Source organism: Sebastes fasciatus, chromosome 4 (assembly GCF_043250625.1).
Source record: "Sebastes fasciatus isolate fSebFas1 chromosome 4, fSebFas1.pri, whole genome shotgun sequence".
Taxonomy (NCBI): Eukaryota; Metazoa; Chordata; class Actinopteri; order Perciformes; family Sebastidae; genus Sebastes; species Sebastes fasciatus.
In genome coordinates, this window is record NC_133798.1 from 38465388 (window position 1) to 38753745 (window position 288358).

At 41.6% G+C, this 288358-nt stretch overlaps 8 protein-coding genes across 10 annotated transcripts; 5 read left to right on the plus strand and 3 right to left on the minus strand.

The window, feature by feature from the left end:
- Positions 1 to 234: 234 nt before the first annotated feature.
- On the plus strand, positions 235 to 14501 carry mov10l1 (Mov10 like RNA helicase 1). The gene is made up of 27 exons (XM_074634177.1): positions 235 to 451; positions 676 to 813; positions 1778 to 1965; positions 2199 to 2358; positions 2579 to 2691; positions 2902 to 3089; positions 3400 to 3540; positions 3721 to 4038; positions 4242 to 4442; positions 4675 to 4789; positions 5787 to 5964; positions 6044 to 6114; positions 6220 to 6311; positions 6400 to 6455; positions 7293 to 7387; positions 7473 to 7545; positions 7629 to 7810; positions 8461 to 8607; positions 8898 to 9019; positions 9113 to 9212; positions 10389 to 10535; positions 10786 to 10959; positions 11044 to 11193; positions 11394 to 11501; positions 12580 to 12720; positions 12832 to 12923; positions 13889 to 14501. The coding sequence occupies exons 2-27, from the start codon at positions 717 to 719 to the stop codon at positions 13914 to 13916; spliced, it is 3477 nt and encodes a 1158-aa protein (XP_074490278.1). The 5' UTR covers positions 235 to 451; positions 676 to 716; the 3' UTR covers positions 13917 to 14501.
- Positions 14502 to 14987: 486 nt separating this feature from the next.
- Positions 14988 to 21533, plus strand: szl (sizzled). Its single transcript, XM_074634275.1, has 4 exons — positions 14988 to 20221; positions 20332 to 20498; positions 20650 to 20742; positions 20868 to 21533. The coding sequence occupies exons 1-4, from the start codon at positions 19935 to 19937 to the stop codon at positions 21179 to 21181; spliced, it is 861 nt and encodes a 286-aa protein (XP_074490376.1). The 5' UTR covers positions 14988 to 19934; the 3' UTR covers positions 21182 to 21533.
- A 943-nt stretch (positions 21534 to 22476) lies between these two features.
- On the plus strand, positions 22477 to 24563 carry LOC141767125 (prolactin-like). Its single transcript, XM_074634362.1, has 4 exons — positions 22477 to 22927; positions 23073 to 23174; positions 23294 to 23479; positions 24199 to 24563. Exons 1-4 carry the CDS (start codon positions 22790 to 22792, stop codon positions 24406 to 24408), a joined length of 636 nt encoding a protein of 211 aa, XP_074490463.1. The 5' UTR covers positions 22477 to 22789; the 3' UTR covers positions 24409 to 24563.
- Positions 24564 to 24822: 259 nt separating this feature from the next.
- Positions 24823 to 30385, minus strand: dbx2 (developing brain homeobox 2). Its single transcript, XM_074634363.1, has 4 exons — positions 29945 to 30385; positions 28841 to 28924; positions 26360 to 26544; positions 24823 to 25393 (listed from the first exon to the last, which is right to left on the minus strand). Exons 1-4 carry the CDS (start codon positions 30222 to 30224, stop codon positions 25199 to 25201), a joined length of 744 nt encoding a protein of 247 aa, XP_074490464.1. The 5' UTR covers positions 30225 to 30385; the 3' UTR covers positions 24823 to 25198.
- Positions 30386 to 39345: 8960 nt separating this feature from the next.
- On the plus strand, positions 39346 to 142800 carry nell2a (neural EGFL like 2a). The gene is made up of 20 exons (XM_074634203.1): positions 39346 to 39786; positions 40045 to 40173; positions 51242 to 51392; positions 54284 to 54457; positions 55966 to 56062; positions 60829 to 60901; positions 62527 to 62609; positions 63006 to 63134; positions 65965 to 66067; positions 70471 to 70562; positions 73476 to 73581; positions 75895 to 76023; positions 98289 to 98414; positions 110118 to 110240; positions 112732 to 112827; positions 128878 to 129018; positions 131612 to 131805; positions 135154 to 135330; positions 139670 to 139894; positions 141982 to 142800. Exons 1-20 carry the CDS (start codon positions 39735 to 39737, stop codon positions 142021 to 142023), a joined length of 2442 nt encoding a protein of 813 aa, XP_074490304.1. The 5' UTR covers positions 39346 to 39734; the 3' UTR covers positions 142024 to 142800.
- Positions 142801 to 152559: 9759 nt separating this feature from the next.
- tmem117 (transmembrane protein 117) lies at positions 152560 to 217443 on the minus strand. Of its 3 annotated transcripts, XM_074634223.1 has the most exons (9): positions 212986 to 213465; positions 212796 to 212841; positions 212273 to 212580; positions 186612 to 186744; positions 171443 to 171542; positions 165845 to 165942; positions 162180 to 162339; positions 158120 to 158249; positions 152560 to 157148 (listed from the first exon to the last, which is right to left on the minus strand). In XM_074634223.1, exons 2-9 carry the CDS (start codon positions 212831 to 212833, stop codon positions 156487 to 156489), a joined length of 1629 nt encoding a protein of 542 aa, XP_074490324.1. In that variant the 5' UTR covers positions 212834 to 212841; positions 212986 to 213465; the 3' UTR covers positions 152560 to 156486. The 3 variants fall into 3 exon arrangements, with proteins under 3 accessions (XP_074490324.1, XP_074490325.1, XP_074490323.1); XM_074634224.1 differs by lacking the exons at positions 212796 to 212841; positions 212986 to 213465 and adding an exon at positions 216696 to 217443; XM_074634222.1 differs by having other exon boundaries at positions 212796 to 213465.
- Positions 217444 to 219971: 2528 nt separating this feature from the next.
- Positions 219972 to 231386, plus strand: twf1a (twinfilin actin-binding protein 1a). Its single transcript, XM_074634012.1, has 9 exons — positions 219972 to 220114; positions 222464 to 222544; positions 222708 to 222886; positions 224199 to 224294; positions 224486 to 224590; positions 226877 to 227002; positions 228259 to 228409; positions 228535 to 228656; positions 230134 to 231386. Exons 1-9 carry the CDS (start codon positions 220090 to 220092, stop codon positions 230296 to 230298), a joined length of 1050 nt encoding a protein of 349 aa, XP_074490113.1. The 5' UTR covers positions 219972 to 220089; the 3' UTR covers positions 230299 to 231386.
- Positions 231387 to 238587, minus strand: irak4 (interleukin-1 receptor-associated kinase 4). The gene is made up of 11 exons (XM_074634011.1): positions 238297 to 238587; positions 238038 to 238183; positions 236294 to 236464; positions 235230 to 235390; positions 235083 to 235147; positions 234615 to 234729; positions 234419 to 234528; positions 233503 to 233689; positions 232902 to 232964; positions 232451 to 232615; positions 231387 to 231760 (listed from the first exon to the last, which is right to left on the minus strand). Exons 1-11 carry the CDS (start codon positions 238455 to 238457, stop codon positions 231701 to 231703), a joined length of 1404 nt encoding a protein of 467 aa, XP_074490112.1. The 5' UTR covers positions 238458 to 238587; the 3' UTR covers positions 231387 to 231700.
- Between the last annotated feature and the right edge of the window lie 49771 nt (positions 238588 to 288358).

Sequence of the window (288358 nt, forward strand, 5' to 3'; positions counted from 1 at the left end):
GATGGGCCAAACTTTTGTCATTGTTTATAGTGATTCCCGACAGCCTTTACTGGGGCAGAATACAGTATAGCACAGATCACATGGTTGAGATCATATCTGCCTGTTTTACACTCTTTCGTGCACATGAAGCCTCCAGAAATGAACTCTTTTCTGAACCAATTTGCTGGAAAGCTTCATGAAGCTGTGGTAGGTTCACCAGGTTTCTCATAGCACCTCCCCTCTGTTTACGTCTTGACGCAGCGCTCCCGCGTTACGTAAGAACGTAACCTTGACGTAAGACCCCAACACGTGCACTGTACCGTTAACGCCGGCTAACGCTGGTTTAGCATTGGTTTAGCATTAGCTCATATCTGTGTTGAGAAGATAATATAACAATAACCTCACCGGTCGTCCGTTAAATAATGTCCCCGGTTACTTTCATCTCTACGCCACCATTTGCTGTATAGCTAAGGTAACTAACTAAAGTAGATAACTAACATTATCTTTATAAAATAGCAGTTTAGAGCTAACTAGCTAGCATCAGGCTACTCTATGAACTTGATCACAATCTGCTTCTATCGAGCTGTTTTCGGATCCTAAACGTTATCCAGCAGATCAATAATTAAACCAATGTGTAATATACAAAGTGACTCGTGTTTTTAATGTTGAATTAAACTGCTCTATTGTTTTCTTTAGTGTGGATATCTAGCTGGCTACCTCAGCACCATCCTGCAGACATGCTGACTGCTGTGCGGTGTGTGCTGTCTAAGCTGGTCTCTCCTCTGTGGAGGACTGCAGAGCTGGATGGAGAAGGTGTTTACTCCGACTCAACAGGTAAATGCAACATTATAGATATACAGTTCACATTAGTTAGATAACACCAAAAAACTGACAATAACCTGATATTTTCAGGTGGAATTTAATTTCATTCATTCATTTAGTCATTCATTTATTAATTCATTCATTCATTCATTCTCACTGCAATATCATTTTCCACTTGTGCAATTGTGTTAATAGTCTGTTTATTGTCAATCCTGTATATACTGCTCCTATTTTTATACTTCCTTCTGTTTAAATGGTTTATATTTTGTTACACTTTGTTTAGCTCTTTTTTACTGTGTTAGCTGATGCATCTTGTTTTCTGAACTATCCCCGTTGCTGCTGTACACTGCACATCTTCCCACTGAGGGACTAATAAAGGAATATCTGATCTTATCTTAGTAGAAACACAAAATACAAGTATGAACCTGAAAGTGAGCATGATATGGGACCTTTAAAACGTGTTACTTATAAAATGCTCAACATCATCCATACTTTTGTATAAATATGATTTTTTTAATCACAGAAGAATATTATTTAATATAAATAGTATAAATAACATATCTAACATGTTGTACTGGATATTTTCAGGTGGAATTTCATTCATTCATTCTTTCATTCATTCTCACTATGCAATATCATTTTCCATTTGTACAATTTTGTTAATAGTCTGTTTATTGTCAATACTGTATAAATTACTCCTATTTTTATACTTCCTTCTATTTAAATGGTTCATATTGTGTTACACTTTGTTTAGCTCTTTTTTTTTTTTTTACTGTGTTTGCTGATGCTTGTTTTTTTTGCACTATCCCCTTTGCTGCTGTACACTGTAAATTTCTCCACTGCAGGACTAATAAAAGAATATCTGATCTTATCTTAATCTCTCTGTATTGCTAGGTGTTTAAACCCCTACTATAGCAACACATCCACAGATCTGATGCCAATGTCGTGTTTGCTCCACATTTCTTTTGCTTGTCAGGCATGGAGGATGTTCGCCACCTGCGGGGTAGTGTGGTAACCCAGCTGTGCCTCGACTATGGCATGATAGACGATGCAATCTACTTCACCAGTGGAGAGGTGTTGGGCGGGATACCACTGAAAGAAGGGGACCTGGTGAACTGCATAGCAGCACGAGATGGAGCCCAAGGGGGATGGAAAGCTTTAAGGGTGAGAATCCTGTGCTTAATACAATTTATATTCACCTTGTGACAGTTAACCTGTGATCTTTTTTTGGTGTTTGGTGAAATAGGACATGCAATATTTCATACATATCCATCTTATATCAAATATCAGAATCCAAGTGTTGATGCATCTCTTTTCCTGTCTTATTTCTCCACTAAGAAAATAGGACCATCATGATGGAAATTGTCAGACATGCATCATTTAATCCTGTCATTTAGGTGGAGAAGAGTGCAGATGCTTGGGAGGATGGAGGAAGAACTTCCCTCGAAGCCGACAGTATGCAGCTGCGGCCTCTCATTGGCACAGTCACATCATTTGACGGAGATGGCGGCTACATAAACCAGACCACATACTTCCCACGCTGCAGTCTATGGGAAGGTACCGATGCTCACTGTACTTTACACACTCAAATAGTGAGCCTCCTGACCCCATGATGCTTTGCATAAACTAACTCTGTTGTCGCAGAACTGTTCAGCATTTTTGACAGATTTCACAGTTGATGTTTCAAACTGAGAGTAGATGAGACAAACTCACACGGCAAAATTTATTAGCACTTGGCTGAAGGCTGATGTCAACTTTCCTGCCTATTTCTTGTCAGGTTATGAGCCGATGAAAGGAGACTGGGTCCAAGCAAAATATTATATCAATCCTACCCAGTGGACCACCCAGGCTCGTTCTGTGGTCCCTTTACGCTACCGCCGCCTAGACCAGGTAATTGCATCATTGAAGCTTTTTGGCTATACCCACTCATTACAATTTAGCACTTCAGTTGCATTTGTAATAGGCATTGCACTTAATTCTGATAAAATGTTGATGCTTAAAAGCTCAATCATGTCCTTTTAATACAATTGAGTAATATTAAAACCTTGTTTGGTTATAAATCTAATGACTTTCCTCCCCTGAATGATCCACTATCTCAAGGTGCAAGTGACCAGCATGTATGGTAGAAATGGCGTGGTGGAGGACAATGTGTTCTTCAGCCTGGACTCTCTGCTACTGCCTGCACACTACCAGCCTCTGCCAGGGCATCTGGTCAACCTAGTGATGGTGGAGAGCAGCCAGTCCTTTTACTGTTGGAGGGCCCTGTGCATGGCACCCTGCCATCAGAGGTACTGGACTTACATCTTTTATAGGGCTGCAACTAACCATTATTTTCAAATGTCAAAAAATATTGTTAATGCAGCTTTCCAAAACTCAGAGGTATTCAGTTTACTATGATATATGAAAAAGTAGCGGCAAATCCTCTTATTTGTGAAGCTGAAACCTGATATTTGTAGTGTTCTTTTAGATGAGTAAATCAACTAATCATTTTAGCTCTTTATCATCAGAAGTGTAATAAGACCTTCCATATTTGTTCAAATGTTGATGTGTAATACAGATCAGTATTTTAATGTGTATTTTTTTCAATTCTCATTGTAGTGGGAATATTACTGCTACACGTCTCCCAGAGGCTGAACTCCAGAGCATTTTGGAAAACAAAGGGGGGCTGGATGTAACGGACTATGGCCAGTTTGCGGATCTGATGATTGGGGAGAGACGAGAGCTGGTGCTCTGGATACAGTGAGTGGCCAAAGAAGAAAGAAAATATTTGCATTCAGAGTGAAGCTAAATGAATGCACTAGACACAAAGTTCTGTAAAATATATGTATAGTTCTTATGATTTTTTTTTTATCTTTGCAACCTTCCTTAAAACTCTTGTACTCACTCTGTTGTATAATCCTGATCTCTGTCTCGTAACAGAAATAAAAGTTCAGAGACCCACAGGCTGAAGCTCTGTGCCTTCGCTGGCTGGGACTCAGAGGAACAGTTCACTCTGGTTTCTGTCAAAGACGCCGCACCACTGAGACGGAAACGACAGCCTTTGCAAGAAAACTGCTCAGAGTTCGAAAACGGCTCAGAGTCTTCAGAAACACAAGTCAGTGATGCAAAAGAGCAAGAGAAAGAAAACAGTGAGGTGCTGAAGGAGACTGTTCATTCCCTTGGTGTCAGGAGAGAGGAGAGAGACTCGGATATTCCACCAGGAGAGAGGTTGTCTATTGTAGTATCCTGCCAAGCAAAGTAAGTTATCATTTAAGAACTCTTATAGTGGCACTGCTATAAACAACAGAAGCAGTTGGAGGAGTAATGGATCAAAAAGATGAATGTAGAATGGAAAGTTTTTAACTTCACCGATGTCTTGGCATGCTGTCTTTCCATATAAGTGTCAAGTGTCTCTGTGGAGTTCCTGTTAATATGTTAGTGTGTCTGTCTGTATTGTCCAGGAGCCTGGGAAGCTGTTCTGAGCTGCTGTTACTGCACTTCTCCTCTTTGACCATCGGGAGGCGCCTGGAGGTCACAGTGGGTAGTAAAGAGCAGAACCTGCTGCAGCCGTCAGTGCCCTACAGTCCCAGAGATGCACGTCCTGTGGACTCAACAGAGCCTGCTCACGTGATCACCGTCTCCGCTCCAAAAGACCCACCGAGGTATCAACACAACTGATTCCATTGCCGCCTGAGGAAGAGCCCCAAGCTTGAAACGAATCGCCTACCTATCTTACAGCTACTCTGATATTTAGTAGCTTAGTTAGCCTAATATATATTCAATGAATAATGGGTAGATCTTAATGAATATTTGTAAGTTTTGCAGGCAGTGGGTTTCCCAAAAAAAATATTATTTATGTCACCTCTTATTTGAGATTGACTTTCCCACCTGCAGGCTCACCAAGCGGCGGCTGCCAAACTTCCTGCCTAACTTCCCGCTGCCCCATGCTCTCAGAGACTGTGTGGAGGCACAGAGCGACGTGCTGGTAGTTCAGCCCTGCCTCGGAGAGGTGAGCATGCCCATGATGGAAGTTTAGCTGGTCATGAAGAATAAGGTAATAAAGATTGCAGATTAAAGGCCTTTACACACCAGGGCTCATCAATATATTCTTTCCAACTATTGTTTTTGTCATGAATACTTTAACACAGAATACGAATATTACACGGCCAGAAAGCTGCGTAATATTTCTTTGGAACAAGGTAGATTTTTCTGAGCTTTTGCACCTCGAATAAAGGCAACAATCAATCACGTTGGGCGGAACGGACATATTCAAAACGTACACTATAATGTACAACAACACAGCGACTCCGTAGTCCGAACCAAGACGGTAAACTTAATTACTTCTTTCCCTCTTGACAAAGGCAGTGCATACCAGATCCACTTCTTCAGTTCTTACCTTTCACAATAAAAGCCCTAGAAATTTACACTGCATAACTTTGTACCAGAGGAAAATTCACTCAGAGCATTTCTCAATATAAAAGTTTACAGTAGTTTAGGCTCTGGGTTCTCTCCTGTCCTCTGCCTGCGCCAATCTATTCAAATCTGTAAATGAGAAAGTGTTTCAACAGTAGCAAATTAGCAACGCTACCGGTATAAATAGTTTTGATGGGTAGTATTTGCAGGCGAGTGTTTCGCATTTTCATGTTATTTATTCGTCACGCTCCCGGTGTGTAGAGTTGGATTAGGCTACCTGCATAATAAATGTGATGATTAATGGTGCATTCAAGCACTTTGGATAATGAAGGCTACAAATATTGATTTACTTTGAGTATATATGCTTTCTGAATCAGCATCCTAACAAAGGTGTGAGCCTCTGGGCCTCTTTAATTTCACAAGCAGGGTGATGTATGATATTAAAGACCATCCTTTAATTAGAGGACACATTGGCTGCTGTTCAGTGTCTTGTTCCCTGTGGTGAGGCAAAGAAAAAACAAAAATCCAATTTATCTTTAAGGGAACAACTGAAATATCACATTTTGTTTCTCCCGCTGTGCCTGTTTACTCAGGTGCTGTCACCGTCCAACATGCGTTTGCGTTTCTCGGTCCTTCTCTGGCTGGAAGAGCTGCACGCAGAGAGGGAGATGAGAGAGTTCACCATCAACGGGGCCCTGCTCAGGAAAGGAGCGGTCTACCTGCACCTAGAGGTCCTTGGGTTGGCTGAAGGCAGACCCAGTCTCAATATAAGTGAGGAGGGGTCTTTCTTCATCCTTGGTGAATTATTGCAAACATGTTCATGTTGTGATTTGACAAGTTTGCTCTGCAGGTGACAGAATAGTACTGAAGAAACCCCAGAGTGACGGCATGGTAATGGAGTACGTTAGTTATGTCGCAGAGGTACGGAGATATTTCATACTCTGAAGCATCTTTTACGTTCTGCATAATCAAACAGAAACACTCTTTCGATTTAGATTGAATCTAACGCTCTGCTTTGACTCGCAGATCAATGATGAAAATGTGAGTTTGAGACTGAACTCAGAGTTTCAGCGCAGCTACCTCGGAGAGCCACTTGATGTTGAGTTCTCTTATAACAGGTTAGGAGAGACGCAGTGCACTCATGATTCACACAGACATAATGCGTCATAGTTGTAATACGAGTATTTTGACTACTTGCTTTACCAGGTTGACCATGAGGCGATGTCACAACGCACTTGAGCAGACAAAACAGTTTGGGGAGAGTAAGTTAAGGTTTTTATTTGAATTGCTTTTAGTCTGTGTGCTTCCTGGTATTTTAGACACAATAAAGAGGACAGATTGTCATTTTCATAACTGTACATACTATACTCACATGCAGTATGCAGTACTTTTTGGAAATACAATTCATTCATGAGGATGAAAAATGTTCCACTGCAAACACAACTGATGAAAAGTGACATCCCAAGCAACAGTTCATGTTGCACTACAGAAGGATGTTGAATACATAATTAGAATTTCCTGACATATTTTATTTTCTTCTTTTATTGTACAAATTCATACATTCTATTGTATTTTGAAATTCCATAAGATAAAACAAGGTGTTTTAAAGAGTTAATTCAATATATGTTTTGATAATCAGCAAAATCTAGCAGAGCTTTAATTCTAAGAATTTATTTTGGCAGCAAAGCAATGCACTATATTGAAAAAACATCATTTGGTGGGGTAACACACTTTGACACTGCCACAAACTTGTCTCCAGAGGGTGCTGTTTGTCCCTCACCTCATCCTTTCTGTTTGCCATAGTGATAGAGAATAGAATAATTTCTCCTGGGATGAATTAAATATCACATTTGACTTCTCCAGCAGTGTACGCTTGCTCAGGTGCTTAGAATCATTTTGACAACCAAAAGAAATGACATGAATATGAAATGACATGAATATGAAATGACATGAATATGTCCTGATAGCTACAGAGTCTAATAGACAAAATCACAATTTGAATATTTACAAGTTGGTTTACACTTCTGGTTTTTATTATTTATACTGGCGAGCTTCACACAAGATGTCCTGATGGATGATTTGAACTCCTTGTTGTGCAGTTCTCTTCCCCTCTAGAGCGACCGTTCAGGCCCCTCAGTGGACAGGAACGTGGGTAGAGGAGCCAGACCAAAACAAAACAACGCAGAACAACGAGGTGAAAGACCCAACAAAACAATTGAAAGACATTAATGTCATTAATTTATTTTGTTTGATTAAGTGTTATTGTGTTTGAACGCCAGGCTCCAGTCACGGAAAACGGAAATGTTTCGAGCATTTCCATCGACATGAAGTCAAAGGCCACACAGACGAAAGGTACACGACATATTTGATTTGGTATTATTGTACATATTAGGTAACATTGAGAACATTAATGACAAATGTGTAATCACTTCTAGATGGCAGACTGCCGTCCAAGCCCATCCCCAGCGCGGGGCACTTCTTTAACCCGGACCTGAACCCCCCTCAGAGAGAGGCCGTGAAGAGTATCCTGGCAGGGGATTGTCGGCCCATTCCTTATGTGCTGTTTGGACCTCCAGGCACCGGAAAGACCATCACCCTCATAGAGGCCATACTACAGGTACAGACCTGCAAACACTGTAGATCATTCTTCCTAATCGGGGCATGGGGGGGGGGCTGTATTCATTAAAAGGCTAAGAGGAGCTCCGAGGTAGACAATTTAAAACCCTTTAAATAATGATCATTTATACTGATACATCAGTCCCTAACTTTTAGACTTGTGCTTTTGGCCACAGATCAATAACACAATATTTTCTTAAACACATACATCCAACAAGTTCTAGGTGTGATTTATTGAATTAGCACGTCAGACTCTAGGGCTGCAACTAATAATTATTTTCAGTGTTGATTAATCTGTCAGTTATTTTCTCAATTCGATTAGTTATTTGATCTATAAAATGTCCATCAGTGTTTCCCAATACCCAAGATGACGTCCTCAAATGTCTTGTTTTGTCCACAACTCAAAGATATTCAGTTTACTGTCATAGAGGAGGAAAGAAACCAGAAAATATTCACATTTAAGAAGCTGGAATCAGAGAATTCAGACTTCCTTTTACTTAAAACAATTACTCAAACAGATTAATCGATTATCAAAATAGTTGGCGATTAATTTAATAGTTGACAACTAATCCATTAATTGTTGCAGCTCTTCTGGTATTTGGTTTACTCCCGTTCTGGTCCTGTACTTGTGTCACTTCTTTCCACCTCCAGATTTACCACTTTCTGCCCAGTAGTCGGATGCTCGTGTGTACTCCTTCCAACAGCGCCGCTGACCTCATCTGCATCCGCCTACATGACAGCGGTTTCCTGCACGCTGCAAGTTTGGCCCGCGTCAACGCGTCCTGTAGGCAGGAAGAGGTACTTGACAGCATCAGGGAAAAGAAATCTACTGTGCAGTTATTTTCTTAGTCATCAGACACCTAATTTACAGTTTGTATGATCAAAGGGAAAATATGCATGCTCCTCTGTGCAGTAAGGTCTGTACAGATGTCATCGCCATTCGCCACCAGGTTGGGCGGTACGGTTGTCGTTAATCCTTTTAAATAATAGATGAGGTTGTGATAAGATGCTCTGTCTGCATCTACCTTTAGTACATTGCTTTATCATCTAAAATAGACGTGTCATGCTGGTGTGACTGTTTTTTTTAGTTCATCCCAGAAGTGCTGAGGCTGTACTCGCGGGCAGGAGAGGACATCCGTCACGCCTCTTTTCACAGGATTGTGGTCAGCACCTGCTCCAGCGCCGGCATGTTCCACAATATAGGACTACAGTAAGGCCTGGGCTTTAGAGGGAGGGGGGGGGCAGCTTCTCTCTCTCTTTCTACTATCTCAGTTCACTAACTGTGGATTTGTTTTACCCTCAGGGTGGGACACTTCACCCACGTGTTTCTGGATGAAGCCGGCCAGGCCACAGAACCAGAGTCCCTGATCCCCATGAGTTATGTATCTGAGAGAGATGGACAGGTCAGCACTGACTACATTCACACCTTAAAGGCCCCGTTTAGTGCCTCTGTTTTGTGTGCACGCATGTCATAATTCGGCATCACGTGTAATTTTCACCAGCCATGTTTCTAGTGTTGATCCAAAAGAACAGCTGGACTAGTTTTTTTATTATTTACGTCAGTTATGGCAGTCAAATAACAGTCAAATTTTACGTTTATGTTCTCACCCTCAGATTTCTTTCATGTATAATCTGAGCTATGCAGCCGTATTCTCCATCTATTCCCAGCTAAACCAATTTCTCACTCATAATTTTGTATGCTAGTTTAAAGGTACAGTTTGTAACTTCTTACACATATAAATCATTGCTGATCGGTGTCCCATGCGCGCTCGCGTGTGTCTCCGCTGTTCAGACTCAGACTCCAACACAAACTACAGTGAAGCACCAAAACCTCTTGGTTGTATCTAGTGAAGCCCGTCTGTTAAACAGTGTTGGTCGCGGTCGGAGGACGCGGGGGAGACCGTAGCTTTGGTCTCCAGGACCGGAGTCTCTGCTCCTCTGCCTGCCTTCAGTCACACACCGCGCTCGTTCTCGCTCTTTCGCTCCACTCTCACGTGCATGCGCGCACACTCCACACTGCAGAAGAGTTAGTTTAGCTCTGAGAATATCTAGTGAATGTTCAGTGGACGTTTGTGCAGAAATAACTGCTGCAGCTCCTCCAGACCAACAGAGGTTTCCCGTGTCTTGTGAAGTGACGGGGCTCCGCAGAGAGAAACGTTATCGTCTCCGACCAAAACTCGGGTGTCTCCCCCGTTCCCTCCGGCCGCGGTCGGGAGGCAAAGCCAACACTAGGATCAGCAGTGATTCATGGAGAGACCTTCGTCTGGTCAGCTAACATTACTGCCAAGCAGCTGAAATATAGAGTGATATTGTGCTTTTAGCTGACGTGTGTCTCCTCACTGTTTTGAGCGATGCTCCTTCATGTCTATGTAGAGTGAGCACAAGCGTGAGCAACAGGACGCTCAGCCACAGGTGTCGCTGTTAACAAGACATTTCTGATTCTTACAAACAGTCCCTTTTAAAGAAAAGATATGTGGTATATTTTTTAAAAGAAAAACTGATAAAAACAGAAAACAATGAGTCTTTCTGATGATTATTTTATTGATTAATAATGACTTTTTTCCCCCTCACCTGCTTAGATAGTGTTGGCCGGCGACCCCTGTCAGCTGGGTCCAATAGTGAAGTCCAAGCTGGCCGCTGCCTTTGGCCTGGGGGTGTCTATGTTGGAGAGGCTGATGGCCAACCCGCTGTATGCCAGACATGACTGGGGATACAACCCGAAGCTGGTTGGTGCACTACGTACAAAATCTATTGTTTGTTAGCAAATTGAATGGTTCTTCTTTGGAAGCAAGAATCACATTAATGAAGATAATAAAAATGTTTCACATGCTACGCAGATGCTATGCTACATGGCACCTGATAGTGTGTTGTATATTTACCTGTCTTTATATATATTTTAGTGCCATTGTTGATACCAGTTTAACAAGATTAGCACAAGTAATGTATGAGTATAAAGCTGGTCTTTTACTACTACAGGTCACCAAGCTGATCTACAACTACCGTTCCCATGAGGCCTTGCTCACATTGCCCTCCAAGCTCTTCTACAAGAACGAACTGTGTGTTAAAGCATCGAAGGTCACAGTAGAGACTCTCTGCCAGTGGAAAACCCTGCCCAAAAAAGGCTTCCCACTCCTCTTCCATGGAGTTAGGGTGAGTGGTCTTTAAACTCATGAAGAATTGTAAGAGTATGCTTCTACTTTGACATTTAACCCAGGGATTTGCTCTGCTCTACAGGGCACAGAGATGAGGGAAGGTAACAACCCGTCGTGGTTCAACCCAGTGGAGGCTGTACAGGTCATGCTCTACTGCTGCCAGCTGGCCAAGAAGCTCTACAAACCCGTGGACGCCGCTGACATCGGCATCATCGCCCCCTACAAGAAACAAGTAAACATTTGCATGGTTCATTTGTGAAATGTGTATTGTGCTCTCTCATATCGAAGCACTTTGAGTGAGATCTCCTTTCATTTTCCATCTCAGTAGAGTCGGGAGAAAAAGCTATTTCAGTGTCATTTCACATTCAGCTCCCAGGTAGCTTCAAGGCTTCTATGTGTTTTAAGTGTCCTTGTTTTCTGATTACTCTCCAGTGTGAGAAGATCCGAGTGCTGCTGGGTAAGGTTGGTCTGTCTGACATCAAAGTGGGCTCTGTGGAGGAGTTCCAAGGACAAGAGTTCCTGGTCATCATCATGTCTACGGTAGGAAAAAACTGAAGTTATGAACATCAGAATGGGCTTTTTCCTCAATGAGAGGTCCGTTGTTTGATTTTAAATGGTATCTATTTTAATCAAGAGCAGATTCTGTACAGCAGTACAGCACTTGATGTGATAATGTGTAACAAAAATTCCATCTATATATGAATTTTATGGCTCAAATGTAGAGGAGATTGAATTATGAATGCTGTGAAAACGATTTGTGGGTTTTGCATACACATGAAGGAGAAGTGTTGTGATCCAAGGAATTTGTTTTTAGAATAGTTCAGCTGTTCCTGATACAGATTTTAAAATGTTTCTTAGCACCACCCTGTGGTCAGTTAATGTAGTTCTTGTTGTGTGAGATGTTGAAACTACCTCTACCCCAAGTTTGCAGGGTTGCAGTTTCTGAGATCCTGATAAAAAGACATTTACATTTTATACAAGCATTGGTTTGCAGAGGGATGAAAAATAATCATTCGTAATGTCTTCATGTGAAATTTCAACTTCTGTGAACTAAAAACGAAGCAGCTCCAATTTATCATGTATAAATAGGACGGTCTTTGTTTGTATGCAGGATGGCAACTCACGTCTTTGGCTTTTGAGAGCTGGTGAGATGACTGAATTATATGATGATATATTCTCCTCTTGGTAGACTTTATATACAGTATGGAGCAGCACACTTTGCACCACACCAAAGACATTCATAAAACATTTGAAGCTTACAATTTGCCACTTTTATATGATGGAGAGAAAGCTACAAAAAGCTTTTTTGTGCCTTAACCTGAGGGGGCAGGGGGATGTGCATGTATGATTTTTTTGTAATCAAGTTACTTGAGGAATCATTTCAGGCCTCGTATCTATCAGTAAGACTTGGCAATGCTCTATGATGTGAGGTATACTGATGCAATACTGAAGCGTTTTATAATAATGTGTTGGTTACTGAAAAAGCAGATGGCGTGATCCATTTCAAATTAAGAAAAAGAGTCTGTGGAGCACAAACATCAGTCATTAACTTCCCGTAGTTTATTCCCCTTTTTTAGCAATTACTCAGCTCACTTCATTCTCTTATAATATACTGTAGGTGCGCTCTAATGAATCGGTACAGAGCGATGATTTGCAGAGGGCGCTCGGCTTTCTGGCCAACCCCAAACGCTTCAACGTGGCCATCACTCGTCCCAAAGCCCTGCTCATAATTGTTGGAAACCCCCACATTCTCATCAGGGTGAGTGACAAATCTCTTTATTTGATCCTACAACATGTATTCTTGTTGATATCATACTAGTGTGTGAGTTATACATCCAGCTGTTTAAGTACTTTATGTCTTGATTTGAAGGATCCATGCTTCAGGGCTCTACTGCAGTACTGTTTCATCAACGGGGCGTATCTGGGCTGTGACCCCCCTCCCTCCCTAAGAGACTCTCAGATGTATGTAAACTATTATAGTCCTTATAGAGAGGCAAAGTCCCGCCCCTTCCTGTGGACTCAATGGAACCTTATTTTAGAAATAAATATGAACGGTAATCAACAACGGGAGACGAATATTTTTTTTGATTCCGTTTGAATTGCGTCATGAAGCACACATATGATGTTTGTCAATTTAAAACATAGTTTTGCAAGTCAAGAAAGTCTCAGTTTGTCGTAGTATCACTTAGTTTTGTGTGAAACTGCTCAGTGTGATGAGACGTTATCTTACCTGATGTGTTTTATCCAGCGACTCCTGGTCTTTTTATCACCCGGGAAGAGAAAGAACGAGCAAGACCTGTTGCTGGTGTGAGTTCATCCCAGTAAGAAACACACAGGCATCGTAGCTTCAGAGAGAGAGACATCACTTACGCGACTTTCTTGTCTTGCAAAATGATGTTTTAAATTGACAAACATCATGTGTGTGATTTGTGCCGCAAATCAAACGGGATCAGAAAAAATATTTGACTCTGTTGACTAGCGTTCATATTTTTTCTGAAATAATGTCCCATGGTGGTCCGCCAGAAGGGGCAGGACTTCACCTCTCTATTCATAATGGATATTTACACTCACAGGCTACTTTATTAGGTACAACTGTACAATCTGATGTAATTCAATACAACTGTTCTGCCATAATGTCTACTTTTATGACGCCTATAATGTGACACCGATAGGTTCTGTATTTTAGTAGTTAATCCAAGTAATTTGGAACTTGATTTATGAATAAAGTAAATGGATTACACTACGTATACCAACTGTAAATATAGTTTTGTTACGGTAAAATGTGTTGGTGGGATTTTTATGGAAAGTAGAAGAAATTTCCAAAACCAGCATTTCTTTACTTTATTATGTGACACATGCAAGGAGCTACAAAAAGTAGTACAGAGAACATCACCAGTAAGGTATTAATCCTCTTCGTTCCTCAACAGAGTTGCAGAGCAGCAAAGGACAGCATAAGAGGACGATGTAATCATGGATGTTGTACCTCGGCTCTGTCAACCTGACTATCGTGTTCTAAGTCCCCCCCCCTCCTCCTTCACATTTCCTTGGCTTGTCTCTCTTTTGCCTGTTTGTATCCGTCTTGATCAGTGTTCACTGAATTGGTTTGAAAAGAGAAATTTCTTGTTTCTGTGAAAGCCAAATGCAGTTTCCATTCGGGGGGGGGGGGGTAGAAATAAAGATGACGCTCGTGTACACTGCACATTATCTCTGTGTCCTGTGATTATTAAGTCGATGTGCTTGACTGTGCGTAAGATTTTTCAATTAACGGTCACAGATTATCGGTATTGCGTCACAATTTGCGTAACAATTGCGTCTGTGTTCTTCTGTCGAGGCTGCACAATAATGCTGCTAAAGACATTTCAATGGCCGGATTTTTTTTTGTAGAATATTTTAGTTAACCAAATATACAAAACACAAACAAACTCACACAAACATGGCTCCAAATTCCCTCCCTATCCCACCCACATACAAACGAACCATACTCAAGAGGAGTACGCTAGTTAATTATCAATTAAATTAAAAAGGATAAAAAAAAAAGAATAATTAAATGCACAAAAAAAAAATCATAAAAAACGAGATGCAGTGTTCTGACTTATTCAGATGACTAATGATGCATCATCAAGTCTGATCATTTTGTTATATCAAATCCGATATAGGCGTTGGTGAGGAGTCCATATAAGTTAAATAGAGTTGCCAAATCTTCAGAAAGGTGTTGTATTCATTTCTGAGGGTAGGGTGGAATGCAGCTGATCATTTCCAAAAGCCATCTGGATATGAGGAGATGGGAATCACACTTCCATGTAATTGCTATTTCTAAAAACCTTTTTTGAAAGTTTGTTAGAGGTGTACTAATGACTGTGAAATTCCCTGATAAGAAAATGTGCGGATCCAATGCGGAGGGTAATCTTGTAAGTCTTGTCATAATGTCAGAGAAGTCCTGCCAAAAGATATTAAGTTTTGTACATGACCAGGTGCAATGCAAAATTGGCCTGATTTTCAACAGCAATTTCCCAGTGCAGTACATTTTTGACTTTTTATTACGTTAGGTGCGTTACCCTGAGTTAGCCTACCGAGTCGATCCACAGATGTCTGTAGTTTTTAAGTTGTCTGCTCGTCTCGGCGTGGCGGCGTCTACCCACAAGGCCCGGAGACTGGATGTGACAATTGAGTGCTACTGACAGTCTGCACACGGACTGTCAGTCCTACTGGAGCCCAGCAGGGTGGAGAGGGGAGGGGAGAAGAGAAGAGAGGCCAAATGGGGGTTCAATCTAGTTAATGAGTCTCTTATGTGCAAGGAGGAGACGGCTTTTATCTGAGTTCACTGTGTGTTGCAAGGCAGGCCAGCTCAGACACTCCCGCCCCCCCTCCACCCCTCCTTTCCTTCACAAACACGCCTCTGTCTTTGATGTATGTCTCAGGTGTTTGTTGTGCTGTCCCACTCTGCCAATGGAGACCGAACTGTAGAGGGACAAAATACAGCAAACAGAATTTAAGTCCTGCTACTCAAATGATTTTGGAAGATAACTTCAGCATCTTTCTGAGCTGGATATTTGGAGCAGGAAGACTTGAGTTGACGAGATCTTCAGGTGTTTGAAGTTGGGTCGTTGACACTACTGTAGGGACTGACTTTGTGCTCATAGAATATTTAAAATAGCCCTTTCAAAATTAGTTTTATTTTAATGTAGAATTGATACCTGTGAACCTGATATCCCGGTTAAACGACCATGGTGTGCAAGGGATGCATCGATACTGGAGCGGATATCGGGCCGATGCTGATTCAAAGAGCTGTATCGGATATCTGTGACGATGGAGCCAATCTATTCAATTTAGTTCTATATTTATATATTACATACATTAAAGACTAGAATTTTAATTCCTGTTTAAGTTTTGACCAATTTGTTGCTGCATTAAAAAGTTTACACCTATATAGCACGAGATTTATGTTGCACAGGTTACACAGATGTCGACTTCCATTTATGTGCCTTTTTAAAGGGACTCTGTAAGAATTAGAAATTACTTGTTAACAGCGAAACCTGTGGCCGTTAAGTCAACGAAAGTTAGCGTCCTGTTGCTGGCGCTTGTGCTCGCTCTACATAGACATGAAGGAGCATCGCTCAACACAGTGAGGAGACACACGTCAGCTAAAAGCACAATATCACTCTATATTTCAGCTGCTTGGCAGTAATGTTAGCTGACCAGACCAAGGTCTCTCCATGAATCAATGCTGATCCTAGTGTTGGCTTTTCCCGCCTCAGCCTCCCGACCGCGGCCGGAGGGAACGGGGGAGACGCCGGAGTTTTGGTCGGAGACGATAACGTAACTCTTCTGCAGTGTGGAGTGTGCGCGCATGTGCGTGAGAGGTGGAGCCTTGTGTGAGTGAAGGCAGGCAGGCAGAGGAGTAGAGTGCAGCGTCGACTGCGGCCCTGGAGACCAAAGCTACGGTCTCCCCTGTGTCTTCTGGCCGTGGTCCGGAGGCTGGAGCAGGATTAGTTGACACTGTTTTGCAAGACGGGCTTCACTAGATAGAACTTTGCGGTTTTGGTGCTTCTGTGTAGTTTGTGTTGGAACAGCGTAGCCACACGCGAGCGCGCATAAGAAACACCGACCTGCAGTGATTTATAAGAGTGTAAGAAGTTACAAACAGTCCCTTTTAAAAAAACAAAACAAATCCTTCCTTGGCCAGATGGAGGTCTGTTTGACAGACAGGTGCCGAGCCACTGAAAGCTCATACTCCAGCTTAAGATGAGACTTTTTAAAACGGTGTGTTTATATCGGTGGTTCTCAACCTTTTTCGTGTCAAGGACCCCAATTTGATTTGAAGATTTTGCTTGAGGGACCTCCATCTGAAAAGATTCTGGTTGTTAGACATGTAGTTGTCCACTAGAGTTGGGGAGATAACCGAGGAGGAAGTGACACCTATATGATCAGAATTGTCACTCTTATGACTCTTACTCACATTGGGCTCACTTCTATAGTGAATTAAATAGTGAAAATAAACTATTCCCCAATGTTTTGAGACCCCCTGGAGGTCTCTTAAGGACCCATGGGGGTCCCTGGTGGAGTACCGCTGTGTTATATGATCGCAATGAATGCGTTTTTAGGCTGGATTTCCACTTTAAGTTCAGATCCTGGTATAAATTCTGTCAGTCCTGAATTACAATAACTTAATTGCGGAGTACAAAAACTCTGATTATTAATGTTTTGTTTGTGTGGTGAAAAAATGGAAATACAATGTTGTGATTGTAAACATCTAATTGGCCCGATATTTACCCCAAAATAAACTGTTTCATAGTCATGTGATTGGAGCAGGGTGACGTGCGCTAGCAAAGACACCAATGCTTAGATGTTGACTTTGATCGACCTGTAAAAAAAGAAGTGTAGTTCTGTTTTGGTTCAGTGTGCAGCTGATCCAGTAGTTCTGTTTTGGTTCAGTGTGCAGCTGATACAGTAGTTCTGTTTTGGTTCAGTGTGCAGCTGATCCAGTAGTTCTGTTTTGGTTCAGTGTGCAGCTGATACAGTAGTTCTGTTTTGGTTCAGTGTGCAGCTGATACAGTAGTTCTGCTGTCTATCATAGAGGTGAGGTGTGTTTGACAGACAGGTGCCCAAAAGCATTCAGCTCCTACTCGTATCACCTTCTCATTAACTGAGGCAGGGGCAGGCAACACATTACCAAGACAGACACCGTGTCTACAGGGCAGCCATTAGGCCCAACAACAGACCCCTGCTGGGCTCCTGGCAGGGGGAGCTTGTTAAATGTGTGGACCTATTGTTCTCCTAAATTGGTCTGTGACTCTAATTGCCCAGTTAGTCCCCTCTTACGGGCTACACTCGTCTACCCGAACTGGAACCAGCCTCCACTCATCAGATCAGGCTGTAAAAAGCTGGTTTGGCTGGGGCCGACGGAGGGCTTTGGCTGGCTGCGGGAGTGTAGTCCTCGCTGCTGCTGCTATACAGGCACAGAAATGAGAGGAGAGGCCAACTAGAATTGGGGTTTACTTTGGCATGTCTGACTCCACAATGACCACGACCGGCCGGGTGGGATAGAGACCTCAAGTCCTCAAAAGGCCCGGAGGCATCAGGCCCAGATACACATCTAAATCTGGAGACAGACGACGTCCAAACAAATACGATGATGCTGTAATGTAGTTCTATTGTTAAATTAAGAGGCTGAAATACATGAGACGGAGAGAACGAGACAAATTAGCACTTGTGTCTGTGTCCCTGGTCTGCATCTCAGGACGAGATCTCTGGTGTCTTGAATGGGATGTCGGCATGTTATGACTGAGCGTGTGTGCGTCTGCCTGACAGCAGATGTTGCTCTGTAGGGCTCTGTAGGGCTCTGTAGGGCTCTGTAGGGCTCTGTAGGGCTGGGCAATGGGATAGATAAACGATATAAAAAGATCAAAACGACATAAAAAGATCTATGGTATATATTTTTCCATATCGTTTTTATCATGACATAGGCTAGGCCCATATCTATTTATTTTTTTCTCTATAAGTTCACTTAAAACTGTTTTGTTCATTTTGCACTCAAGTTCTTAAAATGATAAAATACTCCGTACTTTTAATTTGTAAAGTATTCAATTCACACAGGGGTGTAGAAAAATAGACTTGTAATAATGTGGTTATTTTGTATAGACTATTTGTTTATGGAATTACCAGAAAACATGGCATTTTGTGATATACTGTATATCGTTATCGAGATATGAAATGACCTTTACCATGATAGAGTTTGGCCATATTGCCCAGCCCCATTGATTTGGTTATTTACGGTAATATTTATTTATTTATTTATTTATCTATCTATTTATCTATTTATTTATTTGACAGGGACAATACATGTAGGCATTGTTACACTTGATTAAAGTGCAACCGATGCAACGTATATAGGACTTCTAGCCATAGCTAATTTGCAGACCTTGTCCCTGGTTAGGCTTTTAAGAAAAAACTACATAATACATCATACATAAAATCACAATAATCAACAATAAAACCTTGATGGCTTGTCTGAAGGAAAGGTATTGTATGTATAAAGTATATGTCCTCGTTGCATGAACTTGTTGTAGACTATGACACAGATCTTTGTGTCGGCTGCCGTGTGCAGCGGCTGACGATGCCAGAATTTCTTTGCTGCTGATTCAGATGCATGAAACCGATAAGCCAAAGAAGCTAATAGTATTTTGCATGTGTCTCTGAGTTTTGTGTTATTTGCGAGATCAAAGCCAGGTGAGCCCAAAGAGACGCTTTGCTAATGAGAACTGGAGGCTCTGCCGATGAAACCCTCCAATTAGGAAGCCGGGGACACATGAAAGAGACCGGCGATATGAAGGAGACTGCCTGTCTGTCTGTCTACAAAAACCTCCGACGTGTTTCTGAAGGAACTTTCAGAGATGCGTTTGTGACTCTCTGTGAAGCCTCTTTTATGGGATTTGGTTGTTTTTACACATCAGCCAATGCAAAAAAAATAATTCTATTTCACATATAATATAGGGAGTGGTCAAAATAACACATTCACTGCAAAGGTTGTGTGCCAAGTAGCAGCACTTCAGTCAGCCACATGTTGTAGAGTTTTTAACTTCTTTTCCATGAGGTCTTCACATTACTTGTTTCTACCTCCTGGCCTTATAAAAGTAAATGAAGCAGATTATGTGACTGGGCTTCAGTCAGTGAAAGCTGGGCCGTCATTGCCCATTGTCCTCCCCTCCCTACTCACACACACCCTCCATCAGCTTATTACCCCACCCCGCCTCTGTCTGCAGTCATCACAAAACAAGCCGTTGTCTCCAAACAAATCGTCTCTGCGTCTTTGATAGGTAGTTGATAACAGACTCACAGACTGATGGGGCTGGCTGACCTTGCTGTATATAAAGCCGGCAGCAGCAGCAGCAGTCACAAAGCCGTTCAAGGACAGAGGAGCAACATTCAGTAAAAGCTCATCTATCTATACCTCTCTGGATTTTGCGAACCTTCAGTATGGCTGTTTTCTTCTTCTTCACCGTGGCGCTCCTGGCTCTGGCGTGTCCTTTAATGGCGTTTGACATGGGTCAGTCCACCCGTTGCGTTACTATCCCCAACCAGATGAAAGTCTGCAAAGATGTCGGATACTCTGAGATGCGGCTGCCGAACTTCTTGGGTCACAGCAACCTGGAAGGTGAGGTGGTGCCCCGTTCAGAGGACTGGAGGCCTCTGTTGCAGACGGGCTGCCACCCTCAAGCCCAGGTCTTCCTCTGCTCCCTCATCGCCCCCGTCTGTCTCGACACGTAAGAATCTTTTTTTACTCTTTTGTTTATTTTCTGTGAAATTTACTAAATGAAATTTTAAAAAAAATAAAAATACATTGTGTAACATTTTGTCCTTCTTTTCCCTCCAGTTTCATCCAGCCATGCCGCAGCCTGTGTGTGGCAGTGAGGGACAGCTGTGCCCCGGTGCTCGCCTGCCAGGGACACCCATGGCCCGAGGCACTCGATTGTGACCGCTTTCCTTCCGAGGAAGGCATGTGCCTCGTTCCCCACGCAAAATTCAACCACTTTCCCAAAGGTATGCACAGACTCATTATTAGTAGAACTCTGTTTTACTTTACTGCCTTGCCATCCCACTGGCAGAATGGACTACTTGCTCTTTTAGGTTTCCTATAATTACAGTGTATGCCCTACAGTTTTGTTAAATTACCTTTAATTTGTTATCACAGATTTGCCCAAACCTGCCTGCCAGAACTGTCCGTCTGTGGAGGAGGCTCCTGCAATGAAAACAGTCTTGGATTCTTTCTGCCAGCACGACTTTGGTAAGTTTCACAATTCTTTCACTCCGCTGTGGTTTGTTGATGTTGATGTGTATCCTGTATATATTTTTCACAATTATGTGTAATTTCCTTACCCAGATGATTAATTTTTTTTTTCTTCTCCACAGCTGTGACTGCCAAACTTCATCGCCGTCGCCGACCAACGGGAGAGCCAGAATTTGAGGTTGAGGGCCACGTTGAGTTTATCCGCCAGGGGCCTCTCCTGCCTTACGACACCCAGCACCTACTCCAGAAGTGGCTCCTCATCAACCTGCGATGTGCCGACCTTCTTGTGCGCCCGGGACGGTCCCAGCTGTACGTGCTGACCGGTTCCGTGCAGCCCTCCGACGGCACCCTCGCTCTCACCCGTCTCTTCCCGTGGCACAAAAAAGACGCAAACATTGCAGTGGCCACTCGCAAGTGGAAGCACCACAGATGTTGAATGTATTGATACTTAGATCTGAATCTGTGTTTGAAGTGTAGACTCGCATAAGAACAAACTTCTTATATGATTCCACGTCTAGAACACGTTTTAAGACAAAATCAAGGAGGAATTTGAGATGGAGAGTTTCTTGGCGTTGGGTGTTGGTGAGAATTTGTAAAGTAACATTAACACCCTTTACCTCCCTCAGCAGCTCACTATCTGATCCCTGCTCTGACAGCACACAGTAATAGAATGCACTCAAACCTGTACATAGTATTAATTAATGTAAATCGATTGTAGATTCTATTTTCTATAAGGATATTGGTGTATTTATGACATCTTTTGTGGAAAAAGATGACAATAAAATGTTCTGCAAAACTATACTCTTGTTTGTGTGTGTGATGTTTTACCAGCAACAATTGTTCACTATACTGCTCAGCCCTTTATAGTCTTCTGGCAACAATGAAATTCTTTACACAGCAAAGGCCAGGAGTCATGAGAAGGTCCTCTAAATCTGTTACCCTCTGTACTTATCGCTCATTTCTCCACAAGGTGGCACACTAATGGAGAAGCAGAGCACTGGTTCACTATTATAGTACCATGCTCTCTTTTCCTTGCAAGTATTGAAAAGGGCTCAGAGACGATGCATAATGCAATTTAAAAACAAATCATGCATGTGTTCATTTCAATGTAGATTTTACTGCTTTTCTCCTGAAAACTTTTGTGCATTGCATTTCTAAATCGGTCGTTCCATAATGTGGAAAGCGTCTCTGCATAAAGAAGTAAAGCTGAATGAATGACTCATGACTGTATTCACTGTAGATGGCCCGTGGTCTTGGCCGTGCTATGAGGCGCTAATGAGAAGATAAATCACTCACTTTACATTTGAATGGCCTCGGTTTCACTACCAGGCTGAACACTTCTAGCTAGGGTCGCTGAACAATGAGCTGATTCTCTACTTTAATGTGATACCATTCATTTTTATGTCGTGCATAAATGTGAAAATACTGAATGCTTTTAGGTGATTTGAATATTGTTAGCTGCCCCAATTAGGCTCTAATTATGTCAAATGTATGAGTTTGTAACTATTTTATTTATCACACTTTTTATGCACTGCTAAAGCAAGACATGGGACTTTTATAAGGATCACTTATTTTCTTCTTCTTACACTTAAGAGAAGCACATTTGGACTAAGAGTTAAGCACAAAGAAGTCAAAGTTTTAATTTATTCCATTCACAAATGTTCATTACTAGTCAGTCTACTGTGCGTAGTACATTTTTCCGCCTGGGTTAGCTTTGTCTGCTCTCGAGTGAGCAGTTAACGAAGCGAAGCTTATGACGCGCAAAGAGAGGAATGACGTTTTTTTTATCCTGTATAAACTGATTTGTTTAATCAGCAAACGTCATCACTGTATGAGTTAGCTTCCGCAGTAGTAACTCTGGTGGGAAAAGAGCTCTGCTCATCATCTGGTCCTCCACGGCAAGAAAGGAAACATGAAAAACGGTAAGATGGCAAAATAAATACAATTTTTTTTATTTATATGAATGCTATGATTTTCAGTGACTGAAAGTTTTTTCCCCTCAGCTTTGTTTGCTGTTGTTCCCCTGGTGTACCTGGAGCTTTCCATGAGGGTTGTCACTGCCCCGATCTGTGCCTACGGACCGGCCGGATGCCGGGTTCCTTCCCTGGCAGACCTCTTTGACAGGGTCATACAACAGTCTTCAAGAATGCACGGCATCTCCAGTGATCTGCTCTCTGAATTTGTGAGTTCTTTTATTTTCAACTTTGACATTGATCATCCATCACCATCCATCAACCTTTGATCGCCATTCATCCATCATCAATCCCCCTTGTTTGAATTTTCCAAGCCCTGATATCACTACGTGTGATATGTGTCCGTCTTTGCAGGAGCAATATTTCTTTCCCAGGAAGAACCTCGTAGAAAAACGGAGGTGCCACACATATGGCATACTGACTCCAGGCGATAAGGAGAAAGCACAAAGGCTAGGGGTGAGCGTTCATGTTATTAATATTACATATGGCTATGCATGCACATACGTGATCTTGTCAGAGATAATATAAAGTTGTACTTTACCACCGAGGTATTTAATCAACTCTTTCATGTGCAGCGAGAACAGCTGACTGAGGTGATCCTGAGGCTGCTGGGGGCCTGGGGTGACCCCCTGTCGCAACTCTACCGGAGCATGTCTCAGGATCAGAATCAAGACTTCAACCACTACAGCTCCAACAAGGCACTGGAGATCAGTGATATGGTGCACGAGCTGAGGGAGGGGGTGGCAATAATGGCTGAGAAGGTAACGATCCGCTTATGTTTGTAGATGTGTTGTATGGTCATATATATAAATACAGTGTGTGTATATATATATATACATTTATATATATATACACACTGTATATATAATCAGTGATTGTATTGATTATAAGCATAGACTGTATATAAGAAGTGGACGTCACCCATTGGTTTGTGGACTGCTGTTTTGAAGCCTCGAGTTTGGCATTTTGTACAACCGAACGCTGAATAAGACATTTTTAGATGACCAAAATTAGGGATGCACCGATGACCTGCTTTATGGTCTATCTGACTCTAAATGGGACCATAATTTACTAAATGAACATCATGCTGTATTGAAGAAGACTTGAAACTAGAGATTGAGACCATAAACTCATGTTTATAATGTTTACTGAGGTAATAAATCAAGAGAGAAGTAGGCTCATTTTCTCATAGACTTCTATACAATCAGACTTCTTATAGCAACCAGAGGAGTCGCCCCCTGCTGGCTGTTAGAAAGAATGCAGGTTTAAGACACTTCAGCATTGGCTTCACTTCTCAGAACTGAAGGTTGCTGCCTGATTATAACTTCAGGCTTGTCTATATGCATTGTGTCTCATTCTAGTTGGAATTCATCATATTATTCAAGTTATTTTTTTGTTCCTGTGACATACTGGATGTGTCTTCATTCATTCATTGAAATGATTAATTATGCACCCTCAATGTTTCTTCTGTCTTCCCCAGATGAAGCTATTGGGAGTGCTTGGTAACACCGTGGGTCACATCTCTCCTGAGAGTTTGGTCCCCTCTTCTGCCTTTTCCTTCTACAAACATGGAGAACTCAACTCAGTGGACCACCATGACCTACTCTACTGCTTCCGCAGAGACTCCAACAAAGTCCAAAATTACCTCCGTATCCTGAAATGCACCACCCTCCCTGGACCGGACTGTTAATAATAATAGTGATAGCAAATTGATTTACACATCATGTGCTGTAATGTGTGCATTTGACTGTAGAGGATTGTGCGTGCCTCTTGCAATATTATTGTTATATGTAATTAAACAATTTTGTTTTTTGAGCATGAAAAGGTCAAAAAATAAAAATGAAATAAAACGTCACTATCGCTTCTGGTGGCCTTCTTGTTAACGGGGAGCAACAAGCTCTCTGTATTTATAGGAATGGTAGATGATGTTTTAACATGGAAATGGTTTTACTCAAAAAAGCCCAACACAGTATGAATAAGCAAGGTGAAAATCATGATTTATTGAAACACTATTTACAGTTGATCTATGAATTCATGATCATGAAAAAAAACAAAAAACATATTTACAAAATATACTAAGTGAAATTGGTCTTCACTTTTGGATTATGAGCAGAGTATTACTGTAAAGCTGACCAAAACATGAATAATAAAGTCTGATATATAAATGCATTAAATGAAGTGACTCATTTGTGCATTTAACTGATTACATTTACAATCAACGAGTTGGAATCTTTCCTGGAAAGACTTTTCAGTGTAATAACCAATAAATTGCTAACTGAAGCCAGTGTAACGCAATAAAGATGATTGACCCAGCAGTTGAACCTAAATACATTTATGATGGAACAAGACAGTTATACATGCATTGAAAAGTTAATATCATTGTTAGTCTCCTCCCTCCCAGCACTGTAGCCTTTTTTTACAGTTTTTTTTTTGTGGATTTGAGAAAGTCATTGGTTTCACTTTCCACTCCCTCCAGCCTCTCATGTGTCCCAGACTCTCTTCTGTGGTGTTGATCTCTCACTCTTTGAGTCAGAGTGGTTCTGCGATGGTTCGTCTTCCTCCTCCTGAGCAAGACCTCGGGCCATGAGCTCATCCATCGGGGAGCGAGTGTTATGAACCTCCTTTTCCTTACAGTTCCTCCACTTCATTCGGCGGTTCTGGAACCAGATCTTCACCTAAATGAAGAAAGTACACAGATGTTGTTTTTTAGCACTGGAAATATTTAATCACAAATAATCGCTTGATTGTCCATAGTTAATTGCAATTAATCATATTTTTTATCTGTTCAAAATGTACCTTAGAGGGACTGTTTGTAACTTCTTACACGTATAAATCATTGCGGGTCGGTGTCCCATGCGCGCTCGCGTGTGTCTACGATGTTCAGACTCAGACTCCAACACAAACTACACGGAGGCACCAAAACCTTAGCTTTGGTCTCCAGGACCGGAGTCTCTGCTGTACTTTGCTCCTCTGCCTGCCTTCACTCACACACTGCGCTCGTTCTCACTCTCTCGCTCCACCTCTCACGTGCAAGAGTTAGTTTAGCTCTGAGAATATCTAGTGAATGTACAGTGGACGTTTGTGCAGAAATAACTGCTGCAGCTCCTCCAGACCAACAGAGGTTTCCCGTGTCTTGTGAAGTGACGGGGCTCCGCAGAGAGAAACGTTATCGTCTCCGACCAAAACTCCGGCGTCTCCCCCGTTCCCTCCGGCCGCGGCCGGGAGGCTGAGGCAGGAAAAGCCAACACTAGGATCAGCATTGATTCATGGAGAGACCTTGGTCTGGTCAGCTAACATTACTGCCAAGCAGCTGAAATATAGAGTGATATTGTGCTTTTAGCTGACGTGTGTCTCCTCACTGTGTTGAGTGCCAGTTTTTCCTTCCCAACAAGCTAGTATGACCGGGTTGGTAACAGTGGATTCTTTAGGTTTTTCTAGTTTCATATGATACCAGTAGCTTCACTCTAGCTTGAAACTGAGCCGCTACAATCTCTGAAAGATCGATTGCGTTAAAGAAATTAGTGGCATTGAAATAATTTGCGTTATCGCATTAAGTTTGACAGACAGCCCTTTTCCTTCTTAAGGTCTTTGAGGATCAGAGATTAATCAGACAAAAATGTAATTAATTGGGCCTTGATTACCTGTGACTCCTTGAGACTGAGATCAGCTGCCAGTTTGTTCCGGTCCGTCTTGCTGATGTATTTCTGTCTCCGAAAAGTTCTCTCCAGCTCCTTCCGCTGTTCCTCGGAGAACACAGCCCTCCTAAGGATCCCTCGGCGTGATTTAGGACTTATATCAGCAGACCACATTCGAATATTTGCTCCCTCTGAAACATAAAAAAAGCATATATTGATGTCAGTGTGCTGACCAGAGCTACCATATGTCAACATCAGTCATTGTTTAGTAGCTGTCATTGATGAAATATAAAGTGTAACTTCATATGAAACGGGGGTTCAAGTAGCAGCCGGGGGGATGCAGAGGTTACGTTTCGTGAATTGAGATGCACATTATTTGCTTTGTCTGAAATCACATACTATGCACTACATGCTAAATATGTGTACTATTGTTCAACATACGTTTGTGTGAATTAACAGCAGTATGTATCTTTTCGTACGCACTGAACAGTAATTTACGTCGCTATGTAACCACGGTAACCTGTGCCAACCTCATGTAACCAAGACAAAGTCTGAATTAATCTTTAAAATATATTACACCAAATAAATTGAAATCTTTTACTTACAGTTAAATTGAAGCGTTATTGATGTTACAGTGCTGTCTGTCAAAGTCTGTTATGAATGTTGTCGTCACTACTGCATTGTGGGATATTTATGCCGCCGTAGTGTCCAGCGTTGCACACTGTAATAATTTACCGGAAGTAGTATGCAATTTGCGTACTGTTGGTTTCATACTAAGGTTTCAGACATGCTAAAATATCTCACATACTGTTTTAGCGTACTAAATAGCAATATGGAGTTTCAGACGCAGCCCATCACTTTCCCAAGTGTTTCAGGATTTAGACAATTTTGATCTAAAGGGCACAAAATCCAATTCTGTCCGCGATCAATATGCACACTTTACCAACCATTTCCTACCTTTTCAACCCGAGATCATGCCCGTTTTTGTCACACTCACTTTTGATTTCTCTTTTTCTATTTGTCCAATTTAACAAACTGGGGGTGACTAAAGAGAATAAAAAGCCACTTCAGCTGAGAAAAAAGGGATTTGGTGAACTGTGAGGAGCAATCCCACGCTACTTTACTCACAGGTGCACGCACAACAAAAGTCAAGTGGAACAATTTATCCAATCTATTCAACGTTGCCTTTTTAATCTGTACGACAAATCTGCACACAGACCACCTCTAGGGAGCACATAACAGGTTTGGACATGCTTCTCACTTCTCTATTGGGACTCAATGGCTTTCACTTAAATAGCTGATTACCAGGTCATTCCTTGGCAACGTGTGTGTCTGCCCCAGTGGGCCGGCCATAGAGCCCTGTTGGACACCAACAATAGAGCCGTTCAGTGGAAATGCCATTACTCGATGGCTCAGTGGCCCAACACTAAATCTTTTCACTTGCAGGTATGAAGCCGGTTTGTATGTGAAGATGAGCTCCAAAAAGTCTATAAAAGTCACTTTCATTGAATGCTTTATGTCCTAGTCAAGAAGTCTCCAATGGGCAGGAATGAGAGTTGAAGGACAGGAGAAAAGAGGGGGGGTTGGAGGACCAAGCTCTTTAGCCACACAATGGGCCGGGGGATGTTCCTGGTCCGGCCCTCTTCTGTAGAGAAATGGGCGAGTTTTTTTTGTGCTTAGCGGAGTTCATTGCTGCAGTGAAAAATTGCGGTGAGGTCGCGTGTGGATGGTGGAGTGAAAGTGCCAATTGGTCACGGCCCGACTTGGCATTGTTGTGTTGCTGGGCACTGTGGGAAAGTGTCAGCCTACTAAGAGGACCTCAGGGACTTGTGGGATGAGGGCTTTTTTTGATTTGTGCCATTTTCAAAACAACATCTGACAGGCATCACAGGTTGCGTAAACTAATGACTTCCAATTGCTGTGGGATAGTGCCAAAATAAGACAGTGGTTTGTCTTAATTAGTACTACTAGGAGTGCAATACAGCTACAAGTTATGAACTGAGACATTTCTAGTCGCAGTTCAGAGGAATATTTTAACATTTCCGGCGCAATTAAAGGTTTTCTGCATGTTTTCAAATTTCATGCAGCCTGAAAATGAAACTTGAAGCTGTTGGGATTCACAACCAAACTCACTAATGTGCTAAGCTTTGAAACAATCTGCCTTTTTCAGCAACTCACACCTGGTAATTATAATCTTAATATGACAGAAGACAAGATGTTTATTAGCTCTGCATATTTGCGCTAGTAAAAGTGTGTATTTGCAAGTACAAAACAGGGGGCCCCCGGGGACTCTTGAAAGCCTCGCAACCCACCCCTCTTCCCCGTCCTAAACAGCCGTGAATGGTTATGAATAGAGCTGTGCAGAGTTGAGCGGAGAATTAGCTCTTTGGCATTGCATCGGTAATTAGCTGTGGAAAGCATGGGAGACCCTGCTGCTAATGCTTAGAGAGGAGCTGAGGCATCGCTGATGAGGCATAAAACACTCACTGGAGAAGACAGGGGGAGGGCTGGACCCACCGCAGCATGCCAGCAGATACTGCGGGCTGCGCAGGAAAACACTGCTCAGTACACCTGCAGAGAGAGAGATAGGAACAGTCAGATCTGGTCCTGTAGGAAACAGGTGAGACAGGTATGGTCCACAAGGGACTATACCTGGATCAGCGCCCACTTCTGAAGACATTTGGAGTCCTCCCTTAGTCTAGTTTTTGTTATCTACGTTGTAACATCAGTGCTAAGCTTTAGGTGATGCACACAGATACAGATAACTCTTTTTTTTTTTATTTAGATGTTTTAAAAGCTACATTTGATTTGAAAATCACGCAATCTAAGAGACAAACTAATTCAGTTTAAAAATGAATTGCTTAAATATTAATTGGGCTCTATTAATGAACACACCATAATAAAAAGAAATTTCATCTAATTTAAAAGTTTGCACAGTTTTATCGTAATTTTATTTTAATTGTTTGATTTTAAAATTAAAAATTTTGTACATAAACATTTCAAAAGTTAGATTTCACTAAATTCTTACGTCAGTGAGTGATACTTCCCCCATCGAGACCTATATTAACATTTGAAAATATAGTTCATAATTTAAGTTATAAAAGAGGCTTTAAAGTTATTTCTTTACTCTGGTTTACTCACAGCAACATGGGACAGGAACATTTGCAAAAGCAAAGCAGGGAAATTGCAATAATAATCTTTTGGGGTTAATAATCTTTCTTGATTAAATTGTTTTATAAAAGTAAAAAAAAAATGTCAGTGACTTACACCACGCTTATATCTGTGACATCTTTTACAAATATAATATATAATCTATAAATTAAATTGAAGACCTATGAACATTATCCAGCCTAAAAAAAAAAAACAGTTAAACAATTTATCCTTTAAATGAATATAACGGGAGAATCAGAAATAAAATACTCATGGAAGAAAAAAAAAGAAAAATTGCTGGCATTATGGAACACGGTGTAACTTTGTAGTTTCACACATTAAATAAAATGACATTGACATGACATAAAATCCTTGACATAATCTAAATAAATATATTAGATTTAGTTTGTTGAATCTTCATAAAGAAAAGCATGTGTTTACCTGAGTGAGGCAGAAGATGTCCTCCTAAGTCTTTCCCCTGCTGGGGACTGCTGGCCTGGTGCTGGTAGGCTCCATGCTCAGAGCCCCAGCTTCTCCTCGGGCGTTCACACGCTGCCCGTCTCAGGTGTCCACCTGCCGTCCCGTCTGGACGTGCCGAAGGCGTCTGCGACTGCAGCAGATTGTCAATAAGAAAACTCTTTCCGGAGTTGCCGAAGCCCGGTAAAGCAGGAGGAGAGCCGGCAGCCATATTCCTCCTGGTGCAGCTCTGAACTGAGAGCATCCTGTTCACACAGTGACCCGAAACACTTGAGTTGCCTCTTCAGCAGTCACAGCTCAGTGACACTATATTCTCCTTTAATCCCCTCTTGAGTGACCAGGCCAACTTCATTAAACTCTGAGGAAAACAAAAGTTTCTCTGCTCTTCCTCTTTCGGGCCTTGCACTTTGCTGCGGGGGCTGAGTCGTGATTGGCTGAGAGGCTCTAATGTGCTTCTCAATTCAGATAAGGCTGGGCCCTTTCTGGAGTGGCAGAAGGTGGGTCTGGCTCATTCATTATGTCAACTAGCCTATTAAATGATAGACACCAGAGACAATGAACTGCTGGCCAAAGTTTAACATGCACCAAACAGTCTTCTCCAGTAGTAAATAGTTTTCTCTTTTCTCCAGCCTCCCATTGTGCCTCATTCAAACCCCGAAGCAGTTCATTTGCAATGTGCTTTTTTTTTCTGTTTCATTCCAGAAACTTTGCTCTGCGAGGGTTTTCTGTGATCGCAAAACGATTCAAAAACAGCTCACGTTAGTGTGAATAAATACGGGTTAGCAAAGTAATGTAATCTAATTTTAAGACCAGATGTTTTCTGCTCAAAGATGAGCGAAGTGGAAGAAGCTAATGAGAGGAAAACTTCTTAAGAAATGTCACCTTACATTGCCTTACAAGATGACTCAATTATCTTTATACATTATTTTAATTTCTTAATGAATTTGATGGTAACCTTGCTTTTTTTTTCAATTGTATGCAATTGCGTAAAAGGAATTGTATTAATATTTCTATATAACAGTTTAACACAGTTTTACTGCTATTTTAAAATCTTTAAAATTAAAGTTATGAAATTGAACATTTTATAAAAATGAAGAAAGAAAATGTTTCTGTGGATGCATCACATAATACTCAGACTGACAATGTTTCTATAACAATTACTGTATATTGAAAAAAACACCACGTCATTGACGAGATCTATTTGAGTATTAAAGACCTTCCTTGTTCAATTTTGGTAACTTTTAGGCTAGTTTATTTGCCAGTAAAGACATTTAATATACACGTAGAGAGGGGTTTAAGTCCTGGTAGGATTCGTTTGTTTTATTTATTTATTATATTATTATTTAGTATTTCAAAATGACAGGAAAATCATGTTAAAATTACAAGAATGAACCGTTTATTGAAATGTGTTTTGGTCTTTTTAACAGCTTTTGCTGCTAATTTTAAAGTATTCTTTATTGATAAAAGTAGCAGGACTTTCTGTAATTTTACAAAAGAATACTTTTACTTTTATATACTTTTCATATTTCTTTCAAATATGTAAATATAAAATACTGTTATTAATCTATTTAAAAGTGTATAATTGCAAGAAAATATATGCCTAAATATTTGTCATTTTACAAAACTTAACCACTACTTTAAATACATAAACTGAAAAAAAACACAGGTTTTGACTATCCTATTTTAGAAAGTTAAAAACTGCATTTCAACAGATTTTAGACTCATTATTACTATATTAGTATAAATTTAAAGATTTGATTGTTAAATAAGTGCATTTCATGTTATAAGAACTGTAAAACCACAGAGTTAAAATGTTAAATAGTTATTAACTGTGTTTTTTACGCCTCCTTACATCTAGGTCAGACATCAGACTCAACCACTTAAATATTTATCTGGTGCCAGTCGTCGGTGTCGTCGGGGGGGGCATACGCTGCATGTTGCAACTGTAAAATAAAAACGGTCACACAGACGGACAGACGGACGGACACACATGCATGTAGTGATGTTTTGGTACAAACACGTCCAATGAGAGGCTTGTGTAACCTTTCACACTGCAACTAATGATCCTCAGCATCATAATAGAAAGTCCAACAAGAGGGGCGACAGACCCGGAGTTTAGGCACAGTAAACAGGCATATCCACACTGGTCGGGGGGGTGTGGGGGGGTTGCAGGGAGCTCCAGTCTGCGCGTGTAGATACCTCATGCTGAGCATGGAAATTGGCCCAGACAGCTCGGCCTATTGTGCGACGGCCAGGGAGCCAAAGGTTGCTTGTAATCAAATTTGAGGTTTTATTCCTCAGACTGGTGGAGAAGGCATAGCGCTCTGTCACATGATGAGTGTTAGCAAGTCTGTGCGCTATCTACTTTTGTGTGTGGCGAGTGTGTGTTAACATGCTCCACATGGAGACCAGTGGCTGTGATAGTACCCCCCCCGAGGCTTTTTGTTTGGTGGAGAGTCATTAGTTTATATGACAGAGAGGAAACCCCAGACTGCTCTCTGGGCTTTAACTGTATTTATTTACACTTTGAAAGGAGCCTGATTGTGGTCAAATTATGTTTTATGAGGATATTTGTTCAGTTTACACGCTTTCTTTCCACTTGAATTAGCCTTTCAGCAACGAATAAGAACGTGTGGCGATTTTAAAAGTTGTTACGAGCATCTTAAAGCTAACAACGCTCCTGATTTGCTCCTGTTAGAATCATATATTTCTCTGCGTTCATAGGTAGAACCAGTATCACGCGACTTCTGTGCGCGTTGTAAAAAAGGCGCTGCTAAGAGCGTATCATCATTAAGATTCACCACTTCGTAATTAGCCGGATTCCAATAGAGCTCTCCGGGAGCGGGAGGTATAATTAGGCTATTCTTAAACAGGAGGTCTTGGAAACACCCTGAAGCAAGTTCATGTGAATTTATTTGATGTCCATCTCTTTTTTAGAAATGGAGGGAAAAAAAACAGGGGTCCCTTCATTCAGCATCCCCACAATGGCCCCTGTTGAAAGCTAGCACTCTGCAGACCGGCTGAGATCCCCTTTTCTCTCTCTTTTTTAACCCCACTAAAGCTCTTAAAAAGATACCGGCCCATTGCACACGCAATTGATATTCCACCACTCGAACTTAATATCGTGAATGGAGGGCCAAGCTCTATGAATCAGGAAGACAATGCGCTTAGCTTAGCAGCAAACTGGCACTTTGTGTGCGGTGTCTGTGCCTCAGAGGAGGAAGTTTCTAATGTGAGCCTCACAATTGTGTGTCTATAGAGTTCTAATGAGCTTCTGTGTGCCGAGTGAATGGCTATCGGGCCATTCACCGTGAGGGCCCAATGAGCCAGCTCACTGCACACATTCACAATAGGATCCAGGGGGTGGGGGGTGAATGGGAGTGGCTGTGTTGAGCAACTGCACTGCGTGGACAGTCTATAAAAGATCAACATACGTATAATAACCATGCTTCCATTAAGAGTATGACCATATTAAGCCGGTTACATTTAAAACACGTCTTTGTGGCTCCGGTTCAGCTCTCTGTGTTCATGGTAAAGATGTTAATCTGATGTTTTTACTCATTCATTCCATGACTCCATCCAGAGTGGATAGATGTTAAAATGCCAGCTTGTTCTTTTTAGTGTGTGCGGAGAAAATGGAGCTTTTGCAGAGCGATGACGTCAGCCTGCCCACTCACACACGGGGGTTGTGTGGTAGTAAAGTTAAGAAAAACTAAAAAAAAGTACGTCAGCATACGGCCTTTAGAGCAGGTTCAATTCAAGCTCGTTAGTGATGTGCATTTTTTGACTTTTAACTGATATCTTGTTTATTTTTATTCATTTATCTGTTAGGAACGACGCTCATTGACCAACTGAAAAAAAAAAGAAAACACCCGTTGTCCCTGACCTCAAGTTATGTTTGAAATTGAAAGAATTGATCGATTGAAAGATGATTATTTTAAGAATGAATTGACTGGTTGTAGCTAAACACTGTGACCTTTTACTGACAGTGAAGGCTGCACAAAGATAATTGCTCCTCTGTTATTTTGCAAGCAAAGTTAATACACAAATACACAGAACCATATATGAAAAGACCACAAGATCCAAGACTCAAGATGTTTATTGTCACGCCGGTTATACAAGTACAATCGTGTGAAATACTTTTTGCTGGGAAGCTCCGTTAAAAAGAATAAGTTATATTACAATAATAAAAGGAAATACATTGTACAAGGGCATATTAAGAACATATATATATATATATATATATACAGTATAAGAGGCGGTGAGATAAATATAGAAGCAGAGTTGGGTACTATAAAAATATTGCACAGGCCTTTATTTATTTTTTTATATTACACATTGTATTGATTGAAGTGTTGCATGTTTATTGCACTTCTTGTGAGAGAGTGTCGTATGAATTATCTATTCAATTATCTAATCAAAAGTCTGATGGCCTGCTGGTGTGAGTCTTTGGGGTCCTGTATCTTCTACAAAACAGCAATATTAAGTGAATAAAATTTCACTTTTTTTCTCTACATTGTCACTCATCAATTCTGATATTCCTGTATTCTAGGATTATACTGCTCAATACGTCATAAGAGATGTCATTCCCATCAGGGTAAAGATAAACCCTTTTGACAAAACCATTGTTTAACTTTTAAAGGAAGGTCCTGGAGTCTATTTCTCTTTCTCGTCTCTCTCACTCTACCTTGCTCCTGCCTCTGCAGTTCCTTTGCGTTGCTCGTATCTCAGGTCATCTAGTGTTTAGCGCTGGCGTTGTGGTCCGAGGGCGACACTGTCTGTTGTACCTCAGTACTGCTGCACTCTGATGCTTTCACTGCAATTCACAGCCGAGCACACAAGATGGCACTGAGAGAATGAGAACCAACACAAAACCATCTGTAGTTCATGGCATGAATGAAATAAAAAAAGAAAAGAAAAAAGCTTTTGTTTTATATTGTTCCTGGAAATCTTTTTTTCTTTCTAATACTATATTTTGTTCTATTTTTCCCCACACTTGTTTTGATCTTCTAAATGCAGTTCTTTGTGTTGCTGACCATTTTGTTGTTGTAGGAATTTAAACATGTCTGTGTAGAGCAGGGGTCGGCAACCTTTACGATCAAAAGAGACATTTTAGGCAAAAAAAAAAAGAGAAAGATCTGTCTGGAGCTGAAAAACATGTGATCATTGTGATGAAGGTAACACAGTTTATAGTCTAAGTATATAGTATATAAGTCTAATGCAGTGAGGGCCAAAGAGACAATGCACCGGAGTATTAGGACCACATTGAGGGAAAAAAAGTTGTGATAATACGAGAATAAAATCATAATTTTACAAGAAAAGAAGTCGTAATATTACGAGAATAAAGTCATCATTTTATGAGAAAAAAGTTAAATATCACGTAACATTACTACTTTATTATGACTTATTATGACTTTATTCTCGTAATATTATGACTTTATTCTCTAAATCTCAGATTATTTTTTTTCCTCAATGTGGCCCTAATACTCCGTCGTACCGTCGTACCATCGTACCATCGTACCATCGTACCATAGACCTACAACAATTTGATAACAATTTGATTAATAAAAATGAAAATGTAAACAGAAAAACAGTTATTCATTTCCACTAATTGTATTAGAAATCCACAGGGAGCCACTGGAGAGGAGCTAAAGAGCTGTATGTGGCCCCGGAGCCGCAGGTTGCAGACCCCTGGTGTAGAGACATCATCCATGCTTACCGTTGAATCATAATGTAGTCATGTTGTTGAATGTGGAGTCTCTACATTCTACCCTTTCTATTGAAATTGATCATAAAACACCAAAGTGGTGACAGTGAATGTAACACATTATTGAGCAGAGAGATCGTCAGAGCCTGCAGCTTTTAATATGATGTGTGATTGTCTGATTTTGAAAGACAGACAAGGTCAATATGATATGAAATTAAGCAACCGGTGAATCCCAGGAGAGCCCTGTGGGAACAATAGAGGGACAGTTACTCTGCAGTTCATTCAGATCCTGGCACAGCTACTGCAAAGCAATCCCCATTTAGTCTATATGGCATTAGTATGTCTATACGGTGCCGTCATGGCCAAAGTGAATAAGCCTCTGGGAGCTTTGTAATGCATCACCCATCTGGATCTCTTAGAGGAAGGACTTCCACTGTTCCACCGCCCTTGACCTCAGAGGTTCAGTGTATGTGTGTGTGTGTGTGTGTGTGTGTGCACAGCAGGAGAGTAGGTGTGTGTTCGTTTATTACTTTTCATTCTTGGCTGGGCACATGCTTTAATGACTCTTATTTTCCTGATGGCACTTTAGGAAATGGCGACTTGTGGGCGATACAAAGTAATTACATTTCCTGTGTCTGTACCCAGAAGAAATCTGGTATTATTAATAATGAATGGAGGGTTGCAAGCCGTCTCACACAGCAGATGTGACTCTCTGCCACTGCAGAGCCCTTTGCCTGTCTTTGTTTTATTGACACCCGTTAGCTGCCCACTCTGGACCTATGAACAAGGGATGAGAGCTGGAGACGGATAAGAGCCTATTTGTTTATAAGCGTCCGTTTTGCATGAATCCTAATTAAAACAACATGTTATTGGCATTAGTGAGAGCTGGATCGAAGGGGAAGGATTGATATGACAAACAAGTTGGTGTTAATCTATCTGGAGTCCTTGGGAAGGAGCTGAGCCCCACACAGGATCCAGAACCGTCCCTATAATCATGTCTGCTGGCCTCCGATTCAACAGACCGGCACCAGCCAACAAAAGACTTTCCCAGCGATCCAGGGATTGGCTGGGATTTGTTGGGATCGCCTCTGAACAGGCCGGTTACGAAAAAGGCTTCGATTCGTGTCCATCTGGCAGGAAATTTATTAGCATTCAGGGGAAATGTAACTGTTTATCAGCTTTTTTTCTTTAGACAAAAAAAGAAAAGAAAAGATCACTAGCATGGCATGGCCGCTGATAAAAGGTTTCAAAATGGTAATTGGTCCCACGGATGAAGAAGATGCAAGACGCATAAACAACTATTGAAAGCACAAAGCATCTGTGCTCTATAAAAAGGCATTAACAAGGCTGAGTCACACAGACAAGCCAAGTCGTTTTCACACCACCTGCCCAAACGCCAAACTTCAGCTTTACTGGGCGACTTGACTCCATTGAAAAAAGAACGAAACTGTACGCTTATACTGGAGGACATGAGGACATCAATCTGATCAGAGGACGATTTAAGCATTTATGGCACATTGGTGAACTTATGTGTCGGGACAGTTGGTATTTTCTCTATCGACCTCTGTGAGGACAGATAAGACAGATGGTTTGTAAAGGAGGCCGTCTACGTCAAACTGGAACAGCCATTCCTGAGCAGAGGAGGGGGGGGGCTGCAGCATCACTTACCTGCTGCTCATAACGCCGCCTCGACATTCAATCCCAGGCTGTTTGACAGCACCTCCATTCATTAGACTTAAGACTATCATGACGGCCATTTGACTTTGATAACGTCTGTGACCTCGTTGTAACGTCAATGTGAACCCACCGAAGAGGTTTAACTGCTTAGGGGACGCTCCACCTGTCAGGAGAACAGATGAAGCTTCTTGGATGAATGCTGGAACGTCTTCAAGACTAACAGACAGCAAATCAGCAAATCCAGATGCTTGTAGTACTTCATCATTTATATCTTAGTGGCCATGTACTGTATTATCACAAGAATAAGAAGTATGAGGGGGAAGAAATCCAAAAATATGAGTTAAGGCTTGTATTATTTATATTTTTAGCCTTTAAAGCTTCAGTAGGCAGTATATATTTGGCATCATTGGGCAAAAATCCCATAATAACCTTTCAGCATATTGTAATTCAAGTGTTCTGAGAGACTTCTGCTCCTCCTCATGGCTCTGTTTTCAGGCTTTAGAACATCTATGCCGTGACGGGAGACTTTGACCAATCACAGGTCATTTCATTGAGAGAGCGTTCCTATTGGCTGTGCTCCGGTCATGTGACTAGAACTTGGCGTTCCTTCATCTTACAGCTAAACCGTGCACTACAAGATGATTCTGAGAACATCTGAGTAGAGAAATAGGCATTAACGTAACAGAATATTGATTCATATTTGATCAGCGCTGCCTAGTTTGACCGTTTGGTCGCAGTTCGCGAGTGATTGACAGCTGGCTCTCATAGACGGCAGCTGGACAGCAGACCTCAGATCAGCTCTGACTGCTTGTTTTCCTCCGGTCTGTGAAATCTTGCAGATGCCGTTAGGAGCACCGGAGGACACATGATTTTTTTCAGGTTACCTGTTTCATGTACTACTGTCACCATATAGCGACCGTTTTATAAAAATAACTTTATTTAATCATATTTGCTCCAATCTCGCCTACTGATGCTTTAAAACCCCAAGAAAGAACCTCACGGCTCAGCTTTGGATAGCATTACTGTCAGGGGGCTTCCTTAAAACCCGGTAGTCCTGCTGCGTAAAATCCGATTGGGTACCATTGAATCATAAAGTTTTGACAATGTTGAAAAGCCCAGGTCAGACTCACAGGCCCGTAACGCTCTTCCTGCTGACTCCACTGCTGCTTTCCCTTCATTAAAAACAAAACCAAGATATTTGTAAGAATTAGTGTACTTTACAGACGCTCTATATGATATTGAGAGCATTAATATAGCATCAAACAACTATTGTCTGTGTAAAGACAAAGAGGAGTAATGTCTACCTGAGCAGAGAATGAAGTCTATCTTCCTCTCTGTTTGTGATGTAATCCGAGCTTCTCTGTGCTTTGTTGACCTCGCCGGGCCGGCCGTGCATGCTTTTTACGTGAAAGTGTTATTATTTATGTCCATTCTTTCCTAATAACGTCCTAATAAGTTATTGAAATGTTACTGGAAAAAAACCTGTAGTTTGGTAGGCTACTAAGAAATAGAAACTGTTATTTTAATTAGTTTTATTATTCATTATTTGGAAACTTTATTATTCATATATGTTGGATATCTGCTTACATGTAGATAACTAGTTTAGCATTTAACTGGAATTAATTAACTGAACACAGTCTTTATTTTACTTATAATTTTGTCAAATCACATAGTTGTTTGAAGGAAACCTCTAAGGAATTTAAAATGAATTTACCGACCCAGAATGATTTTTCCCATCAGGGTTTGAGGGCCACTGTAGTCATTTTCTTCTCTTGGCAACAGGCGTGGTTTCAATCAATACCAGGAGGCTGTTTTGGATTCATCAGGGAGGTTCTCATCTCAGGCCACAAGGGGGCTTCATTGTTCCTCTTTCTCTCCCTCTCTCTCTCTCTCTCTCTCTCTCTCTGACTCCTCGACAGGTTTCCCTCCCTCCCTCCCTCCATCCCCAACCCCTCCCCTCTCTCTCTCTCCTCTCCTCTCCTCTCCTCCTCCAGCTCTCATTCAGGCTGCTGCTGCTGTAGGAGCGTCTGTTGAGCTGGTTGAGGCAGCGGCTGCTCGCTTTGTGCATCCCTCCGTTATCCACCTGTGCCGCGGATGGTGCTGATGGAGCAGACTCTGCGTTACATGGAATAATTTGCACACTGTTACCCCCTTTTTTTCTTCTTCTTCTTCTTCTTCTTCTTCTTCTTCTTCTATCCGGATTTTGCATCACTGGGCATCTAAAGTTGAGATGATGCCTCCGCTCAGCATTTGGGATTGGTAATAGCCTTCTGTGCGAGGGGTGATACATCATTCGCATGTGATCGAACAACACTGTCTCTCGGAAGTGGACACAACATGGACTAATTTTTTTTTTTTTATACATTCACCATGGGATTATTACAGCTATTTCTGGTTCTCGGCATATTTTGCGCCTCCTCAGGTAGGACACGGGCTGTCACTGTAACCGTCTCTTGTAGCAGATAAGATGAGATACAGATAATTAAATCATGTGATGTTTCTGGATGATTTGCCACCTTGTCAGAAATAATCAGTCTTGATCTTTCAGCTTGTACACAGTACAGTAACCTCCCATCTCTTCCCTCTGACACCAGCAGCGGATGTGTTTTATAGCATCACAGGTGTCCTTGCCTGCTAATAACAATGACACCTTTGTTTTTGTTGTGTGTTTGCACATTAGTTGTAGGTTTTGGGGTTGACCCTGCCCTGCGCATCAGCGTGTTTGATGAACTAACGCTTGGAGAAGGCTTTGATGGAGTTACTCAGGTCCAGGGCTTCCACAGCGAGTCTAGAGCTTTCCACTTCCAAGGTACAGTACCACACACACACACACACACACACACACACACACACACACACACACACACACACACACACACACACACACACACACACACACACTCCTTGTGTTTTTCTTCAGATATGGAAGATAAAATGTGTCCAGATGAAGGCGACCTGCGTGTGAAGCAAACTGCTTTTTAATGAAAAGTGATGATATGTCTTTTTAATATTTAGTTTAAACAACTTGTAAGACTAACAGGATGCGGGATCAGCTCCTCTAGTGAGATGCCTGATGGGAAAATCTCAGCTCATCTGATAACACTGTCGCCCCTTATGCTTGTATGTGATTCCTACTGTTCCATAGCACAACTGTGTAAGAGACTGTGCAGCAGCAGCATGCGATGGATTTGCAGTTTTCTTCTTAGCTCGGGGGGCCCTCAGACTGCCACCTGCCTGAACAATAGGCAATGTTAGGTCTTCATGAACAAGTGCAGGGCCGAGCAGAGTCGGGGGGGAGAGATGGATGAATGAATCACGCAAAGAATCATAGACAGATTTAGCATAATCAGATTAGGCAGGGACAAAACCCTGCGTTCATGGAGATGCATGATGGGAGTGAAGGGGCCCCTCGCTGCCCGTTGGAGATCTTCTGGAGTGTTTAAGCAGTCCGAACCAAAATATGAATGAGTACAAGAGTGAGTCAGGGGTCCGTGTTGTCAGTTGTACAGTACTGTGTGTGTGTGTGTGTGTGTGTGTACAGGCTAACTATGTTATCTATAAACGGCACTGTGCAAAATGGAGTTGTCAAAGCTGCGGTCGTGCTCGACTTTAATATGCACTGTTCAGCCGGTGTTACATCTCTGTCATTTGATGTCAGCCTCTCATTACAACCCAAATGAGACTGTTAACAGCCCCCCCACCACAGGGATGGAGATGCCTATCAGCCTGAAGTAGCAAACGGAGCATCAGTGTGGCAACAAAAACCAAAAGACACGGCATCGTTCGAGGAGGAGGAGGAGGAGGAAGAGGAGGAGGAGGAGGAGGAGGAGGAGGAGGATCTCAACGTGGATCACACAAAGTGACAATGTTGTTTTGGGACAGAGAAACACCACAATCGTTTGTCGACATTTTTTCCTCTCCCCCCTCCTCCTTCCCGATATCTTCTAATCTCCCCGCACAGCCGCTGAGACAGCAGCACTTCTGCATGGAGCAGCAACTCCAGCATCTCTGTGTGAAGGCAGGCCATTTGATGTCCTCTGTGTAGACAACACTCAGAAGTGCTCTACACAGGCAGGTAGCAAGAGGGAGAAACAAAGACAGTTCTGGAAAGAAAGAAGCTCCCACAGCTTTTGTCACGAAAAGGAGAAAACACGACTGGCACCCCTCCGTCATTATACCTCCTCTTATTACCTTTTGCTAAGTAGTACATTCCAGGCGCTGCGTTATTTATGGCAGAGCTCGCCTCCATCCTTCATTTGGGATGTCTATGTTAAGTCAACGTCGTTGGGTGAGGTGAGGGGGAGGCAGGCAGGAGAGAGAGGCGTACCGGAGAACGAGGCAGACCTGGGCCGCTGCTTGTTTGTGATCAGAAATAGACACATACTGTAGAGATGCAGAAAGACTGAGAATGAAAGGAGAGAGAAGAGAGAAAGCAGAAGCTGTCTGCCAGCTGTTTGATAGACTGTGCTGATTCCACATGTATGGATGCTTGGCTGGCTGGGACCAGCAGACAGGCCCACGGTGACATGCCGACGCTCATTAGATAGCAGGCAGAACACATCCATGGCTGTCCCCTCCGCTGCCTGCCTGCCTGCCTGCCCGAAGGGAAGGCTGTTATCTCTGGGTGCTGGGTGGAGGCAGGAGGAGGGGTAGCTGCTGCTGCTGCTGCTGAGAGCTCAGAGATTCACAGTATAGAAATGTGTACATGTGTGTGGATAAGCAATTGCTGCTCGCCATATCTCTGTATCTCTGTCTGCCACGGTGTGTTTTTTTCTGTGCCTGAGAACGAGGAGAGCAGTGAGCAGTGGGGAGGGGCGGTGGTTGCTGTTTAGAGCACCCCTGCTGATGCTTTTGAAGGTAGCTGTCAGCGCTACATTGCGTGGCATTAAGAGAGGTGGACCTCAGGGACGGGCATAATAGAGAGGGAGAAAAGCCCCAGGGCTGTGCTCCTCTCATGTCCTGATGCCTGGTGGTGATACTCGGCCACAAAATCATCACGTCATTAGCACTCCCCCCCGCAGTTTTTTAATATCTAGACATCTATCTGTCTCTGTATAAACAAGCAAAGGGGCCACACCCAGAAGCACTCCTCCCCTCCCCCCAAACCTCCATCCCTCTCTCTCCCCCTACAAGCGTATATGGACCAAACTCATTGGAAGTGCAAACAACACAATTGCTAGAAGCATCCTTTCAGCTGCAGAGCAACACTCCCCCTGTAATTGTATCTGTGTGTGAACCCTGTCAGAGGCATGCTCCTGCTCAGACTGTTTGAACACTGCCAGCGAGGTGTTTTCTGTGTATGTTGTGGTGATTATGTCCCCGACTGCAGCGACACTGAGGTGTAACGGGATGGAAGAGACTCATTTATAATACAGCAACACTGTGTGTGTGTGTGGAGGAGGGAGGGAGGAGGAAGACAGAGGGAACTGTGTGTGGATGTGAGTTTGTTATCCTGCATTAATGTGAGTGTATCGGATAGAAATGACAATCGTGTGTTCCCGCTGTATAGGAGGCTGCATTCGCCAGCTGCTAGTGAACTACATGAGACACCGGAGCATTGGGCTGTATAGAGAAGGATGTAATGCAACGGGTGGGGGGGCAGCTTAGTCCTGTAGAGGCCAGATTCACTCGTCTTTATCAGAAAGCAGCTTTCTGCTGGATTGTATCGAGCAGGTTCAGAGGGGGTTGCAGCAAATTCCACACTTAAAGGAAGGACAAGTGCGCAAAATGAGAATTTACCTACAGGAATCAATAAGGTAATTAACCCACTGACAAAAGAGGTTAGTGTAACGTTCACGCTGAACTTCTACGCTCGCTCTCGATGCTGTAAGGGGCTTTGGATGGGAGCCAAACGGATCACACTATGGTTCCCATGTTTAGCATATTTGTCTCACTGCAGTTCCTGTTGTATAATGCACTCTGCAAAAACTCAGCAAAACATAAAGTAATGTAGAGTATCATGTAAATAAACACAGCACAGATGGCCTGATTTATTTAAAAGATAGCACAGCAATCTAGGCCTTAAAACTATTAAAAGACTTGAAGAAGAGTGGACAGAATCATCGCAGCAAAGGCCGAGATATTCTGACTTTTATTCTCTAATATGAGACAAGATCCAAAAACAGCTGTAACCACTTCCCATAATGCAATTCACTGGTGTTGTTAGAGCCTATACCTGCCTGGAGACGCCCACGGCTTTCAGTCTCCTAGTTGCTAGTTTTTTGTAACAAAGCTTAACAGTTAAAATGTGTTCTCCAAACCCAAACTCAGGTTGTTTTCTCTCAGACTTTTCCCTCCAAAGCAACAGCTATTTTTCCTTTGATTCAGCTGAGTTAAAGGTGCAGTGCGTTGGATTTGACGGCATTTGGAGGTGAGGTTGCAGATTGCAACCAACTGAAACTTCTCTCGTGTGCCAAGCGTTTAGGAGAACTACGGTGGCCGATGCAAAAACGCTAATGGCCCTATTCAGAGGCAGTGTTTAGTTTAAGAGGTCCTGCTCCATATGTAGATATAAACGGCTCATTCAAAGGTAACCACAACACAACCATTCTTATTTTCAGGTGATTATACACTGAATGGAAACACACTTATTGATATTATATTCCATTTCTGCTAATAGATTCCCCTAAATGCTACACACTGTTCCTTTAAGGAGTAAATATCTTAAAACAGGACTCCAAAGAAAGATCTAAAAACCTCGATATGAAGTCATCAGCCCTTTTTCACCCTGATGGTGACGAGCTTAAAGGAAAGGTTCACATTTTGTTTATCTGAAAATAATCCTGACATACCCGTTATATGTACATCAAGGGATTATTGGTTGCTGTAATTGTTCCTCCTGTCCAAACCGGCTACAAAGGAATCCCTTCGATTTCAATGTGGGAACAATGAAATCCAACATTCTTTGCTGTGTGTAGAAATTCACTCCTTCCAAAGTTTAGCGGAAGCTGATATTTCTGCAGACTGTGTGCGTCAGACAAATCAGTTGGGTTTTCCAAAGTTAGACTTTTGAGTATGAAATCCCCTCTCTGTGCCTCCACAGACGGCGTCTCCTCGCCGAGCTGCAGCAGAGGGATGGTAACACAAAGTGATGATTTGGTTCTAAAAAGACTGCAACTTTTCAAAATACCCAACTGATTTGTGTAACTCAGACTGCAGAAGTCTCACATTAGTTTGTTTTTGCACAGAAGGAGGAATGTGGATTTTATCCCCCATCTCTTGCATTGAAACTACTTTAATTGCTTTGTGGCTGGTATGGACAGGAGGAATATTAGAGCGACCAATAACTGTTTAAATGTACTTATAGGCATGTGAGTACTGTACTAGGATAGACCTAAACAGTAGGTCAACATAATGGCAACATAATGTACCAGACTGCCTTATTCTGTCACCCATTTTTAGAAGATTCGTGTCGTTTTGTATCGGGAACATTTTGAAATAATTGTAATAATAATAAACTTTATAAAGCAACAGGATCAATTCATTGTTAAGGAATTAATTGTACAGTGTAGCAGATTTTTTCAATTGTTTTAGGAGAATAAAAGCCGTGTCTCACCAGTGTGATGTGAAAATGCGGCGCGGGAATGTGGAAAAATCGGCATGCAAATTTTCCGCAATGACAACTATTCACACCAGGTCCAACGCGAATTATCCGCGTTGCCGTGTTCTATTTTTGCAACGAGTTGCCGGACAACCTTAAGCCATATATTGTCCTGCACTTGGTTGTTGAGGTAGTAGTGTTTGTCATGCATTATTGGGTGTTGAGAAGGGGACGGCCCATTGTTATTCCAAAACACCAATAGTCCAAAAAATGTCCCATTGGACCGAAAAAAGCCAATTTTGTCCGACTGTCCGTTACCCCGAAAACAAATGGCCATTGTTCCAAAGCCCCGAAAATACTCTCTCTCCGTGCAACAAACAGAAGCACATGGCTAATTATTATGCAGAATGATGGCGAACAGTTGGAACAAAGGATTTCATTGGTCAAATACACACCGATCAGCCATAACATCAGGTCAGCACGGGCACCCTGACCGGTCCCCGTACCAACAAACTGCTCCTCACTGTGTGTTCTGACACCTTTCTATCAGAACCAGCGTTAACGTTTTCATCAGTTTGAGCTCCAGTAGCTCTTCTATTGGATCAGACGACACGGGCCAGCCTTCGCTCCACACGTGCATCGATGAGCCTCGGATCTGACCCTGTTGTCGGTTCGCTGGTTTTCCTTCCTTGGACCACTTATGGTTGGTCCTGACCACTGCAGACCGGGAACATCCCACAAGAGCTGCAGTTCTGGAGATGCTCTGACCCGGTCGTCTAGCCAGCTCTATTTGGCCCTTGTTGCCAAAGTCGCTCACAAAGTCGCTTTTTCTCCTTCCAACACAAAGTTCAAAGTTCAAAGTTCTGTTTAATATATCCCCTTCACCGCCAGGTGCCATTGTAATAAGATAATAAATGTTATTCTCTTCACCTGTCAGTGGTCTGAATGTTATGGCTGATCAGTGTATATTTCCGCAGGTGGAAATTTGCTGAAATCAAAGTTGGTCCGGATATTTTTTCCCCCGCACGAATGTTCCGCAGGGGTGTGCAAGCATTCATAACAACCCAGAAAATCAGATTTTATAAATTTTTGTGCTAACTATTTGGACGAGAATCCATATGAAACGGCTTGAAGACTTTTAGGACTCAGTGAGGTTTTTCTGTTTGATCTTGTGGTGGATCTTTAACAGACAGGTGACATTTACCTGAATGAAGTCGGATTGCCTTGCTTAGTCAACACTAGATAATCTAATCCACACTGATTTTCTATCTCAATATTAGATTATCCCTCTTCCTTTGATATATAGTTTTTGCAGTGTGTTCTGTTGCTTAAAAAGTTACCCAACCTTTCCAAACTGTTGACTGACACTATCCCCAACTCCCTGTGGTCAGAGTCTGCTTTGCTTGCTGCTTTCTGAGGCGAGCCTGATCCTGTGTTCCACACAGGAGCACCGGTGACCATGGAGAGAGAGATATTTCTATCCCCCCCAGGGCAGTTATACAGTTGGGTGGCTGGAAGGCTGTCATTAGCTCTGTGTATGTGTGAATGTCAGACAGGCGGTCGCTGGGGAGGCGATCTGAGAATTGGGGGAGAGAAATTGCTGGCCGAAGCAGTCCTGGAGGTGCCCTTGGCTCGCTTTAGTATTTGTTCCAGGAGAGTGGAGACACAGTGGGGGGAGATGGTCCGGCGAATGCAGATTGACTGAGCGCGGTGGATTATTCAGGAGCTCTAGGAAGCTGCTTTTGGGGGTCGGCGTATGTGTGTGTATGTGTGTGTGTGCATCCATCTTTGTGTTATGTTTCTGCATATCTTTGTGTCTCTTCCTTTGTGTTGACTCAGTGTTTGTTTGGATCCGTAGGCCAGAATGTCTGCGTTCTACTGTCTGTCCCTACACCTGTTCGTGTATGTGCATGTGTTTCCGTGTGTTGACAGTAATGAAAGGTTTGGAGTTTGCTGCCGGTGGAGAGTTTATCATTACTCTAATCCCTCTGGAGAGATATCCTCTTGCCTAAACCTCCCACACGGATCCTTCTCCGCGCTCAGGCCGGCTGATAAAATGCGTTGTTTGAAATATGCTCTGTCATTTTTCAAATAGAAAAACATTACGCAATAAGAAAATAGTACACTTTTACTTGCTCTATCCTGTTGTGTTCCTTCCTCTGCTGATTGGATCACAGTGTTTACTCAGGCCTCTCTCGGCTCTGTGTGTTCAGTGCATCTCGTGGCTCGCTCACTCGTCCAGAGATGGCTTGTTGTTGAAGAGTTGCAAAGACGTAGGAGGTGTTATTTTGTTCTGGCAATCCACTAGAGACCAAAGAATGAAAGTCCTCATTATTCACATACAAAAGTGTCTATGATCCTCTTATCTCATTTCAGCATTACTGTTTTTAGTCCCAATTTCCTCTGGGAAATAATTAGATCAGAAGCCAAACATGCAATGAACATAAAAATATACTTTTCGCCTTTCCGTCCTTCAGAGTGTGTTGGGAAAAAAGGGGGAAACTCTCCCTCTTCCAGTACAAAAAACTCTGTAAATACAAGTAGAAGTGAAAGCAGTGTGTGGGAAAAGGATTGTGGCAAAGCCGGGTGTATCTGGACTCTCAAGCTGTGCTGCAGGGCACCTGTTCGAAATGCTAAATGTGTGAGCTGGCGACTGGTGCGGCGCTGCCAATATTACGTCCATGAGAATGCAGTGAGGGGATTAGAACTGCGTGGGTACCAGGGGTCAAACTAAATAAGACCACATTAGACAGTTTAAGATTAGAAATGAAGCCGAGGGATGGAAAATCGTGGCCCAAGTGTAACCATTAAAGCACAATGTACCCAGGAGATAAGATTAGGCTGTAGCCGAAAGCTACGCTTGCTTGGGATGCTACTGAGCCCGAGGCTTTTAGAGATCTCTAGTCAGCTGATAAAACTCGGTACGTCTCAAAAACAGTTTTTCTCGCAATCAGGCGGCGGCCCTCATAGCCAGCAAACAACCAGGATAAACGACAAGAGCTGCGTTATTGTGCCGAAAAAATGTGCTGATTGGAATTTTATGTGCTAAGTCATCATTTTCAAGCTATTTTGTGTCAGTGTCTCACATCAGAGGGGTAGTTAGGAGCAGGTGGCTGCCCCATCCAGGCGCCTGCCAATAGATAATCGACCAAAGGCCCCCCCACAGCAGGGCCACATTGATTTGGCAGCAGGGAGAGCTGGCCCTCTCATCACAGCTCATCTCTTTCATGTATGTTTTTTAGGAATGCAGAGACGTTAGCTGCCTCAATCTTCGTTTGAGTGCCTGTCGAGAGTATCGAGATCATCTCTCTTTTTCATATAGCGGCAAACTCTACACAGACCAATCTCATCACTCCGTCTAAATGAGAAGATGTCTACGCCCTCCAATCCCCCAAAGTCCCATTTGTGAAGCAACCCCCATTCCCTTCTAAGTATTAAGACTGGTGATGAGAGTCATCCACTCATAGATCAAAGGCTCATGGCCGCCAAGCTGGGAGCAGCCCAGTGGCGGTAGAGCGGTAGAGGTTCCTCGCTCCTCACCATCCCCCCCCAACCCTCAGCATCATCAACCTCCACCACCTCGGCGTGGACCCCGCCCTGACACCTGCTCCCACTGCGCTAATTCCACTCATGATTGAGACGTCTGTGTGCTCTCTGTTCAACACATGGCAGTAGACTGACCAGCACATATACATGTCGGCGTAGACGTACAGACTTGAGCTTTGCTTTACAAGTGGAAAAGGACTAACTGCATAGAGCATTTCTCTATTTATAAATGGTAAATTGATAGTTAATTAAATTTTACTGTTAAACAATAGAATGATAATTAATAGTGTTTACTAGGGATGCAGCGATAACGGTATCGGATATCGGGTACGATACTGTGCTCATGTACTCGTACTCGCAAAACAGCTCCGATACCACTTTACGGCAGCGTGACGTTAACCTCTCGTCACCATCTTTCGGGTGCTCACGCTCCACCTCCCTGACGGTGCGGGTGAGACGGGCCGGTGGTGCGCCTGACCCCGCTGGGCCGGGATCCCACCTCAGCCGGCGCGCGCCGGCCTTCACTTTCATTGCACCACGGGGTTTTGCTTGCACCCTCTGACTCGCACGTGCGTTACACTCCTTGGTCCGTGTTTCAAGACGGGTCCGGTGGGTTGCAGACATCGCCGCAGACCCCTGGCGCCTTTTACGTGGGCCGCAGCATGACGCGGTTAGGGCGCACTGAGGACTGACGGGGCTTCCTGCTCCCGGTGCGGCGAGGTCCGGGCAAGGAGCGCTTTTAAAAATCAATTATTAACCATCAACAAAGTGTTACAAATATCTATGTAATGTTTATATATGTTTTACAAATTTCTTTATAGTTTACAAATAATATCTTAATCATGAACAAATACTTATATGTATATATATATAGTATATAAAATGTTATATGTTCAACAATAAACTGTTGGAATAACAAATAATAACAAAACTAATAATTAGTAAAGCTCCCAGTCGATTAAAATATTTAATTGCTATTAATCACATGATTGTCCAGAGTTGATCACGATTAATCGTAAATTAATCGCTTTTATCTGTTCTAAATGAACCTTAAAGGGAGATTTGTCAAGTATTTATTACTCTTATCAACATGGGAGTGGACACATATGCTGCTTTATGCAAATGTATGTAATTAGTAAACATTATTAATCATCATTTTATTGTCTGTTAACAGTAAAATAACTATTAACTAAGTTTAATTAACTATCAGTTTACCATTTATTAATGATGATTACAAAAAAGTTACTCAAATAAAAAAACTCAGCAATTTGGATCAAAACAAAAAAATAACATCCTATAATTTGTGAGATTATTGTCGACAGTGGTCATTTGGTTATTAAGTGGGATCTGTGGATGGCAGCAGATTATGGCGAGGCAGAACTCCTGTTGCAGTCATTGGACCATCTGTCCCACCTCATCCAATGACACTGCAATGATACTCCGCTGGCAATGCAAAATGCATGAAACTGTGCCCCCCGTACATCTCCTCTGCTGAGCCTCAAACCTACCGAGCTTTTCTGTTTAGAGAGAAAAGACTCAGAATATGTTCCCGATGGGCTTCAAACCCTCCATCAGGAAAGAGGCTAACGCTAGCACGGCAAGCCAACAGTGAACGTACAAGAAGAAAGCATTGTATATCCTATATACCCGATGAGTACACAGTGAGTGCCCGTCCTCATCATGACATTGCTCGCTGTTTCACATTGCATTGTGTTAATTGGTTGCTTACCCACCAGCTGGAAGTAATGTTAATACACTGAGGAGAAGCCGCCACGCTAGCTTCCTGGAGCGCTTAAGTGTGCCGGGGCATCTTGCATGCATCCCGTAGCTGGAAGTGAACTCTTTTGATGTGATTGCTTCTGAGAAACGTCATCATTTATTGATGCTTCCATTAAAGTAGCATAGACGTCTGTGTAGAGTCGGAGAGGAGGAGGAAGGGGGCACGCTGGTGCAAACAGGAGCTACACAGAAAACGCCCTGCCCGTCCACATCGGCATCATTAGATTTCACTTCTTCTCTCCAAACCCTGAGCTTCACGTCTCTAGTCCTGCACCAAGCCACGGAGAACGCGTTTGATCCATTGATACAATCTTTGGGATAGCTGCTATGTTTGGTAGCATTGAGTTGTGTACTTCACGTTTAGTTTGAGCTGAATGACCGGATCCGTTCTTGAAACCACTTAAGCTCCACAGTGGCTCACTAGTTTCCTGATGCCTTCATTTGACAAACATCTTCATCATTATTTGAAGAAGTTTTGAGGTTACATTAACCTTTTATCAAAACAGGTTTCACATCAAAATGGTCAGCCGACTTGCAAAACGGAGTCATATGATTGTAGCAGCTTTATTGGACAAAATGTTTGTGTGTGTTTAGAGAGTTTCGTCTTGATTTGTCATTTATGAATTCAAATTCGTCAAGAGTTTATATGAATACATCAAATATTTATGGCCTGTGAAATCCCAACCGAATGGTTCTGTACAGCAGATTTTCCTGTTTCCTTGTATCCCTAAAATGTCAGTTCCATCTCCATCAGGAAGTGGCTCTTAATTGTATGAATAATAGAAATGATAGTAAAAAATAAAAGCGATGAAAGGCCCTATATACCTGTCCACATGTCGACGGTCATGGCAGCACCTTGCACGATAGCTCGCTGCCATCGAGTGTGCGAGTGTCTGTGTGTGTGAATGAGAAGCAAATTGTAAAAACGCTTTTGGATAAAAGCGCTATATAAATGCAGCCGTTTTCCATTCATCCATTTACATAATGTGTGATATTTCTGTCTTCATTCTAGGGTCTGCCAGGGAAGTGATGGCTCCTGTTGAAGTCTCAGAGCAAATGGTCCAGAAGCTGAGAGGCAAGAATGAGTTTACGGTGCTGGCGACCCTCAAACAAGATCACCTCAACTCTGGGGTCATCCTCTCCGTTCACCACTCTGAGCACAGGTAGGACCAGCTCACATTTCACATTCATATATGATATATAACACATAGAAAAGAAATGGTAGCCCATGCCATTCATTCAAAAATATAATCACTTTTCTTTTTTTAGGGATGCACGTTATATATCGGGCCCGATAAATTATCATCCAATAATGGGAACATTATATTATGAGGTATTATTCTGATAATTAAATTATAACCAATAAATTATCGGCTGATAATATGAAGCCAAATTTCTTTCATTGACTTAACAAGCGCAGTATCTACACACTCCGATACAGTAGGTGGCGGTATGCACCTTTAAAGTTGGTTTGCAATCCGCCAAGAAGAAGAAGAAGAAGAAGAATCGCAGCACGCTGACTAGAGAGGCAAACACGTCGTCACCGGTGTGGACGTTTTTCACAGTTTCAGTTTCACGACAACACGATTGCAACTTGCAATACAAGTTTTTGATGTACATTATTGGAAAAAAACAGAATAAACATTTTAAAAGTCACAACTGTCAGTTAGATTTGTTTAGGTCAGAGCTATGGAATATTAAGGGGTCGTACACGTGGAAAACGCCAGCCTTGCCGCTTTCATCCTTTTTATCCAAGGTGCTTGGGAGGTTGCACTCCTGTCGCTCCTGCCGTTACTAAGCAACCAAAACCTGCGTGCTGCAATGACGATAATGAAGTTGCGGTGAATTAGCAGTAAAAACTTCACCGACTAAACTCAACAAAGATAAATGGATTCTCTCACAGTAACTTTACTGCTCCATTTCTCTGTGTCAGTTTGGCTCACCTTTCAACCGGATGTTGCGACGTCCTCGGACGGAAAGGGTGAAGCAAATAAAATAGTCAGCAGGATAGATGGTAAAGCTCTGAGTAGCCCTGCACTAAAATAATAAACTGCTCCCCCATATATTTACTGAAGACTGATATTTACGGAAGAAAAGATGCTGTTTGTGATTGGTTGTTTCTCGTCACATGACATGCGGTGCGCGCTGCATCGTTCCAAAAGTTGAACTGTGTTCATCTCGGGGCGCCCTAAAAAATAGGCGCTTGGGAACACGTGCACGCTGGGACACAAATTTTTCACAAATTTTGCATTTCCGGTACAGATGGGAAAACCCTCGACGTCCCACGTTACTGCGTTCACGCTGCAGGAAACAACAGAGTTCAAAACGTCTCACTCTTTCTTCAGTTGCCAGAAGATGCAAAGCAAAGTCTAGCAACTATTTTTTTTTTATAGTGGTGCATTACAACACAGGCTCTGCTTATATTAATTAAAAATTATAAAACTATAAAACGCAGCCATTGCAGCCTGAATAATAGGTGCTTTGGAACGCTTGCGCGCTGGGACGGCGTCGCTCCTGCATTTGGGTGCTGCACGTCTACATTGACAAAAATGGATTTGAGCGTGCAAAAGACGCTGCATGTGTACGGCCCCTAAATCATGTATCTTTGATCGCTACATCTTAACCTTTCATACTCTCAGTTGTGCATAAAAAAATACAGGTTATGAACTTCTTTTCACAAAAATGATCGCATCGGTGTCGGCCATGAGGAGCTGGTGAATATCGGTTATTGGTATCGGCTGAAAGCAATCCATATCGTGCATCCCTCATTTTTTTGTTTGGATGTACTTGCACATATTTAAAAGCAATGTACAGAGATTACATTTTCAAATCAGTGTGGTATACAATGTGAAAATACATTTTGAAAACATGTATATTGTGAAGTTAATTGAGATGCATATTTTGGCAGTGTGCTACAGCCTGAAGTCCCACTATAAACCATCGTTAAAGTTGCTTTCTAAATGTAGCACCACTCTCGGTTTGGTCTCATCAGCAGTCGGTAATATGTTGATTGAAAGCTGAATATTTGTATTTGATGAGCATTTAGATGTTTTACACGGCAGTCGAGTAAACAAAGCGAATCAGCCTGTATGCCAGCGTTATTATTCACAGTCCATCAACGATCCGAACACTGCGTCTGGAACTGAGGATCGAAAAACTGATGAGACACTATCTGCAGTTAGCATGCTAATGTTTTCCATTAGTTAGTGGTAGCTGAGCCGTTGGATGATCACAACGGCAATCTGAATCCACATAATGCGTTGATTGAACAGTTTGCACATTAAAGTCGGTCCTGAGAAGAGAGAGCTCGCAGGGATGTTAATGACTTTCCCCGCTGCTGATTAGCTTTCCCAGCCATTCATATGCAACAAAGCAGCACTGCATGGTTTCATTCGGAAACATGGCGAGGACTAATTCAGAGTCAGACGTGTTTATGGAGCCGGGGGTGAACGTGCATGCGTGGCTGGGGGAGAGTAAATCTATTAGATTTTGTTTGCAGATAAATCAGTTCCATTGCTGCATTTGCATGAGTGTCTATTTTTCTTTTGAATAATGTTTCCAGCAAATGAGTTTAAATAAGTCTGTGTTTAAAGGCCGAGGTGATGAACGTGTATCGGCAGCTCTTTCCATTAGTGTCACTATGCTGGTTGAATCTCAGCGGTGTGGAGGAGGGGATCCTGCTAGAATACTAATAAACCAATGTAAAGAGTTGAACCTCTACATTATTAGGCTATTGTTGTGTGTTGCTGACGTTGCACTTAACAGCCATATAGCACCATTATGCTCGACTAGTGATGTGATTAAACTCTAAATGCTGTTGGAGATGTGAGTGCACTGCTTGGAAATGAATGACGTGTATCTCTCAGCAGCTCTGTGCTGAGAGGAGTTCAGACACTCTCTGGTGATGCATGCAGGTTTTTGTGTGAACAGATTCAGTTCCAGTGATGAGACTTTAATGTAACAAGACACACTGTACAATGAAGGGATTGCAGATTCTCAGAGAAACTGGCTACTGGGTTACTTGAAGCAGCTTGTTGGCGCTTTGATTCTGCAGGTTCCTGGAGCTGGAGAGCAGCGGCCAGCGCAGCGAGGTGCGTCTTCACTACCGTACCAAAGGCCAGCAGCCCCACACCGAGGTGTTCCCGTACAGCCTGGCCGACGACCAGTGGCACAAGGTCTCTGTGGCCGTCAGCGCCTCTCACGTTATACTACACGTTGACTGCAACAGGTAAGACACTGGGGCTAAGCGGTCCGGCTATCGGCCACAACGTGATCGATCAACATTTAATTGTTTTTCAATATCATTATAAATTTCATTGAGCTGCGATATCTCCTCTTATGTTACCTTACATAGAAGGTCTTACAGTGAGCAGTGAGTTATACAGATTTTAGGTTTGGGTATCGGATCGGTGCTCGTTGTCAGCAGATAATCTGGAATTGTTATCAGGAGAGAAAAGTTGCATCGGTGCATTCCTACTTTAGATGATCGTCTGTAGCTGGCACATAACATCTATTTTTTTTGTTCTAAGTTAAAATATTTCATTTCAGATCAAAAGTGTCTTTGATCAAACATATCTACATAGTGGTAGATGGAAACACAATACTGCTGACTTTAATGCAACTCTCCTGTTTTCTCCTTGTTGTGGAACAAACAGTCTGTAGAGGTTACATTTAGTTGCTCAAAATGTTTTGGACCAGTGAGTACACACAAAGAAGGCAAATTCATTCTTGCAAAAGTACTTACTTTCAATTTGAAACCCACCATTAAAGGAGCGATATGTAATACTGAGAGCTGGCGGATTCATTTCACCGTCTGAAATACTCGCTGCCTTGATAACCAGCTGCACGCGGACCACAGAGAGATGAGCCGAGGCTCTTTAGGTCAGGTAGAATCTAATGTTAACGTTATCTCTGTTGATCCAGTTGGCTGCAGAAGGCTGTTTAGTGTTTGCATGACAATTTGTTCCATACGTGCCAACGGGGTGTCGAAATAGGGCCGTGGACGAGATCACACCGATCCAAAACAAAAACAAGACGTTCCGGACCGGAATGGAAATTTGAAAGGAGAACATACTGAAGCCAGTGTTTCAACTTAGCATGTTTCCTTAATCTCTGATGACATATGATGGTCATTTGATTATTTATTACAGTAAATATGTTACATATTGGACCTTTAAGTGTAACAATGGGGACTGGGTTGGCCAGGTGCATCACAGGGATCACATCCTCGTATGATATTGAAGTTTAAACATCAACCATCAACCAACGTTAACCCACTCCCTGAAAGGAGAGAGAGAGAAAAGAAGAGAAGAGTGTGTACATGAAACATACATGAAACTGATGCTTATCTGTTGATTATTCAGTGTAATTAAGTGTAATTCTGCGGTTTAGCAGCAGCATCACAGACTGGAGGCTCTGCTGACAGTAACCTCCTTCAGCTGTCTCATATGAACGGGTTCAACGCAGGTCGAGCTGACCTGCATCATACGTACATCTGCTGTATGAAACGGGTGTTACTGTTTGTGTGAAGATCCTCTCTGGCACACTAAAGAGGAGCAGACGGCAACACCGTGTGCATCGAGGGAAGCATGCGGCTATCTATACCCTCCGCAGGGAAGGAGTTAAAAGAAGGATTTAACAGGGCACGACCTGCAGGGCGAGAGGATATCGTTGCTCTAAATTGATGGAAATAGAAATGAAATCATTAACAGAACGTATTCTGTGTTTGTTTTGCAGGATCTATGAGCGGGTCGTGGAGGCCCCCTACATGGACATACCTGAGGACGCTTCCTTCTGGCTCGGACAGAGAAACGCCGCTCACGGCTTCTTCAAGGTGTCTGGCGTACAAACTTCCCTCTCGGAGTATAGATGCTGATGTCCGTCCTAGGGATGTTAATAATTAACCGTTTAACCGTTAACCGACGTTAAGCATTTTAACCGATTAACGCTATCGGTTAAAACGGTTGAAAGAAATGTTAATAATTAATTCAAAAGCTGAGAAAAAATCGTCACTTGAAGGAGAAAAGTGAGGCGGAGAGGCTGAGGCGGAGTTACAGATACAGGAAGTTGGCTCCCATCTAAAGCTCGCTGGAGCGGAGGAGTTGTAGCCTTGTAGCATTTATTCACCGACAGATAAAGTGTACACACACTGTCTGCTACACCTACGTTCACAGCCAGAACGCCACCGACAACACGGTTGTCCTCATACACTGCAGCTGGTAAACCGCTGCATCCGAGGCACAAATCTTGTCGGTTAATGGTTAGTAATCGGTTAACGAGGGTCGGTTATCGGTTATGACATTTTTTCAAAATCAGCATCCCTAGCCCGTCCTGATCTGTGATAAATGATACAGAACGACGAGTAATGCGTCTCCCCTCCCCCCCATGCACACACACTCAAACTTCACTGTATCTTCTCCCTCTTTGTTTGTCTTGTTTGGTTTTATTTATTGTAGCTGTTGGATTTAATTGCGTGCATTTCTCTAGGCTTACCATTTTAATTTGAGGGTTGCTCTGCTACCCTAGGAATTGACATTATTTTTTTTGTTTGTCATTGTTTCTTCCCTTTCCCTTAGTCTGCAGCTAAGCCCGGTGCAATTATCTCAGCAAACCCCCACAACGCTGATTTGGGTGAAATCATTAAATAGCCTCTGGACTATGCTCATTAAGCTTAGTCTATATAGTATTGTTTATCAGGCGGGGAGACGGATATCGCCGCTCCCAGACTGGACTGCACTCTGAAAAACGTCCCACCTGGGGGAGACATGCTTGGGGGCAAAATGTCAGCTTACCAGCGACTATAACTATTTTAATCCGTCTGCTGACTGTGTGTTTGATGGTGTGATGTTTGTATATACCTGTGTGTGTGTGTGTGTGTGTGTGTTAAGGCTTCACGCATTGTGTCCTGCCTGTTGAGTTTCCGCTGTGTTAATTGGTAGATGAAAGAAGCCGTGGAGGTCACTCACTAATCTTGTCACGTAGCAGAATCTCTCCTCCTCGCCACTCTGAAGCCTTGATTAGTTGCGAGGAAAGAACGTCTCCTTTTTAAAACACACTGCTTCATTAGTGCACATGCGCCGCTCACACACACACACACACAAACAAAGTCAATGTCTGTACGTGGGTGTCAGCCGGAGACGAGAAAACCACCACGTCTCTAACAGTAATAGTAAAGACTTCAATCAGAACGAGCGCGTACTGTACGTGCACCTCGGCTTCACAGCTCATCTTCTCTACAGTCCACACACAGCGTCAGAGAGCTGAATCTATTTTATCTCACTTGTCTAGTGGTGACATAGTTTTGGGGGATTTCATCAGCGGTGTGTCATTTCGTGTGCTGATGTAGCAAATTGTTCTACATCCAAACTCGAAAGGCTGAAAAGACTATTTACTTTTTAATCCCAAATGTACGACGGAGTTTTAGGGCCACATTGAGGGGAAAAAAATCTGAGATTCATACCTTGAATAAGGTTGTAATATTATGAGAAAAAAAGTCGTATTATTACAAGAATAAAGTCATAACTTTATGAGAAAAAAAGTCGTAACATTACGTGAATAAAGTCATACATTTACTAGAATAAAGTAATAAATTTACGAGAATAAATACGTGTTATTTTCGAGGGGACATAGAGCAGCGTGCCGCCTGTGTGAAAATGAGGAACGTGGAGCATCTTGTGAAGTTATACTTTAGTTTAGGTTTCACAAATAAGGAAGTACACCACATTATCATCAGTATCAGGACCTGGAAAAGATTGTGCAAGAAATGCATTGTCCTCTCCCATTTTATTAGTTGCTGGTAATATGTTTACCTAATATTAGGGTTAGGGTTAACCCTAACCCTATTTTTTCGAAATCTCAGATTTTTTTTTCCCCTCAATGTGGCCCTAATACTCCGTCGTACAAATGCAACAACAAACAGCAACACATTTAAATTTCCCAGATTGTATCTCCTCATGATTGTTTACATTTTGTATAAAAATGTATGTTGCTGCATCAGAAGTGATTCAGCTCTCACTCTGACACTTGTTGTTTTTCACAAATTTCGCATTTCCGATACAGATGGGTAAAAACCCTCGACGTCCCACATGTGACTGCGTTCACGCTGCAGTAAACAACAGAGTGTCACCGACACAGAGGGATCACTTTGGAGAGTTCAAAATGTCTCGCTTTTATTTCAGTAGCAAGAAGGTGCAAAGCAAAGTCTAGCAACTGGTTGTTTTGATATATTACAACACAGACTCTGCTTTTATTAATTAAAAAAATTATATTTCATTTTTTTTAACTGTATTTATTGTCTTTTAGTTATTTCGTACAATACATACAAACCCAAACACACATATTCACACATATGTACAAAATATCTGAATAAAATAAATAGATAAAAATAATTAAAAATAAGGGAAATACATGCAAGATTTTAGTTGGTTCCCCGTTGCATCGCAGCCACCGGTCATTGTGTTCATACACTCACATAGAAACAGCTTAGCTTTATGTCTTTGAGATTATGCAGATCACACTTAAAAGAAAAACAGTATTTCTAAAATATTATATTGTAGGTTATTCCCCCAAACACCTGAATAGTCTTTCCAACTTCCCCTAATGAATTTAAGGTGAGAGTAACTGACATTATATCTAGCTATCTATTTATTAGCTATTAGGGTGATGCGGCAGACAACCCAGATAATAGGGCCTATAATAAGCTACAGAGTTATGTTGTTGTGTTTTTTTATATTTTGAAATCATAGTATTAAAGTAGTATGAATAAAAAATAGTAAAAGTTATCTTCTTTTTTTTTCTGACCTCAAAGTGGCTGTCAAAGTTAACGTGATAATAACATGTTAATGCAAATTCTGACACAAGAATTCTGGCATCATATGAAACTAGAAAACCTAAGGAATACATTTCTATTGCCCACTCCCATGTTGATAAGAGTATTCAATATTTGATAAATCTCCCTTTAAAGGTCACATATTGTAAAAAGTGAGATTTTCATGTCTTTTATGTAATGAAGCAGGTTTAAGTGCTTTATAAATACTATTAAACTATCAAAACGCTCAATCCATGGAGAAATACACACACAGCCCCCCGTATTCAGAAATTGTGAGTTTAAAACAAGCCGTTAGGATTTCTGTCCATTTGTGATGTCACCAATATACAATATATAGATCATTACACGGTTTTAAAATAAACACTCTAAATGTGTCCCAGTTTATTTCCTGTTGCAGTTTATGTAAATAACATCAGCTGACAGGAAGTAAACATGGACCCAAACTGTTGCCTAGCAACGCAATTCCGCTGCAATTCCGTTGAAATGCACTAAAACGGAGCGTTTCAGACAGAGGGTGAATACAGGTATATTCAGGCAGACAGTATGAGGAAAATAAAGGTTTTTATTTAACATTACAGCATGTAAACATGTTCTAGTAGAAACACAAAATAAAAGTATGAACCTGAAAATTAGCTGATATGGGACCTTTAAGTTACATTTTGAAAAGAAAAAAAAAATTGCGATTACTCATGATTAAATATTTAAGTTGATTGACAGCCCTAAAAAAACGCAACAGAGATCTAATTTATTAATTAGATAACTGAAAACTCCCCTTCTCTGTTCAGCTTCGTATCACGCCCACTTTTAAGTGAATCCAAAGGATTTTATTTAAATCCTTCTTGTCACATTAACGAAGATAAAGACGCTCTAACCGCCGTCTCACTGCGACTTAAAACTGCATAATTTCCATAAAGCACATAGGTAGGTAGTAATAGCGCGGCATACTGTAGTCTTACGTTTTTTATTACCAGTTTGACAGACACAACAACTCCAATCTGCTCCCGTTTCAGTGCGTCACCGTGAAAAATCAGCAAATCATTTCCGCAGGATTTTAAATTTATGGCCGGTAAATTGAAGTGGCAAGACAATTTAAAAAACAATTTCTCCTAAGTTGCACCGCTCCACTTCTGTAAGGGAAATAAATGCACTCAAGGAATGAAATGGCCCAGGTTACCATGGCGACAGAGTATCCGTGTGCTTATGTGTATATATGTGTGTGTGTGTGTTTCGGCCACAGGACGAAAGGCTATCAGTTGGGTGTTATGAATCAAATTGAATCTATATCTCCTGTTTATGCTTATCAGAGGAGATTGGAGGGAAAAAAAAAAAAAAAATTGCATCTCCCTGCTGAAACTCCCACATCATTGGGTCACTTAACTTCCTGTTGGTGTCCGGTTATGAGATGATTCATCCGAGCGACAACCTAGGAGAGACATATTATCTCGCAACTTCTCCGTCTCTCACTCCCCAGATTGAAAAATAAATGTGCGCTCCCTCTCAGAGTTAATGCTGTTTTTCTGTGTTATGATTGCAGCAGCAGTTACCAAGACTCTCATAAACAGCGTTGTTGGTTTTGTGTTTGCATGTCCTTCGGTGCCATGTTATCTCATGTGGAAAATGTACCATAAACACTCTCAGACTGCTGCCCCTCGCGGTCCTTATCCACTTACTACATATTAACATGCTTCATCTCATTTTTATTGCCCGCCTGCCTTCTGTGAGGTGTTGTTCTCCCCTGATTGAAATGTTCGGCGCGTGTCTGCGTATTTCAGGGAGTGATGCAGGACGTGGAGATCCTGGTGATGCCGCAGGGTTACATCTCACAGTGTCCAGATCTGAACAGAAGTGAGTGCAACCTCTTAACTTACCACATTATTAAGATTAAAGCATTTTTGTTGAGTGTTTAATTTAATTTGAATTACCTCTGGCACTTATTTTGCAAAGCACTTGATCGCACTGATTTGCTTTTTTATTTAAATTTGTGAAAGGCTATACTCACTGGAGAAAAAAACGCTTTAAAACAGCTTAGCAATTGAGATTTATTTCCCCTTGATAAAACTAAAATTATGAATAAAATGTTTTGCAAATAGTGAATCAATCAGTAAAAGGGAGAATTCCCACAGTCTCTCCCGAGGAAGGGTGAAATGTGTTTTTTGCAAAAGTTAGGAAACTGTTATGAATATTAACGCATGTCCTGAAGATTGTCTGTAAGAGAGAACCCATCCAATCATTTTATAAATAACATAAAAAAATGCATTAATTAAAGTAACATTTCTGGGCATCTATTAGTAGAAATTAAATATAATATTCATAACTATGTTTTAATAGTGTATAATCACCTGAAACTAAGAATCGTTGTGTTTTCGTTAGCTTAGAATGAGCCGTTTATATCTACATAGGGAGCGGATCCTCTTCACGGAGTCCTTTCACGTTTTTACGTTACCTGAAGGCCACCGTAGTTCTCCGACACGCTTGTGAAACTGTGGTAACGTGAGCCACAGAGAACTAAACCGTGGTACCGCCAGCCGCCGTCCGACTTCAGCTGCTCCTAAAGTAGTGTTATTATAGTAAGGATGGCTTCTGAGAGAGGAGAACGGCTTTATCACGGTTTAGCACTCGACGGCTCAGGCTACCGCAGTCTTTGAAAGGGAGGAGTGAGTGGAGGGGTTATTAGCTGGTTGCAATCTGCAACCACATCACTAGATGCCGCCAAATCCTACACACTGTAGGTCCAGCATGACTTTTAATATGTGGTAATCAGTGAGGTTAGAGATGACTTCCTTATGATGATACGTCTTTGCAGGTGGCACTATTTTCCTTGCCTGTCCCACCATGGTGGCTGTTGCAGCTCATGCTAACAATCCAGTTCTTCTCCTGCTAACAGGGAAGACACACAAACATCTCACGGTTTTAAAAGGATTTTTCACACCGATTTTATGTCCCCCACGCATCCCAAAGTTGCCAGAGGACACTGCTCACTGCAGCTCACAGTAAATGAGGCCCTCTTGCAGAGTGGACACCTCCGAATATGTTTCCAATAATAGAAAGCGAAGGGAGAATTTGCAGTGAGTTGCTGCTGATGTCCCTTAAAGTAAGGTAGTAGGTAAATTAATAAAAAAAAAAAATGGTAAAGGGCACCCTGGTAGCTCTCCTGGTGGAGTGAGTCCTTACCGCAGCGGCTCGGGGTTTGAATCCAACCCGCGGCCCTTTGCTGCATGTCATCCCCTCTCTCTCTCTCTCTCCCCCTTTCATGACTATCATTTTCAAAATCAAAGCTTAAAAAGCCCAAAAAATTATCTTAAAAAAATAAATTACATAATGTTTGAGCAGTAAAATAATGATGTGCACACTTTTTTATCTGTAACTAAAGCTGCATTAATTTGCACTCAATCATAAATTCCCATAATTGCAGCTAATTGTATAACGTGTACTAAAATGACGCTGATGCTGTGTTGTCTCTTGTATCTCAGCATGCCCAACCTGCAATGATTTCCACGGACTTGTGCAGAAAATCATGGAACTGCAGGATATCCTCGCTAAAACATCCAGCAAGGTAATGTAATGTGATATATAATGTGCCGTAATTTGACATTTAGTCCGCGAATGTAGCATTATCTTAGAAAAAAGAACAGTAATTACCATTTTAAATGAAAATGTGCTACAGCATGACATAGCCACTTGTCAGTGTACCGCTGTCATTAACATTCATTGCAACAGGCGGTCAGTCAGTGACATCTTTAACGTTGGACGTCGTCTATTGTTGAAGTCTTTTCTGCGTGTGTAAACGGGGTTAATGGTGTCTAATGACTTACTTTTGTGATGCTATCGGTTTGCCTTTGAAGCTCTCGCTTTCTACATGTGAATATGGACCCACAGCGAGGCTGACTCTCATCTTCTCTCCTTCTTTTCCTTTTGTTTCTTTCGTTGGGGGGGGGGATGGCGTGAGCAGCTGTCCAGGGCGGAGGAGAAGATGAATGGGCTGGATGGCTGCTATTGTGAGAGAACCTGCAGCGTCAAGGGGGTCGTCTACAGGGAGGACGAGGGCTGGACAGATGGCTGCAGGAACTGCACATGCACGGTGGGGTTTCACTGTGTGTGTGTGTGTGTGTGTGTGTGCGTGTGTCTGTGTGTGTACATGGGTGTGTATGTTAGAGTAATAAAGAGCAAGGGAGGGCATTCAATTTTAATTAAGTGTGTGTGTGTGTGTGTGTGTGTGTGTGTGTGTGTGTGTGTGTGTGGCTGTTGCATGCATACATACATGTTTACAGGCATGTGAGCGTGTCATAAAATAAATAGATATGTGTGTGTGTGTGTGTGTGTGTGTGTGTGTGTGCCTGAGAGAGAGGGAAAACATGCATTTTTCATCATGTCTGCAACAGTGTGTTGTTTTGTGTGTTGTGTGTGTCTGTGTGTGTATGTGAGTATCCACATTTTCTCATTGTAGGTCTTGGCTTTTGTTTCGCTCCCTTGTTCATCAAGTGTGTGAAGGTGGGGGGTTTTTGTGTGTGTGTGTGTGTGGGTGTGTTTCGGTAGGGTGGAGGTGCAGAGTGCAGGCCCCCCCCCCCCCCCACCTCCATTGTCGACAGCTTGTATTCTCATTATCATCTTGCTTTAGAGGCGGGTTGCCCCAGTTACCCTGAGAAAAGATACTGTATTGAAAATCCAAAGTACTCCGGATTAGACACATCAACAACAACAGTGCTTAGCGATGCTCACGTCTCTCCAGGGTCTACTTACTTTGCGCTACATAAAGTGTGAATAATTGCCAAAAAGAGAATTAGCAGCGATTGGAGATCTGGGGGGGCTCGTACCACATCAGCAAACAGATTTCACCCCCCCCCCCCTGTCAGTCGACTCCGCTTCGGAACATAAAACTCATTCGCTGCCACTGAACTCCTCCAACCAGCCAATGAGACGGCTTCGCGCACCGCTACCCAACATGCAAAAAAAAATAGGAAATCACATATCTCTCAGTGCACCGCACCTAATTGCTCTTGACAGATGATAATTATCATCGGGGATTTGTTCTGCCCACTCATCCAATGAAATCGCTTCATTCGCCAGGAACGTTCGCCAGCGTTGCCATTCCTGGGCTGCAATTAAGGAATTAGATGGGATATGTTCCTTACCTTATGTGTGGCAATTAGCTGTGACCTTTAAAATTCAAAAGGTCATGCATTAAGATGTTATCAATTATGTGGATCAGGTTTCAGCAATGTTGCTGTCACAGAGCTTTCATCCGTGGGAGCAATGTTAATTACAGGCACAGCCGGAGAAAGAAAGGAGATGGCGTTAAAATATATGAGATTTGCAGGTTGCCGGGGGAAAGCTGCTGTAGGTTTGACAACACGGGGCTTCTACTGTTTCAAAGAGGAAAGCATACCTTTGATTTCCCTTCCAGCATATTTACAAAATGCACCAGAGTGTGTGTCGGGGAGCCAGTCACACCAGCGTTTATTCTACTGAAATTGAAATGCTGAAAAGAACAGAAATTGCAGTTTTGTTTGGCATTTTTGGTTGAAACGGCGTCTCCTTTCAGCCCTGTCTTCTCAAAATTACGTTCCCAAACAACGAAACTGCATTGTGAATTAGGTATCGAGGGAAACATATTTTGTCACTGATTACGTTTGTTTTTGACGTATTACATTTCCCTATAGTCTGCAGGAGTCCGCGTAGGGAGGAGGTTGGGCTGGTGAATGGGTGAAACAAACACTCAGGAGACGACTGTTTGTGTCCACTTATTTCAACTGTGATGTTTTTGTTTTTTACTAAACCTAACCAAGTAATGTTGTTGCATTTTTTGTTTTGTTTTGTCTTTAATTTACTTTAACCACGTGTTTAAAACAGTTTTAAAGTGTGACCGTCATCTGGGAGAAAATACGTTTCCATTGAAATGTAATTGAGAAGTTTAGTTGTATGGGAACGTCATTTTGTAGGAGCCAGAGTTGATCCTTTACACCGTGTGTCCTCTAGACAGATACGTTTATTTTTCAATTGTAAAATGTCTCGGTTAGTACTATGGACGGGACGATGCATGATTTTAACGCAGATGGCGATAAAAAAACACAATAAGTTGATCGTGGTGAATTTACATTATCGTGAATATTCTCACATGAATGACTTGAAGAAGAAAAATTAAAAATAAAGCCTGATTTAAAAAAAAAAATACAGGAATTATCACGTAAGAAAGAACAGATTCACACAGTGTTGCTATTTATTTATTTATTTATTTATTTATTTATTCATTTATTTCTGCAGGGGGACATCAGGATTTAGGATTGTTTTTCACCAAAAAAAAGATGTGCGTCTTATTTTTGATGCAATAAAAATATTTGTTTCTTAATAAAATATGGTAAAGGGATTCCGGTATGTTTTAGTTCCACTTTAAGCATGTTTTAGGGCTGCTACGATTATTTTCATTGTCGAGCATGTTCTCGATTAACCGATTAGTTGTTCGGTGAAAAAATGTCGATCAGTGTTTCCCAAAGGTCAAGATGACGTCCTCAAATGTCTTGTTTTGTCTACAACTCAAAGATATTCAGTTTACCGTCATAGAGGAGGAAAGAAACCAGAAAATATTCACATTTAAGAAGCTGGAATGGACTTTTTTTCTTAAAGAATTACTCAAACTGATTTGCAATGGCGATTTTGACAACTATCAATTAATCGTTGCAGCTCTAATTATCGAGATTATATCGTGAATTGCAATTATTCTAGCTGGAATAATCATGACGTCCCATGATCACATTCTGTAATTACGTGATCCTGTGAAAAAGAGAATATCTGCAGAAGTCATCACCAGATTTCTGTCCTTGATATTGATCAATGTCAGCCTGAACACTCCGGTATCCGCTGGCCTTTAGCAGTCACCTTTCTAACAACGTGTTGTGTTTCTGTCTTTTCACCAGAACGGCACGGTGCAGTGTGAGGCCGTCTCCTGCCCTCCCCCTCAGTGCCCGGCGGGCACAGCGCCTGCCTACGTAAAGGGTGCCTGCTGCAAGGAGTGCCAACGTGAGTGGAGTACCCTTAACCCCGTCACCCTCCTACACTCATACAATCATGGACACAATTGCGCACACGCACACACACACACACGCACACACACACACACACACACACACACACACACACACACACACTCAACAGCAAAAAACAAGCAGCACCAGCAGATTTAGAGCACACATCACGCCTCCACAAGGGCTGCCTGACAATTGACCAGGGCTCTGCTGTGTTGCTAAGCTACCTCCTAACATGGCTCTTGAGATGAGTCCATCCTTTTTGCATATACATGGACCCAATCAATTATTCACTAGCTGGCTTCAAAACACAGATGGCCACCAGTCACACAGACACGAGCCAGTAAATCTGGCATCGCTGCATGTGATGTAAAGTAGTTCCTATTTATGGCGCACACGTCGAGGCTGCGAGGGGAAGTGGTGACGACGACAGAAAATGTTAAATGCCTGAATGAGGGAGCGCTCTAAGTGGCGATAGCGTCTTCTTAAATGTCCATTTTTTTAAACTTTGGAGCGCTGATAATATGTTCTTGCTGGATAAATAATTCTGTTTCATCACACATCTACATGGAGGGTCTGTTTTTTTTTTTTCCCTCCACAAGATTCAGCAATGAACTCTTATTAGCCTCCTCACCGCAGCACTCTGCATCTCATATTCTCTCAATTCCCCTCTCAATAAAAATGGATTTCAGAGGATATTAGCTTTTCTCACCCCATCATTCTTCTGGTATTAACCCAAATGAAACAAATAAATGTGATGTGTTTGCTTTTGAGAGGCGGAAGGAGCCGCCTGTCAACATATAGAACAAAAGAATGAATTAGCTTTATTCAGTATTAATAAGAGTGTTCTCCCATGTGGCTTATGTAAGGGATAATTCACAGAGCTGCTGCGGTTTATTTCACAACAATGATACACTAGCTGTACATTATACAGCTTATTACACGGCTACTTACTTCCAGTCAGCTTTACTTGCTGTTTTTTGGTCAACGTTCTTTCTCGAACAGCGAATGAGGGTGTGGTTAATAGGCAGACGTAATTCGTAAACCAGATTGCATCTTTTTTTTAAACCCAGTTTAGATGAATTTACTGTTTATCAGACCACAAATGAGACAAGAATTAGCGCAACACTCCGACTTTCTCTCACTCGCTCTCTTCTTTACCGTCTTTTTTTTTCTCACTTTGAGCACAAAATTAATTTATTTGTCAAAAGAATATTTGGCAAACAGTGTGGCTAATCAACCTAGTCAGGAAATGACTCAAAGAAATATGAAATATCAAAGAAAAACAGTCAACCAGAGTCCGACATCAGAGCTGCGTCCATAGCAACGGTCTGCTATACATAGCAACGGTCTGCTATACGTAGCAACGGTCTGCCATATGTAGCAACGGTCTGTTATACGTAGCAACGGTCTGCCATACGTAGCAACGGTCTGCTATACGTAGCAACGGTCTGCCATACGTAGCAACGGTCTGCCATACGTAGCAACGGTCTGTCATACATAGCAACGGTCTACCATACGTAGCAACGGTCTGTTATACGTAGCAACGGTCTGCCATACATAGCAACAGTATGCCATACATAGCAACGGTCTGCTATACAGAAATAACAGACGGTAGAACGCCGTGATTGACCAATCAGAATCGAGTATTCAACAAAGCTGTGTAATAAAGAAGGTTTACCATGTGAATGATGCTTTACGTATGTATATTAATATTTCTTTGTAGATCTCCCTCCACATCTTGTGTAAGCTGACTTCACTCAAGAACTTTCTCACCACACACTCCCACACACTGCTGCTCTCCTGCTTCCCTTTGCAAACAAACAAATAGACAAGATTCAAGTCTTTATCAGCAACAAACCATTAGTGTTGGATTGTAATCAGCGTGCGTCGGCATCGTTTCCACTGACCCGTGGGGTCGCGGCTGCAACACGGGGGTTTTAAAGTATGTCTCCGATTCAGCTGCCTGCGTTACACAAATATAAACACGTAGCTGGTAATCCCCTTAAACTCAACACCCCTGTGCTCACTTATCTCAACAAGGTAGACAAACACACAGCTAATTACGCATGCTCCGGCTTTGGAGGGAAGAGCGCCGCAAGTTTCCCCACTACAAAGACACGATTCGCTCTCCAAATTAAAGCCTTATCTGGCAGCACAAGGCCTCGCAGGGAGGAGTTCTGAGTCGTTTTCTTTTTTGATGGTCTGTCAAGTAGAGCGTCAAATGGCTGTTTCAGAAGTCCTTCGCTTTCATGATACATCGCTTTGTGATGGGGCCTGACCCGCGGTGTCAATCATTTCCCTTCCTCGTATCAGTCTGAATCTGTCTGACCCCGACTGCTCATCAAACACAGAGTTTCTGCCCATGTGATTATTCCCCCCCGCTCCAGAATCATATGAAACGGATTCTCCTCGGCGTCGCAGAGAGGAGCTCTCTCTCTCTCTCTCTCTCTTTACATATTAATTATTTCATCACTTCCTGAGTTGCTTAATTGGGTTTGATATGCTTGATTTGGTTTGACTTAATTCACCTAAGGACTTAAAAAAAAAAAAGAAAAGCTGTAAATAACAAGGACAGATTGTATCATACATGTAGAACAGAGCTGTTAGATAAGACTCCTGGTGTTCCGCCAGTGATCGTGTCCACAGCCGAGTGTAGGAGTGTAGGTTTGGGTAAATATGAATATATTTGGGGACCGGTGTGTGTAATTATTGAAAATAATAAATGAGAATTGATTATGAGTAGATTAATTAGGTAATAAATAAAGTAATTTGCTGTTTTGTTTTTTATTTGTTTTGAAAATTAATACATGAACAAACACCTAATTTTCTGAGTCTAGAAACAAAATGTATTTATAGTCATCATTTTTGACATTTTATAGACAAAAGGGATTCATCTTTCCAACCCTGCACTTAGTATTACTAAAGTAATCAAACAATTTGTAATGTTTTGAATGAAAAGCATTAAATCACAGTAAATTAAACTGACTTTTCTTCAACAACAGATTCAACTCACATCATTTATAAAAATAAGGGCTGTCATTCATTTTAATGCCACTAATTTCCTTAACAAATTAACGCAACTTTCACCTCGTAGCAGGCTCAGTTTTAAAGCTAGCCATGCAAAGCCATGTCATACTATCTGGTCATGAAGGAGGTTAAATAACGCTCCAAAGCTACGCTAAATTTTGGCGAGGAAAAACTAGCACGGTCATTTCCAAAGGGGTCCCTTGACCTCTGACCTCCAGATATGTGAATGTAAATGGGTTCTATGGGTACCCACGAGTCTCCCCTTTACAGACATGCCCACTTTATGATAATCACATACAGTTTGGGGCAAGTCATAGTCAAGTCAGCACACTGACACACTGACAGCTGTTGTTGCCTGTTGGGCTGCAGTTTGACATGTTATGATTGGAGCATATTGTTTTATGCTAAATGCAGAACCTGTGAGGGTTTCTGGATCAATATCTGTCATTGTTTTGTGTTGTTAATTGATTTCCAATAATAACTATATACATATATTTGCATAAAGCAAGTATATTTGTCCACTCCCATGTTGATAAGAGTATTAAATACTTGACAAATCTCTCTTTAAGGTTCATTTTGAACAAATAAAAAGAATGTGTGAGTACATGCATTGGTCAATTTTTAGATTTTGGTTGCTTCCATAACATGTCTTCTTTCAGAGTAGTGGATAGAAAACATCCAAGGATGTCACATGACACATTTATATGTGTTTATTTTTACTACACTTCGTCTATATTGTGTATGTAGATTTGTCCTAAATTCACCATAAGTTAGTATTAGATAATGCCCCATTTGCATATTTAAATATACAATTTCAAAAAACTTGTCTTATTTTTTTTCATACTTTATTTTTTCCCTTTTTTTAAGGTTGTTTTCATATATGCAATTTACAGTAGTTACAATAGTTTATAAACCAATTTTTTAAGTAGTTGAGCTTACAGATGAACACAATAAGTACACTAGAGAAAACAACTTCAGGATTCAAAATTGAAATAAAATGAAGAAAAGAAAAAAAAATAATAATAAAAAGAAAGAATATAATAATAAAAAAAATTAATACAATGAAAAAAAAAGTAATAATAATAAATTAAATAAACAAATAAGTTAATAGAAAAAAAGGGGGAAAACTTGTCTTAATGTAAATAATCATCATGTTGATATCTATTGGTTAATTTTTTTTACCCTATTCACCTCTAGTGTCCCCCCCTTAAATGCTTTAAAACAAAAGTACAACTCATTATGTTGAATGTGATATTAATGAAATGTGTTTTTTCAGGGGATGATGTGTTTTTATGTTTATTTATTTGACGTGTTTGTGTGTTTATTTGTGTGTATGTATGCTGACGATGTTTCTGTGTCTGCTACCAGCTGTCTGCTTGTTTGGTGGAAGAGAGATGGTGGAGGGGGATCAGAAGGCGGTGCGCGACTCCTCTGGCAGGTGCCTGCTGTTTGAATGCAAGGTAAGTCATGTCAACACACACACACACACACACACACACACACCTAAAGAGAGAAAACACACACTTTTACATACTTATTCAAGATGATTTTATCAATCCTCTGCAGGATGAGACATCATAATAACTCATGTATCCAAGCACTTCAACTCTAATAATTTCCACGTAGCGGTGCATGACAGCTCACTAAACACTCGTTGGCCCGACCTGAGAGGATAAATCAAACGTCAATGAGCCAGCATGCAAGATTGTCTACTTGATTTCATTGATCCGGCTTGTCAGCGTTTTCTTTGTGATGTAAAGAAAATTGTCCAAATCCTTCTAATTAAGTTTACATTTGCAGGCCAGAGCAGCGCACCTGTCAATCACAGGATGCTACAGCCATTCTTCAGCACCAATCATCAGATACCACAGAGGTCCCAAACCATATTCATTCCCCATTATTCCCAGTTATTTGCTTTTGTCTGCCCTGACGCACCAGATGGGTGGGTCGCTCACTTTTGGGAGTAATTCACTTGATGACATTATGCCAGGCAGGCCCAATCAATCACAGAGAAGTGATTTGAAGTTTTTAATCACCTAGCTCTATTGTATGCAACCAACCCCCGCCATGAATTCTGCAGAGCTCCATTAGAATCTGCCGCTTCAGACAGCTGTCTGGCTCGCTTGCCCACACCTGGCCCATCTGTAGTCCCAGTTAACTGACTGGCAGTCCCAGGCAGATCAAAGAAATGGGGACGGGGAGCGCTGTCAGTCAGCCCACTGTTGTAGACTCCTGCAGGCTTCCCCTGACAGCTGCTTGTCACGCCTCTGATCTTCTGTCTGCCTGCTGGCTGGCAGGGGGGGGCCGCAAGTTTTGGGTAGTGGGTGGCAAGACGGTAGCTTGTTTGGAAAGTTGTTTAGGGACTTTTAGGCTACATCCACCACTAGGTTTTAGTTTTAAAATGCAGACGAGCGTTTTGGGTCCGTTTCAGACTGAATCTCCGTCCATACCACCACGCCTGAAAATGCATATCACATGAACATTCACGTACACTGGGCATGCGCGTGCCAGTGTAAACAGGAAGCAGTGCTGGACACGGGAATTGATGTAAAGCGCTCGAATAATAGTTTCCTCCTGCACATGTAGGCAGTAGTAGCAGCATTATAAAATACAGAATTTAAAGGTACTATATGTAACTTTCAGAAAATCCTTATTATCAATGACACCGGTGGCCGTTAAGTGAACTACAGTTCGGTATCCTGTTGCTTGTGTACGTGCTCGCACTCCGTGAGCGCGCACGATCATCCTGGGCATCGGCCAAAACAGTGACGAGACATTACATTACAATCATATATCACCGTTACTATCTGTAATGTCCAATCTCTGTGATATCAAATAGTTCGCCATTTGCAAATGACTTCATCAGCTAACGTTACGAAGCAAAACCTTCTATAGGCAACCGAGAAAGTCGGGGAAGATCTCAGTTTTTAAGTTACATTACAATCTGTTCACACATTGGCAATACAAAGTGATTAACACATGTAAATTGCACAATGATTGCAAGGATAGACAACAAGGTCAGCAATGCTTGTAACTCGTTATCCATGTTGAAATTAACTAGGGATGCACCGATACCGATACCAGTATCGGGTATCAGGTCCGATACTGTGCTCATGTACTCGTACTCGCAAAACGGCTCCGATACAACGACACCGATACCACTTTACAGTGGTGCAGCCAACCCCACTGGGCTGGGATCCCACCACAGCCGGCGCGCAACGGCCCTCACTCCTTTCATTGCGCCAATGGGGGTTTTGCTTGCACCCTCTGACTCGCGCGTGCGTTAGACTCCTTGGTCCGTGTTTGAAGACGGGTCGGGTGGGTTGCCGACTAGAACCGGTGGCGGCGCACCGCCTCGTATGCAGGACTCCCCAGCCTGCTGTGTGTCGCTCACACCCTCCAGCTGGCTGTTAACGAGGGTCTTTTGGCACAGAGAAGTACTCGTATCGGTACTCGGTATCGGCGAGTACCCAAATGTAAGTACTTGTACTCGGTCTGAAAAAAGTGGTATCGGTGCATCCTTAAAATCAACCGCTGGTGGTCGATGCTGATGTCGTTCGGGTTTACATGATGGGGTGTGACGAATAAGGGACGAATCAGGGACCCTGTCTACGCTAAAACACATCCCGGAGTTTTAAAACTAAAGCGGGGTCAGCGGCGTTTCCAAACCTCTCCGTTTTAGGGGCTCCAAAACATCGCGAGGTATAAACATAGCCAAAGTTATGTGTTTTAAAATGCATTAGTATTACAGTGGATGTAGCCGTAGGGGATGTTTGTTTCAAAATCACACGCTGTGTACCGCTTGTACAAGGTCACGACACCTCGTGGACCTGTAGACAGACTGGCTTAAGATTATCCTTAAGTAAAATATTTGTGCACTACAAATAGATAGAAAAAGCCCTTTGTCTTTGTCCAACTGTGTCTCGTGTTAATGACTCTAAATTAGCATCAGTCAGAGGGACACGGATGAGATCATTAGAGGGACCTGCCAAAGGCATGCTGGGAAAAGGAACCCCCTAATCAGGTTTTACTCTCTGACTAAACACACATGCCGGGATAATCCACAAGATTGATTCAATGTTTGTATAATAAAGATGCGTCATGAATCATGATGTAAAACATTGAGGGTAGCAGGAGGAGAGAGGAAGAAGACCGCCTTTATTTCCTTCCAGAAGTAGTTTGGGAATATATTGCTATTGACCAATGAGTAATTGGTTTGTAATGGACACACAGGAGGGCAGAGCGAGAGTGGGAGAGTTAAAGAGGAAACACAGTAGATGAATAATTACCTTCATAATTACATCCAGGCCTCGGGCAAATGAAGAGTGGACCTAAGAGGTAGCTCATGAGATTTGTTTCTCTGTCCGTCACAGGACCGGACCATGCACCGAGTGGTCCCCAGCGAGCCTTGTCCCGAACTCAACTGTGCAGAATCGGAGCAGATCACCTTGAATGACAGATGCTGCAAAGTCTGCAGAGGTACGGAGGAAACGGCATCCTATACGACATCACTACTGTGCCGTAGAACATTCATTTTCTATGCTTGGACGTGATTATTTTGAGTTGTTATTTTCACATTTTACTTTTATTTATGGCAAAAACTGAAGTCAATGGCTGCCTGTAAAGTATCAATCTCAAAACAGCAATAATACAAAGATTTGTCAAATTTATCTCCAGTATCTCTGAATTATTTTAGTTTTTCCCTTAAGATTATCAATCATTCAAACTTTATTTGTGTAGCACCTTTCATACAGTTTAATGCAGCTCAATAAGACAGATCAAGTGTGAACCGTGAAAACAACAAAAAATATAAAAACAATTTAACAATGTGATAATTTGAGACCAATGTACGCGAGACAATGAAATTATTAAAATGTAATAAAATAAAATTAAAAGCTATAATAAGAGTAATAGTAGTAAAACAGTGTGAAGTAAAAACTAGATTAATAAAAATAACAATAAAATATGTTATTAATAAAATAATAATAAAATATATTACAATTATACAATTTAGATACAATAAAATAGGTAATTAATAGAACAACAATAAAATATAATACAATTATACAAATGAAATACAATAAAATAAGTGATTAATAAAATAATAAAATTATACAAATGAAATACAATAAAATAAGTGATTAATAAAATAACAATAAAATTATACAAATTAAATACAATAAAATAGGTGATTATTAAAATAATAATATAATACAATTATGCAAATGAAATACAATAAGACAGGTAATTCATAAAATAACAATAAAATATAATAAAATTGTACAAATTAAATACAATAAAATTTGTGATTAATAAAATAACATAAAATATAATAAAATTATACAAATGAAATATAATACATTAAATTAAATACAATAAAATAGGTGATTAAAAAAATAACAATATAATAAATTATACAAATGAAATACAATAAAATAAGTGATTATTAAAATAACAATATAATACAATTATGCAAATGAAATAAAATAAGACAGGTAATTAATAAAATAACAATAAAATATAATAAAATTATCCAAATTAAATACAATCAAATTTGTGATTAATAAAATAACAATATAATACATTATGCAAATGAAATACAATAAGACAGGTAATTAATAAAATAACAATAAAATATAATAAAATTATGCAAATGAAATACAATAAAATAGGTGATTAAAAAAATAACAATATAATAAATTATACAAATGAAATACAATAAAATAAGTGATTATTAAAATAACAATATAATAAATTATACAAATGAAATACAATAAAATAAGTGATTATTAAAATAACAATACAATACAATTATGCAAATGAAATACAATAAGACAGGTAATTAATAAAATAACAATAAAATATAATAAAATTGTACAAATTAAATACAATAAAATTTGTGATTAATAAAATAACATAAAATATAATAAAATTATACAAATGAAATATAATACATTAAATTAAATACAATAAAATAGGTGATTAAAAAAATAACAATATAATAAATTATACAAATGAAATACAATAAAATAAGTGATTATTAAAATAACAATATAATACAATTATGCAAATGAAATAAAATAAGACAGGTAATTAATAAAATAACAATAAAATATAATAAAATTATCCAAATTAAATACAATCAAATTTGTGATTAATAAAATAACAATATAATACATTATGCAAATGAAATACAATAAGACAGGTAATTAATAAAATAACAATAAAATATAATAAAATTATGCAAATGAAATACAATAAAATAGGTGATTAAAAAAATAACAATATAATAAATTATACAAATGAAATACAATAAAATAAGTGATTATTAAAATAACAATATAATAAATTATACAAATGAAATACAATAAAATAAGTGATTATTAAAATAACAATACAATACAATTATGCAAATGAAATACAATAAGACAGGTAATTAATAAAATAACAATAAAATATAATACAATTATACAAATGAAATATAATACAATTAAATTAAATACAATTAAATAAGTGATTAATAAAATAACTATAAAATATTATCCAATTATACAAATTGAATAAAATAAAATAGGTGATTAATAAGATACAGATTATGAAGTCTGATGCAACAGAGAGCAAATTAGTGTAATTTTTTCCTAGTAAGCCTCGTAAAGAAGCCACAGTATGGACGCTCAGAGAAAAGGTTGTGATACTATGACATAACCTTTCCACTGGCCCCGCATGCCTCCATCACTCCTCGCCTCCTCTCTCCTCTGGGTCTCAACCTTTTCCTCTGCGTGCCTCCTGCAGGTCACGACTTCTGCTCGGAGGGCCACGGCTGCGTGGAGCACTCCGACTGTGTGAACCTGGAGGCGGGAGACTGCTGTGTTTGTAAGGATGGCTTCCGCCCGCTGCGAGACGACAACGCCTACTGTGAAGGTACGGCGTGGCTCTGAATAACAAACCGTGACTTTTAGCCGAAGTTTATTTGCCCTCCGAGAGCGGATACGTGGTTGTTTTCTGTGATTGTTGTCTTGGCTGCTGCATCGAAGGGGTCATGAGAGTAACATGTTCTCTGCTGTTTGGGAGGACACGGGATATTTATTATTTCAGAGTTATTTTTACTCAGAAGAATTAACAGTTGTCATGGCGCTCTGACTTCTTGGTCTCAGCCTGGTTTGATTCAGTTTCGTGAAATGAGCTCAAGGAGAACACGCATATCTTCGGCATGACAGCGGCAGGTACACGTGTCTCCAGCATCATTTTTAAAATCAGTTCTCTTTGACTGTTTGGACTCAACCAAAACCAACAATGATCTGATCCTACTAAGAAGTATTACCATGTGAAGCCAAAGCCTGATATGACTTATTCATCTATTCCATAAAACTCCACTGCTGTCCAAAAAACTATTAAAACCACAATGAGTCACAAAACCATAAATATATATATATATATATATATATATATATATATATATACACTGTACTGTATATAAGAAGTTGTTCACCGTTACGTCACCCATTGGTTTGTGGACTGATGTTTTGAAGCCTCGAGTTCGGCATTTTGTCCGTCGCCATCTTGTTTTTTTTGTCTGTCGCCATCTTGGTTTCTGTCCGTCGCCATCTTGGTTTCTGTCCGTCGCCATCTTGGTTTCTGTCCGTCGCCATCTTGGTTTCTGTCCGTCGCCATCTTGTTTTTTGTCCGTCGCCATCTTGGTTTCTGTCCGTCGCCATCTTGGTTTTTGTCCGTCGCCATCTTGGTTTTTGTACGTCGCCATCTTGGTTTCTGTCCGTCGCCATCTTGGTTTTTGTACGTCGCCATCTTGGTTTCTGTCCGTCGCCATCTTGGTTTTTGTCCGTCGCCATCTTGGTTTCTGTCCGTCGCCATCTTGTTTTTTGTACGTCGCCATCTTGTTTTTTGTCCGTCGCCATCTTGTTTTTTGTCCGTCGCCATCTTGGTTTCTGTCCGTCGCCATCTTGGTTTTTTTGTCTGTCGCCATCTTGGTTTCTGTCCGTCGCCATCTTGGTTTTTGTTCGTCGCCATCTTGTTTTTTGTCCGTCGCCATCTTGGTTTCTGTCCGTCGCCATCTTGGTTTCTGTCCGTCGCCATCTTAGTTTCTGTCCGTCGCCATCTTGGTTTTTGTCCGTCGCCATCTTGGTTTTTGTCCGTCGCCATCTTGTTTTTTGTACGTCGCCATCTTGGTTTCTGTCCGTCGCCATCTTGGTTTTTGTACGTCGCCATCTTGGTTTCTGTCCGTCGCCATCTTGGTTTTTGTCCGTCGCCATCTTGTTTTTTGTACGTCGCCATCTTGTTTTTTGTCCGTCGCCATCTTGTTTTTTGTACGTCGCCATCTTGGTTTCTGTCCGTCGCCATCTTGGTTTTTGTACGTCGCCATCTTGGTTTCTGTCCGTCGCCATCTTGGTTTTTGTCCGTCGCCATCTTGTTTTTTGTACGTCGCCATCTTGTTTTTTGTCCGTCGCCATCTTGGTTTTTTTGTCCGTTGCCATCTTGGTTTCTGTCCGTCGCCATCTTGGTTTTTTTGTCTGTCGCCATCTTGGTTTTGTCCGTCGCCATCTTGTTTTTTTTGTCTGTCGCCATCTTGGTTTCTGTCCGTCGCCATCTTGTTTCTTGTCCGTCGCCATCTTGGTTTCTGTCCGTCGCCATCTTGGTTTTTGTCTGTCGCCATCTTGGTTTTTGTCCGTCGCCATCTTGGTTTTTGTCCGTCGCCATCTTGTTTTTTGTCCGTCGCCATCTTGGTTTCTGTCCGTCGCCATCTTGGTTTCTGTCCGTTGCCATCTTGGTTTCTGTCCGTCGCCATCTTGGTTTCTGTCCGTCGCCATCTTGGTTTTTGTCCGTCGCCATCTTGGTTTTTGTCCGTCGCCATCTTGTTTTTTGTACGTCGCCATCTTGGTTTCTGTCCGTCGCCATCTTGGTTTTTGTACGTCGCCATCTTGGTTTCTGTCCGTCGCCATCTTGGTTTTTGTCCGTCGCCATCTTGGTTTCTGTCCGTCGCCATCTTGTTTTTTGTACGTCGCCATCTTGTTTTTTGTCCGTCGCCATCTTGGTTTTTTTGTCCGTTGCCATCTTGGTTTCTGTCCGTCGCCATCTTGTTTTTTTTGTCTGTCGCCATCTTGGTTTTGTCCGTCGCCATCTTGTTTTTTTTGTCTGTCGCCATCTTGGTTTCTGTCCGTCGCCATCTTGTTTTTTGTCCGTCGCCATCTTGGTTTCTGTCCGTCGCCATCTTGGTTTTTGTCTGTCGCCATCTTGGTTTTTGTCCGTCGCCATCTTGGTTTTTGTCTGTTGCCATCTTGTTTTTTGTCCGTCGCCATCTTGGTTTCTGTCCGTCGCCATCTTGGTTTCTGTCCGTTGCCATCTTGGTTTCTGTCCGTCGCCATCTTGGTTTCTGTCCGTCGCCATCTTGGTTTCTGTCCGTCGCCATCGTGGTTTTTGTCCGTCGTGGTACGGTGAGGTGGTCGGCTTGTTATCAACACGGTGTGTTTATGTGTCGGCGGATGCCTCTCTCATTCAGCAGCCTCGTTATGTCTGTATAACGTTGCACTACGTTGCACTACGTTACACTACGTTGACTCTCATCCCGTCAGCTATCGCTTTGTTCTTGCTCACCGCGGACGGACAGCAGCTCCACACATCCACACACGTCTCTCTGCTCGCAGAAGGAGGAAGGAGGCGGGGTCACGCGTCATCAACGCGTCATCAGTTACATTGTGCATGTGTTTCACCGTGTGGTCTTAATGCTGAATACGGATCATGATCCGGATCGCCACCAAAATCTAATGGATTGTTCCAAAAAGTTTCATTCAAATCCATCGAACTTTTGGAGTAATCCTGCTAACAGACAGACAAACTAACCAACGCCGTTGAAAACAAAACCTCCTTAGCTCCTTCAAGGCCTTTGGAGGTAATAACGTTGTGGAAAGTCGGATTGTGGGGGTCAGGAGAGTGAATATACATCGACCTTGAACTCTTTACATGTAGAGTATGTGAGTTTATAATGTCTTTCTTTCCTTTAGACGTGCCCATACAACCACGAACAACACCTTGCCCTAACCTTAAAGGATAATACAAGTGTTACGTCTCTTTTATTCCCAGCGAGGTCATCTCCCAGTAAGCATAGTAGGAGATGTGACGGCTTATTTCACACCTTTCAGAAGAAAGTGTTTTCTGCTATTCATTCTGCAGCGTTATGAAAGCAGCTTCCACAGACTTGCTTCAGGGTCGAAGGAGATAATCCTGCACAATAAATACAATAAATGTCTTTGTTCACATTTATGTCACATTACTCTCCGCTGACCTGACACCCCCGAAAGAATTCCCTCTAAAAACTTTACTTTCACTTTAGTGCCATGTGTTTTTGTTTGCTTTTGTTAGTTTGATTGAATTGTTAAAAAATGTAAATGCATAGACAGTGAATTGCAAAAATTATGTAGACGTTTGCTAAATACCCATGAAAACACTTTGTTGAATTCATGCTTTTATCGCATAATCCTTTTGTGATGGGAGACAGTAATCCCCTCATTATTTGTGTCCACAACACGCAGTAACTGCTTCTCAGAATGCTTTTTGAGACACTAATGTTTGTCTTCGCAGTCAGTTGATCAATTTGTGATATAAAAACATGCTCAAGGGGCTTTATGTGTGCATGCATTTAGTGTCACTCTGCTGGGGGAGTGATTATAGTCGTGTCATCTGTCATCGGTGAGGTCATTCATAACTGATTACACACTAAAGCCCCTGGACAAAAAAAAACCCCACTAATGCTGCATTCACACGAGATCAGGCGTCGTGCGTCAGTGTGGGAGAGTCACATTGACGGCCCGTTTAACAACAAGCGACTGCACGACAATTAACGCCTTTTGTTCGGTCGTGGCTGGGTTGCACAGCTTTGTTGCCGGTTACATGATTGGCCGCCGCGGCGTGACGTCAGGTTGCGTTTCTGTTTCTAATCTTCCGCCGAAGGCTGCTGCGTTTTTTCCGTCACGCCCTGTAACTCCTGCAGCTGCAACCCAAACGCATTAGCCCCATTCAAAATGAATGGGATAACCTGCGTTATCGCTGGTGTGAATGCAGCCTAACACCCACAATCATCTGGGTTTTGTCTTTAGAGGGAAAGGTTACATCCAGCATTCATTCCCGGGACAAATTACTCTGCATTATCACGGGTATTTATGACACCGGGATGGACGCGGGATGGATGTTTTACCCCTTTTCCCGACGCTTTCTTTGTCATCTCAGCCACAAATTCCTCCCGTCTCCGTCCGAGCGGCGCTCCAACATTGTTCCAAATTAGTCTCCACCGAGTTGAAAGAGAGACGGAATAAGTTGCCGATAAAGAAAGACGTTTACCCGCATATACGCTAGGGCTGGGCGATATATCGATGTACACTCACCGGCCACTTTATTAGGTACACCTTGCTAGTACCGGGTGGTCTTCTGCTTCAAGGTTGGACGTGTTGTGCGTTCAGAGATGGTATTCTGCATACCTTGGTTGTAACGAGTGGTTATTTGAGTTACTGTTGCCTTTCTATCATCTCCAACCACTCTGCCCATTCTCCTCTGACCTCTGACATCAACAAGGCATTTCCGTCCACACAACTGCCGCTCACTGGATATTTTCTCTTGTTGGGACCATTCTCTGTAAACCCTAGAGATGGTTGTGCGTGAAAATCCCAGTAGATCAGCAGTTTAATACTCAGACCAGCCCGTCTGGCACCAACAACCATGCCACGTTGAAAGTCACTTAAATCCCCTTTCTTCCCCATTCTGATGCTCGGTTTGAACTTCAGCAAGTCGTCTTCACCACGTCTAGATGCCTAAATGCATTGAGTTGCTGCCATGTGATTGGCTGATTAGCTATTTGTGTTAACAAGCAATTGAACAGGTGTGCCTAATAAAGTGGCCGGTGAGTGTATATCGATATCGTGAAATCGTACTATGGCATAAGTGTTTTGTTTTATATTGATATTGAGATATTTGGTAAAGATTTTCTCCGTACCGCCTAGCCCTAATATACGCACTCACTTTGATGGAAAACAGCCTCAGATGTCTCCAACCATGTTGCACTTCAACGTAAAACAAAATGTGATTGGTTATATCAGCACTGCTCTCTTATAAAAACCGACAGTGTTTTACTCGATTGCCTTTTGAATGTCCCACATTACATGATTGAAAAACACGCTCTATATACCTCATTGAGCAGGTCATTTCATGTTGATGGTGAAAAAGTCTGCTCAGAGTTCAAACGTTCACGCACTAAATTGATGGTGCTTCGGCTGAATTCCTCTCCTCTCATCTTGACTGAATTCTACCAGATGCATCGTTAAAAAGTGATGACTTTATCATCTCCGACGCTATCCTGCAGTGAAATATGTAGTAAACATCATGTCATAACTGCTGTGCATCTCTGGTATTAATGAGCAAACATGGCATCAAAGTTACTCAGGATCTTCTGCGTATGACCTTGACAGCTGCCTTCTTGATCTTCTTTCTGCATTGTGTGTGTGTGTGTGCACTTTTAGAGCATCTGTTTGTGAGTGCATGTCTTGGCCTATTTTTTTTTTTTTTTTAATCTGCAGTCCACACACTCCTTGTAATATATTTGCTGTCATCAAGATGAGGCTTAAGTGTCAATCGAGCAGCAGAGCGTTTGGTTAGCTGGTGCTAAATGAAAGAGTAGTATAGTTCACAGCTTCTGCAGATCTCACATGAATTTACAGATATGAGCGTTTGTCCATGCAGGTAATTAGACGGTCTCAGGGAATCTGCATAATTGAAGATACTGTCTGTGTTAAATTAATGGGAAATTATGCTGTTGGTTGTAGGTTGTGATCAAATGCCGGCCCTCATTCACCATATCGGTGTTAAACAATGATCTCTCTGAAAACATCATTCAGACGGCGGTGGGAAGTAATTAACATTTACTCAGACACGAGGCTAAAGTACAACTCTGAGGGACTCGTAGTTATTTCTATTTCATGCTAATTGAAACTTACTATATATAGTATACTCCACTGCATTCCAGATGTTGTTCAGGTGGCCTTTTTTATTACTGAATTACATTAATTTGACCGCTCTACTAATTACTTTGCAGATTAAGATGCCAACAGTTTATAAGTAGTTCAAATTAGCTCCATTTGAGAATGCTGCTTATATGTTAACATACATCGGTAACAATATTATAATCAGAAAATAGTCAATCAGGGGTCATCCTGCATGAGTGCTTTCGCTTTTGATACTTCAGTACATTTTGCCAATAATACTTAGTATTTCGAATGCAGGTATTTTAATTATTTAATTGCAGTTTTGTTTTTTTTACAATGCGGTGTTGTTGCTTTTACTTCAAAGCTGCACTAATCAATATTTTGTGTATTAACAATGGACCAAATGGATCAAGAGCCTACAGGAGAGTGAATATCAGACTTTCATTTATCAGGCGTTCACAAACACGACTTCAAATGAATGCTGATTTTGCTGCGTGTCTGCTGGATGTGTAAATAGGCAACTGTTTGCTGAAACATTCACGGTAATGAGTTAAAGGACCAGTGTGTAACAATGAGGGGGGGATCTATTGGCAGAAATGGATTTTATAATATTAATAAGTATGTTTCCTTTAATGTAAAAACACCTGAAAATATGAATCGTTGTGTTTTCGTTACCTTGGAATGAGCCGTTTATATCTACATATGGAGCGAGTCCTCTCTCCTTGTAGTCCGTCATGTTGCACCGCCATGGTTCTACAGTAGCCCAGAACGGCTTGGGCCGGAGTCAATATCATTACTCGCTCCCGCCGCTGCCGCCACTCTCTCTCTTGCTTCACTACTCACTTCCCATGCACACACACACTCTAAGCACTGGCTCTGCTCTAACTGACCTATGCTACTCTTACAACAACCCGCTCTGTTTCTCCGCCATGCTTCTACAGTGGCCCAGAACGGACAAACCAAACTCTGTTAACTTTTCCTGCTTAGGCCAGAGACAATAACGTTACTCGCTACCGTCGCTGCCGCTCTCTCTCTTGCTTCACCACTCACTTCCCACGTGTACACACATTCTACGCTCTCTACTTTTACAACAACTGGCCCTAGAGAGGGCCATTCGTATATTTACGTCAGCTAGCAATCCTACACACTTGGCACACGGGAGAAGTTGTAATCTGCAACCTCACCGCTAGATACCGCCAGATCCCACACACTGTTCCTTTAAAGGTAAATATCGTGCTCATTTTCAGGTTCATACTTGTATTTTGGGTTTCTATTTGAACATGTTTACATGCTTTAATTTTCAAATTACACATTATTTTTCTCATATTGTCTGTCTGAATATACCTGTATTCACCCTCTGTCAGAAACGCTCCGTGCGTTTCAATGGAATGGCAACGAAATTGCGTTGCTAGGAAACAGCTTGGGTCCATGTTTACTTCCTGTCAGCTGATGTCATTCACATAAAGAAGAGGTCATTCTTTTGAAAATGACTTTGACCATCCGTTTAATTCTAGTGTCAAAGAGAAAGAGAAAACATGACGACAAATATTTGACCCTTAATTCGTCTGGAGTCGAGGCTAGATTTCTGTTCCACTCACACATCAACATTATTTTGCTCTGAAAACAAGCAGAAAATCGTTTTTTGCAGCTCGGTTGCTTTTTGTTTCATCGTTACCACGTGTGTAAATGTCCAAGGACAGACTTGTGCCTCCAACATCAACACTGTTCATCTCAAGAGCAGCCCGACTCTCGCTATGAAATTGGATGGCAGTGTTTGTGGTGAGTGTTTGCATCAGAGACAGCACAGAGAAAACCTGAAATTGACTCAATTGCTGATGGGGTTCTCTTAAAAGCAATTGATTTCATGTGCGTCTCTGTGACTTACAATATGATTGTGTGTTTGGAAAATGAAAGAACTGTCTTGCCAAAACATCGAGCATCCTGCGGGTGGATGAGAGAATGTCTTTGTATAATAGGTACACTATTTTGCGGCTGCAAGATGTACAAAAAGAAAGATGAGTGAAATTGGCTGCTTTAGATGAGTTTCAATACGGTGGTGCCCCACCAGATGAGATGAGAAGTCCAACTTAGAGGCAATTTTGTGTATTGAACACAGCAGAGAGATCATAAAGCAGAAAGACGGAGGCCCGCAGGAGCAGGTTTTTATGTAAACACACACGTTTTTTTGAGTCTAGTCAAACGTAAAGACAAACATCACAGAAAGCACAGACAGATACTAGCTCTTTAAAACACTCCTAGGTCAGAGATGGGCTCAAAATAGCCGATGAGATCACTTCTGTGTAAATTTTTCATAGAAGCAGCAGTAGGGAAAACTCAGGGGGATACTAGCCCTGCCTTTGTGTAAGTCTGTGTGTGTGTCTGTGTGTGTGTGTGTGTGTGTGTGTGTGTGTGTGTGCAGGTGGATGTGTGTGTTTGAGTTCTCCAACAGGACAAAAAAGAAAAAGAGCCCAGTTATTTTTCCATCCTCTCCTCCTGTCGGTGCAGTCGGGATGAAGGCCTATTTTGCTACATGCATGCGTGTGTTTAGGACAGAATTAGACAGAGGGGCGAGCAGTGGAGAAGTGACAGACTGTGTGATTGTCTCTAAATTGAACAATCAGTATAGTTCAACGTGTTGAGATAATACCATTATTCATCTCAGCATTGTGGAGGACTGCAGACAGAGAGACATTTCCCATTGTTGTCTGGTTTTGAAATGCCCTACTTTAGAAAAGTCTCCGTCAGGATTGGTGAAAAAGAAAAAGGCTGCTCCGGTGTTTTGTGTTGCGTCCGTATGGGAGATGTGAAATACGAAATGATATCCTGTAAAAAATCGAGGAAATGGAAAGAGACAAAGTATGCAACAGGATTTTATTTTGATGCAAAGCGTATCCTAGATAGTGTTATTTTTACTGACTCACTTTATCAGGGACAGTGCACAATACTTGAAGTATGATTTATATGCACCACATTTACACAAATGCATAGATAGAGTTAGATAGCTAGTTAGATAACAACATAAACATTAAAGGGTCCGTTCACCCAAATAAACATTTTCTCACTTACATAGGCAACCACCAGGTCTGAAAAGTGAAGCCAGTGCTGAAGTGCCTTAAACCTGCATTCTTTCTAACAGCCAGCAGGGGGCGACTCCTCTGGTTGCAACAAGAAGTCTGATTGTATAGAAGTCTATGAGAAAATGAGCCTACTTCTCTCTTGATTTATTACCTCAGTAAACATTGTAAACATGAGTTTATGATCTCAAATCGCTAGTTTCAAGTCTTCTTCAATACATCATGATGTTCATTTAGTAAATTATGGTCCCATTTAGAGTCAGATAGACCATAAAGCAGGGGATGCTTTAGGGCGGGGCTACCTTGTGATTGACAGGTTGCTACCACGGCGTTGTCCGGTCTGGGTGTTGTTCGTATTTTCGTTTTAGTACTTTAACCCTTTCACAGTCTGTTTTCACTTCATCAAAGTTTATATCAACATTTTGGTCCACTGAAAATGACAAAATGCCGAACTCGAGGCTTCAAAACGGCAGTCCACAAACCAATGTGTGACGTCACGGTGACTACGTGCACTTCTTATATACAGTACAGTATATATATATACATATACTGTATATATGTATATACAGTATATGTATATATATATTTATGGTTGTGTGGTTCATTGAAATGTTTTTAATAGTTTTGTGGACAACAGTTGAGTTTTATGGAATAGATGAATAAATCATATCAGGCATTGGCCTCTCATGGTAATACTTCTTAGTAGGATCAGATTATTGTTGGTTTTGGTTGAGTCCAAACAGTCAAAGATAATTGATTTTTCAAAAAAAGAGTGAGGTTTTATCGCCTATAAGCCACTGCCGTGTGTGTGTGTGCGTGCGTGTGTGTGAGCATATCGTGTGTGAACATAGAGCGATCCGATTGCCGCTGCTGTCTTTTGAATGTCACAAGGTGGCAGCAGGCTAATTGGCTCTGACTGAAGAGCACGGCCTACTCCAAAACCCAATCACTGCCGGGATGAGCCTCGAGCCTCTGGTGTCCCCCCACATATACACACACATATACACACACAGGCAAACATGTACACACTCTGACTGGCCGTGTGTGTTTATACACACCTCACCTCTGTGACCCCGCTGAAATGTCACCCAAGACAGACAATCCCACCGTCATCCAGACAGTCCCCTCCAGAGTAAATAACAGTATCCGAGCACTGCTTAACCAACATCCTTCAAATGCCACACGGGACCAATCTCCTCTCTGCTCCTTTTTACAGACGGGATCACACTTAACTCATCGACTGCTTTACGCTCATTTCACATTTAAACATCCATGACTTAGACACAACACTAAAGTACATTTACTCAAGTAGAGTTCTTAAAGTCCCAGTGAATCAAGAGTTAGAGCGTCTTTAACTTCTCTACTGTGACGTAATCCCCAGTGAAACGGAATATTTGAGCCGTGTACCTCTGCAAGAGGGATTTAAATCGAATTTTGCTTATATTGTTATACACCGAGGATGTGAACTAAAAGGGTTAAAATGACATTTTTCATTTCATCTGGACTTTAACCAAAGATTTCAGGTTCTTGCACTTCACTTAGACCTTCAGACCTAAACCACTTTTACTCGCAAGGAAGTACTTTTTCCATGGTGGTATTGCTACTTTTTTTTTAACACAAGTGTGCAAAACATTTGGTTTATTGCTAGATTATTATGAATAATTAATTATTATAACATCTCATCAATGAATCAAGAATTGTACAACTTAATACAATTTCATTTAATGATGTAAAACTAGTTCCGCTCTTTGACGGATGGGTAAACTCTCCAAGCTGTTTTTTTCTTGCGTTCCAATCAGTAATAAACGAGCAAAGAAAACAGTGAATAAATTAATTACTGTAATATATAACCACATCTGAGTTTTATCTCAAAGAATATCTTATAGATATAATCAACAATATTCAATAAAGATCCTTTGGTTGATCTCTGCAAACAGAAGGCATTAATATGTAAAACACATTTTATTAAAGTAAACCCAGCGTGCTTTACATTCAAATACAGCAATGAGAAGATGCAACAATAACAAAAGAAGAATACATGTATTATTGAGCTAAATGTGATCTTGTCATGGCGAGGCAAGTGTATTTGTATAGCACGTACCTCTCAACAACAAGGCAATTCAAAGTGCTTTACATAAAACATAAAGGCATTAAGAAAAGAACACAAGGTGATATGAAAAGACAATATAAAAATAATAGAATTTAAAAAAGGGAAAAACAAGTGTTTTCAGTATAAATAAGCTCAAATAGAATAAGACAGATTACACAGTAAACGTTACAGTGCAGTTCAAGATATGAATAAATAGTTTAACTTAATAAAAAAAACAAATGTTTTGATTTAAAAGAAGTGAGAGTTGTAGAAGATCAGCCTGTCGTGGAGCTCTCATCGGCGTTTGTGCTGCATGTTACTCCCTGTTTAGACCTCTGGCCTATAGGCTGCTAACGGTCACAGATTGACGCGTGATGGATGATGATGCTCCATCGATTTACGCGTGGTGGAAAAATCTTTCCCATTTTAATGAGAGCCGTGATGGAGAGCGAAAACCCCATTGACGCTGCCGCCCCGTAAACAAGGCAGTTTGAGATGCAGCGGGCTTCAAATTTGAGGCATGCCAAATCGAAGCGCGCTAAGTGCATGTTTAATGTGACATGTGAACACACCCACAGACACACACTTGATGCAGTCATTCAAAAGGCTGCTAGATGTTTGCATAGAAGGATCCACGAGTGGAACTTTATGTGGAAATGATCAGACTGTCATGTGTTGAATATGCAGGGATTGTGTGCACACGTTGACAAGAAAAAACAGCACCACACCTCCTCCTCCTCCTCCTCCTCCTCCTCCTCCTCCTCCTCTTCCTCCACCTTTTCCTTATTTGATGTTCATTGTTCCAAGTCAGGTAGCGGGCTTCTAAGTGTTCACAGTGATTGATCTCAGTGTGAGTGTCTGGTATTTAGACAATGACTGCGCTCTCTGAATGCAGATTTTCACTCTTGTTGCGTCCTAATGGGATTCTTTCCACTCAGTCATCTTAATTGGCTCCTGCTTCTGCCCCAAATTGGCAGTGACGTTTTGCATATTTGTTTTGGGTCTTTTTTTTAGGCTGTTTATTTAGGAGTGATTGTCCAATTTGGTAGAGTTGAAAAGATACCGGAAAATAATTTGCTCTCGAAAAAAGTAGATCTGAAGTTGGTGTTTAGGTGTAATGACTGAGGATATAAACTACGCTGCATTTCAAAGAAACACGTTTTTTGAGGCACACACGAAAATGATAATTATCCCAAAAGATTTCTACAATAAAGGAGCAAACTGATTAAAATTTACAGCTATTCTCTTCTAAATGAAAGAAAGTGTTGAGGTTTCGGAGTAATTCGCTTGTTGAACTGCTTTTTTTCCCAGACACACCCTGCAACACAACCTGAGGCATTACAATGTGCTATAATAGCCCTGAATACGAACTCCCTCGGCAAATAGAATAAAAGGAAACTCTACACCTGCGCCGTGAACAAAATAAGCAATTTGAAGATTTCACTTTGGCCCTGCTAACTAAATGAACTCATTTCAAAACTTATCAGAGGATTCATTGATTTGTTGCAACCCCTAATTAAAACCTTTGATTTCTGAAAATAATTTGAAAGAGATAAACTAGAGAGAGAGATAAGAGTCTGTCGTATCTGCTTCAAATGATTACAGTTTGAATATTAAAGGACGAGTTCAACGTTTTGGGAAAGAAGCTTATTCGCTTTTTTGCGAGTTTGATACCTCTCTTTTATCCGTCCGTTAATCTGAAGCTATACCGCCAGCAGCTGGATAACGACTGGAAACAGCCCGGCTCGACCAGTGTTGTAGGAAATCTTCAACCGGGCCGGATGGTTTCAGGTCCTAAGCCACATTAAATGATATCTTCAATAAAGACAAACTTTAAAAACAAGAACAGACTTCAGAATTCGATATGAATGGATTTACTGTGGATCAAACAGGATACAATAAACCGAGCGCTGCTCTCGAGAGCAGACCGGATCACCTTCAATGCTTTACCACAATCCCACCTTTGGTGGGGCTTACAACAGATGCCCTCCTACTGCTATTCCTTTTGAAAGTTATTGATCCCCTGGACACCATCATTTCCAAGTTCTGGGTTTTAAGTACTTTCCAAATCTAATGGTGTCACCTCTTCTTCACTGGTTACCTTTCACACCTTCTCACTACACCAGCACATCTACATCTCACTAATGTGGCCTCGATGTGACACATCCAGGAAGACACTGAAACACCTTTTACCTGTTGACAGAGCCAGGCTTCACAGTGCTGATCTAAGCTAACCATCTCCTGGTTGTAGCTTCATATTAACCGTACAGACGTGAGAATGGCATCAATGGCTTCTCATCTAACTCCAAACAAGACAGCAAATAAGTGTATCTTCCAAAATGTTGAACTATTCCTTTAAAGTGCTATTAAAGCCGCTATATGTATAATAAATATGTATAAATGTCCACCTTTGATTCCCTGCAGCCGTATTATCGTCTTGGGACACATATACTGCACCAAATTTCACCAATATTGTTTAATTTTTTTAAAAACTAATGTCAAAGACTTGAAAATCAGATACAAATTCAACACGTAAAAATTCACCCGACCACCAACTATGCAACGTAATGCTCATACAACGGTTCGTATGATATCTTACTAAAAGTTATACCCCAGTTCTCCTAAACAAAGTGTGAACTTTTGCATGTTACATGCATTCAGTCTTTTCAAAATAAACTTCCATCTTCACAGGAAACAACTTGGTTAGGTTTAGGCAACAAAACTACTTAGTTAGGTTCAGGAAAAGATGGTGGTTTGGGTTAAAATAACAACAGAAGTGGCGTTACTTAAGTACGGAAGTTATGTGACTAATAAGTCAACGTCGGGACATTAACAGCGGTCTCCTGTCTCCTGGGCGAAAGGCTTGTGTTTTTTTTCACCCTCCCTATGCGCCGTTTGCTGCTCTTTATACTTCCTGTTGCATGATTAAGTGGATTAAATACGCATTGATTTTGTCGGATATATATACGAGTTACAGTGCATTACTTTGTGTAGGTATAGCTACGAACGGTGTATGAGACAAGCCTGAACTATAACTCAATATCTGATCCAATGACATTCCCCTAAAACCAGAAGAGGCATCCTGTAACACCCTCCGACACCTTCCTCCACCCATGAGGAACCGAGGCCAACAGAGGAGATTATTTGCTGAGTGGGACACTGTTTGGCCAGCAGGGACATCTCTTTGTCTCTTTGCTCTTTCCTCTGACTGCTATAAATCTGGCCATGAGGGAACTGGCTACTGAAGAATATCAAACAATGTTTTGGCAACCCCTCGTCCCCCTTGTTGAAAACCATCTGCTCGAGTAAGTGAGCTGGTTGGGGAAGGGATGGGACGGATGGATGGATGAGAAAAGGACAGAATGAAAGAGAGATAAAGAGAAAGAGAGAGACCACTGGTGGAGTGGCACAGATTCGGGTGTCTTTTGTGGGACATCCAGAGGCGATGCCAGTGTTATCTTCCTACTACCAGACCTCGGTGTACTGCAGTAGGAAACACAGATAGTGAGGACGCTTCCTGTTAGAAACTACATGTTATGCAAGCGGAGAGGGATGAGCTGATCGTCCCTGTTTCCATAGTTGCGGGAAAACTTGATTGAGAAATAGTGGCGATATTAAAAATGCAAATGAAAAGTTATGACCTCCAACAACATAACAGCACTTAGCATGTACTGTATAGCACAGGCACAGTTTGGACTTTAAGGTTGGGGGTTCACAAAAAACAAATCTAGATGGAATGTGATGTGCACAACGCAGAGAGGTCTAATGTATTGGGATGCTTGTAGCCGACATATCACAAGCGTGGGTGACACAGTCAGTTTGATTGCATTGTTTTCTGTTGGAATGTCCGACTCCTCGTTCCTTCTCATTTCACTACAAACACCTAAATAATGTGACGGCTGGCTGGACGGAGATTGCCTGTAAGTTTACATCGGCTATACTGTTGGCTGAATCATATATTATTTTTAGTTAATATCGCAATATAAAACCTGTTTTCTGTTAAAAAACACAGAAGATAGCAAGAACTCTACTCACCCGTCTGTTAAGTTACGTCTCTAGTCTGATCTCGACCACACAGCTGATAGGTACGGGGTTTGTTTACGTCGCGTAACAGAAGTACATATTTAACAAAGAGAGTCCGATGTTATTAGGCTATAAGTAAATAAAAAAGACCTCAAATCTATCTTCTTGTTGGTTTCTTATTCTGTCAAGAAGACACATCAAGGTCGAAATTATTCATCATTATAAAAACGTATTAATTATTAACTAAATTGTTAGCCTCCGTGGCTTCTAGACGACGACAGTAACGTTAATACTCCCGTTGCTTAGCAGCGGTGTTCTCACGCCTTAACCACTTGAACGTCGAGCATATCGCGTTCACGACTTCCCGTGTTGTAAACACGAGTTCATGAGTTTCATCTGAAGGCACCGTAATACGAAATATATATATATATAATAGGAAGTTGGTTCCAGAGCTGAGCAGCACTTTCAGTTCTGACAGTAGGTATTTCTAACAGATTTCTCTCCATTGATCTGAGAGGTGTTTCGATCCTGCTCCATTTAATGATTTATAAACAAGCAGCAGAGCTTTAAAGTCAATTCTGTGACTGACCGGAGGCCAGTGGAGGGACTTCAGTATTGGAGTAAGGCGGTTGGATCTCTTGGTTTCCGTAAGAACCCTAGCAGCTGCATTTTGTACAAGTTGAAGCTGTTTGATGGTCTTTTCATCTCGTTAGATGTCGTTACAGCACACCCAACCAAACCCATCAGTGATGCTACTGTACGTGCGGTCAGACATGCAACACACTTTCATCCAGAGTGGCCAGTGAAACACTGCTTTTCAAACATTTACTCTTTAAAAAACATGATAGGGTGAGCTGTAGCCATGTGTACACTACGGAGACTGAAACGTCCTTTTTCATAGCCTCGAAGACTGAAGTCGTACTGTTGAGTGAGGTTATGTTGTGCTGGATGTTTAGTAATATGGATTATTAAGAATGCCAGTGTGAGTTTTGAATGCTGTTCTTCTTACTTCTGGATCTAAACCTGTGATTTCTGCAGCTCTAGTCAGCCTGCTGTGTTTTCTGTCTGAGAACTAAAAGACCTCTTTATGCATAACAAGGGCGTTTTCTGTCCTAATAGCACAAAGTTAGCCAGCCTCCTCAGCAACGACTATGATTGATTCAGTCGTCGTGCAGGAATGCACAAAGGTGAGGAGACAGCCGCTTTCTAACCATCTATCGTGGCGTGGCAACAGATTGACCCCGAGCACTCCCATCCAGCGATAAAAGCCGCCGCTGTACTCTCGGCCAGCCGTCTTTGCTCGCGCTACATCACGTGTGTCCGTGTGACAGGCCAATCAAGAAAATGGAGTGCGTTAATGGAGATGGAGATGGCCACTGCTCTCTCCCCCCCACATCCACCACCCCTCCCCCGCGCGCTCGTGCGGCGCCCCCTCATCATCTCACCTCCTAACATATTGTTTTAGCGAACGTAACTGCTGTCACCGGGGGCGGGATGGATGGCGTCTTACAGTTAATAGGCTCTAAATCAAAGACGCAGCACGGACGGCCAATCACAAGGCGGGAAAGCCGTCTCCTAAGACCTCCGCTCAAGGTTACCGTTGCGATTGCGGACGCACTGAATGTGTTCTCTATAGTTTCTGTCTCTTCAGTGACAGTTAATACCGTTTCTCTCCTCTTCTGTTCCTCTGCCATCTAAAGCTCTTTCTCCCGCTATCTAAATTGTTCACTCTCTCACACACTTTTCCTTCACACTGGCTCTTTCTCACTCTACATCTTTCTCTGTTTAATCCACTACTTTGGCTGCCCTCTCCTCTCCACCTCCTTCTGTCCCTCCTCTGTATCTCTCACTTCACTATCTCAGTCATTCGCCCTCTCCCCGGCTGTCTCATCTCCCTGTCTCGCTCTACAGTGCAGCTCGTCGTGACTCCGTCTTTGTCTCTAATTCAGTTCTTCTCCTTACCTTCTCTCTCTCTCTCTCTCTCTCTCTCTCTCTCTCTCTCTCTCTCTCTCTCTCTCTCTCTCTCTCTCTCTCTCTCTCTCTCTCTCTCTCTCTCTCTCTCTCTCTCTCTCTCTCTCTCTCTCTCTCTCTCTCTCTCTCTCTCTCTCTCTCTCTCTCTCTCTCTCTCTCTCTCTCTCTCTCTCTCTCTCTCTCTCTCTCTCTCTCTCTCTCTCTCTCTCTCTCCCTGAAACCAGTCACAGGGTTTAATTAGCCTCCATTCATTTAGTGAAGGACACGTGTACTTTCATAGGTGGTCGGCGATTGTCTGTCTGTCTGCTTCATTTATCCGTAAAGCTTTTTGAATAGCTGGAGGCAGCGAGTATTGATGGAACTGTGAGAGGAAGAGGACCAAGGAAATGTGAATGCCACAGTTGTAGGCAGGTGCTGAGCTCTTAGTTTGCGGGTTGGTGGGCGGCGCTCTACCCAAGGAACATGCGAGCCGACTGAATGCCAATGCAAATCTATTGAAATTCAATTTCGAGTGCTCTTCGTGAAAGCACCTGGCACAGAACATATTCAGGGGTGAATGTCTCTTGCAGACACTGAATACAGTGAATGAATAATAAATTGGTAATGTCAAGGACTATGGAGCTTGTCTCTCAGAAAAATGCCTACGTTTGACCTGCGCTATCAACAGGAACACGGCCCCCGGAGCATATTACACAGCCGGGATCAACTTGTATTTGCATCGACTTGCATTTGGTTGCATCACATTATCAAGATTATTTTGTTTACCCTGGCAGTGTTGTGCATCTTCTGTCTGATGGTTTGGCATGCAGTTTAGAACCCAGGAATAGCTGTTGCTAAGGCAACAGCTAATATGGATCCAAATATGGAATCATGAGAGTGAGGAGGAAATACAATCTAATAAATGATAATTCTTAAAGCTGCAATAACTGAGTTTTAATTACTAGGGTGCCGAAAGCCTTCCAAACAATCTCACAGAAACACAGCCTCGGTTTATGGAGTTGTTATACTAACACGCTGTTATACTACCACTAACATATCCAGCAGAGACAGAGCCACATTAGCATTAGCTTCTGAATCGCCACCCACAGATTTGTTCAGCGATGCAGTTAGGTCTGGTGTTGTGCCCATTGATGGCTGTTTCCCATGTTCAGAGAAACGATTGACTACTCAAAGCTTAAAGGGACTGTTTGTGACTTCTTACACGTATAAATCATTGCTGGTCGGTGTCCCATGCGCGCTCGCGTGCAGCTACGCTGTTCAGACTCAGACTCCAAACACAAACTCCAGTGAAGCACCAAAACCTCTTGGTTGTATCTAGTGAAGCTCGTCTGTTAAACAGTGTTGGCCGCGGTCGGAGGACGCGGGGGAGACCGTAGCTTTGGTCTCCAGGACCGGAGTCTCTGCTGTACTCTGCTCCTCTGCTCCTCTGCCTGCCTTCACTCACACACCGCGCTCGTTCTCGCTCTTTCGCTCCACTCTCACGTGCATGCTGCTCACTCCACACTGCAGAAGAGTTAGTTTAGCTCTGAGAATATCTAGTGAATGTTCAGTGGACGTTTGTGCAGAAATAACTGCTGCAGCTCTACAGAGAGTGAAGGAGATACATGGTGTGTGTGATCAGCCACACAGACCTGAGAACAGGTCTAGTCGGGTGAAATAAGTGAAAACACCAGTGTGGGTTTACCATGGGTGATATGACAAATACTGCATATGGGCACTTCAGAAATTCAGTACACACATTTCATATCTAAGAGCACAATTAAAGGGTTTGGACCCCCTCGGTGTACCTGCACAGGTGTTTTCACTTATGTTGCGTGATTAGACCTGGTTGTCAGGACTGTGTGCAGGCTGATCGATCTCCTTCACTCCCCCGCTGGACGACATGTAAGTTTGGTGACCTCATGTCAGTCCCAGCATATACATTTAATGATTGAAAACACCTTGTGTGTTTGTGTGTGCAGAGCCTTTTAGATTAGCTTCTCTAGTGGCATAATTCTTACTCTACAGTATCTATATACAGCATATAACATTTATAGTATGCTCGAGCACACTGATGAACTGAATGACCAGTGTGGAGAGAAGCAGTGAAGCCGCTGTGTGGAGGAGTGCTTTACTTTCAATGGATTGAAAATCGAGTAGCGCAACCTTAAGTGCTTCAGTGCACGCCTCTCATGGACTCTCTGCTTTTCGACCTCTGTCTCCGTCTGATGAAGACAAACAGCCCTTCGCCACTGGCTGCGTAGAAGCAGGGCTGTCCTCCACCAAAAAATATTCTCAGTTGACTAACACTTATACGATTTTGTCGACTAATCCAGAGGTTCTCAAACTTTTTGGGGCCAAGGACCCCCTCCTAATCCTCTTATTTGTAACACAGATTAAAGGTCCCTTATCATGCTCATTTTCAGGTTCATACTTGTATTTAGTGTTTCTACTAGAACATGTTTACATGCTGTAATGTTCAAAAAACACATTATTTTCCTCATACAGTCTGTCTGAATATACCTGTATCCACCCTCTGTCTGAAACGCTTCGTTTTAGTGCATTTCAAAGGAATTGCAATGGAATTGCGTTGCTAGGCAACAGTTTGAGTCCATGTTTACTTCCTGTCAGCTGATGTTATTTACATACACTGAAACAGGAAATAAACTGGGACACATTTAGAATGTTTACGTTTAAAACCATGTAATGGTCTAAATATTGTATGTTTGTGACATCACAAATGGACAGAAATCCTAACGGCTTGTTTCAAATGCATAATTTCTGAAAACTGGCTGTGTTTATTTCTCTGTAAAGTGAGCGTTTTGATAGTGAACAGTATTTATAAAGCACTTCTTTATAATATAGAAGACCTGAAAATCTGACTTTTTACCATATGAGACCTTTAAGAACTCCTAAAAAAGCTTAAAGTGCCATGTGTGGGTAAAGTGCATCATGCATTGAGTAGCAATAGTTGCAGGTACAAAAGTATTCCTTTATGATTTTGTTTTTCACCGACGGCCAGAGTGAAGGAACAGTCCTGAAGAATGTTTAAAGAATTGATAGGTTGAGTTGAAACTCACCTATAAGCTTACTAGCCCACTTGACAATGTGGTTAAGAGAATTCTTGTCTTTCAGGTTAACCATGACACAAGAGAAGAAGACAAGACTGGGCGTTGTCATCATAATATTATACAGATTAACTTATCAACGCTGATTCAAATCAGTCACACAAAGCCGGATCATGAAATCAACCAGTGACTACATGTTAATGTTGTCTTATCTCTAATTAGAAATGAATGAAAGCCAAAGTCAATTACGGCCCGCACCAACATCTTTGATGAATTCAGGAGGCTCCTAAACATCAACACCAACTCTGTAGAAGCAGACAAGACAACACGAGCTCGGCCAGCTAATTTATATTTGTGTAATCAGAAAGCGAGCTGGTGCAACACCAACAAACATGTTGCATCAAGTTTGTGACTACACATTAGAATATTGTAAACAAATTATACATTACAATTAATTTCAGCCTCTCCTTCCCTTTCCTCATCTTCGCCTGTTGCAGCATTTCAAACTTTGCTGTACTGTCGGATAAAGTAAATATTATTATTATTATTATTATTATTATTATTATTATTATTATTATTATAATATTGTAATGGTACTTTTCTTCCACAGCAATTCTGGACTCCCACTCCTCTCTTGGAAGCATTGTACTGTGTATCATGGGATGTACTGTTATACATAGTAACGGACTGCTATACGTAGCAACGGTCTGTTATATTTAGCAACGGCCTGCTATACCTAGCAACGGTCTGTTATACATAGCAACGGTCTGCTATACGTAGCAACGGTCTGCTATACATAGCAACGGACTGCTATACGTAGCAACGGTCTGTTATACATAGCAACGGTCTGCTATACGTAGCAACGGTCTGTTATACATAGCAACGGACTGCTATACGTAGCAACGGTCTGTTATACATAGCAACGGTCTGTTATACATAGCAACGGTCTGCTATACGTAGCAACGGTCTGTTATACATAGCAACGGACTGTTATACATAGCAACGGTCTGCTATATGTAGCAACGGATTCTTATACATAGCAACGGTCTGCTATACGTAGCAACGGTCTGTTATACGTAGCAACGGTCTGTTATACGTAGCAACGGTCTGTTATACGTAGCAACGGTCTGCTATACGTAGCAACGGTCTGTTATACATAGCAACGGTCTGCTATACATAGCAACGGTCTGCTATACGTAGCAACGGTCTGTTATACGTAGCAACGGCCTGCTATACGTAGCAACGGTCTGTTATACATAGCAACGGTCTGCTATACATAGCAACGGTCTGCTATACGTAGCAACGGTCTGTTATACATAGCAACGGCCTGCTATACGTAGCAACGGTCTGTTATACATAGCAACGGCCTGCTATACGTAGCAACGGTCTGTAGAGAAATTAGACCAACACATTCACACCTATGGGACATTTAGAGTCAACAATGAACCTAACCTGCATGTCTTTGGACTGTGGGAGGAAACCTGAGACCCTCTAGCTGTGAGGCAACAGTGCTAACCACTGCACCGCCGTGCAGCCCTATATAATATAATTTAATATAACATAATATAATGAATGTAATATAATAATCTTACATTTATAATGAGGCCGTTTACGACTGGTTTCTAGAGGGAAAGCTGATGAAACTGTTGAACGCCACTCATCTAAAGAGGTTTGAAAAAATAAAGAGCAAATCAGAATGGACCATGAGGCCTTGAACTTGAGGCTCGAGATATCAATGCAGAATACTGATTCAAATGATTGTTTGATCTGCACCACCAGGGTGTCGGTAATCTGCCAACAAATATTATAATCATTTGTGTGAAGGTCTATTAATATCTATGACATATAATTAACCATACACTGACCTTTAAATGCATTTGAGAAATATCTGAAAATGATTATAAGAGTTGTGTTTATAGATTCAGTTGACAGAAATGTGATCTATCCACATCTAAACCAGCTTTGTTCTCTCTTCTTCTTCTGTCTCCTCCTTCTCTCCAAGATATTGACGAGTGCGCTGAGGGGAAGCACTACTGCAGGGAGAACACCATGTGCGTTAACACCCCCGGCTCCTTCATGTGCATCTGCCATACGGGCTACATCAGGATCGATGACTATTCCTGCACAGGTGAGTTCCTCCGCTGACCTTTTGACGGCCTGGATTCAAGTGGAGAAGGCACACTGCTCTGTGAGCTGCAGCTTCCACAGCAACCATTTTGTGCAGAGAGTCGAAGTATAGGTGCAAATAAGGATGGTATTTTGTTGTCGTGTTGGTGTGGAGACGAGGAGAGACGTGCAATGAGAGATTCAATAGGAAGGAGGAGCTTTTTTTATATACCTACAGTAGTTTATTACCAGTTAGAAATGATTTAATTAGTGTCTTTAGACATACACTGGAGGATGATATTTGATTTCATTATGATAAATTCTGCAGCCAAGAGACGCACAGACCTCCAGAGAGAGAGAGAGAGAGGAAGAGGCTGCCAGACATTCAGACACAAACATGTAGGGAGTTATCAGAGTGCAGTCTGAGGCAGAATAAGGAAGCTGTGTAATAGAAAGTCATGCTACGACAGAGAGACATCGTACGATACCTGTTAAACACACACTGTAAACCTCAGCCACCTCCTCTCCCTTTTTTCTGCTCGTCATATTCCAGACGGCGCTCCGCTTAGACACATTTAAAAACTGTGAATCTGTCACCCTACAATTATGCACGGTCTGTTCATTTGATATGCGTAGGGGATGAATGTCTCTGTTTGATTTGCTCCTATTGGTCTTGCTCTGATTACCAGCACCACATTAAAATGAAACACACACAAATCAATACCAGCCGTACTACTTTATGATTCAGCATAAACTAGTGAAGAGAGAGAAGATTGAATACTGAGAGAAAGTGTGGAATCAATTTTGGGTTTGTGTAGATTAGAAAGTGCATCTATCTCCCTGCTTTGTTAAAAAGTTTAGATTTGTCAAACTCCACAATTTCACATTTTTATTCAAGTATTAATATGAATCTTTAGACTATATTATATTGTGAGATAAGCTAGTTGTTTATTTGACATATTTGAGCTTTTTAAAAGTGATTTCCATATTTTTTTACGCTTTGAAAACTTCACTTTGAAAAAAATATATTTTTATTAACTTCTGGCCTCTTTGGAAATGTAAAAGTGTCCGTGGACTTTCTGCCGTGTGTGAGTGTGTGAGTGTACAGCCTTCGTCTGGTGTGTGAATGCACTGTGTGCGTGTGATAAGGAGAGAGGGAGGAAGTCACTGAGAACCTGAGAAACAGAGAGACTGTGTGAGTGGAGGCGGCAGACCCGTTTATTCCTGGTTTTTTTTTCAAAAGCAAACCAAGTTAATCTAAAAAAGATTGCGTGGGTGATTCACGCTCTTTGTTCTCCGTCTGTGTTGTGGGTGATTGCGGTTGTAGTCCTGCGTTGTTCATAATAGATTCTTCCGCTATACTTTGTCATCAGGTTAAAGTAGAAAAGACACATTTGTATTTGTGTAAGGGGAAAAGACATCCTGATTGATCAGGCCAATTAGCAAAACACACCGCATGCGATTGTTTTGACATTAAAAGTCGGATCGACAGTCAGAACAACGTCAAACGGAAGTGGGTAAATGAGGTAACTGTCATGGTTTCAAAAGAGGAGCCAAACACCCGGCAGGCAGAATAAAACAAAAGCCAAGATTTAATAACAAAAAGCTGAAAAGAGGAATCAAAAACTGATGGAGCAGACTAACACAATACAAAGTACAACGGAAAAAACACCAAAACTTAAAGGGACTGTTTGTAAGAATCAGAAATGTCTTGTTAACAGCTTCACCTGTGGCCGTTAAGTCAACTAAAGTCAGCGTCCTGTTGCTGGCGCTTGTGCTCGCTCTACATAGACATGAAGGAGCATCGCTCAAATCAGTGAGCCGACACACATCAGCTAAAAGCACAATATCACTCTATATTTCAGCTGCTTGGCAGTAATGTTAGCTGACCAGACGAAGGTCTCTCCATGAATCAATGCTGATCCTAGTGTTGGCTTGGGAGAGATGACAGGAAACAGAGGAGAGAGAGAGGGGATAGGAATCCTGAATATTGTGATTCATACTTGACCCCTATACGCCCCAATAATAACATGTATTGTTAACTCAGCCGGAAATTATACAATTCTCATTTTTCAGGTTCTGAATCCAGCACAAGGCAATCTTAAAGGGATAGTTTGGGTGTTTTGAAGTGGGGTTGTATGAGCTACTTATCCGTAGTCAGTGTATTACCTGCAGTAGATGACGGTCGGTACGCCCCCAGTTTGGAGAAGCAGACAGGAGTTAACCACTAGCCGTTTTAGCCACCTAAGAGAAACGCTCACCTAAAAGAATCAATATCAGTTTAAGTGTACTCTATATTTAGAATATTTTCACAGCTTTATCTTGCAGTGAGACCGCTATACAGTCTATGTTTCTGACGGGGAACTGAAGCCTTTATCTATGCTCTCGCCAAAGCAACCAGACTGCATTGAAAAGAAAACTGTAATTTTACCTCGCAGAACACGGGAGGGAGTTTCTGGTCGACCGCTCGTACAACCCGACTTCAAAGCAAATTAAACTTGAGGGAATCAAATTCTATGAAGTTCTTGCACACCAGAAAGTCTTCGACAGGTGCTTTGGATCAAAAACTGACTGTGAGAGAACCAAGAAATCACTTTATTCACTTCATCAGATCAAAAATTATATAGAAAGTCTTAATGAATTTTTGACCTTGTACTCCTCTGAGCTTTATTGGCTAAATACATATAGACTGCCTTTATGAATATATGAAGGTATCGACAGTGTGCAGGATCCGGTATTAGATAGGAAAGTATAAAGACAGACAGGAAGGACTTTGTAAGGACTATTGTAAAGTCACCTGTAGTACAGTGTCTATTTAAAGTTATGGCTTTGTTATAATGCCAAACGCAGGAACACACGTAGAGTAAAATACATCAAAAATCTGCGTCAGTAATCCCTCCATAATGTGAAGTCTCTGTCCTTCATCTAGAATAACGCAATGTCATCCCACAGCGATGTGAGTGGCAGATCCGCCTCATTCCATCACCAGTTGTTTGCAGCTTGTGAAACACGACGCTAAGTAGCTCCCCTTGTGCATCATCTCCGAGGAGGAGGCACCGTGCGGCATATCCTCAGTGTCGGTAATTAAAAAAGCAATTTGCACCAATGCAGACTAATTCAGCGGCAGCGGAGTGAAGGGGGCTGGCTGCCGCCTGGCGCCGCACGCCGGAGGATTCAGGCCTCGCAGCCTTCCTGCCGTGCCATTGGAGTTTGAATGCAACGCAGCGAACAGCCGGTGAAAAACTCCCATTTCCTGCTCCATCAGGGACCCCTGTAGAGTTTCTCTCTTCCCCCGTCAATGGAAATCAGGAATAATAGAGCATAGTTAAGGATTTGAGACTTTGTGTCTTCAGAAAAGCATAAACAAGTTTTAACTGATATTGAGGAGTAGATATGTATTTTCTTGTGGTTTATTTAGAGACAGAAGCCCCCCTTGCTTACTCAGTCCTTTCTCCACATTATTTATAGACAACCACTGCACCTTATGTGATTTCACTCCGCCATGTTTTCCTCTAATCCTCTGAGCTGCGGGCAAGTTTTATTGTTTTACTCATTTGTCTTTCTTCCACCGTGCGCTCATTCCTCAGATTCACAATGAAGATTAATACCCTCGACCCCAGTGGATTAAACTGTTCTCGCTATATTTTATGTAGTCTCCTATTAAAATGCCTTCAAGTCACTGTAGTGGAATACACAGCTATGCGTCTCCTTTATAAAAGTCAATTTGTGTGATTAAACCAAAAGGCTTATGCAGAGGCTTGATGTAATGACTTTTTTTTTTTTTTCCCGGCTTCAGTCAAATTACCATCGCAGCCTCCCAACAGAGTTATTGGACTATCAGCTCCCACACATCCACCATCACATACACCACAATCACTACTACGCATCTCACCTCTTAGCCCATATTACAAAGATGAATTATTAGGTGTCAACAAAAACATTCAGGGAAAAAAAGAATTAATAAACGCTGGAAAACACACCAGGGTGCTCGTCCGTATACGTGCTGATGTGCTAGTTTAGTGTCACCTCTGTTGTGCTGGTGGCAGTAATTGACAATAAAAAAGAGGAGATGCTAAGCTAGTAGCTGCAGGAATCTACTGTTTATTAATAGCAATTGAACATCTGCTTCTGTTTGCAAAGAGTCCAAAGGGAGTACTGATCCCTGCAAGTTGCCCGCAGAAGAAATATTACAGCTGTGGAAGGAAACATTAAACCGCCCCCCCTTCAGCACCTATTGACATTGTACATTCACATGATGTACGAGCATCTTTATCATCCTCAATGGCTTTCACCAATTAACGAGTCGCAAGCTCAGCAGAAACAATGTCCCGGTATTGATAGCCATATTTCCGCATGCATTACAGCGTCGTAGGAGAGGCGGTCTGCCTAGTAAAGAGGATTAAGTTGACTGTAGTTCATTTCATGGCTCAGTGTTTACGTGCAGAATAGTGGATTAAAGGACTGATCCGCAGATTTAAGCGTGGACGGAAACAGCATGGAGCCCCGGTTCTACTTCTCCTCAGCTTGTCGGGGGGTCAGCGAGCTCAGACAGAAATCTGTATTTTACATCTCGACCACCTGCAGCGAGCGGAGGTCGCGGGTTCAGATCCCAGCTGGTGGTAGACATGGAACACTTCATGTACTTGTTTAAATGAAATCTACAACCAAATGTCCCGACACGGCCCGGCCTCGGAGTCCAGTGGAGCCTCTGGCGAGAGAAAACATCCCCAACTTTCTTTTGCCCCTCTCTTTGACTGGCACTATATCCTTGATCTTGAAGGTCAAGATTCCTCCTCTTTCTCCCCCCCCTCTACTCCTCTCCCCAAAGTGCCCGAGGTGCTCCTCGCTCTGTGAGATTAGCAGCTAATCCATGAAAGGTAGCGGATTGCTTGTGCTCTCCCTTTGAATGTTATTAAAGCAGGCTGTCCTGAGGTGTGCGCTAGGTGTACACGGTGCATGCGCTTGTGCCCGAGGTGTGTATGCAGGGTGTGTGTCCTTGTTCTAATCCTGTGATAACCAGACCTGGGCCCCTGAGGCGGAGGAACGGAGGGAGGGCCGGGTGGAGAAGGGGATGAAAGGATGGACAGGGGCCAAAGGTGGAGCAGGGGGGGTTGACAACAACAGAGATCAGAGAAGAAGACTTTCAGCCTGATGACTCAAAGGGTACGACACGGAGGGGGGAGGTTAGATAAACAGAGTTTTTGCCTCTTTTCCGTGACATCCAAGTATTCTGCTTTACAAACGGCATTGAATGTGCAGTTACGGCTAATTCAGGAAGCTAATGGTGCTAAGATTTAGTATTTTAAAGGTGCCCTGTGGAGTTTTCTTTTCAGTAGATGAGGTTGACTTTCAGTGTTTCTTTCCAAAGCACATTGTGTGTATCCTTTACGTCTAGTAAACATGATGAATGAATTTTCTTCTTCATAAAACCTTTGCAAAGCCAATTAGGATTCGGTGGTCGATATCTTTCAGGTATCGACCAAAATAAACCAGAACCAAGTATTATCGAAACTTCTCCAGTCAGTCGATACCTGCAGTTGATCCTTTTTGTGCCCAGATCTCGCAGCCAATCACAATCATGTAAGCTTCAATGTAATGCGACGTGATTGGCCCGCTACCGCAGCAGCTACAACCCACACAGTCTGTGGTGTGGTGATGTCGAGCGCAGTGTATTTGACGGAGTTGGCAGTTCAGCGTGCTGAGATGCCACCACAACGTTCAAACGTATAGCTATTTTACACAACTGAATGCTTCCATCCACGTGACGGGTATCGAATGAAGTAGAAAGATAATGTATCAGTTGAAGTACTCTACTGGTATCGGTATCACTTTCAGGGTATTGGTACTGTTATCATTATTTGTTAAACTATACTCAGCCCTACACATCCAGCGTTGGAGGCGGGCTGCCGTTCATTCCTATGAGAGTTGCTCAGCAGCGCATGAAGCCACAATGGCTACCCGGATCATCCGGCAATCTGACGCATCCATTTGGCCCACAGAGCAGGCGCAGTAGCGTTTCCTTTACTTTAACTCCGCCTCCCAGCCCTCGCTCCAGCCTCGGTCTGGGTCTCGGAGGAAGGGAAATAACTCTGGATTCTGCTATTAGTGCATTTTACAACTTTTAGGACCTGATGATTTAAATAAGGACTATTAGAGTGCTCGTACTGGGGAGTTGATTCCGGATTGACGACCGGCGCACTTCCTGGTGTTTAGAATCCATTTTTTGCTTACAGTCTTCTTCTTACTTGCCTTTGTTGGCACATTGCTACATTTCTTGGTGCGTTACCGCCACCAACTGTCTATTGAATAGTGTGAAAACAACGGACTTCTTATCATTTGTCCAAACAATCAGAATTTCATGCACTGCAATGTCTCACTCTTTTTGCGGTTATGTTTTTTTTTTTTTTCCCATCTTCCGTGTCACCCTCGCAGACAAGTTTTCCCCCCTGACCTCATCAGATCATCGTCCTCACAGACCTGTAATTGTGAAGTTCAAGTCGAGGCTGTACAGTGTTTTCAGGAAAGCAGCCTGAGGTCAGACCTCGCTCAGGCTGCCCGTTGTTTTGGCAGAAAGTGGAGGGAGCCAAGCAGGAGGAGAGACGGCCAGCCAGAGAGAGATCCCTGGTGACAGGCTGTACATAATTGATTGTTTATCTGTCTGCAGCCTGAGCAGCAGCAGCAGCAGCAGCAGCAGCCAGCGAGGAAACACCTGTCTCACACTAACACACACACACATTATAGGGATTTTAGTTCATTGTAGAGTGCAGGAGTGTAATAAGTTCCTAAATAACCAAATACTAAACTTAAGGGTCGTGGTGACACATGCACACAGAGCACCTGGTGGCTCTGCTCTCTGTTCAGACGGACGCCTGGCTGTTCCCTGATCTGGCAGATGTGACCTTGTGAAAAAATAAAAACCCTCACCTCATTCTCTTTCCTCTCCCCTGTGCTCCTATTACTGTTTTTATATGCCCATGAGCAGATTTTAATTCTGCCCAACAGCAGGTGAGTGTGTGTGTGTGTGTGTGTGTGTGTGTGTGTGTGTGTGTGTGTGTGTGTGTGTGTGTGTGTGTGTGTGTGCATGTGTGAGATGCAGCAACAGGAGCAGAGCAGCGGGTCCTCCTAAGTGCCCTTCAATCCATCTCACACACGCACGCATACATCATACCCTCGATGGAGGAGCTCATCACAATGTCACTTTCGATTTGGATGAGCCCGCGGTCTGTTCAGGAGATATAATGGATTGGATGATGGCAGGGAAATAGATGATGCGGCTCAGGTCTCCTGCAACAAGCATTCACATTTCTGATCCTCTCACTCTTCAGGTGCCATCTCTCAGTCCTCCAACCTCGCTGTCTTTCACAATTGCACACATTTTAAAAAGCCCCAAGTTGAGGGGAAATTACCTGTAAGTAGGTACTACATACAAAAAATATTGTACCTCTGTGGTTGAGGAAGGCTACTGAGATCTGCTTAAAATGTGCAAGAGGAAAAAAGCTGAGAGAAATGAATGTATTTCCGTCCCCGTCCCCCGGCAGGCTCAGAAACTCAGTAAAATAACGAGAAACGGTCCAAACTGTTGCCCCCAGATTAGCAGTAAAGCCTTTGTGTTTTCCAACAGTGTCCTTTCAGCATCCTTTGAAAGTTCTCTCTGCACTGTAAACACATGATAATAGGAAATGAGAAAAGTTGTCGGCTGGCTAAATTACTAAATGTTTCTGTAGTTAGAGAGAAAGCTCTCTTTCCAAAAGACTTTTTCATGATCGTTTTTTGTGCACCCTTTTGGGTCCTGACGGGATTCAGAGCTGTTAAATAAGGAGAAGAAGATTTCAGAAGGTTAAAACAAGTCCAGAAAGTGTTCTGCACTTCAGCTGATGCGGCGCTCGGTAAGCAAGTACTTATCAGAAAGCATTATTTATGTGATATATCTCCGAAATACGATAGACAAGTATTCTTCTTTTGTGTGTCTCGGAGGGATAAAGATCTGCCTTTGTGTTCAGGGGCAGACGAAGGGCGGGCATTATAGCGCCTGTAACTGTTTAGTTGTCTTAAGCCACAATCAGATGAGATTTTTGCTTTTTGCAGGTATAAGAGTATCTTGGTTGCAGAAGGGATTAAAAAATAAAAACATAGGAGACATCTCACCATGAAAACAAAACATGGAGGCCCCAGAGAACGAGGCCAGGAGGTTCAGTAAGTCAGCACAGCGTGACGGACTCCGATTTCAGGAGGGTAAACATTAATCGCTGGTGCAAAAGGTTTATTCGCAAGATTGACACACAGCGGTGGAGTCGGTCCAGCTGGTGGTAACAAAACAAGACTCGGTCAAAAGTATGTGTCTGGACCGTCTACGGTCAGTCTGTGAATTTGTGGCTAAATTGTTCCACTAATAGTCAGAGGTCATGTTTACAATGTTGAATCCAGCCGTACATGTCCACAAGGTCCGGCGAGGACACTAGGGGACGCCCTGCTCCACTCAACTGGCCGTTCAAGCGGTGATGTACTCTATCGTTGAATGCACCTGATTCGTCCCTGGTAGGAATGCACTGATACCACTTTTTTCAGACCAAGTACAAGTACAACTACTTACATTTGAGTACTTCTCTGTGCCAAAAGACCCTCGTTAACAGCCAGCTGGAGGGTGTGAGCGATGTCGGCTTGGAAAGGCTCCGGGCAAAAGTGCCTCCCGGAGCCGTGGCCAAAGTGTCACAGGGGTGGACTGTCCTTATTGCGCCCCAACCGCGTCGTGCCCCCAGGGCGGGGCTCGGCCCACATAAAAGGCTCCAGGGGTCTGCAGCGATGTCTGCAACCCACCCGACCCGTCTTGAAACACGGACCAAGGAGTCTAACGCACGCTCGAGTCAGAGGGCGCAATGAAAGTGAAGGCCGGCGAATGCCGCCTGAAGTGGGATCCTGGCCCAGCGGGGTCGTGCGCACCAACGGCCCGTCTCGCCTGCACCGTCGGGGAGTCGGAGCGTGAGCACGTGCAATAGGACCCGAAAGATGGTGACGAGAGGTCACGCTGCCGTAAAGTGGTATCGGTGTCGTTGTATTGGAGCCGTTTTGCGAGTACGGTGCATCCCTAGTCCCTGGTTCTCTGCTTGCCATTTCAAAAAGGAAACAACTTGGCGGCCTGCTCGTCAACTAACAATCCACCAAAACTACTTCTGAAAACATTTTAAGTGAGAAATAGACGATGATGTCTCAGCTGAATCTAGTTTCATTTTAGAACTAGATCGCCTTCGTTTGACAGCTCGGTCCAAGTTTCGTGAGCCGGACGCGTCACGCTGGACGGGCTCATTTGCATAAAGGACTGTTCCCTGCCTTTTAGAGCAACGGCCAATCAGGAAACTCCAACACTCGGACGACCAATCGTGTAACTTCGTCACTCAGTGACAGACTTTTGCGTTCGTAGGGCTGGCCCTCTGCGGTCCAGCCAAAAATGGGGAGTTATTCAAACAGTAGGTAATTATCAGGTCATTAAACAGGCGTTATCGGTCACTATAAGCCCCATAGATGTGGGTCAATAGGGGCCTACTACACCCACTAGTAGGTTTAATCATCTATTCACATGGCAGATCACAGAAAGAAGGTATAAAAGAACCCGACAGCGACCTCTAGTGACCGTAGTGGAGCAGAAGCAGAAGGCAGGCGTTGTAGTATAGATAGTGTGAAACTCCATGTGGGGTGGAGGTCGTGGCCGATGGATGGGAGTAACGCAGGGCTTCGCATCCCGTGTGAAACCAACAACGTGTAGTTATCTTTGTGTTTCACTTTTGAAATGTAGTTATTTTAAGCCAAAACACAATGTTTTTTCCCTATACTTACCTAAGGGGTTTGTTGCTTCAACCTAAAAAATATTTTTTTTTGTGTTCAAAACATAACGTTTTATTTAGTTTTACTTGTTTGAACTTGTTGCTTTTAAGTTTCGCTTTCACTTTTACAATGTAGTAGGCGTAGTAGGCCCCTTATTAACTAACATCTATGGTGCTTATAGCGACTGATAAAGCCTATTTAATGGCCTGTCGAATCGGGTGCAGGCTATAAACTACTGACATCATGCACTTTTTTGACAGCTAAACATAATGTTGTTATGAATCAGTAAAACGTTCAGATCAAACAGAAATCAGATCACATTTATCTGAGCTCACGGCTTCTTTGACAATAAAATCCGTCTCCCCTGCAGCTTCAAATTGGCTACAGCATTCAATTTTTTTTAAGAGGCCTATTAAAAATTTCAGATCCCTTCTGTAAAAGATATAAGGCAATTAGGTGAGTCCTTATCAGCCATTATATTTCAGTCTTATAAAGGTAACACAAGATGTGGGATGTATGACGAGAAGACCACCATTAGAAACCTGTTTCTATTATTGTGGTTGCATTATCCACCCTGCATGAAGGTATTGTAACAACAACGACACTAAACAGTTAGAGTTCAGCGTTCCTCTGTGGAGAAACATTAACATGTATTGTATGCTATATGACTTTATAATCCCACTCTCTGTATTATAATCCTTTAATATGCCTGTGCGGGTTTACAGATAGTATCTGACTTTATGGTGTCATTAACATATTTTAGATTTTTATTTTTTTACACCACAAAAGCTATATTTTAATTTGTCTCTCTAGTAACTCATGTTTCACACAGTATTGATTTTACCGTATATGTGAAGACTTTCCTTCTTATCTTTTTGCACACTGCAGCTGTTTTTTTTAAACTTGTTTTCTGTTTTTCTCCACACTGACTTTATGGCATCGTAACAATATTTGTACTTGGATTGTTTGATTTGTAAAGCACTATACTCGATTATTCTCCAGGCCTTTATTGCATTTTATTTTGCCTCCTTCAGACTCCTCCTCTCCAGATAGAGGGGAAGAGATTTGTTTGCCAGTTGGATACAGTATGTTGTCATGGGCTGTAGACATTAGTCAAGCTTGTCAGCGGGATATTCATAACAAACCGTATCACTAACTCCGCAGCGGCGGCAGCGGCGGCAGCGGCGGCAGCAGCGGCAGCAGCGATGCGAGCCTGGGAGTCGGGGGGTCCTGGGGGGACATTTCGTTAATGCTTGTGTGAAACTCACAGAAAACATTTCTCTTGGTACTTAATGGCCAATTGTGCCGTTGTACAACACTCAAACTAAAGGCCAGCGGCTCATAAACGCAGAATACAACACCTCATTAATGTATATGTGCAAATGCAGGCGCTTATTCTCCATAGTTCTAAAAGTCAGATTCATGACGGAGACTGTTCCTATTGTGCCACAAAAGGACAACAAATTACAGCGAAGCATCTGAAACAGTTTTTCTTGACAGATCACGATGATCATCACGATGGGAGATAGAGAAATGACTCGTCCTCCGCTCGGCTGTTTGTCACTGATGTCTCCGTACCAGACTCACAGCTGTCTAACTATCAAGTCATTTAATCCAAGACTGAGTCTCAAATCGCTTTTTCTTAATGGAAACTAAAAACAAATTACCAGCTGACTGCGATCATTCCTCATATTTACAAGGAAAAATAAACATTCAGTTGTCTTTAATCAAGTATTTTCTTGATGGTATAATGGTGTGCAGATGGGATTATAATGACATGAATCTACTGTGGAAATAAGTTTCACTGCTACATTTTCCCCCACAAGCAAAAGTGTATATTACAAATATATTTGAGACTAACAAGCTTGTTTTGCAGTGACGTCTGCTGTGTTGTTGTTTTTGTCTTCAGAGCATGACGAGTGTCTCAGCGGGCTCCACAACTGCGATGAGAACGCCCTGTGCTTCAACATGGTGGGAGGCCACAGCTGCTCCTGTAAGCCGGGCTACACCGGCAACGGGACGGTCTGCAAAGGTAAGAACCATCACAAATACTGAGATACAATAGTCAGACATGTTCTTACATTACATTGCAAACAAAGAACTTTGTCTTCTGTCCCAGGCTCCAGGAAGATTTATCAGAAATAAAGGATATTTTACTAAAAGAATGCAGTCCTTAAATGATCATATAATGACCCATGAAGCATGAAATCTCATGAATATTCATCTTCAGTCTCGTCTAAATCACATAACAGTCTTCTCTCTGCAGGGAGACCATTAAACACGCCTGTTTCTATAGTTAATAGTAATGTACTGGAACGTATCTGTACACACATCTTTAGTTAATTTCTGCTTCACATGAGGCTCTACAGTAGTTGTTCTCTCAGTGTTTTACATGAGACAATATGTTCTGAATGTGTACCAAACATCAACAGACCACCTTCCCTTTTACATACAGTACAGTAAGTCAGTGATTCTCAACCATTTCGAGTCGCGACCCCTTAAACAGCTGTTTCTACGCGCCTCCCCCTGCTGATTTTGAGTGATTATTGTGAATGTTCTGATTAATAAATGTAGAATAAATAATATAATGTGATGACAATTATGTTTAGTTTTGTTAAGTTTGAACAGATAGTACCTAGGCATCGTCCAATGTGCTCCAGGCACTGTGGATCTTTGATGGGTTTCTTGTCATTTTCTCTCCCCCTGACCCAGCCGTCAAAAACTCATGTGCACGCACACTTTGACGCTCACAAACACACTCAATGAAATCTATTCTAATGCAAATTATATCACTGGTACAGGCAATGTAATGTAAAGAGTCTAAGATATGTTATTTATTTTTAATGTGTTTATTTTATTAAGTATCTCGCAACCCCGTTTGGGGTCCCGACCCCCAGGTTGAGAACTGCTGCACTAAGGAACAATTTGCTCTGAGCATCTTGACACTGTAATCTGTTTTAAAAAATAAAATTAGTCATACAAAATAATCCTGCAAAATGTCCCAATTAAAGCTCGTTCTAGTGAGCCGCTGTTGTTCAGGCATATTCACTATCGTCTGTTCCCAACCCCCGATATCACCACCGTGTAAACAGCAGCACTGCGGTTATAATCTCACCGACATCCACTGAAAAGCCTCCTGTGACCCGGGTTTAATGAGTGCTCCTCTGTGAGCTGTTTTATTAGCAATCCATGCTCTTACTAGGAAATTGACTTGACCTTAGCTGGTGAATCAATCCCTTGATTAGAAATCTATTTAAAGGGGAAGCGCACTGATTTTACTTGAGTTCACTTGTCATCGGGAGTCCAACGCATCCTGTGAAAAGAAAACTGTTTTATAAATCCCAAGGTGATGTCAAGTTGCTTCTTTTCCTCAATCAACAGGCAAAGAATGGATTTAAGAGATTAATCTCTTATCAGAACAGTTACTGATAATTTTATGTTTATTACGACGGAGTATTAGGGCCATATTGAGGGGAAAAAAAAATCTGAGATTACGAGGATAAAGTCATAACTTTACGAGAAAAAAAGTCATAATATTACGAGAATAAAGTCATAAATTTAAGAGGAAAAAAAGTCATAATTGTACGAGAAAAAAAGTCGTAATATTACGAGAATAAAGTCATAAATTTAAGAGGAAAAAAAGTCATAATTGTACGAGAAAAAAAGTCGTAATATTACGAGAAAAAAAAGTCGTAATATTACGAGAATAAAGTCATAACTTTACGAGAAATAAAAGTCGTAATATTACGAGAATAAAGTCATAACTTAGGTCAACCCAGGTCTGTGTGGTTCTTTCTTCCGAATAAACGCAGGTTCTTGCACAATCTTTTCCAGGTCCTGATACTGATGATAGTGTGCTGCTGATGTGCCAAAAGATGAAGTATTTCCTTATTTGTGAAACCTAAACTAAAGTAGAACTTCACAAGATGCTCCACGTTCCTCATTTTCACACAGGCGGCACGCTGCTCTATTTCCCCTCTAAAATAACACGTAAAACGTATGACTTTATTCTCCTAATATTACGACTTTATTCTCGTAACATTATGACTCTATTCTCGAAATCTCATATTATTTTTTTTCCTCAATGTGGCCCTAACACTCCGTCGTAGTTTTTCGACTAATCTACAATACTAAATTGTTGGAGTGCCCCCTGTGTGGTGCTCCTTTTGCTGCATAGGGCCTCTTTTGTTTCTGATACGTCTTAATCTTTATTCTGGGGTATAATGTATATTTCATTTATTTCCATTGCATTCTGTCAACTTCAATGACTTCTCTGTGTTCCGGGGACACATTAACCAAACAGTCTACCCACATGGATAATGAACATTTCTGAATTAACCTTGGTGAGATGCATTAATCACGCGAAAATAATATCGTTGGAGGCCGTTAATGAATCACATCACCAAATTAGCTCTTATTCTGTATGCAAATACATATGCTGCTGCTGCTGGTCTAATTACATAGTTAATGCTCGTTAATCTTTGTGAGTAATGGCTCTGATTCTTCCTCTGGTCTACCTCTAGCTATGTGTGACGGATTGTGCCAGAACGGGGGAACCTGCGTCTCACCTAACAACTGCGTTTGCCAGCAAGGGTTTACCGGGAAGCGGTGCGAGACAGGTAAGAGTTCATCTCAGTTCCACGCCCACGTTTCTCTCTCCGCAGATAGGAAGAGCTTTTGACGAGAAACAGGAAGAAGAGGTGACGTAAAGTGAGGGGGTGTTCTATTTTATTTTTTTAGATCTAACAGGAAAAGGACAAAAGGAAAGAGCAGGGGAGATTACAGTAGTGAGGTAGAAGATCAGAGTTGTTGCTTTAGTTATCTTGGCTTGGCTCTTGTTTAAGAAGAGAGTCATAATTCTTACTTTGTGTAGCTGTCTTTGCTCTGACCCCGACAACGCAGCTGATCTGTAAATGCTGAGATGTTTCCAGCGCTCACACTCTGCTATATTCACTGTGTGTGTGTGTCCGTGGGTGATTGTGTGGGTCTGTGCTCCACGGTGAATAATGAGCTTGTACCTCTTCCAATGGCCCGATGGAGGATTTGAACTGCAGTTGCAGCAGTATGGGAATTACCTCCATATCACAGCCCATATTAATCAGCGTGGCATTCCTCCTCATACGGGCGCCACGCCACATCCAAATTACAACCGCACACAAACCTCCTGATGCACAACATGCGATAGGGCGTGATGGCTTAACCGAGTATTAAGTCAGGCTGATGTTTATGGCCATAAGACCATATCACTGCTCGCTCTCATGCATGGAAATATGTCACAACACAACGTTGTGATAAGACTCGGTGGGGTGGGGGGGCTTTGGATCCTATTCAGTGTGTTTTTCCTCCTGCGGCGCTGCTGATTTAAGGTCACCACTGTAATCCTGCAGGTTGGTGCTATAGATGCAGCATATGTCTAATCTATAACACCTTTCTCATAACTACGGCTGTCAAAGTTCACGCAAATTCGTTTTTTTTAATGCAATGTTTAGGTTGTAGCGATTCAGTTTTGAAGCTAGAGTGAAGATACTGGTATCATATGAAACTAGAAAACCTGATGAATCCATCGGTACCAACCATGTCACGCTAGCTCGTCGTGAAGGAGGTTAAATGACGCTCCAAACTTGCGCTAAATTGGCATGGTCCCTTGACCTCTGACCTCCAGATCAGTGAATGTAAATGGGTTCTATGGGTACCCACGAGTCTCCCCTTTACAGACATGCCCACTTTATGATAATCACATGCAGTTTGGGGCAAGTCATAGTCAAGTCAGCACACTGACACACTGACAGCTGTTGTTGCCAGATAGATAGATAGATAGATAGATATACAGTAAATATACATATCAACACCAGAGATAAATATCTAGAGTATACACAATATAAAGAATATATTAGAATACACTATAAATATACCAGACTACTGCAAATAACATTGCAATGTGTGCAAGTTACACGTAAGATTGTGTTTGAGACAGAAACTACAGGGTTTCTCTACATATTTGTCATTGTTTTGTGTTGTTAATTGATTTTTAATAATAAATATATTCATACATTTGCATAAAGCAGCATGTTTGTCCACTCCCATGTTGATAAGAGTATTAAATGACTGACTAATCTCCCTTTAAGGTACATTTTTTTCAAAAAATGTGTGATTAATTTGCGATTAACGATGGACACTCATGCAATTAATCGCTATTAAATATTGTAATCGATTGACAGCCAGACTCATAACCCCCTTTTCAACCTTTTTGTGGCGTGTCCTTGAGGAGACGAGCGGCCCGGCTAATAGAAGTCAAGTCATGCCAGTTCTCTCCATGTGTGCTTGTGTTTGAGTGAAGCAAACGGAGCCTCTCTGCTTGCTCATTGGTTCGGGTATTGATTGCACATAAAGGACCTTTTTTTACGAGGCGTCCTTTTTACTGCCTGCCTTAAAGTAAATGAATTTCCTCATGGTGCTGCTGTGGGATGCTGAGGAAGGGGGATAGTGTGTGTGTAAAGCCACTGAGAATGTGTTAACACACCTAACCATAATGACTTATCCTCCTCCCCGTTCTGCAGCAGAGAGAGGCTTCTGAGGACCTCGTCCCTTAGTAATGGCACGGTCCAGGCAATCACACATTACCTTCTGTAGTGTTTTAGATCCCTGCCGTTCACTCTTTGTCTCCCTCTCTCTCTCTCTTTACTCTCTTTTGTGAGCGTCCCGCGTCTCGAAAAACAGTCACAGAATCGTCCATCAAAGGAGAAATCTTACAAAAATGAACGACAGCTTTGTCCCCGGTGTTTCTATTCATCACTCGGTATCTCAAAAAGCTACACAAATTAATACGTTTTCTAGGAAACATTTCTTTGTTGTAGAGAAAGTTTTTTTTTTTTTTTCTATTTTCATCATATCAAGGTTAGGTGTGAGATAATGGATATCTCCATAAAAAAAGAAGATGATGAATTCCCTAAAAAGTCAAAGCACGCCGCTTCTTTAAAGAAAATAATTTATAAAGCTTTTATTATAGTGGCTATACACAAAAAAAACAAGGATTACAAAAGCAAGAAAACAAGACCGAGACACCGGTCTTCCTCAGGGTCAAACAACCGACCAGTGAATTCATTAAAAGCTTCAGTCGTACATGTGAGAATTTTCAGTTTGCCTCCCTCATCACACCAATTCAGTGATTCAACACTATGTCTTGTGGCTTGTCGCTGCCACCTTTATGTCTGTGCTGGACTACGGCGATGTTATATACATGCATGCATCTTCTCAGAGCCTACGCAGGCTGGATACTGTCTACCACGGAGCACTGACATTTAAAGGGACTGCAGCTCCTCCAGACCAACAGAGGTTTCCCGTGTCTTGTGAAGTGACGGGACTCTGCAGAGAGAAACGTTGTTGTCTCGTTACCGATGCCGGTGTCTCCCTGTTCACTCCGGCTGCGGGCGGAGGGAGATGAGTTTCTCGCTGCGGAGCCCCGCTGCCTCAGCCTGCGCCGAGGCAGGAGAAGCAAACACAGTATCAGCATTGATTCATGGAGAGACCTTGGTCTGGTCAGCTAACATTACTGCCAAGCAGCTGAAATATAGAGTGATATTGTGCTTTTAGCTGACGTGTGTCGCCTCACTGTTTTGGGCGATGCTCGTTCATGTCTATGTAGAGCGAGCACAAGCACGAGCCCGACGCTGACTTTCGTTGATTTCACGGCCACAGGTGTCGCTGTTAACAAGACATTTCTGATTCTTACAAACAGTCCCTTTAAAGGAGGCTGTGGTCGTGCGTTGCGATTGGCTCAATTTTGGCGAGTGCAGGCCAGATTTTTCTGCGCATGTGTTATACCCCCAAAGATATGACGCGTTGATGACGCGTGACCTCCTTTCTATAGGCCTTGTACATGCACAGGAAGTCACTTCGGACAGAGCTAGATATTTCCGTCTCTGTGCTATGCTAAGCTAACTGTTTCCTGGTTTCCATATTTAATATATAAATATGAGAGCGGCATCAATCTTCTCATCTCACATTCGGCAAAAAAGCTAAACCAGTGTATTTCCAAAAGAGTTGAACTATAGGTGTCATTTTTGAATGCTTTGAGATGAGGATCACAAACAAAATCCAATTCACCTCCTTTGTGTTGAAGTCCAAATAAAACCAAAACTATACCGCAAGAAGAAGTGAGTGGGGGAAATACAGTTTTACTGTAATTTGGTTGAACACTTTAAGATGTTCTTTTTTCCATTAAATAAAAAACAACAAATCATGTCGTCCATAAATACAGTCGTCGTTTCTCTTTCTCAATCACACCATGAGAGGATGGTGGCTCGGGGATCAGTCTGTTTCTTCGGCTTCTTCCTCTCCGCTCATCATTGAAGCTGATTAGAATTTGAGGTTCGGGGACATGAACACAAACAAGCGCTCGCATGCACGCCGAATCTCTCGTGCGCCCCTCATGCCTCAGGCGACAAGATGTTTGTCTCCACAGCTGCTGCTGCTTCAGTGTGCACGTCTATCTCTCTCCTCCCTCCCACAATCTTTGACTGCCTCCCAGTCTCGTATGAGTCAGCTCTGTGACAGCCAACCGTCCTCGTTTGCTTATTTTCCTCTTCAGGTTTTTATAGTCCAGGACCACCGTCAGGGCCGCCGTGCTACGGGGCTAAAGCCTCTGGCACCGTTTAGAGACTTCACCAGTCATTCAGTGTGAAAGGGGGGAGTCCGTCTTATTGTCTCCTCACAGTGTGACAGCAGCTCCCAGTGAGGGAAGTGTCTGCTGGAGAAGCTCACAGAGATGTATGGAGGTTAATGTACTGTTGGATATGCTGCTCTACTGGTGGGGAGGATGAGGAGGGAGGAGGGAGGAGGGGGATGAGAACGGTAGTTTGGGGAGAAGAGATGGAGATGTATGAGGGAGAGTGACAGATGCGAAATTCGAGGAGAGAGAGAGAGAGGAAAGAGAAGTAACGACCAGGAGGCGGGTGAGAGGAGGTGAAGTGGAAAGGAAGATACAGAGATGTTGGGAAAAAGTGACAGATGCGGCGATGGAATGGGAGATGCGAGGAGAGAGATAGGTGGTGAGAGGCCAGGGGTTAGTGAGTTTTTCTCTGCATTTGGATGCGGAATGAGGCCGGTGGAGTCGGTGGTGCAGCAGCAGGAGGAGGAGAAGCGGAGCTGGGTGGATGAACATGGAAAAGCTTTCACTAAGTCTGGGCTCCCCACCCCCAGAACCCTGTGAGCTTTTAGAGGCCTCCCCAGGGACGCCACCACTTCTGCTGCTCGCTGCTGCAGCGGCAGACTGACGGCCTGTCATAAGACACCGAGCAGGAGCTCTTCAAGGCAGCGCGCATAGACACACGCACGCCTACGAGCACACACATTTTTTTACGAGTTTGCTGATTGTCAACCTGCCTCCTCATTTTGGTTTGTTGCTCGTCAGTGTACATACGTGCAGTATTTTGTGTACATTTGTGTTTGTGATTGTATGCGGGTGCGTGTTAATGTGTTTGTGTCTTTATGTGGTTGCGACTCTCGGTGGCTTGTCATTACCATTCAGGGGGAATGGATGGGGAGGGACAGGGGACACGCGTTGCTGACAGACAGACAACCAGCTAGTGGAGAACTCTGACACATCATGAATTATGCAGGACACAGCTGCGGCGGGGCACATACACTTCAGTCGTGGATATAAATGTAGGCAGGGCCAGCCATGTAATGTGTGCCCCGAACATGCCGCATAGTTAATGTGGTAGCCTCGGGGCTAGCGCCGTTCCCTATATGGCTCGGGTGTGAGAGATAGGCAAACGTTGGAGTATTAGGTTTATTTTTCAGCCAAATGGACGTCCATTTTCTCCCCCGTCTCGGAGAAATCCAGAATAAAAAATGTGCTGTTTTACCTGTTAGGATGTTTCAGAGTAAAAACTAGATGTCTGTTGAAGCTAAAGATGTTTTTTGTGCTCGAATGCCAGAGTGAGGTTATTATATTGTGTGACCTGTAAATGAATTTCTCTGATGTTGTCGAAGTTGCAGTCGCTGTACTGTTTGTCTGTGACTCGATTTGAGGAAGGATGCCATCCCCCGTGTTAGCAAAATGACCAAAATGCATCCCCCCTTGTTAACCTGCCATCCCTCCTCTCCATCCCGTAGTAGCAGAGAGAGTGCAGCGGCAGACGGGTTGTTTAGTTGAATATGTTCGTCTAGTCTGTCTGACTCAGTGATCCTTCATCTCACTGAGGTTTGTGCACGTTAGAACAGACCATGGCTCTGAAGTATCTGTAGCTGATAGTGAAGCTGAAGCAGGCAGCTTGGAGTAAATATGATTAAAAAAAAGACAATAGTGCACGAGACAGGTAATCTGAAACAAATCATGTGCCTCTGTGTCCTCCGGTGCTCCTAATGGCATCTGCAAGATTTCACAACCAATAAGAGGCCTGTACTGTGAAGCAGGATTTGGCGTTAGCGAGGTAACTTCAGGGTTAACCCTTCAGGGTTTTCCGTCCTACGAAGGTGGATCACTTCTTACCGGAGTAGATCGCCATGGTAACTGATGCTGAACACCTAACCTGCTCCGGAGCAGGTTATGTTCCAGATAAGAGATCAACTCGTATAAAAGCACCTCTTACTGACCAATCAGAGCTCAGTGCGGTGATCGTATGATAATATTACACACATATGAAGACGTTTAAATCATAATCCAGACTAAAAACAACACAGTTTAAACTGACAGATACAGGAAGGACAGCTGGATTTATGCTGTGTGTTTTTTCTTTCACCAGCTGTCCTTCCTACATTTGGCAGGTTCAACTGTGTTAATTTTTGTCTGGATTATGTGTTTAACTTTTTCATATTTGTCTAATATAGTTCGCTCTTTCTTTGTAAAATGTGCCGCTCTGTCTGTCTGTCTGCAGTCTGTCGACTTGTCCATGTCTGTGATTGGTCAGATGCTGCAAACACCGCCCCGTTCATGTGAACGCGCTCTCAGCCAGACTGAGAAACCCTGGGTTGATTTATAGAGTTGATAACCAGCGTCGTAGGACCACTTAACGTGATCTCGGTTGTTAGCGTTAGTTAAGCCAGATAACAAGAAGATACCCTGGGTATGTTGAACTCTCTTCGTAGTACAGACCTCAGAGCTGATCTGGAACCTTGCCGTCTCTGAGCAGCTGTCAATCACTCACCAACTCCGACCAAACGGTCAAACTAGGCAGCGTTGATCAAATATGAATCAATATTCTGTTATTGTAGTGCCTATTTCTCTCCTCAAATGTTCTCAGAATCATCTTGTTGTGCACTGTCAGCGCTGCCTAGTTTGACCGTTTGATTGGAGTTCGCTCTGTTGAATGAACAGCCAATAGGAACACTCTCTCTCTGAAATGACCTGTGATTGGTCAAAGTCTCCCGTCACGGGCTAGATGTTCTAAAGCCTGAAAACAGAGCCATGAGGAGGAGCAGAAGTCTAGTTATCTCTCAGAACACTTGAATTACAATATGCTGAAAGATTATTATGGAATTTTTGCCCAATGATGCCAAAAATATACTGACTACTGCCACTGTAACTGTGTGTATATTGATAAATCCATGGCGCTGTCCGTCGTGTTGAAGTAGCAGACACTGCCGCCCCCGTCCACAGCAGTACATTGCTTTGCTCCTGTGTCGGTGCTCCTGTCTGTCTCTCCAAACTGGGGGCGTGCCGACCGCCATCTACTGTAGGTAATACACTGACTAAAGAGAAGTAGCTCGTTCAATCCCACTTCAAAACTCTCCCTTAAAGGTCAACAATGTTCCAACTTGCAGCGTTTCATATGACGCATGTTACCGGGTGGAGGTGTAAGAAAGTAAACTCGGTGTACTTCAAACTAATTAGCTGCTAGACATTACACTTTGAACTTCAAATTGTGTGGATAATTTAAATTAAAAAAAGTGAAGCAAGAAGAGGAGATATTGAAAGAGAGAACAAAAGATCAGGGATGTGGCACTTCGGCAAGATGAGATTAATGTAATATTGAAGGCATATGTGAGCAAAAAGCCCTTTACTTCAAGGGTGCACTGAAAAATACAGATGAAATACATGTACTGTATATTAAGTTGGTGTTGTCAAAACCCAGTAGCTTTACACCTCCGTCCTTCAAAGTGTAGTTGTCGTCGTGAAGGTTGTGCCGGATATCTTCGCTCTGGGTGCTTTTGCATAACCGATGAAGACGAGAAGACGATGGCAATGGAAACTTTCAGATGTAATCATGCACAATTCATGGCCATTAGATGCAAATCAACCATTTTTATAAATATTTCCTTGAAAAGCAGGTTAAAGAAATTCTTATATCCTTAGGAATCCCCATCTTCCCTCTCTCTTAGCCTACGGGGCTATTTATTTATTTATTGTTTAAAGATCTTCACTCATGTTGCATAAAACACCACTTTATACCCGGAGAATACCACAGTGGTCTCGGTAAAAGTATAAGCCAAATGATGCAATAAATAAACAAACCCGTAAAGACTTTATCATGTTGCCGTTCCATCTGACAGATAAGTTTAATCTACGAGTCTTAAGAGCGTCTTTAGTTACGATGCTTTTAGAAGAAAATACCCCGCAAATATAAGAAGATTCATAACAAGGGGCTTTATGGCCGTCGGAGCTTTAAGATGCTTTTAGGAAACGGGGCCCAGGACTGTAAAGATTTCCAACCAGCCGATGAATAATTGGGACATAACATCTGTGAACATCCCCTTCTGTTCTGTTCTGGCCTCAGATGTGCGTTTATTGACTGAATTGCTGAACTGCTCCTATGAGAAGAATGGGGAGGTAGCGTTTTCTATTTTCTTTTATTTTCAGCTCATTATCTTCTCCTTTCAAGCCCCTCTAAGCTTGTTAGGGTGCTTTGCCACCAGTTAAAATGTTCTGTCACTACGCTGTCAGTTCTGTAACTAATGGCCGTCTCCGCCGTCCTTGGTCGGCCTCTCGCCGGCTTCTCAAAGGACGCTGCGGGCTGCTTTAGGGAGAAGAGCGATTTTGATCAGATGCTGTGGACGGACACCTCTCCCTTTCATCTGCGGTCTCGAGTCCTCACGAGCACTTTTAATCATCGGCGGCATCGAATCACACAGAGGCTAGTTCAGCATCAACACTGATCTTTAAGGACAAGGAGAAAGAGATAAAAGAATTTTATGTTCCATGTTAATGATGCAATTTAGTTTTGTGACTCCCACACACTCCTGGAGGGTTATGTTCAAGAGCACCATCAGGGACCCCTGCTGTATTACACCTACACTGTAAATTCCTGTTTTATTGGTGGGGAAAAACTCATTTTCTCAAGTCGTGATCACTTACCAGCACACTCCTTCTTCTCGTGAAGTGATACTCTCGTAAAGAGACGTGATCTAAAGAGGGGGAGCGTTCTGTTTATGTGAAGGGAAACGGCGCCGTTTCATCAGAGTTTCCTTATTCAATCAGAGTTTTTACAACCTTTTCTTCTAACTTTAAATTTAGGAAAAGATGAAGGAAGATAAGTGAGAGAAGGAAGTTTGAAGAGGACATATGTAGAGAAAGACAGCTGAGAAGTGAAGAAAAGGAAGAGGGTATTTAATTATTGGGCGATAGCAGATGAGAGGAGATAAAGACGAGAGGGAAAAGGAGGTGATTTATTATAAGATGTAAAAATGGAACGGGGAAAAAATAGCAGTGAAGAAGAATATGGGGAAGAGGAGGAGGAGGAGGAGGAGGAGGAGGAGGAGGAGGAGGAGGAGGAGGAGGAGGAGGAGGAGGAGGAGGAGGATGGGAGGAGACAAGAGGGTGGGCCAGTGAGTTCATGAGGAAGCTTTGAAGGCGGTGAGAGGAGAGAGTGTGGAGCCCCGAGGTCACGCTGGCGTATTGACTGGAGGACGGAGAACCGAACAGGGCCAGACAAACAATTTGTTCCCTCAGACCTCATTTACATTGATGGCGAGCTCCAGGAAGCTTGTCAGAGTTTTAGACAAAAGCACAGACTAGACAGACAAAAACATAGCAGGCTGAAAGACGGACAAAACAACAGAGAGACAAAGAAACCGAAGGAAGATGAATAGCGAATAATAAGACACGCAGATGGTCAGGTGGATCTGATAAAGGTCGGCTACATGTGCATTAAACCGCGCAGGACAGAAGAGCTATAGCTGTTGTTGATGCTCTGCTGTTGTATAATTAGAAGCAGCGAGGGCCACAGCGTGTATTACACAATGGTAGGCACGGGAAAAACATCCCAACCTCATCATAGTTGAAATCTCCCCTGGGCGCCACCTACCCGACACTCAGGCACAGGTAGTGAATATTTAAAACCATATTAATTTTTTCGCTGCTTGACAGCTCCCATGATGCAACGCTGCAGCTCTCCCTCTCTCCCTGCTTTCGCTCCACGATTTACCCACAAGGCCCGGGGGCCTGTGACTGTTGAAGCTCAAGCGGCTTGTTTAAGCACAGTGATTATGTATTCATTATTTATTTAGAGACGGCCTTACAAAGCCCTCACTCCATCACCTCTAATTAGTATGTCTTAATTAGACCCTGCTAATGGCCGGAGCTGTCGTTGAGCTGAACGCAACCTGCTGCTTCTACCTAAATGACACATCTCCCAGGGATAGCGTGCTGCTGCCGGAGCTGCTGCGCCGGACACTGGACTGCTGCGTTGTTTTTTAAAGGCCAATGGAAATTTAATTGCATATTTTTCTCTGCTGCACCACAAACCCGTCCTTACTCCCAACTCCTCATTATTACTGCCGCTTGGTCAGTGCTGCTCAGCATCGGCTACCGACGAACGGAGGCGCCCTTTAGCGACTGTATGCGACCACAGACTGTATGAAACATCTTAACTCATCCAAAAAACGGGCAGAAAGGTGGTTCGTCTGTGGAGCTGAGGCGGCCCAGAGGAAACAGCTAGAAGCTAGTGACCTGGTACGGCACTCACCTGTCACTCAAAGCGGCCACGTCCTCGTTTAGCAGAACTTTAAGATTTAATATAATTTAAACGTGTACTTCAGCTCCTCTCCAGTGGCTCCCTGTGGATTTTTAAAAATGGAAATGAATAACTGTTCTTTGTTTACATTTTCATTTTTATTTATCATTGTTGTAGGTCTGTAGGGCCACATTGAGGAAAAAAAAGAAATCCTAGTTTTCGAGAATAAAGTCATAGGTATGAGAAAAAAAGTCATAATATTATGAAGTAAAGGTTTAAAGAAAAAGTCATATGAGTAGTTAAAGTCAATAATTGTAAAGTCAGTATCTTTACGAGAAAAAAAGAAAATAATTTTCTTTTTTTCTCGTAAAGATATGACTTTATTCTTGTAATATTATGACTTTTTTTCTCATAATATTATGACTTTTTTTCTCGTTAAGTTATGACTTTATTCTTGTAATATTATGACTTTTTTTCTCATAATATTATGACTTTTTTTCTCGTTAAGTTATGACTTTTTTCTCGTAATATTACGACTTTATTCTGTAAATCTCAGATGTTTTTTCCCTCAATGTGGCCCTAATACTCCGTAGTACATTGTCTCTTTGGCCCTCACTGCATTAGACTTATATACTATATACTTAGACTATAAACTGTGTTACCTTCATCACAATGATCAAACGTTTTGTGGCTCCAGACAGATTATTATTTTTTTTTTCTCTTCTGATAATAAAGGTTGCTGACCCCTGTCCTATGTCTATCGTTAGTCACGTGACTCGTTAATATCGTGAGTCAGAGAAGTTAACGTCAACCGCGACCGTTTCCTAACCCTACCTAAGTGGTTGTGTTGCCGTAACCCTAAAACTTCCCGTCAAAACTGAAGTTTATTTTGAAAGGACACTATGCATGTGATGAACTCATATTGACACGTCCAAATCTACCGCTGGAGGGGAACCTAGTGCGTAGATATCTGGCGGTATTTGCCGAGTTGGGAGTAAGAATGTGATTGCAGCATTCAGAGCTGCTCTGTAAATGTTCTGTGCGCTCTTATGAGAAAAAAAAACAGTATCCATATCATACATATTTTTTTGTGATTGAACCATCTCTCTGTGCGTATACCAGTCAGATTGTTTCTCTGTCTGCACTGCAAACACACTTTAGCAGGCTTGCTAGCTAATTATCCAGGCAGCTGTGGCACGTTGAAGTGTAAATGTGGGAGAATAAATATCTGACTCTTTAGCTGCTAAATGCTCCACCATGCTGTTAGTGCAGCTTTCCTAACACATCTCCTCGGCTTCTAAACTCCAGGTAGCGGTTACCAGCACACACGTTTGTTTACATTGTGTCTCGGTGGCCCTGTTGACCCAGCTGTCAATCAAACACAAGCATCCTTCCTCCCACTCAGAGGCTTGGAGACTAAAGGAGCATTTCATTCTGAAATTCACTTGTCCGTGTTTTTTAATCCTAAAATCAGTTCACAAATTGTGATTCCAGTTGTACGTTAAAGTGTGGAGGACCTTTCCAGCTATAGCTAAGTGATACAGAGTGATTGTATGCGCTCGCAGCTATACTAGCGACTGTTCACAAGCCTTGTTTCCAATTTACCGTGATTACTCATCCACCCTCCCACTCAAGTGCTTGCAGATATGGATTTGCTTTTCAGTGTCTGTTTCATCTTCAGGAACCCAGTGTGTAACTCAATTATGCCTCGGGTTTCATGACGATTGATTGATCACTTGAGTTCGCTCTTTTCTCTCTTAATGAAGACTGAGGACCGGCGACAATCACTCAATTACACTTCTTTACCGTACATAGAAGAAGAGCAGGCATCAGGAATCCATTCCTTACCTTTTATCGCCGTGTCACGTACGTGCCGATAAAGGCTTTGTACACATTTACTATCGACTTAAAGGCTCGGCAGCCTTTTCTCAGCCCGTCATCGTAAACGTGATCTGACATGACAAACTCAGCTAATTTTAAAAATCCGTTTATCGTTAAATGGCATCTGACTTATAGGAGCAGGGGGAAAGGTTCAGTTGAGATCCAGAGATACTCTTTGAGTAATTCCTTCGGGTGCCTGTCAGGATTACCGGGTAGACCTCTGTGGGAATTGAAATCAGGTTGAATTAGGTTACTGTATACGGGAGACGTACGTGTGGTGATGCAACACAGAGGAAGTGTACCTCAACCCCCCGCGGCTATCTGTCAGTCAGAGATGGTAGAAGACACCGGGAGGGAAGCGACCCCTTACAAAAAACTAGTAGACTTCAAGTTTATTTAAGTAAAGTTCAAGTATATATTTATGTAGTAAGTATACTAATATCAATATACTAGTAGTATACTTGTAAGTGTACTACTTTAATACTTCTTGGGACTAAATTGGCCCACTATTTAGTTTATAAAAATATACTTTAAGTATAAGAATAGTAAACTTTGAGTACACAACTAGTTTAAACAAAAGTTTTATTTTGTACTGCAACTATTCTATAAGTATACTGATAGTTTACTAGTTTTATACTTGTAGCCCACGTTTTAGTTTATGAGAGTACACTTTAAACAACTAGTTTAATTATTTTTATACTGCAAGTATAGGCTACTTGTATATATTTTGCAGCCCACTTTTTAGCAGAGATGTGGACTCGAGTCGCACAAACAGTGTCAGTATGAACCAAGTATACTTAGACTTTTCTGTATACTTGTCAGTATGAACCAAGTATACTTAGACTTTTCTGTATACTTGTCAGTATGAACCAAGTATACTTAGACTTTTCTGTATACTTGTGAGTATGAGCCAAGCATACTTTTGTTGAGTATATCTCTGATAAATACATAAAAAGTAAACTGAAAGCATAGTCTCTTTTTCTAATTTTAAAAGAAGTATACTAATAGCACACTTGAATAAACTTCTTTTTGGTAAGGGACAGAAAAAAAGAAAGAAAGAAAGAAAGAAAGGGGTGAAAGCAAAGAACCGCACTGATCCAGGATCAAAATAGGAAGCGAGGACGAAGCGAAGAGGTTGGAGGGAGCGGGGACAATGAAAGGGAGGGATGAAGAGACGAGGGCAGGCCAGACTAAACTCTGCCTTTTTCCTGCTCAAAGCGAGAGCAAACTGCAGGGACGGGGAAAGGTGATGACGAGGTCACCTCTGTTTTTCACCTCAGCTTTGAGGCGGAGATAGACAGGCGAAGTGAAACACATGGAAAGGTGACGGCGTAGGATGAAGAAAGAGAGGAGGGGAGAGGGGGGATGGTCGTGGCAGAGTGGCATAACAAGCACAGGAGGGTGCAGAGAAAAAGACCGTCCGCTCGGTCCTCACTTTGTCCTCAGAGAGCTGCCTTAATAGAGCGCTTGTTTCCAGGCTGCCACTCAGGATAACGAGTAGGATAACTGCAGTGTGTCTCATCGTCTCTCTTCCTCCTCCTTCCTGTTCTCCTCCTCCTCCTCAAGCCCACCCTCATCCTCCTCCTCCTCCTCCTCCTCTCTTTGTGTGGGTTTTTCTCTTGTCAGTTTCCACGTCTTTCAGTCAGCAAGGTAACTCCAAAATAACTGTTGTTCTGTGGCCTTGACCTCTCCGGGAGATGGAGACAGAAAAATTTGTTTTGTGTAGTCTTTATTTTCCAGAGCAAAGAGAGAGAGAGAGAGAGAGAGAGGAAAAACATGACATGATTTAACAGGTGAAAACGCTGCACCATCCATGATTCAACTAAAGCATGATGATTCAGTAGAGCTCTCAGGCAGCGCTCCTTGTCTGATTGTCATCGTTGATGATTTAATTACAATGATCTTCCATTATCCTTTTACGCAAAGATGATAAAAGAGAAGGCGAGACTTTTGCGAGTGTGTTGTTTCCTCACTGTACCTCACACATTCATTCTTGTCAAGCACCAAGGTGCGACGACGAGCGAGTTTCACCGTCCTAAAAAACACACAGCGGCACTTTAAAAAGTTGATTTGACAGCAGCGACGGGCCGTAATTGTAGCTGACAGGTTTGGCTCGGATGAAAGAGACGCCGATGGATCTTCTGTTGAGGGTGTAACCCTCCGTTGTTACAGCCAAGTTTTTTTTTAAAAACACCTGAATGAAAACTGGCTGAAAATAACCCATTTGCATATTTTTAGACTTCACTTCGCCATCAGTGTCTGTTATAAATAGTATGCGACTGCTCGGTTGTACTTTGAACATCTTCATGGCGTTGGGGAGAAGAAGAACAAATTCAGCTTGATTTGTTTTTCTATTCTGGCAATACACCTCATGCAGCTTTTCCCCTTTAAAAGCTCCCCACGCTTTTATCGCGCTGAAATTCGCAGACAACAAACAGCATTGGATATTTCTCTTCAGGAGGGGGGGGGGGGGATTTGTATTAATTTTCAGAAGATGAGATAGTTATGGTGTTTGCCGTGGACTGTGTCCTTTTCACCCAGCATTGCTGACCTAAGGGGAGAAAATGAGGCGCTCTGCTCGCATCAAACTGATGTAATTAGAAGGAGTGTGAGCTTTTTAAAGTCTGCCGCACCGAAAGAGAGAGCATTTTGAACCTGTCCAGTACGGAGAAAAAAAGGAATATGCTTCCCATTTTTTAGAATAGATAAGGCCCCTAATCTGCAGGACATTTCATCAACGGTTAATCTGCTGCAGAAATTCTATTAAAAGGCTGTGGGCTCATTAGCCAATAGATCTTAATCCCATTACTGGCCGGGGCGGCGGGGGACCATGAGCCCGTCTGCCTGTCGCTCTCTATGGGGGATACTGTTGCAGGCAGTTGTGGAGAAGGTCAGACACGGCACACTGCCATTTTCATAATGAGAGCATCATGCATCATGCACAATCATAAAAAAAAAACACATCACTGGCTATGCAGACACATTTAATCACGGTGCATGTCTGGGCCTAACATATTTAGCCCTACCGCGTAACAACAGGCTTTATTTCCTCTCTCGTGTGGCCCCCTTAGTTTAATTAAATGTTAGCTGTAATATCAGAGTGATCTGTCTCTCTGCTTGCATTATGCTCATTGTTGGAAATTATATTGGATTTGTTCTTGGTTGATGTTTGCGGGGAAGGTGCAGCAGGGTCGCTTGTTGAAATAAAAGGGGTTGAATGGCGGCCCGTTGTAAACCGAAGAGAAGATGAAATGGAAGGAGAAATACAAGAGAAGAAGAACGTCAGTAATCAAAGTCTTTTATTAAAGACAAGAGCGAGGAGGAGGCAGAGTCAAGGATATCTCTAAGTGGAGCTCCATGAAAACAAACACGAGCTCCATCTATTGACAGCCACCCACAGGATGTGTTAGGAGTCGTGTTAAAGCTCCTCAATGAGATTTCATCGCAGGTCACTTCATAGAAACTCCCAACGTCCGAGCAAAGTTCAATAAAAGGTGCACGCTCACCTCAGAATGTATTTGTTTGCCTGCATGTGTTGGAGGATTAGACTGCGTGGGACTTTTACTGGCATTTCAAAACGCAAGCCTGTTAAATCTCTGGCTTCTTAGAATAGGGCTTGTTATATTAGATTCATTCATTCCCTGCTATCTTTTATTGATACAGATGTCCTTCTCTGGCTATGCAACGCAACAGTTGATCAATGAAGCCTACGGACTAGACTCACTCAAACGCCAGACACGTTTGTTATATCAATTATAAACCCGTCGATATTGAAAATGCCTACCGGGCAAGAATGGAGCTCAATAGCCCGTCGACTGTAAAGAGCATATTGAAAGATGTCAGTGAGCGTATACGGAGGTCTTATTGTTTCTTTCTCTTCTCTTCTCTTCTCCTCAGATATTGATGAGTGTGCAGACGGCTTCGTCGAGTGCGATAGTAAATCCACTTGTGTCAACTTGCCCGGCTGGTACCACTGTGAGTGCCGTGATGGCTACCATGACAACGGCTTGTTTTCCGTCAGTGGGGAATCGTGTGTAGGTGAGTGGTGCACCTCGACTGTCTTTTTACACAAATATACAACATGATGGTGAAAAAGTTTCATTGTGATTCTGGTTTTAGGATTCAGGTGCAGGGGAATCAAATTTTTTTTTTTGTAAAGAACAAAATTGTCTCTTGTGAATTTGTGACATTTCATGAATGTTTCAAGTCGTGAAGACAGGATTTATTTTTCTATTCTTTTTTATTTTTTCCAGGATATAATAGAATAAACATGCAGGTTATCAGTGTTTGAACTCTTGAAGTTGTGATGCCACTTGGACGTAAAACCTTCAACAGGATATTGTCACTTTATTTAAAGGTCCCATATTGTAAAAAGTGAGATTTTCATGTCTTTTATATTATAAAGCAGGTTTAAGTGATATATGAATACTGTTAAACTATATAAACGCTCAATATACAGGGAAATACACACAGCCCGTATTCAGAAATTGCGCGTTTGAAACAAGCTGTTAGGATTTCTGTCCATTTGTGATGTCACAAATATACAATATTTAGACCATCACACGGTTTTAAACATAAACATTCTAAATGTGTCCCAGTTTATTTCCTGTTGCAGTGGATGTGAATAACATCAGCTGACAGGAAGTAAACATGGACCCAAACTGTTGCCTAGCAACACAGTTCTGTTGCAATTCTGTTGAAATGCACTAAAACGGAGCGTTTCAGATGGAGGGTGAATACAGGTATATTCCGGCAGACAGTATGAGGAGAATAATGTGTTTTTTTAACATTACAGCATGTAAATATGTTCTAGTAGAAACACAAAATACAAGTATGAACCTGAAAAATTAGCATGATATGGGACCTTTAACACATAATATATACATTATTAATTTGTTAATAGATAATAATTTTTTTTCATCTTAGATTTTAAAGCATTTTAGCATTGCAAGAAGTACCTTTTAGTACCGATATACTGCGTCACCTGCTCTGTGCGACGCTCGTTGTGCTACGTCACTGTCATTACAAAAGTATCTTTTACGTCAAAGACAAACGTAATCCCTGTCAAAATGTCTTTCCCGCCAAACGTAATTGAGATTGCAGAGACAGGGCTGTTCTGGGCTGCATACATCAGAAAACATGTGATTCAACAAGCCGTTCAGATTGTACTCCTCTTCCTATGTCACATGCAGACTCATTACATCAGACTCATTACATGCAGACTCATTACATCAGGCTCGTTGGAGATGAGCCGGGCCTGCGCAGAATCGATCACCGGCGATCGCCGCCCAATGCAAGCCGGTTAGATTTGTGTCCGACTTGATGCCGACTTGCTCCGACGTCATGCACACGTGGGCAATGATAACCTCACGAGATCGAGGCGGCCGCAGTTGCTCTCCACCGACTGCAAGACACAGGGCATTATGGGAAACGCCTGATCAAAGAGCTGATTGGCTCTTAGTTTTGAAAGCAAACACCATGTGTTGTAGAAAGTCATAACTTTCTGTGTATTTGTAATATTTAACGCTAGATTGTAGGATATTAGTCTCATGTTGTGTAATGAAGGTTTCATCTGTTAACAAACACATCTTGTGTGGTTGATAATAATAATAATTATTATAATAATGAAGGTTATCTATATATAACACTTATCAAAACGAGTGCTCATTATGTGCTTTACAAGGTGGACATAAAAATCATAAAGGATAGAATCCAACACCAGACACGCGCACATTTCCACATATATTTACAAACAAATATAAATAAATCCCAACGTGGTCTGAAAGCGTGTTCTAGTAGAAACCCAAAATACAAGTATGAACCTGAAAATGAGCATGGTATGTCCCCTTTAAAGGTCTTTTCTTTGATTTTAGATTCAGGATTAAGAGCAAGTTACAGCAAAGAAAAGAGTGCCTTTTAATTAAGCAGAACTTTGTTATATGAATCTATGAGTCACCCGCCATCAGAAGCTCACTCTACTTTAGTTTCATAAGACGTGTCGTTACGCTCCTGTAAGTAACGGTGTGATTGGATAGGTATGTCATTATCAGTGTGTTTTCCTTCCAAACGTCAGTTTGCTTTTTGCAGCAGCCTGCTCATTTTTCTGGAACAGTCTCTGTGATACAGCACCGCCAGGAGAAGTGTCAACTGTCAAAATGGAAACCCTCAATCTACAGCAACATAGAAGCATTGCCTGTAACAATAGTGCTAGTGCTGCTCAACTCGTTGACCCCGTCCTGGCTGTCAGTTTGAGTCGGGGAGAAGCAGGGAAAAAAGCGCATTAAAGGCACTCTCAAAAAACGCGAACCTGTCCGCGCTTCACAAAGCAAAGTTATAATTTCACCATAAGTAGGTTTCTGGGTTACATTACAGTCGTGTACAATATGTTTCCCCCGAGAAAAATGTTGTATTGTTATATTTTCCTGCTGCATTTGAGCTGACGGGTGCAGAGAGCAGGTCGTTGTGGACAAAGATGTGGGCGCTCATTACTACAGGACATGCTCTTTTACCTTGTCACCGTGTTATTAAAGCAAATATTACAGAGGCTTGTAATTTAAAAAAATGTCCACAAGCCATGCATGAAGTACACTGAGCATATGTGTGATGCCATCTTCTGTGTCGCTCCCCGCAGATATTAATGAATGCAAGACGGGGAGGAACACCTGTGCCAACGACACGGTGTGCTTCAACCTGGACGGAGGCTATGACTGCCGGTGCCCCCACGGGCACAACTGCACCGGCGACTGTATCCATGACAACAAGGTCAAGCACAGTGGGCAGATCTGGGTGCTGGACAGTGATAGGTGCTCTGTGTGCTCCTGCCAGGTAAGAAAACAGACACTGAGAGATGGACACTGAAAGAGTAGAGACGGAGGTAGATGGACACTGAGAGAGTAGAGACGGAGGTAGATGGACACTGAGAGCGTAGAGACAAGAGGTACATGGATTGAATGAAACCGACAGAGACAGACAAGTGGAAAGATGGATGAGATAAGAAAAGACGGAGAGGGAGAGGGAGATAGAAACAGAGGAAATGTGCCCGCTGCCAAAGATAGTTGAGTAATGACGTTCCCTCTCTCTGGTACTGCATGTGCACCCAACTGGTCTATGATTGAATTTTCTGTTTTCTGTTTGTTTATTCTCTCTCTCTGCTATCTTAAGTGTCTAAACAAAGAATAACAGAGCAAGTGTAAACCTGTTCTTCTCTATGAGTGATGACGTCTCCCACAGTGCCAATCAGCAACAAACGCCACCGTGTTTAGTCCTGTAATCATTCTGCTCCCCTTGAACCAGAGATATTTAAAAATATATATCTTAGCACATTGGTGCAATGCATGAAGTTTTCTTTTTAAATTAGACATGACATGACGGTGCATGAAGGACCAATGCCATGCCACCTTTGAGTAAATAGTACTATGACCCAATGGCATCAACATTTAGGACAGTTAAAGGCGGGGTTGACGATGTTCTCCAGTGAACACTATTTGTTATATTGGTTGAAATGGTCTTTACACCCCAACAGCGATCCATTATCCATAGAGGTCAGGTACATTTTGGGAAATATTAGAATGCAATGATTAATCAAATGCTGCTGAAAATGAAAGTCTGTCCCCGTCTGCAACCCTTCTCCTTTCTAAAACCAACAAGGGAATGTGTAGGATAGTGTGTAGGATAGTGTGTAGGCATGGAAAGACACAAAAAGTGAGTGCAGATGGAAACTCTGGCAACAATAAAGCCTGATGTGCGACAGTGCTCTTGACAATGACAGTGATGAGCAGTTTCATTAAAGTGCACGAGCTATATGTAGTGATTTTTAAAGGTCTACCGGAGTGACTCACTCTTTTGATGCAGTTACTTTGATTGATTTCTGACACCACAGTGACAAGACATCTGGGAACAGTTTGTCCGGAAAACTCCTCCTATATCATCCCAACACACATTTTCTCTCCGTGATTATCAGGTCACGGACCAGTCATACTTTGCATTTCAGCGTTTCACTCAACCCTAATGCCAAGTGTCTGGCAGTATGAAGGTGATTATAGTGGATTAGTGTCGGTAGTGAATGATCAAGCAGCAAATTATTCATTTGATTACAAAGGACCAGGGCAGAAATGGCTCCTTAATTAAATGAGTCATATTAATTGATTTGAGAGATTGAGGAGCTGCCTGTCAAAATTAGTTTTATTGAGCGATTGAAGGGAGCGGAGGAGTAAACATGTTATTGTTTGGACGGACACAGCTGGATATCAGAGGGAGAGCTGCGACTAACCGACGGGGGGAAACCAAGGTCAAACATCACAGAGGAGACAAAGACGGGGATGTGTCCAGACTGAGGTCCTGCAATATGCAAAGACTTAATTGTCTCAATCTGCTTGGAGCACCGGATGGGTGGGGTTTTACCGCATGAGTGCGTCTATCAGCGGGGGACGCTCATTTCTAAAACGTTTTAAAAATTAAAGTATTTTTATTTAATTGGAGGGGAAAAAACTATTTACAGAAACTCTAGGTATCGCTGCAGCTCCTGGGCGTTGAAGTGGTCCAAAAGCCTAAATGAGGTGACAATAAAGAAAAATATGCACAACTGAAATTAATATTTGGGCATTGAGGAACCTGCAGTGTTAAATGTTAATTTATATTCGTCATGCATTAAGTACATTGCATGCATTTTTGTTGTCATTAATACTCATTTTGATATATATATCGCACTATTCAAGATTAATTTATTGTCACTAAACAGAGTACAGCGAGATTTGAAGCAGTCCTGATGGTGCAATCACAAATAATATACAGTATAAAAGATAAGATAAAACCTTGTTCAATACAAGCTTAACCTAAACTACTAATACAATAAGTAAATATATATATCTAACTAGAAATGTTGACCTATGATACAATATAAACAATACAATTACAATACGGTCAAGGCAGTGAGTTATTGCACAGTAATAAGAGCCCTTATTGCACATGTATCAGTGGTGCAGTTGATAAATTACAAGAAATAATGTATCTGAATATAACGTGCGGTAGGATGTAATATTATTAATTAATTATTAATGTATTATAGGTTGTAATATAGCTGACTCCAAATTATAACAGATTTCTTTAAATATATATTTTTTATTTAATCTTAAAAAAATAATTAATTAAAAAAATGTAAATTTATAAAATAAAATAATAATTAAAAAAGAATATATAAATATTTTTTATTTAACCAGGAAAGCCTCATTGAGATTAAAAATCTTTTTCAAAAGTGTCCTGGTCAAAATGGGCAGCAAAAACCGTAACAGACTAACATATACAAAACTAGATAACACAAAGTACGTCACAGTGCCAACTATGAACGGCAACGTCCTCGGTTCGTGTCTGACCTTTCTCATTCACCATCTCTCTCCTCTCATTTCCTGTCATCTCTTCTTCTTTCAGTGATCTAGTGTAAAAGAAATGAAATATACGATTGCTTTCAAAACAACCTAAAGTGGCACCTGAACTAGATATTCAACAACAATTGATTGTTTGGAACAATCTCTCACAATCTCTCACAGCCTCAAAGCCCAAGTTGACATATTCAAAACCCAAAGATATGTGGTTTAATATCATGGAAGACTACGAAAACCAGAAAATATTAACATTTAAGAAGCTGGAACCAAATATTGTTGGGCATTTTTTTAATTAAAAAAAAATGTCTGTCAATGGACTAATTGATTAATCGACTTTTCATGTATCCGGATCAAACATTTCCACATTTATCTCTTTTATTTACTCAGACAGTTGCACATTAAAGTGGCAGCACCAGATGTGAGTAGAGGAGAGAAGGATGTGACGAAGGTAATGAGTTGAATTCAGACCCAATGCTGTTTTCATACGTGGAAGGAACCTTAAATCACCGAGACAACCAGACAACCAAGTGCTTCTTCAAACACCACGCTGATGAACGGGAGCTCCTGAAGAACCACTGCGCTTCAGTATTCATAAAATACATTTTCAATCCGGCGTGTCTCTCCTACAGCACGAGCCGAGGCTGAACAGCCATAAAGCTTCACATCCGTTGCTAGGCTACGCAGCCTTTTATTACAATATTTATTATCAACATACATGTTTAATGATCCCATCAGACAAATGGCCTTGTCTTTGCATGCATGTGATATATACGTGTTTGTGCTCCCTTGTGCTCAGGCCGGCCAAGTGATGTGCCGCAGGATGGTGTGCGACTGCGACAACCCCAACGCCGACCTGTTCTGCTGCCCCGAGTGCGACCCTCGACTGAGCAGCCAGTGTCTGCACCAGAACGGCCTGCTCACCTACGGCAGTGGGGACACATGGGTGGAGAACTGCCAGCAGTGCCAGTGCCTGGTGAGTCGTCGGTGCTGGAGAAATAAACATGTTTATTAAACTTACAATCTCGGGAATTCAGTCGAAGCTTTTATCAAGAGCAATTTTACGGCGAGAAAGAAAAAACAACATAAAGCATTCATCGCTGTGCCACAGTGCCCACACAAGGAACGGAACAAATACTCTCTACAGTCTCCATGGAAATGCTCGCGAATGAGAGAGGTGCTATGTAAAGAAAGTCAAGGAGAGAAGTTTTGTGGCAAGAGAGGGGGAGTGATTAAGAGGTGAATAGGAAGGTTGCAGAGAGGAGAAAATGAAGATTGCTTTTTACAACTCAGAAGAAAAGGGAGCGAGTGATTAGTGAGATTTTAAAGCATTCAAAGGACCCTCTGCAGTGTTGTGTGCTCTGATGGAATTATGCATTTTCTATTGAAGGATACTTCCAAGGTTGAGAGAACAGGAGAAAATGTGTGCGCCTGCCTGGAGAGTGGGAGGTGTAATGCCGAGCATCATCTGTGTGTGTGTGCTTTGAGAAGGTTGTGTTGATTGATGAGTATTTGCAGCATGTTGAGTGTCCTCTACATGCAATCCTGTTCCTCATACAAAACAAAATAACATTGTGTTCGTCGTATAAATCTTCCACGATGAGACATATGCACTGTTTCTCTCTGCGGTCTTCTCTCCGTGTCGACCTTTACACAGCGCTGCTGTTCAAACAACAGGGAAGCATTTCATGAGTGTTTCCCAATAAACCTGACAGAAACAATAAATCCTTCTACCTGCGATGCCCCCCCCCTCTCTCCACGTATCCGTATGCATATTAAATGCAAATGTCATCGTTTACATTCTACCACACTTGTCTTTGCCTCTCCCACACTCAGCTGCACCACACACCCACACTAGTGTCACTCCGTCTGTTCAGTGACTCACAAATCATCTTTGCTGTGGATCTCAGACGAGCACTTTACAACTCCTTTTTATCCTTGTTTTTACCCCCTTTTGTTGCTTTTAAAGATCTGACACACCAGCTGATAGAAGTTGGCTCCAGTCTGACAGATTTATGGTCTGAGTAGCAACACTAATGCCATTTCCTCCCACCCCCCCTCCCCGCTTCCGCCATTGTAATGCCGTCCTGATGCCCGGACCTGAGGGTTGCTTTTTAGATTTCTTACAGCGAGCCATTATAGAAGAGCTTGAAAATCACTGCTCGGCTGAGAGGCAGCGAGGGAAGCACAGCCGGCTGGAAATGGGCTCGCTCGGCTTCACTCTCTGTGCTCACTGTAGGCACTTATATGTGTTGACACAAACAGACACAAACACATTTGAGAATGCGGGCACGCCGGTCTCAGCAGCAGCAGCGCTCGCACACACACACATAGAGTATGCAAACACGAGTACGTCGTAGGGATGGGAATCACCAGAGGATACCATCTTATTGTGATTTTAAACATTTGCGATATGCTGAGTGTTACGATGATAAGATATAGATATAGATAAGATATATTTCGATTAGGGCTGTCAAAGTTAACGTGATAATAATGCGTTAATGCAAATTAGTTTTAACGCCACTAATTTCTTTAACGCAACTTGCGATTCTTAGATTGTAGCGGCTCAGTTTTAAAGCTAGAGTGAAGATACTGGTATCATGTGAAACTAGATGTTATGTCATACTACTTTGTCACAAAGGAGGTTAAATAACGCTCCAAATTTACGCTAAATTTTGGCGAGGAAAAACTGTCATTTTCAACCCATTTTCAAAGGGGTCCCGTGACCTCTGACCATCACTTTATGATCATCACATGCAGTTTGGGGCAAGTCATAGTCAAGTCAGCACACTGACACACTGACAGCTGTTGTTGCCTGTTGGGCTGCAGTTTGCCATGTTATGATTTGAGCATCTTGTTTTATGCTAAATGCAGTACCTGTGAGGGTTTCTGGATAACATCTGTCATTGATTTGTGTTGTTAATGGATTTACAATAATACATTTATACATACATTTGTATAAAGCAGCATATTTGTCCACTCCCATGTTGATAAGAGGATTAAATACTTGACAAATCTCCCTTTAAGGTATGTTTTGAACAGATAAAAAATGTGCGATTAATTTGCAATTAATCGCGATGAACTATGGACAATCATGCGATTAATCATGATTAACTATTTTAATCGATTGACAGCCGTAATTGCAATATATTGCTGTTTATTACCTTTTTTTAACTGCAAATTATGCAGTTTGTCAACATCTGTTTTATCTAATAAGATATAGTTTTCACTCACATATCTGGAGGTCAGAGGTCAAGGAACCCCTTTGAAAATGGCCATGCCAGTTTTTCCTCACCAAAATTTAGCATAACTTTATTTAGTGTTCTTCCCGACAAGCTAACATGACATGGTACTAATGGATTCCTTAGGTTTTCTAGTTTCATAAGATACCAGTATCTTCACTCTAGCTTTAAGACTGAGCCCGCTAAAACCTCTGAATGACAGAACAGCGGCCGTCGGATTATTAAGAGGTTAATAGTTTATATAATAAAAGATCGATTCTTGACGTTTGTGTATTGATACAATATTGCCACGCTAAATATCGAGATACTATGCTGTATTGATTTTCCCCCACTCCTAGTATACACGTGTCCACACACATGTACTCCATGTTTGAGAATGCAGGCACACCTGTCACCACGGCAACACATGCTCATGCTTTCATACATCCACGCATACACACACACACACACACTGTCAGACATAAAACACAATCAATGAAAGATGCACAGAAAACACACACAGCCAAGCAAAGCAAAGCAAAGGACCAGCAGCCACACGGTATGAAGAGCAGCGTTTGAAGAAGGCTGCTGTGCGATACTGTACGGCGGCTCCAGTAGCGTGACAGGGACGTGAAATGAACCTTGAATGCTGCCACACTTAGCAGAGCCATGGCTGTCCGGGCTCAGCAGGGGCCTTAAAACATACAGCGACAGCAGCCAGATGGGCAAATCATTCTCCCAAGACCAATATGCGAATCCTTCTCGGCCGCCCCGTGCAACCATTCAAAATCAAGAATGTGGCCTTTTTGTGGAATGTGCACACTTGTGTGATTTGCTATCTTGTTAAATCGCCAGGAGATCAAAGAAGCAAATTCCTTCGCCGTAGGTCGGCGCTTTAGGTCGAGGCGAATAAAAGGAAGAGCGTGATTACTGTCGGCTGATCCCAGGCAAATATAAAAGGTCACTAGTTTTAATCTCCTGGAGGCATTTTATAACACACACAGTGAATCCTTACATCTGTCTGTGTAAAAGCAAAGTGATTAAATTACAGATACCACGACCGCTGAATGCAAAGCAGGATTAAAATAATCTGAAACATCACAAAGAAATGGTTTCAGTTTTAAGTTGATCAAGTTTCTGCGGGCGCTCTGTGTGAGTAGCAAATCTCCTTCTGCTTTGTGATCAGAGGCCACATCTGCATAAGCAGACAAAGACGACGGTGTCCCTTTTCACAGCGTGGGACAGATACCTGAGGCTCCATTCAATCCCTCCCTCCGGCTCCGAGCAAAGAGTCGCCACTCGGAGGGGGGGGGGGGATTTCCCGCTTCAAATGTTTACACACGCCATGGAGGCAGAGAGGCAGGGAGTGAGCATTAGCACGGCGTGAGCCTCGGCTTTATAGCCGGTCTAATTTACAACAACATTTCTAAAAATGCTGAGCCAGAGGATTTTCAGTGATATTAAATATCCCCGGTGGGACACTTGCATCGAGCCTCTTGTAACTTAATGCACGTGTGTGTGTATGCTTTCTGCGTGTGCTTATACATATACAGTCTCTCAGCCCATATTTCATTTCCAGAGTAGGTGTGAAGCAGAAAAGGCTCACGGATGGCAGCGTAAGCAGAAGTGGGTCAGGCCAGAGTGATATAGCGTAGCGTAGTTAGGATGTGTAAAGTTGGCCAACATCTATATGACCCGATTTCTCAGGCCAATAGAAAATGGCAGCAGCAGGAGGAATCCAATAAGGCGCTCTGTGTGCTGAACGCTGGAGATTAATATGGGAACAACAATAAGAGAGAACAAGTCAATTAAAAAGCTGGAGCGTTTACTTCTCCAGTCAGAAAGCTGCTGACGTTGTTGGAAGACTGCTCGGCTCATCTAGATTTTCTAGGTACCTTAACAACTGTTTTTCATCAAGTAGTGATGCTCCCTCTGGCATGCAAATACACAGCGTCAGGAGAAATATGTGTAGATGCATGAATGACTTGTTTAGGGCTGGGAAATTCAATTTATTATTTTGAACTGTCTCTGTCTGTCTATCCATCTCACCTCCTCTCTCTCTCTCTCTCTCTCTCTGTCTCTCCACCTCTACAGCAGGGGCAGGTGGACTGCTGGCCTCTGCCGTGCCCTCCCGTGGACTGTGAGTTTACCGTGGTGCCCGAGGGCGAGTGCTGTCCCCGCTGCGTCACCGACCCCTGCCAGGCCGACACCATCCGCAACGACATCACCAAGACGTGCACGGACGAGCACAACATCTCACGCTTCAGCGGCTCCTCCTGGATTAAACATGGCACAGAGTGCACCCTGTGCCAGTGCAAGGTAAGGCAGCGCCAGTCGGCCCCCGCCGGCAGCCTCCTCCAAACAGCAAATTACAGTTCAGCCTAGTTCAGTGGCAGACGAGACACCAGATACAAATGTTTTGGAGATTGAGAACCCTCTGTGCTTTGTCAGAAAAACGAACAGTATACTACGGTCCCGACTTTGCATTGAGGAGGAAATCTGTGCATCAACTTGTGCATCTTTAACACCTCGTGGCTGTATTTATGACACGTGATGGTAAATATGTCTGCAGGTGTTGATGCAGCAGTTTGCACACAGAAAACACACATTTCACTAAGTTCTGAAGAGCAAGAACAGAAAAGGAAATCTGATATTCATACTCCAAGAATATGCTTTTTGTTCAAAAGCACAATAAAGAGTTTAACAAATAACATGTGATGTTCCATTTGAGAACTTTCAACTGTCCAAGTTTGACATTATTAGGGACCAATTTATTAACAAGAATACTCTTATCACTTATCTTTAAAATACTAGTTACATTTCTGGGGGGGAAATGTGTGTATTAACTTTCTTGCAGAGAATTACATAAGAAGATTGACTCACATATCTTAGCTTAGCTTAGTATAAAGACTGGAAACAGGGGGAAACAGCTAGCCTGGCTCTGTCCGAACGTAACGAAATCTGCTTGCTAGCACCTCTAAAGCTCACTTAATAACATGTTATATCTCTCAATATATAATGTATAAAAAACAGAAATGTTAAAATGATAAGCGAAAACATGGCCTTCAGTGCCGTACTTTGCTTTGCTCGTCTTTCAATGAAGAAATACTCTCCAGTTCTGATAGAACTGATGCTATAGCAGCATCTACGCCGCTAACCTCTTCAGGAGCCGCCGTGTCGTCCCACGCTACGGTCTCACACGCCTAAGTCACGCCTGTTAGCTGCCAGCTCCTCACAGGACGCTGATTGGTCCGTATTGTGGTTCGCCACAAACGCATTACTTTACATTATTAGGAATTTTCGTGTGATATGTGATCCCGTGATTTTCGCATGATCTTGTGACATCGCGAGAATCCAGCAGCCGTGCGAGGTAAATAACTTCCAACAAGACATCTGTTTCCAGTCTTCATGCTAAATTAAGAAAGCCAGCTGTCGGCTGCCGGCTTCATATTTAATACAAAGATATGAGAATGTTATCGATCCTCTCATCTAACTGTCAGCAAGAAAGCGATAAGTGTGTTCCCAACATGTTGAACTGTTCCTTTAATAAACCTCGGACTAAGAGAAACCCGCAGTGAGGAAAACATCTGTCAGCCCCTCATTTTCCTGGCCTCTGGCTCAGCTACAGTACAGCAGGGAATCACAGCCGGTGTTAAACAAGCAGACATGTTTGCACACGCAGCACTTACAATGTATAGAGCCTCAGATATTCTATCTAGAAAACGGAGACAAACTCACGTAATTGGTTTGAGAAAGCTGCTCTCTATAAGTTTTTGTTTTAAGACTTGTGGCACAGAAACAATCGCTGGGGAAGTAAACTATGCAGGCGAATATCCTCTTCATTAACTATTGTGAGCATAAATTGTTTGCCTCAGCTTTTGGAGTAATCCACAAAGACTGACTCCTTTGCCTTGAGTTTCTAGGATGGAATGTTTTCTCTCTGCTCGTCTACATTTGCAGCCATTCTCAATAGACGAGCTGATGAATATTCAAAGTCTTTATGCTATCTTGCAAAGATAGACTTGCATTGAATTCAAACACATAAAGGTGGATTTAATGTTTCTGAACAGGGCTGCTTTCGGTACAGTCGGTTTTATAGCATTCTGATTTGGTTTGGTGATTTAGCACATATACAGAGCTGCAAACTTTTAGCGATCCAGGGAGTTCATCAGCTTCCCCTAGTTTAAAGCCAAATGAGACTCTGAGACCGTTCACATTTCTATTCTCAGTAGAATAACTCCACCTTGGATCAGTTGTTGCCGAAATGACACCCAGAGGAATTTTAAATGCCAAACTGAACCTGTATGCTGCTGCAGCATCTCCGCCGCCGCCGTCGCCACCTGAAAATATGAACTGTTGAGCTTTAAAGAGGTTAAAGTGTGACTTCTCTCTCCTGTCATTTCCAGAACGGACACATCTGCTGCTCAGTGGACCCCATGTGCCTTTAGTCCCGGCAGATCTGAAGGCACCTGTACAGCGTTCTCCATGTAAAAAAAAGTAACACCACCCCTATGTCCTCCTCACTGTCTTCCTCCCAGACGTGGGTCACATAGCGTTTTGCATTGTTAGGATTTGTTTTTAGCCTGCTGAACCAAATGGACGGGGCTTACGAATCAGGATAACTCATACAATGTCACGTATGTCAAATACAGACAAATTGAACCTTCAGGTACTTTCTGCTGATTTCTATCTCTTATTGTATGTTCTATATGGTGAACCCCGGCCAGCTGGTGCCTCACGCACGTCAACAGTGTTTTTGCAAATCCTCTGTGACCCACGTCTGCCTCCTCAACTCCTCTTTATACCAAATGCAAACCTATATCATACCAAACAGATGATGGACTACAGTTTTCCTCAAACCCACTCTCTTTGTTCCGTCTCACCACTTTAGAGTGAACCTTTAAGGATCACCGTCTCCCCCCCCCCACTCCGAATCATCGCTACATGAATCTGTAAGATATTACTATTACTGGCATGACTGTGCTTGATGTCCAAACATTTTTGCTGATTTCTAAATTCTCAGTGATGATGATGATGATGATGATGATGATGATCCCTTAGATAGAGTAAAAGGCAGTTAGCATAAGGTTCCGTTGCCACATGTATGAATTGTCTATATTATGTGGTGCTTTGTAGCATTTTGTTCCATTTCTCTTTTTTGTAATTTTTCTTTCCAAGCTTGTTATTGTGTAATAGTGAAATAAAGTATTTCCATTTACATTTAATTCTCGTCTTTGGTGTGTGTGTTATTGTGTTCACTCAGTTGCCAGTTTAATAAGTACACCTAGCTAAAACAAATGCAATGTAAGACAACAGTCTAGTGCAATAAATCCTACCTTCATGAAGATTATAATGTTTCTATTATTTTGCCCACTCCATTTATATCAATGAGGGTCGGCTAAATAACAGAAAGCACAAACTACATTCTCCAAAATGGTCATAAAGTTGAATCAAACCAATTTCAACAAACGCTGAACATTAATTAACCCTTAAACTGGAGTATCAGCACTCCTTTAATTGGCTATGAATATTAAGTACTGTGGTCTTCAATACAGTGTTGTTGTTTCAGGATTTGGGTACTACTTTAAAGGTCCGATATTGTAAAAAGTGAGATTTTCATGTCTTTTATATTATAAAGCAGGTTTAAGGGATATATAAATACTGTTAAACTATCAAAACGCTGAATCCACAGAGAAATACACACCGCTCGTATTCAGAAACTGTGCGTTTGAAACAAGCCGTCAGGATCTATGTACATTTGTGATGTCACAATATTTAGACAATTTCACAGTTTTAAACGTAAACATTCTAAATGTGTCCCAGTTTATTTCCTGTTGCAGTGTATGTGAATGAAATCAGCTGACAGGAAGTAAACATGGACCCAAACTGTTGCCTAACAACACAGTTCCATTGCAATTCCATTGAAATGCACTAAAACAGAGCGTTTCTGACAGAGGGTGAATACAGGTATATTCAGACAGACAATATGAGGAGAATAAAGTGTTTTTTGAACATTATATCATGTAAACATGTTCTAGTAGAAACCCAAAATACAAGTATGAACCTGAAGATGAGCATGATATGTCCCCTTTAAGACATCTGATATAAAGGGTAAATTGTAAATAATGGCTTTAATAAAGGTTAATACCTACAAACACTTTTATGATGAACAAGGTATTAACCATTAACAAAGACAAAATCTTTGTAAAAGATAACAAAAAAACTTTTAAAGTTCATTTTTGACCTTGTAAACAACAACTAAACTGATATTCTAAATCAAAATATTGAGATATTCAGTCACAATTTTGAGAAAGTTTCTCATTATTTTGAGATGCTAAGTCATTATTTTGAGATACTGTAAATACTGAGATACTACGTAAGTCAAAATATTGAGAAGGTTTCTTATTATTTTGAGATACTCTGTAAAAAAAAAAAAAGAATAAAAATAACGGACATTTTCCGGCAGCAGGGGCGCCAGAAAATGTTTGTTAAAAAACGGGAAAATACTGTCCGTTAATTAACATAAATAAACTGTAACCAGTAATTATCTTTATATAATTAGCCTTTATTACCTAAATATTACAAGAAATATTTTACTTTTAAAATGTATTTATTGTTAGAATAGTCATACACCGTAAATCTAAGACCATTTACATATAAATCACAAATGAAACATATAATTTTACGTTGCAGAAGCCCAAATTTACATTACCTCAGAAGTTTTGCAAAAAAACATCTGTATTTTTACAAGAAATATTTTTAGAATTCCATGAAATCCTTTTCTTCTAACATGAATTAATTGTTAAAATAGAGTCATAAACATCTAAAAAACAGAATAATTATCTTTAAAAATGATCAAGAAAAGCTTAAATACAGATAATTACGATTGTGATTACAAAGATACTGTAAATCTAAGACCATTGATGTATAACTCACAAATGAAACATGTATTTTTTACATTTTCTTTCTGTCATTTTGAAATACAGACAAAAAATCTAATTTCTTGAAAATAAACGTAAAAAAATATATATATATTTTACAGTGTATGTCATTATTTTTCAGATGCTAACTCTTTATTTTAAGATGCTAAATCTTTATTTGGAGGTACTATACATATTAAGATACTAAGTCAAAATATTGAGAAAGTGAGAAAGCTCATTATTTTGAGATGCTAAATCATTGTTTTTAGATGCTAGCTCATTATTTTGAGATAGTTTGTCATTATAATGACTTACAGGTTGTTGTTTTTTTAGCATAATAACTAGTCATCGGTTGGTCACACAACCTATATACAATCTAGATTGGATGGATCAATGGACTAACTATGTTAAAAGGTTACATTGAACCTAATACTTTACATGTACAACTGGTAATCTCGTACTAGATTAAAAGTGTTTTTTATTATCAATATTTATTACCGTCTGTCTTCCACCATCAGACGCTGCAGAGGGATTTGATTGATTCTGTAAATTGAATGAGTAAAATCAAATTTGTGGCTTTTATAGATCCAACACTAATAGCGTTGCTACATGATTTGTATTTTCGCCGAGGGCCCCTTGTGTTGAATACACTTCAACATCGGCATATTTGGATGCAGAGAACAGACCATCTATAGTTGTAGCACACAGATTCCTCTCCTCCCTACTTTGTCCTGTGCCTCTGGAGATGGTAGTAATACTTGTATCGCAGAAGAGCACTTAAAGCTCCTAATATAATTATCTATCAGTTCACAGCGGCGGACAAATGAGTTCAGCCTGGAGATGGCTTTATTTCCCTGTGGAGTATCCTCTCCCATACCAACTGATTCTCCGACTCTACCTCGCAGCTGCTTACATTAACAAACACACAACGTAATAGGGCCTATTTATATTCCAACACATTCTCCGTTCGCTTGAGCTTTTTCTGCTCGTCCCCCCCACTCCAAAAAAAACTTTTTACCTCAGGTTATCCTGACTCCAAACTCATCCCTGAGTTGAATGATAGGGCAGGGGACATGGCCAGTGGACAGTGGGCAGTTCGCAGCGGCTGCTCATAGGTTGGCAAGGGCACCATCTGGCCTGCTTTGGTCCAGTGGCTTCTAGCTGGTGGTGGCACGAGGCCAGTGGGCACCTGAGTAGTGGTGGCACAGCAGGGCACACTGGTCCTCCAGCTGGCTCCTAAATGTCCAATTTTCCGTGGCGGTGCTGAACCCTCTGCAACAGATGCCGGCACCCACAGGGAGTCCACTTCACTGCCTGTCCTATATTCACCGTTAATGACCACACATATCATTGTGATAGTGGCTGGCGAAGCAAGGCAGACAGAGACAAAAAGTCAGTATTACTTTAGCAGAGAGTTTAAATGCATTAGCATGCAATATTTTCTGCTTTATGACATCTTTTTCATTACGTTTTTTCGGTGATCTTCCATTCTTCAAACGGCTCTAATTGGTCTGTAAAATTCACGGAGCTGTTAAAGAGATCTTTGTGGAGAAAGAGAGAGAAGGAGCATGCAATCACTTTGCAGTTATCATCTATAATGTATCATGCATTAACACGTATAGTGTATAACGTGGAATATTTACCTCATATCACTGCAGTGTAAACTTTCTCTTTCACAGTTTCCAGGAATGTGCATGATTGACTGAATGCACAAACATATAGAGCCTCAGAACAAGAAGAGAAGTCACTTGGAGTCACCATATTTGTCTGGATGTAAACAAACATGCAGACAAGTACAAATGCTCCACAGTCCCACGGTGCCGCTGGCTTTGTTTTCCAGATTTAACTTTGGCTGCAATAATCAGGATAGCACTGAATCACTCCGCTTACATTTCTGTACAAGCCCATCCGGCACCTTGTCTTTTTTATCCAAGTTAGCAGTGTGGCTCTAAGGATGGAGATGTGGTTCCTTCCACCACTTTGGTCCAGGTTAAAATATATCCAATACAACTATTGGATGGACTGAAACGACATTCTTGGTTCCCAGATGATGAATCCTCCTGACTTTGTTGATCACCTGTAGCGTCACCATGAGGTTGACATATTGGGTTTTTGGTGACATATCTCAACAACTGTTGGATGGATTTTGTACACACATTTATTGACCCAGTGACGTTTCATTCAACATTCAACCATTAAGAAAAATACCTGCAAAATGAATGACATTCCCATCAGCCTCAGATGAACTGCGTGTTTAGTTTCAATTACCAAATGTCGGATAACGTACGAGCTGGTTCTGTTGGAGCATACCCCGACCCCTAGTCCTGTTTCCCTTTATAACATAATTGGAGAGAGAGATTTTTTACTTTTTTATGACTTTTTTATGACATACTATGAAATTACTTTTCATGTAATTTTTATGACATACTGTATTATAACCTCTTTAAATTACATTTTTATGGCATAATATACTATGACTTTTTTAAAGATATTTTTATGACATATTATACAATTAAATTTTTATGACATTATATACTATGCATTTTTTTAGGACATTTTTATGACTTCTTTTATAATATATTATACTCTGACTTTTTTTGATGACATTTTTATGACATAATATACTATGACTTTTTATTACTTTTTTTATGGCATACTATGAAATTACTTTTCATGTCATTTTTACGACATACTATATTATAACTTTTTTTTATCACATTTTTCATGACATAATATAATATGACATTTTTATGACATAATATACTGTGAATTTTTTATAGCATACTACAATATATCATAAAAAAGTCATTAAAAAGTCATAGTATAGTATGCCATAAAAGAAGTCATAAAAAATCACAGTATGAACTATTTTTGGTGGAGGAATCTGAAGTAATGAAAAGCCATTCAACCATTGTCAGATTATTTGGACAATGCATATAACAGAGAGAAAAAAAAAGAAGTAGTTTGCCGAGGGAGATGTGAGATGCAGATAAAAACTAGTGAGTTAAGTTATAAAATATTTCAAACTACATTTTTGTTTTGTTTCCTTTCATTGTCCAAATAATCTCACAATGCTGAAATGTGTTTTTATATTACCTCAGTCCTCCAGCAAGGTTTCCAAGGTCAAGAATGAACTTTAACGCTCATAAATTGTGTTGAATACTGTTGCATATCTTTTATAGATGTACAGCAGATCTCTATTCTATTATTGTAGTTATGACACATTAAAAAAATATTCAATTTAAATAAATACAGGATTTTTCCTGCACCTTTCAGCAGTGCAACATATTCATATTCGTCACTAAATTCTTCACTTGATTTCTAATTTGAACAATTAGAATAAAACCAAATCCCCATTTTTCCCCCGCCCCCAACAGAGGAATAGTAAAGCAGACATCATTATCACAAACCCACGTCTAGGGATTCAGTCCTCAAAGTGAGTTGTTGGATGTGTTGAGAAATAAATCAGAGCCACATGTTCCTCTGTAAGGTATCAGAAACCTGCAGAAGGAATACGAGAGGAGTTCTGTTTCCCTTGTGGCCACTGGGGATAGAAACCGTCTCGGTCTCGGTGAAAAGACTGGAGGGCGCGGGGGGGGGGGGAGGGAACCTGCTAGCTGGCTGGGACTCACTGCACTGATAAATTTCACAGGGTCTCCCAGAGTCACGGAGCTGTCAGCACAGAGTGATGGGCCATGCCAGGACATGATACACTGATCTAATTGGAGGATAGCTCAAAGACAGTAGAGGAGATTCCAGTTGATCTGTAGCTGTGGCTCGCCTACTCTGGGGGACTTTTCTGCTTTATATTTAGCTGTAGAGCAGTATTTTTTGTGTGTGTCTTTTTTGATTTGGTGCAAGAAGACATGTGAATAGAGCAAATAGTAAATAATGTGAAAGGTTTCAAAAACGCCCTCAGAAAGATCAGAGGACGTGAAAAAAGAAGCTTCTTAAAAATGTGATTAAAAGAAACGAAAGCAATCGATCACAAATGCTCCAGACACAAATGCATTCGCCGCATGCATTGAGGAGGTAGTCAATACACTGTTAACACAACACGGCATCAACACGGCATCAGGCTGCAACACCCCACCACTATTTTTGAAACCCCGGTTTTGATGTGTTCTCTCAATTATTGCATGGTCCTCCAAAAAAATCAATATCTCATCTCTCAGCCCAATGGCAGACTTGGAAGAAGACCTCAGTCAAACAGTTAATACTCTCTGACAGTGAAATATATTTTCCCAGACAAACATCAAGCAACAGTTAAGACCTCAGGTGTTCATACAGCTGCGTGGTTTTCACACAGTCAGTGTTGTTTCATATTATAACATCAAAAAGCACCGAGCTGACACTCTTATCGGGGATAATTTACAGGCTTCGGTGTTGTGGATGCAACTACGCCTCACAGGATACCTGGCTGCTGATGATGGACTGCTGCAGAGATTAAACCTGTGGTATCACGGTCAGGGGTTAGTCTGTTTAACCGCTGCTCCATCGACAGTCTTTCATAGCTCACTCCTCTGGATATTTCCTTTACCCGTTGGTTTTCAACCTTTAAAGGAACAGTGTGGCGGTATCTAGCGGTGAGGGTGCAGATTACAACTTCTCCCGTGTGCCAAACGTGTCAGGTTGCGACTGTGGCCGACATGAAAACGTGAAAGACCCTCTCTAGAGCCGGTTGTTGTAAGAGTCGAGTGCTTAAAGGGGCATATATTTACACTTTACCCATATCAATATTTCTATATACAAAATACACATGACTATTGCCTAATACAGATCAAATAAAATGCACAATAAACTGAAGAGATACCAAATAGAAGTCAATTTAACACAGAAGCCTCTATGAGCACTCCATGAAACCACGCTCAAACACAGAGGGATTAGTAGCAGTTACTACTGACAAACTATACTATGACTTTTTATGACATTTTGTTTTATGTCACACTATAAAATTACTTTTCATGTAATGTTTATGACATACTATATTATGACTTTTTTATGACTTCTGTTATGTTATGATATACTATACTATGACTTTTTTTAGGACATTTTGATGACATATTATACTATGACTTTTTTATAGCATACTATAATATATCATAAAAAAAGTCATAAAAACATCATAGCACATTATGTCAAAAAGTGATTAAAAAAATCATAGTATAGTAAGACATAAAAAATCTGATTTAAAAAATCACAATATAGTATGACATGAAAAATGTGATGAAAAAAATCATCATATAGTATGATATAAAATATGTCCGTATAGTTTGTCAGTAGTAACTGCTACTAATCCCTCTGTGTTTGAGCTCTACTTCCGGGAAATATTGAAAATATTGGTATGGGTAAACTGTAAATATATGCCCTTGTTCTGGTCGGAGGGATCATGACAGATGTGGGCTGCAGGTTTCTCTCTCTCCTTGCTCATCACCTGTGATCACCCTCAGCTGTTGATAATCAGCCTGGCTGGGAGGCTATATCAGGTTGACTGCACCCTGCTCAGTTGGTTGTGTGTCTGCAGAGGGTCAACACCTTCAGTTGGCTCTCTGGGTTTACTTTGGGTTGTTGGTGTTTCGTGGGGTTTAGTGATCTTTAGCCAGCCTCTATTTCTCTTTTGTATCCACCCTCAGTGACTCCAAACTTACATTTCATATTGGTCCGATACCTTTTTGTTGTTGGTCTATCATTTCTGGTAGATTTAGTAAGCGGCTGTGGGGAGTTATATTCCCACAGTTTCCTTTTAGAACCCAAGGGACTCCTTTTATTATTATTTCTGTGTGCAGTTTATTTTTGTTTCCCAGTAGCGACCCCTGTCATTCAGGGTTTTGTTTTTTTGGGGAACGTAACAATAGGGGGCTCGTCCGGGACTTCTATAAACCTTTGTGTTTGTTTGTTCTTTGTGCAAGTATATTTTGTTGGTCGCTCTTGAAATAATAGTTCACTGCACATACCATGGAGCTCAGTGTGGAGTCATTTGTGGAGAATCCCACATGGGAGACGATCTGTTCATGTAGAAAGGCAGACCTAATCCAAATTGCTCATCAGTATGGCTTTACAGTGTCAGCGGGAAGTAACAAACATGAAAAATGTGATAAAAAAGTCATAGTATAGTGTATATATAGTAGTACGGGGGCGTGGTTTCATGGAGAGCTCAGCTGAGAAAGCAGCCACAGGACTCCAGCTGTCAGTTACCTCGTTAGGCTGAGCCAGGTAGTCCAGGAAGAGAGAGGGGAGTGGGTAGAGGTTTCTGTGTTAAATTGGCTTCCGTTTGGTATCTCTTCAGTTTATTGTGCATTTTATTTAATCTGTATAAGGCAATAGTAATGTGTATTTTTTATATAGAAATGTTGGTATGGGAAAACTGTAGCATAAAGGGACCATACCTTCCTTTTGTTGTGCAATCCTGTTTTGTACAATGACAATAAATAAACCCTGAACAGTGATGAAGCTAATTTATGTAAAGGCAGTCCACAAACCTCCACATGGCAAAACAGAGCTCTTTGAATTTTTGCGCCTCATTTCACGCAAAATAACAAATGTCAACCTCAAGGTGGCACCAGACTAAAAGTCAGGGGATCATCAAACAACACTATGATTCATCCTTTAGGGAATGTGAATATCTTTACAGAATTTTCGTGACTATTTAATAGTTGTTGGAAAACAACCGACTTCTCTATCCTCAGGCCTCTTGCGTGACTAAAAAAGTAAAAATTTGAAAAATGTTAGAAATAATAGTAATTTTCTGTAGCAGAGCAACTTTTCCTTGATTTCATATCTTATTAATCATCTCACGACTCCTCAAATTCATCTGACAAGGCATCGGAGAGGTCCCAACCCTGGTAGGAGAACTACTGCCTTAAGCCATGGGCTTCTTCATGTGGCTTCTGCGTCGCGTGGTGGCTGCGTGATGCAGGAGTCTGGTGTTCACACTAGATGCGTGTTGGCTGCGTGTCGGCTGCGTGTCGGCTGCCTGTCAGCTGTGTTTCTGCTGCTGCTGTCAGCCCTTTCTTTCTGCATAGAGTTTGCCTTTTAATGGCCATTTAACTTCATGATAAATATAATTCATATTTATTTTAGACAGAGAAAGGTTCAGAAACGTGTGGTAATTAGTAAATAATAGTAATAATTCCACAATTAAAACTCCGTACTGTATTCATTTATGATGCTTTCCAAGTCACTGCTTGTTCCACATCACTGTCCGGCACATATTTCAGAATAAAAGCCTTGTGTTAACAAATGAAGGAATTCTGTGCAAAGAAAACCCGCTTTAGGGCTTTTATTTTGAAATGAAAGCAGGAAGTGTTGATTTAAAAATAAGTCTTTACTTTTTTTCATCTCCGTAACATATTCTACAGATAAACCTCGAAACTGTAGTAAAGTCTTGCTGGTATGAAGTTAATATACAGTCAATAGATCACTTTCACTGTCTGTGACATATTCTACAGATGTCTAGACATGTAAACTGTATTATGTAGCTGATATGATGTTAATATACTGTCAATAGATCACCTTCCCTGTCTGTTGCTGCTGAAACACGCAGCTGAGACGCGAGCGGCTTGCCTGAAAAAAAGGCGAGCCTTCTATTCTATAAAATAGATGCGCGTCTCATGCGGGCAGTGTGTCCACCACTTTAAACCAATTTTGTTCACTTTTCCTGCCTCAGACGTTTTCAACCCGATGTGTAACTCATTTACACGTAAACACGTCCTGTAAGCAAATCCTGCCGCGGAACAAAAACCACATAACAAATTCAAATTGTTTCCCACTGGCATAAATCACACAGCGGACGGGCCCAGAGTGCAGCGCTCATACTAATCTAAAGCCGGGTGTCATGTGTACGCTGGCTACATATTCAAGTGTCCTTGTGAAGATAGTATCATTATTTCTCATATCGGCCGTATTAATTGGGTCAGCAGCTGCAAGAAGCTTGACCTGTGCTGTTGCTTGGCAACGATTTCCAAAGCATATAGAAAAAATGTAAAGTAGAACTTTTCTCGCTAAACAGATTCAGCAACCTCGTTCAAAAATATTCTATTATTGAATCTCACAAAGCCGTCAAAAGACAATATAACAAAATGTATTAATTTATTGGTCACACAAGGTTTAACAGACGTACAAGTACACTGAGCAAACACCGACAGGAGACTTCCTCTGCTTTAAGGAAGAACGCACAAACACGCAGGAAGTGAAGGGAGCGTCAACGCAATTCAATGAACATAGTATGAACAAGAAAAGAAGAAATCCTCACATGGAACCTAAACACAATACATTACAAACAGATTAGACCCCCTTCAAGTCCAGAGAGGTTCTGCCCTTTGGTGAGACACTAATGTCTAATGTCCTCGTAGAGCTGTAATGTATAAAAGGATAATTACACAACCAATTATGCTAAATAAATTGACCTCTTCACAGAATGGCCTTTGTCAAAAACAAGTGTATTAGCAAACACCTACACACAAGCCTCCAGTGAACACACACACACACACACACACACACACACACACACACATGACATGCACTATTAAGTATAAAACATCCTTTACAGACACAATTAGACACTTCTGCCTCCACACACACACACATCCACAGGGAATTCCTGTAAGAGGTCTGGAGTTTGCCACCGGAATAATTATTCAGTTTTATATATATATATATTTATATATATATATATATATATATAATCAAATAACACATGAATACATAAAAAAAATGATCAAATGGATTCATTATTGAATTAATTAATTAGAGGTACATTTAAATGGTGTATTAATTAACTATTTAAAGACATGTAAGCAGTGTGCCGACTACAAATGAAATGAAATCCAACCCAACAGAGCAGCAGCAAGAAGCTTCGATTGGCCCGACTCCTGCCCATAGACAGGTGAAGCCCCGTCCCATCCAGTGGACACCCATGGGACCTTATTTCGGAAATAAATATGAACGGTAGTCAACGTCAAGAGACAAATATTTTTTGATCCCGTTTGAATTGCGCCATGAATCACACAGATGTTTATCCATTTAAAACATCAATTTGCAAGTCAAGAAAGTCTCAGTTTGTTGTAAAACTGAAGTATCAGACTGTATACGTAATTAGAAAGACGACACCCAAAAGTGTGGTAGTGACGTCTCTCTCTCTGAAGCTACGATGCCTGCGTGTTTCGTACTGGGATGAACTCACACCAGCGACGGGTCTCGTTCTTTCTATCTCTTCCCGGCTGATAAAAAGACCAGAAGTCGCTGGTTAAATCACGTCAGGTATGATAACGTTTCATTTGTGCGTGGACGACTGCAAAGTTAGTTAGTTAGCTAGCTAGTGTTGGTGACATATACCGTGCGAGACGATAGATGTAGTTCACCGAGCGGTTTCACGTAAAGACTAGAATGGCACTCGGAGAGCGCAGACCTCCGCCAAGGTGCCTGCCTTTAAAAACAGATCACAGCTCACAGCTGGTGGGGTGGTCGGCTTGTTATTAACACGGTGAGTTTCCGTGTAACGTGTCGGCGGATGCCTCTCTCATTCAGCAGCCTTGTTATGTCTGTATAACGTTACACTACGTTGTCTCTCATCCCGTCATCTACCGCTTTGTTCTTTCTCACCGTGGAGCTCCACACACGTATCTCTCTGCTCGAAGAAGGAAGGAGGCGGGGTCACGCATCATCAACGCGTCATCAGTCACACTGCGCATGTGTTATACCCTGTGGTCTTAATGCTCAGACTGATCGCAATCCGTAAAAAGAAATCCTGAATCCGGATCGCCACAAAAATCGAATGGATTGTTCATTATGCCACGACCCCACCCCTCCAAAGAATTTCATTCAAATCCATCACAAAGTTTTGGAGTAATCCTGCTAACAGACAAACAAACACACCAACGGTGGTGAAAACATAACCTCGGGAAGCAGGTAACTAATTGATACTGCGACAAACTGCGACTTTCTTGACTTGCAAAAATTATCTTTTGTATTGACAAACATCATGAGTGTGATTCGTGGCGCAATTCAAACGGGATAAAAACAAATATTTGTCTCTCTCCGTTGACTAACATTCATATTTTTTCTGAAATAAGGTTCCGTGGTGGTCCACCTAAAGGGGCGGGACTTCATCTCTTTATACATAGCTGTAGCTGCTGGCCAATCAGAGCTCTGTCTGCTGCTGCTTTGGATTCATCTTCAAGTTATAGAGAGACGTCTTTAAATTTAAGCAATTCTGAAATGGAAACTGTAAATGTTAAAGCAGCAGACAAACTGTGAGATGCATTACGAGAGGCAGACACATCAGTAAATGGAATACAAAAAGCCTTTTTTAAATACATTTTGTGACTAATTCAATTCATCATTTAAAGACAGAATAAGGAATTCTTAATTGCCAAGTTATTATTTTACTTTAGTAAATTAATATATAAATGCCAGCAAATTTAATTAAATTATTTAAAATAGCCTTTTCGTCAGATGTATAAATTGAAGTCTGTAACTATTCTGGTGGCACACCCCGGGCTACATATATTTATAATAATGTTGAACACAACTCCGTCACGATCGGGTTGTTAGGGAGCAACGGATGTGATTACTTCTGATAGTTCCCTCTCTCTTTGAGAACTCATTTTCCAGCACATTATAGCACATTACAGCCCATTATAATGCAGAGTGATGCGAGAACACAGAATATCATTCCACTCTGTCTGTCATGAATATACCGCTTTTAAATTAGCATATCATCTTATGCAGCAATATTTGTTCAAAATACTGAATTATCTGGTATCTTTGGTCAAATTTATATGCAAAGTACTTACTGCCAAACGTATATAAAGCAATACAGGTTAGTAATGTAGTGATAATTGAGTTAGTATTTGCACTTTACATAAAAAAAACAACTGAAGGGCATACTGTTTTGGACCAAAAACTCCAAACACTGTTTATGCATTTTAAAGAGACTTCGGCAGTGAACACTTTCAAAGCCGGCGTAAAGATAAATTCTGCAGGTTTCACTTGCGTTTAAACATCAGGGATTTTTTTTTTTACACAAGGATAATATTTCAAATAAATAATTTTTCATGCATTTACCATGACTTCAAAAAAACTGCTTCTAAAACTTTTAAAGGTTTATCTAGACATAAAGAAGCCCTGAGCTTTTGGAGCAGAAGCCTCTCCTGCACTTCAATGACGTGTTTATGCCAAGGGCAAAAGCACCTTTCTGACTCTGTTGGTATTCAGTCCAGGCGCAGCAGCACACATAAACAATCACAAGGTGGCTTATTGGTTTGCTATTTGATCTGAGCTGATTGCATTTATTATCTCTGCAACTAATATCAAGTGAGGGGATGTGAATAAGTCATCAATTGATGTTCATAAATCATTTCATTTTTCAACAACAAGTGAGAGTAAGAGCGACGTCACACGAGAATAAATTAAAAAGATAAAGTCTTAGGATCAAATGAGGTAACAATTGACATGAAAGAATATATAAGACATTAATATAGCAGACCGTTACTAGGACATCTTCCGTTTTGTTGCCTATAGTATTATAGACTGAATGTCTGCATCCGAAGATATGACATATCAAGGCACTAGTGTAGCAGTAACACTCAGTAAAATCCACCTGACTGCAGTGTCACGACTGTAGAAATACTCCTCTGATTTAGGCACCAAAATAGTTGACAAAATTGAATTATGAAAATGCAAAATCCGAGCGAGCACCATGTCAATTTTAAGTTTGTATTCTGTTTTAAAAGATGTGTTTTGTTATTGGAATTGGTGCCGTTTCTAGAGGCTTTTTAAAAAGATTGTTTTACAAAAATATATTCAACTGCAACAGCCGTCAGGGCATCAGGGCTTTGGTGATCACGTAACATCACTTTGTCCTGCTCCTGTTGCAGCTTGGTCTCATCTGAAGAGAAGCGACGATTTAAGATCTTGGCGAACTGCATCTTGAGCTCTCATTACCAACCTGTCCACAGTTTTTATAGTTCAAAGTCTGAGGAGTTCATAAGGTCACGGAGACAGCTTGTGGACATCAAAAGAGACTGCCGGTTCCTCCTGCTCCGCGCTGTCAATCACAATGCTCGGATGTGTCTCTTGGGTTTCCATGGAAATAGTGGAGTTCGTCGAGGGCGTCGCTCCGAAGTGCGGCTCGTCCACCGAGAGAAGCATGGGCGTCCCCGCTCGTTTCAGACTGTCACTCATGGTCACGGGCACCTCCTCCGGCGTTACCCCCATCTCCTTGCTGTACTCCGACGGCGACTTCCTCTTTATCCTCTCGTACGACTTGTCCGGGTTCTCCGTGATGGTCTCGCTGTCCTGAAACCGCCCGAACAGCCAGATGAAGAACCCGAAGAGGACGAACGCCGCCAGGCTCGGGACGAAAGCCATACACTTGATGTCCAGGCTGGCCCCGGTGTAGCGGCTGTGGAGGAACATGTCCCGATCCACGTAGGTCATGTTGCTGTTGGGATCGACGTTGTTGGAGCGCCACTCGTAGCTGAGGGTGCTGTGGTTGAAGAGGACGAGCGTTTCCGGCTCCTCCACCGTGAAGATCTTCTCACCGGGCCCGACGTACTGGCCGTACTCGTAGGGCTTGTAGAAGATCTGGTTCTTCCACATGTTGAGGTCCAAAATCAGCACGAGGAAGATGATACCGTAGTTGAACCACTTACCTGTAACGAGACACGTGACTTCTGTTAGACTCAGAGGAATAAACACGCACGCACTGTACAGATAATTTAACAGACGGGCAGATTGATGTACAACTCTAGTCTACTCCAAACAAGATTTAGAGGGCAAAGTCAGACAGATAGATACGCTGTCACCTTCGTTTATCAAGAATCCCTCTCCCTTTGCATATAGCTCACGCACTGAGACACACATCCATCTGTAGGTGCTACTTCCTCAACAGTATCTTCTAACGAGATCACTACATTACCATGAGACCGCCATCTCCCCAGGTTGACTGATAGCAGGCAGATGTCTCCCCGGGTATACGTGACACCTCTGCCTTCCTCTCCCCGAGATATGCCGTTAATAAGCTTTTAGTTAAACCAATCACGTCGCGCCGGAGCCATTTCCATAATGCTTAATGGATATGCAATGCATTAGGGTTAACAACCTTTCGCGAATCACTGAGCGTTTGAGCAGCTTAACATTTAGCACGGGAACATTAGTTTTGCCTTCTCTTTATGGTCGTGAGTCAGCGTGTGCACGCAGCAGAACAAAATGGAGAAGCCGGGAGGACGGTTTCCAAATGGGGAAATACACTCGACATTAAGACACGGAGACGGTGGAGGACGATGAGAGATGAGTCTCGTACGGGAAGCACAGTGGAGCCACCTGTGTGCCACATCAGCTACACATGTATTATAAATAGTTGCTGTGGTCTAGCCATCAAACTGCTTCCCACATGGAGGAAAATAGAAAACTAGAGCAGGCTGAGCGTGTTTGGTGTTCACAATACAACTCAGAAATAGGCCAAAGTATAAGTATGTCTCCCTCGTGGACATTTCTTTCTGCTGTTTATAATCAGTCTATGAATACGGGTGTTATTTTGACTACTTGGTAACGCTATAGAGCTACTCCTCATGAAACAATGAGATGACCCCGTTCTTTGCATGCAGCACGTGTCCGCCTCTACCTGTGATGTGAATGTGGTACTCGTCTTTAAAGATGCTCTTGCAGACAGGAAGCTTGACCTTGACATGCGTTGTTGACATTCCTGGTAGATTCATATCCAGGTCACCCATGAAGTGAGGGAACTCCCAGTCCTGAAACACACACGGGCATATATGAATGTATCTGTGATAACGTCGCCTCAACAACATTTAAATAACCCAATCGACGGGACAAATGTCAGCCGTGTATCGCCGCTTTATTGGAACACTGAACTTTCTCATATTAGCTGATATTAAGTCTCTGCGGAGTCTCTTGGTGCACTGACTGGAGGTCAAAACATGCCAGCTGCTGTACGCGGTGTGTTTACAGGCTTGTGGAGTGTACTAATGTGCACTGGGATTTCAACATGTCAAAACACATCAACAGGCAACCCAAACTGACATTTAGAAGCTGCCCGTGCCCTGTGGGGTCACTTAGCTCTGTTTGCTGGTATGTGGTTATAGTTGGTGGCCAGTAGCTGTCATACATATCCAAAATAAAGAAATTAAACCAAATTAAAGAAATACATTTTTACCGGTGAGAATATCTTTCTTTAAAAGTCTCAGTCCTGTGAAAACCATGTATCTCCAATAGGTCAACTATTCACTGTGAACACAGTCCTGTGATCGGCTTTGTGACGACGTATTTTTCCGTAAATCCAATAACATTTTAAATGCTTTACTTAGCTTAAAGGGGACATATCATGCAAAACTCACTTTTTCAGTGCTTGTGCTCATACATGTGGATATCTGGAGTTCCAGCTTGAGATCTACCTTAGCCAATCAGAGCAGACCGGGCTTAAAGAGACAAGCTGAGTGTTTCAGACAGAGGGTGAATACAGGTATATTCAGACACACAGTATGAGAAAGATAATGTGTTTTGAACATTAAAGCTGCAGTAGTCAGTATATTTTTGGCATCATTGGGCAAAAATCCCATAATAACCTTTCAGCACTATTGTAAAGTGTTCTGAGAGAAAACTAGACTTCTGCTCCTCCTCATGGCTCTGTTTTCAGGTTTTAGAACATCTAGCCCGTGACGGGAGACTTTGACCAATCACAGATCATTTTAGAGAGAGAGCGTTCCTATTGGCTGTGCTCCGGTCATGTGTCAAACTTGGCGTTCCTTCAAGTGATTTCCAACAAGGCTGCCGGGTCACAAACTTTCTCATTTGCCAGCTAAACCGTGCACTACAAGATGATTCTGAGAACATCTGAGGAGAGAAATAGACATTAACGTAACAGAATATTGATTCATATTTGATCAGCGTTGCCTAGTTTCACCGTTTGGTCGGAGTTTGCGAGTGATTGATAGCCGGCTCTCATAGACGGCAGCTGGACAGCAGACCTCAGATCAGCTCTGACGGCTTGTTTTCCTCCGGTCTGTGAAATCTTGCAGATGCCGTTAGGAGCACAGGAGGACACCGGAGGACACAGAGGAACATGATTTTTTCAGATTACCTGTTTCATGCACTACTGTCACAATATAGCGACCGTTTTATAAAAATAACTTTTTTTAATCATATTTGCTCCAATCTCACCTACTGATGCTTTAATGTAAACATGTAAACATGGTCTAGTAGAAAACCCAAAATACAAGTATGAACCTGAAAATGAGCACGATATGTCCCCTTTAAGAGGTTCCCATAAAGGAACAGTTAACCCTTCAGTTTATCTGAAAAACCACCAACATTTGGAGATGCGTGGTTTTCACTGGACAGTGATGAAATGAGACACTTGTGCTTCAGTTAGTGTGTGTTAAGGAAATTAATAATGTATGTAATATTTAAAATTGATTCCCAAAATACTGACTTGCAACTTCTCTGAGGCGTGTAATTGACTTTGTAACATCTGATGTTGGAGATGGTTCCTTCAATAGGAAAAGTAAATGTCTATTATTGGACGTAAACGCCATGAATGCTTTATTTTATAGCGCAATACATATGATATATATATATTCTTTTATGTACTCCAAAATCTGCATTAACTAATGTAACTTTATAATCAGTTACTTTGCATTATGAAAGCGTGTAATTAAGAAGACAAACACAGATGAAACTAATGAAAATCACACAGAGACTGACGGCAGAGAAAATGTTTTAAAAACGTTGAGCTGACTTAATCATCTCGCAAATTAGCTTTTATCATTTCTATTACGTAACAAAAAAAAACAAAGAGCACGTAATTTTCTTTTTTAGATCAGCTACATTTCCCCTCGCCGCCCGTTATTTGCAGAGAGCGTCTCGCTGCATCACATTACCACACGTCTACATTCCCTGTATCCTCATGTGATCCAGAGTCTCCCCTGCCACTATCTATGAACAGCATAACAGCTTGGTGATGGCCCCCTGGATATTAATTAAGTCCTCCACTCCTCTTCCATATCTGCAGTATATCTGTTGCTATAGCACTAACAGGCATGGCATTTAAGCCATGCAGCTCCCTCCCACAAAATAATGAGTCTCTAGTAAATTGGTAGTGTGTATCGGCATATCGTCGGCATATGTAAATGTGTATATGCACGTACACAAAGGACATAGAAAATCTGACGTTCAGCCGGGTTGAATGCGGAGAAACAGCACAATTATACACTAAAAAAAAAGTAGCTTGGAGGCAAATCCAGACAGGTCATTAATTGGGGTATTAATTAGTTTGAGAACAACAACACTGATGTGTTCTCATGGAGGTGAGGGATTAACTGTGGCACCCTGTGCTCCGAGATGGAGGCGGATGAAGCTGTTGGGAGGGCGGTGGCGGATGAATTTTTATTGACTGGTGGAACGTAGCGACGGCCGCCAAGCGCTCGGGCCGTGTAGCAGCGCGGGCTAACTCGGCTCATAAATAAGTGTAATAAATGTGCTTGCTGTACACTGTGCAGAAAATGAGAGAAGGGCCTTGTCATAAACAAATCCATGCGAGTGGGGAGAGATATACCGCTAAGTTAGGAGGGAGTCCAAACGCAGATGTCAAAATAGGGAGCGTGCCCTTCATTCTCTCATCAGATCTGCCGGCCTCAGCACGACTCCAGCGTCTCTGTTGAGTAAACGCTTGCATACTGTAGGCTGTTCTATATATCTGCATAATCACAATCATTGAGTAAATAAATGAGAAAAACAGCACAGTGTGAAGTAATTACCGACCAGAGCAGCCAGAAGCCCTCTTTAAAATAATGAATTGTTCCAATAAATAAGTCTAGAAATCACTTTTATTGGTGCAGTTGTTCTAATACATATTACCATGGGAATTACAGTGGTGGCCTTGCCAGGTTTCTGTGGAGTGTATTTGTTACACCGGAAGACGCAGGCTCTCAGTAATTAGCATAATCGACGGAGTAGAAACGTATATTTAGGGGGAAAACCAAATATTAGTCTTGCAGCGTGTCCTCTAATACCCGCCAACGAGGCCTTGTGAAATATGTTCATTAAGCGTTTTTGGAGGAGCCGTGTTGAATTAGGCTCGCAGTCAAACCACATACATGATTGGCCTGCGGTTCTGGCTCCTGGCTAGTGGCGTTAACAAAAAAAAAATGCCTTCTCTTTCTCCTCAATACACAGTTTTGTTTTTTTTGCCCAGACAAACACATTTACATATTCATAAGCCACTGACACAGGCTTTATTGATGTACACTCTCCTGCGGGAGGGAGGGAGGACATCGGGTGGGAAAAAAAGAGAGGGAAAGTGAGAAAAAGTCCAATCTTGTGAGTCATCATTAAAGAAAATAAACTCGGCTCACAGGGGAGGAGAGGAGGAGAGGGTGAGTTCACAGCTGAGGTCTGGGAAAGAGGGATGGAGGGACTGAAGGAGAGGAGATGTAAAGGAGTAAACAGTTTGTATATCTATATATTAGTGGGTGTATGTATATATGTGTGTGTGTGTCCATGCCAACTGAGAGTGATCAAACACGCCTCTCGCTGCTCTGTGCCGCAGTGTCCCATTGATGAATAGGAGGGGAGGGGAGGGAGGGGAACTGGCAAGATGGGTAGCGGAGTAAGCCAAGAGACGTCCCAGCTCCCTGTTTTTAATTGGCCACGGGGGAGCGGTCTACCTGCATGACAATGAGAAGGTCGAAGACCAAGATGAAGGAGGCCAGGAAGGCTCTGGAGACCTCGTCGCTGGGCAGGAAGCCGCGGTTCAGGTTGTCCCAGCTGATCCAGTCGGTGCTGATGACCAGAACCACCACCGACGTCAGAGAGATCAGCACTGACCTGCAGGGAGAGGAAGAGGAAGAGGAGGAGGAGGAGGAGAGGAGAGGAGAGGAGAGGAGAGGAGAGGAGAGGAGAGGAGAGGAGAGGAGAGGAGAGGAGAGGAAGAAGAGAGGGAGAGGAGAAAGAGAGGAGAGACGGAGAGGAAGAGCAGGGGAGACGAGAGGAGAAGAGGAGGAGGAGGGGAGGGAGAGGAGAGGGAGAGGAAGTAGGAAGGGGGGGGGATGAGGAGAGAAGGAAGGAAGGAAAAGGAAGGAGAAGAAAGGATATAAGGAGGAAGGCAAAGTAGAGGGGAAGAGAGGATGGAAGGAAAAAGGAGAGGAGCAGAGGAGGGGGTGAGAAAAAGGGAAGGAAAGAAAGGAGAGAGAGAGGCAAGGAGACAAAAGAAAAGGAAGGAGCGGAGGAGAGATAAATCGATGAATGACGAACATTAAAAAGTACAAGACCTTGAAAAAAGTGTTTAAATATCATTTGAGACGAGGTGAACCGGTGAACGGGTATATCTGGGAAGACAAACAGCTCCTCTTCCTCACCGCCGTCAAACGCAAGGAAAGATAAATCAGATAAATTCAGTTTCTCAATAACGTATCGAACAACAATTTTACCCGGATTTGAAAAATGGCAGCAGATAAAGCTTCCAGGAAGATGAATGTGCACGGAAGAAAAACAGTTTCTGTTTGTGGCTGCAGAGACAATTCAAAAACCCTACTGCATACATATTTCCATATTTAATATTTCATTTACCTGCATGCGATCTCTCACCCTCTCTGAATAGTGTTTATGTCACATTGCAGTAATTCTACATTCACTGTTTACTGGAACATTTCTCCGCCATGTGAAGAGAGGCACAATGAGAGGCCAGTATTATCCTCCGCTGTGCATTGTGTCTCAATGTCACCCAGTGATTGCCGTTGCTGTTGTGTGCATTCTCACACCACAACATCGGCTGGCTGCATTGCAGATAGCAGAATGCCAGCTCATATCCCATTTCAGCTGGAAGGGAGATGCATTTTTAGGGGGTTTTATTATTCCGCAGTGGGATTCTTCTCCTCGGCTATGTCCGACTTTTGGCAACGTCCTTTACAATTTGCCTCGACCCCTTCAGCGCACGCTGACAAGATGCATCCGGCAACGCATTTATCAATCATATCTCAAGCTCTGCATTTCAAATGAAGGCTCGTCAAATTCCAGCATTGATTGTGACAGTGCGAGACGGGGGCGTCCGTCAATAAAATGAAGGGCTGCAGGAAAAAGTCACAGAACAATCCGACTGCTCGCATTCTAATCGCAGGTGAATCAATCCTGCGAAAAAGGGAATGTTAAACACCGCGGGGCAAAAAAACGTCTTTGTACTTTGAGATGTCTATGTCCTGACCTCTCTGTGTACATATCAAACAGATGAACAAACTGTTTCAACCGTATCCTCTTCTCCACGTCCTTCACTTCTCACTCCGTGACCCTAAGATGAACCGCGGGGGGAGAGAGGCGTTCGCGTGTCGGCGTTTGACTGACAGCTCTGAGACACTTTGGTGAATGAACACCGCCGGGACCGAGCACTGGTGGTGTATAACACATCCACCACGTGGGGGAACGCTTCTACTCGGCCGTCTGGTAATGGGCATATCAGACATGGTTTGCAGCATTTGTTTAGAAAGCTATTTAAGGGTCACAGCTTGTGGTGTGAGAAGGAAAAAGCAGGGCTGTGGTTTGCCCCGTGACCTTGCTGTGTCTATTGATTTTCACCCTGTTCTTCTAATTAAAGGTGCTGACACTGAGTGAGGGAAGATTAACACGGCTATTGACTGCGTGTAACCCTGCAACGGGCTGGAGAGAGCACATAACACACACATACATGCACATTTAAAGAGCCTTGTAGGAATATTAAATGCATTTAGTGAGCTAGTAGGAAGAGAAGCTGATAGGAAATCTTATCATGTGCACGCAGACAAAGACACACTTTGGGCCCTGCAAATACATTTTCTTGTTTGTAGTTTTTTTTCCGTATGGGATTCACCAACGTTTGAATGAATGAAGACAACATTTTACGAGTGGTCGAGAGCACTCTTACGCCGCATTCACACCATGCAGCGGCAAACTTGCAATAATTACATTCTTCTGTGGCCGGGGGGGCGTATTCGTGTGTTTAAGGCGGGAGGAAATACTTAGTAACACAGGTCAACATGTCACAGGAGTCGCAGGACTCGATTTACTAATTAGCTGCGGGTCCCCTCTGGCTGCACTTTGCTGCTAAAAGTTAAAGGTCCCATATCGTAAAAAGTGAGATTTTCAGGTCTTTTATATTATAAAGCAGGTTTCAGTGCTTTATATAAATACTGTTAAACTATCAAAACGCTCAATATACGGAGAAAATAAATTGTGCGTTTGAAACAAGCCGTTAGGATTTCTGTCCATTTGTGATGTCACAAATATACAATATTTAGACCATTACGCGTTTTTAAACGTAAACATTCTAAATGTGTCCCAGTTTATTTCCTGTTGCAGTGTATGTAAATAACATCAGCTGACAGGAAGTAAACATGGACCCAAACTGTTGCCTAGCAACGCAATTCTGTTGCAATTCCGTTGAAATTCACTAAAACGGAGCGTTTCAGACAGAGGGTGAATACAGGTACATTCAAACAGACAGTATGAGGAAAATAATGTGTTTTTTGAACATTACAGCATAGAAACACAAAATACAAGTATGAACCTGAAAATGAGCACGATATGGGACCTTTAATCTTTCCCCAACTTTTGTATGGCCGCACTTCGCTGCAGAATCAAACGGCCACAGCTCGCTGAGCTCAGGAACAGCCGCCGCAGCTTTTCATAAACGTTGCATGACAGCTCACCATATGCCGCACTTAAAAAAACATTAAAAAAAACACAAGAATATCATAAAATCTAATTTAGATTATTATTATAATGATTAGATCATTCAATTTGTGGGCTAAAGAATTACTATTGATCCACTTCAGTCTTCCCAATTAAGACTATAAAAACCCTTGGATGATATTGCGTGCGTTCATCTTCTGAATGGCTTACATACTGGTCTTTGAGGCTTTTTGATTTTCCTGTAACGCCAGTAGTTTAGTTAACAGTATACCTCGATTTGACTGCTGCAAGTGCAGCTACTGTTCTAGATTTTCTCAATTTAGGATCAATGAAGTCTCTCTATTGTATTTTTTGGTGGCATATCTCCAGTTCTTGAGCATGTGTGAGAGTATTTGCAGTATAGTGTTTCGGGGGCGTTACCTATATGATAATAATAAAGAATCGACCACACGCCTCCAATTTACGATCAAGTAGGATTCTTCATTGAGCACACTTGAGTAAGAGCAGATCTGGATGGTTAAGAACGTTTGCTGTGTTTGGTGCATCTGACTTTTCTTATTTATTTCTCTTAACAGAAAATTAAGAGAAAATATAAGATAGCTTTAAGAGAATGTTGCTGCACGAGGCCCAATGTTTCACAGACAGTTTATCTCAATGTAAGAAGACATTATACCAGAAGAGAACGATCCTGTTGTTGCCTTGTTTCCAGAACCTTCTGGCTGCTTTGCCCCAGTCTGGGTAGTGCTGATCCTGGAGCATCATATCCGTCACCTGCAGAGAGGAAAGAGCTTTTAATAGAGATTGGATGTAGAGGAGGTTAAAACAGTTTAGCTTCGCTTACAAAACAGCAAACAGCCGGCCTGGCTGTGTCCAAAGGTAACAAAATATTCCTACCAGCACCTGTAAAGCTCCCTAATCAACACGTTATATCTAGTTTGAGTAAACGGTGCAAAAAACAAATTGCAAAAATGACAAGTTGTGGTTTTACGGAGGGGTAAAACTAATTTCCAGGCGGAGTGCAGTAACTTCCTGGAAGTCACTTTTCACACTTTGGTTTTTGTACAAATTGAACAAACAAGATATAACGTGTTAATTAGTGATCTTCAGAACCTTGCTATCTGTTTCCCCCTGCTTTAAGTCTTTGTGCTAACCTAACCATCTCCTGGATGTAACTTCATATTTAAAGGTCTTATTGATGACATTTTTATTTAGACAAATACATCTACAGAGCGTTTAGAAATGTGCTAACTAAAAGTATGGCTTTTCCTGAAAAAAATTCTGATTGAAAAAATGTTGGCGGGTCCAAAATGATTTAGTTTTGTTTATCTCTGTGGAAGATATCTGACGTTCGGTTCCCACTTCTAACAAGGCCTGTGATCCAACAGTATGTTGTATATCGCGTGTGTCTCCGCTGTTCAGACTCAGACTCCAACACAAACTACAGTGAAGCACCAAAACCTCTTGGTTGTATCTAGTGAAGCCCGTCTGTTAAACAGTGTTGGCTGTGGTTGAAGGACGCGGGGGAGACCGTAGCTTTGGTCTCCAGGACCGGAGTCTCTGCTGTACTCTGCTCCTCTGCTCCTCTGCCTGCCTTCACTCACACACCGTGCTCCTTCTCTCTCTCTCTCTCTCCACCTCTCACGTGCATGCTGCTCACTCCACACTGCAGAAGAGTTAGTTTAGCTCTGAGAATATCTAGTGAATGTTCAGTGGACGTTTGTGCAGAAATAACTGCTGCAGCTCCTCCAGACCAACAGAGGTTTCCCGTGTCTTGTGAAGTGACGGGGCTCCGCAGAGAGAAACGTTATCGTCTCCGACCAAAACTCCGGCGTCTCCGGCCGCGGTCGGGAGGCTGAGGCAGGAAAAGCCAACACTAGGATCAGCATTGATTCATGGAGAGACCTTGGTCTGGTCAGCTAACATTACTGCCAAGCAGCTGAAATATAGAGTGATATTGTGCTTTTAGCTGACGTGTGTCTCCTCACTGTGTTGAGCGATGCTCCTTCATGTCTATGTAGAGCGAGCACAAGCGCCAGCAACAGGACGCTGACTTTAGTTGACTTAACGGCCCCAGGTGTCGCTGTTAACAAGACATTTCTGATTCTTACATAGAGTCCCTTTAAAGCTACAGCATACAATGATATTTTAGACAGTAGTGTACTTGTGAGGCTATTTCCTGTTTCAACATGGCTATGCACAATACAAGGTGCAAACAAACAAAAACAACAACAAAAAAGTTTTCCAAGTTTGTTGCGGGAGAAGTTGACCGGCCTGCCGTGCACAGTCCTGACCTCAACCCCATCCAACACCTGGAATCCAACTGGAATGCCGACTGTGAGCCAGGCCTCGTTCTGCCTCGTTAGAGCAGGAGCTAATCCCTGAAACCAGGTCCCAAAATCTAGCGGAAAGTCTGTTAGAGTATATCAGCACGCATAGTTTCTGGAATTACGTTCAACAATCACACACAGGAGTGATGGTGTTGATCATGTAGTGACAGTGTTCACCTGCTGGAATTAATGAATCCACCTGCTGCTCACCAATCCATTTTAATTATACTTAGTTTTAAATTATACATATGATAAATTATGAATAATTCAGAATGGCACAGGTTATAAACACACATGTGACTATTTATATTCAAATACTGAATAATTGATATTGAATAACACTTCATCTGTGATTAAACACTAATGAGTCTGTGATAACCTTCAATACATATCGACGTTCATTATTAATGTTGTGTCGTTCCACTGCCTGTATCAGTCGGTGATGATGTTTTCACTCAGTTGTCATTACTAATGATAAACAGTAGATGTTCTGACATGGATACAGAGATGTATCAGAGTGTTCTATAAAACGTCCCACTATATTCTTGGAGTGGAGCCGATGCAGGGGCAAGGTCAGTTCGTCAATAAAGCGCCTCGCTGCAGATACCGTAGCTCGTGTTGGAAAAAGGGGATTTGAACGAGGCGATGTGTGTGTGTGAGATGTTTCTGTCGTCGCAGCGTTGCAAAAACAGACACTTCCTGTTCACTCATCTAGAGAAGACACACTGCAAATCTGCAAGGCGGAGGAGACACAGAGGTCATCTTCAAAGTGCCTTGTTGAATTAATCGAATGTAAAAAAAACCTTGTGAGTAATTTCTGGAATCAGCACTTTGCCTTGGCCCAACTTTCTATCTCTCACACACACACACACGCACACGCACACGCACACACACACACACACACACACACACACACACACACACACACCTGTCTCCCCGATTCACCTTCTCACTCGCTGCTTCCCCCCCCCCCGTCTCCCTTCTGACCAGACTTCTACATTTCCCTTTCCCCTTCACCTCTGTTTCTCACTCCTTACCTTCCTCCTCCTCCTCCCCCTCTCCTCTCCTTCTCTGCAGTATGTACTGTAGAATACTAATGTGACCGGTGAGGGAGCTTGTCAAGCTTGTCTCAGCTGTGTGCACGCCAGTGCCAGAGCCCCACTCCTCCCACCACAGGTAGTCCACTTCCCGCTGGAGCTCTCCTCCTCTCTTTATGTTGACAAATGAACAGAGGTAGGTTTCTCCTCCAGCGTACTCCCGTCTCCTCCCTGTGCATTCATTGTTTCCTCTGACCCTTCTTAGATCAAACTGCGTGTTACTCTGAGGATTTGGTAGCAGATTGAGCCGGACCGGCACAGAGGTACCTTATAACAGTAGAGAGGATATATACACCTGACCTAGAAATTAGAGGAGTGTGTGAAGGATGGCTGCACCGTGTATCTTCTATATGATGTATTAGCATAGTTATTACATTAATTGTGATCTGAAAACGTGGCTAAACGTAGCCACACTTCCGGCCTTAAGGCTGTAAACCAGGGGTCAGCATCCTTTACTATCAAAAGAGCCATTTTAGGCAAAAAAAATGAATATAAATCTGTCTGGAGCCACAAAACATCTGATCATTGTGATGAAGGTAACACAGTTTATAGTTTAAGTATATAGTATATAAGTCTAATGCAGTGAAGGCCAAAGTGCAAATTTACGACGGAGTATTAGAGCCACATTGAGGAAAAAAACATCTGAGATTTCCAGAATAAAGTCATAACATTACGATAAAAAAAGAAAATAACACGTAAAATTACTACTTTATAATATTATTACTTTATTTTCATAATATTATGACTTATTTTCTCGTAATATTCTGATTTTATTCTCTAAATCTCAGATTTTTTTTTTTTTATACTCCGTCGTACCGTCGTACCATAGACCTACAACAAAGATAAATAAAAATGGAAGTGGAAACAAAAAACAGTTATTCATTTCCATTTTTATAAATCCACAGGGAGCCACTGGAGAGGGGCTGAAGAGACGCAGGTTGCTGACCGCTGCTGTAAACGCTTACACACAAGAAAAGAAAACGGTTGGGTAAAGAATCTGTAGTTTGGTCTGAGCTGACGAAGCCAGGTGTTCATAATTAGCTAATTCAAAACGGTGTCTCCATTATACTTTGGCCCTTAAAGGGTATCTCCCAATTTATCCTCTCAGACTTGGCTCTGCATTGTCGGACGTGACTTAACTTTCATCAGCATAATGCTCCGATCCCGTCGTGTGGGATGGATGGTATGCATCCCATCGGACAACTCAAGACGGTTGTATGGTTGCAGAGTCGGTTCTTTGAGGGTTAAATTCGGTGCATGGACAATACGGCATCATATCCACTAAATTTGTTTTTCACTACCTTGAAAAACAGGCTTTGGCTGATGTGAGACATCCACGTTTGTTTGCTTTTTCAGGCACTTCCACATTATTAGGCACCAAACTGGATATATTGGAGCTTTGCAGAAAAAATTCAGAATTATCGTGGTTATGATTTGGTTGTTTACTTTAACGCTATTTAAAAGAAACTGGTAATCATGGTAAATCCAATGAGACATGTACACATCACGAGCTGTACTTCATCAGCCACCGCTGTGCTTTGAGATGAATGCTAAAAAATACAATTGTGAACATAAAATTAGCAAGCTTAAGTCCTAACATTGGCATTTTAACATGCCTGCAGCGAGCTAATAGGTATTGGTATGACAAATGTTACTGGATGTCAACACAGATGTTTTGCATGACACTTTTATAATGTTAGCATTAGGACTGTCAAAGTTAATGCGATAACAACACATTAACACAAATTTGTTACTCAAAGATTCTGATATCATGTGAAACTAGAAAACCTAATGAATCCATCAGTACCAACCATGTCATACTAACTTGTCGCAAAGGAGACTAAATAAAGCTCCAAACTTATGCTAAATTTTGGCGAGGAAAAAACTGTCATGTCCATTTTCAAAGGGGTCCCTTGACCTCTGACCTCCAGATCAGTGAATGTAAATGGGTTCTATGGGTACCCACGAGTCTCCCCTTTATGATAATCACATGCAGTTTGGGGCAAGTCATAGTCAAGTCAGCACACTGACACACTGACAGCTGTTGTTGCCTGTTGGGCTGCAGTTTGCCATGTTATGATTGGAGCATATTGTTTTATGCTAAATGCAGTACCTGTGAGGGTTTCTGACAATATCTGTCATTGTTTTGTGTTGTTAATTGATTTCCAATAATAAATATATACATATATTTGCATAAAGCAGCATATTTGTCCACTACCATGTTGATAAGAGGATTAAATACAAAAGGTACATTTTGAACAGATAAAGAAATGTGTGATTAACTTGTGATTAATCTTGATTAACTATGGACAATCATGCGATTAATCACGCTTAAATATTTTAATCGATTGACAGCACTAGTTAGGATGCAATTCTGTCTGATATCAGGCAAATTTGGCAAGTTGACATGCTAACATTTAGCTCGGGGTGAATGTCAAACCTCGATAGGCCTACAGAAAATAGTCAACTGAAACAACAGTTAACATTTGAGCACTTGGCGTCTTTAACACGAGCATTCATCTCCAAAACAGCTGCTGGTATTTGGAATATAGTTTATTAAATGATTTGATATATTAATGTATAATATTATATCTATATAATAATAAATATATTAAGAGTTGTCTTGTAATAAATTTAAGTTTTGGACAAGTGGAAATTATGACCTGCTGGAACTGGCTGATAAATTAGGAGATCACCATCTTCATCATCTTCTGGGGACCATGACTATCTGCATGTTACCAAACCACGCTGCTATCATGGCTAAAAAGATTATTTTATGTACATTTTAATAAAATGAAATCTTTCCTTTCATATATGCAAACGTATCTAATGTTTAGGATATCTCACCATCCACGCAGTGACAAAGTCTCCCATCCACGTCCCCACCGCAGCGATCTTCATGAAGCTCTCATTCCTGATGCCCATGGAGTCCGTCACCATGTGAGGCCTGCGAGGACAGAAGACCAAGAGTGAAACACAGGACATAAAAAATGAAGTATATGTCATGAGGGCAGTAAAAGGAGGCAGAAAGGGAAGGCGGCAACACGGCTTCAACAAAGAGAGAGCCCACAGAGGGAGAGCCGGTGCAGGCCGGGGCGAACAGAGAGAAACCGGTCACTGCCGCTAAGTATCATGATGCTAGCTGTCAGGGTCGATCAATATCAATCTGATCCTGTGAAAACAATGAGCGATGGCTCTACCTTCCATAAAGCCCCGAGGATTGTAAACAATTTACACCAGCGCGCTGGAATTTATGCACTATCACCGCTTCCATTTGGTCCTGCGGTGTTGGGCAAATTATCCATTTGTTTGGCAAATTTGTCTCATGTCGAGTTGATTTCAAATCAACACTGCCATCCCAAAGAGACCCCCCCCCTCCATCCCACCTCCCTCCTATTAATGCAATAGATCTGAGTGAGCTCAGTTAACATCAACCACAGCAGCATAGAAGCAAAGCACAGACTGGGTCAAGACGCGCTATTAGAGAAACAATCTCACATGCAATAGCATCTGATAAGAGATGACATGCTTTCTTTTGGAGTCCTAGTTTACGCCTTCATCTCTGTACAGTAAGTGAAGATGAGAAGCTTTTGTTCAGCGCCGCAAACCCACCCACCTAACACACACATCACTCTATTTTCTCCAGGTAATAGCGCAGGGAGGGAGGGAGGGAGGGAGGGAAAGTGGGTCAGTCGCCTCCTATATGGGACCTGTGCCGGTGGAGAACAGAGGGGAGCGAGGAGGCCTGTTTGATCTCCTGGCAGGCGGTGTCTTAGAGGCTGAGTGGAGCAGGTGGGCACCCATCACCTCCCCCCTCAAGCCCTATCTCACCCCCCACAGGTCACACTCATGAATATAATAGATGGCGATGGATAGGGCTCTGGCTGCGCTTTCAAGGGGTCGTATTTGAAGTCAATGGCTCCATTCGTCTTTGTTTTCCCCCGGTCATTTTCTGGCCGCCAGCGAACACCAATAAAAATGTTTTCTATTGCACAGAGGGCTCTGGAAAAAAGCTCGCCTATACAACCTTGCTGGCGTGCAGTTCATTTCCTCCCTCTCTCTATATATGATGGTTCATTTCTTTTAGCTGATTGCATTAAGAGTTCTATTTGGCGTGCTGTTCACTTTATAAATGAGTCAGACGGACTAAACAATCTCTTGAAAAGCAACGGAGAGTTAATCCTTTTAAGCTATTAGCTAATGTAGCAGCTTTAATAGGTGTTCATTTTTAATTAATGTTAATTGCTTGTGCTTTCTCATATTAGACCATGATAAATGCTCACAGGCGATACACGACGAATGATGAATAAGTGTGGCAAGCCAGTGACCCAAAATGCCATTTATACCTGTTCACTGCTATTGCGTGTGAGAAATACTCCTCCTTTGCGAGGAAACATTATAAATCAAACGTCGTCAATGCGGCGTGCATTTAACAGATTTGACAGGATTTTATTGACGGAAAACGTGCATCACCGCGGGTGACGTATTGCCTCGCTCAAGCCCGCAAATAAAACAGCCTTGATTGGAATGGCCGATTTATATCTGCCTTAAGTCAGTTAGACATCCAGCGGCTTGGCACCGCTCCAGTTACCAAGGAGATCCCGTTGGGAGTCATTTACCCGCAGCGAAATTCTGATCGATACTTCTGGAAATGCTGTCTGGCACCACATGCTAGGCTTTAAATCTAAAAACCCCTCCGCCAACCCCTGCCCTTATCACATATTTAATTGAGCAAATGTTACCCCTGTGCTGAAAGAGAGGGGTTTTTTATTTTTTTGCAGAGCACCTATGATGAGTTTGGGGACTCTTCGCACTGCATGATCAGAGGCAGAACTCTCTGACTTATTCATGCTGACTGAAAATTTAATGGCCTTTAGAGCCGGATGACCTAATGAGAGAATTCAGTGTAGTGGAACATCAGTACAGTAGCACCATGAATAATCGGCCCCAAAATGGCTCCCGTGGCTTAATCGCAGAGCCAGTGGCGGTGTCGGTGCCAGCGAGGCCGGCTCAGCCAGCTTTTGACCCTCTGTGGAATGTTATCAGGTTTCCCACACTTGTTCAGACAAAATATTCAAGGACATGTCAATGCCTTTCAAAAGTCTTGTTCCATCACATGCGAGAAATTACAATTTTTGCGCCACAGAGGGTAAAGAGTTATAGAGTTTGGACGTCACCCCTGTGTGACATTAACCAGCGAGGAAGCCCATTTTAACTGTTGCATTCAGGTGTTCATCTGCAGTTTTATTTTGCTTTAATTATCTTGAGGGACAAGAAGTCATATATCTCTCAATGTACTTTATTTGGACGAGTGCAGTGCCCGTTCCAAACGTGCCTATAGTGTCCAGAAGGGATTGTTTGGCCTCTGGTGTTTCTGGAGAACTGCTCATCCAAACTTCATAATCGACACTGCGCTTCCTTGGGTCTTCAGCAAGACACCGGCCGTGACATAGTGGCATCCCCTAGCAACGCTGATTATACGCGTCACATAGAGCTCACTCGAACATCAACAGAGAGCAAGCTGTAACCAAGCCCCCCAGGAAGAGCGCCGGACGTCGATCCGGACTTTCGTAGCGGCCAAACGGCGATACTACAACTTCCGTGTCCGTCACGTGATGCCATTGGGCCCAAAAAGACTTTTTCCCATAGACTTACATTGGGAAAGAGACGTCTGTAACTCAGCGGATAATCTTCTTTTTAGGTGAATCAACTCCCCAGTACGAACACTCTAATACCCCTTATTTAAAAAAACATACGTTTTTAAAGTCGTAAAATGCACTAATAGCCGAATCCAGAGTTATTTCCCTTCCTCCGTTCATGTGAATGAGACCCAGACGGAGGCAGGAGAGCAAGCCTTGACGACGGCGTGACGTTGGGACCCCGTGACCGAGTCATGTGACCGAGCGGACGCTACTCCGCCAAGATCTGGGTACTTTTCCAGATGGAAGTCGAGCCATTTAGGCTTCATGCTCCACTGAGCAACTCTCATAGGAATGACCGAAGCCCCGCCTCCACCGCTGGATCCAGGTCTCTTCATACATCCATGGCTGTAACCAGCATGCTGTTAGATGGTGTAACAGTTAATAGGGGTCCCCCTCTCAATGCACTACACAGTGTGTACATAACGCATTAGGGCTGCAACTAATGATTACTTTCATTGTTGATTAATCTGTTGATTATTTTCTTGATTAATCGATTACTTGTTTGGTTTATAAAATGTTTGAAAATGGTGCTAAATGTCAATCAGGGTTTCCCAAAAGCTCAAGATGACGTCTTCAAATGTCTTGTTTTTTCCACAACTCAAAGATATTCAGTTTACTGTCATAGAGGAGGAAAGAAACCAGAAAATATTCACATTTAAGAAACATTTTTTTTCTTAAAAAATGACTCAAACCGATTGATTTTTTAAGATAATTGGTGATTATTTCAATAGTAGACAACTAATTGATTAATCTTTGCAGCTCTATTAAATAATGTCCCGAAGATCTCAAGGAGACAATGTGCGTCCTTGGGTCCTTAGCAACACACCCGCCAAGTGTGAAGTCGATGGGATGAGCGGTTGTCGAGATACATTACAGACCGACACTCCTTCCTTTTTAGTTCGATAAAGCTCTGAGAGTTTCTGATGGTACTCCTCTTTTCTTTGTCTGCTCAGCGAACACGCTGCACATGTTCACATCATAATCTTCCATCTATATTCACTCCAGTCAAACTGGTGCTGTTTTCATCATACGAACGCAACACCTACTGTGCACCAGATTGTTTTTTTTATAATTACGTACAAGTTGAATATTGTTTTAAATTAAGTTTTGATAGACCAGGCAGTAATTCAATAGTATTGTATTGGAGCACACAGTTCTAATCAGAGCTTTTTAATAAGGTGCAGCAACTAATGATTACTCTCAGTATTGATGAATCTGTTGGTTCATTAGAAAATGGAGGGGAAAAAAAGCCCAATTAAAATTTCCCAAAGCCCCATGGTGGTGTCTTCCAATCATTTTGACAGACTAACAGTCCAAAGATTATTTTCTTGATTTATCCATCCAATAGAAAATGTCAGAAAAATACCCGTCATATAATCCCGGAGAAAAAGGGTGATGTATTGAAAATGCTTGTTTTGCGTCACTTACAGTACAAAACAGTTTAATATAACATATGACGAAGAGAAAGCTCCACGTTTTTGCCATTTTTATTTTAAGGTCCCATATCGTGCTCATTCTCAGGTTCATACTTGTATTTAGTGTTTCTACTAGAACATGTTTACATACAGTAATGTTAAAAAAAACCTCTTTATTTTCCTCATACTGTGTCTGAATATACCTGTATTCACCCTCTGTCTGAAACACTCCGTTTTAGTGCATTTCAATGGAATTGCAATGGAACTGTGTTGCTAGGCAACAGTTTGGGTCCATGTTTACTTCCTGTCAGCTGATGTTATTCACATCCACTGCAACAGGAAATAAACTTGGACACATTTAGAATGTTTAAAACCGTGTAATGGTCTAAATCACAAATGGACAAAAATCCTAACGGCTTGTTTAAACGCACAATTTCTGAATACTGGCTGTGTGTGTATTTCTCCATATATTGAGCGTTTTGATAGTTTAACAGTATTAATAAAGCACTTAAACCTGCTTTATAATATAAAAGACATGAAAATCTCACTTTTTACAATATGGGACCTTTAAAGGGTGACTAAAACGGTTAGTCTGTCATCAAAATAAGTGCCAATTAATGTCCCGTTAATCCACTTATCGATTAATTGATTAACTGTTCCAGCTATAATTCAATTAAAGATTGTTATAAATCACAGAAAAGCTGCAAATCCTCATATTTGAGATGCCGATATTTGGCATTTTTAGCACTTTATAAGAGGCTCAAATGGGTATTATTAAAATTGTTTGTGATGAATTTGCTGTTTATAGATATTATACTCTATAATATGTAAATGCGGTAGATTACTCCTTTAAATGTGGAAGTATACTGTGAAGTGCAGCTTCACCTTGACGGAGGACTCTTAGTAATGGATTGTAAATAAGTTTTAAATACATCTGAACCTATAAAAGCATCCCCCCCCAACAGCTTTCCCCCACGCTGCAGCACCGTGCCAAAAACACTTTCAATGTCATGCTTTGCTATAAACCAAACACTTTCTACTGCTCCATATATACACATCAATTTAAAGCTAAAAGTTTATGGTTTAATTTTTTTATCTACATTCTCAACTCAAGGATGGCCAAAGCCCGTGGGATTCTGGGTAATTAAGCTTATAAAACAGCATGCTGAGAGAGAGCTTTCTCTCCTCTGAGTCATCAATACTCTTGATTTACATTAATTTTTTTTTTCCACTGTCCACTTGGACGTATGAGCCTTCAGCAGGGTTTTATATAAACTTGTTTTCTCCGTCAGACAGCCGGTGATTTAGTGACCGTGGCAACTAAGTGACCTCTTCTGCCCTGTAAAGGCTGGACTCGTTCAGAACATTAAATTGCGACCTTGGCCGGCTCCACATTGAAATGCATTACCTGCCCCCCCGCTCCCCGTGCACAGCGGTACATAACGTTGCATTTAGTGTATATACAACGCTGAGCAGCAGTAGTTACCAGGGAGCATAAAGCTGTCAATACACGCTATCACTATAGCATCTCCCAAGGCAACTTAAAACTCCAATCTCAATTCATCACTCGGCACAGAATGAGCACACGTATTGTATTGCACTGGCTGGAGATTGAGTCCTTTAGCCCTTATCATTCCCCTGGCTCAGGACTATAGGAGTGAACACCATCGGGCAATATCCTGGACAGCCCTGTATCAGGGCCCTCCAGTCCCACTATCAGCTTTGGATTAGGACAGAAGGGTCCAGAACCAGGTCTCCATGTACCTTTACATTGACTACTAGTATCTTGTATTGACTAGTATCCCCACCAAGTCCAACAATATACGTCGTTTCAGAACGACACATGGAGGCGTTTTCTGATCTGACACCCCGATCAGGATTACATTATTTGGTTTCAAAACCGTCACAAATCACGGTTGAAAAATAAATATCTGTTTTATGATGTGACAATGGTTACGGTTTGGTTTAGGCAAAAAAAATGACTTGGTTGTGTTAAGGGAAACATCCTGGTTTGGGTTAATGTTACTACTTATTACTCAATTCTGATTGGTCGATTACGGCATACCTATATAATATATCCTTGCTGCAATATACACCTCAAGTGCAACCTGTTTATATTTTATTTATTACATCTACCCTACCTATTTTACAAGTGCAATTACCTCTGTTTACATTACATCTATTTTTATATTTTATACTCTAGTGTAACACTTCTGTTTATATTTATTTATTACATCTACTTTACCTGTTTTATATTGCTTTATAACTGTGTGTGTTTTACCTGTTATATGTTTTATCTGCGTCGTTTAGGCATGTCAAGTATTTGTTTTAAAGCACTGACCAGAAGTGGACACTGTGAATCTCGTTGTATTTAATACAATGACAATAAAGCTTTCTATTCTATTCTATTCTATACTATATTATGGTCTGTTATTTCTTGTATAACACTGTTTCTATGGATGCAGTTTTGATGTCGGACTCTGAAGGACCGTTTTTGTGTCAAATCATTGATTTCTTCAGTTAGTATCTGTGTAATAAGTGGATAAGCGGGATAATGTACAGCTTGCGGGTCATTATTGTGAAATAAACCCCTTCAGGGCGATGCAAGCTGGCCAGCTCGCTGTACATTATCCCTTACTTAGTTAAGGTTAGGGGACCGTCGTCGTCATGGTTACAATAATAATCACTTGGTTAAGGTTAGGGAACAATCGTGGTTGTGGTTTATACAAACCGACATTGATTGACGGGAGGAAACGGGAAATGAACATTTGATCCCTTGAACTCCGACCTCCTTCCTCTGCTGAATTTGTTGCTCTATGATAACGTCACCTGACTTCCTCCTTTGCTACCGATGGACATAATTACTTTTTCTTTAGTTTTTTTTTTAAAGTATCCTGGTTATGTTTTGCACATGTAAACACCATATTCTGGTTTCATAAATCTGAATATTCTAGCTGGAGAACTCCGTACAGTGTTTGCAGGTGCTTTCTTTATATACGGTATGTAGCAGTTAGTCAGTAAAGACAAAAATATATGATGATTAGCAAAGTAATGTCTACATGCTGAAATAAAAGTAAAAGTCTGGAGATTAGAAGGAGGAATCAAAGACACATCTGCATTGACGTGTGCAGATGATCAGAAACATGGATATTAGAATCATGTAAACATGAATATAGATTTCATGTAAACATCACATCCTGAATATGATCGACAAAAGTAAAAGTACTCATTTAAAGGGTGTCTTCATCTTTACACATATTATCATGTCCTGTGAAAACTGTGCATCTCCTAAGTCTGTTTTCAGTTATGTTACAATGCCATTTTTCAGAAAACCCGATGTATTCTAAATGTGAATACAATATGTGATGTATTTTTAGTTTTAAAGTAATAATTATAATAATAATAATAATAATAATAATAATTAATCTTTTATACCTAAAAAATCAACAACAGGCATAAAAAATTCCGTCATTATAGACCCCTGGTAAGAAAACGTGAATCTTTAGATATCATCAGATATTAATAGCTGTGGTGAAACATAAGGAATGTGGCTGTGTGGCGTTACACACAAACATTCACACATGCACGGACAATCCATCTGTCCTGCTACAACACCCCTCCCCACCTTCCGTCTACACATACGCACACTTATATTCATCTATAATATAACACGTATGGTGTATTCCCAGTGGATGCACACCGCCGTCAAGGTTACGATGTTTATTGTTTACAGTGCGGCTGTTCCTCTTTACGTGACAGTGAGGTACGAGGAGGACCTGAGCTCCGCCCCCCCCCCGCTGTCCCAGAAAACAGCAGGATAATATAATTCACCCCCTCATACAGCACCCAGAATACCTCTGAAACCGACTGAGAGACGAGAAAATGAGTTTGGAGGGAAAGCTTTACTACGAACTAACTACCCGTTAAATACGTAATGAGTCATATACGAGACGCCGGCGTAATGTGCATGTGTAGGAGTGAGAAAGACGCAGCAGATATGCTTAGAAAGTAGCTGTGGGTGTGTGAAAGTATGAGAGAGCAGAGTGAGGAAGGCAAAGAAGGATCAATGGATTTAAACTGTGATTTACAAACGGCAACACGTTTCTGTATCAAGTCTTAACAGTAAAGCTGTTTCTGACCATGTCCAGCATGGTGTTTAGCTGTTGTCCCAAATATTATGACAAGAAAAGTTCACTTAATATATTGAAATTCCTACACATTATTTCATTTACGGCTGCAACAAATGATTATTTTATTTATAGATTTATTCATTATTTAATTTAATAGATTAAACAGTTATTTTCCTGATTTGAATGATTCAACTTTTGGTCGACAAAATGTCAGAAATTTTTATTTTTTCAAACCACAATCTTTTCCTAACGAAGTAACTAAGTAGTTTTGTTGCCTAAACCTAATCAAGTTGTTTCCTGTGAAGATGGAAGTTTATTTTGAAATGACTGTAACAATCAGAAATGAACACGTGTTGCTGGACATTCGTAGGAAAAAGCACGAAAGAGGACGGTTACTTTTCGTAAGATACCTTACAAACCGTTGTATGAGGATACGTTAACAACTGAGTAGCATGAACCAGAGAATTTGGGGCTTAATAAATGATTGCAGATAATTTTTTTTGTCATTCGACAAATCTTTTAAGGTCTAATCTCATTAGCCTTTATTCCCCGACATCACATAAAAAGGAAAATATGTTGATTAATCCAGGTCTTTCAATTTAATAAACAATATATCCAGTAATAACAAATTATCTGTTATGTATTTTCTGCAAAACTGTTTTTTTTGTTGTTGTTTTTTTTTTTTACAATTTGTGTGTCAGAGTATTTTTAAAACACACAAACCAGCAGTTGAACTGTGGTCTGAGAAACTAAGAAACTTGTCTGGTCACACCTCAAACTCCTGCAACGAGCTAAACGAGCGAGCACATCCTGGACGAGTCCGCTGAACACACAGAGACTAACAAACAATATCAACTCTCGGTAAGACAGCGAACAAACCGGCATCCAAACGTTGACTAACTGAGCATTAATGGGTTTAGTAGTAGTGAAGTAATTACTGCATTTCAAGTTGTAAATCCCTTAAACTCACACTACTTAATCAGAATCAGAATCAGAATCAGAATGGTGTTTATTGCCAGGTGTAAGAGGTATACACTAGGAATTTTCTTTGGCATTATTGGTGCGAGACAAACTGTATAATAACAAAAGAATAGATAAAAACGTTAGAATAAAATAATAAAAATGTACAATTTACAAATTACAAATAAGCTATAAACATGATATAAAGATAGTGCAAATATTGAGAGAGGGGGGAGAGTCAGTGTCGGCGGGGGGGGCAGTAGTGTGTGTGTGAGGGAGAGACAGTCACAGGGGGGCGGATGGGCTGTTGGAGAGCCCCACTGCCATGGGGAAGAAACTGTTTTTGTGACGTGAGGTTTTGGTCCTGATGGACCTTAACCTCCTGCCAGATGGCAGAGTCTGAAAAAGATGGTGTCCAGGATGGGAGGGGTCGGCCACAATCTTCTCTACCCTCCTTAAGGTCCTGGAGGTGTACAGCTCCTGGAGGGAGGGAAGGTTGCAGCCGATCGCCCTTTCTGCAGCACGGATGACCCGCTGCAGCCTGGCCTTGTCCCTGGCGGTGGCAGCGGCGAACCAGACGGTGATGGAGGAGGTGAGGATGGACTCGATGATGGCCGAGTAAAAGTGCACCATCATGGTCTGTGGCAGGTTGAATTTCTTCAACTGCCTCAGGAAGTACATCCTCTGCTGGGCCTTACTGGTGAGGGAGCTGATGTTTAGCTCCCACTTGAGGTCCTGGGCGATGGTCGTGCCCAGGAAACGGAACGACTCCACCGTGTTAACTGGGGAGCCGCGCAGGATGAGGGGGGGGAGCGGGGCTGAGTTCCTCCTGAAGTCCACTGCCATCTCCACTGTCTAGAGCGTTCAGCTCCATGTGGTTCTGGCTGCACCAGGATGCCAGATGGTCAACCTCCCATCTGTAGGCAGACTCGTCACCCTCGGAGATGAGGCTGCAAACTTAAGGAGCTTGACAGATTGGTGTCTGGAGGTGCAGCCGTTGGTGTACAGGGAGAAGAGCAGTGGGGAGAGAACGCAGCCTTGGGGGGCACCGGTGCTGATGGTCTGGGTGTCGGAGACTTGCTTCCCCAGCCTTACGTGCTGACTCCTGTCAGTTAGAAAGTCAGTGATCCACCTGCAGGTGGAGTCAGGCACGCTCAGCAGGGAAAGCTTGTCCTGTAGCAGAGCTGGGCTGATGGTGTTGACTGCGGAACTGAAGTCCACAAACGGGATCCTGGCATAGGAGCCAGGGGAGTCCAGATGCTGGAGAATGTAATGAAGGGCTAAATTTACTGCGTCGTCTACAGATCTGTTAGGTCTGTAGGCGAACTGCAGTGGGTCCAGCAGGGGGTTGGTTATTGTCTTTAGGTGTTGGAGCACAAGTCGTTCAAAGGTCTTCATTATCACAGAGGTCAGAGCGACGGGTCTGTAGTCCTGAAGACCTGTGATCCTTGGCTTCTTGGGGACCGGGATGATGGTGGAGGCTTTGAAGCAGGACGGCACCCTGCAGTTTTCCAGGGAGGTGTTGAAAATCCCTGTAAACACTGGAGACAACTGGTCTGCACAGTGTTTCAGGGTTGCAGGTGAGACAGAGTCTGGGCCGGCTGCTTTGCGGGGGTTTTGTCCTTTGAAGAGCCTGTTGACTTCCTCCTCTTGGATGGACAGAGGTGTGAAGGGGGGGAGGGGTGTGCACAGGCTGGGTGCTTGTGGAGAAAGCTGGGGGGGTGCTTGTGTTGATTGCTGATGGCTGATGGCTGATGGCGGGGGGGAGAGGAGATGCAGCCAGGACCGTCACTACGTCTGTCAAATCTGCAGTAAACTCATTCAGCTCATTTGCCAGTCGGAGGTCATTCGTGGAGTGGGACGGTTTGGGCTTATAGTTTGTGATCTGTCTCAGCCCTTTCCAGACTGAGGCAGAGTCACTGGCTGAGAACTAAAATAATAAAAGTAATCACATGTAACACTCTCTATAACTATCGTTTAGGGGTGTAAGAAAATATTTAAAATATTGAATATTATGTTTTGTGGTACTATATCAATTCTTACAAACACTGCATACATTTTTAATTAAAAGTTTAAATGCAAAGATGAACTCAGTCAATACTCTATTTCATTAGCAAAGATATGCTTTATCCTCTCAGTGTATGTGTCCTCTCAACATAGTGCTATCATGTTGGATGTTACAGCAACTGTGAGAAATTGATTGCATAAAAAACTATTTTACTAAAATGTTATGCATATGGCTGTGTGTTCTTTAGATTATGACAGTTTTTGTAAAATTAGATTTAAAAATCACAATATATGGCCTTGCTTACAGTATCGCATTATATTGAATGGTAACCTGATAGTATCATGATACACAGCGTATCGCCAGATTCTTGCCAACACTCAGCCTCCACTATCTGTATATGTATATTTATATCTAAAACTAACAGAGACAGCTTGTTATAGTCGTACATTTCAGCGTTATGTAAAGATCATAAAACCCGTTGTTGAACTATGCTGCTGTTCTGCAGTCCCATGTGTGACTGCATGCAACAGGAGGCATCTACATACCCCGACATGCTATTCATTCAGCTTTTTAAATCCACTTGTCCGTGGTATTACCCCCAGCTTAGTGCCAGACAAGCAAACAGACAGACAGACGGGGGGGACTAGCATGCACTCAGCGCAAAGGATCATGGTAAACAAAGTCAACAAATAATACCCTCATACGACGGGGTCTAATCCAGCTCAGGGTATCACTGCAGTCAAATGCCACATGCATCCCCCCCCCCCCTCCGCTGCTCCTCATCAAAGACATCCACTAGCTGCAACCCTCCCTCCGCCCCCACTATCCTGACATCCATCCATCCCATTACTGGGTACCAGAGTATAGAAGTCCTTTTACAGCTTTACTGTCCCACTCCAGCTCCCTATTAGATCACTAACTCCCTCCCTCCCTCCACCTTCACATACTTTACCACCCCCTTTCTCTAAATTAGTCGTGATTAATGTGTACGCCGCGCATTGGGCCGTCTTAATTAAATAACACCATCTAATTAGGGGCTGATTTCGCCCGGTAATGGCGCCGTAAGATGGCGGAATGGGATTGTGCGGCGTGACAAAACATTCATGAAGTCCATCAAACTCCCTGGGCGGTCACACTCCCCTGGTTTCACACAAACAGCCCCCCCCACTAATCTGACAGTTACATTAAAATGCAAATAGCCCAGATGTGAGGGTCTGGTAACAAGTGTGGCTTACAGCTCCCAGGGCGCCACAATGGACCGGCTTTTATTCCCCCCCTCCGATATGATATGAGCCAGGTAACAGGTTTGATAGCTGTTGACCTAGAAGTGGCTGTTTAAATATTGGCACTGTCGGACGCGTGTGAGATTACACAGTCTGAGAAATCTGCGAGATAATGAATCCATTTTACACGAGTAATCATGAATAAATACTTGTCATCCAAGAAGATATACAATCTCTTATCAGCTGGATTGTTTACAGTCCTGATGGCGCCGGTTTATCTTCTTTCCTCACGGATGTATCGTCGCTGGTTTTAATTAAATCAAGCTCAGAAACCGACTGAAAGGTCATAGAAAATTAAAGCATATTAATGAGCGAAGGGCACGGGCAGCATGCAGCATCGGGTCAGGGAGACAGCAGGGAGACAGACGCTAACCCCCCCACACACACACACACACCTCCCTCCAACCTCTCTCCATCCCACACACACACATACGTGTCCCAGCTAACTTGAGCAAAGGTGCGAGACGTGAACAATATGTGGTTGGTGTGTGTGTGTGTGTGTGTGGGACGCCCTGTCTGGCCACCAGAAGAGCCTCCCCTGCAGTGCACCATCATGGCTAGATGTCAAAGCCATGCCCACCCAAAATACCTACCCTTTAAAAACCCTTGGCAGTAATCACACCCCACAGCGGCTTGTTCTTTCAGTACAAATGAAAAGGAAAAACACCATTCACTCCCACAGCTGCAGTCACAAAGCGATATTGTACTTTTCCTTTGTGCTTGTGGCAAAAGAGAAAACTACAACAGCCTCGCTGCGGGGCGATGGGATCCGTCGGAGGATAGTGAAGGAGGGAAGTGGTGGGGGGGCCGATGCAAATAGGGTTTGGACATAGATCAAAAGACTTAAGTTTCACTGCATCATCAGGGCTGAAGCACTTCTCCCGCTCCCCCCTGGACTCCCCCCATCCTCTCAGCTCAGCCCTCCCTTTTCTGCTGCATTCATTGCTAGCGCGAGCCCGTCTTCCAAAGGGGGCATCCTGGCAGAGTGTGAACATTGCTCTTACATGTCGGTCTTGAACAGAGATGTGAACACTAATGGTTTTTGGCAGGGCCCGGGTCCTCGGTGGACACACTACTGGAGCAGAAAGAAAACAAGCGGGGGGAAAGGAGGGACGGGAGGGGAGGGGTTTGGGACAGGAAAAAGACCAGGTGTCTTGGCGGCGGCGGAGTTCACTCGCTTTACAACAGCACCATCTGTCTTTGCGAGGAGAGCTTTACAACGTTGAATAACTGCTGCTCAACACAAAGCAAATGATCATGGATGAGTTTTAGTGGCGTGTCGGTCGGTTTAATTGTTTAACCGGCTGCTGCTTTTCATATCTGGACAAGTGATGCGGCTAATATGAGCAGAGTGACTTGCACATGTTAGATGGTTATAAATTATACATCACATCATATAAATGATATATTACGTCTCTCAGGATGTCTGAGTAAGTCATTATTTTTCCTCGAGTATTATCCGAATGTCATCTAGCGACACACTCCTGACAGCAAAGCACCGACAGGCTCAGAAAAAGGGCGCTCCTCTTTCCTCGACATTTCAGGGCGGAAATGAGAGGCGGTAAAAACAGGAATCCTCTTTGTGACAGATGCACTCAGTGCGACTGCAAATGTAACTTTTCTCTGAGCAAGCAACATTCATCGTCTCGGCGGGCCTGCCCCCCCGCTCTCCCGCTCAGCCGCTCGCTTCCTTTTTTCTCGGCCAACCAGAGAGAGGAGGGACAAGATGGATGCCGGTGTCACCGCCGTGGTCGGAGTGACAGATGGGCTGATTATACAAACTCATCCCTCTGGCCGTAGAAAAACACAACACCTTTGCCTGCAAGCTAATAGCCTTCATCTGCCTGCACCGTATGGATAGTTGATGCTTGTTGTTTATATGTGGAAAGCAGCTCTATATGGACAGATCCCATTACAGCGCTGGCCTTCCCTCCTGACAGCTTGTACCTGAACAGACACCTGCCACGCTGCAGCACCAAACGCACAAAATGGTAAATCACCTCGTGGCAACCTCGCATCTGGCTGCCTGGCTTCAAGGGCATGTTTTCCTTCCTCTAGATGGACACATTGCAAATGCATAAACGGATTCCTGTCACTGGACTTGATGTGTGGGTGTCAAGCTCTGCAGTGCGCTGCGGTTTCTCAGCAGGTAACGCCGGGGTAACAGGAGCAACAGAGGCATTAACTGATAGAGAGGCATGGCTAACACATCTTGGTTTTTGGCCAGAGATGTGTCAAAAAAATAAGTCAAGATCATGGGAGAATAAGTAGTGGGTGCTGAAGGTGATCTTTCAGGATTAACCATCACCTCCCCTCCCCCCTCCTCGCCTGCTCCTACCTGTGATTTAAAGTCTGGGCTGATTAATCAGACTGCCATCGAGTCTCTGTTCAGGCGAGACATTTAGATCAATCACTCCACGCCAAAGGGGAGCGTACAGTGGCTCTTACAGATGGGAAGCAGAGAATGAGGTAAGAGAGAGAGAGAAAGAGAGAGAGAGAGAGAGATTGAATGGCTTACTGCATGCTCCCAGCCATCAGCAGGAAAAGGTTGTAGATGTGTGAGAAGATGAAGAGGAAGAGGATGGCGCTGAAGAACATGGTCATCCAGGAGCCATGATCCTCGCGGAACACTTTCAGGCGCAGGTATCGACCTATAAAGGGAGCACGACAAGGACACCGCCGTCAGTGGGGGGGGTTCAAACAGCATGTCAACCTGCTAACAATGTATGGCCACGGAGAGATGGAGATGAAAGTAAATAAATTAGTCACACAGATCAATAACGTCCTACTCTGTCAGACACGTGACCTTTAGGCGCTGGAATTAAGATTAAAGAGCACTCTGAGGTGTCACTATACTACGTACGGCCTTGAGGTCTAATTGTCTTATCCTGACCAATTCCACCCGTCACCATTTCATCATCAACGCCAACAGAAACATATTCCACATTTTATGCGTCTGTTGGACGCGCTGTCCGTGGATTGATGCTTGCTGGTGTTTCATGATGTGCATGATTAGAGAAATTATTCAAACAATTTGTGACCTGCGGTGTTATTTTTATATTTATATATATATATATATATACAATCCTGGCTCAGAATCAAATTATGGAGAAATCTCTCTCAGGCGGAGCATGAGATTGATTCAGATATGGAGGTCTCTCTCTTCACACAACACATAATCACAGGAGCTTGTCCTCTGGTGGCGGCGGCAGCGCTCAGCAGAAGACAACAAGGTTTATTATACCACTTTTAGCTTGTTGTTGTTGTACCTTGAAAAGACTATACAGTTGGTAGCTCCTCTGAGGCTAGCTATAATTATAACGGCTGCTCCTAACTATTTATACCTTTTTAATTCAAGGAGATTTATTCTGGTCAGAGTGGCATTATGAAAACGCATTACATAAGTACAGTATAAATTACTAGAGAGAACTGAAGAATAACATGTGTGATGCAATATAAATGTATAACTGCATAATGGAATAGTTCTTGATCTACCTCCCACGCTGCTCGTGGAACAGAAGCGATCTACTTTCTGGGTGTCTGTTATACATACACACGTAGGCAAAATTGTTGGTACCCTTCCGTTAAAGAAAGAAAAACCCACAATGGTCACTAAAATAACTTGAAACTAACAAAAGTAATAATAAATAAAAATTTACCGAAAATGAACTAATGAAAATCAGATATTGTTTTTGAATTGTGGTTCAACAGAATCATTTTAAAAAACAAACTAATGAAACTGGCCAGGACAAAAATGATGGTACCCCTAGAAAAGATGTAAAATAATGTGACCATAGGGACATATTAAACTAAGGTGTGTCCTGTAAATAACATCACAGGTATCTTCAAACTTGTAATCAGTCAGTCTGCCTATTTAAAGGGTCAAAAGTAGTCACTGTGCTGTTTGGTATCATGGTGTGTACCACACTGAACATGGACCACAGAAAGCTAAGGAGAGAGTTGTCTCGGGAGATCAGAAAGAACATTATAGACCTTCATGTTAAAGGTAAAGGCTATAAGACCATCTCCAAGCAGCCTGATGTTCCTGTGACTACAGCTGCACATATTATTCAGAAGTTTAAGGTCCACGGGACTGTAGCCAACCTCCCTGGACGTGGCCGCAAGAGGAAAATTGATGACATATTGAAGAGACGGATAATACGAATGGTAACCAAAGAGCCCAGAATAACTTCCAAAGAGATTAGAGGTGAACTCCAAGGTCAAGGTACATCAGTGTCAGATCGCACCATCCGTCACTGTTTGAGCCAAAGTGGACTTAATGGAAGACGACCCAGGAGGACACCAAATCATAAAAAAGTGAGACTGGAATTTGCCAAAATGCATATTGACAAGCCACAAAGCTTCTGGGAGAATGTCCTTTGGACAGATGAGACAAAACTGGAGCTTTTTGGCAAGTCACATCAGCTCTATGTTCACAGACGCAAAAATGAAGCATCCAAAGAAAAGAACACTGTACCTAATGTGAAACATGGAGGAGGCTCGGTTATGTTATGGGGCTGCTTTGTTGCATCTGGCACAGGGTGTCTTGAATCTGTGCAGGGTGCAATGAAATCTCAAGACTATCAAGGCATTCTGGAGCGAAATGTGCTGCCCAGTGTCAGAAAGCTTGGTTTCAGTTGCAGGTCATGGGTCCTCCAACAGGATAATGACCCAAAACACAGCTAAAAACACCCAAGAATGGCTAAGAACAAAACATTGGACTATTCTGAAGTGGCCTTCTATGAGCCCTGATCTAAATCCTATTGAACATCTGTGGAAGGAGCTGAAACATGCAGTCTGGAGAAGGCACCCTTCAAACCTGAGACAGCTGGAGCAGTTTGCTCACGAGGAGTGGGCCAACATACCTGTCGACAGGTGCAGAAGTCTCATTGAGAGTTACAGAAATCGCTTGTTTGCAGTGATTGCCTCAAAAGGTTGTGCAACAATATATTAAGTTAAGGGTACCATCATTTTTGTCCAGGCCAGTTTCATTAGTTTGTTTTTTAAAATGATTCTGTTAAACCACAATTCAAAAACAATGTCTGATTTTCATTAGTTAATTTTCAGTGATTTTTTATTTATTACTACTTTTGTCAGTTTCAAGTTATTTCAGTGACCATTGTGGGTTTTTCTTTCTTTAACGGAACGGTACCAACAATTTTGCCTACGTGTGTATATATATATATATATATATATATAGTATACTACAATCATTCAGACCTGGGTCAAATAGGATTTGCAAATAAAATTAAATAACAAAAATAAGGTCAAAGTTTGAGCTACAGAGGCGGAGATATCCAAATGTTTAGTCCTTTGTGTGGATCAAACATCAAAAACACTGGATCCTACATTTCCCATAATGCAACCAATAGCATCCTGGGAGACTGTTGAAGACCTGCTGCGACCTGGAAGTCGAGGGTAACGAGGCTAGTCTTTGGTAGCCTCGCTAGCTTTGTCTACTTGTACAGTAAAACTTTGGATTTAATCAACCCGTTATAATTGACCCTTATTCTTTCAATCATATTCTATTTTGACAAATGTGTGATTTTAATGTCTTTCAAACTCCCTGCCTCCAGTTTCTTTAGTCTCCACACCCAAACTGAGATAAATTCGATGACATCACAATGACATCATTGTGGTTATTTTCTCATACTTGACAAAGCTCGCTCCAGAGCCACAGAAGACGTTATATATAACATCTTTTACAGTCTGAGTAGACTCCCCATGATGAGGAAACTGATCAGTATGTGTAAAATCAGAGGGGTTTAAATTAAATAATGATTCACAGAAGATCTGACAGAATCTGATAGGGATGCACCGATACCACTTTTTTCAGACCGAGTACACCGTCGGGGAGGTGGAGCGTGAGCGCGTGCGATAGGACCCGGAAAATGGTGACGAGAGGTTAACGTCACGCTGCCATAAAGTGGTAAGAGTACGAGTACATGAGCACAGTATTGGACCCGATACCCGATACTGGTATCGGTGCATCCCTAGCATTTGACAATGATAACAGGACATAATTAAACTTGGTTGGTGTTGGTGTTGGGTTTGTGTGCTCTCTACAAGTCGGTGTCTGCACTCTGCCAGAGATTGTTCCTGCTAAAAAAAGAAGCATCCCTCTGTTACACCTGCTGCAAAACCACAAGTGGACTGAGTATTCATCATTCTCCCAGTTAAACTTTCACACTTATGTCAATTATTAACGCTTATCATTTTTACTGTTTTGAATCAGCACCTTCAGTATTTGGATCAAGTAGCTCCTGAGAAATAAGGTAGGTCAAAATGTAGTAGGCTACAGCTACTATTTCAATATGCCAGATACATATTTAATCAACATTTAGGTATATCTAAGTATTGACTGTGTAGTAAAGGACTCGGATTGGGGCCAAATAATAATTTGATGGAGACATCCCTAATATGAACAGTGAACCCCCAACCATTAACAGCTTCAAGGTTATTCAATTGACTGTTAATTACTCTATATTAAGCTTGGCTGTACCCCTCTATTACCACTATTTCACACACACACACACACACTTTGAGGCTCTCCCTCTGCTTCGGCTGTGCGAGCTGTGATCCGGTGCCAGAAGCAGCCATCTTCCCAGGAACAACTCTTTGTTTTTCTCTCCTCCAGCTCAGTCAGCATCCCTTTGAGTTACAGCTCCTCTGAGAACTCATTGTGTTTGCGTCCCCGCACACACACACACACACACACACACACACACAGTATACGTGCACGCACACACCGTGCACACACGCAGAAAGACAGCAACGCAGAATGCTCCATTTATTTTCTCATTACAGCCTGGCTGGTTCACTCTCCAATAGTTTTACATGCTGTTCAATCTCAGCTTGTTCACTTTTAGTTTTTTTTTCCCGCTGCACACATAAAAACAAAGATGTTGAGATTCCTACGGAGACGAGGATCTTTGTCGAGTTATAAGTGCAGTTCTAATAAATGAACCTCCTGTTGTAGGTTCAAATACATTATGCAGAAAATGCCTTTAACATCTTCGTAAACAACGGATCTGTCTGCGATGTTAGTCTGAACTTATTTACTTATTGTGAGCTTTACAGAATATATAATATTCCTTAATAACAATAGTCAACCTTAAATGTGTGTGTTTTTTGGTGGCTTAGTGTGCATACGTCTTGCTCTGTGGTATTTCAGGGCTCATCACAGATGCATAATTGAATTGACTTGCATGGGTAAACTTAATTGCCTCCAGTGCCAATGAGCCCCGGCTTAGATGTAGGAGCACAGTGTGTATCGGCACATCTGACTTTTAAAGTAGCACGCCGCGCGAGCGAGCACGATCGCCCTCTCACAGCCTGTATGGGCAGGATTTAACTAGGGGGGTGATTCAAGACCGTTCAGCCAAGCCGTTTGAGTCACTGCACCTCCCGACAGTAGAGGAGCCCGATAAGGTGTGATTCATGAGGGCTGCCTACCGCGAGGCTCGGCAGGGCACTGCATGGCACGGCAGGGGACGACGACGACGACAACAACAACAACAACAACGACGACACATGGACAAGGAAGACACACACAAACACAGGAACCAAATAAAAAAAACAGAGGGGGACACAGTTTTTAATCTTTCTTACTTTCACTCAAACTGCAAACACTCACATGCACCGAGCTGCTGTATCACTCTAAAGAATACAATTACAGTTTGAATACTGACTTACAGCATTTACAGAATCATTCCTCTAACACTAGTTATTCTGTTTGGGATGAGATCATATCCAAACTCAAACATGTAGCTGTGTCTCCATCTAGTGGTGAAAAACAGACAAACAGCTGAATGGTGTACAGATGTGCACAGATGAGCACCAGTGTCTCAACAGTCAACATACTGTGACCTACTTTTACAGGAGGTGTCCAATACAATCCTAGTCCTTTTGGGAAGAAAGCATTAGACCATTTGAGGGGACCTCTAACTGTGTCCTCTTGTGTCATTTCAATGTCACATCTGGATCTGTCTCCAAGTTGTCACGATTAATAGCATTTATGGGATTATTTCCTTTCCAGTGATGTAAATGGCACCGATACCACTTTATGGCAGTGTGACATTAACCTCTCGTCACCATCTTTCAGGTTCTAGCCTTCTCTTTATACATCCATGGTCCTATCACACGCTCCACCTCCCCGACGGTGTGGGCGAGACAGGCTGGTGGTGCGCCCAACCCCGCAGGGCCGGGATCCCACCTCAGCCGGCGCAACGGCCCTCACTTTCATTGCACCACAGGGTTTTGCTTGCACCGTCTGACTCACGCGTGCGTTAGACTCCTTGGTCTGTGTTTCAAGACGGGTCGGGTGGGTTGCAGACATCGCCGCAGACCCCTGGCGCCTTTTACGTGGGCCAAGCCCCGCCCTGGGGGCACGATGCGGGGCCCCGTCCCTCCCCGGCGAGGAGAGGTGGTGCAGCGAGCACTTTGGCCACGGCCCCGGGAAGCACCTTCGCCCCGAGCCTTTCCAAGCCGACCTAGAGCCGGTCGCGGCGCACCGCCTCGTATGCGGGACTCCCCAGCCTGCCGTGTGTCGCTCACACCCTCCAGCTGGCTGTTAACGAGGCTCTTTAGGCACAGAGAAGTACTCATATCGGTACTCGGTATCGGCGAGTACCCAAATCTAAGTACTTGTACTCGGTCTGGAAAAAGTGGTATCGGTGCATCCCTAGTCCTATCTAGAGCCGGGGATTGGTTTGTCCGTTCTGGGCTACTGTAGAAACACGGCGGTCGGCTCCGTGAAGAGGACACACTCCCTATGTAGATATAAATGTCTCATTCTACGGTAACGAAAACACAACGACTTTTATTTTCAGGTGATCATACACTAAAGAAAACAGACTTAGTAATATTATATTCTATTTCTGCCAACAGATCCCCCGAAACGTTACACACTGGTCCTTTAAGTGCATAACATAGCTGTTCAGATTCCCACTCGGTCCAGATTGAACCCCTCGATTGCCGGAGACAAACTGCCGACATCATGGATTCCCGTCTGATAATGAGATCACGTGCAACGATTCTGGGAAGTGCTGAGGTTATAAAGTCACCAGATTTATAGGAGTAATCCACTCACAGGACACGGAGAAGCCCCGGAGCCGGAAACACAAACAGAACAGTAGAACTATCAGCTAAACATCGACAAGCTATTACTGAATGTATGGTGGATGTTTAACTGTGGTTTTGTTTAATCCTCTGTTTCCTGTATTACACACACACACACCTACAGACCTATACACACACACACCAGTCTCAGAGGTAAGGCGGTGCACCAACAGCTCCTGACAGATGAGAAGCACACAGCTGGTGGAGGAGGAGTGAAGGCGACCTGAGATGTGATCAGCGTCTCCGTTCATCATGATACAGCACTCCATCAGCAACAAGTCTGGAGGTAAGGACAATCTGAGCCTGGCATACTTTGATTTGAACTTGTTTTAAGCTGAAACACTTCTAATATTCTACATAAAAAATGTATTAAACTTTCAAATAATGTATGATAATGAACTAACTAACTTTTATTCAAGTGATTTCCTGACATGACTGGTGTTTAAATGTCAATACGGTCTGCATTAGCCTTCCTAAAAGTATTACTTGCTTTGTAGCTGCATGATGAAAAGGTTTGTTTTAATACTTAAATCTCAACATATTAAACTTCATCATCTTAAAATAGGATATAAAAACTTAGCATTTCTGCATTTCAGTGCCGACAAGGAGACATGATGCAGATTGAAATGTGCTCAAATGTAATTGTTGAGATCCGCTCGCATGAACAAAATGAATGTATTATTATCAGTGATTAAGTGCAAACAGAGGCTGACATATTGGCAATAGATAAACAGTCCAGCCAGGTTTCATTGTCCGCAGCAGACAGTCAAGCATCCGCTTCCTGGACACGCCGGTGACGCTCAGAGACTATGGAGACAGAGACTGTAAATATAAAACAAGAGCCCCGTCTTACTTAAAGTACTGTCTGAGAGCAGTTACCGGCACGGTCAATAAAACAGACTACGACCTGCATTATTCTGGAAGTTATTAAACTCATGAGATATAACGCCAGCTAAGAATAAGGATGCAATATAGTTACAGAATATCCACTGTGTTTTTAACAGAGCTTCAATCCCAGAGAGTAGATGGTATAAAAACATCTGATGATTTAATTTAACAGAATTAAGCATTTATGTAGTAAGAGAAGAGAACGAGGTCATAAAACAATCACTTCTTTATGTGTGTTTTAATCTGTTGCTTACTCAATAGAATAACACATGTAGTGCCAAAAGCTTCACTTAAAGGTCCCATATTGTAAAAAGAGAGATTTTCAGGTCTTTTATATTATAAAGCAGGTTTAAGTGCTTTATAAAAATACTGTTAAACTATCAAAACGCTCAACATACGGTAAATACACACAGCCTGTATGCAGAAATTGCGCGTTTGAAACAAGCCGTTAGGATTTCTGTCCATTTGTGATGTCACAAATATACAATATTAAGACCATTACACGGTTTTAAACATTCTAAATGTGTCCCAGTTTATTTCCTGTTGCAGTGTATGTGAATGACATCAGCTGACAGGAAGTAAACATGGACCCAAACTGTTGCCTAGCAACGCAATTCCGTTGCAATTCCAATTGAAATGCACTAAAACGGAGCGTTTCAGACAGAGGGTGAATACAGGTATATTCAGGCACACAGTATGAGGAGAATAATGTGTTTTTTTAACATTACAGCATGTAAACATGTTCTAATAGAAACACAAAATACAAGTATGAACCTGAAAATGAGCACGATATGGGACCTTTAAAGTAAAGTATAGTCAATTTGGTCTAATTTTCCGTGGCAGATCTTAATTCTTGTATGCTTTAAACTCTCCTTGTTTGACAGTTCAAGCGAAGCAAAGCAAAATAAAAGAAATAGTTTCACTTTGGCACTCTTTGTGTGACTGGATTTCTGGGGGTGTTGAAGGAGCTCTCCACCTATTTTTACACGTCTAAGTCAATTTACTCGTCACAGCAGCGAGTACGACGCAGTCTATGAAAACAGTTGTGTAATGACTCCCGTGGCTCTGCAGCAGCTTTGACAAGAAAATGACTCCAGAGACATTTTAACAGAAAGCTGAAAGACATGGGCATTTACTCGTAACAAAAGTCATCATTAAACTGCATTATGGGAAGTGCAGAAGCCAGAGTTTCTTGACCTCTACTTGGAACTAAATTTCAATGATATGTCTCTACTGCATTGATTTTGCTGATTCTTTTTCAAGAGGTCAAAACTCTTGCAACTCTTGTAGTATAAAGAACAACTCTACTGCAAGACCAACGCGTTTCGGCTCGTAGCCTTCATCAGAGTCACCTGTCTCGAAGGCCACAAGCCAAAACTCATGGGTTTCGCAATAAAATTGTTCTTTATACTACGAGTGTTGCAGGAGATTTGATCTTTTTAGACTTCTTCCCTTCTCCATGCACCTTGGAAGTAGGTGAAGTTGTTCCAGAAACCCCTACTCTGCTTCGATCATTCCTTTTACAACCACGTCACCAAATAAGAATGTCAGAACCCCAGATTAGGTTCAAACTCCAACATTTTCCAATGACGGTGTTTTTAAAATGTTCTTTTTCTTCAATATCTGCACAACTGTGGCAGCCGCCCGTTCTCTGCTGCTTGCTGTTGTTTCCCGGGTGTTTTTTTTTGGTTGGATTGCTGAGTGATTGGAGGCCGATTCAGTTCATCTGTTGACTCTCAAATGGCAGTTGAGAGCAGCTTGGTGTGTTTCCCCTCTCGGACAATCAGGGTGTGAAGACACCCCTTTCTGTAGGGCTTAAGAGAGGTGGAAAACTGCACAGCCAGTGTCATTCTGATCTCTCCTTCACTAACTGCAACATCTGTTAACAGCCAAGCCAGAAACTCTGCTCTGTTTTTAGGCCCTTTTTCAATTCTCTGCTCTTTTGTGTTTTGCTTATTGAGACTGATGACCGTCCTAGTTGGGGAAACACAAAACAATATTTCAGTTTCCTTAATTGTTAATTATTGAAGAGGCATTTGTTCATTATTATTATTAATGCAGCATTTTATTTTATGTTATGATGTGGATGGGAACTGGTTCTCAGTCTCCTGCCTGGTCAAGTGAAGTCTGGGGGGGAATCAGTACCGCCACACAACTACGGTGGTTAATTAAGGTTGATGAAATATTGTGGTTATGAGAAATAAACTACAGTGAAGGTACGGTTACGGTTAGGCAACCAAAACAGTTGATTAAAGTCAGGCTAAGTTATAGTTATAGATTAATAAACAATAACTGCAGGTCCATGACAGCGGGGTGAACTGCCAACTCCAGTCTCCTGCATTTAAGCCAAGCATGTCAAAACACGCAAGACCTCCAACTTTAAAGGAGTACAATACTAAAATACTGGACTATTCTTTTACTTCTAAAAACATATTAGCCCATTTATGACTGCAACTGAATGTTTCTTTATTTCCTTTGGTGGGACTCTTCTCTGGGTTTAATGCATAGAAGCACAAATGTGAAGACATTTTCAAAACTGAAAACAGTTTGGGTGAAAAGTGAGTTTTTCTTCTCTATCTACATAGTCTTTGGGCACATGCTGGTACTAATGTTTATGCAATAGACTCCATAATATTTTAGGAAAGAACAGTAGTCCCTGTCTGTATCTCAGAAATTACAAGGAGCACAATCAAGTATCAAGTTGAATATCAAAGATATGCACATGTGCAGTGAAAACATTTAATAAACACAATGTTAGCAGAAAAATAAAAAATAAATCCTGACTTTGACTATTAATAAAAGTGTGATTTTTCATGTGATCTAAAAATGTCAAAGTTCTAATGTTAGATACTTGCCCAACGTATGACTGCACCAAATTTCAAGCTTTTGACCAACCAGAACAAATGTTGTTTCCTTATCATACTAAATAGAGTCTCTGGGCACAAATGGGTTATTATAATATATTCTAATAGCTAAACTGACTTTACTTCCTGTCCTTAAATCCCAGAGGTGTTTTTGGAGTACCTGAACCAGTCGACGGTGTTCTGCAGCCAGTTTGTGAACGGCCAGTGGTACTGCTACATCCTGCTGGTTCTCTTCTCGTTCGCCCTCCCTGTGGGGATCCTAGGAAACGTGGCGGCTCTGATCAACTTCTCCTGCTTCAGGAAAACCTCGAGCACCAGCAACCTGTTCCTGCTGAACCTGGCGCTGTGCGACTCGGCCTGGATCCTCACCCTCCCCTTCAGCCTCTACTTCACCTTCCAGAGGCCATATCTCAGAGACATACAGGTCTTCTGCCAGTTCAAGAAGATCTCCTTCAACATCAACATATACGGCAGCATCCTCTTCCTCACTCTCATCAGCTTCGACCGCTACGTCGGGACGGTGCACCCGATCAGCTCTCTCCGCTGGTGGGGAGTGGGTAAAGCCAAGCTGTGCTCGGTGTGCACGTGGGTCGGGTTGATTCTGAGTTCAGTCCCTGACTTGTTTGTAACTTTTGCTATTCAGCGACCACAAAACGTCACCGTGTGCATGGACCACATCCAGGGTCCGTTCATCTACGTCAAGACGATCACCATCATCAGAACAACGCTAGGCTTCCTGCTGCCGTTCAGCATCATGCTGGGTTTTTACATCATGACAGTTCGGGTTTTGAGGCGTCTCCCGAGGGGTAGGCTGCACCGAGGAGCCCCGCGAACCGGAGGGAAGCCTCTGCGGCTCATCACCGCTGCCATACTCGTCTTTGTGGTTTCCTTCGGGCCTTACCACGTCATGGTCATCACCCTGGTGTTCATGAGGCTCCATAACCAGATCACACCATCTAACACCAGCGTCCTCTACGCCACCTATGAGTTCTTTGAGGCCGTGTGCAGCGTGAGCAGCTGCTTGGACCCGGTTCTGTATATTGTGGCGAGCGAGCAGTTCCAGAGGAAGCTGCTGGCCTTTAAAAGAGACCAATACCGAAGGCTGTGCTGCAGAGCCAGCAGGAGGGTCGGGGTAATCGGGTGACTGAGTGGATCCAATGCATGACTTTTTATGGTTACCTTGGCTGTATCACTGTTACACATCACTGTTACAGATGTTAATGGTGCAAATATCATTGAAACTCTATTTGTGAAACTTATGTGCTGCCGTCTTGGCCAGGACTCCCTCACCGCCAACACACACAGACACTTGTTAAAGTTACGTTGCGCTGTGGCGGCGACGGTGAGCAAGAAGCCTCCGGCAACACTAGCAGCTGCTAACGTAGCACAAATACACACACTGTTTATCGGACAATCCCTATCGTTAATCCGGGCAGACACACAGCTGACAACCTGCTAAACTAAACTAAATGTGCGGTGGAGACTTTTGCTGGGAAAGTGGCTGCATGTCCGCGACACTACACGCAGTATCGTAGCTGCTAAGTTAACGCTCCCGGACGGTGAACTGGAGACTCCGTTGTCTGTTGTGACCATACACTGCAGCTGGTGCACCGCTGCATGCGAGGCACCAATCTTGTCGGTTAACGGTTTATAATTGGTTAACGAGGGTCGGTTATCGGGTTAAGAACATTTTTCAAAATGAGCATCCCTACTTCATATTTTGTTTAACAGGAAGAAAAGATGATTGGATTTTGATATAAAAATAAGATTTTTTTTTTTTTTTTGCATATACTGTTAAATAGGTGCAAAATATGACCAGAGATGTGATCTACAATAATCTTTAAATAATTAAAAAAAAAAAAAAAAATGGTCTAAAGTATGCTGGTAAATTCCACTACTACTGTGACTGATAAATTGTTATCAGTGTAAAATCAAGGTTAAACCACATCATGGCATGTTTTGCATTACAGAAACATTTTATTAAAATTTAAACATTTATTGAACTTGTTGACATAAAACTGTTTTTTTGCCAAGTATAACAGTGCTCCTCTGTTCTATTAAACTCATATGGAGATGCTGTATCAGGGTTTCCACCAGTGTATTATACAGTAAGCCCAGCAGCCGAAGCATCGGGGAATTCTTTTAAAATGTATTTTTAAGATGTTTTCTTTTTTTTAATCTAAAGTGTTATACAAGTATAACAAACAATAAATAAAACAAAGGAAAGCATCAAACCCTCACATTTGAGAAGCATCAGTGAATGAACGTTTGTCATTTTTCCCTTGATGAATGACGAAGATGATTAGCCGATTGTTACACTATTTGTACATTAATGTTCTCCTGTGTCGATTAATCGACTGATCATTTCAGCTTATTTATCAGCTTGATTTGTGCTCCAAAAAGTTGTTGCTAAATGTATTGATTTGCTCGATCACATACAGACACTTGATGTGATTTTTTCCTTTAACCTGTCCATCTCTATACATATATGTGCAGTTTAGTTCAGATTGCATCTGCACCTGCATCATAACAGGGAGAGCACAGGTGAACGAATACATCGTCCTATTATTTATATTTGGACTAACTTCCTGTTATAGTCTTATGAAAGCAAATCTGCAAAAACAGCCAAAGACGCCTCCTGTTCAAATATTGTGAGTGTCGTGCAGCGAGCTGGAAACCGCACATGGAAAATGTGATCAAAACGAACAATGAAAGAAGTAAATACCAGGCCTCGAAAAAAACAAATCATGGCTCATGTCTGTACACACAGTAAGAGATATCCATCATCATCCATATTGATTATTGAACTATTGATAGGGCAGGCTTTCCATCTCAATCACGGCTCTTTGTGTTTAAGTCGAGGGCAGCTCCGCTCTTCTTGAGACTTTCATCTATTTTAGGTTTTGGTACGCAGCTCTACTGTTATGATTGGAGGCACCAGAACAACAATCCTGCCCTCCTTTGGGATCCTAATGATCATCCTCCCTCAAACACAAACCCAGAGAGAGCAGAGAGCACTGCCTGGATCTTAGCATGTACACACACTAGCATCCTCATTCATCACACATTCGCCGGGCCGCAGCATCACAGGCTGGTTTGGGAATAGCCATCACTACGGCCACTAGCGTCCCCAGAGCTCCACTCCTCTGTAACTAAGAGTCTGGATAATAAATCAGAGCTGGAAAGTGACAAGAGAACTCCCTCCGCAGAGAGCTGGCGACTAGGCCACTGTACCACTGTACCTGTTCCCGTAAGAGGCCTGTTAGATCACTTCATTCTGTTATTTATGACTTGGCTCTGGACCAAAGGAGTCATACATTTCAGGTAAACAAGCAATTTCCTTTTGGCTGGTTTCCTTTGTTTGGTAGCTCTCGTCATCATTGCTCCGTGTCTTTGTCTCCCTGTTTGCTGTGCAAACACCTTTGTGTTTTATCCTTCACTGCAAGCACATGGAAATTAAGTTCATGTCACGAATAAAGCATATTAACAATGCCATTTATGATAATGGAAAAAAAATATCTGTAGGTTTATAAAATGGTACGATATATTTTGTGGGTCATTTTGTATCTCGTTGTAATGATTTATGTTGAAGTGCACAAGATAAGAACAAAAACGCACCTCAACATAAGTTCAGATTTTGGGGGCAGAGCAACGTGATGTAAACACAATACTGACATATCATTAAAGCTGCAACAATTAATCAATTAGTTGTCAACTATTGAATTAATCGCCAACTATTTTGATATTCGATTTGAGTTTGTTTTTTTCAGAAAGCTACGAGCTTCTTAAATGTGAATATGTTCTGGTTTCTTGCCTCCTCTATGACAGTAAACTGGATATATTTCAGCTGTACACAAAACAAGACATTTGAGGACGTCATCCTGGGCTTTAGGACACACCGAGAGACATTTTTCACCATTTTCTGACATTTTATAGACCAGACAACTAATCGATTAATCAAGAAAATAATCGACAATGAAAATAATGGTTAGTTGCAGCTCTTTATATTATCATGTTATAAAGTTGATATAGTGAACGTGTCAGTATACATTTGCTATATAGCTAATCATCTAGCAAACAAGGAGCATCAATATCATTCATTATGAGTCTTGTTTCTGGACATCTTGTGTATTTAAGTTCAATATTCACGCTTCTTTAAGCTCTCTTTTGGTCTCCACCAAATCCTGTGGAAATAATCTGTGTTTTTTAACGGCTAAATGCTCCCCTCTGTACACAAGCTAGTTGCTAACTTTATGCTATCTTTGCGTACAGTGGGTCTACCAGAGCTTTTTCACTGAAAATAGACGCAAAGCAGAGAAGAGCGGTGAAACTGAACCGAAACAGTAAGTTTGTAAACCTTAAAAAACAAAACAATTAGCTGAAAGAGGCTAAAACGCTCTGCAGAACTGAGGGGAGCTGCAGCTCTGTAGTTTTTGTCACTACCATTAACGCCTTTCATAATACCCATTTTTTCCATCGCTGATATAAAAATGTTGATTAGAGCAGCTTTAATTCATAACTTAATTCTCACTGTTGGTGCAAATAGCATTAGACATAAAACACAAAGTCTACTGTGTAGTCTGGACTCCCAGACAACAATAGGACAGCACACTGTACTGAAATGCATCAAAGACATGAACATCCAAGAGACAGCAGCCTCACACAGTGAGACAGAGGTTTAAAATCAGGCTGCAGGGGCACCGCAGAGCAACGACACCGCAGAGCAACGACACCGGAGCAATCATCCATTATTTACAGAGTAACGGGGGGGCAGCCTCGGAGCCTCTAATAGAGACCGGTCTGCTGCTGCTGAAGGAGGGTGTAAAACATGCAGCGCTACAGGGCACCGTAAGGTTACTGAAGGCTGGAGAGTCATGAGGATGATAATTATAACTGCAGATTATAGATCAGCCCGGGTCACACGGCTATTTGTGGATTCCTCGGCGATACTCTGTACAGATGTAACAGTGTAAAAAGTATTCAAATACTGTAGATGCAGAATCAAAACTATACCTCAATTTACTGCAGAAACAATCAGCAAATTAATCAATAAGTCGACCGACAGAAAATTAATCTGCAACTATTGATAACTCAGTAATTGTTTGAGACATTTATCAAATGAAAAACGCCAAACATTCTGTGGTTTTCTCAGTTTATATTATTGTAAATGTAATGTATTTGGGGTTGTGGTTGGACTAAACCAGCAATTTGAAGACGTCTCAAGGGGCATTTTTCAAGATTTTCTGATATTTTATAGACTAAATGATTAATCAAAAAAAATTATCAACAGAATAATCAACAATATAAATAATTGTAGTTGCAGCCCTCCTTATATTACAAAAAAATGAAACTTATAGTACGTTTAATGACTGGAAACGTGTGAAATTGTTAAAATATGGATTCAAATGTTAGCATTTTAACACTCCTACTGAAATCTTATATTTAATATTGTTACATATTTATGTCACTTTAAATTTGTTTAATGGTAGATTACAAATCTTAAACATTTATTGATGATGTAATGACATAACTGAGAGAGGTGGTTTTTGCTTTTGCCTCCTTTTGAAACTCATTTCCACACAAAGAATAAGAAAAAGGTCTGCGACCATAAACACCTGCAACTAATCATTGTTTGGATTATCAATCGATCAGTTGATTGTCTTTTGATCGATTGACAGTTTAGTCTATAAAATGTCAGAAAATAGCTAAAAAAACAGTTTCCCAGAGTAAAGCCCAAAGTGACATCCTCTATAAGTGAGTATGTTTATCTCCTTAAACGGCAGTAGGCAGAATGTTTTTGGCATCATTGGGCAGACATCCCATAATAACCTTTCAGCATATTGTAATTCATGTGTTCTGAGAGAAAACTAGACTTCTGCTCTCCTCATGGCTCTGTTTACAGGCTTTAGAACATCCAGCCCGTTACGGGAGACTTTAACCAATCACAGGTCATTTCATTGAGAGAGCATTCCTATTGGCTGTGCTCCGGTCATGTGACCAGAACTTGGCGTTCCTTCACCAGATTCCACAATGGCGGCGACGTCACAAACGTTCTCATGTTACAGCTAAACCGTGCACTACAAGATGATTCTGAGAACATGTGAGGAGAGAAATAGACATTAACGTAACAGAATATTGATTCATATTTGATCAGCGCTGTCTAGTTTCACCGTTTGGTCGGAGTTCAGAGTGATTGACAGCCGGCTCTCATAGACGGCAGCTGGACAGCAGACCTCAGATCAGCTCTGACTGCTTGTTTTCCTCCGGTCTGTGAAATCCTGCAGATGCCGTTAGGAGCATCGGAGGACACCGGAGGACACCGGAGGACACCGGAGGACACAGAGGAACATGATTTATTTCAGGTTACCTGTCTCATGTACTACTGTCACAATAAAGCGACCGTTTTATAAAAATAACTTTTTTTATCATATTTGATCCACTCTCGCCTACAGAACATATTCAAATTGCACGATGTAAAACAGAACCAGAGTTGTAACTAGTAAATGTTTGTAATTATTGCTTTATAAATGGCTTAAACGATTAATCCGTTATCATAATCCTTGTTGAATAATGATAAATTAAAAGACTAATTGTTTCGACACTAGTATGAATGGACGGAGGCATTAATTCACTCTCAACAGCAACAATACAATACCCTGCAGTGACACACACACACACGCACACACGCACACACACACACACGCACACACACACACACACACACACAAAGCATGCAGAGAGCCCCTATCCTGCCACCCACCCATGCACTCCTACACACACACACACACACAGACTCCACTTTGACCTGCAGCCACACACTGCTGTACAGAAGCCATCTCAGCCTTCGCGTGGCTCAGTAATAACATATGACAGAACCCAGATGGCATCCTGCAGGCTACACTCATCAAGATCAGGGAAAAGGGGACGAGAGGCATTCCAACAACAGAGCAACCAATGACATCTCTCTCTCTCACACACACACACACACACACTCAGCTGAGCATCCAATAGTGTTAACAGCACTGTGATCAACGGTTTTCACATTACGGTCACCTCTTCTTGTGCTGTTCTCACTATTCTGGAGCCTCCTCTGAGTGGAGATGAGCGGTCAGCGTTTGATTGAATGTAAAGTGTCGGTAATAAGATGCAAAGGAGGGTTTAATCCGGTTAGGACGGCGCTCCACATGACTTTAGAATTACCCTTCAATTTACCTTTTTAGAAGTCACAAAGCCTCGGAGAGAGAGAGAGAGAGAGAGAGAGAGAGAAAGGTGAATACATTAGGCTAATCTGAGGACTGAGGCAGCAGGAAGAAATGAGAAGCAGTTTCACTTTTCCAATTATGGAGATGGGCGGTGAGATAGTCATTTACTGCGAGGGGGTAGGCCCACGATATAAAGCTGTAGTGCTGTGGAGCTGCATCGCTGCAGACAGACAAACTAGTAGGACTGTCCTCGACCAAACAAGTTCTTAGTCGACTAATTGATCGACAGATCTGTATAAAAAGAGTTTCTCCACAAAGATTTGCACAAAAGCACCACTTTAGATCTCGTGTTTACCAGACATGTGCTCTAAGTGTCGTGGAAATAATTCATTCAGCATGAAAAAAGCATAAAAAAACAACTAATCGACTAAAGAAATCTTAGTCGACTAAGACCAAAACGACAGATTAGTTGACTAATCGACTAAGAGGGGGCAGCCCAGTCCTACAAACTAGTTATGTATGAGGCATTTGATATAATTATTATATAACTTAACACATCAACATTTATTTGGGCAAACCTGATTGATCAGTTCAGTGGTAAAAGACATTTTTAAAGATAGAAAATACAAGCAAAAAGTCATTTTTAGGACCCCACTGAGAGATTACTGGTGGCAAAAAAATCCCAAACATGTCACCAAAATAAGACTGAAAACTTAAAGATTTGACGATCTAAACATTGACAATCCAATGGTTTCTGTTTTTAAACGAATAGCTGGACATTTAGGGAAACACGCTTATTCTCTTTCTTGCCAAGAGATCGATGAGGAGATCAATAAGAGTCTCAAAAGTTTGACAAAATCAGCCTCTAAATCTGCCCCTCTTAAACTCACTATTTAACATGTTCAAAAACTGGGATGTAAAAAAAAAGACAAATTGTGGTTTTATGGGGGGTGAGGAGCAGTGACTTCCTGGATAACTTGTCTTAGACTTCCAATTTTTGTGTGGATTAAAATAACTTGTTAATTAGGGCATACTTTCTCACCTTTGGACAGAGCCAGGCGAGTTGTTTCCTCATATTTCCATCTTTAATCTGGTATCAATCATCTCTGCAAGAAAGTGAATGAGTGCATTTGCCAAAATCTCAAATTATCCCTTTAATTCCTTTTACTAGGTTTGTTTGTGTTCAATGTCAGTGGATTTCATATCTTCCACCTCCGCATCATTTGACCTGTAGCGCTCTTATTTTGATGTTCTCGTGGATGTTGTCAGTTAAGGTTCAAGCATCCTTCGCTGTCACTTCCCCCTAAAGACTGTGGAACAGATTGACATCTGCCAACTTAAATCAATGACTTTTTCAAAAATTTGTCTCTAAATCCATCTCTATTTCTCAGTGTTTGAGACTCTGTGTGAGTGAGAGAGTGAGTGAGTGAGTGAGTGAGTGAGTGAGTGAGTGAGTGAGTGAGAGAGTGTTGTCTTTCAGCCTCAGTCAAATTAAACCTAATAACTGAGTCCACAAATCTTAATTTTGTGAGAAGCCAAAAGCCTTTTTTACATCTGTAGGCCTTCTGAGGAGTAAAAACCATAGACCGTATCTAAGAAGTGGACGTAGTCACTGTGTGTGACGTCACACGTTGGTTTGTGGACTGCCGTTTTGAAGCCTTGAGTTTGGCATTTTTGGCCGTCGTCATCTTGTTTTTTTTGCAACCAGAAGTGACACAAGAGATATCTTTAGGCGACCAAAATGACCTGAAAACACACACTGTGAAAGGGTTAAAGTTGAAAGACGAAAACACGGACAACTTCCAGACCGGACAACGCCGTGGTAGCGACCTGTCAATCACAAGGTAGCCCCACCCTAAAGCATCCCCTGCTTTATGGTCTATCTGACTCTGAATGGGACCATCATTTACTAAATGAACATCATGCTGTATTGAAGAAGACTTGAAACTAGTGATTGAGACCATAAACTCATGTTTACATTGTTTACTGAGGGAATAAATCAAGACAGAAGTAGGCTCATTTTCTCATAGACTTCTATACAATCAGACTTCTTGTAGCAACCAGAGGAGTCGCCCCCTGCTGGCTGTTAGAAAGAATGCAAGTTTAAGGTACTTCCTTATTGGCTTCACTTCTCAGGCCCGGAGGTTGCTCACTGGTAAAAACCAAAAGAACATTTTTATATGATTCCCATGTGGTCACATCTAATAGTGTTTTAAAGTTCTTGACCCTGCTCGGCCCAAAGGAGTCCACTTCTTAAAAATGTAAAAAGGTGTCGTTATCTGATCCATGGCTGAACGCAAACAAACCACATTCAAACGGAAATAGACAGCTCACAAACCCCGTGACCTAAGACTTAAAACAAATGCGTAATGACAGCCAGTCTCCCTCTGAATGACCAGAAGTCATTGGCTACCGCCCACTCCATTAGAGAGCACACATAGCCTTGAGAGGCTGAATGGAACAGGATATGTTGTTCCTTGAACCTCAGATGTAGTCTTAAAATCACATAATCTGTCACAAGCTATTCATCACCGAGAGTTTATTCTGTTTTTCTCCAACAATGCCGTGCACCTCTGCCTACTCTAAACAGCAACACGACTGGAAAAACATAACTGAATGTAAGGATTGCAAAGATACTGTTATGCGACAACTGGATTAACGTTTGTGTGTGTAGGTTTCTGAAGGGGCTAAATCATATATTGTGCCAAACACGGGGGGGGGGAACGGTAAATGGCTGGAGGGAGGAGGTGGTGTAATTCCCTGTAAAAATGTTTTCTAGGCCATCATAAATGATAAATGATGCATGCCATGTGTCGGCTTTCAAAAACAATGCGTGTTTCCAGAGTTGGGACAAATTGATTTGAATTTAAGCGTATAGCTGCAAACTGAATGAGCGTGAAAATGACTCCAGTTAATGCGAGGAAGTAAAGTGGCATCAGAAAAACACCATTACAAAAAAGTGACTGCAGAAAACACCGTCACAGATGATGATTCCAGGAACTCAAACCCACGGCCTGCCCACAGATCAGAGGGCAGAACAGAGAGTGGATGGAGATGTGCAAGGCGTTAGTAGAGGCATCATACATGATGTGCAGTTTGTGGGCCATGTGACAGATCTATAATAGATGATAGATTTTACAGTGGGCCTGCTGCTGTAGTACAGCTCTTATCTTACCTGGGTTGTGATTGCATAACTGTTTCACTGAAAATGTTGTGCAGCAGGACACATCTCGCCTCTCCAACTCTCTCGACTATCTCATTCCCTCTCTACTGCAGATTCACTTCATCTGTCTTTGGTACACACACACACACACACACACACACACACACACACACACACACACACACACACACACACACACACACACACACACACACACAGACCTGTTCACTCACTCGTATACAATCGCACATTCACAGATGCACACACAAAACAGCACCACTCTCTCTCTCTCTCTCTCTCTCGCACTTGCAAACACACACACACCCACACACACACACACACACAGAAACACAAACCATCTGTTCGGAGGCTTGTTGAAGCGCATTAGTTGTACCTGGCTGCAGGACGAGCTGCACTCTTTCTGTCCTCTCTCCCCTCCAGCCAGTGGAAGAGTAGAGACCCTGATCCAGATACACTGGGTCTTAGTGCAAAACCTCACTGAGAGCTACTAAAGTTCATGTGATGAAGCACCTACTTTACTATTATGAGTCATGCATGAAAAATTGTTCACACAATGTTCGGTGGATTATCTAGAGCAGCGCAGACTTTGGTTAGTCCTGATAAAAAGTGCATTTCCCAAAATATCAAACCAAACCAGAGCTATCAGCACGGATAGATGGAACACTAGAGGGAAGTGAGATTTTCTTTTGTAAGTTGGGTAAACCAACCCTGATGGTACGTACGTGTCTATGGGATTCGTCCTTTCCACGCTTCCCATTCATTTTCTATGTAATAGGGATGCACCGATACCACTTTTATTAAGACCGAGTACAAGTACTTACATTTGGGTACTCTCCGATACCGAGTACTGATACGAGTACTTCTCTGTGCCAAAAGACCCTCGTTAACAGCCAGCTGGAGGGTGTGAGCGACACACGGCAGGCTGGGGAGTCCCGCATATGAGGCGGTGCGCCGCCACCGGCTCTAGGTCGGCTTGGAAAGGCTCGGGGCGAAGGTGGCTCGCGGCCGCAGCTTTACAGCGATCCCCGCCCGGAACTCGCTGCACCGTGGATTAAGGACTCGCTGCACCCTCTCTCCCCGCCTTGGACGGACGGGGCCCCCTGCTCCCGGTGCAACTGTCGACCGGGGCGGACTGTGGGCTGTGGACACGTACGATAAGAGTTTATATTTATTGACATCATATAACTGTGTGAATTTCAATACGACGTTGATTTGTAAGGGACAGATTGAGTGTACATTAAAAAGATTATGTATTGTATTCCAGACCTATTTCTATTAATAGTATATCAAATTAAGGACCATGTATGTATACAGCATCAAGTAACCCCATGTGGGTCGTCCTGACCCACAGGAACTTCCTAAGTAAGGAAACACGACATTCAATGAAACGATTGCAACTTGAGAAGACAGACCAGCTGGTATTATCAGACCCACCAGCCATTTCCCATTTCCCCTCTTAGCGAGGATTCTGTATTTGCAGAAACTATCATGTCATCATGCACTCTTGGCTTTCTATTTATGCTCAGAGAAGATGATCACTCAGAGTACTACCCCCCACACTCACCCTCTCTGTGCCCTCCAATTATAGTCATTAATGGTTCATCCCAAAAAGATAAGCCAGGGTGGCCAATAATATCCGGGCCTAAGTGAGTTGTGAAGTGACTGGCAAATTAAATATGTGAGTTGAATAGGAAGCACTGCGAACCGCTGCACAGTTTAAACAAATGACGGGCTGATGGGATTGGAGTCGCGGCCTTATGAGAGGAGAGAGAGAAATGGAAATGGAGTCAAGCTGTCGAGAGAGGTCGGGGTTGTAAGAGAGGAGGTGAGAAAGAAGAGGAAATGCATCAAGGAGGTGTGAGAGGTGGAGGAAGTGAGCAACAGGAAGACTGACTTTAAAATATGTAGCACATAAAGGTGACGGGTGGGGTTGTGTTGCAGAGGCTCCATCAGAACAGGAAAAGCATGTGTTAATTAAAAACATGAAATGATGATGGCTGCATTCCATTTAGGGGTATCAGAGTCCTGCTAGTATGCACGCCTGCTCAGTGGCATGGCTTAACCAGGACACTTAATTGGAACAAAGCCATCACTGATGTGCAGTAGTCTTCTTTCCATGACAAGACAGTTTGACTCGTCATGGCAGGAAAAGCACAAGTGGAACTAATATCATCACTGTTGGCTCTGTCTGTTCCATTCAAGTGTTGCTATAAGCCGGCCCAATGCACCAGCATGCACAACACTTGGACCTTGATACAGGCACACCTAAACCCCATTTTAGGGATGCACTGATACCACTTTTTTTCAGACCGAGTACAAGTACAAGTACTTACATTTGGGTACTCGCCGATACCGAGAACCGATACGAGTACTTCTCTGTGCCAAAAGACCCTCGTTAACAGCCAGCTGGAGGGTGTGAGCGACACACGGCAGGCTGGGGAGTCCCGCATACGAGTCGGTGCGCCGCGACCGGCTCTAGGTCGGCTTGGGGCGAAGGTGGCTCGCGGCCGCAGCTTTACAGCGCTCCCGGTGGGTCGGGGGCACCACCGGCCCATCTCGCCTGCACCGTCGGGGAGGTGGAGCGTGAGCGCGTGCGATAGGCCCCGAAAGATGGTGACGAGAGGTTAACGTCACGCTGCCGTAAAGTGGTATCGGTGCCGTTGTTTCGGAGCCGTTTCGCGAGTACGAGTACATGAGCACAGTACTGGACCTGATACCCGATACTGGCATCGCTACCCATTTTTAATAGGGAACTCCACCAATTGTACATATCAGTGGATCAGTGATCAGTCATCAGTTTACAGGTCTTGGGGAGTACTTCTGCATAATGTGAAAACAAAGTAGTATAAAGTGTTTTGTGACTCCAGAGGGAGCTGCGCAAAATCTGAAAATCTGCGACTTTAGACATCAAGTGATGTCCAGAGGTTACATTACCCGCTACTAGCATACCACACCTAAGTCTCTGATCGAATTGTCGGCGATCGAGTTGCACTGTGGGTAATGTAGGCGTCCGGTTTTGAAAAGGAAGAAGAATGGGTGGAATAAAAAAGATGATATCTTTGGTTCTGTTGCATTGATTTTGATCCCTTTTCGTCATTTACACCTTTGTGTTTCATGCTGTGACGCGTCAAACTGTCTGCCGTGAAAAACATCTATTGAGTGGTTGTCAGTCCTTGTTATACTCTACTTAGTCATTGCTGAAACATTGATCCACGCCTTCATTTCCTCCTGACGTGATTACTGCAATTCACTCCTCTACAGTATCGGTGCTCCATCAATAGACTCCAACTGGTCCAGAACGCATCCGCTAGACTTCTAAGTAACACCAAATCCAGGCACCACATCACCCGAGTTCTCAAAGACCTCCACCGGCTTCCGGTCTCCCACCGGATCAACTTCAAAATCCTGGTGCTCACCTACAAAGCCCTTCACTAACAAGCCCCCCCACACCTCGCTGACCTCCTCGCCCCCTACCAACCATCTCGGCCCTGCAGATCCACCTCAGCTTAGCTTCTATCAACCTCCAAGTCCAACCTTGGTCGATATCACGTTTTCTGTTGCTTGTCCCACCACCGCCGCCGCTCAGCGTAAAGCGACTTTGAGTTCAAGAGAAGTGCTATATAAATTCCATTTATTATCATTTTACTTCTTTTATTTTAAGACAAGACACAAAATGGTTTCTCGTGTCTAAGCCTCCTCTCTCAAATAAACACGACAGAGTGAAAAAAGTTGTTTAGTTTGTTGTTGTTCACTCACGCATTATGCAGCCTACAAGGGGAGAGTGGGTGTGAGTAGGTCGTGCATCTCTATAACGGGTTACACAAGCCAAAAATGTAGACAGCCACTGATCACATACAAGCTGGAAGAATACTCTGTAAAACAAAGTAAGAATTCTACTATTCGCCAAGACGCTTCAAACTCTTTTTGCCTTCAAACATGCGTAATGCATTGATATATGTAAGGGATAATGTGCAGCGAGCAGGTGACTGTTGTGAAATAAACCCCGACATGACGATGCTGAACCCGATGTGAGTCGGAGGAGTCTTGCATCCCGCTTATTACACGGCTACTTACTTAAGAAATTCACACAAAAATGGTCCTCCAGAGTCCAAGATGAGATCTGCGTCCATAGCAACGGTCTGTTAGTCATAGCAACGGTCTGCTATAAAGAAACAAGAGACCGTAGAAGGCCGTAATTGACCAATCAGAATCAAGTATTCAAGAAAGCCGTGTAATAATACATCTATTCAGCAGCAACAGATCACATCTCTTATGTATGTACAGTATTGACTTGGTAATATTTTAGCCTCATTAATCTACTTAAACCTACAGCTGAGGTGATTAGTTAATTAATAATGCATATTTCAGGTCATTTTTAAGCATTTTTTGAGTAAAACATTTCCCAGTTTCTGCTTTTCTTTTGTATATTTTGCGTCTTTTATAATATTTTGAGGTTTTGGAGTGTTGATCAAATAAAACAAGTTAGATGACATCACCATGGGCTTTAAAAAAACTGTGATTTTTCACTATTTCTGATATTTATAGACTAATGGATTAATCAAGAAAATAATCAGACGATTAATGGACAATGATGATAATTGTTAGTTGCAGCCTTACTTGAACCAGAGTGTAATAAAAAAAAAAAAGGATTTGCAAACACTGTTTGACCCAGATCTGATTATAAGTGAGGAAAAGAGAGTTTTATGGGTGCAGGAGCATAGATATAAAGAGGAGAGCTGATTGTAAAGACATGAGAACTGCCTTTACTTACATGACATTTGCAAAAAGTGGAGTATGATTGTGAGGTGCTTTTCACTGGTGAACAGCCACAACAAAAACAACTCAGGAAGGAGGAAGGTTCCCTCCCTCAGCAGAGCCATTACTCTGCACATTCCGCTGCATTAGCGTGCGCATGACTTACCAAAGAGCTGGCGGTGGAATATAAACTTCCCGGCTAACATGCCGGTGATAATGGCCAGGATCCAGCATATGACTTTCAGGACGTTCCATCCACGGCCCGGGTACTTGTTGAACAGGAAGGAGAAGCAGTTGCCCACCACGATCATGTGGGCCTCCGTCTGACTGTGAGAGATGGGGTCCTCGGCAAAGAGGAGGAAGTTGAAGAAGGTGACGAGGTAGGCCACGATGAGGCGCGACCAGGGGTGTTGGAAATAGTAGCGAAAATGGGCACCTATTTCCATCCTGCTGAGCCTCCCAGCCACTCTACACCTGGGAGAGAGAGAGAGAGAGAGAGAGAGAGAGAGAGAGAGAGAGAGAGAGAGAAAGTGCTTCATTCAGTCAGATTACATTACACTCAAATCAGCAGGGCAGATTAGAGTGAAAACATCCCTCAGACTGAGATTAGTGGTGGGAATATAACTGAGGTTTGGTGGGATTATGCTAAATTCAGACAACTCTGATCAGCACCAGTGCCAACAACTCACCTACATGGAGATTTCTCAATGCAAAGACACTTTCCCATCACGCACACTGAAAGAATCAGCAGCATGAAAACAGGTTGAAAAGTTAACGTGTTAACTGAGCTCACAGTTTTTAGGAGAAGCTGCAAACAAGAAGTTAAAAGCTGTAAAGACTAAAGTCTTCATCAGTCAGGTTGAGGTGTAAGTGTCATACCTGGATAAGGTATAGAGTCTTGAAGCGCTTAGCTGTAAAGCACCGGCTTTTTGAAAGGCTTATCCTCTCAGCCTGTCAGCTCTGTGCGCCCCTTTAAAAAAACAAAACTGTGGCAGCATTACGCTGATGCTCTGCTCGGGAACACCTGCCAAGCAGCCGCAGCGCTTGAGTAACTTCCCGACAGACAGTCCACCCCCCCTTTTGCATTCATTCAACTCCTCTCTCTGAACTCCCTCGCTGTATAGCCTCCCTGTCTGACTTTGCTGGACTGGACTTCCCAAACCGGCTCCCTGCTTTGACACGGTTTCCTAAAATACCCCACAGTGGGAACTCGGATGATGCACCCGGCTTCAGAAATAGATCTGCCAAACTAAAAACACCCATATTAAATGTCACTGGCATCATGTTTTGTCTTGTCATTATGTGCTCCCTCTTGGGTGATGTTAAGCTACTGGTTCCACTAATAGGAGGTGGAATTATTACTTAATAATAATCATCCTGGGAAAATGCTGAATTATTTTTCTGTCTTTATCCCGTTATAACCATTAAGAGGAGCCGCTGTGTCAGGGGATCTGCTCCCAGTTTGAGGCCAGTGCCTTCAGGCAGGAGAATCCTTAAATATGCATGGAGAGGGACTCAGCCAGAGCACCTTATGTTGTGTTTTCATTATGTTATTACTCTGTACACACAACAGCTATCGCACATCTGTCCGTCCGGAAAGGGGGATCCCTCCTCTGTTGCTCTTCCTGAGGTTTTTTCAGTTTTTTTCCCTGTTCGAATATTTTTTTAAGGTAAGTTTTTCTTACCTTACCTGAGGCAAATTTGTGATATTTGGGTTCGATAAAGGACATGAAAACATGGAGAGAACATGCAAACACTACAGAAAGGACTCACCAATCTGGGATATGCAGTATGGCATATATGATAGACAATGATGGGAATGCAATGAAGATTATACAGATGAATTTGTTGTGATATTATCATCATGGTACATCCTCTAAACTCTGCTTTCCTCTCTAAACCACAGATAGATATTTCATTATTTAGGCTGCTGACCCAAAATATATATAAACAGTCTCTATAAGTCCTTCAGGAAACACCCTGATACTGCCCCACTACTGGTGCCAGATCTGTCAATTCCTGAATGGACGAACCGTGTTAAGAGCATAAGTCTGTGTGACCACACACACACACACACACACACACACACACACACACACACACACACACACACACACACACACACACACACACATATCCCCTCTAATGTCACAACAGTGATGACGCCAAATGTCACATCTCCGACCTCACGTATCTGGGAGAGATAACACTAACACAGCTTCACTGGAATGATCTGATTACACAACTTTAATGTGGAAGCAGCCGGCCGGCGACATCACAGACATCTGGGACAGACGAGATTCCTGCAAGCCCTACCTCCCTACCTCCCTACCTCCCTCCGTCACTACCTCCCTACCTCCCTCCCTACCTCCCTACCTCCCTACCTCCCTCCGTCACTACCTCCCTACCTCCCTACCTCCCTCCGTCACTACCTCCCTCCGTCACTACCTCCCTACCTCCCTACCTCCCTCCGTCACTACCTCCCTACCTCCCTACCTCCCTCCGTCACTACCTCCCTACCTCCCTCCGTCACTACCTCCCTACCTCCCTACCTCCCTCCGTCACTACCTCCCTACCTCCCTACCTCCCTCCGTCACTACCTCCCTACCTCCCTACCTCCCTACCTCCCTCCCTACCTCCCTACCTCCCTCCGTCACTACCTCCCTACCTGCCTACCTCCCTCCCTCCCTACCTCCCTACCACCCTCCCTCCCTACCTACCTGCCTACCTCCCTCCCTCCCTACCTCCCTACCTCCCTCCCTCCCTACCTCCCTACCACCCTCCCTCCCTACCTACCTGCCTACCTCCCTCCCTCCCTACCTCCCTACCTCCCTACCTCCCTACCACCCTCCCTCCCTACCTACCTGCCTACCTCCCTCCCTCCCTACCTCCCTACCTCCCTCCCTACCTCCCTACCTCCCTACCACCCTCTCTCCCTACCTACCTGCCTACATCCCTCCCTCCCTCCCTACCAACCTCCCTCCCTACCTACCTACCTCCCTCCCTACCTCCCTCCCTACCTCCCTACCTCCCTCCCTACCAACCTCCCTCCCTACCTACCTACCTCCCTCCCTACCTGCCTACCTCCCTCCCTACCTCCCTCCCTACCTCCCTACCTCCCTCCCTACCAACCTCCCTCCCTACCTACCTACCTCCCTACCTACCTGCCTACCTCCCTCCCTCCCTACCTACCTACCTCCCTACCTACCTGCCTACCTCCCTACCTCCCTACCTCCCTCCGTCACTACCTCCCTACCTACCTCCCTACCTACCTCCCTACCTACCTCCGTCACTACCTCCCTACCTACCTCCCTACCTACCTCCCTACCTCCCTCCGTCACTACCTCCCTACCTCCCTCCGTCACTACCTCCCTACCTCCCTACCTCCCTCCGTCACTACCTCCCTACCTCCCTACCTCCCTCCGTCACTACCTCCCTACCTCCCTACCTCCCTACCTCCCTCCCTACCTCCCTACCTCCCTCCGTCACTACCTCCCTACCTGCCTACCTCCCTCCCTCCCTACCTCCCTACCACCCTCCCTCCCTACCTACCTGCCTACCTCCCTCCCTCCCTACCTCCCTACCTCCCTCCCTCCCTACCTCCCTACCACCCTCCCTCCCTACCTACCTGCCTACCTCCCTCCCTCCCTACCTCCCTACCTCCCTACCTCCCTACCTCCCTACCTCCCTACCACCCTCCCTCCCTACCTACCTGCCTACCTCCCTCCCTCCCTACCTCCCTACCTCCCTCCCTCCCTACCTCCCTACCTCCCTACCACCCTCTCTCCCTACCTACCTGCCTACATCCCTCCCTCCCTACCTCCCTCCCTACCTCCCTCCCTACCTCCCTACCTCCCTCCCTACCAACCTCCCTCCCTACCTACCTACCTCCCTCCCTACCTGCCTACCTCCCTCCCTACCTCCCTCCCTACCTCCCTACCTCCCTCCCTACCAACCTCCCTCCCTACCTACCTACCTCCCTACCTCCCTCCCTACCTACCTACCTCCCTACCTACCTGCCTACCTCCCTCCCTCCCTACCTCCCTACCTCCCTCCCTACCAACCTCCCTCCCTACCTACCTACCTCCCTCCCTACCTCCCTCCCTCCCTACCTCCCTACCTCCCTACCACCCTCTCTCCCTACCTACCTACCTACCTCCCTCCCTACCTCCCTACCTCCCTCCCTACCTCCCTACCTCTCTCCCTACCTCCCTACCTCCCTACCTCCCTCCCTACCTCCCTACCTCTCTCCCTACCTCCCTACCTCCCTACCTCCCTCCCTACCTCCCTACCTCCCTCCCTACCTCCCTACCTCTCTCCCTACCTCCCTACCTCCCTACCTCCCTCCCTACCTCCCTACCACCCTCTCTCCCTACCTACCTACCTACCTCCCTCCCTACCTCCCTACCTCCCTCCCTACCTCCCTACCTCTCTCCCTACCTCCCTACCTCCCTACCTCCCTCCCTACCTCCCTACCTCTCTCCCTACCTCCCTACCTCCCTCCCTACCTCCCTACCTCCCTCCCTCCCTACCTGGCTGGCTGCACCTCCACTAGTATTACATGTAATAAACCACCATGATGGAAGCACCTGCTCCACGCCGTTTTGCTCCCAGGTTGACAGCCAGGACGAGACGCCCCGCTCCAGCTCCCGCTCTCCGGTTCTCCGGCTCCGGCTCTCCGGTTCTCCAGTGCTCCGGTTCTCCGGCTCTCCGGCTCCGGTTCTCTGGCTCTCCGGCTCTCCGGCTCCGGCTCCGGCTCCAGCTCCAGCTCCAGCTCCAGCTCCAGCTCCAGCTCGGGCTCTCCGGCTCTCCGGTTCTCCAGTGCTCCGGCTCTCCGGCTCTCCGGCTCCGGTTCTCTGGCTCTCCGGCTCTCCGGCTCCGGCTCCGGCTCCAGCTCCAGCTCCAGCTCGGGCTCTCCGGTTCTCCGGCTCTCCGGCTCCGGCTCCGGCTCCAGCTCCAGCTCGGGCTCTCCGGTTCTCCGGTTCTCCGTTTCTCCTGTCACATCAGCCCGACAGCGCTGCTCTAATCATCCCGAGCACGAGATGATACCGGGAGTGGTAGTGGAGGGATTATCCAGGCGACCTGTTGTTGGAACACAACAGAGGAACCCTCCAGATCCTCAGCCATCATGCTGGAGCGTCCAGCGCCGGTCGGCGGGGCTTCGTCAGCGGCTCCCCCCGCCGGGCGGTGCTGGTTCTGGGCTGTTAGAGAGACGCTGCTGCTGCTGGAGGAGAGGATGATGGAGATAGCCGAGTCCACACAGCAGCGCATAGCATCTGTGCAACGCGATGTAGCCGACACACATTATTCAACAGGGTCAAGTAAGAGCCGGGACACACACACCACTTCCGCTAGTGCATTTCAAAATAAAACGGTGATGAATTTTTTTATTTTTTTATTTGCACATACTGTATATAAAACTGCACAAAATCCAGTCAATGACAAAAAAACAAGAAATATGTCAGGAGAGGTCAAGAAGCCTTACAGGCTTATTTATACAAAGGACCCCCCCCCCCACACACACACACACACACACACACACACACACACACACACACACACACACAACCCCAGGAGTAAAACAAACAATAACAAAAAAGGAAGAAATGTCTAAACTAACATATTTTTTAAAAATACAAGAAAAGTTAAACAACAAGAAGCACACAAAATGTGCAGAAAAACCTAACCAAACAGTGGAAAACAATCCAATAAAAACAATGAAATACATACAAAAAACAGTACAGAAGAAAATAAAATATATCTAAACACGTCAAAAAATAATTAGACATCATTAATTAAGTGTGATGATAATTTCCTTTCAAAATGTTCTACAGATAACGAGCTTTTTGGAAGTTTTTGTCAGTAAATATCCAACACAGGAATAAACCATAGACTTATATTCTCCACGTTCTCCCACTGTGCAGAAGTGAAGCCAAAACAAAGAGTATAGAAGCAATCAATATGCATTCTTTGGCCAAAATATGCTGGGATTTTTTATCTTTTATTTATTTTATTATTTCAAAAATGTAACATAGTAACAGCAGAAAACATTAAAAACATTTACATACAGAAGAAGCATAAACATAAACAAAGAGCTGTGCCAAACATAGAAGGACAACAGAAATGAAACAAAACCAACCTAAAATTAAAAAAAAAAAAAAACACACAATAAAAATAAATAAATAAATAGGTAATAAAAAAAAAACACGCGAGAGTATGACATTAATTCCACTTAAAAACTTTAAAGATATTGCATACATTCATTGTTTTCATTGCTTTTTTGTTTTGTGAGGAAGAAATTGTTCATAAATACAAAGAAATTAGGCTTTTTTTTGGGTAAATTTACACTTGTGAATGTGGAACTTGGAATACATTAATCTTCTTTTTAAGTGACACACTCTTATTTCGAAGACGGGTTGACGTTGTTTCCGGTGTGACTGTGTGTGGTGTGACCGGTTTGTGACCCAACAGAGCTGAGATCCCTTCTGGTGACAGGAGGATTTCACTGCTGTAGAAATCTCTTCATTCCTTTATTTATTTATTTGAGGAGCAGTAGGCGGGACAGCGAGCAGAGACAGGAAACCGCTGGCTTCCAGATGTTGAAGGATTTCACCCAAAAAAAATCTGCTGCCACGAGAGGCAGAAATCTCCCTTTTATCACAGATCAGAGACAGAAATCAACATGGAAACATGAACAATAACTGACCTGCTTTAATAGAGGTCCAACCAGGAACCTATAGTTAAATATATAAAGAACCAATCTAATAATTTTAGTACACCACTGTACAGTCGGTTATACAATACCAGTGGAACCCTACTAGTATATAAATTATCTAATGTATTTTACATATGCAATTATTATTATTTTACTTAAATTAAAACAATTTAAAGCAGATATCTTTTATAGATAGTAGAGTTAAAAAAAAATACACAATTGTTCACAATGTTGTTTCATTATTGTATTAGCCTACCCAACAGTGCCATCATAAATGTCCCATGATTAAAGTAAAACTGCCTTTACTGCTGAATAAATATTATTAGAAGCACATTATTATTATTATTATTATTATTATTATTATTATTATTATTATTATTATTGTTATTGTTATTATTATTATTATTATTATTGTTATTGTTATTATTATTATTATTATTGTTATTGTTATTAGTATTATTATTATTATTATTATTATTATTATTATTATTATAGTAGGTCCCTGGGCAAAATAAATTTGTTGGGCCCTGTTGATTCCCCCCTGTCACCTGTCACATTAAAGTTTCCATCAGTTAAAGGCTACAGGAAAACAACCAGTACTCCTGTGATGGAGTATATAGGGTTACTATACCTTATTGAGGGATATGCCACAGGTGAGCACATTATAAACTAAAATAAAGTCTTAAAACGGTTTTAGAGACACCCCCCCCCCCCCCCCCCCCCCCCCCCCTAAAAGACATGGCCATTAAAATGCTGCTTACAAGTTTATGCATTGGAATCCAATAATATAATACATAATAATAACAAAAGTAAAATTCTGAATGCAGTATTTTTACTTGTAATGGGGTATTATTTACACTGTGGTATTACTGCTTTTACTTATGAAAAGGATATGAATACTTCCTCTGACACTGTAAACATTTTTTATTATTACGATTATGATGATGATGATGATGATTATCATTATTATTATTATTATTATAATAATAATAATTATTATTATTATGTTGTTGTTTTTTAATTATTGTAATGCAAAATATTTATGTTTAATTATTAATTATTTATTAATACGAAATGATATTAAAATAACTAAATATAAGTATGAGATGAAGTATAAGTAACATTTAAATAAACAGTGTGACTGTGTCATGTGATTTGTGATGTTGATGACGACACATTGTGGGCGTGTCTTCTGGCTGTAGTCCACTTCCTGTTTCTCTGATCAGCTCTTCAGCTCTTCATCCTCCGACTGACGACAGAAACACACCATGTCACATCAAACGGGCATTAAAGGTAGATCAGTCTCTTTGCTTTACATCTTTCTGTCCTTCTCTCTATATATATTACTGAATGAGAGAGTGTTTAATAGTGTTAACTAGCTGCTGCTCTTCATCTCAACGAGGAGCTAGCTACAGTTAGCTAGCCGCTCCCAGCTAGCTCTCTGAGCTGTGAGCTACCATGATGTGTGTGTGTGTGTGTGTGTGAGATCAGCAGTCACTTTCAGCACTGTGAGACATAATCTCTGAGTATTTAGCCTCAGTATGAGCCACAGAAATCACAGCTACTGCAGATTTATTCCCCACAAACTCCATTTATATGCAATAGCTTCTGAGCATAAAGCTGACATCCTGTAATGTTAGTTTAGCCTTCTGCATGATGGGCAACGCCTTCATTTAAACAGCTGCTGGCCTGCTAGATATGTGAATAACTGGCATTAACCTTCACTGTGGTATTATAAAGTGCTGTTAAATATGGCAGCAGATCTGCAGAAATGTTTACAGTCTGTTTTGAGGTAAAACAACCTGCAAATTATGATAGACAAGGATTATAAATGCCCCTATTTACTAACCCTACATGCCACCCTTCAACATTGTGTTTTATGTAAATTATGTTAAAATGTAATGTATGATCAGTTCTTATGTGTGTGTGTTTTTCTCCCCTGTCAAAATCAGTCTCTTTATTCTCTAGCAGAGTAAAGTTGTTATCCTTCCCTCAGCTGTCAGACAGAACACTTACACACCAACAACTGACAATAACCTGATATTTTTCATTCATTCATTCATTCTCACTGTGCAATATCATTTTCCACTTGTGCAATTTTGTTTATTGTCTGTTTATTGTCAATACTGTATATACTGCTCCTATTTTTATACTTCCTTCTATTTAAATGGTTCATATGTTGTTACACTTTGTTTAGCTGTGTTAGCTGTGATGCATCTTGTTTTTTGCACTATCCCCTTTGCTGCTGTGTGATCAGCGGTGCCCTGTTGGGGCACTTTCAGGACTATGAGACATAATCCCTGAGTATTTAGCCTGAGTATGAGCCACAGAAATCACAGCTACTCCATATATGTTCCCCACAATAGTTCAAGTGTCATTTATTGTCATAGCTTCTTCTAAGCATAAAGCTTAAATCCTGTAACGTTAGTTTAGCCTTCTAAATGGGCGACGCCTTCATTTAAACACACTGCTGGCCTGGTAGAGCCGACCGGTGTTCATATAGATATGTGAATAGCACTGACATGAACCTTCACTGTGTTATTATAAAGATATACTTCAGTAGGGCGTGATGTGCTGTTATAAATACCAGCAGCACCGCTGAAATGTTGACATCCTGTTTCGAGGTAAAACAACCTGCAAATTATGTTTAAGTTAATGATAGACAGATGTTAAATGTCTCTACTTACTAACCCTACATGCCACCGTTCAACAGTGTGTTTTATGTAAATGATCTTAAAATCAAAGGTATAATCAGTTCTTATGTGTGTGTGTTTTTCTCCCCTGTCAAAATCAGTCAAGTTATTCTATAGCAGACTAAAGTTGTTATTTTTACATGTTTTGCTAATGCAGGGCTCATTCTAAGTCAAACTGCTTGCACATGCATGTCTATAGCTGACTAGACTATACAAGCAGAGAAAAATCAAAGTGAATCCCAGTGCTTTAAAGTACTAAACCCTGTGAAAAAAGTGTTGTATATGTTGCAATATAATGTGTTATGGTGTTTAACCATTTACCGCCCTATCTATGTTATAAGGAACTGTTCCTTCCTGCGTGATTTATCAAAAACAAATAATCAATTAAATAAATAGCAATCATATTGCAATCATACTTGTATTTGTAGTTGTTCCCCAGCTTTGGTAGGGTTGTTAGAAAGGAAAACCGCAGAGTCATTGTGACTAAAACTGTTAATACGCTGGTTTGAATGGGAATTACAGACCTGTTTTATTGTGCCTGGGTTTGGGGTCAAAGGTGGTCAGCCTTCAGTCACATCTGTTCTACTGAAGTGTTGCTGAGCGAAACCCAACACCCTTCTGGTTACTCTAACAAATTCTATAAAATATAGTATTTTGCTGTATTTTTCATTGTTGCCCAGTTATATGTTTTTTCTGCTTGACTCAGTGTGAAAATGTAAGGGATGATTTAAATATATTTGTTAAAAAAGCTCAATGAGATGATAATTATGTGGTCTTTGTATTGTGTCTAACATCTGGTTGGTTTTCACAGGTTGGTAAGATAAAAACTTTGAGGTGGAAACTTGCAATCCAGAGCTCAAAACGTGCATGTTAGCAAGAGTGTGCTGTTGTCAAGCAAGTGTCTGTTTAAAGCAGCAGGAGACTGACTCCCTTCTCTGTCTTTCCTCAGCGGGTAACGATGTGAAAGATGTCTTTGCCACTGCCAGGAGCGGAGACCAATATCGAGTCTTAAAGATCGTCATTGATGGCGGTAAGCAGCAGTATCCCCGAGTCCTAGACTAGTGTTTGTTTACAGCTTAGTCTGCCAAGAAAACTCTTAACTCGTACTTCTTCCCAAGCTGACGTTAGAATGTCAACATGACTAACAAATCCATGCACTGCTGATTTTTCTGTTGCACACATCTGCTTTCCAGAGCAGCTGAGTATGGGCACCACCGGGAGAGCATCCAAGAAGTGGGACCAGGAGTATGATTCCTTAGTGCTGCCCCTCCTCGAGGACGACGTGCCCTGCTATATTCTGTACCGGCTGGACTCCACTAACAACCAGGGCTACGAGTGGGTCTTCCTGGCCTGGTCACCAGACAGCTCTATTGTAAGAAAACCAAGCCCAGACCGGCTTTAATGAATAGCTTTTTGAGTATGCGATGGGCGGGGTTGCCACATCAAGGCTGCAGTTCTTTGTATGCTTGTTGGAAAACTGGATAAATGTGGACAGCAGTGCAGTCATTATTCCCTAACAGACCTCTTGAAATCTAAACACGGCTAGATTATGGTGCTTTCTAAATAACATGGTGCTTATTCTAAACCTCCCATCTCTGACTTAAAATGCACCCTCTTTTAGGTGATGTAGGCTTATCTTGCTTTGTTGTTTCCTTCTCATGCAAATGTGTGTTTTGCATTTGCATTTACATTTGTTCTTGACCCATACAGTGTCACTCTTAGTCGTTGTGTTCTATTACAACTTGATGAACCACTTGTAGGAGGACGGAGTCACTGTGATTCAAAAATAGCCATGACAAATAGACATACAAATGTTGTTTCTGTAGCAGTGGAAAGAGGAATGTTGCAAGGATAGGCCAATGCCAAAATAAAGTGCCATGCAGGATATTTGTGGCCCTCTAACTGCATGGTGGACTTGAGCTCAAATTCACTTTCTGACTGCCATAACTGAGCTTAACATTCCTGCCCTCTCGCTCAAAGCGTAGTGCTTCAGGTTGAGGCTTGCCTGGAAGTTGCAAAAATCCTTTCACAACCAGCGCATGCTGCTGCCTCGAGTCAACCCAAGTCAACTTTATTTATATAGCCTTAAAATGAAAAATCACTTTCAGAGGGCCGTTATAGTTAACCTGTGGAGTTACTGCTATGGAGCAAGGTCTTTATGAGTGGATCCCTTTTTGGTCTGTTCTTTGATCTACAGGTGGCATTAACACTATGAAACGTAGAAATGCATCAGCAAAGGCAGGAGGAAGAAGATTGCTAGCATGTAAACATGGATGTAAACGAGGCAGGTTGCAAAATTATTTAATAAAAATCGGCTTGCAAATGTCTTATGAGGGAGGAAATGCATTCATAATGTTAGAACTCAACGATGCACTCAGTGCGTTTTGGTGAGTGACACTAAATTTAAACCGAAACTTAGTTCACATGAAAACCTTCTCAAGAATATAGTCAATCATCCAACACAATCGCAGTTATGTTCATAACATGAATGCCTCTTTTGCCATCCCATATTGTTCTTTATTGTCTCTATAAGAAACAGTATAACTCACTCATAACAGAGCAAGAAGGAAAAGATAACTAAAGCTCAGAAGCTTCCAGAGTCACACCCATCTTTATAATCAACTGTGTAACATAATGACTGAAATAATATTCTGAATAATAAAATGTCTTCATATTCTCAACAGGTGCGAAATAAAATGTTATATGCTGCTACCAGAGCCACACTGAAGAAAGAGTTTGGAGGCGGGCACATCAAGGATGAGATTTTCGGAACCACAAAGGTTTGTTTAACAACTGTAAAAGCTCTTATATGACCTCCAGTTTCAACCACAAACTTTCAGAAGCCTAACCTAAAACAAGTTAAGCTTCTGTCTTGTACATTTATGGCAACTGACATGAGAAATGATGTATCAGTGAGTGAGTTTACATTGCTGTATGATGTGTGATTGTGCTGTTTATTCCCCCCCCCCAGGATGAAGTGACTCTCAGCGGATACAGGAAATATCTAACCTTGCAGGCTGCTCCCCTGCCCCTCACTGCTGCAGAGGAGGAGCTGAGACAGATTAAACTAAATGAGGTACAAACACACAAACACAGACGAGACATTTTCATTTCATGTCTTGGTCATCGTTTCTATTTGAGATCATCTCCGAGGAAATGATGCACTTCACCGTGCCTGTGTTTGCATCCTGCAAGTTTTATGGCTTCAGTCTGCTCTGATGTGGGGGTGGATTAGGTTTGTTCTCGGTTTCAGTTCTGAAAAGGGACGACAGTACGTCATCCTTACACTTCGAGGCTTCTGTGGGGAGAAAAATAGCTTACCTCGGCTCACAGCATTATTCTTCTCCCTAATCACATCTCCTGTGTGTGTGTGTGAGTGTGTGTGCGTGTGTGTGTGTGCGTGTGTGTGAGATGTAAATCCCACCAGAGACGGTGTGGAGTATCAATGATGGCACTCCTTCCAAAACAGCACAAGGTCAGCAGCAGTGCAAGTGTGCATATGCTTGCCCGGCAGTATCAACACAGTGCAAAGATGCTGATGCATTAGAACAGGAGGATGTTGGCAGAGATGAATCTATTAGCTCTTTGGACAGAACACACCCATAAGAGTTCTTATTTACAGTCATAAACCTGATTCAGCTTGAGCAGCAGACAGAGTGGTTAAAGAAGAGCTCTTTATGGGTGCTATATTATTATTAATTGTTATTATACAAATGATTATTTCCATGTTAGGAGAGTTACATGCAAATGTGAATGCTCTGTATTTTGAGTACTTGGTAGTGATTTTGCATGGAGCACAGGTGAGCTGTATCATTGTGCTTTGCTCTTTGTTGTTTGCAGTGAAAAGATAAAGGCTGTAATGTGATATCCATGACGCTAGCTGTGTTTACACTGCTGATGTGAAGGGCTTCAGGGCAGCCAGATGGACTCCACCTGACAGAAAGTAAAAGAAAACAGCAGCTGAAGTTTCACTATTCAGATTATAAATTAACCCTGAGTGAACTGTTCTTGTTTTCTGAGAGACTACCTGTTCTAATTGCTGCTCTCCCAGCCTGCTGCACAAACAGGAACTGTCTTTCTTACCATATATGGTTTGAGCAAAGTAAGGTCAATTAAAAACCAGCAGAGCAAAATGGGAAGTGAGGTTTGTGCTCGTCCTACTTGACCAGCTGTTGAAGGAAGATAATATAGCATTAATCTGGACCGCCCTGGATGAGAAAGAGGCTTTGAAATATTTATCATTGCTGTGCCTCGGAGACCGCCTGACTTTTACTAAGCAGATGGATAAAAGAGCCGCAATCCTTTTTGGTATGCGAGGTAGCTACATCGGAGGCTCAATCATGTTTGCACGGCATTTCATTTTGTGGAAACAGGGATCTAAAAATAGATGCAATCCATCAGTGTAATCCCCCTCCAGCATTTCCACTTTTCTGTGGGATTTCGTGGAGGCGCCTTGTCACTGCTGAATCAAGCACCTCATGTAATCATCATCATCATCATCATGCTCCAGCGTTCAAGCTGCTTGTTGCACACATCGTTTCACTTTCTGATGACTAAAATGAAGAATATTTATTCTATTTCACTCATCCACAAGTCATTATTCTGAGTGAGAACTCAGCATGGTGACATAATGTCACCAGCGTGATGACATAATATCACCAGCATGTCAACATAATGTGGTCATGTGGCTTCTGGATGTGTGTGTGTGTGTGTGTGTGTGTGTGTGTAGAATAGAATAGAATTCCTTTATTGTCGTTGCACAAAGAACAATGATATTAACATGGAGATCTATTTGGGGGGGTGGCAGTTGCCATTATTATTATTTTTGTTTGTTTGTTTTTATTTTTATTTTTTGGGGGGGTATTATTATCATTATTAGTAATAATTTTATTATTTTTATTTATTTATTACTATTTTAAATATTAGTTTTAATTTTTTTAATGTATTGTTTTGAATTATGTATATATTTTTCCTGACGGTGCATACAGTACATATATATATATATTATCCTAAATATATATGTGTATATATATATTTATATATTTATATTTATATATATATTTATTTATATATTATCCTAAATATATATATGTGTGTATATATATTTATATATATATATATTTATATTTATATATATATTTTTTTTTTACTGCATAAATATACCTGTTAATAAAGAACTGACTTTTTTATATGTATTTGTATTTGAAGGCAAATGAAATATTTGCACTGATCAGTCTTATTAATGACCTCACTGATATCTCCATTATGGGGGTAATAGAAAACTAAAGTGCCTTGTGTTTTGTTTTGTGATGTGTTTGTGATGTTTGTATGTGTGTTTGTGGTGTGTTTGTGGTGTGTTCAGGTGCAGACGGACATCAGCGTGGACACCAAGCAGCAGACTCTGCAGGGAGTGGCCTTCCCCATTCACTCAGACGCTGTTGCAGCACTTGAACGTTTTAGGGACAAACAACTGAATTACGTACAACTGGTGAGTCCTTAAGAGCAGATCATTCGTGAGCTGGTGACCTTTGCTGGATCAATAATTTGATAAAGCAAATCAATTCTCTGTCTTTCTTTCTATATTGGTTGGAGGGATGTGGGAGATGTTTTTGGTCGGGAGTTGTTTACAGACCGAAACAATGACTTACTCATTTTGACCCAAAAAGCCTTTTGTTCCTCTCATTGAAATTCAGAGGGTTTGTGTCACAAGATCAGATCAGGGCAAAGTACAAAAGGATAATTGTGGTGCTGTTGCTGCTTTGTCTCAGTTCCCTTTTTATCTCTTATCCTAGAAGCTTTTCAAGACAGCGGCATGTTTCGTTCTATTTATCCGGTGAAGGTTTACACCAGCAACTGTTGAGTAAATGTTTCACTCAGACACCTGAGAGCGGAGGGAAGTCAAAGCAGGAACTTCCTGGTCACAACCGCAAGCCTCCAACCTCGAGAGAAACGCTGCGTTCCAAATCACATTCTCTTTTTTACTTTTAGTACATACATCAGGCCGGCACATACGCGTACTTACTACTTACTACGGGCAAAAGGTCGAGGCCACGCCCCCTTTTGGGGGAAAGAAAGCCAAAGATCCCAAACATATTAATTCATTGTTTGATTTATAGGCTGAGATTTAGAGACTGTATTACTGCAGCAGCCTCCCACTCAAGCTAACGTGAGCTAGCCATGCTAGTCACTGTCACCAGCATCATTTAGTGATTTACCACACTGACAGTGAATATTCATGCATCGTATGTGCCTCAGATCTCAGAGTGAAAGCCTCCGTTAACCCGCTACACAACAGCTTTTCATCATTTTCTCTCCTGTGACGGCGAGTTTCTTTCCCCCAAAAGGGAGCACAGCCTCAGAGATGATGTGATGCTGGTCTGGTCTATAGCTTGGAGCCATAAAGCCATGTTGGTCTGGTCTATAGCTTGGAGCCATAAAGCCATGTTGGTCTGGTCTATAGCGTGGAGCCATAAAGCCCCTTTATTAAATCTTTGTTAGGACACGGCATGGGAACAAATCAGAGATCAGCGTTTTTGGATATATTGTTGGTGCAACCAGCTACACAGCCACTCTTCAGCATAGCGTTATTACTAATACCGGTTTGTTTAAAGTAGAAGTTTGGAGACATGTTTCAACTTCTTCTCTTTACGCTGTTAAAGTCTACGAGGGACATGGGATTGGTTTACCCTAAAAGGTCTGATGTATTGGAACAGCACAGTAACTTTTGATTTCCTCTGTCAACAGGAAGTAGACGCTGAACAGGAGCTGATTCGGTTGTGCAGCACTGAGCCAACAGAGTTGAAAGACCTGCCGATGAGAATCCCTAAAGAATCTGCACGTTACCACTTCTTCCTCTACAAACATTCCCACGAAGGCGACTACTTAGAGTCCACAGGTGAATAGATTCTCACAGTTGACACACATCCTGTTATCTCTGTACAGCTCCGTTCTTTTATGTTGCTCTGAATGCTACTTTGTGTCCGCTCCTCTCATTGTCCTTTTTATTCTTTTCCTTTGCAGTCTTCATTTATTCTATGCCCGGGTACAGTTGTAGCATCCGAGAGAGGATGCTGTATTCCAGCTCCAAAAATTCCTTGGTCGACATGGTGGAGAACAAACTCCAGCTCGAGATTGAGAAAAAGGTGAGAAACTATCTATCGTGATAAAAGACTGTGATCAGCAGTATGCAAATCTTGATCATCTGTCACAAACTTTAAGCCCTTGAAAACTTAATTTTAAATCTATATTTTGTATTTCTACAAAAAAGAAATAACATCATTGGGTATCATTTATTAAGAGTTTAACACTTAATAACTCAGTTGTGCTTTGTCAGGATTATGTGGGTGTGGTTTGATCTAGAGCTGCAACGATTAGTCCAACTATTTTGATGATCGATCGTCATTTTTCAAGCAAAAATTCACTGATTCCAGCTTCTCAAATACTTTTCTTTGTTATATATGACAGCAAACTGAATTATTTGAACTAGTTTTGAACTATTTGAATTGAAGTTTTTATAGACATAGATTAGATTTGATTGAAGTGTGACCGTCACATGTTGTCATTCACATATTGCTTAATTCTTTATTTATGCGCAAAACTACATGACATCACTTTTTTCCAAATGAACAGTGTTCACTTCAAACCAGTGAGAAAAGCACAGCCGACACAAGACAGAAATCTCTAATGTAAAATAACTAGGGCTGTAAGTTAACGTGGTAATAACATGGTAATAACACGTCAACGCAAATTGGTTTTAACGCCACTAATTTCTTTAACGCATTGATGCAATTTGATCTTTTGGAGAATCTGTTTTAAAGCTAGAGTGAAGATACTGGCATCATATGAAACGACAAAAACCTGATGAATCCATCAGTACCAACCATGTCATACTAACTTGTCGCAAAGGAGACTAAATAAAGCTCCAAACTTATGCTACATTTTGGCGAGGAAAAACTGTCATGTCCATGTTCAAAGGGGTCCGTTGACCTCTGACCTCCAGATCAGTGAATGTAAATGGGTTCTATGGGTATCCACGAGTCTCCCCTTTACAGACATGCCCACTTTATGATAATCACATGCAGTTTGGGGCAAGTCATAGTCAAGTCAGCACACTGACACACTGACAGCTGTTGTTGCCTGTTGGGCTGCAGTTTGCCATGTTATGATTGGAGCATATTGTTTTATGCTAAATGCAGTACCTGTGAGGGTTTCTGACAATATCTGTCATTGTTTTGTGTTGTTAAATGATTTACAATAATAAATATATACATACATTTTCATAAAGCAGCATATTTGTCCACTCCCATGTTGATAAGAGTATTAAATACTTGATAAATCTCCCTTTAAGGTTCATTTTGAACAGATAAAAAATGTGCGATTAATCGCGATGAACTATTTTAATCGATTGACAGTAAAAACCTTTACAACATTTTGAAGCTGCTTGATCTTCAGAGTCTTTAAAGGAAAATAAATTCATGAGGTGATGTGTGTAGTATGGGTCATACAGAGTTTAAAATGATATTTGTAACAGATCAAAAAGGTAGAAATCGTATTTCTCTGTGTGAGTTTAAGTCGATTCTGAGAGTCCATCCGCTCATATTTTTTTAATCTGTTTCCCAGTTGGAGATTGATGATGGGGCTGAGTTGACCAGTGATTTCATGTACGATGAGGTGCATCCCAAGCAGCATGCACACAAGCAGGCCTTCGCCAAGCCCAAAGGCCCCGGGAAGAGGGGCGGCCGCCGCATCACCCGACCACCCGCAGAGGCAGAGGAGGAAGATTAAACAGACCTCAGCACCCGACCACCTCCACCTCCACCCCTGGCACGTTCCACAGTGGAACATTCCTGCGATGGGGGGGAATCATATTTGCCACGCTTGTTTAAAAGAATAAGACGACAACTTCAAATCCCCACAAAGTTCCCCAGAGACCCAACTATGCACGCCAAGGACAACTGAGCAATGACACACTTCAGAATTTCCATTTGTAGCTTGCCAAATGGAAGCATATTTATGTATGTTAGTACAGTCACAATTCATTCACGATTCAAAGAGTCCCAAACAAAGTCAAGCTTGAGGTTTTTACATTGTTGCCAGTTCTGAGACTTTAAAAAAAATGTTAGTGTGACGAATGTGAACCTGCGCCAATATGATAAAACCCCCACTTTTTGAGTTCACATGCTCGAATTCTTAACTTGCATTCCTTAAGTCTGTGTCAATTAATGTTTTTTTCCGTGTCTGATGTGTTGAATTTGTGTCCTACTGTTTGCACAATGTGGTGCTCCAAAGCAGAAAAGATTGAATTATTCCCACTTGTGTCTATTGATTCATTTTAACAGTGCATTTTATATTGGAAAAATTGACTTCTTTTTTGATATAACTGTGGTTTACATGAAAAATCATCTGCTGAGAAACTTATTTTTCTATGCAAGTGCTGTAAATGTACATAATTGTAGCTGTGTGATGCTCTATGATAAAGAGTCTGGTCTGTTCTGGTGATTGTCTGTGTCAGTGAGGATCACAGTGGAAACAACAGGGGCTTCCAGAAATATGACATCAATACTTCTCCCATTTCACTGAAGAGGAAGCTGCTCACACTTTGCTGGTTCCCCCTTCAAACGGGCACCAAGCAACCTGGATAGGAAAGGGAATACTACAAGTACCTTGATAAAAAAAACAAATGTTGCCACATCCACTGGTCTAGCGATTAATATTAGGCAAACTACTTAGCTCACCTCATGTTTGAAAGGAATATCCTTTCCTTTATATTCATACAGTGTCATTCTAATAGAAAAAAATCATCATGTTTGGTCTTATTTGTTTTCTTACAAATCTTTCTTTTAAAAGACGAAAAATAAAATATTTAAATCACATTTTCTGTTTCGTTCATTTTATTCCTTCACAATAAATACACGACAAACACTGTCAGACTTTTCAAGATATTAAGATATCAAACCTGATAAAACGCCGTAGAAAAATTACATTCTTTAAAGTAAAACAATATATGGTAAATCATACAAAATATATATGTGCAGTTTATTAATATAGAAAAAAGAATGCAAAAAATACTTTTTTGTCAGTCACAATCAACAAGTAACTCTAAAACTTGAGAGGGAAATGAATATGTGTGCATCGTGACTGGAGCAGGCTCAGAGATCTTGTATGTGTTCTGGGATAATATGCTTCACTACTGCGTCTCAAAATCCAGTGAAATGTTTTTGACGACTCCTTTAAGCTCCAACAGGACCTGTTAAAGACAGATATTAATATGAATTAACTAGAATAGATGGAATAAAAATATACATGAATATTTGTTTTTTAGCATTTCCATACAGAGAATAAAAATGTACATCAGATACAGGAAACAACAAAATTAGCAAATCCCATGCTACGTTTATTTTGAATATAAATATATTTTGCTTTGTCACTTAATTACGAGACCAGAGCTCAGCCTCAGTTGTATATTTCTCATTTAAACAAAAGAAAAGACTTCAGAGATGCAGTTTCTCTGAGTCCCTTAAATGATCAATTTGATAATATTCTATTTTTTTGTCAACAAATCCCACGAAAAGACTAAAACCAACAATGAATTGATCCCACTAAGTCTGATATAGATTAATCCTCTGTGTCATAAACCTCCTTTTTTTCCCCCAAAAGAATTATTTAAAACATATCAAAGAGCGACACTGTCGCACTGGATGACACTTTCCTTTAATACGATGAACACGGGCGCACAAGTTGATCCCTCATACACCATTCTGCAGCCTTAAATACTCTCCGGCGCGCCAAATCCACAGCTGATAATAGTCTCAAACAAATGCACTGTTTTAGGAAATTACTGAACCTTTTATTAAAATGTAACTATATATTTCCTAAGATTTGCATCCTCAGTATAACTCTATGGGCCACAGACAGGCTGAGGCCCCCCCCCCCGTACCTGTTTGATGACCGGCCGTCTGTTCTTCCTGTCGTGGAGGCAGTTACAGGCCAGAGAGTAAACACTCTCCGCCTGGCTCAGCTCCCAGTCTCTCATCTTCTTGTCCAGGAAGTCCTCTAAAGTCAGCTCCTCGTCTTCATCATCGATATCATACCTCATCTCCATCTGGGAGGGCGAGGGAGGGAGGGAAAATCACATTGCAGGTTACCGCTTTTATCATGCTGGAGAAACTTAATTTCTAGTGTCATTTTTATTGCACATACACTCCAAAAAAATGTGTATTACCATTTGGAACAGCAGCTGAAGTTGCAGCATAGATGAAACTGTCTCTCTTTAATGACTACCAACTGATAACACTCCTTTACTAATTAAATGCAAAGTCTTTAATAAGCTGTAATCGTGAACTGGAGCTTGACAGACACACTGTGAAAGCCTCTTTTGTGCTGCTCACCAAGAACTGCGGCTCACGCTTTTCATCGGCTGGCGGGAGTCCAGACAATATTTCTAACAACACCTGTAGATGGCAGAGAGAGATGGGGGTCAAACACATGGCTCCGGACCAGAGAAAACCCTTTATGACTCCACCATGAGCCAGGTAGCTTCACAGACACTGTAGTGTTTCCACAGCTGTCCTAATAAGACATATAAGCTGTATATACTGCTCTATATGGAAGGTCAGGCGGTTTTATACACTGCTGATCCCATAAATCATTCAACCCATGTCATACACTGGGTCATGTGTTTGACATTTACAGCTACTAATACAGTACAGCTGTGGCCTGAAACTGTAGTGTTTTTAGTAGGATATAATGACAGATGATACATAAAACAGAGCTCTATTTTCACAAATAGGAAGAAATCTATACTGTAATGTTTATGTCCTGCAATTGTGTGTGTGTCAGTACTGCAGGTGAACCTTACACTCAAGTAAACTGCAGAGTTGTGTTCTATATTTTACATTACAGTAGCAGTTTCCTGACATAATATCCCCATCTGTGTGTGTGTGTATTTTGGGTGTGCCGTGTGCGTGTGTCTGCAGAAAGCAAGCCTACCACTCCAAAGCTGAAGACATCAGATTTGGGTGTGATCTCTCCTCTCAGCGCCTCAGGTGCCATGTACGCACGGGTACCCACAATCCTCTCCGTCATCATGGTCGTTGACGTCCGCTTGGCCGACGCCCTCGTCAGCCCAAAGTCTGACATCTTTGCCACAAATTTTTCATCTAACAGGATATTTGCGCTAACGAGAGGAAAAAAAAAAAAGGTTATGAGCACAGAGAGCTGTGAAACATCAATAATTAATATCTGTATTTCCCCCAAATATGGAACTATTCCTTTAAGAATATTTTAAACAAATTAATTTATTTGTATGTTTGTTTTTTTAAATATTTCTTTATTGTTATTATTTAAAAAAATAAAAAATTATGCTGAAATCTGCTGTATACATTTATTTTATTTATTTAGTAATTTTAATATTTCTTTATTATTGTTATTATTATTATTATTATTATTATTATTGTTTTTTTTGTTTCAATTTAACACTATTTTATTTTTTGCTGGGAATTTGGTGTGAATTTATTACTCATTTATTTATTTTCTATATTTCTTTATTATTATCATTATTATTATCATTATTATTATTTATTTGTTTATTTTATTTAACATTTTTTTATTTTTATGCTGGAAATCTGTTGTGTGAATTTATTTTATTAATTTATTATTATTATTATTATTATTATTATTATTATTACTATTATTTTATTTATTAATTTTTTCTCCTCCCTTGTTCTTGAATACTTCAATTTTGCAGTTACTACCTGTTATTATATGTACATATTACATATTTTGCTATGGTTCAGGTTGTTGTTGTCATTTTTCTTAAGGAAACAATAAAAAAGCATGGTTAAAAAAAGAAAAGAAAATATAAGTTGAAGGGCATTGATGAGAGTAAAGACCTCCCTTTATGTACCTTTTAACATCTCTGTGGATATGATGGTTGCTGTGCAGATACTCCAAGCCTCTCGCTGTCCCTTCAGCTATCAAGGATCTCTGTCGCCAGCACAGTGGAGGACTTCCCTCCTAAGAAAGACAAAAAGCATACGATCAAATTACCTGTGTAAAAAGCACAAGTACTAGAAGTCAGTGTCAGCGGTGACGGTGCTCACCAAGCAAGCTAGTCGGTCTAGTAAAGAACCGTTGGCCATGAGGGCGTACACCAAACAGGGGTGCTGTCCATCACAGGAAAATCCAACCATGTCAACTAGGTTTTCATGTTTCAACCTGCGGAACAAACAGTCTCATCAAACCAGACCTGACTCTGCAGATATATGAATCAATATGTTAACCTATGCTGGGTTTAAAGAGTGAATAGTTTGACATTTTGGGAAATAGCATTATTTGTATGCTTGCTGAGAATCATGAAAGTTACAATGACATGTGTTAACATTTACGGTTTGACCAAGATCTGTATGAACCAATTTATTTTCTAATTAGTAATTACAATAAGTGGTGTTTCGTTCTCTCAAGTTTCCATTACTTTGATTACGACCCAGCGTGTGTGCTCTAGTTAATAAAACATAATGGTTATGAGGTGGCTGTGAGTAATAAGGACATAGACAGAAGACGAGACGTACGCTTTCAGAGTTTGGATCTCTTGGTTGAACTGAACTCGCAGCTCGTCCACGGAGACGTCATCCATCTAAATGTAAAAAAAATCATATTTTGTGCTTTACAAAGATCTGTAAAAGTATGAGATTGGTATGGAAATATTGTTCACTTACTGGATTGAGCTTTTTCACAGCAACAGGTTTGTCATTAATGAGACCTTTGTACACCGTGCCGAAGCCTCCCTCTCCGAGTCTGCTGCCGCCGTCTGATATGGGACGGTCATCGAAGTTGCCTGTGACCTTCATCAGCTCGTTGTACAAGAAACTGGAGAATTCTAACAAGGGACACACAGAAAAGGGTCATATCATACTTATTTATACTAATATCATACTTATTTTTACTAATATCATACTTATTTATACTAATATCATACTTATTTACACTAATATCATACTTATTTATACTAATATTATACTTATTTATACTAATATTATACTTATTTATACTAATATTATACTTATTTATACTAATATCATACTTATTTATACTAATATTATACTTATTTATACTAATATCATACTTATTTATACTAATATTATACTTATTTATACTAATATTATACTTATTTATACTAATATACTTATTTATACTAATATTATACTTATTTATACTAATATCATACTTATTTATACTAATATTATACTTATTTACACTGATTACATATTGTATGTGTCTGATGCACATATTTTTATTATTTATTTATTTCTCTACATATATAATGTTATATATTGTATCATTGTGTACATAACTTACATGTTACATACTCCTTTATTTCTATTTTTCTTATATTCATAAGGCCCCATTATTATTATTGTTTTATCTTATATTATTGTTGAGTAATTTATTCCATTTTATTTGTGTATAATTTGTACTTGTCTGATTTTATTCGTCTTGCAATCCTGAAATGTTTTAATCGTGATTCAACCACGTAAAGCACTTTGTAACTTTACGTTTTTATTATCATTATTAAGTAGTTCATGTTTTATCAACCCGAATGTTTCTTCCTTACACAAGGTGGATATTATATTTCAATTAAATTCAAAACATGCACATAAGGTCATCAAAACTGAAGTTGAGGTTTTCAACTGACATACAGTACATATGCTTCACAACCTCCTCTCATGTACAGATCACCACAAAGGACTATAGGCATTCAAAAGAAGTCATATTCATCCACCTGTGTGTCCTGGTTCACTGCTCCCCAGTAGCATCTGTGGCTGCAGAACAGAGCTGTCAGGTACCGGCTGTGTCTCCGTCTCTTCCAGTGGTCTAGTTGGAAGAGCGCTGTATGTTTCTACAGCTGGAGGAGCCACCTGGGCCTCTGCTGACACGGCCTCTTCCACTGAGTCTGGACAAAAGAAAAGACATCAAGATAAGTTATGATGATATGGAGCTCTAGTCAAAAGCATGGTTTTAATACCTGAAAATACACAAACACAAAGAAATAATGTGTTTTCCCTCTTTTGTGTTGTAAAGCAATTATTTGATTTCTTTTCTTTATCATGATTGTCAACTCCTGCTATGTGTTATCATTGTATGTCATCATGTAATCCCATATGTAACATTGTAGGACACAAAATTACTACCATGGTTAGGGTTATGTTGTGTGGAGAGGACACAGGCACTATTTAGGAGGGAACTCATTTTGCCTCATTGAGGAAAATGGAACCGATAGCAACAATGATAATTCCCACAGGTGTTGTGTAGAGTACCGTTTCCCATCGCAATGTTTTCCCCCCTAACCCTAACCAAAGGGGGGCACGGAAAACACTATTCAACGGGGGAACAGACTTCAACGTAACACCGGAACTGGTGTTCGTAGTTATCAATAGCAACACAAAGGATGCCAGCTGCTGTAAAACCCCAAAGAAGAAGAAGAAGAAGATAGTTGTCAATATGGAAAATTCGAATGCGGAATTTCCCCATTTTCACATAGCACCTTGTTATGAAAGCTATAGATATTCTTCATAGTAAAGTTTTACCAATAGCTTTGTTACCAGGTGCTCCTTGCTATTTGCATCTCATTTTCCAGGGATTCCTTGACCTTTAGGGCAGTGTGGTCTATATTATGACATGATAGTGTTTGTGTCTACCTGCCTGCAGACTGTAGGTGGAAAGAAAACCTGGTTGTGTGAGTTGCTGTAAAGTGGGAAACTGCCTAATGTGGGACACCTAAGGTCCAGTGGGTGTAGGTCTTCCTCAAACAAATAAAAGTCAATAATTGATATTTGATGTCTTTCTAATATGCCTAAATGTTTCAAAACTATTATAGTCTTTATTTATTTTTATTTATAGTCTTATTGTTTGTTTGATGTTGTTCCATTCACATTGTAAGTGGTAAAATTACTGAACATGGGATCATTGCACATTTAGCCTGGAGTGTTTCCTACATTAATTACGGTGATTTTAAGGCTTTTTAACAGACTTTCAGTGTCCCACATTTCAGACATGACTGTCCCACATTAGAAAATCAAGATTTGTCTGAGAAAACTTGGCATTAGAGTACTGATATGTCTATCATTTCTTTTACGAGTGTGATATCTGCATTTTCTTATTTATGATCTGATTAGAACACATCCTGGGGGGGATTTCAGAGTGGTACTGGGTTTGGATTTAATGTATTGGATTTATATTACAATATATTCCAGAAATCTGAAATGCAATAAATGTCACACATTAGGTTAATTCCCCCTACTAACCTTCTCTTTTCTAATGGTTTTTGTACATATAGTCCCTGACAAAATAAATATGAGTTGCTGTACTCATTCACTGAACATATCTGACAGAAATATCTGACTTGATGACCAAAATAAAACAAAGAAATGACATTGGAAAACTGTTTGGATGAGGATGATGTGTTAGTAGACCATTAGATATGGTTATATGTATATTATATAGTCTGTTATTATTAGAAATCATACCTGGTAGCAGGACACCAGCAGCAGCCAGTAACTTGTGTCTCTTCAAGATGTCCACCAGTTCTCCCACTGTGCTGTTGGAGGTCCCCCAGTCTCGGAGCAGCTCCTCTGTGGGACTTCTACCTTGTGCAACAAGACCTTCATATCTCCTGAGACAGAAACACAGTAGATCGATAAATAGATATGAGCATACCTCGACCTAAACAGACAATATGACAGTGAACATATCATCTTAATATCTGCTGTAATAATAATCCCCTACCTCACATGAAGCTGAGAGTACCTCAGCTCTCCACTGGGCTTCCGGATGGAGACAATCACGTCCTTCCACCTGTCCTGAGGGTCCAGAAAGTCGGACAGTCTGCGATGCAAACTATAACCGAGGTTACGGATGTAAGTAGAGGAAGTTACTGAGTTATTCATTCTGCTACAACTTCACTGACACAAAGTGACTTTGTGTGTTTAAACCGACATGATGCACAACACACTGCGCTGCTATGGGTGTGAATGATCCTCCAGTGAGTGATCCATGAAAGCAGAACAACATCAGGTAGTTTTGCTCACAGTGTAGCAACATGTGTATTTCCTATATTGAGCAACTTCCTCAAACGTAACACAAAGTCTCCTCCCTCCATGCGGAAACACAAGCAGTGATGGTAGAAACATGATAACAGATCAACTATGAACTGTTTGCCCTCCAGATGTCAGTAATAACAGGTTATCCTCTCTCTCTCTCTGGATGTGTTTCTAGTTACAGACTATAAAGAGCAGAGACACACAGACAGAGATCCTGTGCTTTCCTACATGCTTGTAGAATGACAGTGCTCTCTAGTGGACAATAATGAGAATTCACTTTTTTAAACCAGCTTGAGTTTGAGTTGTTAATGAGAATATATATATAGTATATATATTTTTTATTTAACCTTTATTTAACCAGGTAGTACTCATTGAGATTAAGAATCTCTTTTGCAAGAGAGACCTGGCCAAGACAGCAGCATTTAAACATACATTCAAGTTTCAGACACCACAACATAAAACAATGCAAAATAAATACATAGCATAATATCATACAAAACACATTAAAATCAAGTGAATATGGTTTTAAAAAATGATAATGACAGTAATTTCTTTACAAGGCAAGGCAGCTTTATCTGTAGAGCAAATTTCAGCAACAGGCCAATTCAGTGCTTTACATAAACATTCAAGAACGCTGCGACAAAGTGCAAAAGAACATTAAGACATAATTAAAACTTTAAAGATTAGAAAATAAAAACAAGCTAAAAATAGAAGCTAAAATAGAGTCTAACACACAAAAGTAAACATTATAGTGCAGTATAAGATCATTATTTGGTTTAAAGGTCCCATATTGTATAAAGTGTGATTTTCATCTCTTTTATATTATAAAGCAGGTTTAAGTGCTTTATAAATACTGTTAAACTATCAAAAAGCTCAATATACGGAGAAATACACACAGCCCGTATTCAGAAATTGTGCGTTTGAAACAAGCCATTAGGATTTCTGTCCATTTGTGATGTCACAAATATACAATATTTAGACCATTACACGGTTCTAAATGTAAACATTCTAAATGTGTCCCAGTTTATTTCCTGTTGCAGTGTATGTTAATAACATCAGCTGACAGGAAGTAAACATGGACCCAAACTGTTGCCTAGCAACGCAATTCCGTTGAAATGCACTAAAACGGAGCGTTTCAGACAGAGGGTGAATACAGGTATATTCAGGCAGACAGTATGAGGAGAATAAAGTTTTTTTTTTAACATTACAGCATGTAAACATGTTCTAGTAGAAACATAAAATACAAGTATGAACCTGAAAATGAGCACTATATGGGACCTTTAATAAAAGGCAGCAGCAGCAAACAGGAAAGTTTGAAGCTTTGATTTAAAAGAACTCAGAGTTAGAGTCGGTCCTGCAGGTTTCTGGGAGCTTGTTCCAGATATTTGGTGCATAAAAACTGATTCTGCATGTTTAGTTTTGACTCTACGCACTAAGCAGACCTGATTCAGATGACCTGAGAGGTCTGGATGGTTCAGAACACAGCAGAAGATCAGGAATGTATTTTGGCCCTGAACCATTTAGTGCTTTGTAAACCAGCAGGAGTATTTTGAAATCAATTCTCTGAGAGCTGAGAGACTGGGATTACTCTGAACTGGAAGGAGTCAGTCTATGTTTGGTAACAAAAGCCATAAGACACAGGAGGGTCACTATGTGTCAACCTGTACCTGCAGCTGTGGCTAAATCTATTTACTCAAGTACTGTACTTTAGTACAATTTTGAGGTACTTGTACGTTACTTAAGTATTTCCATTTTCTCTTACTTTATTCTTCTACTCCACTACAATTCAGAGGCAATTATTGTACATTTGACTTCTTTTTACTCCACTACATTTATTTGACAGCTTTAGTCACTTTGAATATTCAGATCATAGTCTGTATACAAAAACAAAATCAGACTAATAAATTATGATGTGTTAATTGATGTATAATTCTCTCTCTCTTTCTGTTTGCAGTTCCTGATCTGTTTTTACGCTCATGGATGAGGATTAATGAGCAGTATGACTGACTGGCTGAATAGAAGAAGCAGGTAAGAACTGGACAACACTGGATAACGTTTACTGACTGAGCAGTTGGACCATGCCGGGACACCAAACACATGACAGGAGAAAAACCTCTCAGACTCATTCTCCTCTTTCAAAGCTTCAAGCTGCGTGAAACAAACAAACTCATCAAACCCACCATTGGCAAAACAAATGGAAGCTCTAAAGTGCTTACAGTACCTTTTTTTCTTCTACGTGCAGCAGCAATACTTGATCTGTTTATGGTGTATTAGTTGCTATTTACATTGTGTTTGTTGAATTGTGATCAGTTCCATGTGGACTGGAGGACCTCGCTGTCTCGCTGGATGGGTGGGGTAGTCAGATGCGAGGTGTGTGTGTGTGAAGAATATTACATTTTAAAAACGAATCATGTGAAACCATTTTATTTGAGTGAAATCACAACTGAGTAATATTCATTTCTTAATCATGATGAATGTGTTACATTATTTATTGCACAACACATTATGTCATCTAACATACATACGGCTATAAAAACTCAGCTAAAACTACTTCATCTGGAAACTATGTGAAGCTACACACATATAGGGAAGCATCATTTCAAGATTAAATTAAAAACCGATGACATTTTTTGAATAATATTGGTATGTATGATTGTTTTTTGGACAGCAGTATGAAGTAAGTGGAAACAGTGACCCAAAGCATATGGCGTTCTAATGCAGCAGCAACAGACATCAGCCACACCGCACGCTAAAACAATCCTTAAAGTCACTTCTGCTCTTGAGGAAAATCTTGATGAGTCCCGTTGATGACAAACAACTTTCATATGATTTTTCACAGCTGAGCATCATTTCAGTTAATCGTCATGCAAACAACATGATGATCTAATCCGAGAGAGTCCGCTGTCACACGCAGGCCTGTTTATGATGGTTTTAGGCGAAGGTGGATGACACTCAGCACGACGCTCTTCACAATAAAATCTCTCTTGTAATTCTTTAGTGAGTCATAAACTAAGAGAGGCTGCGTTTTTTCCCCTTAATGGACTTTTTATATCTTCTGACAATGCATGCACATGGCCTGGATTAGATGAAAAGGAGACTTCACCACATGTGTAAACAAACTGCAATTAAGTTATTTTGTATGGAACAGCATAATGAGAGCCATTACTGACATTGTGGTGGCCAAGAGAGTGTATCCTCTCTCTATTCCTGAGGCTTTCACAAACACATCGTCATAAACACATAAAAGAAAAGTGTGTGGGTGCATTTTTGTGTATCTGCATCTCTGTTCTAGTGTGTGTGTGTTATATTGGGTTGTAAATACAAGCCAGAGGGGGTGAGCAGTTGGGTGTAATATTTGTAATGTTAAGATAATGCCTGGTCTCCGAGGGACCTTCAAAGAAGCCTCATGTTTGACGGGGACCTGAGACCACAAGCTGAGCTCTCAGATTAATGTGTGTGTGTGTGTATGTGTGTGTTAGTGTCATTGCATCTTCTGGTGTGGGATAGCCCCTCACACCTGTGCACGGGAGATTCTTTGAAGTGCCTAATGGTCTCCTGCATGCCTCCTCTAACCTTAGTGGCACAATCCCGACACCGCACACACAGTTCACACGCAGAGACGAGAAGCGAGGCCAAACTCTGGGCTCTCCTGTGGTGAGCCGGGAGATGGAGTGAGCTGATGTGGAGGGAGGGAAGGAGGGAGGGAGGAGAGAGTGTGTGAGTAGGGAAAGGGAGCAAGAGAGCGATACAATGAGAGAGATGAAAAACAGAAAAGTGTAAAAAGAGAAAGCAAGCAGAAGAAAGGGCACGCAGTAACTATGAGAGAGGAGGAAAGAAGAGGGGGATCTGAGGAAAGAAGTGAAGGAGGTGAAGGAAGGTTGCGAGGGAGAGCAGAAAGGGAGGTACCCCGCGGTTAAGGAACAAGGGCAGAGGCGGGAGAAGTGCCAGAGTGGCTTAAATCACCAGGGAGAAACTCTGCAGGTGGAGGAAGTGATCAGAGGAAGTCATATGATGTCCAGGAAACCTCCGGGGTAAACAAGGACAGATGAGATGAGAGCTGGTGCTACCAACAGGCTGGTTTGGGCCTCTCAGATTTCATCATTACATGAATGTTTGTTTCTGGCAAGCTATCAAAAAACCAAGGTTTTGAAGGTTTTACCCAAATCCTCAAAGACTCTTCTGGAAAAATTCTGTTTGCTGCACAATAAACACAATTTAGTTCAAGTTTAGACTAAGATGTTAAGTCAAAGATGATATACTTTACTCAATTTTATAAAGAAAAATTTAAATTAAAAATATAAATGTGTAAAATGGAAAATAAATACCTTAAAAGTGTGTTTGGCATTATAGAACATTTTTCGGGATTTTTTACTTAATCAAGTAAGTCCCATTGAGATCTTATTTTCAAGGGAGACCTGAGTACATCTTAAATATAATATACAGGATACTGAGGAACAATGAAATGAATTAGAATATAGTAAAAGTAAGCAAGCATTAGCTCTGTGTCTCCACTATAAGCACAACTGTCCTTGCATAAACTGAATGTGTTTATTATTGTCTCTACTCTGTGCATATACTGCGTATCAGCCTGAACACTTAGGCTACTAAGTAATTAATTGTTTAACACCTACAATAAGACGGCAAAGCTAAACACCCTCTGTTGTCTGCCTGCAAGCGTCACTTTGATTAATTACATCTTCAGACCGGTGCATCCAACTCATTAGATGAAAACAGGCAGATTTACGGTCACAAGTCAACACTTAACACCGCAGAGAGGCAGAGTGTGTGTACAGTTGCTGTGATTAATTAGCAGTCTCGTCGTGTAGTGTAACAGTTCACCCGGCTCATCAGAGGTCTCCCATGTTGGAATTCAAATGAGCCAAATGAATGGGAGGACCGGCTCGGGGAGACAGAGAGGAGCAACGGGGGGTATGGGCACAGCATCAGGGCCGAATAGAGCAGCTTCAAAGTGCGTCTGTATGCCCACTGCCTGGCCATACAAGGCTGGTAGCAGTGTGCCACCGATGGACATTGAGAGTTCACTGCTGGGAGTCTCCTCTCAAACTGGAACACTGTTGAGTGATGCATTCTTTTAAAGGAAAACCCCCCTGAGAGTGTCAGCTTTTGTTTTAGAATGGGTTTTTATCACTATATCAGAACATTTATAGCTGTGTTTACACTACAGTAAGAGCCCTACCGCACTGGAGCACGTTTAGTATGCTGCTTTTGTTCAAATTAGAGACTGTAGTTACCTCTGTAACATATAGAGGGCAGTAGTGGCTTGCAACTTCCTATAATTGACCAATGTGGTCAACATTAACACATGCTTAGACATGCAGAATCCAACTGGATATGGATCAGACATGAAATCACATTCTTACAAAAAATAAAATGGTGACATTTCTAGAAAACAAATTTTGTACAGAGCTTATAAATGACTGGAGTTCTTTATAATGTGAGGCAATATGACCCAGAAAAATTAAAGCCATGTTGGTGTTTATAAGTACTAAGTTGCACACAGCATGTGGTAATTGCCTCCTCATTTCTCTTCTGTAGGTTGTAGCACATCCAGGAAAATATCTGTAGCAGCTGTTTGCTTGTCCAGTCTTCCCCACCCCCCCACCCTGGCCTTATGAAACTCACACACACTCACGTGCAAACACACACATCAACAGCTCATCAGGAGTCTACTTCTAAGGAATGATCTGGCGGCATCTTGAGTGGCAGCTCGCCGTTGCGTTGCACTCGAGTGGTCACCGACACTGCCTGATTGCAGGAGGTTGCCCTCTCATATTCCCTCAAAAATCTCTGGCCGCAATCCCAAAATTATCTGTCCAGCCGAGCGCACCAGCATGAGAAAAAAAAGCCTTCCCCTGGCATCTTCACTGCTTGAAGGCTACTTGTTAGTCGGGTGTATTCTGGGACATCTGGCAGAAAGCCACGAGTCATGCAATGCAAAGCCATGCACGCAAGCACCTGAAATTAACACGGCAAGACACATGGACACAAACTTTTAGGTATATTTCTTGTATTCTTATATCATTAATTCATTAAATATTAAAGCAAGTTGATCTGAAATACTCACTTGTCTTTTATAAAGACATAAAAAAGACTTGATCTGATAAAAGCAGCTGTTGCACAGCCAGCGATGAGCATTCGGCTGTGTGTATGACATGTGCCATCGACCGGTGTCAATCAAAATCCACAACTGAAGCCTTTTAGCAATCTGGTTCCACTTTCTATTGTGCTGACTGAAAGTTCCTCAAGACCATGCAGCTGCTTATTTTCAGACTTTATTTCAGACTTTTCTTTTCGAACATTTTTCAGAACTTTCCTTTTTCGGAATTTTTTCCGACTTTTTTTCCGACTTTATTTTTCCGACTTTCTTTTCAGACATTTTTTTCAGACTTTTTTTTCAGACTTTTTTTTTCAGACTTTTTTTTCAGACTTTATTTTTCAGACTTTTTTTCTAACTTTTTTTCAGACTTTTTCCTGACTTTATTTTTCAGACTTTTTTTCAGACTTTTTTTCAGACTTTTTTTTCAGACTTTTTTCAGACTTTTCTTTTCGAACATTTTTCAGAACTTTTCTTTTTCGGAATTTTTTCAGACTTTATTTTTCTGACTTTTTTTCTAACTTTTTTTCAGACTTTTTCCTGACTTTATTTTTCAGACTTTTTTTCAGACTTTATTTTTCTGACTTTTTTCGACTTTTTCCTGACTTTATTTTTTCGACTTTTTTTCTGACTTTTTTTCTGACTTTTTTTCAGACTTTATTTTTCAGACTTTTTTTCGACTTTTTTTTTCAGACTTTTTTTTCAGACTTTTTCTTCAGACTTTATTTTTCAGACTTTTTTTTTCAGACTTTTTTTCAGACTTTATTTTTCAGACTTTTTTTCGACTTTTTCCTGAATTTATTTTTTAGACTTTTTTTCTGACTTTTTTTCAGACTTTTTTTCAAACTTTTTTTTCAGACTTTTTTCAGACTTTTCTTTTCGAACATTTTTCAGAACTTTTCTTTTTCGGAATTTTTTATTTTTCAGACTTTTTTTTCAGACTTTATTTTTCAGACTTTTTTTCTAACTTTTTTTCAGACTTTTTCCTGACTTTATTTTTCAGACTTTTTTTCGACTTTTTCCTGAATTTATTTTTTAGACTTTTTTTCTGACTTTTTTTCAGACTTTTTTTCAAACTTTTTTTTCAGACTTTTTTCAGACTTTTCTTTTCGAACATTTTTCAGAACTTTTCTTTTTCGGAATTTTTTCAGACTTTATTTTTCAGACTTTTTTTTTCAGACTTTTCTTTTCGAACATTTTTCAGAACTTTTCTTTTTCGGAATTTTTTTAGACTTTATTTTTCAGACTTTTTTTAGACTTTTTCCTGACTTTATTTTTTAGACTTTTTTTCTGACTTTTTTTCTGACTTTTTTTTCTGACTTTTTTTTTCAGACTTTTTTTTCAGACTTTATTTTTCAGACTTTTTTTCAGACTTTTTTTCAGACTTTTTCTTCAGACTTTATTTTTCAGACTTTTTTTCAGACTTTTCTTTTCGAACATTTTTCAGAACTTTTCTTTTTCGTAATTTTTTATTTTTCAGACTTTTTTTTCAGACTTTATTTTTCAGACTTTTTTTTCAGACTTTATTTTTCAGACTTTTTTTCAGACTTTTTTTCAGACTTTTTCTTCAGACTTTATTTTTCAGACTTTTTTTCAGACTTTTCTTTTCTAACATTTTTCAGAACTTTTCTTTTTCGTAATTTTTTATTTTTCAGACTTTTTTCAGACTATTTTTCAGACTTTTTTTCTAACTTTTTTTCAGACTTTTTCCTGACTTTATTTTTCAGACTTTTTTTCGACTTTTTCCTGACTTTATTTTTCAGACTTTTTTTCAGACTTTATTTTTCAGACTTTTTTTCAGACTTTTTTTCAGACTTTTTTTCAGACTTTTTCTTCAGACTTTATTTTTCAGACTTTTTTTCGACTTTTTCCTGAATTTATTTTTTAGACTTTTTTTCTGACTTTTTTTCAGACTTTTTTTCAAACTTTTTTTTCAGACTTTTTTCAGACTTTTCTTTTCGAACATTTTTCAGAACTTTTCTTTTTCGGAATTTTTTCAGACTTTATTTTTCAGACTTTTTTTTTCAGACTTTTCTTTTCGAACATTTTTCAGAACTTTTCTTTTTCGGAATTTTTTTAGACTTTATTTTTTAGACTTTTTTTCTGACTTTTTTTCTGACTTTTTTTCTGACTTTTTTTTCAGACTTTTTTTTTCAGACTTTTTTTTCAGACTTTATTTTTCAGACTTTTTTTCAGACTTTTTTTCAGACTTTTTTTCAGACTTTTTCTTCAGACTTTATTTTTCAGACTTTTTTTCGACTTTTTCCTGACTTTATTTTTCAGACTTTTTTTCAGACTTTATTTTTCAGACTTTTTTTCAGACTTTTCTTTTCTAACATTTTTCAGAACTTTTCTTTTTCGTAATTTTTTATTTTTCAGACTTTTTTTTCAGACTTTATTTTTCAGACTTTTTTTCTAACTTTTTTTCAGACTTTTTCCTGACTTTATTTTTCAGACTTTTTTTCGACTTTTTCCTGAATTTATTTTTTAGACTTTTTTTCTGACTTTTTTTCAGACTTTTTTTCAAACTTTTTTTTCAGACTTTTTTCAGACTTTTCTTTTCGAACATTTTTCAGAACTTTTCTTTTTCGGAATTTTTTCAGACTTTATTTTTCAGACTTTTTTTTTCAGACTTTTCTTTTCGAACATTTTTCAGAACTTTTCTTTTTCGGAATTTTTTTAGACTTTATTTTTCAGACTTTTTTTAGACTTTTTCCTGACTTTATTTTTTAGACTTTTTTTCTGACTTTTTTTCTGACTTTTTTTCTGACTTTTTTTTCTGACTTTTTTTTTCAGACTTTTTTTTCAGACTTTATTTTTCAGACTTTTTTTCAGACTTTTTTTCAGACTTTTTCTTCAGACTTTATTTTTCAGACTTTTTTTCGACTTTTTCCTGACTTTATTTTTCAGACTTTTTTTCAGACTTTATTTTTCAGACTTTTTTTCAGACTTTTCTTTTCTAACATTTTTCAGAACTTTTCTTTTTCGTAATTTTTTATTTTTCAGACTTTTTTTTCAGACTTTATTTTTCAGACTTTTTTTCAGACTTTTTCCTGACTTTATTTTTCAGACTTTTTTTCGACTTTTTCCTGACTTTATTTTTCAGACTTTTTTTCAGACTTTTCTTTTCGAACATTTTTCAGAACTTTTCTTTTTCGGAATTTTTTATTTTTCAGACTTTTTTTTCAGACTTTATTTTTCAGACTTTTTTTCTAACTTTTTTTCAGACTTTTTCCTGACTTTATTTTTCAGACTTTTTTTCAGACTTTTTTTTCAGACTTTTTTTTCAGACTTTATTTTTCAGACTTTTTTTCGACTTTTTCCTGACTTTATTTTTCAGACTTTTTTTCAGACTTTTCTTTTCGAACATTTTTCAGAACTTTTCTTTTTCGGAATTTTTTATTTTTCAGACTTTTTTTTCAGACTTTATTTTTCAGACTTTTTTTCTAACTTTTTTTCAGACTTTTTCCTGACTTTATTTTTCAGACTTTTTTTCGACTTTTTCCTGACTTTATTTTTCAGACTTTTTTTCGACTTTTTCCTGACTTTATTTTTCAGACTTTTTTTCAGACTTTTTCCTGACTTTATTTTTCAGACTTTTTTTCAGACTTTTTTTTCAGACTTTTTTTTCAGACTTTATTTTTCAGACTTTTTTTCGACTTTTTCCTGACTTTATTTTTCAGACTTTTTTTCAGACTTTTTCCTGACTTTATTTTTCAGACTTTTTTTCGACTTTTTCCTGACTTTATTTTTCAGACTTTTTTTCAGACTTTTCTTTTCGAACATTTTTCAGAACTTTTCTTTTTCGGAATTTTTTATTTTTCAGACTTTTTTTTCAGACTTTATTTTTCTGACTTTTTTTCAGACTTTTTTTCAGACTTTTTCCTGACTTTATTTTTCAGACTTTTTTTCGACTTTTTCCTGACTTTATTTTTCAGACTTTTTTTCAGACTTTATTTTTCAGACTTTTTTTTCAGACTTGCTTTTCGAACATTTTTCAGACTTTTTGTCTCAGACTGTTTTTCCAGACTGTTTTTTCAGGCTTTTTCCTGACTTTATTTTCCTGGCTTTATTTTTCAGACTTATTTTTCAGACTTTATTTTTCAGACTTTTTTTCAGACTTTTTTTCAGACTTTTTCCTGACTTTATTTTTCAGACTTTTTTTCAGACTTTTCTTTTCGAACATTTTTCAGAACTTTTCTTTTTCGGAATTTTTTATTTTTCAGACTTTTTTTTCAGACTTTATTTTTCAGACTTTTTTTCTAACTTTTTTTCAGACTTTTTCCTGACTTTATTTTTCAGACTTTTTTTCGACTTTTCCTGACTTTATTTTTCAGACTTTTTTTCAGACTTTTCTTTTCGAACATTTTTCAGAACTTTTCTTTTTCGGAATTTTTTATTTTTCAGACTTTTTTTTCAGACTTTATTTTTCTGACTTTTTTTCAGACTTTTTTTCAGACTTTTTCTTGACTTTATTTTTCAGACTTTTTTTCGACTTTTTCCTGACTTTATTTTTCAGACTTTTTTTCAGACTTTTCTTTTCGAACATTTTTCAGAACTTTTCTTTTTCGTAATTTTTTATTTTTCAGACTTTTTTTTCAGACTTTCATTTTGGAACATTTTTCAGACTTTTTGTCTCAGACTGTTTTTCCAGACTGTTTTTTCAGGCTTTTTCCTGACTTTATTTTCCTGGCTTTATTTTTCAGACTTATTTTTCAGACTTTTTTTTCAGACTTTATTTTTCAGACTTTTTTTCAGACTTTTTTTCAGACTTTTTTTTCTGACTTTATTTTTCTGACTTTTTTGAACATTTTTCAGAACTGTTCTTTTTCGGAATTTTTTCAGACTTTAATTTTCTGACTTTTTTTCAGACTTTATTTTTCAGACTCTTTTCAGACTTTCTTTTCGAACATTTTTCAGACTTTTTGTCTTAGACTGTTTGGAAGTGTATGAAATAAGAAAATGTTATTGACTTGTAGGCCATTGTGTATGAGGATGCATTTGCCTGCATGTGGACATGTGTCAGGATAAAGAAACAAACATTGGGCGATACACTGAGATGAACGGATGTGATGAAGGATGATGTGAGGACTTGTGTTTCGTGGTGGCAAGGTTATTTTCAACCGGTTTCCCAAATTGTCTTTCTTAAGTTTAAGCGCTTCATTTTGTTCATTTGTAGTGGACGTGGATCACACTTTAGTTTGCATATTGTTAAGCGACGTTTGCATTTGTTGAATTGTCTGGTAATGTCGATCCATCATCATGGCACATTCGGAGGAGAATTGGTCTGAAAGTTTGAAAGTGATCTTCTCTTCTCCAGCAGTAATTTGTCCATGTTGGTCAGGGTCCCACTATCTCCGGAGGCACGTGTTAAGATGGCTAGCCGCTGGTTAGCTTGTTCCAGAAACATCATATATAATAGTAAAACGCTGACAGGGAACATTATTCTGCAGAGCTTTTCATGCTTTAGTACAATTTGCTGATAATACTTACACACTTTTACTTAAGTAAGGTTTTGAATGCAGGACTTTTACTTGTTGTGGAGTATTTTCAGAGTCTAACTTAAGTAAAGGATCTGAATACTTCTTTCTTTTTGTTGTTTACTTTAATCAAAATTTTTTTTGTACTTCATACATTTGAGTCTTTCTGCTACAAACTTGTATCTGTTTTCTAATGAGAGCTGCCACTTTGCATTGTATGTACACAATGCCTCACTTCCCTGCGGTCAAAGCTCTAAACTGCACTCTCGTTGAGCTTATAACCTCCATTGTTTGGATCCAGATTTCTATGGGGGATCCTTTTGTGTGGGCTCGCCAAGATATAACTGGGGCGTAATTCATGGGAATGGGGGGGCTGCTGCAGGTCAATAGTGACCCTGAATGCTGAAAAGGCCTTCTGATCTTCTTGAAGCAAATCATTGATGGTATGGTAACCCCCGCCACTGATGCTTTGCTCCACCGAGGGCGGAGGTGAAAGGAGCCAGCGAGGCCCTTTGACATCCCAGCAGGGACCCTGTAATCCAACGCTCGTCAGTGCTAATCCATAGCTTCACAGCCACAAAGAGTCTGGCAACACATGTGTTGCAGTGGCTAACATTCCCCTGACATTAACAACCAAGTATAGGAACCTCGATGCACAGATGAGTGGGAGAAAACAATCAGGCTTGTTATTATCTTTTGATTCTGAGAGGGAAAATTATAGGTTTCCTCTTTAACAATGGCAGACTCTGATGGAGTCAAAGGTCAAGTCACTGACATCTGAGTTGGTCTCTCCCTCTTTTCATCCTTACTTGTGCCAAGTTTCCACGAGAAATGCCAAAATACTCGAGAGGAGAACGTTCTTTGAGATGTTTAAAGATGTGAAGAGGGTTTGAACCAACCCCAGGTGGGCTGGGACACTAATCTGCCGCAGTCTCTGCATACAAAAGCTGTTTTTTTAATGGTTTACAAATTCCTAATTTGTTGAAGGTTTTCTGATCTCTCTTTTCTCGGTTTTCCCCCCTTGTATTGTCATCCTGTAATACTCTTGAAAATACCAGTCTTTAGTTGGATAAATAACCCGAGGCGGATTGGAGTGGTTGTTCCCATCTCTCACAATGAGCTCCTCTGAGACTTCAAAGCTGGTCTAGACCTCAGCTTTGAGGCCTTGAGAATATTCTCAGCTCACAAATGACAAAAGACCGCCACAGGTGGTTTATTCTTCAAACTATATAAAACAATGCTCCACCTTATTTGTTCCTCACTTTTCCTTGAGGACTTGTTGCGACACGTTGATGGATGAGGTTAAGGGCTACGCCAAGGAAAGAGTAAAGAAGAGAAATAAAGGGGTTGACACATTGACATACACTGTAACTGTTTTTTGGTAAGGTTCACCTGTTTGCTCTTTGGTGGCTGAAATAATATGCAAAACAAATACAGCATAGAATACTAAATGATTCACATGGAAATGACCCAGAAATATCAGTTTAGTGTGGAGTCTTGTCCACTTGGTATCAGCACAAGCATATAAAAATAACAGAATTATTTCATAGAAATCTTTTTAGGTTTATTCCAGGCGGCAACCTTTAGGTCTGAGAAGTGAAGCCGATGCTGAAGTGCCTTAATCTTGCATTCTTTCTAACAGCCAGCAGGGGGCGACTTCAAAAAGAAAAGAAGTCTGATTGTATAGAAGTCTATGAGAAAATGAGCCTACTTCTCTCTTGATTTATTCCCTCAGTAAACATTGTAAACATGAGTTTATGGTCTCAATCACTAGTTTCCAGTCTTCTTCAATACAGCATGATGTTCATTTAGTAAATGATGGTCCCATTTAGAGTCAGATAGACCATAAAGCAGAGGATGCTTTAGGGTGGGGCTACCTTGTGATTGACAGGTTGCTACCACGGTGCTGTCCGGTCTGGGAGTTTTTGTCTTAGAACTTTAACCCTTTCACAGTGCGGATTTAGATCGTGAAAGTTAGTTGTAACAATTTCGCTGCCTAAAATTTCTTAAGTGGTGGACACACTACTCGCGTCAAGACCGTGTGGCGGCTGCGTGGCATGTTGTTTTTTATTTCGGCGTCCATGTTAACAGATTAGAATGGACACACTGCCCGCATGAGACGCGCGTCTATTTTAAAGAATAGAAGGCTCGTCTATTTTTCACGCGAGCCGCTCGCGTCTCAGCTGCGTGTCACAGCAGCAACAGACAGGGAAGGTGATCTATTGACTGTATATGGACATTATATCAGCTACATAACACAGCTTACATGTCTAGACATCTGTAGAATATGTCACAGACAGTGAAGGTGATCTATTGACTGTATATTAACTTCATACCAGCAAGACTTTGCTACAGTTTCGAGGTCTATCTGTAGAATATGTTACGGAGATGAAAAAAAGTAAAGACTTATTTTTAAATCAACACTTCCTGCTTTCATTTCAAAATAAAAGCCCTCAGCCGTTTTTTCTATACTTAGCTCCACCCTCTCGTGTCACCTCTGGTTGCAAATAACCAAGATAGCAACGACCAAAATGCCAAACTCGAGGCTTCAAAAGCGTAGCCCACAAACCAATGGGTGATGGCACGGTGACTACATCCACTTCTTATATGCAGTCTGTGGTTTATTCATCATAGTTAAATCCGTTGGTGGTCATGGAATTACCCTGTACGCTCCCTTTCAAATACATGCTTTGTTAAAACTTGCTTAATCCGTTATCTGTAATAAATAACAGATATACAAAGGAATAAATATTAGTATCCAAGTCACAGCTCCTCAGCAGCCCAGGGTTGTGTTCTCTTTGTGGTCAAGTCATAAATCTCATAATCACCCCTCAGAAGCACAAACATTGAGTTCCCATTCATTATAACGACGATTGTGAGTGTTTTATGATGCGATTCATCCCTCTCAATCTCCAAAAACTAAAGCCGTTTTGTCTTGTGCATTGATTACACTCGGGGCTAACGCCCGACAAGCCCTTATAAAGCACACTTAGAATGCTGAATCATGCTAATCCTGTGGATTTATCCTTTATCCAGATTGAAAAACTGTTGGTGGCAATGTTTAGTGGACTATAAATAAGAACAGCTCAGAATAATGGTGGCTGTGGATGATATGGTGGATTGAGCACATCCACCACAGACTTAGTCTATGGATTAAACAGCAGGACAACGGTGGACAGGATGGTTATGTGGGTGAGAGGTATGGAAATAAATGGCTCTTTTGTCGATGATGCCCCCCCTACCCCCCATCACGGGCATATGGGGAGTCTATTCTTTTAGATTTTATAGATTTTTTTGGGGAGATCAAAACAGCACAAGCAGTATAACTTTTAGAATATTCTGAACTCAAGGTTCACTTACTGTTTTCAGAGCTTTTGACTGTATCTCATGGCCTTCTTTAGCGAATGTCATCACATGATCTAAACCTATGGACCATTTCAACGTAATTGCATTGCTAGGCAACACCTTGGGTCAACGAAAGTCAGCGTCCTGTTGCTCGCGCTCGCCCGTGTGCACGCGCTACCTGAATGTGAGCGAGCATCCGTCAAAACAGTGAGGCGACACACGTCAGCTAAAAGCACAATATCACTCTATATTTCAGCTGCTTGGCAGTAATGTTAGCTGACCAGACGAAGGTCTCTCCATGAATCAATGCTGATCCTAGTGTTGGCTTTTCCTGCCTCAGCCTCCCGACCGCGGCCGGAGGGAACAGGGGAGACGCCGGAGTTTTGGTCGGAGACGATAACGTTTCTCTCTGCGGAGCCCCGTCACTTCACAAGACACGGGAAACCTCTGTTGGTCTGGAGGAGCTGCAGCAGTTATTTCTGCACAAACGTCCACTGAACATTCACTAGATATTCTCAGAGCTAAACTAACTCTTCTGCAGTGTGGAGTGAGCAGCATGCACGTGAGAGGTGGAGCGAAAGAGTGAGAATGAGCGCGGTATGTGAGTGAAGGCAGACAGAGGAGCAGAGTACAGCAGAGACTCCGGTCCTGGAGACCAAAGCTACGGTCTCCCCCGCGTCCTCCGACCGCGGCCAACACTGTTTAACAGACGGGCTTCACTAGATACAACCAAGAGGTTTTGGTGCTTCACTGTAGTTTGTGTTGGAGTCTGAGTCTGAACAGCGGAGCCACACGGGAGCGCGCATGGGACACCGACCCACAATGATTTATACGTGTAAGAAGTTACAAACAGTCCCTTTAAGCTTTAAATCATAAAGTAAAAATAATACTTACAGTATTATATAAAAAAACAAACCGATTTTTTCCTTTAAAGTTGAACATGGGAACCAATGGCAGGATCACACATTTCATAATCCTTATGCAATACCTACAAAAGTGCTAATCCTGTCATGTGTTGCATGTATGTATGTCTGTATGTTAAACCCTCCAGTGTTTCCCTCATGAAGAGGTCTGACTTTTTCAATAGATTTCAAGTCACTCATGCTTCACCTTTGCACCTTTTGGAAAAACCTATCACGTAAAGGAAGGCTTGTGGATGTTCAGAACAGGGGCCCCATTTCCGAGCACTTAGCTGTCATGTAAATCTGAGGGTGTCATCGTAAACCAAAACACACAGTGTTGTCTATAGCTCTGCGTGTTACAGTATGTACAGTGTGTAGCCCATACAGGTACAACTGTAGGGCATGGAAATTAACCGGAAAAATATAAATATCTACAATTAAAGGATCAAAAATAACAAAGTTGTAAACTCCCTTAAAAAACTCAGCTTTCTGAAACGCGGCTGCCGAACATAGCAGAGAGTGTGTTGGTAAATTATCAGTTTGAATCCTTTTAACTTCAATCACCATCTTTGGGATGCGGAGATGATTGCTACATGGTGTAATTGAAGAGTAGATCAAAAGCCGAGGCAGAAGTGCTCACCGACGACGAGTGTCAGTCTGTCAGTGAGTCCGCGGAGGGAGCTGCAAGTACAGACTGTGGCACTGTTGGGAAACCGAGTCCTACAGATTACAGGCCTGGGATTATCATTATGACTGTCGCTGGGTGAGAAGCAAATCCTGCCCAGAGAACACTGATCTGTAAATGATTCAACAATAACTGGTTGGACTACATCATTTGGTTTATTGGGGTGTATTGGTAATACTGTAGCGAATGCATTTGAATGATAACTGAGATTACAGTTTATACAAATATTTTATTGTTTATTATGTACAGTAAGAATTATTGTCAGAAGTCTGAATAAAAACGTTAAATTATTTAAATTATTTTTAATATTTATTTAGTTATTTTTCCAAAATGTTCCCTCTTAACCTGCTGTTTCCTATCTGTCTATCTAAAATTCAGAAAAACACAACTTAAAGCTGAAGTAGGTGAGATTGGAGCAAATATGATTTAAAAAAAAGTTATTTTTATAAAACGGTCGCTATATCGTGACAGTAGTACATGAAACAGGTATCCTGAAAAAAATCATGTGCCTCGGTGTCCTCCGGTGCTCCTAACGGCATCTGCAAGATTTCACAGACCGGAGGAAAACAAGCAGTAAGAGCTGATCTGAGGTCTGCTGTCCAGCTGCCGTCTATGAGAGCCAGCTGTCAATCACTCTGAACTCCGACCAAACGGTCAAACTAGGCAGCGCTGATCAAATATGAATCAATACTCTGTTACGTTAATGCCTATTTCTCTCCTCACATGTTCTCAGAATCATCTTGTAGTGCACGGTTTAGCTGGAAAATGAGAAAGTTTGTGACGCCGCCGCCATGTTGAGATCTCTTGAAGGAACATGACCGGAGCACAGCCAATAGGAACGCTCTCTCTCTCTGAAATGACCTGTGATTGGTCAAAGTCTCCCATCACGGGCTAGATGTTCTAAAGCCTGTAAACAGAGCCATGAGGAGGAGCAGAAGTCTAGTTTTCTCTCAGAACACTTAAATTACAATATGCTGAAAGGTTATTATGGGATTTGTCATGTCGGGGTCTCTTTCACAACAATGACCGGCTCGCTGTACATTATCCCTACATACTTACAGTATGCACAGTATATGTTGTATTATGTGTTATCACAACAAGATGTAAAGGGTATTAATGTGTCTACAAATGCTTGTTATACACTGAAAATGTCTTTAAAGCAGTGTTATTGTATGAGGTTGCAGTTACTTGCAGACATTAGACATCGACACTGGTCCCATTCAGAAAAAACTCCGGTGTATAGGTGAACGAAGGTTGTGGCCGGTCCATTCCTGACGGATCACGTTGAGTGTTTGTCCAGCAGGCCCCCCCCTACATCCACACCACCAACTACCCCACATCCATCAAGATACACACACACCTAAACCCTTGAATCTGCCATGCCACACCCTGTCTGTCATTGATAGAGTACAGATGGTATCAGGGACGCACGCCGCCAGGTCTGGACGAGGCTGGATAACGCTGTTTGCTCTCTGTAGTGCGCTGGTCACCTACTTTCTTTTCCCTTACAGCTGGAAGAGGAGCGAGAGAGGGAGGGAGGGAGAGTCTGATCGGGCTGCAGATAACTCAAGTAGACCTGCTGGACCACCTGGACAAACGGCCTTTTGGTAAGCCCTATCCCCCCCTCAGTTACTGTCACTGTGCCTGTCAATCTTTCCAATTCTGTTTTAAGACAAGAACAATGGAAAAAATGGTTTTAAATATTATTTAAATAATATAAATGCACTTGATAGCGACATATCCCGGGGAAAAAAATCAGCACCCTCAACAGTTGATGATCCATTTAGAAGGCATCTAACTATAAAGCAAGAATCTCTTCTGTCTGTCTGTCTGTCTGTCTTTCTGTGTGTTATTCGCATCTACTTCACACTTGGCGGGTGTATTGCTCAGGACCCACGGGAGTGCGGTGTCGAATGTGGTGTAATTTGGCCAGATGGTGGCGCTACAACAATGAACTTTACATTGTAGACTGTATCTTTTCAAACACAAGTCTCAGAAACAAAATTCCCTGGATTCTGTGGGTCCAGACAAATCTATCTATAGAAGCCATGAACATTTGTATCTAGATTGCTTTTCCGCTATTTCGAATTTTGTCCAGCTCAGTAGCTGGTCCTCAAAATGTCACGTCTCCTGAATGCTTTGTGCTATTGCAACTGCTGCAAATTTCGTGCCATTTAGCCCATAGGTGGCGCTGTAGCAGCATCATCTAACTATAAAGGAAGTATTTTCTGTCTGTCTGTGTATGTTTGTCTGACTGCCCTTCGCATCTCTCGACAAACGTTCATCCAATGAACTTCACACTTTTTGGGTACAAGCAGCCATACCGCGGTTCTTGACAACGCTGCAAGCAGAACTTCTGAGGGCCGAGCAGGACAGGACTGTGCTCCGAACAGACGCTGCACTAGTGTAAATAAAGGATGGTTCTTGTATTGCCGTGTAGAGCTAGTTAGCTTGTCGTCTGTAGTGTGTCAACATTAGATTTATGTTTAAGGCTTTGAGGGTAAGGACTAATATTTTGTTTTAACGTATAGTAGCACTATCCAGGGCCTGCTCCGACACAGTGAGGCAATACTACACAGTGGATGTGTCGTGTCAGGCTGTAAAAGAGAAACCACCCACCTCCAGACTTTTTAGATGCAGAGTACTATTGCTCTTACTGCAGCCCCACGCGCATCACTTCGACATGTGTTGAAATCCAAAGCATGACAGACCCGCCGTGCCTTGCTACGGTTGCAAAGCTACGATTGGACAGTTGCTATTCAACGGAGGGGGTTAGCAAACGGTCAGTTAAGACAAAGCGTGTAAAGCTGTTGTTGAGAGTATTATCTCATCAGAATCTCCAGCAACAGGCTCACACCACAACTTTCGCAACGTGATTGATGTGCATCACTAAACCCGGGAATGCTCACTGGCAGTTGTAAAGCTATATTCTCTCCATAAACACACACAAGCACCACACAGGTCCTCGGGGATAAGGAAGACAAATTGAGGTGTTTGAGACAGATGCCCTAAGAGAGAGAGAGAGAGAGAGAGAGATATACTCACCGGGGGTTTTTATGGGTCATATATTTTAAGTGTGATGGAAGGTGGGCATTAGCATGTTTGCGTACACCGTGTTTCTGTAGGTAGTATAAAAGGGGGATGAGTTTGAGGGCTGCTTGGTATGTGAGGAATAATGTCTGTGGGTAACAGAGCAGTGATTTCTTGTGATGTCTGAAGAGGTGTCATTACCTCTAATGTCCTTTCAGACGGTAAGCACCAGGTCAAAGGGCAGAGAGTGCTCTTCGTCTCTCTCTGCGTCGGACTGGAGGAACACGCTAATGTAATGCTGGAGGAGAAGAAAGATAGATTAGAGAGTGGGAAAAGACAGAATCAGTTTGGACATTAGAAGCAGAAAAGGACAGAAAAAAAATTCTTCAGCATGAACACTCTTATTTCTGTCTAAAGGACTTCTTACAGTGGTGTTGCATATAAATCATGTGCGGCAAAACCATCTAAAATAGTGGTAATTCCTAAAGAAGGCTGGTCAGAGAGGAAAGCTCTACCTATTGGCAAAATGATCAGTAGATTAAATGCAAAGCCAAAACACAATCTTATATCAACAGCTAGGAATTCACACTATTTGCAGTATTTGTTTCTGCTATTGTGTGTAATGCAGTTTGTGTGCATCTGCTTGTTCAAACACAGAGTTTACTTTAATAGAATCTGTATTTGTCCCCACCTGCATCTGGAAAAAGAAACAGTGCCTCCCAGGCCATGATTACATGTTCCATTTTGTTGTAACATTTCTAATTAGAGAACACACAGACGCAGAGGATGTGGAACAAGTTGAGTCACAGTTGGTTCGGTGTCAGGAACGGAGCATTTCATGGCTGCATATTCACTTGCCATACATTGGTTTACTCACTTTTTTTAAACTCTTTACTTTAGAATAGGGCTGTCAGTCGATTACAATATTTAATCACGATTTATCACAAATTTGTCAAGTATTTAATCCTCTTATCAACATGGAAGTGGATAAATATGCTGCTTTAGCAAATGTATGTATATATTTATTATTGGAAATCAATTACCAACACAAAACAATGACAGATATTGATCCAGAAACCCTCACAGGTTCTGCATTTAGCATAAAACAATATGCTCAAATCATAACATGGCAAACTGCAGCCCAACAGGCAACAACAGCTGTCAGTGTGTCAGTGTGCTGACTTGACTATGACTTGCCCCAAACTGCATGTGATTATCATAAAGTGGGCATGTCTGTAAACCCATTTACATTCACACATCTGGAGGTCAGAGGTCAAGGGACCCCTTTGAAGATGGCCATGACAGTTTTTCCTCGCCAAAATTTGGCGTAAGTTTGGAGCGTTAATTATCCTCCTTCATGAAAAGCTAGAATGACGTGGTTGGTACCGATGGATTATTTAGGTTTTGTAGTTTCATATGATGCCAGTATCTTCACCTGCTGAGCCCGCTACAACCTCCGAAAGATTGATTGCGTTAATGCGTTAAAGAAATTAGTGGCGTTAAAATGAATTAGTGTAACGCGTTATTATCACATTAGACTCAAACTTAATTTAATAAAAGAAATGCAGCAAACTACAGAAATATTCTTTTCTCCTGTGTAGTAAATTCCTTCTGCCCTGATGCTGACCCTGCAGGGAAGCTACACAGCTCTACAGCACTGTACCAACATGCATTTTTCCATTGTTCCATGTGTGATTCCATCCATGATGTAATGCGAGTGAGTGTGCTCCGCCCGCCCCGAGGCTACAGTGGGACTTCTGCTGTTTGGTGGAATAATTTGCAATCTCCTGTTTTGTTTGTTTTACCTCACATCGGATGGAATTCCCCTCTTATCTAAATCCAATAATTACTTAAACCTTGGATGTCAAAACACTTTCCATTATTATCAGAGCCCCCTTTCCCCCCTTTCCCTTTGATGCCAGTTGTTACCGTGCAGGAACACAGTCGCTGGGTCTTTTTTAGCTCAACTGAGTTGTCAGGATCCATAACCACAGGAGTTTTAGTCCGTCTCAGGGGACAGACCGACTCAGGATGTTGTGCCGACTTGTCAGGATTAAGACCGCACTATACTGTATCTAACTTTCATTCATGACCAGTCTCAAGATGTGGTGGCTGTTTACAGAAACAAGGACGAGACGCTGAGGATGTTTTCTTAAGACTAAGAGTAAATATGAAGCTGGAGAACAATACAGCATCACAAAAATAAACAAGAGATTGTTTGAACATATTCTTTGTAGAACAAATTTATATTGTTGTATTTATGTCACGGTATAACTGTCATTGTAAATGCTGGAAAATGGGATTGGAAAATCATGATTGACAGAGCTGAAGTCAAAACATTTACAAATGGGACTCACTCCAAAGGGAAGGTATCTTTTTTTTGTACAAGACTACAATGACCCCAGCGGGTTAATGGATTTCCACCTAATTTGATGGCCTGTTTAGCACTCTGAGCGTAATCCTTCTCTTGCTGAGATGCTTTGTTGTAGTTTTGGGTGTGTGGTTGGTTTGAGCTGCTGTTAATTAGGTTGTTCTTTCACTGGACAGATCTCGGTGAATTGGCTGTGTTTTACCTGCACATTCTTCTGTCCCCTCGGTGACCTTGTTGATGGAGGCAGGGGAAGGGGGGAGGGATGAGTGTTTTGGGGTAATTAAAAGTTGGTTTAGGCGTGGCTAAAAGCACCAATGAAAACACAAAGCAAAGGGTTAAAGGGCATCGGTGGCTCCGCTCCAAGAGGCTTTGCAGAGATTCCTCAAGTTGTGCTGACAGGAATCTTTCAGTGGTAAAGATGATTTGTAGGAAGGTGAGTGTTTTGGGGATAATGATGAATTCTTAACTGCAGCTCGGCTCTGATTTACATGGTTTGGGACATCATTTCCGCAGGTTACTGCTCTCACTAACTGCTGGGAACAAGGCGACATTGCTGCATTGAAGTCGGAGGGAGAAACACGAGCAATCAGATGGTCAGACAGCTTGGAAACAAACTAACATTACAAAGATTATGTAAACCACTTTTTGGAGGGAAGACTGAGAGTTATGCTGTGTTACAGACTAACTTGGAGGTTGGACTTTTCCCAGTTGAAATTTCCGACTTCTGACCTCCAAGCGTTCCAGATGCACGACGTCAAATATAAAGAAAATATAGTTTTACTATATGATATTATTTAAATCAAATACAGGCAAATACCACTACTTAACGCTGCCTTTTTAGTTGATGGTTTGCCATTTACAATGTGCGCTTCCATTGTTGTGTGACGTCAGACAACTGCTTCTTGAAATCGGGGTAGTTCACAAGTAGGAACTCTGACTTTGAGTGGCATTCCATCATACTTTTTCTAGTAGGAGGTTGGACATTTTCGAGCTCCAAGTAGTCTGTAACGAAGCACCAGTGTCCCCAAAATGTCAGCAATAATACCTTATCACACCAGAAAAAAAGTGTACACATGTGGGCGAGTATGGTAGGTCAAAGTTGAACGAGGAAGTCCGACTGTAAACTGTCATGGATGTTTACAACGGACAGTTTGGGTAATGAATTTTTGGCTTTCCAAATAAACTTAGGCATATGTTTTCCTTGTTGGCCAAAACAAGAACAGGACCCACGTTTATGAAACAAGTATTTCCCTTTATCCGAAGGTCTAACACTACACTCACAGGGCTTTTCACAGCTGTGAAGATGGACCAGATGGGGATGTAAGAAGGAAGAGAAAAAGTAGGTGAGTGCAGGCAGAGCAGAGCAGAAGACTACATCACCTCCTCCAGGGCTTGCCCTGCATGTCTCCAGCTTTTGTGCTGTAAACAACCTCTCTAAAGTCATTCCTTTCTTAATTGGACCAACTCAACATGTTTCCCCAAAGTTTTAAGTAGTTTATGATTCAGAGACGCAATCACTGAGGAGTGTCGTTTCCCCGCCTGGCCTCAGGGCGACAGGCCTGCATGCCATGTGAGGAAGCAGGAAGACACCTGTGTCACATTTCCCGTGATCTCTGTATACAGCAGACGGCAGCGCGCCTGCTCTCCGATGACCGAATTGTAGTCAGCTTATTGTATCCTGGGGGTTCCAATCTGAGATGGAAGCATAATGGACAGCCATGTCCTTTTCCAACCTCTCCAAAGACACCACAGGGTTAAGCAGGGAGATGGGGATGATAATTAGAAGGTGCACCAGTAGGACGCTGTGTTCACTGACAATCACCCAAAAGAGAGTTCATTCCTCCTCACTGATTCCTATAGCATTCATGTGATTTAACATCGCATGTGAATGAGCAAGCTGGGCTGCAAACAGCTGGAGGTTTCTGTGCTTCAATAGCCTCTATGCATGATATTTGTTGTACGTTGTAATGCAATGTTTGGGACACGTTGAAGGGAGTCGGAGGCAATCTGGTGGGATTGAATAGAAACGGAGGTGCCAGTCTGGGGATCCATTCTTCTGATTAACTGGGACAAGAAATTCCACGTAAGTGGAATGAAAAGCGTTCACTCATATAAATGCAATTCAGTCTCTCACCGGTCTTGAGAAAGATGAATGGTTGGCTATAGCAGAGGCTTAAGAATACAGTGGTATAACAGCGTGTGCCAGCAGACCACTTTGGAATATCAACATGAGGTTTGGATCTTAATGAAATTGCATCACTTGATTATTTCACTTGACTTTGCTGCTTTACACCTCAAACACTTTTGTGACATCACCCCGATGCAGCACAACACGCTGAGATTTCATTCCATGATCACGGCAAACTAAATCACAATCTTCCCGGTCCTAATAGACTCCAACTCCACCTTTTGAGAAGTTGAGCTTATTTTAATCAGAATGGGCCGAGGGTCCTCTGAGTCCTCTGAGTCCTCTGAGTCCTCTGTGTCCTCTGAGTCCTCTGTGTCCTCTGTGTCCTCTGAGCGCCGGCCCCTTGGAGGAGTCCTCCTGCATGCTGGGCTTGGCTTCGTCACCTGCAGAGGAGGAGGACGCGGCAGAAGCACGGAACCTGTGGATGTGTGACGCGTTGGCGGCTGTGGCAGGACCTTTCCGTGCCTCTCTCTTTTTCTTTGGCATGGCCCAGGAGCCCCTGCGTGGGGGCCACCCCCTCTGACATCAGCGGGGCCCCGCAGCCCTGGGAAGTTGAGCATGTGAGCTTCCCCAGGTCATTAGGGAGAGGCTTGAAAAGACTGTCACCAGGAAGGAGATAAGCCGCGAGGGGCGCAGTAATAAGGCCCTGAATAATAGCCCCTCTGTAGAGAGCCACTGAGGACACAGACCCAGGGATTAAAGGGAGACTGAAAAGGAGAAAGTCAATGGACCTCCACAAAAATATGAACCAGAGTGTCGGTGAATGGTGGGGGGGAGTTATCAGCATTCTGGCGGCTCCTTCCCTGGGCCCCATCAAGCTCAAGGAGAAGGGAGGTGTTCTGTGTTGGAAGTCTCTTCTGGGATGAGATTGGCTATTTTAAAACAAGGTATTTCTGCTGTGTTGGCATGTAGCGCTAAAGGCGCCACACAGAACCTTAATCCACACGCACTAGCTGGCTTTGCAGTTCATTGAAGTCACGCTCAAATCTCTGATTTGCTGTGCAGCATCTTTTCTCCCGCGACTTGCATGCATTGTATTCCTACTGTAGAATAATGTTAAAGAGGACCTATTATGATTTTGTGCCTTTTCCCCCCTTTCCTTTAGTGTGTTATATAGTTTTTTGTGCATGTAAAAGGTCTGCAAAGTCCACACCAAAGGGAGTTACTCTCCCCGACAGAAACACTGCTCCTGAACTGCCTGAAATGCCTTGAAGTCCCGCCTTTTCTTCCGTATCATGGTGATGTCACCAAGTAGCACATTTGCATAATACCTGCCTAGCGGCTGCCCTCAAACAAAGCTAGTTAGAGGGGAGCTGGAGCGGAGTTTGAAGAGTTTGGTTCGGTTGACCAATCACAACAGAGTGGGCCAGCTGATCAATCAGAGCAGACGGGGCTCAAACAGAGAGTTTCAGGGTGAAAAGAGGTGAAGCAGCACAGCTGGTATGAGAAAGTAAAGCATTTTTTTTTTTAACTTAAAAGCATTAGACATGTTCTAGAAGAAACCCAAAATACAAGTATGCACCTGAAAATGAGCATAATAGGTCCTCTTTAATATGCCTGTATATGCAAAGCTCTGATACAATGAAGTATCTCTACCTGCAGAGTGAAATCTATAGAAATGATATTGAATTCTCTCTGTCAGACACAAGTATGACCCACGTTGAAGTGGTTCAAAGCCATGTCTACTGCCTGCCAAATCCAAGATTTCCTTTAACAGGACAGTAGTTGTTGCAGGTGGAAGTCAGTATAAATCCATTCTATTACATGACTTGTACATGCTTTTCTACCTTGGGACCCGTTCCTGGTTGTAACACAAACCTACAGGCTAATTCGGCTCCGTACCAGCTATTGGAGGGAAGGAAACCTCACAAAGCTCTCTAATCTGTCAAAGGAAATTCAATTTTATTTTAAGGACACCCAATAAAACGTACAGTTGGGGGGGTCTATTTGTGAGTCACTCTCGGGGAGGTTGCTGCAACTGATGAATTGTCGAGTAATTAGGTCATTCCCTTCAATGCACACTATCTGAATCAATTTCCGATCTCACCGCAGTGCTGTGCAGCTTCCCATAATGTGAGCCACATTGTCAGATGCTGGGAGCAGTAATATGAAACAGACACGTGAGGCTGAACTCAGGTGGGCCCGATCCCATCTGCTGGAGCCATGAGGGCTCCGTCAAGGCTGCCCTTCAACCCGCACAGCACTTATATGAGAGACAACGACAACGAGCGAGACGCAAATGTCCTCTTCTAATAATATCCAAGGAGTGGCCACATACAACGACACGTTTTGCATCAAAAACACAGCCTGGCTTTGTGATTCCTGCACTCACATTATACCAAAGCTTATACAAACACAAACAGAGCCTCCGAATGCCCCAGAATTTCAACACACACTTTCTATGCGTCCCCAGCTCTGAACTAAAGTGAAGGCCTGCCCCCTTTCACTCCAACACTTCAGTCCAAGAAGTCTGTTAGCAGAGCCCCTCGAGACTCAACCTCTCTCCTCACCCCACTGTCACCTCCCACACAGCTGCTTGCCGCCACATTGTCCCCCCATCATTGTCAATGTCACTGTCACCACCATGCACAACATGCGCCCACCCTACCGCTAACCTTTTCCTCTCACCAAGCCTGGCCCCCGGGGCTTTAGCTGTCGATTGTTTCGGGGACACGACCGCGGAGCCGAGTGGCGAATCAAAGCCCTGCTCTCCCGCAGCAGGAGACCCCTCGACTCCGGCTTGGTCTAGCCCGTTCTGCAGCCCACGGCAACCAGACTTCATTCCCCAGATCTCCGCTTTTAGGAACCCTGCCACTCCCCCCCGCTCCCCAGCTACAATCCCCGGCCAGGAGCGAGCCCAGAGAGACAGGCAGGTCTGTGAATAGACTGAATGGGCATTTCTTCAGGCAAAGCTAATGGGTGGTCCCTTTACCTCGGGATTGGACTGCATGGAAGCAGCCCAGCCAAAAGAGCTCTCATGCAATGTCACCTCGAACAATAATCGGCAAAAACGCTCCAGAGTTTGGACTTCCTGGAAAGACATTTACTTTGCCCCGTTTCTTTTTGTCAAAGGGATTTTCAAAGGGCAGCTCTCGCTGAGCAGGGAAGCTGTCTTGAACTCAACCCCCTCAGCTTTTCTCTCTTTCACCCTTCCTCTTTCTTTTCTCTCCCTTTTCTTTGTTTGCTCAAGAGGTGTCAAGGATAAAGGTGTCTTTAACTCGCAAAGCTTTTACCTGGGAATTTGTCCATCACTCACATGCCACTTGTCCAGTTCGCTGAAGCAGAGTAATTTGTCCATTCACCGTCCCTATTGATGTGTTTCTTTAAAACGTCAGCATTAGATCCGCTTTATAGCACATATGGTGGCCTCGGTCCAGCGGGAGGAGTCCACGTGAGGCCTCGTGTGCGCTTCGGTGCAGGTGAGCGCGCTTTCCATGGCTTGTGTTGTGCAAACAGAGGCTGTCGAAATGCAACAGGGCCTCTGAAGGAACCACACCAGACAGATCTGTGTCTGTCATCTCACTGTGGGAAACACACTCACACACACACACACACACACACAAATGCACAGCGCTGACACCGGCTGCATGTAAAGGTGCCTTTGATCAGTTTCTCTCAGATCTTCAGCAGCTTCCCTGCCATTTAGTCCTGTTTACACAACTTCAAACCTTAACTAGCAGAGGGACAATACCTGGAACGCCCCTTTAAGGAGCTGGGGAAGATGTATAGCGGAGGACATATTTGGATAAGTTTCCCCTGACTTTGTCCTGTTGTTCAGTTTCAGTTCATCATTATCATCGCTGTCATCGGGATTGTTGTCTTCTTTTCCTTCTGACATTTTCTTTACCTTTATTTCTTATTACTCTTATAGTTCTTTATTTCTACATAACACTTGTTTGTCTCAGAACGCCTGGTTCAACGTGTCCTCATACAACGGTTTGTGTGATATTTTACGTAAAGTTATTCCTCTTTTTTGTGAGTTTTCCTATGAATGTCCAGCAACACGCGACTCACGTGTCAATATCCACTCCAGTCTTTTCAAAATAAACTTCCGTCTTCACAGGAAACCACTTGGTTAGGTTTAGGCAACAATACTATTTAGTTAGGTTTAGGAAGAGATGGTAGTTTGGGTTCAAATAACTACAGAAGTGACGCAATTTAAGTACGGAAGTTACGTGATAAATAAATCAACATTGACTTCTGGTTTCACATTGGACACTAACAGTGGTCTCCTGGGCGAAAGCCAGGTGTTTTTTGTCCCACCCGTCCACACCGACCTCCTCCCTATGCGGCATTTGTCGCTCTTTATACTTCCTGGTTCACCATCATTCAATTCAATTCAATTTATTTTTATATAGCGTCAAATCATAACAGAAGTTATCTCGAGACGCTTTATATTTAGAGCAGGTCTTAGACCGTACAAATAATCATTATTTTTGTAGGTATAGCTACGAACTAGGGATCCACTGATCCGACTTTTTCTTTCACAATACCGATAGCGATACCTGGGCTTTGGGTATCGGCCGATACTGAGTACCGATCCGATACCAGTGTTTAATTTATAAACTGTAACCTCACTGTGTGGGCGTGACTGAGATCATTCTATTATGTGTAAGGCAACATCAGGCTTAACTTAAACATCACTTTCCTAATTTTGTTAAACAAAATGTAACAAATAAATACATTCATAACATAACATACATTTAGTGAATTGTTATTTATTATTAAAATAATAAATTGTACACCAACAACTTGGCAAAAGAATCTTCAAAATTTACAGGAATTGCAATTCAGGTATAAACCGTTTTAATGCAGCAACAAACTGGAAACAGGAATTAGCTTAACTCAACAGGAATTACAGTATATAATATATATATAGCCCTATTGTCACCGATATCCGATCCAGCAATTTGAGTCTGCATCGGCTCGATATCCGTTCCGGTATTGGTATCGGTGTATCCCTACTACGAGCGGTGTATGAGAACAACCTGCCTGGTTGCAGTAGCCTCCAACAAAAGATACAAGCATGTCAGTTTACTTGCCAAGCCACTGTAGTATCTATGCCTCCGTGTCTGCTTTGCTTTTCTACATCAATCATTCTAATTTTGCAGTAATAGTCTGATACCACAGCTGCAAAACAGAGGCGACATGACGAGACATGCAGTCCATCATGGACCCTATCACGCTTAATAAAGATCCAACAGTGTTTCACAAGCTGCGGCGCTCAGGTGGATCGCGCTGAAATGTATATAAAAAACAGAGCCGAGGTGGATTGATGGGCGATCAAAAGCGTGTGGAAGCTGTGACGGCCATGTGCTGAGCTCTTACAGCAGCTCCCAGCCCCCCTCATGGGGGTAGGGGGCTAAATGAAGACCACCTGGACTGGGGCTAATCCCCCAAACACTGTCCTCCTTCCCCAGGACTGCTTCATGGACTCATGCCACAGGATTTACACAGTTTGGGATTTGAAACAGGCCTCTGAGTTTTTCTTTTGGTTGGAGAGTGGATGGAGGTGGCTGAACCTTTTCTCGTGAGTCTCTGATGCCCTGAACCTGCTGAAGGTCATAGCTCATGCATACTGCTGAATGCTGCGTCCTATCGGAGGTTGTTATGAGTGATGGATTTCTCACCATAAAATGTATTCCTTTTCAAACTTTCAATTCCCAGTGCCTGTTTTGGATTTCTGATCTGGAAAGGGACAAGTGGTTCTTATTACCAAACTGTGCATCTATACTCTCTCTTGCACAGTTGCACGACTTTTATATTCTGTTTGGCTTTTGCCAAATCATATCTGTTATCAAATCACGGGACTACTTGATACACTTGTAGCTCCAAATGAATGCGTAGAGAATTGAGATCTTGTGGTTCTGTTTAATCAAGATTAGATGTGTGGATACAGGATCTTTTGAAGTTTGTGTATGAGATAGTAGCCTCAAACAACAACCTGGCGTCAGATTTGACTTTGTTTGCACCAAACATAAATCACATACATCTGTACTGCACAGAGACAACACGCACGCACGCACATACACAGACAAACACACGCAGATAACATGATTAAATAAGCTACGGAGACTGGTTGTCTACATAATATCTCAAGATAAGGTAAAAGTGGACAGCCGATTGCCAGGTGTTGCACCTATTTCCTGTTGGCTGCAGGTAGACTCAGTATTGAAGAGAGGAAACAAAAAGCAGAAAAGAGCTCAGCAGCCTTTGAGCCTCTGATTCAAAGGTTGTGGAGAACTGATTACAAAGAAACCTTGAAAGAAAAGCCTTGAGGTTGTCTGACCTTTTTACACCATAATTAGCGTGTAAAACATGCGACAAATAGGCGATAGGCTCCTTTCCAATTGGCATTAGAGAGTTTTTCTGGTGTGTCACGTTGAACGTCATGAACGCGCCGGAAAATAAAGTTTGTAAACAGTGAAAATGTTGCAGTGGTTACTTGTTTTATATCTATATATCTGTTACTTATATTCAGTCTCTCTTTCACTCTCAAATCAGAGTTGGTGATATTTGGAACGTTGGAAAGACTAACCAGGACGGTTTTGATGACGAGTTTGAATGAGGTGTGTTTTACGAGTTCAAATTACTGTTTCTGTTAATGGAGTCTGGTGGCTTTGAGGAGCGCATATATTGACTGTTTCTATTCACATCTCACTCAGTCAATTCAGGTTTTATGTTGACCAAACCAGAGTTGGTGATTGTTGGAACAGTGGAAAGACTAACAAGACGGATTTGATGAGATTCATTTTGTCGAGCTTGAATGAAGTAGGTTTGGCAAATAGGCATTACAGTAACAGAATATTGATTCATATTTGATCAGCGCTGCCTAGTTTCATCGATTGACAGACGGCTCTCATAGACGGCAGCTGGACAGCAGACTCCAGCTCGGCTCTGACTGCTTGTTTTCCCCCGGTCTGTGAAATCTTGCAGATGCCGTTAGGAGCATCGGAGGACACCAGAGGACACCGGAGGACACAGAGGAGCATGTTTTTTTTTTTTTTTTACAGGTTACCTGTTTCATGCACTACTATTTGCACCGATCTAGCCTATTTCAGCTTTAAGCTAAATTTTAGTTAAAAGTTACACGCTGCTTGAAATACCTAGTTTAAAAAAAGATTCATCAAAAATTTGGTTATAATGCACATTTTCCCAAAACAGATGGAAACATGGAGTTGTGTATTTTTTATATTTCCATTCTTGTGAGGTCTTTAATCGTGTGTCTGGCGTGTTTACTGTCTGTACAATGTTTCATTGGTGTGTGAGTGATTTTTTTTGTGTGTTCTGTGCGTGGTTTCACTCGTGAGGTAAAGTTTGAATTATATACTGCACTCTAAGAACAGTCCGTAAAAATACGGAACAATGTACCGTGGTAGTATGAAGGAATTGTCTGTATCGATTTTTCACAGGAGTTTTACCCGTATTTTTAAATATGTATTGAATTGTGGGAACAAGAACCTCCGCTAGCGCGAAAAGTTGGAAGAGGCAGAGACCATCACACACAGCAAAGTTTAGTTCAAATTTCCGATTTGGAGATTTGGAGAAATGTTTCTCTCACTTCTGTGGTAAAAAATCAACAATTAATGTCCAACCAAAATGATTTATGTTCAGGACTTAACGTTAGCTCGGTATCGTTCTAGTTGGAAACCTGCTTTGTGGTTTAGTTCAGCTGTTGTCGACCGTTGACGTTACCAGATACGCAGGAATATTTTGCTGACTTATTTTGAGACTAACGCAAGTTTGGTATCGTAATTTAAGTTTTTTTAATGTTTATATTTTAGACTTCAGTGGACGTCAGGTAGAGTTAGGCCCAGTTTTAGCCTCAGGCGGTCCACAGAGACCGATAGGTAACATATAAATGCTAGCGTCAGCGTCTGTTTTCCCTCCAGAATGTAAAGGTTGGCCTGCTATTTGGCTCGGTACGGAGGACATCCTGTAAATCAAAAGAAATTTAAGTTTTAAGGTTGAAGAAAGTCTGTAAACTTAACGGAAAATGACTATATGGTCCCTCATAGAGCACTCTGCTTGTTTACACACTGATGTGCACAGTTATGATTTTTTACATGCCATTAAACACTATAAACAGACACATAGAGACACAATATTGCTCTCTTTCGGATGCTGTATTCTGTTGTGTCTCTCTCTCATTGCTCACTCACACACTGTACTCACACAGCCGTGGTGGGAATTGAACAAAGTGACTACCAGTGTGCAGTGTGAAATCTCAAACGTTCTGACAACACTAATTTTAGATGTCCTAGTATCTCTGAGGCCAGGTTATCTGTGGCTGAAAGTTCCCTGGGCCCTCTGAGAGCTGCCATCTTTCAGTCTGGGAGAAGCAGGTCTTCATCAAGGGACACCTTGGCACGCTGAAACCCTCCTTTGACAGTCCGCTCAAGCAGAGGTTGAACACAGTGTGGTTTTCTGTGTTTGTGTGTGTAAATGGGGGGATTTTTGTTGCTCTTAACTTTGATAAATCAATACTGGATTATTTAAAGGCCAGAGATTATCTTTAGGGCTAGAATTTAAACTGGGATATTAATGGTCTAATTGGGATTAGGCATAAAGTTAGGGAGTGGAGGTAACATTAGTTTTATTAATAAAGGAATAGTTTGGTGTTTGTTTTTCACAGAAGATATATAACATGTTAAAGGACCAGTGTGTAGGATTTCGTAGCATCTAGTGGTGAGGTTGCAGATTGCAACCAACTGAATACACCCCCTCTCCCTTTCCAAACATGTAGAAGAACCTACGGTGGCCTTCAGGTGCATTCACCACCACCAAATTCAAGCTGCCAGTGTTTAGTTTATCCGTTCTGGGCTACTTTAGAAACATGGCGGCGTACATGTAACCAGTGGGCTACTCTGGGGTCTGAAAAGTGAAGCCAGTGCTGAAGTGCCTTAAACGTGCATTCTTTCTAATAGCCAGCAGCGGGCGACTCCTCTGGTTGCAAAAAGGAAGTCTGATTGTATAGAAGTCTGTGAGAAAATGAGCCTACTTTTCTATTGATTCATTACCTCAGTAAACATTGTAAACATGAGTTTATGGTCTCAATCTCTAGTTTCAAGTCTTCTTCAATACAGCATGATGTTCATTTAGTAAATTATGGTCCCATTTAGAGTCAAACAGACAATTTAGGGCGGGGCTACCCTGTGATTGACAGGTTGCTATCAAGGCGTTGTCCGTTCTGAGAGTTGTCCGTGTTTTCATCTTTGAACTTTTTAGTTTTCAGTTCATGAAAGTTAGTTGTGACATTTTGGTGATTGCCTAAAAACGTCTTATTCAGCGTTCACTTGTACTTAGCTCCACCCTCTCATGTCACTTCTGGTTGCAAAAGACCAAGATGGTGACAGACAAAATGCCAAACTCGAGGCTTCAAAACGTCAGTCCACAAACCAATGGGCGACGTCACGGTGACTACGTCCACTTCTTATATACAGTCTATGAGGTGCAACATGGTAGACTCTGTGGAAGAGGACCTGCTCCCTATATGTAGATATGAAGGGCTCTACGAAACACAACAATTCCTAGTTTCAGGTGATTATACACTAATGAGGACATAATAATTAATATTTTATTCCATTCCTCCTACTAAATCCTTCACACTGGTCCATTAATTTGTGAGCTTTGTTAGTGCTGGTGGGCAGATTGTGTTATCTTTGGACGGAGCCAGGCTACAAGTTCCCCCATTTCCAGTCTTTATGCTATAAGATAAGATAATCTGCTGCTGGCCGTAGCTTCATATTTATCCTACAGACATGATTGTGTTATCCATCTTGTCATCTAACACTTGGCAAGAAAGTGAATAACGTATTTCCCAAAATGTTGAACTATTGCTTTAAGGCTTCAGGTTAAAGACGTATAGGATCTGATTTTAAATAATTGTTTGGTCTTCACCAAGAGACAAAAAAAACAGTGTGTGTGTGTGTGCACAGCACCTTTGTGCTACAAAGCCCTAATCCTGCTCTAAGGGAATGAAATGAGGCGAAAAGATTAGAATAGAATAGCAGTGAGCTCAGTGGGTGTGTAAAAGGATGAGCCCTGCTTTAGACAGACTGACACTGTTAAAGCCTGTAGATGATCTGCCGTGTTCAACCGGTGGCCTCAAACAATCACGATCAAGACAAATACATCTTTCCATTTCTCATGCTGGTAATCTTTTGTCACTGGAGGAAGTGCTACTTCTTGTAATTCATATTATTTAGTTTTAGAAAATAAAAGCTGGTGTTTAATATACAAATGAACAACGAACCACTCGATTCAGTTCAGTTCAGTTTAGGGGGATTTGAGTTTGGCTGTAGTGACTGTGCTGCTGGTTTTTATTTTTGTTTTAACCACCATTACATCCCTCAAACCTTATTTTCTGCCCACTGTTTGAACCATGAGATCTGACAGGAAGTTATTCACTGTTAAACAATTTAACACTTCTAAAAATAAGTTTCACACCTTAACTTACACACTTCCTAGCACTGTCTTTTTTAATACAACATAGTATCTCTGAAGTGGAATGTGAAGTCCACCCTGGAGACTTGCCTGCTCAGTATCTGGTCAATGTCATATGGCTATTGTGTATACGTAAACTAGATATGTGACTTTCACCAACAAGATGAAGCAGAGAGGATAAAATGCTTTTTATTAAAATGGCAGACAGTTTTAGTCACTAGTTTTCTTATTACGGTATTCATAACTTAATACATCGTACTTGAAAAGCCAGTGCAATATTGAAACGGTTCAGAATTTGAATAACATAGTATACACAGACAGAATTTGCAGGAAAGAACAATATATGTAAATATTGTAGGGCTGTTGATCGATTAAAATATTTACAATTGTCAAGTATTTAATATACTTATCAACGTGGTAGTTGGCAAATATGCTTGTTTTGTGCAAACGTATGTATATATTTATTATTGGAAATCATTTAACAACACAAAACAATGACAGATATTGATCCAGAAACCCTCACAGGTACTGCATTTAGCATAAAACAATATGCTCAAATCATTACATGTCAAACTGCAGCCCAACAGGCAACAACAGCCGTCAGTGTGTCAGTGTGCTGACTTGACTATGACTTACCCCAAAACTGCATGTGATTATCATAAAGTGGGCATGTCTGTAAAGGGGAGACTCGTGGGTACCCATAGAACCCATTTACATTCACATATCTGGAGGTCAGAGGTCAAGGGACCCCTTTTGAAAATGGACATGACAGTTTTTCCTCGCACAAATTTAGCGCAAGTTTGGAGCGTTATTTTACCTCCTCCTCGACAAGCTAGTATGACATGGTTGGTATCAATGGATTCATCAGGTTTTATAGTTTCATATGATACAACCTAAACATCACAAATTGCGTTAATGCGCTAACGCGAATTAATTTTAATGCCACTAACACGTTATTATCGCATCAACTTTGACAGCCCTAATAGATTGTTCTCAGAGTAATGGTTGGCCCTATCCAAAAAGGAAAGTATAACACAGAATTATACATTTAAATGATACATATATATACCAATAATTCTATATAAGCTATATCTATAAAAACAACATCTAATAAGTAGCCAAAGTATGACATGCATTATTCATCTGGGTTGTGAAGAAATAACACTATACTGTTGCTCAACATCTGCCATGCTCAGGGAAGCGTAGGTGTTCGTCTCTTCACAAACGGTCTCCTGCGTACGTTTGCCCCTACAGATTCAGAGAAAGAAACTTTAATTGAAAGAGCTCTGATGGGTTTTGAGATAAATTATAACATAATTCAAATATATATTGTTGCCGTCTTCAGGTTACCAACTTGTTCTGACAATTAGCGTTTGATGTATTTATTTGTTTGGTTGGTTGTTGATTATGGTTTAGCATTCAGGGTACTTTTTCGTTCTTACTGTTTGTAAATGCAGATCAGGCTGGTGAGGAGGACCAGGTTCAGAATGAAAGACACCCCAGAGAGTATCCAGGGAAGAACTGCTTCCGACGTCTGCCTCCCATCCGACGAATCTATGGGAAGATTGGGAGATTTATTAAGAGATTAGTTTGCACCGTGCACTGACATGCAGATGTGATAGACAACCCACTGTTCTGCCTTGAGTTCTTTGTGTAGTTCTGGTGTTGAATTTCAATCTCAGTCCGGCCCAGTTCATTGCTGCTGATGCATTTGGTGCTGTTGTAGTCAGCAGCAGGCATGGTGATGGTGCTGTTCACTGTGTGGCTGCTGATACAGCTGCTGACCGAGCATACTGTGAGAGAGGCCAAAGGCCAGGTGATCAGTGGCAGAGGATTCCCCCGACTGATGCACACACAGACCACGAGCTTTCCTTCAACCGTGCACTGACCATTTAGGATTCTAGGAGGAACTGAAAGAAAGAAACATAATTGAGAAAATCCTTGAGCAATTGTATTGTATTGTATCTCGCCAAACAAATGCTGCAGCCTACTCACATTTCACTGTCAAGGTGACAGTTGTCTTGACAACGTCGTCACCATAATCTGCCACACAAGTGATGGTGGTGTTGTGATGATCTGCAGTAGGATTAAGGTAGAGATATGATAACGTATTAGTACGCCTACCAAAGTAACGCATACTGGGAGGATTACCATAAAGCACCGTAGACTGTCCATCAGCCTTTGTCCATTTCCAGTGGAGCTTCGGTGTTTTAATGCATAATGGATCAGCACTGCATGTCAGTGTGGAATATTGTCCCTCCGTCAGGGTAGAAGCCGAAACAACTGGCCTTTCGGTTAATGCTGAAAATACATCAAATCAACATTATCACCTGTTACTCTCCTACTTAACGATGTTGTAACTGCATATTTACTAAAATGTTGAACTATTCCTTTAAAGCTGCAGTTGGTAACTTTGATTTTTTTTAGATAAGTTCTTTTTATAAAATGGTCACTATACCCTGATGGTAGTTCATGAGACAGATAATCATGTTTCTCTATGTCTTCCTATAGTGCTCTTAATGGCATTTGCAAAATTTCACAGTGCCAAAGGAAAACAATCAATCAGAGCCGAGGAGTCTCTAAAGCCGCTGTCAATCACCACTTGAGAAACTCTGATCAAACAGTCAAACTAGTCATCAGCATTGATCAAATATGAATCAAGGTTCTGTTACTGTAATGCCTATCTCTCTCCTCAAATGTTTTCAGAAACATATCTTACTGTTTAGCTGTAAATTCAGAGAGTTTGTGACCCGGCCTCCATGTTGAAAACAGTCGAGCTAAAACCAAGCACTGAACTGAAACTTTCTCATTTTACAGCTAAACAGTTTATTTAACAGTTATTTGTTACCGACTTCAGCTTTAAGGCACGTACAACGATATATGTATTTAAAATCAATCAACATTTAATAACCAGAAGATTTATTACTCACCAGAAACTGAGATCCAAACCCTCTTTGGAAAAATATACATCTGATTATCTCCCCACTCCAGTTTGAAGCCGTACTCGTACTCTCCTCGTGGTAGGCCATTTATCGTTAAAGCGCCTTTCAGCTCAGATCCTATATTGTAATACTGTTTAATAGATTCTGTATTCTGTGGATCTCCTTTGAACGAAGTCATTGTTAATGGGAGTGTAACTTTGTTTGTTGGAAAGGTAAATTGAAATGGGATCCAAATGCATTTGACAGATTCTGCTTTAACGTGTGTGGTCATATTGATTGAAAACTCTGTGTTGTTAGGAGTTTCTGCCAAAGAAAGCAAAATGACAACAATTTAGTACAAATTCTATTAAGTGTGGCATTTATTTATTTATTTATATTTACTATAAATTACACTAGATCTTACCTTGGACACGCTGAAGCTGGCAGCTCCTGGCCTTAAAGAAGAGGCAGAGAATCATCGAGTAGATCCAAGTCATCCTTGTGTTCTGGAGTAAATTAAATATCAATTAATCACTTTTATATTTTCCAGTTTATTCTATTTAATTCATCATCTTTTGTAATTTCTAAACATACACAATAACTATTATAAAAAGTCTTAGTATTAAAGTAAAATTAAATGAATCTCACCCCTCAGTCCGCAGTGTCCTCAGTGTCGTGTACTAGATCTATGATGAGTTGGATGATGATTTTCTTTGTCTTCTGAAGTCAAATTCAGTAATATACAAAACAAACTGAACAAGCTGAAGCTTTTGCAGCTCTGTGCGGTTCGACGTATAGTTCTAGTTATTTTTGAGTGGTGTACTAGGAAGTGGTCATTTGCAGGAAACACTGCATCTTATCTTACCATCTGTGCTTTCACACGTACACAAAGAAACGGGATGATAAAGAAATGGAGAAGCTGTGGTTAAAAGAATGTAAACTTCCATACAGTATGCTATTATCTCTGTTTCTGCCCAACATTAAACTCTTTCTGTTATAAGCTCTGTTATGAAGTCATTTGAAATTAAACAAGAAGTGGGACCCAGACATGTATTATTTCAGGTATAACCACCTGAGTTTACTATAGACGTAGACTGATACCGACATGCAGCTGTGAAACAGAGGAACCGAGTAAAACCACTTCTTATCACTGTTTTATGTTTCTGTTTTAATTAGATCTTTTTAAAATGACCGATGTATTGGGGTCCTATGGGACCCCGGTCAAAAGAAAGCCAATTGCAGCCTATGTAGTTAAAATAGATACAGTGTAGGGGATAATGTACAGCGAGCCGGCCATTGTTGTGAAATAAACCCCGACAGGGCGATGCGGCACCCCGATGCAAAGCCGAAGGGTCTCTCATCGCCCTGAAAGGGTTTATTTCACAACAATGACCCGCCAGCTGCACATTATCCTGCTTATTACACGGCTACTTACTGAAGAAATCAATAATTTGATACAAAAATGGTCCTCCAGAGACCGACATCAGAGCTGTGCCCATAGCAACAGTCTGCTATACATAGCAACGGTCTGCTATACGTAGCAACGGTCTGTTATACGTAGCAACGGTCTGTTATACATAGCAACGGTCTGTACACAGCAATGGTCTGCTATACGTAGCAATGGTCTGTTATACATAACAACGGTCTGTTATACATAGCAACGGTCTGTTATACGTAGCAACGGTCTGTTATACATAGCAACGGTCTGTTATACGTAGCAACGGTCTGTTATACATAGCAACGGTCTGTACACAGCAACGGTCTGTTATACATAGCAACAGTCTGTTATATATAGCAAAGGTCTGCTATACGTAGCAATGGTCTGTTATACATAACAACGGTCTGTTATACATAGCAACGGTCTGTTATACGTAGCAACGGTCTGTCATACATAGCAACGGTCCGTACACAGCAACGGTCTGCTATACGTAGCAAAGGTCTGTTATACATAACAACGGTCTGTTATACATAGCAATGGTCTATTATACGTAGCAACGGTCTACCATACGTAGCAACGGTGTGCCATACATAGCAACGGTCTGTTATGCATAGCAACAGTCTGTTATACGTAGCAACGGTCTGCTATACGTAGCAATGGTCTATTATACGTAGCAACGGTCTGCCATACGTAGCAACGGTGTGCCATACGTAGCAACGGTCTGCCATACGTAGCAACGGTCTGCCATACGTAGCAACGGTCTGTTATACATAGCAACAGTCTGTTATACGTAGCAACTGTCTGTTATACATAGCAACGGTCTGTTATACATAGCAACGGTCTGCTAAACATAGCAACAGTCTGTTATACGTAGCAACGGTCTGCTTTACGTAGCAACGGTCTGTTATACATAGCAACGGTCTGTTATACATAGCAACGGTCTGCTAAACATAGCAACGTTCTGTTATACATAGCAACGGTCTGCTATACATAGCAAGGTCTGCTATACATAGCAACGGTTTGCTATACGTAGAGACGGTCTGTTATACATAGCAACGGTCTGCTATAAAGAAATAACAGACCGTAGAACGCCATCAGAATTGAGTATTGAACAAAGCCGTGTAATGAAGATAGATAATATGTTTGCCATGGGTCCTAATTTAAAGTATTGTAAAGCAATTTGTAACCTTGTTTTGAAAGGTGATATACTAATATATAATATAATATATAGATATAAAGATGCAGCAGACACTGATTTCATCATCTGCTCTGCCTATACTTTCATTTTACACAATATGCAGATTAACTAACTTTCCTAAAATAATAATATAATCTTATTTTTTTCTTCAGGTGACATTAATTACTTAACTCAATGTTTTGAGAAGAAAAAGTTAACATTTTGCTGTGATGGTTGTTACTTACAGTAGTTTATTCTAGTCGGTAGTCCTTGTACAGTAGATAAATAGATTGATGGGATGAGGGTTAATGACTAATTAATATGGGGGATCAACCACATCAACAGGTTGTTCATTTCATTGACTTAAGTAATTTAATCATCATGATTTTCTTTTTCCTTTTGGTCGTATTTTAACATATAACTTTGCAGTGTAAGCAGTTGTAAATTTATGTGTGCACTTTGGCAATAAGACCTAATATAATGTATATAATATTGGTGTCTAACATGGGAAGTGGGAGAGATACATTTTTAAATGTCTCCAATCAAATTGTGTCGTCTGTAGATTCTGTTTCTTTCCCACGTTAAAATGTACATCAGCACACCAGTATTTGCTTCCCTTTTCACTCCGGTTAAGTTCATCTGTATACAGATATATATAGATATTGGCCCACAAGAGGAAATTGTGGGACTTGATCTGTCTGTGAGCAACATCCCTTTTTGTGTGGTTTTACAGAATGAAAAAAACTAAAAAGTAATAAGTTTTGTAATGTAACAATCAGAGAGAGTGAAGTGACTTAAATAGAGAATCACCATTTTAAAATTCTGTATAATGAAGGACTAAAACCCCAATCTTCCAAGTTGGAGCGTTGAGATCAAGTAACCCAGAAAGCAATCACAGATTTTCTCCAGCCAAGCTCGTCTTCTGCATAATAAGAAAAAAATCTGTAGAAAAACAGATAATGTCCTGGCAGAAAGTTACCAGAACATTTTCCGTTAAGTTTACGGACATTTTCTTCAACCCTAAAAACGAAAATTTCTCTTGATTTACAGTATATCCTTTGTACCGAGCCAAATAGCTGGTCCAACCTTTACATTCTTGAGGGAAAACAGACGCTAACGCTAGCATTTATACATTACCTATCGGTCTCTGCGGACCACCTGAGGCTAAAACTGGGGCTAACTCTACCTGACGTCCACTGAAGTCTAAAATATAAATATTGGTAAAACGTAAATTACAATACCAAACTTGTGTTAGTCTCAAAATAAGTCAGGAAAATATTCCTGAGTATCTGGTAACGTTAACGGTCGACAACAACTGAACTGAACAGCAAAACAGCTTTCCAACTAAAACGATACCGAGCTAACGGTAAGTCCTGAACATAAATCATTTTGGTTACACATTAATTGTTGATTTTTTAACACACAAGTGTGAGAAAGGTTTCTCCACATCCGAAATTTGAACTAAACTTCGCCGTGTGTGATGGTCTCTGCCTCTTCCAACTTTGGGGCTAGCGGAGGTTTTTGTTCCCACAATGCAATGCGTATTTAAAAATTAGGGTAAAACTCCTATGAAAAATCGATACAGAGAATTCCTTCATATTAACACGTTACGCTGGCCCGTATTTTTACGGACTTTTCTTAGAATGTGGGCATCCATGATGGAAGTAGAGAACCCCTCACGCCAAACTCTCATTGGGTGGTGTTATCTATTTCCACCCCCATCATGTGACCTCACTGTTATATTTGGTCGCTGGTCACAAATAGTGCAGCAGTTGTCCTGCCTGGGGCCTTTGGGGATTTATTATAACTTTATCCTCCAATTTCTTTATCTTCTTTTCAAACACATGGGAAATCACAGTTCAATTATTAAATGATAAACTTTTAGATAAATGCAAAGCTCGGTTATATGCAAATAAAAAGTGTGTGCATAAAATCGGCATTTGGTTGTCAGGTGCTGGTTTGAAAACTGACCCCTCGCCATAGTTGATGCCAAACGATCGGGCAAGGGGACAGGAAATGTAAGCGTGCGTGTGTGTGTGTGCGTGTGTGTGTGTGTGTGCGTGTGTGTGTGTGTGTGTGTTTTGTATATATAAACAGAATGGATGTCATCTCGAGGCATGAAGCCATCAAGTTAGAAGCTAGTGGAGTAAAGTAATTCCCCCCTGAGCTCTAGGATATCTAAACATCACCTGTTAACCTTGACCCATGCACACTGATTGAAATGAGAGGTTGGTGGGGTGAGAGAAGGAACTAGCATGTTTATATATGTCGGTATGTATGCAAAAGTCCGGGAGACAAAAAGCGTAGAGTTTAAGAGAATGATAAGGAAAGGGAGAGCTACATTTTGGGAAACACAGTTACTGTATTTGCTGACTTTCTAAGAGTTAGCAGATCAATACCAATGTCAGTGTGCTAAGTACAGGGAGAAACGGCTAGCCTTAAAATCCACTTACCTTCGCTAAGCTCACTAATTAACACGTTGTATCTCATTTGTTTAATCCGTACACAAACAGTAATGTACAAACATCAATTTGTGGTTGAAGGCAGAGCTACAGTATGTGCTGTAACTATTTCTTTGCCAACAACTGTGACTATAAGTGACTGCACAGAAGTGCTGGGTGGATATCCTGTTTTGTATCAAGAAGTTGTTAGACGGAGTCACTTCCCATTAAAACTACAAATTGTCATTTTCACATCTGTTTTTCAGTTCAAATTAAACAAGTTACGACATGTTAATCAGTGACAGAGCCAGGCTAGCTGTTTCCACTTTTTAGTAATACTTTATTGAGTTTATACAAAACATACATACACAATAAAATACAAAGAGGAGAAAACATGACCTCATGACAAAGACAAAAACCACAAAATACAGAAAACTACAATTTTATCATGTGCCATCTCTTCTGTGTGATGTCCAGCGTTCTTTGTCTTTTCAGTTCAGTTATAATTTGTTTGAACACCGCATATCTAGAGATGGTGACTTGGTGAAGGACCACTGCACACCTTGTCTTTCCTATTTTTATTTCAATCGTACATATTATCATCCAATAAAATTCTTGCTGCAATTTGAAAGAACCCATCCATCGCTGCATTATAGTTCACATTAATGTTAAAACCAACGCCGGTCATATTGGACAAACCAAACTCTGGCTCTAGCGAGAGACTTTCACGTTTTTACGTTACCTGAAGGCCACCGTAGTTCTCCGACACGCTTGGAAATGGAGCGGTGAGCGAAGGGGTATTCAGTTGGTTGAAATCTGCAACCTCACCACTAGATGCCACTAAATCGTACACACTGCTCCTTTAACATATAGACACACACACATATCCGTTTTCTCAACTAACTCTAATTTGCTGTTTTTTTTTACCCCAACTATTCCAGGCAGCTCTTGGGTTTCCATCAATTTCCATAATTCATGATAACCAACAAGCAGACTTTTAATTTTCTTGAGTTGTGTAGCATATAAAATCTGCATTCATCAATGTATACGTTATGTTAGCCTAGAATGTTAAAACAAGTTTCTGGAACTGTAGAAATGGTAGCTTAAAATAAGTAATTACATTACTTTACTAATTACTGAACTGCAAAAGTACTTATTTAATTACTCATTTCATTACTCAACACCGCTCCGTCAAAGACGTCTCTAAACAACTCCAAATCCTCAACACAAACATGACACATCTTCTGAATTCAGCATAGATAGAAATGAAAAGTAATCACATGTGACGGGTTATCAAGTAAAGCGTTAATACCCAACTCTGGTCAGTAATAACATTTATAAAGCAAACTTTAAAAGAGCTCAGACCATCTTTACCCATGACCTCACATACATGGCTCCATCTCCAGGATGTTATGTGTATACTATACTATAAGTGGAACCCGCAGAAAGATCCAAGGACCCCCTACTGGACTGTCATCAAATCTCATGAGTCACTGCCCGCTTAAAGCTCACAGCTGTTAATATCCCAAATACTAGGCAGCTGTCTCTGGCACAGCCTCTGTGCCACTTATCACTACCAGATTAGTCCACTATGTGACACGAGAAAATGCAAAGCCCTGCAAAGTGAAATGGTCAGCATTTTGCCTCCTGGTCATACTTTAAGTATGAACATGATGAATGCTGGTGATTGTGTTGTAGTTCACTTACGATATGGAAACATATCAGGTGGCAGATTAATGTCTGTCACACAGGAAGTTGTGGCATTTGATATCAAAGCGTTTCCTCTTGTCAACGGGGCAAAGTAAACTGAAAACCTGATATATCTGACATATATGTCTGCCTCCATCAACTGTTTTAAAGGGGACATATGCTCATTTCCAGGTTCATACTTGTATTTAGGGTTTCTACTAGAACATGTTTACATGCTTTAATGTTCAAAAAACACATCATTTTTCTCATACTGTCTGTCTGAATATACCTGTATTCACCCTCTGTCTGAAACACTCTGTTTTAGTGTCTGTCTCTTTAAGACCCCCTCCTGAAAAAGCCCAGTCTGCTCTGCTTGCAAGAAAAATATGGTGCACATTTACAAAGGTAGTTCTCAAGCTGTGGGTGGAGATACTCAGATGTGGGGAGGTGTAGTCTAATGAACCTGCATGTGCATCCCAGTCTCATAGCAGTTCGTGAAATAGTCACAAAATTTAATGTAGTGATTCGTGTACATAGAGACAAATTTTCCAATTTTTTTGTGATGCTCAGCACGACTTTCAACAACGTATCCTCATACAGAAAAAGTAATGCACTGTAATTCATAAATATCCCACAAAATTAATTTGTATTCACATAATTGTGAACCTGGAAGTATAAAGAGCGACAAACGGCGCATAGAGAGGACGTTGGGGTGGATGGGTGGGTCAATAAAACACCAGACTGTAGCCCATCAGACCGGTGTTCGTACTCCGTGTGAAACCAGAACTCAACGTTGATTTATTTGTCACGTAACTTGCGTACTTAAGTTACGCCACTTCTGGAGTTTTTTTTTAAGCCAAACCACGATCTTTTCCTGAAGCTAACTAAGTAGTTTTATTTTGAAAAGACTGGAGCGAGCGTGCATCACGTGTTGCTGGACATTCGTAGGAAGACGCACAAAAAATGAAGGATAACTTTTTGTAAGAAGTCATACGAACCGTTGTATAAGAATACGTTTGTTGAAAGTCGTGCGGAGCGTCATGAAAAAACAAATGGAAAGTTTGTGTCTTTGTACACGAGTCAATAGATTAAATGTGACTATTTCACAAACTGCCGTGAGACTGTGTTGGCATGTGACATAGGAAGAGGAGCCAAATCTGAATGGCTTGTTGAATCACATCTCATCTAGGCAGCCCACAAAAAAAGAGTGCTGGGTTGTCTTATTTCACAGTTTGTGGGTTTGTAGGCCCTCCTGATACCCAAATGTATGTGCATAAGCACTGAAAAAAAGTGATGTTTTTCATCATATGTCCCCTTTAAGTGAGGAATTATATGCTGAAAACATTTTTTTAACCTATTTCCACCTGCTGGAGAAGACGGTGTAGAATGTGAGAAAAACATCAGAAGAAATCAGCACCCACTATTTCTATCGTGGGGTTGGATGCATGATTGCCTGCAGACAACTGCAGAAAGGGAATACGTGTCTCAGTGAAACCTAATCACTTGGTGAGAAGTCACGTGACCTGTGTAGCAGGCGTCCCGTTGTGAGTGGAGTCACATCTTGGGCGTGAAACGCTCGCAAAGCTTCTGTTTAGATCATCATCCACTCTGCATTTATGAGTGGGATGTCTTATTACAGTTTATGACCCCCCCTCCCGTTCCTGGTGATCTTTTTAAAGTCAATTTATAACATGATCTCACTTCGCTTGAATGTTATTTGTCTCCCCATTTTAGAGTAATTGATACAATCATGTGATGCATTCAATTTGGTCTTTATGACACCAGACCTTTCCCCTAACTCAAACACGCAACACACATGCAGAACCTCGCCCCACTTTTCCCTCTCACCTCTGCATCCCTACGGTCCTTATTAGCAGTGGAAATGTATAATGTAAAGTTCCTGGTATGGAAAACAGAGCCATGTTAAGTGTTTGGCCCTGGATGGGATCAGCTGAGAAGTCACAAAGTACAGATGAGGGAGTTTATAACGCAGCATATTTGGAATCAGGCCGTTGTTTCCAAGGTTAAACATATTGATATAGATAGAGTTCACATGTGGTGCAAACCTGGGCTGGAAAAGGACAGAACAGAGAGAAGACTAAAGTAGCTTGAGTAGCTACCAACAAGAACAAACTGATAATCAATGAATCACTAGCAAGTAACTCGTAGTCAGGAAAAACATACAGTATATATGATGAAGAACAAACATCTTCAAGACACTATGTTAATAAAACACTCTAGATATTTGAAACTACGTACTGTGCACTTTTTAAATGACTCGTTGCTGATTAACTCTGAAACTGAGTGATACAAGTGTTTCACATTAAGCAAATGAATCCTTATTTTTTTCTTGATTGCCTTATCATTACTTACCATTTTTTTGTGGCCACAGTATGTGCAGAAAATCATCACCTGACTCTGCAGTTTGCGTCAGCTCTCCGGAGCTTTGCAGCATCTTCCAGCTCTTTTTCTTTGGCACAAATTAACAGTTAGTAACATTTCGGGGGATCTATTAGCAGAATGGAATATAAATTCATAACTATGTTTTCATTAGTGTATAATCACCTGAAAATAAGAATTTTTGTGTTTTCGTAGCTACCGCTAGCCGCCGTCTGACTTATTATGGTAAAGATGGCCTTTGAGCGAGGCGAACGGCTTTACCACAGTTTTGCGCTAGGAGGCTCATGGTACGTGTCCACAGCCTCCGTGCTTTCCACGCTCCCCATTCATTGTCTATGTAAGCAGCCGCGCAATGCATTCTGGTAGCATAACGTCACGATTCGAGAGACTAGGCGTCACGACGCCTGCTCCTTATTTGCATAAAGTTGAGGGCTCGTCTACTTTATGCAAATCACAGGCGTCCGACGCGACTCGCCGCCTCTCAAAACTCCAGAAGATCTTTTAAAATAAACATTGTTGATCCAAAATAAAGACAGATTCATCAACTGCATGGATTATTTCTCGCCTCAAATGTTTTCAGAAACACATTTCAGTGAACTATTTACGTGAAATAAGAGAAGAAAGTTTCTAAACGAGCCTCCATACTGGTTCTGGTTTGAAAGCTGGGAGCAGCAGCCAACGGCGGGAAAGCGTTCGTCCAATCAGGAGCCGAGTGCCTTGTTTCTAGGGACAGCACACCAAGCGTCCAATGCTGGGAAGCGTCGCGTCCCCTCGCGATAAAAAACGCCCCTGTGGACACATACCATTACGTTACTGCAGTCTTGGAAAGGGAGGAATGAGCGGAGGGGTACTCAGCTGGTTGCAATCTGCAACCACACCACTAGATGCTGCCAAATCCTACACACTGTACCTTTAACTGTTTCGGTGTACGTTCCCTGCTTTCACGGTGTTGTTTTGGCCTGCGGCAGGCAGCTGTTATCAGCGTATAAGCGGATATAAATCCACCGTACACTACCTGCTCATCACCAAACAGCAGAAAGACAAAGTTAGCAACTAGCTGCTGATGAACACATAGTGAAGCATTTAGCAGCTAAAGAGCCAGATATTACCCTCAGGAGTTGGTGGAGACCAAAACAGAGGTAAAAGTGAATATATGACTTACACAGACAATGAGTCTGGTGAACATAACAGAGCATCTGGCAAGTGAAAGACCCAGATGTATATCCCATAAGTTGGTGACTAAAAAGGCTAAAGGAGCGTAAATATTGGACTTTTGTTGTCAGGTGGACCCCAAATTAATGCTAATGTTGCTACGTGTCTGCTAGATGTGTAATTTGCTAGCACGTTAACCATAACAATTAAAAGGCCTTAAAAAGTCAAACCTGCGTATGATGTCCAGCTCATGGACTTCTGCCCTACAAGTCATTAAGATTCACAGATATCTAGGATCTAACTATTACAAACAGTTTCATTAACATAGTGTTTTAAAGTCTCTCATGTGTATTATGTACTACAGTCTTCAGGTTCAGAGTTATGTAGGAACTTAGCGATGCTTTCATTATCATTTAGCTCCCAGTTTGTTCCTCACTTGTTCCCTGGCAAGTACTCAAACTTCTGTGTCCTTTATTGTAAAGTGTGAGCCTTCCTACTCAGCTCACTCAGCAGGCTTTTTGCTTGTGATGAAATGACCTCAGCAGTACGACAGTAAACACTGACCCTGCCATGAAAAGTGGATGTCAAAATACAAGATCTGTATTTGCGGCGGCGGCGAGACCTCATCATTTATTTACACAACTGTCTTTACCACAGTCGTCACAATGTCAAATTAAAAGCCTCATTGTTCCGTTTTTTTCCGGCAAACAGGAATCTTTGTGTTTTTTTTGTTATTTTGATCATAATATGATGATTCATCAACGAGACGGTACTCAGGAGAGTGGTGAGAGAGTGCTGCTTTGACATTGTTTTACAGCTGTCTGCAGGGCTACAACAGACAATGCCTCACTCAATGGGAGCAGGAAAGAGGTTGACAGACCACTGTGTTTAAAGGGCACTAGGAATTCAGCGGCTTATGAAGCTTCGTTGCGGCAATGGGGTGGGGGGCGAGGGGGGGGGGAAGCTCCTTTAGGGGGGAGGACCTTAATCTGCGGTGCAAGCCAACACAAGTCTCAGGTGGCCGAGCTCCTTGATCACTGCACCATGAGAACCACCTGAACGGTCAGAGACGGGGGAGGGTGGGAGCAGAGATGGGAGAGAAAGGGGAGGAGTGGCCAGTATGTTATGGTAACTCCTTCACTGACACAGTAACCTGCTATATACACCCCCACGGACTTTTTCATTTATCCTCGGATGATTCGTTGCACCTTGCCGACTGAAGAGTTCAAATCAAGCATTTCTCTTGTTGCAACACAATACCAACTGTGTAGTGCTGAAGAGTATTTCCATAAGCTCTGCGGAGTGTCATGACGAACTTGTTGTCAAACACGTCTACAACAATACGCTGTGATGTATTGCAGTTTTTGGTTACTCTCCTGTGAGGAATCGTTCTCTGATGTGGTCATGTTACAATCTCAGCTGAGGAGACCTCTTACACGTGCAGATACGCGGCAAAGAAAGCCAAAGAGGTGCAAGGAGGAGAGGCTGGTGAAGGCAAGGCCCTGGTGTGTATCAGGAGGTACAGATCGCTGTTATGACTGGGGAGTTCAAACCCACTGAACCATGGAGAGGCAGAGTGGAGCTGTTTGAGCTCTCGAGCCGGTGCTTTACTCAAGTTTGGGGTAAAGTAGAAGGGGGGTGGGGGAGTCAAACCCTAGATGAGTAATCACCTGACATGTCGGTGGAAGAGCTTCCAGTGTTGCCTTTAGTTGGAGTGTACAGTAGGAATAACTGAGCGGCGCTTTGTACCGTGATTCTTGGAGAGATCCAAACATGTCTGGCAGGAATCTCTGGTATTGGTTTTCCTAATGTTGATTCAGTGCAATATGATATTAGTTAGTGTGATGACGTTATGTTTTGTTTCAGCTGTGTTCATATGGGTCAGCCACATTTAAAAAAAAAGTTATGGTCCAATGCATTTTCACTGAATTAAAACTGCAAAGTAAGAAAAATGGGGTAACAGCACTG

Excerpts from the sequence above, each read along its gene's own strand:
- nell2a (XM_074634203.1), top strand. The coding sequence starts at position 39,735 with ATGGGATTATTACAGCTATTTCTGGTTCTCGGCATATTTTGCGCCTCC. Across the intron at positions 70,563-73,475 it reads GCCTGCTGTTTGAATGCAAG|GACCGGACCATGCACCGAGT; the intron begins GTAAGTCATGTC and ends TGTCCGTCACAG. Across the intron at positions 73,582-75,894 it reads ATGCTGCAAAGTCTGCAGAG|GTCACGACTTCTGCTCGGAG; the intron begins GTACGGAGGAAA and ends TGCCTCCTGCAG.
- twf1a (XM_074634012.1), top strand. The coding sequence starts at position 220,090 with ATGTCACATCAAACGGGCATTAAAG. Across the intron at positions 220,115-222,463 it reads ACATCAAACGGGCATTAAAG|CGGGTAACGATGTGAAAGAT; the intron begins GTAGATCAGTCT and ends GTCTTTCCTCAG. Across the intron at positions 222,545-222,707 it reads AAAGATCGTCATTGATGGCG|AGCAGCTGAGTATGGGCACC; the intron begins GTAAGCAGCAGT and ends TCTGCTTTCCAG.
- mov10l1 (XM_074634177.1), top strand. The coding sequence starts at position 717 with ATGCTGACTGCTGTGCGGTGTGTGCTGTCTAAGCTGGTCTCTCCTCTG. Across the intron at positions 2,359-2,578 it reads ACGCTGCAGTCTATGGGAAG|GTTATGAGCCGATGAAAGGA; the intron begins GTACCGATGCTC and ends ATTTCTTGTCAG. Across the intron at positions 4,790-5,786 it reads TTCAGCCCTGCCTCGGAGAG|GTGCTGTCACCGTCCAACAT; the intron begins GTGAGCATGCCC and ends CTGTTTACTCAG.
- dbx2 (XM_074634363.1), bottom strand. The coding sequence starts at position 30,224 with ATGCTCTCAGTTCAGAGCTGCACCAGGAGGAATATGGCTGCCGGCTCT. Across the intron at positions 28,925-29,944 it reads ACATCTTCTGCCTCACTCAG|GTGTACTGAGCAGTGTTTTC; the intron begins GTAAACACATGC and ends CTCTCTCTGCAG. Across the intron at positions 25,394-26,359 it reads TCAGTCTCAAGGAGTCACAG|GTGAAGATCTGGTTCCAGAA; the intron begins GTAATCAAGGCC and ends TTCTTCATTTAG.
- LOC141767125 (XM_074634362.1), top strand. The coding sequence starts at position 22,790 with ATGAGGGTTGTCACTGCCCCGATCTGTGCCTACGGACCGGCCGGATGC. Across the intron at positions 23,175-23,293 it reads AGAAAGCACAAAGGCTAGGG|CGAGAACAGCTGACTGAGGT; the intron begins GTGAGCGTTCAT and ends TTTCATGTGCAG. Across the intron at positions 23,480-24,198 it reads TGGCAATAATGGCTGAGAAG|ATGAAGCTATTGGGAGTGCT; the intron begins GTAACGATCCGC and ends TGTCTTCCCCAG.
- irak4 (XM_074634011.1), bottom strand. The coding sequence starts at position 238,457 with ATGAATAACTCAGTAACTTCCTCTACTTACATCCGTAACCTCGGTTAT. Across the intron at positions 234,529-234,614 it reads TAGACCGACTAGCTTGCTTG|GAGGGAAGTCCTCCACTGTG; the intron begins GTGAGCACCGTC and ends TGTCTTTCTTAG. Across the intron at positions 232,616-232,901 it reads AGCGTGAGCCGCAGTTCTTG|ATGGAGATGAGGTATGATAT; the intron begins GTGAGCAGCACA and ends TCGCCCTCCCAG.
- szl (XM_074634275.1), top strand. The coding sequence starts at position 19,935 with ATGGCTGTTTTCTTCTTCTTCACCGTGGCGCTCCTGGCTCTGGCGTGT. Across the intron at positions 20,499-20,649 it reads ATTCAACCACTTTCCCAAAG|ATTTGCCCAAACCTGCCTGC; the intron begins GTATGCACAGAC and ends TTGTTATCACAG. Across the intron at positions 20,743-20,867 it reads TTTCTGCCAGCACGACTTTG|CTGTGACTGCCAAACTTCAT; the intron begins GTAAGTTTCACA and ends TCTTCTCCACAG.
- tmem117 (XM_074634222.1), bottom strand. The coding sequence starts at position 212,860 with ATGCTGCTGATTCTTTCAGTGTGCGTGATGGGAAAGTGTCTTTGCATT. Across the intron at positions 158,250-162,179 it reads ACCTTCTCATTGTCATGCAG|GACTGGGAGTTCCCTCACTT; the intron begins GTAGACCGCTCC and ends TGTGTGTTTCAG. Across the intron at positions 157,149-158,119 it reads GTACCACATTCACATCACAG|GTAAGTGGTTCAACTACGGT; the intron begins GTAGAGGCGGAC and ends GTCTCGTTACAG.